Source organism: Molossus molossus, unplaced genomic scaffold (genome assembly GCF_014108415.1).
Source record: "Molossus molossus isolate mMolMol1 unplaced genomic scaffold, mMolMol1.p scaffold_m16_p_15, whole genome shotgun sequence".
Classification (NCBI taxonomy): domain Eukaryota; kingdom Metazoa; phylum Chordata; class Mammalia; order Chiroptera; family Molossidae; genus Molossus; species Molossus molossus.
Window position 1 is genome coordinate 15090714 of NW_023425350.1, and position 249034 is coordinate 15339747.

The 249034-nt window shown below is 39.9% G+C and overlaps 1 protein-coding gene across 4 annotated transcripts; it reads right to left on the reverse strand.

The window, feature by feature from the left end:
* Positions 1-4716: 4716 nt before the first annotated feature.
* On the reverse strand, positions 4717-241414 carry DTNB (dystrobrevin beta). Of its 4 annotated transcripts, XM_036262917.1 has the most exons (21): positions 241233-241414; positions 240951-241141; positions 201393-201460; positions 199541-199621; positions 193722-193935; positions 180403-180488; positions 166134-166288; positions 152030-152135; positions 147128-147294; positions 114031-114155; positions 74242-74319; positions 63112-63201; positions 59633-59720; positions 48836-48921; positions 47870-47983; positions 43164-43260; positions 35301-35321; positions 13088-13247; positions 11961-12050; positions 8283-8336; positions 4717-4736 (listed from the first exon to the last, which is right to left on the reverse strand). In XM_036262917.1, the coding sequence occupies exons 3-21, from the start codon at positions 201457-201459 to the stop codon at positions 4732-4734; spliced, it is 1884 nt and encodes a 627-aa protein (XP_036118810.1). In that variant the 5' UTR covers position 201460; positions 240951-241141; positions 241233-241414; the 3' UTR covers positions 4717-4731. The 4 variants fall into 4 exon arrangements, with proteins under 4 accessions (XP_036118810.1, XP_036118809.1, XP_036118811.1 ...); XM_036262916.1 differs by lacking the exons at positions 4717-4736; positions 240951-241141; positions 241233-241414 and adding an exon at positions 230171-230191 and having other exon boundaries at positions 8251-8336; XM_036262918.1 differs by lacking the exons at positions 4717-4736; positions 8283-8336; positions 240951-241141; positions 241233-241414 and adding exons at positions 11026-11825; positions 230162-230352.
* Between the last annotated feature and the right edge of the window lie 7620 nt (positions 241415-249034).

Below are 249034 nucleotides of genomic sequence, written 5' to 3' on the forward strand. Positions count from 1 at the left end.
GACCCACAGCAGTAACTCTACCCAGGAGATTGTTAGAACTGCAAATTTTTTGGCTTCACACAAGAGGTACTGAATGAGAAACTCTTGGGCTGGGACCCAGCTATCTACATATTAACAAGCACTCGGGATTTTAAGTTTGAGAACCACTGGTGTAGTATGTTACCTAAGAGCCCCAGGTAGGAAGCCTCACTTAGTGGTCTGATCCACACATGGAGAACCTGTCCAGTTGAATGTGATTTGCACTATGGAGTTTCTTCCCAGGGAAGATGGGCTACCCACATGCCACACTTCCAGGCATCTGACCTTGGCAGAGAGGCCAGGGAAGGCTAGATTTGGAATCCATTGAATGGCTCTTCACTAGCCCTTTTCTTCCAGAAGGTGGGTGCAGCAGGAATTCAGATGGCTCTAGGCATTGCCATAGCAACTGTACCTTTCTGAAGCTGTCACAGGCTACAGGAGCAGGGCGTAAGCAAGGCAGAAGAGGGGGAGTCTGCCAGGGATAAACCACATCCAGTAGATGAGGCTGTGAAAATAAACGGAACCTCAGCATGGCTGAAATTTACAGACCTGAGCCTGGGGGCGACTTCCTCAAGACCCAGGATACATTGGGATAAGGGTCTTCTTCATAGCTACAAAACACCAACCAACCCTAAGGGGCCCATGATGTTGACAGCTTATGGTATGCTAGTTATCTCAAAAGATTATCTACCTAGGTTCAATTAGGTTCCTAAAGGTCACAGAATTAGGAAGGAAGTGCCCACTATAGAATGGCCACTTATGTTTCCAGTCAGGGGTAAGGAAAGGGACCCAGCTTTAAGGTTCTGATATAAGTGAGATACAAAGAAGTCAGGAGGCACCTCGGGGGCCTTAGATAATGGTGGATATTCCAGCTCTCAAAGAAATCACTGTGAACAAGAATTTATATAAAAAAGAAACACCCCACGCATTGTCAGGCTGGTATCTGGGACCCTCCCTGTGGCTCTCTCCAGTCTTTTCTCCAGGTGCTCATAAATAGTGGGAGGCCGGGAGCTCTGGGCCTCTCCTTTGCAAAGGCAGGCAAAGAGACAGACCTGCTGGGTGGTGATCAGCCTTGTCGAGTAGGGCAGCCTCCCAGGAGCAGAGTGGCTCACACAGGGCCTAGGAGACCACATGCACATCAGCTGGCCTGAGCACGTGGCTGTTTTGGTGCTTGTTCATGCCAGAGGCTGGGAGGTGGGATTCTGACCTGTCCTCAGGGGCAGGGCACAAAGCATGATAAGTCAGGGTTGTGGGGGAAGCACAATCACCCAACAGTGTTACCTCCGAGATTGTGCAGTCCCCCCATACCTCACCTCACTATTGCTTGGCACTATCCCCCAGAACTTTCCATATGGTTACACTCACCCTTGCCCCTTAGGGTCCTCCAGGCAAGCCCGGATCCCCACTGTCAGAGTGTGTGGGAGCACATTTTCACCAATGTTTTTCTTTTACCAGAGCCCCTGCTGGCTCTCCAGGGCCTCAGCTCACTGCTGTAGGGAGACAAACCCTCCGCCAGGTGCAGGGGCTCCTCCTGAGGCTTGGAGGGGGAGAGGTCTTTACACCTGAAGGAAGACAGCTCCTGGCTCCCACCTTCCTTCTCGCAGTCATCTCTCTGGAGCAGTTTTGTTGCACCTGCCCCTCATCCCAGTACTTATGACACCGAGGAGCTGGTGGGCCTCATGTGCGCAGCACTCCTACACACAAACCTTGCCTTCCTTTGGGAATGAGAGTCATCGTGGGAGCAGAGACAATGGAGGGGGAAGGATAGGGAGTTAACCCTACCTGTCTTATCCTGGTTGCTCCCTCAGGAGGTCTCCATGGGACTCTGTGTATGGCTGGGTTGAGCCCACTGGCTCTGAATAGACCTCCTCAGGCAGTGGGCAGGGGTCTGCAGAGGCGTGTTGGGGGGAGGTGAGAGCCAGCTGTGGGGCCTCTCACTTCATTCCAGTCACTGCCCTTTATAAATATTTATAGAAGTTCTTCTACTAAAAATAACATCCTGGAGCCCAAGGAGGAGAAAAAAATAAACGCAAAGCACCTGGGACTTGGAATTGAAGACCATTTGTGCGGCATAGAATGGAGCCCTGAGCTGGGGACAGGCTGCGAGAACACAGCACCCAGGCAGGGCTCCCTCTGGTGGTCACAGGTCAGGGCTCCCTGGTGGCGGGCCACCAGCTTTGCAGCACAGAACCTTTTCGTTGCTGGAGGAGGAACCATCCAGGGCTGCAGCACAGAGCTCTCTGCTCCCCCTTTCCACCTAGGCTGCAGAGCAGCAGCATCAAACAGGGCGGCGGAAGCCTAACCAGTGTGAAGTAAAGGAAGGAGACTATTTTTAGCACTGTGGCCAGGGCGTGAATGTCTTTAGAACTGAGCAAGGCCTGAAGATGTGTTTGCACGACAGAAGGAAGAAAATCTGTTTGTTTTTAAAGGTCAAAGGTAGGATGGAAACTTGTGCCCCCACCCTGGGGAGCACCCCACATGCTGGCAAGATGCCAGCAAGAACTCCATAGGGTCACACACACAGGACACTTGTGCTGTATCTGTTGTCTTTTCGACCTCCCAATAGATTCCTGGGCAGAGATGAGACTCTGCCTGAGGGGAGATGCTGGTTCATGCAGGACTGTGCGAGGGGGCTGCCCACCAGCAAGACATCAGGTGGCCCCTCCCACTTCCCACTGACTCCCCTCTCCCTGGTGGGTGGTGACATCTGCAGCTTGCAAGCCTGATCCAGGTGTGCAGTGGAAAGATGGACAGGAATGCGCCTCTGGGGGAGGACCTCGCCTTCCTCAGGTTGATGCCAGCTTGCTCCACGTCCCCTGTGCCTGTGCAGGACAGATGCACTGTTACTCAAGGGCACTGCCGAGAATCTCCGAGCAAATGCTGCTAACATCTGCTGGGGGTAAGGTCTCTGCAGGGACGGGCTGTTGGGATGTTTCCTTAACCTCGGAGATGCAAAGGGCTGACAATACTCACATCCCCCCTTAGGGAAAGGCATGCTCTCTTTTCTGGAGGCACCTAGAACCTTTGGAGTCCTGCTTAGGTCACCGGGTCAGAAAATGTTTCCAGGGAAGAAAGAAAAAACTGAGTTAGCAGTTCAAGGTTTAGAATGTGGTAGTTTCTTGCGAAGAATTGTGACTGAAGAGAAGGGCAGAGAGGTCAGAGACATGCCTGTCAATACTGAGTGGGAGGGAAGAAGGTCTTCACCACATGAAAGAGAGCACACCTTAGGGTCTCTGAAATGGAGCCCACTGAATTTTTATGCTTTTCACCTGATTCTCTACCACTGGTGAGTTTCTCCTAATTTCTGATAGAGTCAGAGAAAAGCTAGGGGTAGAAGACCCAGTTTAGATTCTACTTCTGGCACCAAGTTCTGGGGTTATAGGCCTTCGTTACCTGTGTTCATCTGCATGAACAGGGGGTGAGCCAGATGGCTCTGACCTGCCTTTCCCTGTCCCCCAGGTCCTGGGACACTGGCAGGCTCTGGAAGGGCAGGTCAGCTCCTGACTCCCTTGCTAGCTGAGGCAGCCTCACTGCTGTAGGGAAGGGCCTTGTGTGAGTGTGCAGAGTTTAGGTAAAAGCCTGCCCAAGCCCTGGGGGCTCTGTGATTTCCAGGGCAGCAGTTTGGGCGCTGCCCATCCGTAGCTAGCAGGATCCCTGAGTCAGTGCAGGCTAACACAGACGGAGGTGTGGTGGAGTGGAACACAGCCCACATCTCAAGGACCTGGTGGAGACTGGAGGGGTGGGGGTGGTCAGGAAAAGGCCTGGAGGCTGCTCCAGGATGAGACTACTTGGAAGGGTCTGGGGAAGTTCCTTTTCTGAACCATGGGGCTGCAGCCCTGGTGTTTCTGCTTGAAAGATCTGTAACGAAGCAAGATGGCCTAACTATTAAACACAAGAAGTGGGGGAGGGGAGGGAAGAAAAGAATGAAAAACAAAGAGAACTCTCCTGGCTGCACCAAAGGCATCCTTGAAAGGACTCTTCTTGGGAACATATTGGTAGTTCAATTATTTTTGCCCTGTCCTTTTAACGAGCATGCCCAGAAGCTACAACATCTTGTAACTGGAACTAGGTAAGAATCAAGGTCCTAAAATGGAAAAATGTGAAAGACTAGTTCCTAAAGGCAATGGGCAGTGCCTGAGGGAAATCTGTACTTTTTTTTTTTTTTTTTTTTAAGGAAGTGAGAAGATACAGCTTGGCCAGGCACCATGGGAAATGGCTTGATTGGCTTATGGAGTCAGTGTGATTCCGCATGATGGAAACAGGTGTCTGCGGTGAAGAACTGCGGCAGGTGACAGTTCTGGGTGATGGATTTTCAAGGGCACTCGGGCTGTGGTTTGTGTCCCCAGGGAGAAATGATGGGGGCCATGGGAAAACAGGAGCACTGAGGCAGACGCAGCCCCAGGACGCAGTCCTGACACAGGTGGCATCAAGCCCTGCCTGAGTCCAGGCCCAGGCACAAGAAGGGGCAGGGCCTGGGACCCAGGCTGAATGGGTAGGCTGGTGGGGCTTGGCAAAGGGAAGAGGTGCAGTTGGGCTCTTTCAAGAAAACCCTGACTTGGTTCTCCACCTGTTAAGATGGGTCTGGCTTGGGAGGGGTGGCTGCAGAAAGGGAGGAGGGAAAGGCAGACGTAACTATGAAAGGAAAGGGGCCGTGGGGGGAACAGCATGCGCTGTACTCACCCGCACTTCCTCTCTGTCCCAGTGGCTCCTCTGTTAACCTGTGCAGCAGGGACACAAACAACACGCTGAGGTAATGACCAGGGTCTTCTCACCCCCTGGATCTTCTCCCGGGGCCTCCCTGACCCCCGTACTCATGGGCTTCTGGACTTGCCTTTCCCCTTGTTCCTTGTAGGCCGACTTTCCTGACCACATATGAAAACAGAGGAGCACCATACTGCCTACAACCAGCAACTGCAACCGACAAAACAGCCACGGAGACCAGCGCCTCTCAGGAGAAGGAACTACTAATACTAAAATGGAGAGGAAGCCACCTTAAATCTAGGGAGTAGTTACTTCAGGGGGCACAGCCCTCTGGTCCCAAAAGTGAACCAGGTGAGAGTGAGTTACACTGTAATAAGGCAGTATTTCCTTCCTGTTAAATCATGCTCTCACTCACCCTGGAATTACAAACACTGCCGGACCCTCAAACCCTGTCTGTCCTCACGGAGGGCCACTGCTACCAGGCTATCAGACACCCACGTGTTCTTTAAGTGTGCAAACTGGACTGACAGCTCTCAACACCATGAACAGCAGGTTCTGGGAGAGGGAATTCGGAAGAACACAGGAGTATAACACGAGGCTCTGGAGTAGCTGAGAAAATTTAGGGTTCTGAAGTAACATGGGGGAAGTTCAGCTCGTCTTTCACCTATATAGTCTTGGTTAAAAGTACTCACCACTCAAGGTGAGGGGTGAAGGGATGCAAAGTAGGAAGGATATCCCAATAGAGCAGAAGCATTCCCCAGGATGCAGCCAGACAGAGCCAAGTAGAGCAAGGAGAGGCTCGAGGGGGTGAATGTGGTGGGCTGTCATAGTTCTTCAAAAGTGTTCATTTGGCTCTCAAGGTGTTTGCATTGATCAGACTATGTTTGCCTGACAAGGTCTAAGTTGCGTTTATATTATGTCAGCTTGATCACAACCCCAAAGAAGCAAATCTCTCTCTTTATGGTAGACAGTTACTGCTCTCTAACGCCTGGGTGACAGTCCCTACTGCAATGTCAACATAGTAAAAACTCATGCACCCAGATCATGGCAGAGTATCAGAAGGTCTGTCCATCAAAACACTTCGTTTTAGAACTACACATACAAAACAGCTACATTTTAGCTACTGGGACATATTCTAGGACCTTTACAATGTTGAAAGTCAGACATTTTAAAACTCTATCCATCTCTCATCCCAACTCTTAACACTCTTCCCCTCTGGGATGACACCTAAAAGCCACAGAAATAGAAATTTAGGCATTCTCACAAAAGATTTCACATAGGTATACTCTAGTATATGCACTGAAAGAGAGAGGTGATACTAAAAGCAAGAGGGACAGAAAGAGGAGCGGTGATAGGGCAACACAGGTGTAAAGACAGGGGCCCCAAGGCCAGGAGACACCAGGTGACGGAAACCATACCCAGTCCATAGGTGAGACGCAGCCTACATCCAGATTTGAACCAGGACTGAGGGCTGAAGCCGAGGGTCAACGTAAAGCCCCAGTGGTCAGGGCAGAGTCCTCTGTGCTTTGGGGGAGCAAAGGGAGGCTGATGAGAGGCTGTGGGCAAAGCTACTGGGGAAGGGAAGGTATATGGGAAGAGAGACCAAAGCAGCAGCTGTTATATCTTCAGCCAAGAACAATCCACATGAATGCCAGGATCTGGTTGGACTGTGTGCGTGCGTGCATGCTTGTGTTTGGAGCATGTGTTTACATAGTGTAAATTTATCTCTGTGTATCTGCTTTTCACCTCTTGTACTACAACCCTCCTGCCTTCTTCCTTCTCCAATTGGCACAGGGACGTCAGTATGCTCTACATTTCTTTGTAGCATTTCTAGATGTTTCAAACACCATCACTCTCTACTTCTGACCTTTGACATCCATGCCAAACATGTCATTCTCATCCATTCATCCCAGTTTTTGTCCACTTTGTCCCAGGCCTTGCTCTGGTTCACTGAATGATTTCAGCACCTGAAGGATGTTTTCCTCTGCTCCCAGTTTCTTGCCTGGTGATTTCAGTGTCCTTGCCGACTTACTCCAAAGCCCTCTCTTATCCACACTCGTCCTCATGGCAAACAATGCAGCACACCCCCATCCCATGGAGCTTCTCCTTTCCCATCACAGCTTCCAGGCCTGTATTGACTTCTTTCTACCCTCCCTTTCTTCACTTCACTCAGTCTATTATCTGCTCAGACTAAAGCATGGGTGCTGGAGATGGAGAAACCTGGGCTGAATCCAAGCTCTGCCACTTACTACCTGTGCAAGTTCTTGAACTGCTCTGAGCCTTGTCCAGAATCTTCCCCTCATGGGGCTGTGGAATCAAACATGAGAGAGGGGTGTGTTCCGTGCGGAGCAGCCAACAGGGCCCTTCTATGCCTTCAGTGCCGCAGGACGGCACGCCACCGCTCTCCCTGACAAGGTGCTCTCTAGCATTTACCCTGTTTATTTCTGTAGAACTGTTAATCTACTGACATCCCACTACGTGCCAGGCACTGTTCTAGGCACTGGTTATACAACGTAAACAAAACAGACCAAAATCTCTGCCTTGTGGAGCTCACGTTTTAGAGGAACAGCCACGTTAATATGTAACAGAAATAACCACTAACTCTCAAACATCCAAAAAGAATTTTGTTGTCTGTTCAGCATAACACAGAAGATTGAAGCATGAAGATTAAGAGCATGAATTTAGGAGTCAGAAAGACCCAGCTCAAACCCAGTATCTGTCACTTAATAGCTACATGATTTAAATTTCTCTGAGCCTATTTCTTCATTGGTAAAATGGGAATGTTATTCTATATCTCACAGGGTTGTTAAGGATTAGATGAGATTATATGTGGAAATCATTTAGCACAGCTCTTTACACATAGGTATCAAGTAGGTTTTATATATAATATGGCTGGGAAGGTATTACAGGCACACCTTGTTTTATTGTGCTTCATAGATGTTGTGTTTTTTACAAATTGAAAGCAAGACCCTTCGCCAACCAAAAGGACTGGCTTTACTGTGATACTCGCTTTGCTGCGCGGGTCTGGATCCGACCCCGCACTGATTTCCGAGGCATACCCACACTGACTTCTGCTGACACCTCTTTACTGCTTTTCATTCTTCTGTGAAGCCACAAAACCATTCAGCTGGTCTGCCCACAATCATCTCTTCCTTTTCAGAAACCTTCCCTGTATTTACAATCATACACTCAAAGTTTAATGAACTTTTTCTGCCACTTCTTTTTGTCTTCTGTTTATTTTGCATCTCGCTTTCCTAACTAATTTGTAAACTCCTTGAAGCGAAGGGCCATGTTTTGTTTTCTTGTATCTATTTCCTGTATCCCAACCATCTGTCATCGTATCAGGAATCAGGAAGCTTTGCTGATCCACTGACACTTGCCATCTCTAGGGAAAGACTTGAGCCAGCTGGGAAAAGTAGATAGAAAGAACTATGGGGTCTGAAAGCTTTGGGGAAAGGTGGAAGCAGGAAGAAAAGCAGAAATGAAAGGAGGGGGAAGTTTGTTCAGGGGATACGTTGCTCTGGCTCCCATTCAAACTAGGGGTCCTGTTGAGCTGCCTTTACCTCTGTCTTTCCCATTCTGCATCTTCTCTTCTTCTTCCTCTGCACCTTCCTCTGCTGTGAAAACAAGTCCAAGAAGGCCCATGACCCTTGACACAGGATAAGCATAGAAGGAGGTGAAGGGAGTAACTTAGGAGGCTTGGGATAAAATCTAGCAAACGGCTCATGGCTGCAGCCTCCAAGGGTACTACCTCATGTAGTCTGTACCCTGGGTGGCCCAGTCCCTTGCACTGTGTATAAGGGAACCTACTCAGAAATCCTAAGCCCATAGAAGCAGGCAGAGTAGTCTGATATCACCTACACTGCTGCAGTCTTCCCTGGTGACTGAGGTGGGTGTGGCTGCCTCTTTATGCCCGTTTGGGTAAGGTGATGATATCTACTAGAAATATATTTAATATCTTGCATTCAGATTAAAGAAAGCAACCATAAAAGTGCATGTTGGGGAACACCTTGATTAACACTGGCTTCCATAAAAAAAAAAGACTGTTGTTAGGTTTTAGCTAACAACAATCTTTTTTTTTTTTATCCTCGCCTGAGGACATTTTTGCATTTATCTTTAGATAGAGCAAAAGGGAGAGAGGGGGGGAGAGAGAAAGACATCCATGTGAGAGAGACACATCGACTAGCTGCTACCCACACAACCCCAACCAGAGCCAGGGACAAACTGCAACCGAGGTACGTGCCCTTAGCGGGAACCAAACCCAGGCCTCTCTGGTTTGTGGGCTGATGCTCTAACCACTGAGCATAACTGGCCAGGGCGCTAACAACCATCTTAAAATGACTGAACAGTGCATTGTGGCTGTATGACAAAAAAAAAATGAATGCCATCTAAGGTTGCTTTTGCCGTAGTCGGCTCAGGGAGGTCACAGTTCACTGTGCTCTGCTGGGAGAAGACCCCCCTACAAGATGGAGACATACACTCAGCCCTGGGAACTCATTTTGAATTGGGGCCTTGAAACACTCAGCCACATCCCAGTGTGGGCAAGCAGGATGGCCATGTGAAAATCATGTCACATTAGGAATGGCTGAAGGAACCACAGATAGTTGCCTAAAGAGGAATAAAGCTTAGGGAGAGCCTTGTTATCTGCCACCAGATACTTGAAAGGCAACATAAAGAGGAGGAATTGAACTTACTCTTGGTAGCTTTACAGAGGGTCGAGCAAAGATAAATTGGTGACAGAAAGGCAGATTTTGGCTCCCTGATAAGGAAGAACTTCCCAGTGATGAGAATTGGCCATGAATGAGCTCACTAGAAATATTCAAACAGAGAACTTTTATATTGGGAGGCAAGCTGGAGCAAATGACTTCTAAGATCGTATCCAACTCAAAGATTCCATTATTTGTGAAAATATTTAAAAAAAAGATGAAGTAGGCGAACTAGGTATCTAAATAGCATGTCCACACTATATAGAATATATGTAAAGGTAATCTGAATATCTAATCTCATCCTAACAGAACCTTCATAGTGACAGTAAAAATGGGTTAGTGTTGGGTATGGCTCTTCCATTCACTGAGACACTGGCCGTCTCGCATGTAAAAAAGTTTATTTCTGCATTTTATGGAGATACTGTGCTGTGTGTGGACTTAGTTTACTTCTACTTATGGACTTCAGTGTTTGAGAGAGCAGAACATCAGTGACAGGGGCCCCCGTGGGACTACAGATTTGACATTTTGTCCTGTGTGGGATACGGGCAGTGGTAAGAGCACTGACTTGATGTTCTTTTTTTAATCCTCACTGGAGTATATTTTTCTATTTTATCTTCAGATAGAGTGGGAGGGAGGGAGAGGGAGAGAGAAACATTGACGTGAGAAGGACACATCGACTGGTTGCCTCTTGCATGACCCCAACCAGGGGATGAACTGCAACCGAGGTACATGCCCTTCAAACCTGTGACTCTTTGGTCTGGGAGGCAACGCTCTAACCACTGAACAAAACTGTCCAGGGCTGACTTAATGTTCTTAAGACGTAAGTTCAAGGACCAGCTTTGCCCCTTCAAGCTGCATAACTTTAGGCAGATTACTTTTCTGATAACCATTCACTGCATTTCTAAGGTAAGGGGACTAGCCAATGTGAGCTGTAAGATGCCTTCCAAACACACCGCATAACTTGGTTAACACCACTCTTTCCTACTGGAAGAGATTGCCAAGCACTCCCCTAAATGTGTAGTTTTGGGGAAGCTGTTTGGTCTGCATGTGCTTAATGATGTTGTTGCCTCTCATGCTAGTGTAATGCTCATGAGCCACTTATTTTGCATAGACCCTCATAAGTGGCCAAGAGGCACATGTGTGCCTAATTTCCATGGCCTGAAATCCCGTAAGAAATTCCCTTTAAAAGTGGGATTTCTGAAATCTGTGGGGAGCCATAATAGGGAAGGCACTTTCTAGTCACTTGTGAAGTCATCTCAAAGGCAGTCAGCTCCTCTGCTTATGTGTGTGGATGGAGGGGTCAGTGCTTTTGACAGGGACTGAAAAATAGTACCAGAATGGGGACAGTGTCCCCATATTGCTCCCTGCACAGGAAAACTGGCATCTTATCTTAACTGTACTGGAAAAGCTGACTTAGGCCACATATTTAGTTTCTTAAAGAAAATAGGAAGATTTGGGAGCGAAGCCATGGGCCAGACCCTGGTGTGGGCCCATGACAACACTGGAGGTGTGTGCTCTAGCCTAGGTCTGCAGAGCTACAAGGCTGGCTTTCCTGAAGGTTTCCATGTACGTGTTTGAATAAGTTTGTGTGTTTGAACAGTCCATGGAAAAACTGCTCTATATTTTAAGTTAATAACCTAAGCCACTTCAAGGTATTTAAAAGCATTGCATTAGGTCAGAAAACACAAAAGAGAGCCATCAGGATGAGTGACCTACAGCAATTAGGAAGGGAACCGCTTGTGTAATATATCACATGGGAATCTGACCACTGTGAAAAAATGAGCAAATATCTGGCAGCTACAAAACTGATGGAGTCACAGGATTCTTAAAGATATGATGATATGGGAATGGCCTTTTATTTTTTTCTCTCCTTCCTGGGTTTTATGTAAGGGGAAAAATGCCAGGAGGAAAGGCTCTCTGGAAAATCAATGACATAGTCAAGTGACAGAGAGACGGAGGGAGAAGTCATAGATGAGACTGAACATGAGGAGGGAAGGAAGCAGCAGACTCAGGTCATGAACTTCAAGTGAAATCAGAGCCTAGTCATGGACAAAAGGAGAGAATAGGGTTTCAAAACCAAATCAAAGAGAAGCAAGCAGAAAGGCAGCTGGGAGAGAGTCCAGAAGCTTTTGCAGCTGATTCGGTGCCAGTTATCCAGGGAGGCTGCAGAATGAGATGGTGGAACAGGGCCTAGGAAAGAGCAGCTGTGGATGGAGCACAGATAAAAGACACAGTCGGTGAGGAAGGAGCCTAACTGTACTTAGAGATCTAAATGTCTTTAAGTGCTGAACTGTGTTTGTTTCACAAAGTGTACTCTTAAGAGAAACCTCAATGTGTCATTATCTCTGTGTGATCACTCTGAGGAGAGAGACGCTCTGGGTGAAACTCTCCAGTGTGTTCCTAGAAGGCAAAAGGACCGATCAAGTGGCGAAATGAGGTGGTCTGTGCTCTGTGATGACATTTTACCATGTGGTGAGGAAGTGAGGAGGGTGTGCAGAAGGAGAGGTATGAGGCTGGGTGGGAACTCGGCTTCACCTGAGTGGAGCTCCTTCACCAGGGATGACATGGTGTTGGTGATGGAGTCAGCAGCCACCAGCAGGTCATTGCGGAGGTTTCTCCTCGTACCTGAGGAGAATCAGAGCAGATGGCGATGCCAGGTGGGTGGGTGTGGATAAGAGAGAACAGAGCAAATGACTAAGTCTGCTAGGCCTTTGGACACAGGGCAGAATACCTAACCAAGGGCGGGGAATGTCTGGCCCACAGGCCATATGAAGCCCATGAAATCGATACCAGCTAACATCACACACCTCACCAAATTAGCCTGACAAAATATAGCAGGCTAACTTTTAAGTTGATAATTTTGTATGGCCCGGGAAAACTGTTATACAAACCCAAATGGCCTTTGGCAGAAAAAAGATTCCCCACCCCTGCAGGGACATGGGGCTGCAGCAGCTCCACCTGCTCCCAGACACATCAGCAGCACGAGGCACCCAAGTCCACTGTTCTCCTCCCTCTCCTTCTCCACGTGAAGGGTAGGACCCAGTCAACTCCATGCTTCTCAGTAACAATCAAAAGAGTTGGGCTCCAGAATGAATACTGCTCCAAGGTGCTCCTCAGTCTTAGCAGGACTTCACTCTCCAGGACTGCCACCTCCGTTTCCTGCTGCCACCCAACGAGACTCCTTAGCCACCTCATCTTCTCCCAACCATGTAACCTGCTGGCTGCTAGCTCCTCAGATGACTGCGACAATCTGACACCAAATGTGCTTTCAGCAAGTTCCTATTTAGGGTTCCACGCTTCCTTCTCTTGCTTGTTCTAAAGACTTTCCAGGGCAAGCACACAACTTTGGGAATTATTCCATCCAATTCCTCTGGAGGAAGCAAAACCCAAAGGATAACACTCTTCTCACAACCCAGAAAAAAGAGCATAGAAACCCAGGAGGTCTGTTCTTCCCACACATACAAAGCCTGCAGACCTCCCATTGGAGACCAGCCCATCAAATAGAAGGGGACAGCACTTGACTTATTTATACTATATATAAAAATCTGATCATTTAAACCTAGGTGCACAGAAGAAATGAAACTGGAAAAACCTCAGTAAAGATCTTGTCTATGCTTCCAAACCCTTTCAGTTCTCCATTATACTCTGCTACTAAAACTGACCTTGTGCAAAGGCCTCCTGCATGTCTCCCCCAACTCCACTCAGCGGATCCTGTGGACAGTGTGTGGGCGTGGAGCCAGCAGATGTTGAGCGGACAGGCATGGGCATTGGACGGCTGCCTCCATGAGTGGGTGATGTATGTGGCGATCCTGTGGCCTGAGCCTGGGAGAATCAAAGAGATAAAATGTTATCTCAGGTATCTTACCTCTTCGAAGAAGGGAGAAGTCCTTTTCCTTAGTCAACCTGAGCCAGCCAAGAAGGCTTCAGTTCCGTGGAGCGATGCAGGCATTATTATTGAAAGGAAGGAGTTAGGTAGGCTGCCTCCAGGACTGGAGAGAGGAAGAAAAGGAAGAGAGAAAGGGAGAGGGAGGAAACAAAAGGGGAGGAGGGAAAAGAGGGAGAGAGAAGGTCAGAAGAATGGATGGAAAGGGGGAAGGAAAGCAGAGGCTAGCACAGAGAGGCGCAGGCCTTTCTGGTGGGCAGACTGAGCAGAGAAGCTGGGTGAGGGTCTGAGAGGGGCTGGGGTCACACAGTTGGGAAATAATACATACACTTCTTTCATTTGTGTTTGCAAACAAATTCATGGACATTATCTCATTTGGTCCTCACAACACCTTGTGAGTAGACAGGGCATATATTTTTGTATCCATTTTATAGAAGAAAAACAAGGATGCAAGAGGATGTGTCAGGCTATGAAGCTCATCAGTGGGAGATGCTGGGATACGTCTTTCCACGGCAAGGGCGACGCCATGTATTCTGCACCTCTGCAGCTCCCAGACCTCAGGCGACATGTGCCTGAGCTTGTGTGTCAGTTCAGCAGCGGGCTGCTTCCCAGGAGCAGGGTCATCTGGCCTGTCACACTGTACGTGTCAAACAAACATGGTGAGGTCTTTGGTGGCTATCCTGCAGGGACTAGGTGAGAATGCACACATTTAGTGGAAACTGAACTTTCCTTGTGAAGGCTCTGGTGTAATCCTGGAGAAAGCGTGGAGCAATGGAGTTACAGGGAGCTCACTGAGATTTACTCTGCTGCTCTTCAGAGCAAGGGAAACTGAGTGTGGCAGATAGACTGGGGTTTTCTATGGAAGCAAAACGGGAAATATAAGCTGAAGGGTGCAAATGAGTTCAAATGAAGATAATTATCTTTTTTGGTATCTAGCTCAAAACTCCCCTACCCCCCAAACAGAATCTGGCCAAACAGGCTTGATAGTGTGTGTGTGTGTGTGTGTGTGTGTGTGTATTTAGAGACATGTGAAAAACAGAGGAAGCTGCCCTGGCTGGTTTGGCTCAGCAGTTAGAGAGTCAGCCCATGGACCAAAGGGTCACAGGTTCGATTTCCAGTCAAAGGCATGTACCTGGGTTGCAGGTTCGATCCCCAGCCCTGGTTGAGGTCATGTGGGAGGCAACCAATTGATGTGTCTCTCTCACATCAATGTTTCTCTATCTCTCCCTCCTTTCCTTCCATTCTATGTGAAAACCAATGGAAAAATATCCTCAGCTGAGACTTAACAAAAAAAAAAAAAAAAAAGAGAAAGCTAAAAAATATAACAAAATATACTGCCAAAATGAATAATTGTTAATACTGTATCAAATTTATTTCAGCTTAAAAATACTGCAACTAAATCTGAAGATCCCTTTCATCACCAATTCTTTCCTGTCCCAGTCCCCTCATCTGATCCCTTCATTGGCAACCATTATCAAAGATTTTGGTATGAAACTTTTAACCTGTGTGTACATATGTAACTATGAACAATATCTGACAGTTCATGTTTCTAAATTTTGCATGAATGGTATCATACCACACATATCACATTGCAGTTTGCCTTTATCACTTAGCATGCTGAGATTTTTCCGTGGTACAAATAAATATGAACTTAGACCCTATCTCATATTTCATATAAAAACTCCAAAATGGATCAGACTAAACATAAGAACTAATACTATAAAACTCTTAGAAGAAAAGATTAGGAAATAACTTTTTAGATATGACAAGAAACATAGCTAAAAATGGAAGCATGGAACAGACTGATGAATCTCAGAGGGAAGAGGGGCAGGAAAAGATTAACCAAAGAACTTACATGCATATAAACATAACCCATGGACATAGATAATAGTGCAGTGAAGGCCTGGAGTGGAGCAGTTGGGGGGCTTGGGAGGGTGGAGCAGGGTGGAGGAGGACAATAAGGAATAAAAATTGGGGAACATCTGTAATAATTTCAATAATAAAGATAAATTTAAAAAATACATAAATTAAACTTCATCAGAATTAAAACGTTTCTTTTCCAAAGGACACCTTTAAGAAAGTAAAAGAGCAACTCACAGAATGGAAGAAAATTTCTGCAAATTATATATTTGATTAGTGACTTGTATCTAGAATATATAAAGAGCTCTTATACTCAACAATAAAAGGACAAGTAGCCTAATTGAAAAGTGGGAAAAGTATTTGAACATTTTCCAGATACATAGAAATGTCCAATAAGCACATGAAAAGATGCTCAACCATTAGGGAAATGCAAATCAAAACTACCAGAAGATACCACTTCACACCCCAGAAGATGGCTATAAAAAAAAAAGACAATAGCAAGTGCTGACAAAGATGTGAAATTGGAACTCTCATAAGCTGCTGGTAGGAATCTAAAATGGTATAGCTACTTTAGAAAACAGTCTGTCAGTTCCTCAAAAGGTTAAACATTAAGTACCATATGACCCATAAATTCCACTTCTATGTGTGTATCTCCAAGAGAAATGAAAACTTATATCTACACAAAAATTTGTACACAAGTGTTCATAGCAGCATTAAACACAATACCCCAAAAGTGGAAACAATCCAAATATTCATCAACTGATGAATGATTTAAATAAAATAATTTGCCAATAAAAGGAAATGAAGTACTGATACATGTTACAAAATGGACAAACCTTGAAAGTATGTGAAGTAAAAGAAGCTAGTTACAAAAGACCACATATTGTTTAATTCCATTTATATATTCCATATATAAATTCCATTTATATGTCCAGAATAGACAAATGCATAGAGATATAAATTAGATTGATGGTTGTCTGAGGCTGGGGGGCTTGGAAGGAATGAGAAGTGAGTGCTTAGGGGTATGGGATGCTTTTTGGAAGTGATAAAATGTTCTAAAATTGGTTGTAGTGATGGTTGCACAATTCTGTGAATATATTAAAAAACACTTTAAAAGGGTGAAGTGTATGTTATGTAAATTACAGCTCAATAAAACTATTAAAAAAAAAATAAACCACTAAGAAAAACAAAAAGATAAGCCATATACTGGGGAAAATATTTGCAAATTATATGTGATGGAGAACTTGTAGGTATTTGCAATGATTTTTTTGGATCTGACACCAAAAGCAAAGGCAAAAGAAAAAGAAAAACAAGTGGGACTACATCAAACAAAAAGCTCTGAGCAGCAAAGGAAACCAACAAAATGAAAAGGCAACTTGAATGAGAAAATAATTGCAAATCATAAAGATAATAAAGGGTTAATATTCAAAATATATAAAACAACTCATACAACTAAATAGCAAAAAAAAACAATCTAATTAAAAAACAGGCAGAGCAACTGAATAGACATTTTCCAAAGAAGAAATACAAATAAATGGCAAACAGGTATATGAAAAGGTGTGCAACATCACAAATCATCAGGGAAATAAAAACCAAAACCCAATGAGATATCACCTCACACCTGTTAGGGTGATTATCATAAAATAGACAAGCGATAACAAACAAGCGTGGCAAGGATGTGGAGAAAGGGAACTCTTGTACACTGTTGGTGGGAATATAATTTGGTGCGGCTACTCTGGACAACATTATGGAAGTTCCTCAAAAAATTAAAAATAGAACTACCACATGATCCAGCAACTCCACTTCTGGGTCGATATGCAAAGAAAACGAAAACAGGATCTTGAAGAGGTATCAGAACTCCCTTGTTCACTGCAGCATTATTCACAATAGCTAAGATATGGAAACAAACTAAATGAATGGATAGAAATGATGTGGTGTATACGTACAATGGAATATTATTCAGCCACGAGAAGAAGGAAATCCTACTGTTTGTGATAACATAGATGGACCCTGAGCACATCATGCTAAGTGAAATAAGCCAGACAGAACATGACAAACACTGCATGGTATCACTTATATGTGGAATCTAAGAAACTCACAGAGACAGAAGAAAAAAGTGGTTGCCAGGGATGAAGGGTGGGGGAAATAGGGAGAGGTTGGTAAAAGGGTATAAACTTTCAGTTATTAGGTAAGTAAGGTCTGAGGATCTAATGTATAACGTACTGACTATACTTGACAACAATGTATTGTATAATTAAAATTTGCTAAGAGAGTAGAATTTACGTGTTCTTACACACACACACACACACACACACAAAGATGTATATGTGAGGTGATGGATTTGTTCATTAACTAGATGAATGGAATTCTTTCATCATGTGTATCAAATCACCACAATGTACACTTTAAGTATCTTATAATTTTATGTTAATTATACATACATAAAGCTGAAATAAAAAATATAAACTAAAAAAACAAAAAAGCCTTGTGTCCAGAACATATAAAGAACTGTTACAACTGAATAAGAAGAAGACAACCCAATTATAAAACAAAGACTTGAACAGGCATTTCACCAATGATGATGTACATATGGGCAAATAATCCACATGAAAAATATTCAACATGAGTAGTTATTAGGAAATGAAAACAGAAATCACAGCTAGACACCCCTTTTCCACTGAAATAGCGATAATAAAAAAGACTAACAGGATGTGGGAAACTGAAGCCCTCGTACATTGCTGACGGGACTGTTAAACGGTATAACCACTTTGGAAAACAGTTTGGCAGTTTCTTAAAACGTTAAACATAAACTTACCATATGTGCCTGCAATTTCACTCCTGAGTATATACCCAAGAGAAATGAAACCATATGTCACCCAAAACTTCTACACAAATGTTCATTAGCCAACAATTTAATAGGCCAAGAGTGAAAATAATCCCAAAGGCCACTGACTGGTGACTGAACTAACAAAACGGAGCTTACCCAAATAATGGAATATTGTAACATCTCTTTGTTATTTTTAAAAAATATGTTTTTAATTACTTTTTTTAGAGAGAGAGCAAGGGAGAGAGAGCTAGAAACATGGATGTGAAAGCGAAACATCGATCTACCACTTTCTGCACGCCCCTTACTGGGGATCGAATCAGGATCTCTCAGTCCATGGGATGATGCTCAATCCACTGAGCCACCTCTACCTTTTACCTTATAAATACCATCACTCCAGTTTTTTGGCCATTTTTATGGGAGAGGGGGAAATAATAAAGCATAAAACTCATTCTCATTCTACTTTGGAAAGTGCTTATGAACAGCCAGATCTAGCAGTTTCAGCCCCAACCCAAATTAGATAAGGAAGCTGGGAGAGAGGTGAGTGAATTTGCAGAAAAAGCAATGAAGTCTGATGCTTTGCGGGTAGATCCTGTGAGCCAAACTTTGCTTTTGGGATGCAGGAGATCACAGAAGAGGTGGACACTGGCAAAGCCAGGGCTTTTCCTGGGCCTCGGAGGGTTGAGGAGAACAGAATAAACGTCGTTGCCTGGGCTGCTTGGGCAGCCTCAAGGAAGGATGCCATGCACCCAGTAGCTGATGGTTTTCCCACAGGCTGATACCGTGAGACAAAGAGCCTAAAGCTGTCTCACAATTAGTTATAACCTCAATGAGATCATGTGAGGATCTTGGGTGCTGGGTGAGCCTATGAATTTAGATGCCTCAGCCATGGAACAGGAATGCTGCCTGCGAAAATTAGGCTTGTCCATAGGCAAAGGACATGGTGGCCTCAGCACAGATCAAGCTGCAGCTGTGGACATTCCACTGATAGAGCAGCACCCAGTGTAAGTCCCCAAGGCACAGCACCAACCTCAGGCGCAAGAAGGAGGATAAGAATCTCTAAAGTGACTGGCTTCAGAGTTTGCCAGGAAATGCGCAGACTAAGTGCACAGCTCAGACAATGAGCACTCAAGAGGGAAATTAAGCCCAGTTAAGAAAGAGTGTGTGGCCTGTGAAACTCAAACACATTTACTGTATGACAGTTATCTGTTGTCCCAGAGGCCAACCCGGCATTAAGCATGTGGCAAGTATTCGATAAATCTCTCTCAGTGAGATTGGGGCCAGACACCCTGCCTGAGGAGGCAGAGCAGGCAGTGATCTCTAGGGAGTACTAACTATCAGTCATTGATACAGCTGTATGTGAAATACTTTAACTAGATAACTGAATGTGGCTGCTTCTAATGAATCAGAATGAGATGTCACTTCCTAGATTTGGTTATACAAGACTGTGACTTCGATTTTACCCCCCACCCTCCACGCTCTCGTTCTCTCCTGGTTTCTCACTCTGATAAGCCAGCTGCCATCTCATGAGCTGCCCTGTGGAAAGGCCCACATGGCAAGGAACCCAGGGTGACTTCCAGCCACCAGCCGCATTGAACAGAAGCCCTCAGTCTAACAATCCATGAGGAATCTTGCCAATAACCATGCAAAGTGTTGAGCCTGGAGGTGATGACAGTCTTGTGAGAGATCCTGCCCCTCTGCTTGTGAGGACCTGGCTAATAGCACCTGGATTCCTGGCCCACAGCAGCTTTGAGTTAATAAATATTTATTCTTCTAAGCCACTAGATTTTGGGGTAAGTTGTTATGCAGCAATAGGTAACTCATGCTATGGCTGATCTTTTTCTTTATGCAGTATTAGATCAGTCCCATCTGAAGGACCTCTGACTGAGAGAAAACTGAAGAAAGAATTTTGGGGTATAAGAAACCAGACCCAGGCTTTCACGAGAGGCCAAAGACCCTAGGAATGAAGACCATGGATGATAGGGGAGGCAAGGATATATAATCAAGAAAAAATGTTCTGACTGGAGTTTTGCCTAAGTTCCTGAGTACCTTAGTTTGTCCTGACACTGAAAGTCTCACCCTCTTTGTCAACAGTTACAGGATCCACAGACCATTCTCGTGCCAAATCAATGACTCAGAAGAGGGAAAGTCGCAGGCCTCGCTCTTCCCACCCTCGGGTGGATATTTAGAAAGCAGCGAGGTTCAGCAAGAGCAGCACAGCTTAGAAGTCAGGGATGCCGGGTTTTCCTTTCGACTGCAGCACGTGCGTTTCAATTTTTATGGGGCTCAGTCTTCTCATTTATAAACTAGGCGGCATCAACAAGATGGTCTCTGAAGTATTTTTCAGATATAAAATTCTATGATTCTATGACTTTTGCCAAGTTACCTCATCTCAGAAATGCCAAGCAATCACAGCTTTGCTTCGGTCCTAACTACACTACAGGTCAAGGATCCTCCTCTAAGGGTTCTCAGCAGCCATCTTAGGGTCACAAAATGCTCATCTAGGCCTCAGGCAAAGGAAGCCTGTAAGGAGGTACAGGGAGCAGGCTACTCTACAGAGGATGTGGCTATTTCAAGAAAGGTTGAGTTTGGCCCTGGCCAGTTTGCTCAGTGGTTAGAGCGTCAGCCTGTGGAGCAGAGAGTCCCGGGTTCGGTTTCTGCTAAGGGCACGTACCTTGGTTGCGGTTTGTCCCAGGCCCGGTTGGGGTTGTGTGGGTGGCAACCACTCGATGTTTCTCTCTCTCTCTCTTCCTCCCTCTCTCCCTCCCACTCTATCTGAAGATAAATGCAAAAGTGTCCTTGGTGAGGATTAAAAAAAAAAAGAAAGGCTAAGTTTGTAAACAGTTCCTTCCAGTGATCCAGGTCCCCTGACTTCTGCTCCACCCCTCTCCCACTGAACCACAGTGTCTCCATCCATGTGCAGATTGGAGCGTGTGGAGGTCATGCAGCTCAAGACAATGCTTGAGTGAAGAGCAAACCTCTCGGCAGGCTGATAACCACCTATGAACCAAGGTTTGTTCATTCTTTGCCCTCTTGGAGGTCTGGGCCAGAGGAACATCCTAAAATCAATCTGGAGCACTGTGCTGTGCAATTGCACCTCTTCTCAAAAGCACAGATGGGTTTTACATTCCGAGGTAGGCCCTCCCCTTGGGGACTGCCATGCACTGCAATCAATGCAAACCAATCTAGACTAAGTGGCACAGGAGGAGGCTGGGGAGCATCACAGTTGGGTCCTTGAGATATGGGGAATCTGAGAATCACACAGAAGTTGGTAAAGGTGGAGGAACTAGTCACATGGCTCTGGGAATGGGAATAAGCTAATCAGTGAGGGTATAAAAGCATTGTGTGCCTCTGGGTTTTAGCTGCCACAGAGGGGCAGTTAGCCTGGGAGGCAGGGAAGCTTTGCAACATGCTACTTGGTGTGTTAAGGTTTCCTGATGCAAGGACAGTGGAATCTTATTGAAATACAACCGATAACAAAGGCCTGAATACAGCACAGGCCCACCACGTGTCTACTCAATAACTAAACACAATAAATGCCCTGTGACTCAGGTTCTCTGAGCACAGAGGTCCCTTGTAGTTGGAAACAATTCTGCTGAAAGCACAGAACTAGAGAGATGTTATAATCTGAGAAGCTCTCTAGTCTGTTGGCTCTTCACTGCTTTTAAATCAGCAAAACCTCTGAGAACCTGAAAAATCTATGTATCACATTCTAAGAAAATGGCTCAGAAATTATGCTTATAATTTCAGAGGGTTCATGACCCCAGGTAAACAGTCTCTGGTTTAGTCCAACATTCATTTTTATATTTGAGGAGACTAAGGCCTACAGAGGTCATAAGGTTACAAATAAATTAGTAGAAAGGTAAGACTGGTACCTGGGCCTTCTAATCGCCTCTAACTGCTGGGAGAAACCAAGGCAGATTGGGATCATAGCACAACGTTTCTGAGCCAGAAGGAACGTGGGTCAGTCAAGACTTCTCACTGCTGAAACTCACCATGATTTTCAACAGGAGAGTCAATTTCCAATAATTTTGACAGAATGGTCAATTTCCAATAACAGTGAGAAATGTGAGAAACATAATTATGACTTGGTCTCTTGTCTAGAACACAAATCTAATATTGGAGCCAAACAGGTACAGAGAATGCCAAAGAAGGTAACCTGAGGACATGGTGATCCTTCCCCACAGCGGGCACCCGAGCAGAGATCAGGACTCACATGCTGTGGCAGAGAGAGCCGGCCACAGGGAGAAAGGCACTTTTTTTATCTTCACCCAAGGACACTTTTGCATTCATTTTCAGATAGAGCGAGAGGGAGAGAGGGAGGAAGAGAGAGAGAAACATCGATGTGACAGAGAGACATTGACTGGCTGCCACCCACACAACCCCAACCAGGGCCGGGGACAAACTGCAACCGAGGTACATGCCGTTAGTGGGAACCTGATCCAGGTCTCTCTGGACCGTGGGCTGACGCTCTAACCACTGAGCAAAACTGGCCAGGGCGAAAGGCACTGTCTTAGCAGAAAAAGAACATGCGCTGTTCTGGGCCATGTGTAGGCATCCCCAGCATGATGCCTGACACACCGCAGGGTCTCCGTAAATATTGTTGCTCTCCTTTCTTTTTCCTCATGGAACAGGTATAAATTAAAAAAAAAAAAAAAAATCTCTTTGATGCCCATTATAGTCAGGTAATGAAGCCCAGAGAGGTTTGTGACAAGAAGCCTGGTTTTGAGTTATGCCTCTGTGGAGCACTCGTAACCACACAACCCCCTCCACATACACCCAAACAAAAACTCGGAGCTAAGCGGTTATCATGGTGACAGAAGGAGACACTTTGGTCTCCATTTCTCTCTCTCTGACTCATGGATACCTGCCAGGTAGCAGATGGCCTATGTGGACAATTACCTTCATTTTGCTGCAGTGTATTTAAATTAAACAAACTGGCCTCTTTACCGCCAATTTTTAGAAGCCCTTTCAGAAAAACAAAAAACCCAAAAACCACCTTGGGAGAAAGGAGCTGTAAGTCTGAAATTTAGGTGAGGCAACCATGATGGTATAGAGAATGGGATTATAAGGAATGGACTTGGTACATTTTTTTTTTCTTCAAGAGAAGGTCAAAAAACAAACAAAACCCATATACTATTTTGAGCTGGTGCTGGTTTGCTCTGCTAGGAAAACGCTGTCTCATCAAACATGGAAATAAGAGGAACAAGGGTGTCTGCCATTGCACTGTCCATCCTGCTGCAGGACGCAAACATAACTGCCTCACAGGACCAGAGTGAGGACGGCTGGCAGACAGGGCCTGGGATGGAAGTGAGCCGACGATGGAGAACAAGGTGCAGGGGACGAGACAGTCACATGAAATAAGCAAAGAAGCAGGCCATGCTCCCCTCTGGGGTGAAGTAACACAGGGAAAGGAAATGCCTGCAGACCTTCCTCTCTTAGCAAAGGTGCCCACTTGCACTCTTAAGTGCAGTGTAACATTTAAAGATAAACCTGGCTTCGAAACACCAGAGAGAAGGCCTGAAGAGTCTTATGATGTCTCTCTTCTCTTGTCACCATTAATACACATTTATCTATTGTGTCTGTTGGAAAGTTAGGGCCACCAAAAAGCCCACCATGAGGTCCGTCCGCAGAGGGCTGACACATATTTGTTCCCACACCACTTCAGGAAACTTGGTGCTTACACATAACCTGTCACTCCCTGTGGTGACTTGTGGCAAAAGTGGTTGTAGACAGGAAATAGCTAGTGTAGGGCTGCTGGAAGTTTTGTGATTGCAGCTTTGGCCATGGGTGGAAAGGTATGGTTCTCAATCTTCACGATTCTGTCACTATTCAAGTACAAAGCTTACCCCCAGGCTTAAAGGGGTGGGGGCAAGGTGTCTGTTTATCTTTCTTAGTGGTAGAGGGAAGCATATTATGTTTCTGAGACAAGGAACAACCTATTAAAACTCACCATAAACCCAAAGATCAAAGGAAAGTTGAAATTTAAACTTTTAGATAGGGGAGCTCATAAATTCCAAGACTAGAATTACCCTTTTTCTGTTTGTTTCTCCTAGTCTGTCCAGCTCTACTGGAAAGTGGTATCCCATTAGTTCTCATTGCAGGGTTTCAAAGCCAGTTCTCAGCAAAACGATCAGGAACCTTATGGGAAAAGTCCCTATAAAACAAACACCAGACACCCTGATTGCATATTAGAAACAAGAAGAAAACAGGCTCCCAGGAGAGCGTGGTCCTTATTCAGACAGCTAAATCAAGGATCAGGAAGGCAGCCAGAACCTATCAATGATATTTTAAAATTCAATGAGACATATTTAAATGCTATTTATGGGCAGGTCGAACTTGTATGGTATGGTATGGCACTCTTGTCCGACACCACCACTCTTTGCTCAGTCCCTGGTTATACATAATACCGTGGTTAGAGTCCAGGCTCTGCAGTCTGATTATCTGATTTGGATTCCAGCTTTGCCATTTACTAGCTATGTGGTCTTGGGAAAATTACTTAATCTCTCTGGCACCTCAGATTCTTCATATGCAAAATGGAGATTTTAATCTTTTCCTAGGTTGGTGAGAATGAATGTTCAATGCTTCACACGCCAGCTCAATAGAGTACTACTTGTCATTATTCTACTTTGCAAGGTGCTGGGGGCTACGAGGGGTCAGTGTCTTACGGGGCTCTGGAGGCAGTTGGGTATGTGTGCAACGAGCGTACAAAGGAGGATGAAATCCGTGACTACATGGAAGTACAAAGAAAAAGAACCCCAGACACGAGGGTTTAACTGTGACCTCCTGGAACAGGGTGAGGTTTCACAGAGAGGTGGCATCTGAGAGTATCTGGAGGGGTATAATTTCAATAGGCAGAAACGGCTCGGGAAGGGCGATCCAGGTGAGGAAAGAGCATGAACAGAGGTACAGGGCTGAGAGAGGAGGCTGTGCTTGGGGTATTAGGAGTGGGTGAGGGGAGCATGGAAGCTGTTTGGTGGGGGAGAGAAGTGTGGGCCACAATCATGCAGAGCCGTAAAGAAATGGTCATCACATTTATTTACTAGGCCACAGACGGGCAAACTATAGCCTATGGCCAAATCCAGCTCACCATGTTGTTTTTGCAGGCTGAGAAAGAAGGGCTTTATACTTTGAAATGCTTATATTTTCAGTGGTTACATAAGTACTTATTAATACCTTTGGTTTGGCTTACAAAGCCTACAATATTTATGATCTAACCCTTTAAGTGAAAGCTTGCTGACCTCTAGGCAGCGGCAGAAGGAACCAGTGGTTTCCCAGGAAGGAATGATGTGGTTAGAGTGATCTGTCTTTAGGAACCTGGGCAATGTGAAGGAGGGACTGGGAAGCAAGAGACAGGAGACAAGAAGATTTATTAGGAGGCTTTTCCCGACCATGAAGAATGGTGATAGGAATTGAAAGGAGAGAGAGATAAGCACGCATTTGGAGAAAAACTTGACTGGACTTGACAACTGTGTAGGAAGAGCAGACTGGAAGACAGTGTGCACATAGGGAGCACGGGCACTGACATTAACAGAGCAGGAGATTCGGACAGAGGAAGGTGACTGGAAATCTTTTGTCATCTACCCCACCCTTAAACCTCAGAATAAAGGATTCTGAGAGTGCCTGGGGACTCAGAGTAGTGTCACAGAGAAAGGTTCTCTGGGCTCAGGGCAGTGCCTTAGGACCTGAAGGTGAGGATGGCTTAGGACTAGAATTTAGAAAGTAGAGGTCAAGGATGCTTCTAAATATTCTACAATGCATCGAACAGCCCCATTTCCCTCACACAAAGTTATCCAGCTCCATATGTCCATATTGCTGAGGGTAAGAAACCTGTCTGAAGGTGACTCAGAATCATGAGATCCTACAGAGGGTGGCCTGTTCAGGGTTACTTTTCCCAAGTGGTGAGCTGCTGTGGAAGGAAGGGCAGGCCACTAGTAGCCTGAGATCAGGTTAGAACTTTCAAGGGGCCCAAGAATAAACTGCTATCTTCTGCACATTTGGGAGATGGCCCAGAGGGCAGCTACAGGCCTAAGAATCTCCTAGATTCTCTCTTGGTTTCCTGAGTTCTGAGCTGGTTAAATATAGGAGTTGAAAACCGAAATGTGAAAGCAATGCATAAACAGTGAATATTATACATTTTGAAGTTCATAAGAATACATAATAATAAACACGCAAAAGGATTTATGGTTAACCAGTCTTGTAGAGCAGTGGTGAGTTGGTATGGATTCTTATTAAAGGTACCACTTCAGCTACAGTAAACTGTGTCTCTGGATTGCCTCTAATTTTAGCAAACAAGCCCCTCCCTCCCTCTCACTTTCTTTTTTAAGCATTGGGATATCTATACTACAGCTCCAAATGAGAGTAATTCTACTTGCCAAATTATGATTAGCAGCAAACGAAGATGAGTGTGAAAGAGTCTATCGTACTCTTTATAACATGCTTCTTTTAGCTGAAACTAAGCAGATGTTCATTTCAGTTAAGAACTCTAGGCCAGGAAGCTCTCTACCTTAGCCTTGCTAATATGGAACATCAGAACCAGCTTGAGGTCAGCTATAAAACCTTAGACATTGGTACAGCACCAGGATTCAAGGAAATGCCTACTGACACTCTCAAAGTGAAGGGTCACAGGTCCAATCTCATGCCAAGAGAGGAAGGCAAACTGAGGTCTAACAGAAAGAGCACCAGGAATTTCTGTCCTCCTGTGGGAGGCATGGCCAAGAATCCCAGAGATAAGCCACAGGAGTGGGCTTCATGGAAGTAGCTGACACCTTTTTCATAGGATGCATTTGTTTGTCTGGAAAAGTGGGAGGTAGGTGATTGGCATGAATAAACCCTGGAGAAGGAGATGGTTACTGGAGAAAAGTGCAGACCATTAATAAAGGGAGGAACAGAGGGTTTCAAAGTCACAAAAGGACATATCAGGCAAATGAACCCAGGTGAATTTCTATAGACATTTTCTGGTTTATAACTTTTCACCAATCTACCAACTGGTATCAGTGACAAAAGAATCAAAGAATGTGATGCTGGAAGTTTATAGATGAGGAAACTGAAGTTTGTAGTGTTAGTTACATGTTTATACAGAAAAGAAATGAAGTTTTGTCAACAAGGTCCGATGAGTCTGATAATGTAACAGGCAACTGAATATTCAATTCCTTCCTTCACTGAGGTGAGTTTATTCAGTGGGGTGGGGGTGAAGTGTTTGGATAAGACAAAGCCCATTTTTCAGAGCTGTCAGCAAGGACTTCCTTGCTTACTATTTATTACCTTTCTCCTTCTTGAAACTTACTGGGCTTTCATGAGAACCCACAATCCTACTCCTCCTACCCACTTCTCTTTCTTCTTTTTGTCTACTATGGGTTTTCCCTAAGGCTCATGTTTATGATTTCAACCCCAGTCTTATGTTGAAGACTTCCAAATCTACAATGTTAGCCTTGTTTTCCTACTGAGATTCCAGCTGCATATCCCAAGTATCTGGTAGACCAGACAAGAAGCTCAGCTTCCTTTCTATTCTTTGTAACTCAAGAGATTCAAAATCAGAAGTCCCCTTCCTAACCCAGATCATTTCCTCATTTTCACTTTTTCAGTCAATGGTAATCATCACTTTTCCAGATTCTCAGGCTCAAAACCTAGAAGTCATCTTTCACTTATTCTTTTCTGTTGATGCTCTGCTGAGACTCAGACTGGAGTATTCTGGGGGGAGATACTGTGGTCCTAGGAATTTATTATTCCTCCAGTAGAAGGCAAATTTCTCCTGGTGTGTAGATTTTTCCTGGACACCTTGGCAGATAGTTTTCAAATAAATGTATGCATTCTGGTCAGGAGAGGAAAGGCCAGAAATACAGTACAGGAGGGAAATAAAAAAGCAAACCTCTCAGCTTGTCATTGGTGAGATTGATGAAAAGTATTGATGATGCTACAAAGACCCAAAGCTATTTTCTCCTATATCCTCAGACTATAAACTCCTTATAGGTATTCAATAATTCTGGGGGGAGTAAAATACAAATACCTATTTTTAATACCATAATGACATTTCCTCTTATGGGGAAAAATAAAACAAAAACAAAAAACCAACAAGTTGCCAGGTCCCTACAGTGAGAACAGGAGCTACGACTGATGAGTACATTGCAGACTTTCACAAGGCCATCCTATGTGCAATGAAACTGGCAGAGAGTCTATGCACATGGACTAGGACTGGGACCCAGGCTGAAGGCTTGTGGCATAGCCATGTACTACAGCACACTGATCCTCATTTACTGAAAGACATCAGTGGAATTTGCAAACTTAGGAGGGCAGCAGTGGTGCCTGAGGCTCAGGATATCACTGACCTGGCTTGTGTTTCTCTATTTAGAGCATCATGCCAACCATGAAACAACTTTCAGCCTATTTGAGGGTGGGATTTGTGTAGGATTTCTTTTTATCCTCCAATGGTCAAGCTCATGCCTTGACATGGGTGGGTGGGTAAATAAATAAATAAATAAATAAATGGCATCCTTTGCCTTTCAGGAAGAAGTAGATGCAGGCTTCCATTTCAGAGTATTGGGATTTCAGAGGCATGTGAATCACTTCTCAATGAGACTGTGTCCAAAGGTTAAGGGAACCAAGAGGGGAAATGACCCATAAAGCATATCAGGAGGTTCACCAATAATCTCTTTAGTGGACAGAGGAGGAGGTTTTTATTTGTTGTTATGTAGGTTTTATAAAATTACTTTCTCTTAAATTTACAAAATTCACACTCAGGAGGTTTGTTGGAGTCCTCACGGGTCCACCTTGGCTAACTAAATACTGAATCCCTTCTTTAGGCGTATTTGGTGGAGTTGTGGTCAGACGGGCTTCCTCGGGCCAGCCCACACCATGCTTTCTTTGGTGTAGATGTAGTGGGTTATCTGTCTGATTCTGGGAATCAGAAAGGGCAAGATCCTACTTGATCTCCCAACTCATTGAAGTACAAGAGAGGTCCCAAGTGCAGCAGTATTCTCTGGCTGTGGTTACTGGGTTTGTACTGAGCAATGCCCAAAATATTTTCAAATGATACACATAACTATAGATATCCCACATTTTATAGATTACTTGTGTTAAAAAAGAATAATTTTATTCTACATAAACAGTATCAGTTCTTTAGATGGAAATAACAATAGAGTTAATAATAATATTAACATATTAACTTGCTGTTCCTATTCATTTGGCAACACCGAAATCCATTTTTCTGATTCATTTTTATAAAGGACATATCTGTAGCATCATTTAGTGTGTTTTATATAAACTTATTAGGGTGATATTGTTTAATAGGATTATACAGGTTTCAAGTGTAGATTTCTATGATAGATGATCTGCATATCACATTGTGTGCCCACCACCCAAAGTCAAATCATCTACTATCACCATATATTTGGCCCCCTTTATCCTTTACTACCTCCTTCCCTTTCCCTCTGGTAACCACCGTAATGTTGTCTGTGTCTATGAGTTTTAGTTTTATATCCCATATATGAGTGAAATCATATGGTTCTTAGTTTCTTCTGACTGACTTATTTTGCTTAGCATGATATTCTCAAGGTCTATCCATGTTGTCGTAAATGGCAGTATTTCATCTTTTCTTACGGCTGAGTAGTATTCCATTGTATATATGTACACATCTTCTTTATCCAATCATCGCATTTAGTCTTATAAATGAAATCTATCTTTTATATGATCAAGGTACTCACCTTGAACCAGGTATGTCCATTATAATTAATAAATTATGAATTAACACTGTTTTTAAGTTAAAATCTTATAGATCTGGTTAATACCAGTTTTCATTCAGCATCTATATATTGAGTACAATATGTGCTGTGTGGCAGGCACTGGGCTAGTGGCTGGGGATGAAGTAGTGAAAAAAGGCAAACAAAGTCCTTTATAGCCTGATGATGATCATGGGCCTGATTAACCCTGATGCAACTGATACAATCTAATTCCTGAGCCAGTTAAACTGTAGGGTATACTGTGGGTTGAACACTCAGTTATTGGAAATAACCAGGCAGTTCTGCCTTTAATCATAACCCTTGGACCTAAGAAAAGAGAAAGGACGGAGGGAGAGAGAAAAGATGTAAGAATTATCCACTCAAAGCAACAGAAAAGTGGCTGAGGCTAAAGGTAGAAGCACAGCACCAGAACTTTTAAAGTCACATTTCATACTTATGTCTCTCAAATTCCCCTAAAGCCAAAATAATCCCTAATGAAGAAAGAGACAAGAAGGCAGACCATATAAAAAGTTCTCTATAATAGATTTATGGAGCCAGTTTTGGGAAGCATGCCTGATAATTTCTTCATTCTAAAAGTCTTTTACAATTATTTAATTATCCACTTAGGGTGATACATTTTGATAGGGAGGAAAATAAACTATACTAACCAGAGTCTGGGAGGAACAAGGGATTATAACCTACCTCTGTAATAAATACCTTTTGGTGTCTCACTCAGGAATGGTACAAATTAAAGTAAAAGCGCTAGTTCTAAATCTTTCTAGTCTTCTCGGCTTTACATGTTTAAAATATTAAACTATGTAAAGTCATTCAGTTCAAATTTGAGCCTCACAGCTGTGACTTAGGTTAGTCTAGTTTAAACCTGTGAGGTGGACAGAGTATATTTCTACCTATATCCACAGAACAGAAGGTCTTACCTCATACCATAGTGGAGAATGATGAGGAAAAATCAAATTGTAGCAATTCATGCTATGAATGGTCCTATGAAACTGTGAGGACTAGAGCATAAACTCACGATCTCGGCCATGGAGAACTCCCAAGACATACACATAAGTGGTTTGTGAGTGGCAGGCTTCAGCAGTCTGGGTCTAGCTTCTCATTTTGCCAACTTCAAGGGGAGGATGGTGATCTTACACAAAATCAAAGGTCACTAAAATGAACATGTTATTTAAGCCCTTATCTGCCCAAGGTCAGTTTTAAAATGACCTGAGAAATAATACACCAGCAGTGGCAATTTATGATTCTTAAATTACACAGTAATCCATAAAATTAAAAAAAAAAAAAAAAAAGAGCAGAGAGAGAGAGAAACATTGATGTGAGAGATACACATTGACTGGTTGCCTTCTGCACGACCCCAACCAGGGCCAGGGATCTAATTGCAACCGAGGTATCTGCCCTTGACTGAAATTGATCCCAGGACTCTTTGGGTCCGTGGGCCAAGCAAAACCAGCCAGGGCCCAGGCAGTTCCTCTTAAAGGGCCCACACAAGAACTTACATGGACTTGCGCCCTCTGAGATCCAGCAGTGGGGGGGAGGGGGAACAGTTGAAAGGCATCAGAGACATATGGGGAAGAACTGAGTTGTTTGGCATCGGGGCAAAGGCTGGAGAGGCAGCTTTCTCTGGAACAGAAGTGCTAATGGAAGCTGTTGCTCCTTTTGTGAGCCCTTCACCCACGAGGCCAGCAGACGCGTGCCATATCTGAGATTCTAGCAACCTGGCTCACATTGTTTGCCCAACCCTGGTGATTCCCTGAGGCCCTGCCCCACCCCAGTTTTGGGCCCACCCAAGCTATTTCCAGTGGCTTTACCAAAGAATTGGCCTGTTTTGACTCCTGCTTCAGATTTTCCTAAAATCTCTCAAACAAGGAGCATCTGGCCACAGAGAGCCCTATCCTTTGGCTAAGTGGCCCCAGGCCTGGCACTAGAAGCAGCCAGCCATGGTTCACAACTTGGCTTTGCATAGGCACCTCCAAGCCCAGCACAAGAAGCAGCCATCAGCAAATAGCTTTGTAGCTTATGCCTGGTGGCCCCGGGTGGAACTCAGGCAGTGGTTGACCTTGCCCCAGAGCTAGCACACCCAGTGGACAGCCTCAAACCACATCGAAGCACCACCACCCAACCACCTCCACAATGAGACACTCAAGAAATGAACTCAGTGGGTACCAGAGCCCTGCTGAAGTAAGTCTTGCTCTGTGTGGTGGGCCTCTGCACAGCTGATCATCCAAGGGAGTCAAAGGTCAGTGGGCACGGCCAGTCCTTGCAGCAGCTGATCAGCCTGAGTAAATCCCTCCCTATTGATGTGACAACAGCAATCAAGACTCAATTACAATGAGGGGGGCACCTCGAGGGCCCAGCTGGGGTGATTAGGGAGGCTGTGCCATTGGACCCTACAGGACACCTACTGTAACAGGCCACCCAGGAAGCCTAGGAGACATAGCAACTCTATCTAATATATAGAAACAAATGCAGGGAGGCAGCCAAAATGAACAAAGAAACATGTCCCAAATGAAAGAACAGAACAAAACTCTAGGAAAAGAACTAAACAAAATGGAGATAAGCAATCTAACAGATGCAGAGTTCAAAACAGTGGTTATAAGAATGATTAATGAACTCAGTGAGAATTTCAAGGAACTTTGTGAGAACTTCAAGGAACTTAGTGAGGACCTCAAGAGCATAAAAAGGGACCAGTCAGAAATAAAGGATGCATTAACAGAAATAAAAAATAATTTACAGGGAATCAATAGTAGAATAGGTGAAGCCAAGAAGCAAACCATCGATTTGGAATATAAGGAAGCAAAAACCAGACAATCAGAACAGCAAAAAAAAAAAAAGAGGAGAAGAAAGAGAGCAAGAAATTGAAACCTATTTGAAACAATAATGACAGAAAACTTCCCTAACTTGGTGAAGAAAACAGACATACAAGTTCAGGAAGCACAGAGAGTCCCAAACAAGATGAACCCAAAGAGGTCCACACCAAGACACATCATCATCAAAATGCAAAAAGTTAAAGACAAAGAAATAAATTTTTTTTTTTATCCGCACCCGAGGACATTTTTTGATATTTTGTTCAGATAGAGTGGGAGAGAGAGAGAGAGAGAGAGAAACATCGACGTGAAAGGGACACATCGAATGGTTGCCACCCACACGACCCAACCAGGGCCGGGGACAAACTGCAACCAAGGTACAAGCCCTTAGCGGGAACCGAACCCAGTCTCTCCGGACCGCAGGCCGACGCTCTAACCGCTGAGCCAAACTGGCCAGGGCCAAAGAAATAATTTTAAAAGCAGCAAGAGAAAAGCAGTTAGTTACCTATAAGGGAGTGGCAAGAAATATTCAAAGTGATGAAAAGCAAGGGTCTACAACCAAGATTACATAATCCTACAAAGCTATCATTTAGAACTGATGGCCATATAAAGAGTTTCCCAGACAAGAAAAAGCTAAAGGAGTTCATCACCACCAAACCAGTATTATATGAAATGTCGACAAGTTTTCTTGAAGAAGAAAAACAAAAATATGAACAATAAAATGGCAATAAATACATATTTATCAACAATTGAATCTACAAACAAAATGAACAGAATAGAAACAGATTTAAAGATACAAAGAACTTTTTGTTGGTTGCCAGATGGGAGGGGGTTTGGGTGGATGGGTGAAAAGGTAAAAGGATTAAGAAATACAAATTGATTGTTATTCTGACAATCCTCAAAGGGAAGTGGGGAGGTGGGGTGGGAAGAGAGAAACCAAAGAACTTATATGCATATATGCATAATCAACAGACACAGATAATAGTGTGGGAAAGGCAGGAGGGGAGTGGAAGTGCAGAGGAGGGGGTCAAGAGGGGAATAAAGGAGGGACATCTGTAATACATTCAACAATAAAGAGAAGTTTAAAAAGAAATATCTATTGGAGGTTCTACTGCTACCATTAAAATAAATACTCATGATACCTGCCCCATTCTAAAAGACAGTTCTCAGGAAGGTGTACTATGTTTCCAAGTAGCTGCTCCACTCTGAGCTGGCACATTTAGAAAGGGATCAGGAGATGCTAGGCTGGTGGATTACTCAGATGCTCCCAGCCAGTTTTAACTGTAAAGTGAATCTTTGGGGTACAAAGGGATGAAGAGAAGGAAGGGAACACTGGTTGTCAGCAACTACAGGTGAGGTGATGCCCCATATCAGCAGGAAGGGTATAGTCAATAGCAAGGGAATGAGACTGTCAGGGAAGGGGTAGAGAAGGGAGCAGGAAAGACAGATCCTCCTACTTGTACACCTATGCATTGCCAACATAGGTGTATTGCTTCTGCTAAGCAAACTGGTGGTGAAATGTGGTCATGTGACTTGCTTTGGCCAATGAAATGGAGTGGAAGTCATTTCCTGGTAGATGCAATAAATTGCTGGGCTTGACTTTCCTTCCTGGTCTTCTTTTGCTTTGCCCATGTCAATGTATCTATTTATATGAACGTGCCCGTAGATGAGCAACAAACTATGTGTGAATGAAAAAAAAGAAACACTTGACATTAAAGCCCCTGAGATTTCTGGGTTGTTTGCCTTTCCTAACATCACACTCTCTCTTTCTGTCTTCTTTCTGACAGTCTGTCTTTCCGTAACTTCTTTCTTATCTCTTTCTTCCTTTCCTCTCCTTTTTACTCTGAATCCATTGCTCTAACTGGAAATAATAATAAACATGTTTTATATTCCCATTCTTAATCTGAAACATGGATAAATTTGTTTTTTGTAAAAGAAATAATTACATTTTTTTAATTAAACATTTCATATTTTTCTCTTAAATAAAAAAGCCCAGAGGTAAACTAAAAATCAGCTTTAGCTTATGTAACAGAGATATGCTTTGAAATCCTTACAATATTATATAAACATATGGTGCAGATAGGTCCTCAATTGACTTTCTTGTGTGGGTTAGTGGCTATCAGGATAAATAAAAATAGACATAAACCTTCCCTAAACACCATGCAATGCCAGGCAGCTCAGAGAGACCAGAGCTCCCTCTGGAGTAGGCTCTGAACAGGAAATCACTTACAGCATCATCAGTCACTTCGTTTTCATTGGTAACTTTGTTAAGAGGCGACTGGAGCTGCAACACCCAGAAGCCTATTCAAGACTAAAGGATATCTGAAGTTATCACAAGAACTATTCATTTTCATGCACAATCATTCTGGACACAGTATTTAGACCTGAGGTCACCCGCACCATTCTGAGAGTTGTTTCAAGCAATTAAAGTCACTCTGGATAGGAAGTAGCAGAGAAAGCAAGAGCAGGAAAATGCAGCTATACCCTGGATAATCATGCATACTCAAATAAACATGACAGATGTGTACTTTGAAAAACAATTCAACAAGCACTGGTTTCAAATAAGAACATGCTCTATTAGATAAACATGATGGAGAGTTTCAGGCCATTTTACACCATGGAGAGAACTGCTGAGATTTTACACACGATCAGTTCTGCAGATGACCCTGTGCAGGGAGGAGAGGAGCAAGTATATATGTACCAGTTATATGAGAAAAAGAAGAACATGCAAAAGAAGCAAGAACCAGATGGAGAATTCTGAAGTCCACTTACTGCCTGCTTTTGCTCTTCCTCCTGGAGGTGGTGAAAACAAAAACAAACACAAAAAGGCAGAGGGAAAAAGGAGATATTAATGCCCATCACCACAAACCTTTAGAAGAAATGACAGAACAGGGCAAATCAGACCAGGTCTACAGGTTCAGAGATCAAAGCCCTGACCACCATAGAGCATCATCAGCTGAACAGAGCAAATGGCTGGCCTCTGCCCCATCCAGTTTATTAAATGCTAACTTATAGAATTGCAAAGAAAGAACCTTAGAAACATGTAGTCTAACTTCATTTTATGCGTCAAAAAGGCTTAGAGTCTGACTTGCCCAACATATAACTATTTATGGTAAACTAAAAGCAGCAGCTTGACCATGACTCAAACGCCCAATAATCTACTTCACCATTCACAATATTCACAGGTGTTTTGGCACATTTATCCAGGTAGTGGTCCTCAAAGTGTGGAATACAGACCAGGAGCAGTACCTGGAAACCTGTCAGAGATGCAGATTTTGGACCCTACCCCAGACAAACTGGATCAAAATTCTTGGGGTGGGGCATGGCAATGTATTTAATGAGCCTTTCAGCTGATTCCGATGATTGTTAGTTTGAGAACCACTGCTCTAAGAGCTTCCCTTGTTAGCAGTCCACATGCTCAGATTCATCTCCAGTGTAGTCCCCTCCCCTCCACTCCACTTGATTTTGGGCTGCTTTGTTTTTGTCAAAGATGTACATGCCCCCCAACCCCCTTTCCCCAGGATACTGGAAACTGTTTCAGGGCCCTGGGAGACCTCACTTTTTCATTAATTCAACACAGGTTCATTTGGTACTTTTTATACATAAAGCTCTGGAAACGTGAGATGATCTCTGTCTTTTAGAGCAGGGACGGTGCACAGATCAGGCACCTAACGATCGGCTATCAGAATGCACCACCAGGCACCATGGAAAGAAGCACAGTCAAGGAGACAAACACTTCCAAGTCTCTCCTCAGTCCACTGTCCCTCAGCCACCCAGTCTTTTAATGGATGTCGTTGCTTCCTTTCTGTGCCTCATCATGGGTAACTGTGGTCGGGGAGTCTCTGCTCTCTGGCCCAAGTATGCACATGTACAAGCTGTTGCAATGGTTCTACGTAAATTGGGTCCCTCCATCCAGCAGTCTTGCTGAACATGTGTGGAGGAAGTCTTAAGACAGGATGAGGGTTTCTCAGTGTGAAGATCTGGGTGCAATGACAAGAATAATTTCAGTAAAGCCAAGGAATTACAAAAGGGAGAGCAGAAGTAAAAATTTGGAGAAACTAATTTATTCCTGCCCTGGCTGGTTTGGCTCGGTGGTTGGAGCATCGGTCCGTGGACCAAAGAGTCATAGGTTTGATTCCCATCAAGGGCAGGTACTTCAGTTGCAGCTCAGTCCCCGGCCCTGGTTGGGAATGTATGGGTGGCAGCCGGTCGATGTATCTTTCTCACATTGATGTCTCTTTCTCTCTCTCTCCTTCCCTCCCATTCTATCTGAAGATAAATGGAAAAATATCCTCAAGTGAGGATTAAAAAAAAAGAAGAACAAAATAATTTTATTCCTGCAAGGGAGAAACATAAACTCGAAATTAAATGGGCACCAAAAATTTTCCAACTCAGCTCAGGAAGATGTTCTAAAAATCAAAGCCAGCTGCCAGATGCCTGGCCAAACCTAGGCTCACCGGAGCTCAGGCAAAGTATGAGCTGAGTCGCCCGAAGTCAGGGTCTTTAAGCTTTTGCATCTGGCATTCATGGCTCTAGTTAAAAGGGTTTGAATTTTGCAGCTGGGAAGCCATCTCCCTTCCTAGCCAGGCTTCCCTGTGGGGCTGAACACTTTTCTTCCATTATTAGGTAAGGCAAACAGCCCTAGGAGAGTATGAAACAATTTTAAAATGTGGGGTTTTTTTGCTGGCACTAAGTGTTGGAATGAAAATTGAGATGGTGGGGGAGAGAAGGGGCAAGCCCTAAAGGCTGAAATTGCATCTGAGGTCAAAAGACCAGTATGTAATTTCTTAGTAGAACTGTTCCTAAGATACCTCCCTATTCTCACTGTTTTCCAGGTTTGGGATTAGAAAAAACATTGCTATGGTTCAACAGAACAGGGAAATTTTTAAAAGTAATGTTTCATGGTTGCACACTTGGTGACTGTTGTATATAGTTCGTCCAAAGACATGAAATCATTAAAATCTGCACTAGACTCATGTGTCAGGTTAGGATGAGGAGGTGGACAGGGCAGCATTTTCAGGACTTACAGGCCTCGCATGAGCACTGGGGTTGGGAGAGGGTAGGCTTTAGCAAAGTGTTACTTAGGACAGTGTTATATGATTTAAACTCACAAAGTAATTCAGACAAAGCCTTGAAGGCTCTGTCAACACAGAAAACAGGCCAGATATAAGGTCTTAGAACATTTTTGTTATCAATTGGTCAGTTAGGGTCAGTAAATATTGACTGATGACAAGGCATAGAAGCCAACTTGATTTAAAGGGGTAATAATACCTTAATTATAAAATGCAAAACGAGAACTGCTCGGTCACCTAAACATGTAAGACTCTTCTACATAGGAAGTGTCTGGCTAGGTGGCCAGAGTAAGGCCATAGCCACTGTAGTCATCTATAGAAAAATTTATATTTGAAACCTCGTTTGCAAATTCAAAAATGCAGAATTCATCTGGTAAATGTGTTTCAAAAGCAATAATGGAAAAATGAAAAATAAGGTAGAAAAATAGTGAAAACATGATTTAGAAACTGAAACACCAACACATAACCATTTCTAAATTAAATAAGTTTGAGGCAGAGGTTATCCACATACTCATTAATTCAGAGGGACAATGTAAGGAAAAGCTACATCCTGAAACATGGGTACCTGAGTGTCAGTCTACATTATGTCATTAAAAAACAAAAAAGAAGGTCCCTGATACTCCTTGGTGACAGGAATTGAGTCTTATTCACCATTATATGCCAAATACTGAAACACAATTAGGAATTAAATACTTTTTATTAAATAAATGTAGGATTAATTTTTACCCAACTTGTTCCAAAAAAGGATTTAAGGTCTTTGTTTGTTTGGTTTTTTATCCTCACCCGAGGACATTTTTGCATTTATCTTTAGATAGAGCAGGAGGGAGAGAGGGGGAAAGAGAGAGAGAAACATCGATGTGAGAGACACAAATGGGGATGCCACCCACACAACCCCAACTGGGGCTGGGGACAAACTGCAACTGAGGTACATGCCCTTAGTGGGAACCAAACCCGGGACTCTCTGGTTCGCGGGCCGACACTCTAACCTCTGAGCCAAACCGGCCAGGGTAGATTTTTGTTAATTCAAAAATGGTGACACGTCATTTGTATGCTTTTTTCCCTGTAATGTTTCACTTTTATTAGACATACATTTTTTTGTTTTGTTTTCTGTCTTATTTTTATTTTTTCCATGTTTTTACAACTGTATTAAAAAATCTTTATTGTGGAAAGTATTAGTATGCTTCTTTAAATTATCATTTTTCAGATAAACAGACATATTTCACTAAAGGAGTGAAATGAAAGAACTCCCTGTGAAATGGTAACTTGTTGTGTGGTGTATTTTAATTTATGAGTATCCTAGACCATGTGGCTTGACTCTCCATTTGACTAACTGCTTACAGCTATTTTATGAGAAAATTATGAACATCAGTGAAAGCAGGACAGTTCTTTGAAATTAAAATTGGAATTGTAAAGCGTACTTTTATAAGTGTTGGTAAACATATAATTTTTAATAGGACAACATCTTTGAAATTTTAATAGAGGTCAGTGATTCCTATGTATGACCTTTTAAGAGGGTATATAATGCACAAATTAAGATTGTAATCCTTTTAGGAAGCTGGACACTAAAGGCATGAGATTTCAACTGTGAATTCTAATCAGTGGATAAAAAGATAACATTCCTGGGGGTGTCTGTAAATTCTTCCTCACAGTCTGAATGGCCTCAGCCTGTCAGGTAGGTAAATGATAAGGTGTTTAAAGGATCTAACAAGGGATCCTACAACATGGGGCAGCAGGGTCCTGTTTATTTACTGAAATTATAACTGTAAGACAACTGCTAGAAATACAAGGAAACTCAGGGTTTGGGATTAGAGTTCCAGGCATCAGTACATTCTGCTTAGCCCATGAATACAAGAGTCAGAGTTGAACTGTAAGGTCATAGCAATGCACGTGGGGCTCTGTGCCAGGAACCCTTAAGGAACACTGAGGGGAACCAGCTGATGGGAAAGTGTACAGTGGTAGAGGAAATTCATTCTGACTTCCCTTTAGCTTGTACAAAGGTCAGCCTGGGGTACCTTCCCATCTATGTTTGAGTAATGTCTAAGAGTATCTTTCTGAAAGGGAGTATGACACAGGGCAGGAGTGGTAGATCCTGTTACCTCCTGACCTACTGGTAGACTAACCTCACAAATGGCAGGGCTTCCGCCCTGGCCAGTTTGGCTCAGCGGTTAGAGCGTCGGCCTGTGGTCAGGAGAGACCCGGGTTCGGTTCCCGCTAAGGGCATGTACCTCGGTTGCAGTTTGTCCCCGGTCCTGGTTGGTCGTGCAGGTGGCAGCCACTCGATGTGTCCCTTTCACGTGGATGTTTCTCTCTCTCCCTCCTACTCTATCTGTACAAAAAATGGAAAAATGTCCTCAGGTGAGGATTAAAAAACAAAAACAAAAACAAAAACAAAAACAAATGGCAGGGCTTCCAAAGCCCCACAAGGCTGCAGATGTTTCACGGCCAAATGAGTCTAAAGGACATTTCTGCTGTCTTGAGTGGCTGATGGGCTGCATAACTGGATACTTGACAATTATCGGAGGGATCTGGGTTTTATGGAAAAGGTTTTCTTTAAACAAGACCCATTTGTACATCAAATATTTCTCAGGAGAAATCTTGTTAGCAGAGTTAATGTAGAAACACGTCCAGGCAAAAGCAACCCTAATATCTAGGATCAAAGCTATAAATAAATTGAATTCAAGACTAAAAGAAGTGACTATCTTGAGCAAGTCTAAAGTCAGTTTAAAATGCATTTAGTCACCCTGGCCGGTTTGGCTCAGCAGTTAGAGCATCAGCCTGCGGTCCAGAGAAACCCGGGTTCGGTTCCCGCTAAGGGCGCATACCTTGGTTGCAGTTTGTCCCCAGCCCTGGTTGGGTCGTGTGGGTGGCGACCACTCGATGTGTCCCTTTCACATCGATGTTTCTCTCTCTCTCTCTTCCACTCTTCGATGTTTCTCTCTCTCTTCCACTCTATCTGAACAAAAAAAAATGGAAAAATGTCCTCGGGTGAGGATTAAAAAAAAAAATTAAAATGCATTTAGTCAAGTTGCTAATACCACTAGCTTCATCCTTTTTAAAAATTTTATTATTATTATTTTTATTACAAATGTCCCTCCTTTTCTCCCCATTGACACCCTCCTCCCCACTCCCCACCTTTACTGCACTATTGTCTGTGTCCATTGGTTATGCATATATGCATATAAGTTCTTTGGTTTATCTCTTCCCATCCCTTCTCAGCCCCCCACTCCTCTTCCCTCTGAGGTTTATCAGTCTATTCCCTACTTCCATGTCTCTGGATCGATTTTGTTCAATCAGCTTATTTTGTTCATTATATTCCACAAATAAGTGAGATCATGTGGTACTTGTCTTTCTCTGACTGGCTTACTTCGCTTAGCATAATACTCTCCAGGTTGCTCCATGTCATCACAAAGGGTGAGAGGTCTGTCTTTTTTTTTTAATCCTCACCCGAGGACATTTTTTCATCTACAGATAGAGTGGGAGAGAGAGAGGGAGGAAGAGAGAGAGAGAAACATCATTGTGAGACGCATGAGTGGTTGCCACCCACACGACCTCAACCAGGGTCGGCGACAAACTGCAACTGAGGTATGTGCCCTTTAGTGGGAACCGAACCCAGGCCTCTCTGGTCCGTGGGCCAATGCTCTAATCGCTGAGTCAACCTGGTCAGGGCAAAGTCTTTCTTTCTTATAGTTGCCTACTATTCCACTGTGTAAATGTACCACAGCTTTTTTATCCACTCATCTACTGATGGACACTTGGGTTGTTTCCAGATCTTAGCTACTGTAAATAATGTTGCTTTGAACATAGAGGTGCATATATTCTTTCTGATTGGTGTTTCAGGCTTCTTAGGATATATTCCTAGAAGTGGAATCACTGGGTCAAATGGCAGTTCCATTTTTAATTTTTTTGAGGAAACACCATTTGTTTTCCATACTGGCTGCACCAGTCTGCATTCCCACCAGCAGTGTCCTAGAGTCCCCTTTTCTCCACACCCTTGCCAGTACTTGTGTGATGATTTGCTGATGGCAGCCATTCTGGCAGGTGTGAGGTGATAGCTCATCGTTGTTTTAATTTGCATCTCTCTGATGATTAGTGGTGTTGAACATTTTTTCATATGTCTCTTGGTCATCTGTATGTCCTGTTTGGAGAAGTGTTTATTCAGGTCCTCTGTCCATTTTTAATTGGATTGTTCGTCTCCCTTCTGTTGAGTTGTATGTGTACTCTATATAATTTGGAAATTAACCCCTTACCTGATGTATCATTGGCAAATATGTTCTCCCATACAGTGGGTTCCCTCTTCATTTTGATGCTCGTTTCTTTTGCTGTGCAGAAGCTTTTTAGTTTGACGTAGTCCTGTTTATTAATTTTTTCCTTTGTATCTCCTGCTGTAGGTGATATATCAGTAAAAATTCTGCTGTCTGTGATGTCTGAGATTTTGCTGCCTATATTTTCCTCTAGGATATTTATGGTTTCACGAATTACATTTAAGTCTTTTATCCATTTTGAGTTTATTCTTGTGTATGGTATGGTGTAAGTTGGTGGTCTAGCTTCATTTTATTAGCTTCATCCTTAAGGGACCGGTTTAGAATGGAGAAGAGCTGGTATTTTCCAAGTTGAAATCTTCTTGGGCTACCACCCCTAGTCTGGTCCCTCATCACTTCATGCCTGGATGATCTCATTAGTCTCCTATTATCTTTTAGTTTCTCCTTTTTCTTAGCTGGTCTGCGTAGTTTCCTATTTTTTCAAAACCTTCAGAAACTCCTCTTTATCACAGGATTAAATGCAGCCTGCTTTTGAAGCACTCCACATTCTGCTATTTCCACTCTGGCTGCTAACTGTCTATCACAAAATACAGTGGTTTCAGAGCACAGACCTTAGGAATTAACAGCATGAACAATGTGCTCGGGTACTGCTGCTGCACAGCTGGGTAAATATTTCTGTTCAGTGCCAATAAAACTATCCAGGTGAGGACATTCAAATGCCAAGTGTGCCTTTCTCTGCTCAGGGGTGTAGGGGTTGTAACATAATTTTCAACAAAAATAGTGAGACCTGAATTATTTCAGATTTATTCAAGCCCCAATCTACCAAACCTAGAGCTAACATGCTATTTTATTCATCCTAATATATTAAAGTTATTGATTAGAAGTTGGTTTGATAAGATTAGTGTGCTTCTGTAATACTTACCAAAAAAGGACACTTAATATTTGTAGGTGGAATATCTGAATACTTGTCTTAAAGGAAACTTTAAGCAGTTGAGAAATATTCATTTATCACAGCTAATATGCTATTTATAAATATCCATAAAAGCAACTAATCAAGGACATTACTCTGGTTCCAGTTATTTTTTCTTTTTTAATCAGCTATACACTAATTTAGATGACTATCATACTGAATTTGACTACTGTTATGGAGGTTTACCTGAAATTGGGCCTAGGCAGCAATATGTAAGCCTTTTGCCTCCTCCTATTCCAACATCACAGGGTAGGCTGAGTTGCACTGGTGGTGGAAGGTGGACAAGGCAGCTGAGCGGTGGGAGGAGACCTAAGAGCAGGCCACTGGCTCTTACCTTCAGCAGCTTCATGAGTCCCTCCAGCTGAACCATCAGCTCCCGCCTGCTCTCCTGCAGTGCCGACATTCTCTGCTCCAGTTCATCTTTTCTTTGCCTGTCCAAGAGGAAAAGCCCATAAGAAATGAAACTTTGAAGATAAATGATCTAAGGCCAGGTAATATCAGTTTTGGACCCGATTCTGCTACTTACCAGTATATGAGATGCTGAGAAAGTCATTTACCCTCTGATATCTTATATATGAAAAAGTTATAGATCTATTTTGCCCACTTTACTATTGTGAGAATAGCATGTAGAAATGTGCTAGAAGGTATACATGGCCAAATAGAGAAAAGGTATAATATTATTATTACAGTAACTGAAAATATTCTTCGACAGAAGTTAAATACCTCATTTAGAAAAAAATCCATAGAATCAGTCCAAATTTAAATCAATATTGGAGAAAATGTCTGAAAATTGCTCAGAGAAAACAGGGTTCAGTAGTCAGTGCTTCCAACATCAGACACCAGGTTCTAGAAGTGTGACAGACATCAGGATGACTGTGTCTAAGAGAATTCTCTGTCCTGAGGACAGATTTCATGTCAATGCTAGCTGAATATGTCCAAAATCAAACTGAACACATTCTTCCTCCAATGGTTCTCTTTCCCAACTTCCGTATCTCTGTCACTTTTTCATTCCAGTTGTCATAGCTAAAAAACTTGGTCCTCTTTAATACTTTCCTGTTGATAGCCTATATTCAATTAAGTCACCCCACTCAGATAATTCTTTCCTGGAAATTTATGTATCTATCTTTCCATGCTCAATTCTCTCACTTTCTCCAACTGCTCCTTACGTCATTCACACAATGGCTTCTTAGCTTAATTAACCCTGATTTCATCTACTGTGGTGAGAAAAAAGCAGTGCAAGACTTGAGGCCCATCACTTACTAAATATGCAACCTTGGTCAAGTCACTTAACCTGTCTGAGCCTTAATTTTCTATTCCGTAAAATGGGACTAATAATAAATAACATCAGCAATATTGTGAGGAACACATAAGATAGTAACTATGAAAGTATTTTTTGAAGTCTGTAATGCTGCTCAAAGGAAAGTTGAATTGATTTCACCATCCTATGTAATAATCTCAATAGAATTTCCAGCATCATTGACTCTTTTTAAAAAATTTTTTTATCCTCACCTGAGGACTTTTTTTTTTTTTTTTGCATTTATCTTCAGATAGAGTGGGAGGGAGAAAGGGAGGAAGAGAGAGAGAAAGAGAAACATTGATGTGAGAGAGACACATCGACTGGTTGCCACCCATATGACCCCAACTGGGGCCAGGGACAAACTGAAACTGAGGTACATGCCCTTAGCAGGAACCAAACCCAGGTGTCTCTGGTCCGTGGGCCGACGTTTTAACCGCTGAGCCAAACCGGCCAGGGCAGCATCACTGACTCTTGCCCTGCACAGTCTAGACCTCTGCTGTCCAATGTGGTAGCTTGGAGCCACAAATGCCTACTCTGCACTCGAACACGGCCAGTCTAAACTGAGATGCACTGAAAGTGTAACATACACACTAGATTTAAAAAATTTAGTATAGACAAAAGAAAGTAAAATATTTCACTAATAGTTTTTTAATGTTGATTAAATATGGAAATGATAATATTTTAGATATATTAAGTCAAGTAAAAGATAGTATTACAATTAATGACACCTATTTCCTTTTAGTTTTTCACTGTGGTTGTTAGAAAAGTTTTAATTACACATGTGGCTCATATTGTATATCTATTGGACAGCACAGTTTCGGACTCCACCTACAATCCTACCCTTAGCACCTCACCTCCTATTCCCTCCCATGTCTGGACCTCCCGATAGTTCACTTTTCCCTAGACAGATCCCATCAATTTATGACTTATAGCTATCCTACTCTTCCAAATATGATTTATTCCTTCATGCCCATCCCAAACAATACTTTTTCCAGGAAGCTGCTCCTGATTACTTTGGCAGGTATCAGTTCCTGCTTAATGAATCACTATAGTAATTGGTGCTTCTCTGTGGCACTTTATTTTACCTTGCACTACTGTCATTCCTACCATTACCAGATCCCTGAGGTCAAGGGATGAGCCTTACTCATCTTTGTATGCATTAAATAATTAATAGAATATCATGCATCCAGTAGGTACTCAGTTAACATCTAGTTAACCTAATGAAATCATCATTTGAAACCCTTCAAGGATTTCCAATGACCTATTGCTTAAGCTCTCTAGAATCTGATCTCAATTATCTAACTAATTTTATCTCCTATCGCTGGCACTTTCAAGATTAACTCAATGAATGACTGAAAATAAATTCTTAGCTCTAAGAGTCTTTTCCCTCTCTGAAATATGTTATACTTTTTTGGGGGAATCATGCTGAACCCAAACACCTCTTCTAATCTGAAATGTTTTATCACACAGTCAATGCAAATCACACCTACTTCTCATCAACTTCCCCCACCTCCATGGGTCTAACTGCTTTTAGCCTATATAGATTTAGATTTCTATAACATACTCAGATTTCCCCATGCAGATTTCTTATAATATCCATACCACTTATTAACATGGTATAATATTATTTAACTGACTAGCAACTTATTTTTGTTTTGTTTCCAAAATTAGATTATAAATTTTTAGTATGGAATCACTGTCTTCTAATCATCACACTCCCTAAATTTCCAGCACAAGTATAATTGCAATCAGGAGGAGCTGACTCGTTCTTCCCTGAACTCCCAAGACTGTATGCAGTACTTTTCTCTGTGCTATGCACAGCCAATTATAACACATGGTGAAAATGAGTGAACCACGGCTATGTGCAACTACATGGAAGGATCCTAAAGAGTACTATGGAAGGGGGGAAATGTCCCAGAAAACTGCATGTAAGAATATTTCTACAAAGTCCAGAAAAAAAAAGCAAAACTAAATACTTCATTACATGGGAATAAACATATTAATACTGTTTAAAAAGCAAGGGGAGAATAAACCAAATTCTGGAGCGAGGTTAGCTCTGTGGGGGAAGGTGGAATTAAGGATGTGGGATAAGGGGGACACATATACAGATGACATGGTTTTGCAATATATGAGTTTTCAAGTAGCATGTGGGTTCATTTTATTATTATTTCATATTTTACACATATATTATGTAATAAATATTCCATTAAAAATAATAATAAAGGGGGGAGGAGACAACTCTGTTGGTTAAGAGTCATCACCATGAAGCCTAGTGATGAAATGCTTTATCTTGTTTTATTATACTAGCTGGGTACTGGCAGTTCCTATATATTGATCAATACCAGAAGGATATCAGATACCTACAAGTGAATCTTGACCTTTATGTGTCATAATAAACAAAAGTTCTTAATATGGAGGCACTTAACCAACTTCTTTCATGCTTAGTAATTCTCAGAAATTATTTTCTATTTTCTAATTCTAAAGAAATTCTCCTATATTTTCTTCTAGAATTTTTAAAATTTTATCTCCATGTTTAATCCATCTGTTAGTGGGTTTTTGTTTTTTGTTTTTGGTATACAGTGTGAGGTAGAGAGCCAACGTGTTTTGTCCACACACATAACCAACCGATCCAGCACACTTTCCAATGTGTGGCCGTGGACTACAGAGCAACTGAAATCTCAGCCCAACTAAATTTAGAAACTAAAATTAATTTTTAGGATAATGGAAATCTCTACACCTCTGATGATTTTCATTTACATACTTTACGTTATGACTTATTTACAAATGATATAAATCAAAACAGAAGAATAGTTATGGAAAAACAATAATCTCTCTTTTCTAGGAAAAGAAATCATGGTTGAGAAGCTTCGTGACCTAAGCCAAAAGAAGAACTCAAAAAGGATACCCAGCTATGCAGATTCCCAGATGACAGCACATTAAAAATCTTCTGTGGAATGTCAAATGTCACAGCCTAAACAGAAACACCCGCTCTTTGGAAATCTAGAAGTCTGGTGAGAACCAAGTCACTCAGTTTCCATACTGTCTTCACTTACAGAAGAGGACACACACATCTTTCTAAGACTGATAGCAAATAAGAGCCTAATAATTCTGATCAGATCACTCTCATTTTATCCTCTTCTGGAAGACTTCTTCATTCCCTCCAAAACAGCATCAGAATGGAAGCTGAAGTTGCTCTTTACCTTCCTCTACCTGTGTCCTTAGCCTCTGGATCCTTGACACAGTTTCCATTTGTGTTGAAGTGGGAAGTTTCCACAGCCATGGTGTGAGGCGTTCCCACTTGGTTTCAGGTCTCAGAAGATGTGCATGGGAAGCACATTTTCCTCCAACATAGTCCTGCTCTAACGATGAAGCGCCAGGAGAAAAGCCCCTTAGGTCAGGGAGAGCATTGCTCCTGTCAAGAGTCTATAAAGTCAGACTAATTCACAAGATAGGAATAGCACTGTAGTCTTCCTGAAGCAAATGCTAAAGTATAAACACACTGTTCTGCCTGTCATAGAGCTGGGGACTGGTGCTCACCTAGTTTTGTAATGAAGGCAGAAGTTCTGAGAGTGATCAATAAAGGACCCAAGCATCTGAAGCAGTCACAGAATAAGTGAATCACTTCAGTGTTTGGTCTAGTGTGACTAGTTATATTGATAAATGGACTCTATCCCACTAATTTGGTTTCCTGACATAGAAATTCCTACGGTAGTAAATGAATTTGATGCAACATCCCCACTTACCTCAGCAGCCGCAGCTCGGCCAGCAATGTGGGGTTCTGCTGGGCCTTCTCCGGGGTGGGCTGGGAGGCCTGCTCGTGCTCCAGACGGAGACGCTGAATCTCCTGCAGGATCTCTCTAGGGAGGACAGAAAGGAAGATGGCCACACAGGGCTTCACAGTTCTCTCTCTCTCTCCCTGTTAGAAGTTGTCACTCCAGTAGTGCGGCCTCTACTAGTCTTACTCTGATTGCTTCCAAATGACCAAGATGTGAAATGGACACCTTCTTAATACTGCAGCACTTGACCCTTATTCAATGAAACAATCCTTTGTGGTAGAAAAAGCCATAAAAATACTCTTCTCAAGAACTTGAAAAAATCTCCACAGAAGGAAAATGACAACCAGAATACTCTGCTCCTCTCTGGGGAAAGGACAAGTGGATGCCTTGCAAACTCCTAAGGCAGGTCCTGTGTGAACTTCCCCCAAATCTTCCCCTGACCCCCAGTGATGGACAGCTGCTTCCACCTATGCCTGTTATATCACATCCCACCTCTTGGGCCTGGTTTCTACCTTTCAGTACATAATGGTGTGTTGTCCAGTCTCCAGACCTTTAAATGGCTTTTTTACTAAGAGACCAGACAGTCACATGCAGCCTAAATAGCCAAGACGAGATGACTAGATAGAGCCAAAGGCTCCTGGGAGTGGAGAAAGAAATCATGAGAGAGGAACACATCTGTGGGTGACAGAAGGCACTGGGAACAGAATCTACCTGAGGGAAGGTGGGCAGGGTTTTGGACTAGCATAATGAATACCATGCAGATACACAATTTAGTTAGTGTCCAGGGGATTTACTGGACTTGGGCTAGCCTATAGTCACTGATGGGATCTTCCTGTGTGGTCAAAAGCCATCTAGTCTGCAAGGAAAATGAGAATCAGACTCTCATGTGATAATCTTGGACTTCAGAAACTGGCGCGACCTCTGCACTCTTACCTGTTTTTGTTTTCCAGTTCTGCAATAAGCTGTCTTTGTTGTCTGTTGGCATCGAAGTTAAAGCTCAAGTCAGTGGGAGGACGGGTCTACAGTGAGGAGAAAGAAAGGTTTAAGTCTTTTTCTGATTCAATTACATCCAGAGTCCTAGATAGGCTGATTTTTTAAAAAACAGATTTTTGAGGTATAAATTAGCTACCATCGAATCCATCCATTTTAAATGTACAGTTCAGCGAGTCTTAGTAAATTTAAACAGTTGTGAAACCAGTCACCATAGTCCAGTTTTAGAACATTTTCCATCACCACAAAAAAGAATTCCCTCATTCCAGCTTGTTGTCAACTGCCATTCACACCCACCCCTAGCTGCAGGCAACGACTGGTCTGCTGTTTAGCTTTGTCTTTTCTAGAAACTTCACATAAATGGAATCATACAACATGCAATCACTGGCTTCTAGCTCCCACTTAGCATGACGTTTTTGAGTTCCATTCATGTTGTTCCATGAATCAGGAGTTCCCTCTTTTTATTGCTGAGTAGCATTCCTTTGATTCAGCTTTGGGCTGTTAAATGAAGTGGCTATGTGTTGATGTATATTTTCATTTCTTTGGGTTAGCACCTACAAGTGGAATTCCTGAGTTATACAGTAACTCTATATTTAACATTTGGAGGAATTGTCAAATTGTTTTCCCAAGTGGCTATACCATTTTACAATCCTACAAACAATGAATCAGGGTTTGATTCTCCACATCTGTTAACACTTGTCATTGTCCTTTTTTTTTTTTTTTTTTTTTTTATCCTCACCCAAGGACACTTTTTCATTCTTTGTTCAGATAGAGCAGGAGGGAGAGAGAGAGAGAGAGAAACATCGACGTGAAAGGGACACATCGAGTGGCTGCCACCCGCACGACCAACCAGGGCCGGGGACAAACCGCAACCGAGGTACATGCCCTTAGCAGGAACCGAACCCGGGTCTCTCCGGACCGCAGGCCGATGCTTTAACCACTGAGCCAAACCGGCCAGGGCTGTCCTTTTGATTTTAATCATCCTAGTGGATGTGAAGTATCTAACAGTGGGTTTTTAAAAAATTGAGATACAATTTACATGCTATAAAACCCATCCTTTGAAAGTGTACATTTCAGTGGTTTCAAACATATTTATGAGGTTGTGAAACTATCATCACTATCTAATTCCAGGATGTTTTCATCACCCCAAAGAGAACCCCCATACTCATTAGCAGTCACTCCCCATTGTCTCCTCCTCTATTCTGACAACTACCTATCTAGTTTATGTCTCTGGATTTGCCTATTCTGACTATTTCATACAAATAGAATTATACAATATGTGATTTTTTATGTCTAGCTTACTTTATTTAACAAAATGGTTTCAAGGTTCATTCATGTTGTAGCTCGTATCGGTATTTCATTCTTTTTTTTACAGATGAATAATATTCCATTATATGAATAGACCACATTTTATTTATTCCACAGTTGATGGATATTTGGGTTATTCCCATTTTTTGGCTATTTTGAATGATGCTGCTATGAACATTTGTGGACAAGTTTTTGTGTAGAGAAACATTTTCATTTCTCTTGGGTATATATCTAGGGGTGGAATTGCTGGGTCATACAGTAACTGCCATTTGGGGAACTGTCACACTCGTTTTCTAAGTGGCTGCACTCTTTTACATTCCCACTATCAACATACAAGGGTTCCATTTTTTCCATGTCCTTGTCAACACTTGTTATTGTCCTTTATGATCATAGTCATCCTAGTGGGTATGAAATGCTATCTCATTGTGGATTCAATTTATAACTTCCTAATGACTAATATGTTGAGCATACTTTCATATGCTTATTGGCCACTTATATGTTATCTTTGGAGAAATCGTTGTGGTTTTGATTTGTAAGTCCACTGATGTTTCTAACCCCTGCTACCCGTTTAAGAATATGGAAGCCAATCAACACAAACTAAGAAAATAGATGAGTAAGTGATGCTTCCCCTTTAATGATTAACCAGAACGAACACTCCCAATGAAGGCATTTTAATGGTTTCACTTCACACTGCACATTCTTAGTTCTGCCCAAAACATGACCTACGACAAAGCAGAAACCTTGTTTCTTATCTACAGCTTGAAGATACAATAAATACAGTAATTATTTTATGTGGCATTTCCTAAATAAAAAGGGGCAAAGCAGCATAGCAAATCTGGGTGGGAGGCTTTTTACAAAATTATCGAATATTTTTCTTTCTTAAAGAAAAATAGGGTGATTTTTCTTCCTCCAGAAAAGAGTGAACCAACAGCCAATTCAGCAAATGTTCTATATTTTGTTAAGAGTCTTGAGAAGGCCTGAGTTGAAACTCAGAACCTCAGAAAAATGGCTTGCCTGAGAACCTGCTATGAATAATAGATTTACAATTTCTGAAAACTGAAGTTAAAACTAATGGCTCCTTATTAAAGTGAGACCAGGGAAAATTACAGACGAGGAAATGATCTCTGAAAGGAATTTGCTTCATATGACAGAAAACAAGCCAACAAAATCCCCATAATATTTCACTGGAAATTTCTAAAGGACCTTTTCAGTTTTGAGTATCTGATTGCACTGCTAAGGTACCTTTCAAAGAGGAGGTTAATATGGCAATCAAGAGTTATCATCAATAGCGACTCCTAACAGGCAGGAATCTTTGGCACCAAGTAGCAACGTTACTTGAATACAAAGACATAGGGGGTGGGGAGGGTGGAGGAAGATTCAATCCTGGGCAGCAGTCCCACTTGGGGCAATGTGCAGGGAGACATAATCGGGACAGCCTTGGTGGCAAGTGTCCACACTGATAACTTATTTCACCTGGTCAGAATTCAAACAATCAAGTGCATATTAAATAACAGAAAAACTTAGAATTTTATTTATTTACTGTCTTAAACACCATGGTGCTCCTTTAAAAAAAAAAAAAGAAAAGCCAGGTATCCTTTTTCCTAAAATGCCTCCAGGACACTGAAGAGAAAAAACAGAAAGGGAATTATTAGGTCATAAAGACATAGACTACTTTGGCAAGAAGAGACCTAAAGATGATTTCCTTCAAAAATTAAATACTTCATTCATTCTTTTAGTAAACAAATATTTCCTGAGCACTTATTATGTGCTAGATACTGTTAAACTAGGGATGCATGTAGCTGGGAGAGAAAGATAAAAAATAAACAAACCGAATATATATATGACCAGTTGTGATAAATGCGATGAAGAAATATAGGGTAATGAAACAAAGTGAGCTGAGCAGAGACTCTTTTTAAGTGAGGCTCTCAGAGACTCAATGAAGTGAGGAAGTGAACCAGAGGAAGGTCAGAGGGACAAGTGTGCTGGACAGAAAGAGGGGCAAAGCAAAGGGCCTGCAGCTGCTCCCGATGGATGTTCTCAGGTAGCTACTGATGGGGAGTGAGCTGTGGTGAGAGTGGCAGGTAATGAACCGGGAGACGAAGCTGGAGTCCGGATCATGTAGGGCCATGGAAAGGAGCTTTTATTTCATTCTGAATGTGGTGCAAAGCCATGAAAGGATTCCAAACAGGAAAATAAATAAATTCCAAACAATGCATAAACATACTCTACAACTCAAGGAAGTGGATGGAGCCTAACTCCTCATTCCTGTGTGGCCTGTCCACAGTGAGTTCCTTTCAAAGAGGACAAGTGGAAAAGGAGAAAAGAGTAACTTTATGTTGGAAAAACCTGACAAACACTTTTTCAGGCAGGTGATCAAGGTCAACATCAACAGTGATAAAATGCTGTTGAAACTATGTACCCTTGATATGATGTTAGAAAAATGGCACTTACCTCTTCTTGCTCAAAACCCACAGTCCCAGTCTAAACATGAGAAAAACATCAGACTAATCCCAATTAAGGGACATTCCACAATACTTGACTAGTACTCCTCAAAACTGTCACAGCCAAGAGGAACTTAAGGAGACATGGCAACTAAATATAATGTGGTATCCTAGGTGAGATTCTGGAATAGAAAAAGGGCAAAAAACTAACAAAATCTAAAAATAGTATGGACTTTAGTTAATAATAATGTATCAATACTGGCTCAGTAATTGCAGCAAACATTCCATATTAATGTAAGATGTTAATAATAGGGGAAACAGAGTATGGGTTATATGAAAATTCTTTGTACTAGCTTCACAGTTTTTCTGTAAATCTAAAACTGTTGTATAATAAAAGTTTATTACAAACAAGACTGCTTTGGCTACCAAGTGGAGAATTTACTGTAGTGGGGTAAAAATGGACTAGTTAGGCCCTGGCCGGTTTGGCTCAGTGGTAGAGTGTCGCCCTGCGGTCCAGAGAGACCCGGGTTCGGTTCCCGCTGAGGGCATGTACCTCGGTTGCAGTTTGTCCCCGGTCCTGGTTGGGTCGTGCGGGTGGCAACCACTCGATGTGGCCCTTTCATGTCGATGTTTCTCTCTCTTTCTCTCCCCACTCTATCTGAAGAAAAAGATGGAAAAATGTCCCTGGGTGAGGATAAAAAAAAAAAGAATGGACTAATTAGGAATCCTAGGCTTGACTACTTAGTCACCATCTAAACCTCAAGTTATTTTGTTTGACTATACTTTTCTTTTCTTTTCTGTAAAGTGGGAATATTTACAAAAAGACATATGAAAAGGATCACTTCCTCTTAGGTTTAGGTAATCTCACAGAGCTCCATCATCTTTAATGAGATGGAGATATATCTGAAAAATATGGGATAAGAAACAAGACCCGTCTGTGTAAAACTGGGCAAATGTTATATAACCAAGAAAAGCCGACATAGTCCGCAAACTGCAATCTGGTAGTATGCATTTCTGCAGCTCCTAAAAATAGACTGGAAGTTTCCCATCTATATAATCTTGGCAAAGATGAGTTCCAAAGAGATGTGTCTGATATCAACTAGACTTCCTGTGTATCCCAGGGGAAGTCCTGCCATTCATCCCAACCCTACTTAGACTAACTGGAGGTCTGTGGATTATTAATCTCTTATCTCTCAAAAACCCAATAATGTTTTTTAGGATAGTAGTTCCAAAGCTAGCTGTAAGTAAGAAGATTTAAAAAAATTTTTTTCTTTTTTACATAAATATTAAGAGATTCAAAAACCCCAGAGATTCTGATTTAGCAGGTATGTGGTAAAGGCAAGGATCTATATTCTTTTTAATGGCTTCACATGGCCCGGCCGGTGTGGTTCAGTGGCTGACCCACGCACAAGGAGGTCGCTGGTTTGATTCCTGATCGGAGTACATGCTCAGGTTGTGGGCTTGATCCCCAGTGGGGGGCATGCAGGAGGCAGCCAACAGATGTTCTCTCTCACTGATGTTTCTATCTCTCTCCCTTTCCCTTCCTCTCTCTCTAAAAATCAATACAGAAAAAAATGTATATTTATATTTTTAAATGCTTCACATGATTATAATGTATAGCCACATTTGACACTATTTTATGTGGGATTTTGAGTCACTAAATGTGTGCAAAACACCATATGGATACTGTTAATCTTTAGTTCTAAGAAGCCACGAGGAGATTTCTGGACTGGTGCATACTGACACATGATGAGGCTATGACGGCTAAGACTGGACTACCTAAAAAAAACTCAAAAATGTGTACAGGTTTGCTGGGATGAAAATACGATAGTTTCCCCTTTCTTCCAAGTTTTCAAATTTTTCACAAAGATAAAAGACTTTAAAAGTAAACCCAAGACATCTGATTACATCTAATGCTGGTGATGTTTGTGATAAAAATTTAAGAATTTGCTGTCCCTACCTCTTGCTAAGTGGCCCCAAGCCAGCCTTGGTTCACAGTTTGGCTTTGCCTGGGCACCTCCAAGCCCAGCACAAGAAGCAGCTATCGGCAGATTGCTTAGTAGCTTATATCTGGTGGCCCTGGGCAGAACACAGGCAGTGGCCAACCTTGTCTCAGAGTCAGCACACCCAGTGGACAGTCTCAGACCACATCGAAACACCACCACCCTACCACCTCCACAAGTGATACAATCAAAGATTGAACTCAGTGGTTACCAGAGCCCTGCTGAAGTAAGTCTTTCTCTGTGTGGTAGGCCCTTGCACAGCTGATCATCCAAGGGAGTCAGAGGTCAGTGGGCACAGCCAGTCCTTGCAGCTGGTCAGCCTGAATAAATCCCTCCCTATTGATGTGACAACAGCTATCAAGACTCAACTACAACAGAAAGGTGTACAGTCCACCTGAGGTGGGTACACATCAAGTTCCCAGCTGGGGTGATCAGGGAGGCTATGCCACTAGGCCCTACGGGACATCTACTATAATAGGCCACCCTACAAATCCCAGGAGACACAGCAACTCTACCTAATACATAGAAACAAACACAGGGAGGCAGCTAAAATGAGGAGACAAAGAAACGTGTCCCAAATGAAAGAACAGAAAAGAACTAAACAAAATGGAGATAAGCAATTAATTGGATGCAGAGTTCAAAACATTGGTTATAAGGATGCTCAAAGAAATTAGTGAGAACTTCAAGGAAGTTAATGAGAACTTTGAGGAACTTAGTGAGAACATTAACAATATAAGAAAGGATCAGTCAGAAATGAAGGATGTACTAACTAAAATAAAAAATAATTTACAGGTAATCAATAGTAGAGTATATGAAGCCAAGAAGTAAACCATCAATTTGGAATATAAGGAAGCAAAAAACACACAATCAGAACAGCAAAAAGAAAAAAGATTCCAAAAAATAAGGATAGTGTAAGGAGCCTCTGAGACAATTTCAAGGGTACCAACATTCACTTCATGGGGGTGCCAGGAGGAGAAAAGAGAGAGCAAGAAATTGAAAACCTATTTGAAAAATTAATGACAAAAAAATTACCTAACTTGGTGAAGGAAACAGACATATAAGTCCAAGAAGCACAGAAAGTCCCAAACAAGATGAACCCAAAGAGGTCCACACCAAGACACATCATACCAAAATGCAAAAGGTTAAAGACAAAGAAAGAATCCTAAAAGCAGCAAGAGAAAAACAGTTAGTTACCTACAAGGAAGCCCCTATAAGGTAGTCAGCTGATTTTTCAAAAGAAATTTTGCAGGTCAGAAGGGAAAAAATATTCAAAGTGATAAAAAGCAAGGACGTACAACCAAGATTACTCTATCCTGCAAAGCTTTCATTTAGTATCAATGGACATATAAAGAGTTTCCCAGACAAGAAAAAGCCAAAGGAGTTCATCACCACCAAACCAGTATTATATGAAATATTGAAGGATCTTCCTGAAGAAGATAAAAAATGTGAACAATAAAATGGCAATAAAACCTTGGCTGGTTTGGCTCAGCGGTTAGAGTGTCGGCCCACAGAGAGTCCCGGGTTCGGTTTCTGCTAAGAGCATGTACCTTGGTTGCAGTTTGTCCCTGGCCCTGGTTGGGGTCATGTGGGTGGCAAGCAGTCGATGTGTCTCTCACATAGATGTTTCTCTCCTTCTCTTCCTTCCTCTCCCTCCTGCTCTATCTGAAGATAAATGCAAAAATGTCCTCGGGGTGAGGATAAATAATAAAAAAAAAAATGGCAATAAATACATATCTATCAACAATTTAATCTACAAACCAAATGAACAAGCAGAACAGAAACAGACTCATAGATACAGAGAACTTTTAGTTGGTTGTCAGATGGGAGGGAGTTTGGGTGGATGGGTGAAAAAGGTAAAGGGATTAAGAAGTACAAATTGGTTGTTAAACTGACAAACCTCAAAGGGAAGGGGGGCAGGGGGTGGGAAGAGAGAAACTAAAGAACTTATATGCATATATGCATAACAAATAGACACAGACAGTAGTGTGAGGAAGGCAAGAGGGGTGGGAGTGGGGATGAGGGTTTCAATGGGGGCAAAAATGGGGACATCTGTAATAGTCAACAATAAAGATATGTTAAAAAAAATTTGCTGTTACTATTATGATTTACCACACACTGTAGTTCAGTTTTGCTTTTAAGGGATTTGGGCACTTCAGAAAAACAATTAGTTCTCCTGGCTCATCTAAGCAACCTAGAATTTCTTTATCCAAGGGTGAGCCTGAAGAGGTGTCAGTGGCCAGAAAAGGACTCTGATGTTAAAGCACTCTACGAGGTGTATGTTGACTGCTAAAATGGTTTAATGGTTATCTTTGTGGAACAAGGTTTTTGGAAAAAAAAAAAAAAGTCAATACAAAAACTATCTGGCAGTCTATAAATAAATTCTTCTGAGCACTACACCCACTTTATGCAAAGTACATGTATCAGTAAGAGATTAGTGGATTCGAAGTCTTCTGTTTAACAGAAATCTAGTCAAGAAGAATCCTTCCTGAGAAGTCCAATATTTATAAGACAACTACACTTTGAAAAATAAACTAAAGATAAAAGGAACCACATCAGTATTTAGTCTCAAATCCATTCTAACAATTATCATTTTCACACGAATAAGAGAATTGGTATCAGAAACTATCAGGTGTAAACAGATTTATCTTGTTTGCAGTGAAGGAGAACTGCAATCTCCTTTTCAGGGTCAAATGGTTTTGGAGCTTTAATTTACAGCATTTAAAAAACAATGAAAGTACTGTGTAAAGTCAATAAGACTATACGACGGCATTAAATATACTTAATTTAAAAAATTCAACTATAATGCTGTCCATCTCAACAAACTTATTTTACTTATAAATTTTAATTGCTAAAATAACTTGAACAGTTGTGACTGATTGAGGGTATGTGTGAGGTTTAACTAATGAAATGGAACTTTGCTTTTTCCCAGACGTTTTTTCCTCTATTCTGAGTTGTAATGTTAGAGTCTCATGCATGACTTAATATCAGATTTTCAAAGAAAATATTTTAAATTTTAAACAAACCCAAAAGAATAAATTACTTAGGGGTGTGGGGGAGCAAGACTCTCTGTTAGCAGCTTTCATAACTCTACCTTCCTATGAAAAAGTAAGTATAAATTGGTACACATTTCTAATTAATATACTGTGTTTATAGAATATGGTCCTGAGAGATCTGACCTGCCTGTTCAGCCTAATTTCACTCCAGTCTTGTTCTCTGTGAAGCCTACAACCTTAAGGCCTTTACATACGTTGAAACACCCAGTGGGCACATATTATATTTTCTTTACCTGGTCAATGCTTATATAGTCTGATGATCTGGCTTCAGATCATTCTGTCTTTCATCTCACTCTTTGCTTGTATCTGATGTTTTTAAATATTTTCCTAAATTTCATTGTCTAATTGTTCACTGCTAGTAGATAGAAATAATCAGTTTTATATATTGACTTTGTATCTTGCAACATTGCTACAAAGTCACAAATCTGTTGTAGTAGTGTTTTTGTAGATTCCTTAGAATTTTCTATACACAATCATGTAATTTGCAAATAATAAGTGTTACTTCTTCCTTTCCAATATTTATGCCCTTTTCTTCTTGTGGCTAGGATCTCTAGCACAATTTTGAATACAGGTTTGGTGAAAGGGCACATCTTTATCTTGTTCTCAGTATTAGGTAGGAAAGTATTCCAAAATTTAACTTTTTTTTTTATCCTCACCCGAGGACATTTTTCCATTTTTTGTTCAGATAGAGTAGGAGGAAGAGAGAGGAAGAAAGAGAGAGAGAGAGAGAGAGAGAAACATCAATGTGAAAGGGACACATCAAGTGGCTGCCACCTGCATGACCAACCAGGGCCAGGGACAAACTGCAACCGAGGTACGTGCCCTTAGCGGGAACCGAACCCGGGTCTCTCTGGGCCTCAGGCCGACGCTCTAACCGCTGAGCCAAACCGGCCAGGGCAGCCTTTCAAAATTTAACCTTTAAGTGTAATATTAGCTCTATGTTTTTTTTGTAGGTGTTCTTTATCAGGCTAAGAGTTTCTTCTACTCCTAGTATATTGAGAAGTTTTACTGTAAATGGGTATTATATTTTGTCACATGCTTTTTCTGCATCTATTAAAATGATCTTATAATTTTCTTCTTTAAACTGCTACTATGGGGAATTAAACTGGCTGATTTTTGTGTATTAAATAAACTTGCATTCCTAAAATAAATCTCACTTGATTATGGAGTACTATCCTGTTTGTATACTGCTAGATTCAATTTGCTAATATTTTGTTAAGGATTTTTCATCCATGTTCATAAGAGAATGTGGCCATCAATTTTCTTTTCTTATAACTGCCTTGTCTTATTTTGGTATCAGTTTATAGATGCCTGATGTAATGACTTGAAAATGTCCCTTCTTCCTCTATTTTCTGTTAGTTTGTCAGGTTGCTATAATTTCTTCTTTAAGAATATGATAATATTTAATAGTTAAGCCACCCGACTCTGAAATTTTCCTGTGGGAAGTTAATTATCTATACGATGTTTTTAACAGGTTTAAAACTATCTAGATTTTCTATTTATTTTTATGTCAGTTTTGTTAATTTGTCTTTCAAGAAATTTGTCTATTTCATCAAGGTTGTCAAATTCGTTGGCAAAAAGTTGCTCATAATATTTCATTATCATCTTTATAATGTCTGTAGGATCTGCAGCAATGTCCCTTTTTCATTTGTGATACCGGTAATTTATGTTTTCTTTCTTCATCAGGATTTCTAGGGATTTATTAATTTTCTTGATCTTTTTAAAGAACTAAATTGACTCTTTGATTTTCTGTTCTTGATTCACTTTTTTAAAGAAAGGGGATATTATAGATGTAATCCCTTCTCTAAATCCACTCCCCTTCTTCTGTCCCTGGGTACTTGTTCTCCTGAGTTTCATGTTTACTGTCCCCTTACCACTTGTATATTAAAGTAATGCTAATTTTTGCTACTCTGCTGGGATCCTCTATGTACTCACCATGTTTCCTGCCTCTGCAGCGAGCCGGGCAGCATAGCGAGCTATAAGTCGGTGTTCCTCATCCAGTCGGCTAGGACTGTCCAGGACACTGCCAAGGAGATAAAAATTCAACAGGTGTCTATTAAACATCCCCTAATTTTGCTTCTCTCTTAGAAAGAGACAGGAGAAAAGCTTGTAAAAAAGAATGGTAATAAAAGAAATGGAGGCCTGGTTAATAGATACCAACGGTCTTCTGACACAAAGGGCATTTAGAGAAATGAGGCAATGTGTGTTATTTCTCTTTAGCAGCATATCCCAATGCTCCTGTATCATCAGAAGGACATTTCTTTTTTAATACATGGACTGAGAAAAGACAGGACATTTACAAAGTCTGAGAGAGGAATTTCTAATCATAAATGTTCTAAAAAACTCATGACTTTTAGACATAGGTCTTGAATTCCAAAAGGCCAAGCATCATGAAAAACAGAGGGCTGAAAAAAAGTACAATTAATACTTGCTGAGGAATTCAGGCTTGGGCAGGCCTAGTATATGGTAAAGTTGGAGAAGATAACATGATATCAAACATTTTCATTCAATGCCTCTTTCTCTTCTTTTACCCTGCTTGCTCCACAAATATAACTCCATCTTCAAGTGAAGTAATTTCATCCATTCCTCTTTAACAAGAGTTCCAGCACTCTAAAACTTTAAAGACCCACTTAGATGGGATATCAGGTAATGCCTCACCTGAATGAAAAAAGGATTCTTGAGTAGTAGGCCAGCTCTATGTGATTCAATGAACTTTAGATGAAATACCCAATTCCATTAATTTTACATCAACTATCTTTTGTTCGTGACAGGGCACTCCCAGATTAATAGGGACTGTGGCTATATAATTCTCTTTAAGTCTGGCAGAAGCTTTAAGATAACATATGATGATGATTGACCAAAGATGGCTGTTGTGGCTTGCTTTAACTTTGGCCCTTGGGGTTTTAAAAACCTTGACTGGAATTTAGCAATATGACAAGTAATATGAAAAAAATTGAAGAACACGAGTTCAATACTTATCAAATCTTATAATTACTGAGGGGAATCTGGGAAGGGTGAAGTTAATTAATAGAGATACATCTGGCCTTTTCATGTACACAATCAACTGTATTTTTCCTAGATTTATTCACCTTTCTATATTTCTATCTCTGTGGCTAATTCTTTAAGTTTAGATTTTCCTCTAGGATGAATTTTTAAACTTGTGCTTTAAAATCTTCTGCCTAGAACACTTCTGAACACTTCATAATTTTAGGTGGACAAATGTCAGTCTCCAGCACATATAGTCATCCTCTCAAAAGATGATCTTATAATAAGAACATGCCATCATCAGTTTACTTTAATATCTTACAGTCAAGGCTCCAAGCTCTGGGCTAAAATATATTTGTGCCTTAAAGGTATTTGTCTGAAAAAAGAGAACTATCTTTACCTTTTAAATTAACAACAATAGAAATGAGCATTAACAATAAAGTAGATAATATTATGGAGGGACTGGCAGCCTAAGAAGTGAGACTTAAAATGGGTGACCTTTGTTTTCTGGCAAGGGACACAATAGGTTCCTCTGTGCAAAAGAGCTCCTTCTCCATCACATTCCATCTCCCAGGGAAGATTAAACCTGTTTGTCATTTATACCCATGTGTAGATAACATAGTTGCTTTAACTGGCTATGCTTTCCAGCCAGACACTAGAGCTTTATATTGATGAGAGTTTTTAAGGTCAATGAAAATTATGAGGAAAATTAGAAATGTTCCATATTCTTCACTTGAGCTGACTTTCATTTTCAGAATTAGCCAGGACATTTCTTATTTCTTTGAGGAAGTATGAAGGTCAGTTCCTCAGACTATAAATCAAGAAGGGATGTAGTACTTACCCAATCTTTATGTCCTCCCAGGATTCCCGGCCACCAATTCTTGAGCAGGGAGCCTTATCCCTAAGCCAAAGACTTGAGGACCTTGAATAAACCTACCATAAATCTTCTTGGGCTGAAATATCAGGTAGCAGTTGCTGCCCAACATTCTGTTGCTACTCTGATTATGGAAACTTTTAATCACCTGGATAACTTCCCTGACTGATCTTAAGTGAGCTGTCCTGCCAAGGGTGAGACAACTCTATTCCTACAGACCAAGGGGCTAGAACAGAGCGCGCAGAAATCATCTGTTGGATGAGAAGACACTCTGTGATACAATGCACAAATATCAGGCCCTTTCTTCTCTCCCAGTGGATAATCCTATCAAGCATACTTGGGGAAATAGGAGAACATTACAGACTTTTTAAGGCTTTAGAGATAGTTAAGTGCCTAAAAATATCAATGCTATTTAGTCACACTGGGAAAACTATGGAAAATGGTATAAAGTATAATATTAAAAAGAGTCCTTTTAAAAAATATGTATTTTCTCATTGATTATTATTTTTCTGTTATCATAGGGAATAAGAATGACCTTCCCATGAAACCATGGCATGCTATGGGCAAAAGATAAAAAGATAAAAATTTAAGGCTCCGGCCTCTCTTATGTGTTTGGTTTATAAATTATGGGTTTTATTTTCTCTAAGAAAATATCTGTCTTCTTGTCTGCCATGTAGAGTGGCCGGAATGGCTTTAGGTTACTTCAGCTATGCCTGCATTCCTCTTGCAGAGTGGTAGTGAGAGTGGCATGGAGTGGGCAGGTGGCTGTGGGCCTGCCTGACTGTCACAGCACTTTGTTTGGTATTCATTCTTTCAGAGGGTTAACTTGCTGCAGTTAGTGATTATTATGCATTTTTCCATCCTAATCCACTGAGGGATTAGTCATATTTCCATGTTAACAATGTGTCATTACCATAGTAGTTTTCAGAGAAAGGGGTATGTGGGCTACATAATACATATAATTATTGTAATATGAAGGGGTATATATCATTTGGAAAAAGTCCCTTAATAATTTAATACCACTGTTGAAAACCCCTGGTTCAAATAATCAACAATGACAGATTTTGGGGAAGAGATGAAGATGTAACATGTAAAGATGTTACAGGGTGATAGTATCAAAGATTAGACAAAGTGAGATATCTGTGAGTTGATCAATCCCAACCTTTGAATATCAGCAGAAAGATTTCATTATTTTCACAAGAATGAACAGTAAGAGGCTGCATCAAATACCTCTGTGAATGTACATCTTTGGGGCTGCATCTCCCTCTGAGGTTTATACACTTATACATTAAGAATAATCTGAACGAAGTGAGCTCTACCTTCAAGGAGAATTTCTGACTATATATTTAGGTAAGTGCCTGGGCTTGACAAGGCTCCTTCTCCTTTAAAAGTAACTGCTTTGGAAATTACCTAAACTCAGCCAAATATAGCTGGTAGCTTCTCAAGAAAAACCCCACATGCAGAGCTCTTTTCAGCTGACAACCCCAGGTAACAGCTCTCCCTCCCTTTGCTCGGCCCGTGGATACCCGCCTGCTCCTGCTGCCCTACCACTGACCGTGCACAGTGCTGAAGACGGGCCACATAGGAGGCTATCAGCGCATGCTCATCTGCCAAGGGACTGGGTACATCCTGGCTATATGGTAACCTAGGAACACAGGGGCAAAGACAGCAAGCATGACACAAACACAGACAAAGCGAGAAATGAACATGAATTAAAACAGGCAAATTTCAAAGAAAAATAATAAATTATAATAAAGAAAATTAAAAACATCAAAATGTATAATGGAATATGGTGTTAGAACACAGGGAATATATCTCACAAATCTTTTGAATAAAAGTAGTCCCTCAGGAGACAGCTTTGGCCAACTGACACTACAGCTCTTGAGAAAGGAAACCAAGGAGGGGTCACCAAGGAGCCTTGCCCAGCAGTCTTGTTCAGGTTCCGGGCTCCATGATGGATGCACCTTTAAGGGAATGCCTGCTGGCAGGAAAACAGGCAGAGTGGGTCTAGTTAACATCACTAATTGGCCCCCTAATGCTTTTACTAGCTTTTGTCTACATGTAAGAGTTTTCAGTGTTACCTCAGGATACCAGTTAAAACTTATTTGTATAAGGTTACTGTCTTTAGCATCATCCTATTTTCTCCCATCCAACTAGTACTTAAACCAAACTTGTTAGAATTGTATCTTGTAAGACAACACTGTATGCATTCTGAGTGAGGTGCTCTCTTAATAGATATATAGAAGGTCCTTGAGCACACTATCTTTTTTTTTTTTAATCCTCACCCAAGGATATTTTTCCATTTATCTTCAGATAGAGTGGGAGGGAAAGGAAGAGAGAGAGAAACATCAATGTGAGAGAGACACATAGATTAGTTGCCTCCCACATGACCCTGGTCCTAGTCGGGGATGAACTGAAACTGAGGTACTTGCCCTTGACCAGAATCGAACCTGCGACTCATTGGTCCATGGGCCGACACTCCAACTGCTGAGCCAAACTGGCCAGGGCAAGCAGACTATCTTTTTTAAAAAAACTTTTCATTACAAAAATGTTAAATTATGTGCAAAACAGAGTAATCTAATGACTACCTTTCATGTACCCATCACCAAACTCCAACAAAAATAAACATTTTCCTACTTGTTTAGTCTATTCTTTCTTCCCCTAACATTTTCTGCAGGAAGGGATGGTTATAGCAAATCCCAGACGATTTATTATTTTGCTCAGAAATAGTTAATTTACATAACCTCATGTGATTATCAAACCTAAAAAATTAACAAAAAATTTTTAATAACTCAGTCCGTCTGAAAATTTCCTGTCTTAAAAAAAAACACCTTTTACAGTTAAAATCAAGACCCAAACAAGCTCTGAAAGCCTTGCATTTGATTGATGTTTCTGTTTTGTTTTAAACCTCACCCAAGGATATTTTTCTATTTATCATCAGATACAGTGGGCAGAGAAAGGAGTGGGTAGAGGGAACAGGAGAGGGAGAGGGAGAGAGAAACATTGAGATGAGAAAGACACATTGACTAGTTGCCTCTCGCACGAACTGACCAGGGCTGGAAATGAACTGCAACCAAGGTATGTGCCCTTGACCAGAATCGAACCTGTGATTCATTGGTCCGTGGGCCATCACTAACCGCTGAGCCAAACCGTTTTTAATATATAACAGTTCTTCCTTTTCCCTTTCTGTCATGTCATTTTTTTGTGAAGAGACAGGTTATATTGTAGCATACCCTATATTTTGGATATAACTGATTGTTTCCTGTGGTGTTAGTTTGTTTCTCTATCCCCCTTGGTTAGATCTAATTGCTTAAAGTTTTTGCTTTTTTTTTTTTTTTTTTGAGAAGGGGCTAGAATCCATCATAGGTAATATGGTGTACTTATAAATCAAATAGGAGGCATATAATGGAATATAAATATTGATCAGTGGATTCAGATGTTATTGGTTACATCTTTCCATTATAAAGTCCCCCATGAACTTTTTACCTAATGGTTTTAGCATTTACTGATGTTCCTGACTACATTCATTACTTCATTTGGGTTTGCAAAATGTTGATTTTCTACATTTACAGTATAACTTCCCTCTATTTGTTTACCTTGAAATACTGCTCATCCAGGAAAGGTAAAACAAATGGTTGATATTTCTTATTATTTAACAAAATTCAGAACAATGAGTTAGTCAGTACCCTAGCAAACGCTGGTGGTTACCAAGGTTTTTTCTTTTTTAGTATATGAATTCATAGATTTGTATGTATCTTATTGTTTCAATCCACTGCAATCATTTTTTGTTGCTCAAACTGTCCTATCTTTGGCCAGTGGGAGCCCTGTAAGTAGGCTCCTGTGTTCTTCTGAAATATCCATTACATCTTAAGAGCTTCCTTGCTTGGGACAACAGAATGCCTAGTCTCATCTTGTATATATCCTGCCCTACACTTGAAATACACTATTCTTCCAAGGACTCCAGGTTCCCTTTGCAGGAAAAGAGTTTTTAGAGACCACAATCAGGGCTCTAGGGCACTCACTGTTCCTGGCTTGTCACTGCTTCTAGAACTTTTCAGTGGATAAAGCTAGTAAATTTATACGTCTTAAAAAGAACGAAAACAAATTTTCAGCACTTTCAGATACCACTCCATTTTCTTTAAGCTTACACTGTTTTTAATGAAAAGTCATGGAAAAATCTTATCTTTGTTCCTCTTTTTTCTCTGTTTTTAATATTTTCTCTTTATCACTAGTTTTCAGCAACTTGGGATGTACCTTGGTAGGTTTTCTCTGTTTATCCTGCTTACAGTTTGTTGAGCTTCTTGTACATGTGGGTTTATAATTTTCATATTTGTAAAATTTATTTGAAAAAAAATTTTTTTCTTAAATAATTTTCTCTCCCCTCATTAGGCTGCTTGACATGGTTCCACAAATCACTGACACTCTGTTAGTTTTTTGACTTTTTCTTCTCTGTGTTTCATTTTCGATAGTTTTTCTTTTAATTCAGTGGACTTTTCTTCTGCATTCTGGTCTGTTAAGACCATCCACTAAATTTTTCATATAAGGTATTATAGCTTTCAACTCTAGAAGTTGTTTTTTAATGAAAAATTTCAAAGTAGAAAGTTACAATTACACATATACTTAGTTCTTTTCTTATTTCTTCCATTTTTCTCTTCAATATGTTCATCTTTTCCTTTCTATATATTTTTTGGTATTTATCATGGCTGCTTTAAAGTCCATATCTGCTCATTGCATCATGTCTGTTATTTCTGGCTCTTTTTTTTTTTTTTTTTTGGTACGTGCCCCTAGTGGGAACCGAACCCAGGACTCTCTGGTCCGCAGGTCGACACTCCAACCGCTGAGACAAACTGGCCAGGGCTCTGGCTTTTTTTATATTGACTAATTTTCTCCTTATTATAGGCCATATTTTCCTATTTCATCTCATTTTCTAAAAAGAAAAATTACATTTATTGTTGAAAGTATTACTGATGTATCCCCCTTTTCCCTTTATCCTTCCTCCCAGCTTCCACACCCCCGCCTCCTGCCTTCCCACACTACTGTCTGTGTCCACTGGTTATGCATATATGCATATAAGTTTTTTGGTTTCTCTCTTCCCGCCCCATCTCCCCCTTTCCCTTTGAGGTTCGTCAGAATAACAACCAATGTGTACTTCTTAATCCCTTCACTTTTTCACCCATCCCCCCAACCTCCCACCCATCAGGCAACCATCAGAAAGTTCTCTGCATCTCTGAGTCTGTTTCTGTCCTGCTTGTTCATTAGGTTTGTAGATTCAATTGTTGATGGATATGTATTTATTGTTATTTTATTGTTCACATTTTTTATCTTCTTATTCAAGAGGATCCTTCAGCATTACGTATAATACTAGTTTGGTAGTGATCAACTAACTCCTTTAACTTTTTCTTGTCTCAGAAGCTCTTTATATGGCCATCAATTCTAAATGATAGCTTTGCAGGATAGAGTAATCTTGGTTGCAGGTCCTTGCTTTACATCACTTTAAATATTTGTTGCTACTCCTTTCTGGCCTGCAAAGTTTCTTTTGAGAAATCATCTGACAGTCTTATAGGAGCTCCCTTGTAGGTAACTGACTGCTTTTCTCTTGCTGCTTTTAAGATTCTCTCTTTGTCTTTAACCTTTGGCATTTTTATTATGGTATGTCTTGGTGTGGGCCTCTTTGGATTCATCTTGTTTGGGACTCTCTGTGCTTCCTGGACTTGTATGTCTGTTTCCTTCACCAAGTTAGGTAATTTTTCTGTCATTATTTTTTCAAATAGGTTTTCAACTTCTTGCTCTTTCTCTTCTCCTTCCCGCATCCCCATGATGCGAAGTTGGTACTCTTGAAGTTGTCCCAGAGACTGCTTACACTATCCTCACTTTTTTGGATTCTTTTTTCTTTTTGCTATTCTGATTGTGTTTTTTGCTTCCTTATATTCCAAATTGATGGTTTGAATCTTGGCTTCACCTACTCTACTGTTGATACCATGTGAGTTATTTTTTAATTTAGTTAGTGCATTCTTCATTTCTGACTGTTCCTTATTATGCTCTTGAGGTCCTCACTAAGTTCCTTGAGCATCCTTATAACCAGTGTTTTGAACTCTGCATCTGTTAGATTGCTTATCTCTATTTCTTTTCCCAGAGTTTTGTTCTGTTCTTTCATTTGGGACATGTTTCTTTGTCTTCTCATTTTGGCTACTTCCCTGTTTTTGTTTCTATGTATTAGGTAGAGTTGCTACGTCTCCTAGGCTTGGTAAGGTGGCATACTGTAGTAGGCGTCCTGTAGTATCTAGTGGAATAGCCTTCCTGATCACCCAGCTGGGCACTTGATGTGTACATCCCTCATGTGGACTGTATACCTTTGTGTTGTAATTGAGTCTTGATTGCTGTTGTCACATCAATAAGAGGGATTTACTCAGACTGATATGCTGCAAGGACTAGCTATGCCCACTGACCACTGACCTCTGACCACCTTAGAGGATTAGCTGTGCAGGGGCCCACCACACAGAGCAAGCCTTACTTGCAGGGCTCTAGTACCCACTGAGTCCACTCCTTGAGTGTGTTGCTTGTGGAGGTGGTAGGGTGGTGGTGCTTTGATGTGGTCTGAAGCTGATTAATGGGTGTGCTGGCTCTGAGGCCTCCTGGAAAGCACAGGCCAAGGACAACCATTGGCTGTGTTCTACCTGGGGCTACCAGGCATGAGCTACAAAGCATTATGCAGATCGCTGCTTCTTATGCTGGGCTTGGAGGTGCCCAGGCAAGGCCAAGCTGTGAACCAAGACCAACTGCTGCTAGTGCCGGGTCTGGGGCCACTCAGCAAGAGGAATGGGGTTCACTGAGGCCGGATGCTGCTTGTTAGAGAGATTTTAAGAAAATCTGAAGCATGAGCCAAGACAGGCTATTCCTATGGTAAAGCCACTGGAAACAGCTTGGGTGAGCCAAAAAGTTGGGTGGGATAGGGCCTCAGAGAATCATCAAGGCAGGGCAAACAGTATGAGTCAGGTTGCTGGAGTCTCATATAATGGCGCACATCTGCTTGCCCTGTGGGGGGAAGGGCTCACCAAAGGAATAACTGCTTCCACCAGCATGGCTGTCTGAGAGAAAGCTGCCCCTCCAGCTCTTGTCTTGGTGCCAAGCAACAGTTCTCCCCATATGTCTCTGGTGCCTTTCAAGCTGCCTCCCCAGTGCCAGAGCCCAGAGGGAGCAAGTCCTAGTAAGTCTGTGTGCGGGCCCCTTAAGAGGAGCTGCCTGGGACTCTAGAAGCCTCAGCCTCCCTAAGCCTCAATTCCTACTGGTTTTTACAGCCAGAAGTTATGAGAACTTCTTTTCCTGGTACTGGAACCCTGAGCTGGGGGCCTGGTGTGGGATCAGCCCTTCCGCACCCCTGCACCTCCCACCAGTCTCGATATGGCTTCTTCTTTAATTCTGTAGTTGTAGGACTTCCATTCAGCTTGATTGCAGGCGGTTCTGAATGATGGTTGTTCTATAGTTGTAATTTTGATGTGGTTGTGGGAGGAGGTAAGTACCGCATTTATCTACACCACCAACTTGACTGGAAGTCCAGTCATCTAATTTTTTATTGGATGATAGAAATGGTGAATATTATGTTGTTGAATGTCTGGATTTTGATGTCTTCCTTTAAAGAATCTAGTAGTCAGTCAATTTACTTGTTGACAGCTAGATCCTTCTCAGGTTTGGCTACAAGCTTCATTAATACTGATCCAGAGTAACCTTTATCTAGGGCTATTTTTGTCCTGATCTTAAGGCATGGACTTTCTGGGGTCTTTACTGAATGTTCCAAGCATTCAATGATGTCTCTCTACTCACGCTGGTTGAAACTCAAACAACTGCGTGAGGTGAGGTAGCTGTTCCACTTTCAAATTAACTTAGGGGCCAAAGACTCAAGGATCCTCTATGCAGATTTATGGAACTCTTTCTCTGCACACTTCATCCTCACTAATACTCTGATCTGTGAACTCCTGCCTTCTCAAACTCCAACTTCTGTCTCCTTATTCTTAGCAAGATTGCCTTGCTCTGCCTGTCTCCTGCACTGGAGCTGGGCAAACGCCTCTCAGCAGAAAGCCTAGACAATCATAGTGATCTCCTCATTTGCTTCTCATCCCCCAGAGATCAGCCCTGCCTTATTTAGTGTCTAAGTTCTGAAAAGAGTTGTTATATTCATATGGGTTTTCTAGTAGTTTATAGTGAAAGAGCTAATCTGATGCCAATTACTTCACCATAACCAGAGTGCAAGTTATCTTTGTAGCAATTCATTTTTAATCATACTTTTGTAAAGTTCTGGTCTACTACAAAGCAGAAATTAAAACAAAAACTGCTTCTTTATGGCAGATTGAGATGTACTGCTATATAACCTTGCAGGCCATTATAAGGGCTTTAGTTTTTACTCTAATATGAAAAGTTATTGGAGAGTTTTGAGCAGAAGTGAGGTATGATATAGCTTGTATGGTAATATGATCATTTGCTCTATGGAAGACAAAGTGCCAGAGAGCAGGGGAAGAAGCAGCTCATTAGATGAGAAACAAAAGAGGATAGAAAAATATTAGCAGCAGTAGAAGTGTTAAGAAATAGTAAGATCTTGGACATATTTTGATGGTGTTTTTGAATAAGGCTGATACAATAATCTGACAGTTTAGATGGGAGAAGAATCAAAGATTCTGACTGAGTAACTAGGAGAACTGCCATTAACTGAGATGGAGAAGGCATAGGAGAAGTAGGTTTGGTGAGAAAAGATACAGAACTCTTTTTGGAACATGCTAATTGTGAGATATGTATTAAATATTCAAGTGAAAACACTGATTAGGAGGAGGATATGAGGTTAAAGCTCAGGGAAAAGGTCTAGGCCAGAAAAATCAGTTTAGAAGTCAGCAGTGTGGAGGTAGTATTAAAAACCATGAGTCTAGATGGGATTACCTACAGTGAGTGGGTACAGATAAATGAGAGAAGTGGCCTCTCTGGTATACTAACACTTAACAGTGCAAAGAGGTATGGAAAAACTGGCAAAGGAGACCGAGAAGGAAAAAGAAGAAAACTAGGTGCAGAAAGTGTTTCAGGTAGAAGAAAGACATCATCTATGACAAATGCTGCTGATAGATCAAGTAAGATTAAGTCCTGAGAATTTATCACTGGATTAATACTGGGAAGGCACTGGTCTCCTGGACAGAATGATTTTGGCAGAGTAATGGGAAGTGGAAATCTGACCAGGGAATTGCAGAACAAAAATTGGAGACATGTACTATAGAAGCAGAAGTTCATTAAATTCTACTGTAGCTTTATATGAAGACTGCTGTTTAGAACTAGTGTTGTCTGCCAGATAATTAGGCATCTAAACCAAAAGGAAAAGAAATATCATAGCAGCCTATAGTGGATAAGGAACTGAAGGATCCATGTATTTTTCTGACGATTTTGTTTGGGTTGTGGGTGTTATATTGTTCTACTCACATTCAAAGTTGTGCTTATTTTCCAGATTCATTTTTTGAATTTAAACTCTTTTCTTTTCTGATAAAATAGTAAAAAAATATATATTTATTGTATATATAAAATATACATGTATATGTACAGTGTTTTTATTTATACTAACCTGAGTTAGAATTGCTGAAGGGTTTACCTTAAATGCTTGAATAGAAATGGAATATAATCTCAACCCAAGAGCAGTTAAAAGTTGGAGGTCTGCCCAGGCTATCAGATGGACTTTGGAAATCTGCCAGCACTGAGGACTCTGCAGTTACATATGATTATGTGTTAATTTTCAATTACTCTGCTTTTCTGTCTTTCAAAAAAAGATCAGAGGTAAACAAATAATTCCTGTGTTGCCTTGGAAAGAGTCTCATAAATTCACACAAGCTAGTTGTTTCATGACCACATTGAAACCCTCGTTACTGTGCTTTTCAAACTCTGTTTTTCTTATTTCACAGGAAGGAAGATAATCGGTGGCGTGACTCCACAAATGGATAGCTTCTGGTTTGACCAATTTTATTTTGCCTCCTTTCTGTTTCCCGATCTTTTCTGTTCTCAGTCTAACAAAACAGCAGATTGTGGCTTTTGTCACTTTACGGTATTACACATAGTAGATAAGAAGATAAACTCTTTACCTGGCACCCAGTCAGAAAGCCATTTTAATACTATTATAGAACAACTTATCTCTTAATTTGGTCATGTTTCTGCAGCTTAGAAATAATATTTTTACTGTGAGATCTTCTGGCCTTTAAAAAATGCTAACTGATAATATCCTGCCTTTTCTATTTAAACAAAATTTTTTTTTCTTTATTGCTTTTTAGGGACAGAGGAAGGGAGAGGGAGACAGAGATAGAAACATCAATGAAAGAGAACATCGACTGGCTACCTCCTGCATGCCCCCCACTGGGTATAGGGCCCACAACCTGGGCATGTGCCCTAATCGGGAATTGAACCAGCAATCTCCTGGTATTTGGGTCGACGCACAACAACTGAGCCATACAGGCCAGGTGTACCTTGCCTTTTCTTAAGATTCCTAGCAGTTGGTAACTATTCAGAGTTAGTGGCTCTAATATTTACCTGTGTCTATCCAAAGATGGTATTATGTCCCAACACAATACATCTTCATAAACTGAACAGAATAGAAAGCATAACTGAACCCTTGAGAGAAATGAAAATAAGGTGGTAGGGAGAAAAAGAGTCTCTTAAAACAAGCCTGTGCAAATGGAGGTATGATATACTCACACATACAGTTTTTTTCAGAAAAAATTCACAAAAGAAGCCTATTGCTATGTGCCTCAGTTCATCTACCTTCTCCAGGGACAGCAGAATCCTCCTTTCGGAATCAATGTTAAAAAAACAGGGCCTCCTCCACGCCCACCAAAATAAAAAATTTCTTGTGGCACACTGGCTGAAAATCACTGCTCTAGTACAATGCAGTATGCAGTTGATGTGTTATAGATTTGTACATGTGAAACATGTATGGTTTTATTAACCAATGTCATCCCAATAAATACTATAAAAAGAGAGAAAAGTAAATAAATAAATATGTTGGGAACATAAAAAAAAAAAGCCCAGCCAGTGTGACTCAGCAGTTGAGCGTTGACCCATGCACCAAGAGGTAGCTGGTTCGATTCCTGGTCAGGGCACATGCCCAGGTGTAAGCCAAATCCCCAATGGGGGACATGTAGGAGGCGGCCAATTGATTTTCTCTCTCACTGATGTTTCCATTTCTCTCTCTCTCTTAAATCAATAAAGAAAAACAAAAACATTTTTTTAAAAAGAAAAAAAAGGTCTATGCTCTAGTACCACTCAAAAAGAAGCCCAAAAGAAGCAGCTTGACTATTCCCCTGCTAGCAATATTTCAGTTAAGACTGTGGGCAAGTACTCTTACCTGGTTAGAGTCTTGAATCTCCATGTAAATAACACTGTATTATCAGGTCAATCTGATTTATTCTCCTATTCCTGGGTAGTCCTACAGTTTTCTACTTAGTTTCTTCCTAAGGCTATTTTCCAAGTTTGTCTTATGATAAGAATCACCTGGAATACTTGTTAAAAGTGTAGCTTCTCAAGATTCCAGAACTATTGGGTCTGATGTGGTTCCAGATAGTTCTATTTTTAATAAGTGACTCAGGTGATTCTTCACATCAGTCAACTTTGGGAAACACTGCTCTAGGAGTTTTAGCCAAAGGGAACAAATGTAGTTGATCTTAAGCATTATACAGTAAGTCCTCATTTAACGTTGTTGGTAGGTTCTTGGAACTGTCGTGATTGAAATCAGTTTTACCATAGGCTTAATGGTATAAACAAGAGAAGTTTCTATGGCATTTTATCAACATTATAACAAACTGATATTGAACAAAACAACGCTATTTGAGGACCTTTTGTATATAAGTCTAAATATTATTAACAAGATGACATTTCTGTAGCTGAATTACTCCAAAGCAATCAGTACATTTGGCCCAAAGAGGTTTTATTCGGGAAGGACTTGGGGAGTGGGTGGGAATGCCTTTGTTGTTGTTGTGGGTTTTTTTTGAGTGATGACTGTTAGAATCTTGTATGGCTGTGTCCGTGAGGGAGTTTCTGCATTGCTCTGGTCAAGGAATAGTTTACATGCAATGGAAAGTAAGCCATTAGTTCTTTTAAGTTCTAAGAGAATTATGGAGAAAAGTAAATTAAATTAAGAGGAGAAAGAAGACACACAGTTCTAGTTCCTTGATAAACCCTAAAGAAAACTACGTGTATAACTAACAGAGAGACTTGCAATTTTTAATTTAAATGTTTATGAATCAGATACAGCATGATTTAGGAGAATATATGCGATTAATTTAATTTACACAGTCTAATCAGGACACAGAATCCATCTTTGATACTCAAAGAACTCAAATGCAAGTGCTGAAATTCATGATTAGCAAAATGTTGTTTAATGGTAATAAAAAAAAAAAATCCTCAAAAATGCCTAATCTATTTTGACAGTATGTTCACTGCTTGTCACAAATGCAGTTTCCACCTTAAGGCACCACTCAAAACAGACTCCTTCAGTTGCTATATTTATGAGTTAGTAGGAAAATAAATAAGTAAAAAGTAGAAAATAATATTAAAAGACAGTGAAAGGAAGAGAGAGAAAGCCAGTCCTTTCTGCCCTGTGGAATGCTCTGCTTCCCTGGCCAGACGCCTGTCCCCAAATCTGAGTAGTGACTGAAGCACAAGCTGAGACACATACCTCTTGGTGGGAGTGGGCACCCCGGAGGACATGTGGCTCACCATGGTGTCATTCATGTTAGTCAGAGGGCGAGGAGGACTGAAAGAAAAGACATTTACATTACATTAATAATTACCAACGTGACTAGGGGAAACAAGTGAAAGAATGATAAAGGCAAAAGAACCAACTATCATTCCTGATAAGCACAATGGGACCCATGGGAGTGGAGGCAGAAATCAATCAATACTTCCAGCCTCAAGTAAATTCAACGAGAAGGTTCTCCCAGTGAAGAAAGAGGACTACAGAGATGCAATGTAGCAACATGATGCTTTCCTGTGACTTGGTTAGAGTCCACTGCCTTCCCTCAGATTTAACTCGCCTACTTTTTACCACAACAAATGGTTAAATACTAAATTCTATTATTAATCCTTTACTGGAATCTTAACAAAGAACCACATTTTATACCTATAGTCTAGTAAGAATGCTTTCTTTTCTAACCTAATCCAAATTTAAATATGAAGGTAAGCACTTTTGATAACTTGTCTTTAGCTGCTGGTTTTCTGGACTCAAGGTTTATTACTCCCTTTTGTGCCTTGAATGAATGAATGAACAAATGAACGAATGAATGAATGTATACAAATTTACCAAAAAGGAATCTATTATTTTACCTTTCAGCCACTCTTCAGCCCCTCTCCCCCCAACCAGGTTCAGCTACGAAGGGTTTGTGTTTTACATTTGGAGCCAAAATGACTTGCTAAGTATTCTTCCTGGAAAATCTTACTTCCTCTTTTAAATGAAAAGAACTACTTTTCAGAGAAATTTGTCTATCAAAATCAGAAAAGTAAACCAGAAAAATCCTTCTCTCATATTTAGGTGTTTTGGTAACTATCTCCTGGTTTCTCCCACCTTTAAGAGCTGAGTTAATTATGTAAAATGTTTTTGTAGAGGTTCTACTTAGCAAGTCTTGGTAAATATTAAGGGACCAGAACCTTTATTGTTTTATAGATTTCACAGTACTTTCTAGTAAAAGCTCCAGGGAAATTTTTCAGATAGAGCCAAGGAACCTAGAGGAAAGGTTAAGAGGAATAGATGGATTGATCTATAGATCTCTACATTCGTCTATCTATCCCCTTGTTTTTGAAAAAAAAAAAAAAAATTATTTCATTTCTGGGTAGGAAAATCTTTTAAATAATTTCCCATTTAATGAAGAGGAGCAAAGATAGAAAGTAATTTGCAGGGAACAGATTTTGGTCTCTTGATTGTTAAGTCACAGCACTATGCTTACTGTTACACATTCCTCTCTTTGTATGACAGGTCCATAAGTCAGACATTCAGAATTAAAATATGTCTTTATAGGCTAGATTTCAAATCCACATTATTTGTCGTACTACCTGTCTTCCAGATAGATGATCTAATTTTGTCCCCAAACTTTCAAGACTATTAACACTACTGGCTTTGCTGAGTTACAATCAATTAATCAATTGTTTTAGATTGATTAATTGTGAAAGTGAACACAGACACTGGGTTAATTTTAGTCCTAAATCTACATTTTTGCCACTGGTTCTTTTAAATCAATTGTCCAAATGGAAAAAGGAGACAATTCCTATCAAAGAAACAAATCTAGCATCATAACTTTTCATACTTGAGGGCACTAAGACACTCTAGTCCTGGAAATAGAATGGACTTCACTTCTCTAATATATTATTATCAGCAACTACTTCCAAAATAAGATAAGAACATGTTGCTTTCCAAACTAATACAGTTACCTAATATGTATCAGTATTGATAACTGTATTCAATTTCCTTTCTGACATTCTCAGAGGAAAAATGACAATACAAAAAAAAATTTTAATTCTTTATACATGGATCCATGTGATAAAACTTCATGATTTGTAGCATTTTGTTTGATCTGATGTCACAAAAGTCTTTTTTTTTTTATTTGTTTTTTATCCTCACCCGAGGACTTTTTTTTTTGCATTTATCTTCAGACAGAGTGGGAGGAAGAGAGAGAGAGACACATCAATATGATAGAGACACACTGATTGGTTGCCACCCACACGACCCCAACAGAGGCCGGGGATGAACTGCAACCAAGGTATTCCCCTTAGTGGGGACCAAACCCAGGACTCTCTGGTCCAGAGGCCAACGCTCTAACCACTGAGCAATACTGGCCAGGGCCCTATCCTATACTTTTTAAAGTATTTGCTGCCAGCCGGTGTGGCTCAGTGGATTGTGCATCATCCCCTGGACTGAGAGGTCTTGGTTCAATTCCCAGTCAGAGCACATGCCCGGGTTGCAGGCCTGATCCCCAGTAGGGGGCGTACAGGAGGCAGCCAATGGATATATATCTCTCTCACTAATGTTTCTCTCTCTTTCCCCCGCTTTCTCTCTTAAAGAAAAAAAATACCATATAAATATATGGTATTTGTTCACACCCAGCTGGTATAGCTCAGTGGTTGAGCATCAACCCATGCACCAAGAGGCTGTCAGTTCGATTCCTGATCAGGGCACATGTCCAAGTTGTGGACCAAATCCCCAGTGTGGGGCATGCAGGAGGCAGACAATCGATGTTCTCTCTCATTGATGTTTCTATCTCTTTCCTCCCTCTCCCTTTCTCTCTCTCTAAAATCAATAAAGGAAAAATAATTTTAAACAGTAATTGCTCACTATCTTGCTCTTTTTCCCAGAATATTTTTGATAGAAGTTAAGATTAAAGTTCTGAAATTCTCTTTTACCTTGACAGCTATCTACCAATCACGCACTTGGGGATTCTTTACCAGATGTTGTGGTCTGTTTATTACTGTTAGTATGAAAAGAAAAAATATTTTATTATGTCCTACGCTTTCATTTACTTGATTAGTTTTTTGTATTTCCCACAACAATGCTTTACATATGAGGCATTTGACCATTTTAGTTAAATACATTTAATCACTTAAAATTTTTGCAACCAACTATGGGGGAAAGGGATTAATCCTCAACCAAGGATATTTTTCAGTAATTTTCAGATAGAGTGGAAGGCAAGGAGGGAGAGAGAAAGAAACATCAATGCGAGAGAGACACATCAATTGGTTTCTTCTTGTACAACCCACACTGGGGCCGGGGATCAAACTTGCAACCAACAGTGAATCCATAAAAATTCTAGAAGAAAATGTAAGCAACAAAATCGCATACATCATACGCAGCAGAATTTTCACTGAAACAACACCTAAGGCAAGAGAAAAAAAGGAAAAAATGAACACATGGGACTACATCAAATTAAAAAGCTTCTGCACAGCAAAAGAAACAACCATCAAAACAGAAAGGGATCCCACTATATGAAAGACCATAATCGCCAATGATGCAACAGATAAGGGGTTAATTTCCAAAATATATAGTGCTCATACAACTAAACAAAAGAAAGACAAAGAACCCAATTAAAAAATGGGCAGAGGACCTAAACAGACACCTCTCCAAAAAGGACATACAAATGGCCAAGAGACATATGAAGAAATGCTCAACATCACTAATCATCAGAGAGATGAAAATTAAAACAACTATGAGGTATCACCTCACACCTGTCAGAATGACCGCCATCAGCAAATCATCAAATAACAAGTGCTGGCGAGGGTGTGGAGAAAGGGGACTCCAGTACACTGCTGGTGGGAATGCAGACTGGTGCAGTCACTATGGTGTTACCTCAAAAAGTTAAAAATTAAACTTCCCAGTGATCCCACTTCTAGGAATATACCCTAAGAAACCTGAAATACCAATCATAAAGAATATATGTACCCCTATGTTCATAGCAGCACTATTTACAATAGCTAAGATCTGGAGACAACCTAAGTGTCCATCAGTAGATGAGTGGATTAAAAAGCTGTGTTACGTGTACGCAACGGAATACTATGAAGCTATAAGAAAGATCTCTTATCCTTTGAGATGGCATGGAAGGACCTGGAGAGTATTATCCTAAGCGAAACAAGCCAAGCAGAGAAAGACAAGTATCACATGATTTCACTTATTTGTGGAATATAATGAACTAAAAAACTGCTGAACAAAATTAACCCAGAGACATAGAGGTGGGGTACAGACTGACAAGTCTCAGAGGAGGGGGGGTTGGGAGGGGGAGAGATAAACCACAGAACTTACATGCATGTATGCATGACCAATGAACATAGACAACAAAGCTGGGGATGGGGCGGAGGGGGAGGGGGCGGAGGGGGAGGGGAGGAGGGTGTCAATAGGGGAAAAATGAGAAACATCTGTAACAAAAACAAATTAAAAAATAAAAAATAATTAATTAAAAAAACAACAACTTGGAACCGAGGTATGTGCCCTTGACCAGAAATCAAACCCACGACCCTTCAGTCCACAAGCCTATGCTCTAGCCACTGAGCAAAACTGGCCAGGGTGAAGCCAACTATTTTGCCTTCAATCTTAGATACCTGTGTTGCTTCTGAAATTACCTTCCCTACTCACTTTGATCACACTTTTCTCATCGTTAAGGTTATGTTGCAGATTTCACCATACTTTAAGACAAATTCAAAACCCACACTGTAGACGTCAAAATTCTTTTATCTATCATACTATTTAGGTCTTCCACATCTTTCAAACAAGCTGTTCTGCTTTTTCTAAGTCCCTGCTTTCAAATCAACTAGCTACCTATCCTGGAATGTCCTTTTTCATAGATTTGCCAAAGTTACACTCTTTCTGGCCTCTTTTATCAAAGAAATGGCTCCTGAAATTTCAAGTATCTTCATTAAGCCCTTCTGATTTCTACAAACTCCCTTCAGATAAACAAGGGCCTGATCAGTACACAAACAAAAATCCATGGCTTATTCATGCCTAGCACTGTTAAGGGCATTGAGGAAAAAACAAAAACAAGCTGAAGACTGTCCCTCCCCACAAAAAGTGCATAATCCAATTAGTCTTCAGAGTAATCAGTTGTCTCAATAATAAGTATTTAAGCTTTGGCTTAATATATTACAGGTCAAATCTGATTTAACAATTATCATTTATAACCAAAAGTGTACAAATCGTTTATAACAAAAGCTACAACTCAATTATTTCAAATAATGAACCAAAGACCAGTAAAACAAGAGAATATGAAAAAAATCCTATGAAGTTAACAGGTACAGGCATACCTTGTTTTATTGTGTTTTGCATTATTGCACTTCACAAATGTTACATTTTTTACAAACTGAAGGCAAGACTCTCCACCAACAAAAAGATTACGACTCACTTTATTGTGATATTTGCTTTATTGCGGTGGCTGGAACCAAACCTGGAATACCTCCAAGGTCTGCCTGTACAAGATTTGGTTGGGAGGAAAGGGGGAATACACACTAACAGCTGTTGAGTATGAGCACTGCATTAGCATTGAGCTAGGTCCTCAGGTACTATCTGAATTCTTGCTACTACCCATGATGGCATTCCTATTTTACAAAGAAATAAAGGTCAAAGAGGACAATTAACATGCTCAAGGTCACAAAGCAAAGTAAAGGTCCACTTTTATTTGGTTCTAAAGCTACTGAATAGATAAAATCCACAGGCATCTCTGTATTATTGAAATGAATTTTTCAGATAAAAGTTCCCAGGGAAGAATAAATTCTCATTTGAGAAACACTGCCCCACTTTAGAACCATTGTCTTCAAATCTAATTTGAAGCAGCTTGGGGGCGAGGGGCTTACTCAATATCATAATTAAATTCACAACTAAGCTTCATGAAGGGTGAGGGTGCAGCTGGTTTCCAGGACCCTGGAATGTCATTAGGACACTGGCTGTTATTTTCACTGAGATCTCATTTTGAGCCAGAGTCTATACAGATCTCACAGATTTATATGTTTAACAAGAAAAAGCTTCTGCCTAACATACTGTAACTTCACCACTGGAGGAAAAACTCTTCCTCATTCCAATTTGAAATTCCCAGAAAATACTCAGGATAATCTGCCTTGAGTCATCTGCCCACTCTGATAGATAAGAGGGCCCGATACTTTGGCAATCCTTTTAGAAAAACGTGGTTAGGGCTGAGAGAGGATCAAGTCTCCAAAGAGCAGGGTACTGCTCCCAGGAGAAAGGCTGCAGATCAGTGTCCAGGATCCAGGCACTTCTGGATCTCTACTGGGTGATCAGCCCAAGAGAACACTGCTTTAGAACGAAGGTGTTTCTCTTTTCATCATTGTTTCTCGTTGTAATCACTACCCTTCAAAATTTTGTAGCCTATAAACCTATTCACAGATCCCCACATTGAAGTACTACATGATCTAATATGAAAGTCAGCTTATTTAATTATTCCATCATGATGAAGAAGATACATGGGATTTACACTGATCTACAATAATAAAACACTGTAGCTCTGGTGAAATATGAAGGAGAGCAGATTCAAAGTTCCCATTAATCTCTATGATTCTATTAGTTTCTCAAAAGGCACCCTGACTCTGGACAACAGTTATGACAACTGTGGATCATTTTCATCCTCCTTCAGTAGTGTGATGTTTTGCTCTTTATTTATTTCTGTGTACCAGACCAACCATCTCCTGTTACTCCATTAGGTTCATGGTTATGGACCAAAGCAAAAAAGTTAAACAAACACGCAAACAAAACTGCTTTTTGGAAAACCATTACGGTACTGTAAATGTAGTATAAATACCATGTTACTTATGGACAACGAGGTTTCTCTGACTTCCAAGGAAGCACATTTTACTTTATTGGCTATTTAAAATCAATCAACCAACAGAAAAGATATAAAATTTCCAAAAACAACCACTAATCTGAACATGTGGCAACTAACTCATTAATATAAAAAAGACCTATTAACAGACAAACATGCCTCAATTTCTTTTTTTTTAATCCTCACCCGAGGACATTTTTGCATTTATCTTCAGATAGAGTGGGAGGGAGGGAGAGAGGGAGGAAGAGAGAGAGAGAAACATCAAGTGATCACCGCTCACACAACCCCAACCAGGCCTGGGGACAAACTGCAGCCAAGGTACCTGCCCTTAGCAGGAACCAAACCTGGACTCTCTGGTCCGTGGACCGACGCTCTAACCGCTGAGCAAAACTGGCCAGGGCTCAATTTTGATTCCTTGCAGTTCAACAAAGCCATTTGTGGTATAAGAAATATATAAGAAATAAATATTTCTCCGGAAGGAAAGGTGTACAATTAAATTCTTACACAAAAGTTTCACCATGAAACAGCATACAGAGACACTCAGAGGAACCCAGGTATCTTGCTCTAGCTCTGATAAAGGACAGAATTGAAAAATGAGACAATAATTTGCAAATTATCTAGTAGCATCATTTAATTTAGTATTATTAAAAAAACAGGCAAAGGGCCTTACAAAACAGATAACAAAAATAAACTGAAATGTACTATTTTATTTTTAAAAACTTTCCATGATGAATAATCCCTCCTTTGTTCTCCTTGTTCATTAAACTTAGAAAGTAGTCAATACTTTATATTGACACTGACACCTATATTTCTACTGCTAACAAAGAGGTCAATGAAAAGTTTGATGCAATGTCATTTCCTGACCCGTCTATATGGTCATTATTGAAATTTGTTTTCAAAAAACAGAAAAAAATTATTATAAAGAACAAGCTGATGTTCATGTTTTTTACAGTTAGCCATACAGAAAAAGATGCACTGAAAGTCCTCTTTTTATAATAATTGCCTGAGAAATTCCAGAGGCTCTAGCATCCTGCCAAAAATAAACACAATCATTATTAGCCCAGCAGCTCAAGCAGCAAAAACATAAAGGCAAGAAAAGCTACCAAACCTTTACATTATGTAGCGAGTGCTTCTTTCTCTATGGATCTGGCATCTAATGCACTGCACTGCTATTGTCTCTAAGGAAACAGAACAATCACATGATGAAGAATCTTCTCTACAAGATGCTTTATCCTACAGAGCATTTTGGGAAAGAGCAGGTATAAGGGAACAATTCATTAGAAGGCAACAAACATGTCTGCATTCCATCAGCCAGTCCATTAAGCGGTCAAATGCAGCCAATGACAGGAAGGAAGATGCAGCACACAGAGCAGGTACCACTCCTTAGAAGGTTAAACATGAAACATACCCTCCTGCAATAGAATCCAGTGGCCCAATTAACCGAGACAGTAATTCCATTCTGGTGGGGACTTTAAAGAGCCACCCTCCATCTCTTCTCCCAGGGCCTCTCCTAATTGTCAACTGCTTGATAAGAAGGCACCCTGCAATACTGTCTGCTGAGCAATCTAGGTAGGTAGTGACTGGGAGGTGGCAGGAAAGCTAGTAAGGCTTGTTGTCGTTGAAAAGGAGTAAATAGAAATGCAAGCAGAGTGCAAAAAATAAACAGGACAGTAGTGTGTGCCTACCCCTTTGATACAAAGAGCTCCTTAATTCAGAAGGCAGCTGAAACAGACAGCTATACAGTATGAGCTGCTGAATGGGATTTCAAGAACACCTCCAGCAGTGCATCCACAGGATGAGAATGTCCTGGACAGTTGGAGTCATCCTGTGGCCTCTTGTCTATTTCATCTACTCAACAGCTCTTAAATCTATCTGCTCCTGGTCTCCATCTCCACTGCCATAAACACATTTCAGCCTGCCTTCAGCTAGTGTAACAAATGTTGTAACAGTTTTCTATTAGTCCACAGGTGTCCAGAGAACCTGGCGATTGTTACTAGTCTGATTTCTCAGAGCTAAAATTACTTTCCTATGCATGGCTCTCACATCATCATTCTGCCCCAAACCATCAATTCTCTACCTCCCAAATTAGGACTAACATCTTCCTCTCTATGGTAACTGCCTAGACACTACAACTTCAGTTTTCCAGTCTGTCTTAATTTTTACTACTTCCTTACACTTTTCTAAGTGTTCTGGGCAAATATGCTACTCTGTTCAAACACAAACCCTGGACTTTTCTGCCATAGTAAACAAAACAAAACAAAAATGGCAAAAGATACATAAATATTTACACTAAAAATAGGTGAAGTAAAAATAAAACCCAGACTACAGTAACCCAAGGATCTGCAAGAGAATTCTACCATTTGCTTAGATAAATGAGAGGCAAAAAAGAAAATCCAACCAATCAGATAGCTAAATAGTTAATATAAACATATTGACATCAATAATAAAAACCTAAAGAATAAAACAAATGCAGGTGTTAGAATGCTTGGCAGAAAATGAAAGAGTTGATTTATATGACGTATCAGAAATATAGTAAAAACAAAATAGGGCTACAAACTCTAAGGATATTGAAGAGGGAGTAGAGGACAGAATGTGAAGGGCAATAATGGGTGAAATTAATTTCATGGGGAAAAAACTACAGAATACTTGAGATTAAAATACCTTACTTTTATAATAAAAACACATCAAAGGGGAAGAAGAGGCAGTGGAGAGTGGAAAGAACACCAGTTTGGAAGAATTCGGTGCCCATTCCAATTCTGGTACTAAGCAGATTACGTGACCTGGACAATGAAGCCCTTTGTGCCTCAGCTAAATTGACCTGTGAAATGAAGGGGGCTGGTTCTAGAACAGTGGTTTTTACATGTTGTTCCCTGGGCATCAAAGGATTCCATGAGCTGCTTCAGTAACCACAGATGAGAGCAAGCAAATCAGGCCCCAACCTCATCTCAATGAGAGCAGCTCTACTTCTACTCCACACAAGACTTCAAAAAGCAAATTGTTCCATTGTTGCTTTAAAAAGTCTGAAAACACCTTTCTTTACTACAAAATTTAAATTAGAAATCTTTGCTATACTCATCGTATCTAGTTCTTTTATTTTATGGTTCTATCACAATTTGCAATTACATATAATTAGTGTTTACTTTTTGATTGGTCTCACTGAAGAGGCTGAGCTTCATGACAACAGAGCCCATAGGGTTTATTCCACCACTGTGTTTATACTGTGTACCTACACCATAACTAGCACACAGTGGGTGCTCAGCAATTACTTACTCAATAATTAAATTTTTTGTTATTGTTGTTAATCCTCACCTGAGGATATTTTTCCATTTATTTTTAGATAGAGTGGAAGAAGGGGGGGGGGCATTATTGTGAGAGAGACACTTGGCTAGTCGCCTCCCACAGGACCTGACCAGGGCCAGGGATCAAACCTGCAACCCAGGCACATGCCCTTGACCAGGTATTGAACCTGAGACCCTTTGCTCCGTGGGCCGATGCTCTAACTGCTGAGCCAAACAGGCCAGGGCTCGATAATTAAATTTTATGATTTTATTTTCCATTCCAATCTCCTTAAAAGCACAAACTGGTGAAGGGCTCACCTAAACTGAATTGTAAATGGAAAAAATGTCCTAACAAGGAATTCAAAGACAGATTGCTAACAGGCCATTTGAGATGGCAAAATTCTTGAGTAGGAGGGGTAATAATGATAGCTGAATAATATTCTCAGGAATACACCTAAGTATATGAATGCAGCAGTACTTCTCATATGTATCAAATGCATCAGGCCAACTATGCCTGTGAAATCAGTCTTGGTATTTAATTTCTGGGCCAAAAAAATCTAAAAGTAATTTGAAATACTCTAACACATTAGGGAGTTTGCCAAGGGAATAAAGAACCACACACCATTTCACTGAAGATATCCAAGTTTCTACTAAAAAGGCTCAGAGAGACCTTTGGAGACAGTGTATGCCAGTGAATTCTAAATTAGCTGAAGAAGTAAGTAGTCGAGGACTTTCTGTCAAGGTGGCAGATTGAGTACATGCTAAGAGCTCACCTTCCTGTACCAAAGAAAATTGATTTAAAGATATAAAAATAAATTGATGCATGTATAGTTGAATCAAAACAAAAAGGGGAACTCTAAGCCTAAAAAAATAAAGTATTCTCCCTACCCCGCCACCCAAGGAAGAAAATAACAAGAAGCCATTGTGGTGACAAGGGCCCTGCTGAGCTGCCTTGGATCAAACACAAGGGCTGTAGGCCACCTTTGGGGAGGATAGAACTTAAACATCTCCTCCACCCCAAACACCCCAGAGAAAACTGAGTATCTAAAAAGCTCTTTAAAATGAGTATACTTAATATCCTTGGACACCTAAGGGACAGACCATCACCCATAAAATGTTCTGAAAAATAACTAATTAGGAATTTTAAAAATGAAAATCATAATTATTGAGATTAAAAAAACAACAACACTCTACAGATAGGCCGAATATAGGGCTGAAAATAGCTAAAGACTGATGGTACATTTTTTTAAAGTTAAGACATGTGAGAGCTAAATTGTGTTTTAAAGTTTATATCTCAGGCCCTGGCCGGTTTGGCTCAGCAGTTCGGTCTGCGGTCCGGAGAGACCCGGGTTCGGTTCCCGCTAAGGGCATGTACCTCGGTTGCAGTTTGTCCCCGGCCCTGGTTGGTCGTGTGGGTGGCAGCCACTTTATATGTCCCTTTCACGTCGATGTTTCTCTCTCTCTCTCTCTTTCTCTCTCTCCCTCCCACTCTATTTGTATAAAAAATGGAAAAATGTCCTCGGGTGAGGATAAAAAAATTAAAAAAAAAAAAAGTTTATATCTCAGAATTCCAGAGAGATCAAAGGGAATGGAGAAAAAGCAATGGTATCTGAAACAGATAATGGCTGAGCATTTTGCAGAACTGATGACATAAGCCTATAGAGTGAAAGAATCCTCTGAATATTAAAACAAACTAAATAGAACTTTTTTTAAAAGCTCCTATCCAGACAGGTCATAGTAAAACTTCAGATTACCAACATTATAAAGAAAATCCTAAAAGTTATTTATAAAACATGAGAAATTCAACAGAAAGGAAGGAGAATCAAACTGTTATCAACACAATTGGGTACAAGATAATAGAGGAATTATATTTTCAAAGAATGAAGAGAAAACAACTTTTGCTAGACTCTAAATCCAGTCAAATTATAATTCAGTAGGGAGGGTATACAACAATTAGGCAAGAAAAAGAAATAAAAGATATCCAAATTATAAAGGGAGCAAAACTATATCTATTTGCAGGTGATGTGATCACTTATATAGAAAACCCTGGAGCTAATAAACAAGTTCAACAATCAACAAAGCTGCAGGACACAAGGTCAGTATAAATGAAACAGTTGTATTGAACAATCTAAAAATAAAACAATTTCATTTACAATAGCATCAAAAAGAATAAAATACTTTGAAATAAATATAATCAAGAAAGTGCAAGACTTATACACCGAAAATTACAAAACATCACTGAAAAAAAATGAAAGAAGGCCTATATAAGTGGAAACACATTCCATGTTCATGGACTGGAAGATTTATTATTGAGATAGTGGTAATTCCCCAAATTTATCTACAGATTCCATGCAAACCCTATAAAATCATAGCTGCCTTTTTTGTAGAACTTGACAAGTTGATCCTAAATTTAGATGGAAATGCAAGACACATGGAACAGCCAAAACAATCTTCCAAAATAACAAAGTTGGAGGATACATACTTACTGATTTCAAACTTACTACAGACCTTTCAAAGTAGTCTAGTTTGCTTTGCTAAAAGGTTGAGATATTCATAAATTATCCATTACTCTCTCTAGCTACACAGAAATCCCTAATTAATATCTGAAATTAGTGGCTCTGAAAAAGTTTCTAAGTCTACACACTGTGTAAGAATTGATCAACAGCCCTGGCCGGTTTGGCTCAGTGGTTGGAGCATCGGCCTGCGGACCAGAGTCCTGGGTTCGGTTCCCACTAGAGGCACGTACCAAAAAAAAAAAAATAAAGAATTGATCGACAGACCATGAAGGCTTTTACAGTAGCTATCTAACTGGTATTCTCACACTACCATTCCACACCCATGCCTCTGTTGTCACTGCATTGTTGGAATGCCCGGACTCGAAGGACAACGGACAGTGGTGCTCTCACAGCTTCTCTACTCAAGTCTTCACTGCTTCTCCTCTCTCCACATATAAAGGTTGGGCAAAATGACAAACAGACGTAGTCACAGAAAGCTAAGAATGCTACTGTAAACAGTAAGCTGAAAGCAACTCTGATGATATATTAGAAGGGGGTCTAGGTTATTTTTCATTTCAAAGATGTTAAATTCTTGGATCCACCAGTCCTTTTTCATTTGTAACTTACCCCAATGTACCTACATCAGCAAGACATCTGACTTGTTTCATGTACATTTACATGATCAAGTTAGTTTTTGGAAATCCTTTCTTGGGAAAATCACCTTATATTTGAGGTTGCTTCCCATATTTTTAAAAAGGAAAAAATATATAGAAAGATTGCTGCCATTTGTACTTATAATTATCCTATTTCTCTCCTTCCTTCCACTGCTACTTATAACATTTAAGATCATAATAAATTAAAAATATAACTTTATTTCACTTTCATGACTCAATTTCATCCAAACTCTTTAAATGCATCTTTGTTATTGGTGTCTTTACCATCAGGAAAGGTTCTCTGAGTCATCACACAGTTCTCCAGAGTATACTGTGGGCCTTTCTGTCCAGATTGCTTAGAAACAATTCCTCTGTATCTAATGCTCTCAATGGAAAAATTACAAGCTTCTCCCATAATAGTAAGGCAGCTGGCATCTTCTTATATAATCACTTAATACATTTCTATTCTTAAAATTGAATTTAATCTTTTTTATACGCATAATTAATAAGCTTGATCAAATGGGAATATAGGAAACACTGTACTCAATAATTTGAGAATATTTTTAAACATGCAGAGATGTTTAAAAAAATTGTTCAGGTACTTGGGCCTAAAAAGAAATCTCAACTCTATTAAAGATATACAGAATACCACCTCTGATCAAAATTCAGTAATATCAGAAAGCATCAAATACCCCCCAAAGTCTCACATGTTTGGAAAAAAAAATTACCTTAACTGTGAATATTAGGAAAAAAAATTTAAATTAATTAACTGAACAATCATCTAAAGAAGTAAGAAACAAAGCAACAGGGTTTCATCCTTACATGTTTTCTCTATCTAAACATCATCTCTAAGTTGCCAATATTTTCAAGTCACACATGTTCCATGAATGCCCTCCAGACTCATAATTGAGTTATCAAAAAAAAAAAAAAACTCAACAGGTCCAAAATGGAGCTCTCATTCTACCCAAACTTGTTCCATCTGTAGGTATTCCATCTCTGTTCTTCCAACTGTTCAGGCCAACTGACTTCTCTATCTCTAATATTCCACATCCAGTCTGCCAGCAAGATTTTTATCCCTCCATATTATACCAGTTTTATCTTTTTAAACTCTCAAAAGGGCTGAGCTCACACAGATGACATCAATGGCAGTTTAATTAATTTCTCAAAATGAAGACATTAAATATTCATTTTAACAAACTCTATGGAGAAGTTCTTTTTTACTCTTTATTGATTTTATAGAGAGAGGGAGAGAGAGATGGAAACATTGATGAGAGAGAACATCGACTGGCCGCCTTCTACATGCCCCCCACAGGGGATTTGGCCCACAACTTGGGCATGTGCCCTGACTGGGAATCAAACTGCGTGGGTCAATGCTCAACCACTGAGCCACACCGGCCAGGCGAGAAGGTCTTTTTTTTTTGAGTGGGACATAGAGTGTGTGTGTGTGTGTGGGAGAGAGAGAGAGAGAGAGAGAGAGAGAGAGAGAGAGAGAGAGAGAGAAACATCGACATGAAAGGGACACATCAAGTGGCTGCCACCTGCACGACCCAATCAGGACCGGGGACAAACTGCAACCAAGGTACGTGCCCTTAGCGGAAATCGAACCCAGGTCTCTCTGGACTGCAGCCCGACGTGCTAACCACTGAGCAAAACCAGCCAGGGCAGAGAAGTTCTTAAAAAGAATGTTTTTCCTGTGATAAACTGGACACTGGAAATGAGTGAAAATAACAGCTGGACTTACAGAGAATTAAACATGAGTTGGTGACAACTTGGAAGAAATGACTAAGGAGAATAAATAAGTCATTTAAATTCCCCAAAGAATTTTGCTAAAAAAGTGAAAAACTAAGAAGGAAAATTATTCAATACAATTTAGCAGTCTACTTCCTTCAATTCATGCTTGGAGGCAAGGTATTCAGTTTCATCCATAAGATGATCCCATTAACATTATCCAAAGGGAAAAAGTAAGTAAGACAAAAGAGAAAGGTCACTTTACCAAAGGAGAAGATGCCTGATTTTGACCTTATCTTGAGCTCTAGGATTATTTTAAGTAGTAAAATAAGAATTTTGCCCCAAAAGCTCATTAAAAAAATAGTTTTACAGGATGAGTAACCTCTCTTTGATTGCCTTCCAAAGCTTTAGGAAGACAGCAAAGTCATATCAAATAAACAACAAGGTACTATAATGTGACCTTGAAAAGAGGGACTACAAGAAAATTGCCAACTTTAATGTAATTCAACTAGAATTTACAATTCTGATCCATGATCTGGAAGCACCAGTCCGTAAACACCTAGAATATGCCAGGCACTAAGAACATACAGTCCCAAACCTTAAGAAGTTATATTTCAAAGGACACCTTCAAGATATCCAGGTCCCATACATACTCAATAAGTCCTTAAAAGAAGGAGACACAGCCTTTTACTGAGTGCCCAAATGACTGATAAACCAACAAGAGCTAAAGGAATTTAGGGAAGGAAAGAAGAGATCCATATGAGTTAACTGCTTCTATGTTTTAAAGGTTTTATGGACAGAGCAGAATTTAAGTTTGGCTTTTGGGTATACAAAGCATGGAGAGTCTGAAAGATGCAAGAAGGGCATTCAGGAAAGAGGGTTGTTGCGTTAGGATGTCATGAGCTAGCTCAGAGAGGCAGGAAGGGATATAAAGTTTTTTCTTTATTGATTTTAGAGAGAGAGGAAGTGAAAGAGAGAGAGAGAGAGAGAGAAACATCGATGAGAGAGAACATCGACTGGCCGTCTCCTACATGCTCCCCACTGGGGATCGGGTCCACAACCTGGGCATGTGCCCGGGATGGGAATCGAACTGGCGACCTCTTGGTGCCTGGGTTGATGCTCAACCACTGAGCCACATCAGCTGGATGGGATATAAAGTTTTAAAGGGGAGAAAGGAGGCAGGTCTAACCAGGCTTTGTACTACACAGATTTAGCAGCAGAAGATAAGATTCAAAAAGTAAGGTGGGTCCTAAATACATAGCGCCTTGAATTCCAGCAAGAGGAGTGCCTCCTTAATTTTATAGACGGTGAAGCAGTTTTGGAGATTTTTAAATAGAGAAGTAATATGACAAAAGCAGTGATTCTAGAAGATCAATTTGGTAGAAATATAGAGGCAGATTTGAGGTTTAAGAAGAATGAAAGGAAAATTCAGTAGGTGATAAACTCAGGTGAGCAATATAAAAACCTGTATAGGTACTGACAAATATTCAGATTTTTCTAAATTACAACCAGATCACAGTATACACATCCTATTAAGAAATTCCACACTGGCCAGCGGTTAGAGTGTCAGCCCATGGACCAATCAATGAGTCTCGAGTTTGATTGCTGTCAAGGGCACATACCTTGGTTGCAGTTCGTCCCTGATCCTGGTTGGGGTCCTGTGGGAGGCAACAAGTCGATGTGTCCCTCACACATCGATGTTTCTATTTCGCTCTCTCCCTCCCTCCTACTCTATCTGAAGGGGAAAAAAAAAAAGTAATTCCACTCACCCTGGCTGGTTTGGCTCAGCGGTTAGAGTGTCAGCCCGTAGACCAGAGTCACGGGTTTGATTCTGATCAAGGGCACGTACGTTGGTTGTGATTCAGTCCCTGGCCCCAACTGGGGTCGTGTGGAAGGCAACCAATCAATGTGTCTCTTTCACATTGATGTCTCTCTCTCTCTCTTTCTCTCTTTATCTATTTCTTCCTTCCTCTCTCTCTGAAAATAAATGAAAAAATATCCTCAGGTGAGGATTAAAAAAAAAAGAGGTAAAACTGGTACATAAATTACATAAGTTTCAAGTGTACAACATTATGATTCAACATCTGTATACACTATAAATTGATCATTACCAAAAGTCTAGTTTCCATCCTTCACCATACAACTGACTCCCTTAACCCATTTCACTCTACCTCCCAAACCCCTTTCCCTTTGGTAACTACCAATCTGTTCTCTGTATATATGAGTTTGTTTTTGTTTTGTTTGTTTATTTGTATGTTTTTAAGATCGCACATATAAATAAAATCATACATTAATTGTTTTTCTCCATCTGACTTATTTCACTTAGGATACTATTCAAAACCCCCCAAAAATATGGAGTAATTATAATACCAATATTGGTTCCTTTGTAAAATGTTAACAACAAGGGAAACAGTGCAGGGCATATAGAAACTCTCTGTCCTAGCTGCAACATTTTTGTAAACCTAATAAAACTATTGTAAAATAAAAATATTATTTAAGTATTTTTTAAATGGACAAAAGATCTAAATAGACAACTATACCAAAGAAGATGCATGAATGGAAGTACATGAAAAAAGTGCTAAACATCATTAGTCATTGGAAAAATGCAAATTGAAACCACGATAAGATAACACTACTCACTAACTAGGATGGCTATAATTCAAAAGAAAAACAATATACCAAGTGCTGGAAAGAAGTAAAGAAATTGGAATTCTCGTGTATTCATGGTGGGAATGTAATATGGAAGAGCCACTTTTGAAGACAGTGTGGCAATTTCTTAAAAACTTAAACATACACTTACCCTGTGTGATCCAACAATTCTACTCCTAGGTATCCACCCAAAAGAAATGAAAGCATATGTCCACACAAAGACACAAATGTTCATAGCAGTGTTTTTATAATAGTAAAATATTGAAAATGAGCCAAATGTCCATCACCTGGTGAGAAGATAAATAAAACATGGTCTATTCATACAACGAGATATTTTCAGTATTGAAAAGGAGTGAACTATTAATACTTGCTACAACATGGATAATCCTGAAAAATATTAAGCTAAATGAAAGATCCAGAAATAAAGACTACATATTATATTATTCTGTTTATATGAAATTTCCAGAAAAGACAAAACTATAGACAGAAAGTATATCTGTGGTTGCCTTAAGGCTACAGGTGGGGAGCTGGGATTGACTGCAAATAAATAAGAGGAAACTTCTTTGGATGATGGGAATATTCTAACCTGAATGGTGGTGATGATTGTAAAACTTCAGTAAATATAAATTTACTAAAAATCAATTTACTGTCACAGTTAAATATCTTATGATATGTAAATTATACATCAAGAAAACTATTTGAAGAAAAAAAAGACAAATCTAAATCTACAATGAGATACTGCATCACACCCTTAGGGTGACTCCTATAAAATAAAAACAAAACAAAAATGTAGGGTCTCAAAAATAGCAGATTATTCAGTTGAAAGTGACCCAAATGTCCACTGACAAAGGAATGGACAAGCAAATTGTGATACACACACACACACACACACACACACACACACACACATAAATATAACATTTCTCAGCCTTAAAAAGGAAGTAAATCCTGATACATGGTACAACATAGATGAACCTTGAGGACATTATGCTAAATGAAATAAGACAGTCACACACAAAAATTGTGTGTGTGTGTGTGTGTGTGTATTTCCACTTATATGAGGTATCTAAAGTAGTCAAATTCAAAAATACACAATAGAATGGTGGTTTACCAAGGGCTTGTGGTAAAAGGGGAGTTGATATTTAATGAATATGTTGTTTCAGATTTGCAAGTTGAAAAAGTTCTGGAGATCTATTTCACAACAATGTAAATATACATAACACTACTAAGCTGTACACCTGAAAATGGTCAAGATGATAAATTTTATGTTTTGTGTATTTTACCACAACAAAAAAAGAAAAGACAACCAAGGGATGGTGTTTGGGTCATGCTAGATTTGGAGTTTAAAAGCAGAGTGCTTTATGGTAGTATAGTGGTAAACAGAGAGAAAGAAACAGACCAAGAGGAGGATAAAACTCAGCAGACCAAAGTCACAGCCGCTTTTAAACAATTCCTCTCCTAGGATTAAACCTTGAATTTTGTTGTATTAAATAATGCTGTTTCTCCTTACTGCACCATCATCAATCACCACATTTGCTGGTCATCTGACCACCCCTCACTATCCCATACACCCAAAGGTACCACGCACAAATACTCCAGGTGTGGGTTCGTGAGGGTATGCAAGCTCTCCCCTCTCTAGTATGCACAAACTTTGAAGTTCAGGCAAAAATTATATCCTATTTCTAGAACTATCTTACATGGCCCTTAGTATAGGTTCTCTTTGTGTTCCATCTTTCTTTTTTGGAGAGAGATACTTCCAGGGCTAGAAAGTGACCCTACATCCAGGAGAGAATGCGTCTGGCACTACTAGCCTGAAATGAGCTAAACTAACAACACCCTAACTGGGACCATGTAAAGCTCAAGACTAAGAGCACCTTGTATTCCTCAGCTGCTTGGTTTTCAAAATCGTCCCAGCAAAACCCAAGACAGAATTAGTATCAGATGAGTTGTGACCAAAGAGCAGTGTAAGAGGCTTCACATTCCAGGCAATATGAATAGGAGAATGAAAAACAGCTTTTCTTTTCTCAAAAGATCAAATTATATAGACCTGAAATTTTGGTGTCTGATGACCCACTGGTGAGCAGATTATGTCACCATGTATAGATTTTTCAAAAGCAAAGATTTTTTAAAGCAAATAAATCTTTTTTCAAAGATTTATTAAAGCAAAATGCCAGATAGAATTAATATCTGACGAGCTATGATCTAAGAGTCCCAGTATAACACCTACCTGTTGGAAATAGCTCAAAATTATAACCTTCTAAATAGGTTCAGTCTCAATAGATCACAATACACAGAATGAATCTGATATGCTTTTCAAGTGACTAGAACATTAGACTCACCTAGTGATCTGGAGAGAAGTACCATCTTGTCAGTTTCCTCAACTAAGACTCTATGCTTAGCACCAGGCACAGAGCCCCAGTCACAACACCTTCAGTCAACACTAATGGAAGACAGTAATTTCAATTCAGACCAATTTACCAATATTCTAAATTCTGTAACATCCCACAATTTGGGAATATAGTAAAGTCAGTTAATAACTCTTTGAAAAAAATTGGTTTATTAAAAAAAATTGCAGCCCAGCCAGTGTGGTTCAGTGTACTGAGAGGTTCCAGTTTGATTTCTGGTCGGGGCACATGCCCAGTTTTCGGGCTCGATCCCCGGTGGGGGGTGTACAGGAGGCAGCCGATGGATGTTTCTCTCTCACATTGATGTTTCTATCTCTCTCTCCCTCACCCTCTTTCTAAAAAATCAATAAAAACAGATTAAAAATAAATAAATTTCAAGCAATGAGGCATTCAGTTTGGTACATGACAATCAGCCAGAACCACCTTTGTCACAAAAGCCATTTCCAACTCCCAAGTCATCCATCATTTCAAAAGAAGAATCACAAAAATGTGCTTTATTAATTAAACCGCTTAAACAAGAAGTTAGACCTGGTTTTTCATAGGGTTAAAAATGGTCTTACATTATTACTGGTCTGGTGAATTTCTATTGATCTACTTAAAGTTATTCTGAAGAAAAACAAAATAGGCAGAATTGTCATGTTATAGTACCCGAGTTCAAAATACTGCAAGCATCAGATATTTCAAGCACAGTTGTCTAATGTTAAAAAAAAAATCTATAAGGTTGGTATAGAAATAAAACAACAAAGACAACAGATATGTTTTGGTCAAATCAAAGTAATGCAGGAACTTCTGGTCAAGATGACGACATACGTAAACGCGGTATTGCCTCCTCCCACAACCACACCAAAATTACAACTAAACTACAGAACAAACATCCTTCAGAACCTGATATTGAGCTGAATGAAAGTCCTACAACTACGAAATTAAAGCAGCAGACACATGAAGACTGGTAGGAGAGGCGAGGCGCAGACAGGCTGGTCCCATACCCAAGTGTGACGGATAAAAATCAGGAGGGTACCTTGGCTGGGAAAGTCCTCCCTGAGGAGCCAGGAGTCCCCGTCCTACACCCGGTCCCCAGCTCAGTTTCCACTGCCAGGAAGAGAAGTCCCATAACTTCTGGTTGTAAAACCCAGTGGAAACTGAGGCTAAGAGAGGCTGAGGCTGCTGGAGCCCCAGGCAGTTCCTCTTAAAGGGTCCACACACAGACTTACTTGGACTCACTTCTGGGCTTCAGTATTGGAGAGACAGTATGAAAGACACCAGAGACATACGGGGAAGAACTGAGTTGTTTGGCATGAGGCAAGGCTGGAGAAGCAGCCTTCTCCCAAAAAGACCTACTGTCCAAGGCCATTGTTGTTTTGCTGAGCCCTTCCGCCACCGGACAAAGAGACATGGCACCATATCTGGACTCCAGCAACTTGACTCACACTGTTTTCCCCCCCGCCCTGGTGATTCCCTGAGGCCCTGCCCTACCCAACTTTTGGGCCCACCCAATCTGTTTCTAGTGGCTTTACCAAAGGACTGGCCTGTTTTGGTTCCTGCTTCAGATTTTCCTAACATCTCTCAAACAAGCAGCATCTGGCCACAGAGAGCCCCATACCTCTTGCTAAGTGGCTCCAGGTCTGGCACTAGAAGCAGCCATCAGCAGATCACTTTGTAGCTTATGCCTGGTGGCCCCAGGTAGAACACAGGCAGTGGCTGACCTTGCCCCAGGGCCAGCACACCCAGTGGACAGCTTCCGACCATGTTAAAGCACCACCACCCAACCACCTCCACAAGTGACACACTCAAGGAATGGACTCAGTGGTTACCAGAGCCCTGCTTAAGTAAGTCTTGTTCTGTGTGGTGGGCCCCTGCACAGCTGATCCTCCAAGGGAGTCAGAGGTCAGTGGTCAGTGGGCACAGCCAGTCCTTGAAACTGATCAGCCTGAGTAAATCCCTTCCATTGATGTGCCAACAGCAATCAAGACTCAATTACAACATAATGGTGTAAAGTCCACAAGAGGGGTGCACATAATCTCAGTCACAAAGACTCAGTTTGCCATGGAAACCTGAAAGCAGGCATAGACAAGATGTAAATGAAGTGTGGATGTATCCCAATAAAACTTTATTTATGGGCATTAAAATTTGAATTTCATATAATCTTCACAAAATATTATTCTTTGTTATTTCACATAATATCCTTTTTCTTTCTGTTCAACCATTTAAAAAATATAAATCATTTCTAGATCATGGGCCACACAAAAATAAGTGACAGGCTGGATTTAACCTGTGGGCTCTAGTTTGCCAACCTGTCTAAGGGAATTTGATCAATCATAGATTGTCCAATGGGACACTGGTCATGCTCTTCCTTGCCTGAATTCAGATGACTAAATACATTAAGCCTAAACACCACGACGTTTGGCTTTCTCTCAAAATTAATACCATAAACTGAAATGTAATGGGATGCAAAGATGGCAGTGGAGTAGGTGAAAGCTACACTCACCTTCTCCCAGGACCAAACAGGAAGCACAGCTAAATTAAAGAACAATGATCCTGAATAACCAACTGAAAACTAACTGAAAAGGAGTCTTATAACCAAGGATTTACAGAAGATGTCACATTGAGAGTGGTAGGAAGAGCAAAGATGTGAAAAGGGCTGGCTCTGCTCCCACAGACTCGCTAAGATCTCAGCTGCAGGGGGTTCCCCTGAGAAGCATGGGGCCTAAACCCCAAGCTGGGCTCCCCAGCCCAGAGCACCAGAGCTGGGAAGAGGTGCCCAATAACATCTGGCTGTGAAAAGCAGCAGAGTTTCTGTCCAGTTAAAGATGGAAGTCCCTACAGACACAGGCACCCTCTTAAAGGGCCAACACACAATTTCATTTGCAAGCAGAGGGAGGGTGGAGCAGACTAGATATGCCTGAGGGGAGCCTGGGGTTTGTGGTTCTGAAGAGAAGGCTGGGGGACATGCACCAGGTTTTCTGTAGTGAGTCATTCTTCCATACCACAGATGTCATCTTTCTTGTGTGGAGCAATCCACTCTGTGTAGCATCAGCCTGAGGGAAAGCAATGGCCCCACATTACTGGACTCCCTCTTTCCTTACCCTGCAGAGCTTAGGCCCTGATAGGGGTCAACTGCCGCCCTGGCCAGTTTGGCTCAGCAGTTAGAGTGTTGGCTCAAGAACCAAAGAGTTGTGGGTTCAATTCCGGTCAGGGGCATGTACTTCAGTAGCGGTTCAATCCTGGCCCTGGTCGGGGTTGTGCAGGAGGCAACCAATAGATGTGTCTCTCTGACATCAGTCTCTCTTTGTCTCTTTCCCCCTCCCTCCCCTTCTGTCTGAAAATCAATGGAAAAATATCCTTGGGTGAGGATTAAAAAAAATAGAAAAAAGGAGTCAACTGTCTTGGCCAGAGTGTAGAGGTCTGGGCAGACTCAGGGGCTGTCAGTGACTAAGTTGTGTGACTTTGGGACGGGGACCATTCCACCCACTTTCCCGGTGCTTCTGCCTCACGGGAGAGCCAAAAGAACCACCCTCCTGGCTTCCAGCAGACCCAACCTCCAGAGGCTGCCCAACTCCTAGTGGTTCCCTCTTAATAAGGTTGGGGCAAAATGCAGGACAGACTCAGTTGTGTGGCTCTGGAGCAGGGACTACAGCCCCCCACCTTCCCTGAGGCCTGACAGGCACCTCCCCCTCACAGGAGATTCACGAGCCCCATCTTCTGGATTCCACCAAAGGCTCTTTCAGTGAGTAAGCCCAACAAGCAGCTGGCAGGCGGAGGTAGGTGAAGGTGGATCTCAGGGTGACTTGGGACTTATGATGACCTGTCCCTGGGCCCAGTGCTGGAAAAAGCCAACCCTGCAGCACAGCTTGTTCCTTCTGCAAACACCCAAATCCACAGAAGCAGTCATAAACTGTGGAGCACTTGTAGCTCCAAACAGGTTGCCAAGGGCTAGGCACAGATAGTGTCTAACATTGGCCTGCACCAGAATGCCTCCCAAGAGGCACACAAACAACACACCCAGTGATCAGCTTCAGGCAACATCAGAGCAGGATCCAATTAGCTTTGCAAACAGAATATCCAAAGGGAAATGTCAGCAGGCACCAAACCCTGCTGAAGCAAATTCCACTTCGTGTGGTCAGCACCTGCATAGCAGCTCTCATTTGAGCCTCACAGTCAGCCAGCCTGCAGTCGATCCCATGCACAAATTGGCCAATAGCAATCAAGACTCAATTACAATAGGAGGGCCCACATAACCCATACAAGAGACATTCCTAGAGCACCCAGCTCAGGTGATCAAGGAGACTGCACCACTAGGTCCCCCATACTACATAAGGCCACCCAGGAAGACTGGGAGTCATAGCAGACCTATCTCATTATATATAGAAACAAACACAAGGAGGCAGCCAAAATAGGGAGATAAAGAAACATGCTCCAAATAAAATAAGAGAACTCTTCAGAAAAAGAGCTAAATGAAATGGAGGCAAACAATTTATCAGATACAGAGTTTAAAGTAATGGTTATAAGGATGTTCATGAAAAAGGACACAGAAAACATAAAAAAGGACTGAAATAAAGAATACAGTATCTATCATTAAGAATACACTGGTAGGCCCTGGCTGGTTTGGCTCAGCAATTAGAGCGTTGGCCCTCGGACCAATGAGTCATGGGTTCAATTCCAGTCAAGGGCATATACCTTGGCTGCAGTTTGTCCCCGGCGCTGGTCAAGGTTGGGTGGGAGGCAACCAGTCCATGTGTCTTTTTCACATCAATGTTTCTCTCTCTCCCTCCCTCCCACTCTATCTGAAGATAAATAGAAAAATATCCTCAGGTGAGGATAAAAAATAAAAAAAAGAATACATTGGTAGGAATAAACAGTAGGTTAGATGAAGCATGGGACTGAGTCAGTGATTTGGAAGACAAGGTAGAAAAGAATACCCAATCAGAGAAGCAAAAAGTAAAAAGAATTTTTAAAAATGAGGATACTTTAAGGGGCCTTTGGGATAACATGAAGCATAACTTCCATATCATAGAGGTATCAAAAGGAGAAGAAAGAGAGCAAGGGATCAAGAACCTATTGGGTCCTGGCCGGTTTGGCTCAGCAGTTAGAATGTTGGTCTGCGGACCAGAGAGTCCTGAGTTCGGTTCCTGCTAAGGGCACATACCTTGGTTGCAGTTTGTCCCTGGCCCCGGTTGGGGTCGTGTGGGTGGCGACCACTCGATGTGTCTCTCTCACATCAATGTTTCTCTCTCTTCCTCCCTCTCTCCCTCCCACTCTATCTGAAAATAAGTGCAAAAATGTCCTTGGGTGAGGATTAAAAAAAAAAAAGGAACCTATTGGAAGAAATAATATGACCAAAAACTTCCCTAACCTGGTAAAGGAAAAAGACACACAAGTCCAGGAAGCACAAAGAGTCCCAAACAAGATGAACCCAAAGAGGCCAACACCAAGACACATCATAATTAAAATGGCAAAGGTTGCCCTGGCTGGTTTGGCTCAGCGGTTAGAGCGTCGGCCTGCGATCCAGAGAGACCGGGTTCAGTTTCTGCTAAGGGCGTGTACCTCGGTTGCAGTTTGTCCCCGGCTCTGGTTGGTTGTGCAGGTGGCAGCCACGCAATGTGTCCCTTTCACGTCAATCTCTCCTGATCTCTCTCTCTCTCTCGATATCTCTCTCCCTCTCCCTCTCCCTCTCTCTCTCTTTTCCTCTCTCTCCCTCCCACTCTATCTGAACCAAAAATTGAAAAATGTCCTCGGGTAAGGATAAAAAAAAAAATGGCAAAGGTTTAAATACAGAGAGAATCTTAAAAGCCATAAGAGAAAGACAGTTAGTTACTTACACGGGAGCTCCCATAAGACTGTCAGTTGATTTCTAAACAGAAACATTTCAGGCCAGAAGGGAATGATATGAAATAATTAAAGTGATAAAGAGCAAGGACCTACAGACAAGACTACTTTATCCAGGAAAGCTATCATTTAAAACTGAAGGAGAAATAGTTTCCCAGACAAGAAAAAGCTAAAGGAGTTTGTTACCACCAAACCAGTATTATAAGAAATGTTAAAGGGCCTGCTTTAAGAAGAAGAGCCCTGGCTGGTTTGGCTCAGCGGTTAGAACATCAGCCTATAGACTGAAGAGTCACAGGTTCAATTTCAGTCAAGGACACAAACCTCACTTGTGGTTCGGTCCCTGGCCCTGGTTGGGGTCATGCTGGAGGCAGTCATATCTCACATCGATGTTTCTCCTCCTCCCCACTCTATCTGAAGATAAATTTAAAAATATCCTAGGGTGAGGATTTTAAAAAGAAGAAGTAGTAGTAGTAGTAGAAGAAGAACAAGGAGAAGAAAAAGGAGGAAAAGAAGAAAAAAAACTGGAGAAACATAGTTAAAAGAATAAAATGGCAATAAATAAGTACCTATCAATAATCATTTTAAATATAAATGGCTTAAATGTTCCAATCAAGAGACATAAGACAGCTGGATAAGTAAGAAAATAAGAGATACACACACACACACACACATGCTGTTTACAATAGTCCCACCTTAGAACAAAAGATACACACAGACTAAAAGTAAAGGGATGAAAAAAGATATTTCATGCAAATGAAAAAAAAAAAAGCTTGGAAAGACTACAGTAAGAGACAGAGAGAAACACTACATAATGATGAAAGGAGCAATATAACCATTGTAAACACTTATGCACCAAAGAGAATATAACCATTGTAAACATTTATGCACCCAACATAGGAGCACCTACATATATAAAGCAAATCTTGATGGACATAAAGGAAGAGAATGACAGTAACATAGTCATAGTGGGGGATTTTAACACCCCACAGACATCAATGGATAGATCTTCCAGACAGAAAACCAACAAGAAAATGGTGGCCATAAATGACATACTAGATCAGATGGGTTTAATTGGTATCTTTAGAGCACTTCACCCTTAAGTAGCAGGATATACATTCTTTTCAAGTGCACATGTAACATTTTCTAGGATAGACCACATGTTAGGACACAAAACAAGTCTCAACAAATTTAAGAAGAAATCAGTTGAATTTTTATATACAAATAATGAACTATCAGAAAGGGAAACTAAGAAAACAATTCCATTTATAATTGCTTAAAGAAAAATGCCTAGGAATAAATTTAACCAAAGATGCAAAAGACCTCTACATGGAAATTATAAGGCACTGAAGAAAGAAACTGAAGAAGATATAAATAAGTGGAAGCATATACTGTGTCATAGACAGAATTAACATCATTAAAATGTCCATATACCTAAAGTAATATATAGATTCAATGCAATTCCTACCAATATACCAACAGTGTATTTCACAGAACTAGAACAAATATTACAAAAACTTATATGGAACCAAAAAGACCCCTAATAGCCACAGCGATCTTAAGAAAAACAAAGTTGGAGGACTCATGCCACTTGATATCGAACTATACTACAAGGCCATAGTAATACAAACAGCATAGTATTGGCATAAAAACAGATATACAGATCGATGGAACAAAATAGAGAGCCCAGAAATAAACCCACTCCATTATGGTCAATTAATATTTGACAAAGAAGGCAAGAAAATACAGTGAGGTAAAGAAAGTCTATTCAGAAATTGGTGTTGAAAAAAACTGGACAAAGATGTGCCAAAAAAAAAGACACTACATCACCTTCTTACACTACACATAAAAATAAACTCGCCCTGGCCGGTTTGGTTCAGCAGTTGAGCATCAGCCCACAGTTCCTGCTAAGGGCATGTACCTTGGTTGCAGTTTGTCCCCAGCCCCAGTTGGGGTCGTGTGGGTGGCAGCCACTAAATGTGTCTCTCTCACATCAATATCAATGTTTCTCTCTCTCTCTCCCTCCTGCTCTATCTGAAGATGAATGCAAAAATGTCCTCTGTGAGGATTAAAATAAATAAATAAGCAAACAAACAAACTCAAAATGGATTAAATATTTAAATGTTAGACTTGAAACCATAAAAATCCTAGAAGAAAACATAGGCAGTAAAATCTCAGACATTTCTTGTAGCAATATTTTTTTCTGATATATCACCTCGGGCAAGGGGAACAAAAGAAAAAACAAACAAATGAGACTACATCAAACTAAAAAGGTTTTGCACAGGCAAAGAAAACCATCAACAAAATGAAAAGACAACCCACTGAATAGACCATATTTGCCAATGATACATCTGATAAGGGCTTAATATCTAAAATTTATAAGGAACTTATAAAATTCAACACACAAAAAACAATCTAATTAAGAAATGGGCAAAGGACTTGAATAGACACTCATCCAAGGACATACATATGAAAGGACGCTCAATGTCACTAATCATCAGAAAATGCAAATTAAAACCACAGTAAGAGCCCTGGCCAGTGTGGCTCAGTTAGTTGGAGCACCCTCCTGTGCACCTTGCACCGGAAGGTTGTGGATTCAATTCCCAGACAGGGTACATGCCTGGGTTGTGGATTTGATCCCGGATGGGGTATGTGGGGAGGGGCCAACCGATCAATGTTTCTCTCTCTCTCTCTCCCTTCCTCCCTCTCTAAAATGAATTAAAAAAAAAACAACAACGAGCTATCACCTCACACCTGTCAGAATGGCTATCATCAATAAATCAATAAACAAGTGCTGGCAAGAATGTGGGAAAAAGGAACCTTTGTGCACTGTTGGTGGGAATGTACACTGGTGCAGCCACTGTGGAAAGCAGTATGGAGTTACCTCAAAAAATTTAAAATGGAACTGCCTTATGACCTAGCAATTCTACTTCTGGGAATATATGCAAAGAAACCCAAATCACAAATTTAAAAGACTATATGCACCCCTATGTTCATTGCAATGTTATTTATAATAGCCAAGATTTGGAAGCAGCCCAAATGTCCATCAGTAGATGAGTAGATTTTTTATAAAGCTGTATTTACACAATGGAATACTACTCAGCTGTAAAAAAAAAAAAAAAAGAAGGAAACCTTACCTTTTGCAACAGCATGGATGAACCTGGAGAGTATTATGGTAAGTGAAATAATCCAGTCAGAGAAAAACAAGTACCATATGATTTCACTTATATGTGGAGTCTAATGAACAAAATAAACTAATAAAGTAGAGATAGACTCATGGATACAGAGAACAGACTGATAGAGGAAGGAATGGGGGTGGGTGGGTGAGAAGGATGAAGGTACTAAGCAAATTAAAAAGAAGACTCATGGACACAGACAACAGTAGGGTGATTGTCAGAGGAAAGGGGTGTGGGGAAAGGTAGAAGAGTAAATTGGGGATAAATGGTGATGGAAGGAGACTTGACTTGGGGTGGTAAACACACAATACAATACACAGATGGTGTATTGTAGAAGTGTATACCTGAAACCTATATAATTTTATTAACCAATGTCATCCCAAAATATTTAATAAAAAAAGAAATGCAATGGTGATTAACCACTAATCAAATTAGGTATAAGGACTATGTGGTTAGATAACTAGATCTTAAGCAATAGCAAAATGCTTGAAATTAGTATAGCAGAGGGTCTATAAGAGACATCAAGAGCTGGATGGTTTACGAAAATATTTTGACCAAAAGAAACAACTAATTTATTTCAGAGACTTAGAAGTAGGAAAAGTTGCTAGAGTGTTGATGATAGGTGAGTTGGTTTTGTTTGAGATTTATTTGACATTGTTTACTTAATATTCTCAACTCACGATGAAAATAATGCAATGAACCAATCAAGGAAATATGCCTGACATCTAGTGGAGAATTTAGGTACTGTAGCTATGTGACTGGTATTTTCTGAAGAAACATAGAAGGGTCGGTGGGTGGGCTATATGACTGTTTATATAAATCATATTTAGAGTCATTCATTGATTCTATGTATATTTTAAGTGCCTACCATGCACCATGCACTATTTTAGGAATTGGGAATTCAGTGAAGATCAAAACAGAATCCCAGCCTTTGTGAAGTTGACATTTTTGTGATATGATTTACTTTATTATGAGGAAAAGACTTTAAAAGTTTAAAATACAGTATTTATGGTATCCTAACCTCTTAAAGCACTTTCAGATACATTATTCTTAACAATATCCTGAGATAATTAAGATAAGTTTTATCATCATTGGTTTAACAGAAAAGCAAACTGATGTCTCTTGATTTTTTTTATCTCTGGATTTTTAATCCAGTTTTTCTTCTATCATTTCATACTGCCTCCCTTCTATTTTTCAACCACCCAAATTACAGTCATGCAATGTTCTCTCTTGAGTCTAAAACTAACCCTGGGACCCTGGCCGGTTTGGCTCAGTGGTTAGAGGGTCAGCCCGCAGACCAGAGAGTCCCAGGTTCAGTTCCCACTAAGGGCACATACCTCGGTTGCAGTTTGTACCTGGCCCTGGTTGAGGTCGTGTGGGTGGCAACCAGTCAATGTGTCTCTCTCACATCTTTGTTTCTCTCTCTCTCTCTTCCCCCCTCTCTCCCTCCTGCTCTATCTGAAGATAAATGCAAAAATGTCCTTGGGTGAGGATAAAAAATAATAACAATAATAAAAATATATAAAACTAACCATGGAGTTCAAACAATGGTTCCATTACTGCATGTTCCTGTAGCATTTTTTCCTGGGTCAGCATGTTAGGAAACTAAGGTGCAATGGAAAGAAAGTGGAGCATGGGTTAGGAGACCTAGGCTCCAGTCCCAACTTCGTTACACTGTAGCTGCTTGGGAAGGTCATTCAATTTGGTCAATGCTGTTTCCTAATCTGTTATGGGTTGATGATATTTATGCTGCCAAGCTTGCTGTGAAGGTTAAGGAAAAGGTGAGCAAATGGTCGGAATACTATGGGTGCTCCATAAATATCAAGAACTCTTGAATCTCAAATTCGTGAGGCTCTGAATAAATCTCTATGTCAAAAACTAAATGTAGCCCTGGCTGGTTTGGCTTAGCGGTTCAAGTGCCCACCTGTGGACCAAAGCGTCCCGGGTTTGATTCCCAGTCAAGGGCATGTACCAGGGTTGCAGGTTTGACTTCTGGCCCTGGGTGGGGTCATGTGAGAGGCAACCAGTCAATGTATCGCTCTCAAATTGATGTTTCTCTCTCTCTCTCCTCCTCTCCCTTTCTCTCTTTCTAAAAATCAATAAAAATGTATTTTAAAAAAATGAAATGTAAGCAATTAACACTACAATATACTTTATCTCTGAATTTCAATTCCTATGACAAATTTCCATTTAGGATTTAATTTTATTTCTGGATATGCAATAATGGTAAAACCCATGATTTTTTTATGTTACAACCTTTTCTCCATCTCCATTACTACCCTGATAGTTCAAACCACTATCAACTGCCATCTGGCTAATGGAAAAACAAAAAACAAAAAAACCTTAGCTGGCTCTTCCTTTTCACTCTTGTTCCACTGCCTGTTCTCATACAATAGGCAATAATTTTTCTTAAATGCAAAATTCAACATGTCGCTCCTCCTATCTAAAACACTTCAGTTTGGGATAATGTCCAAAACCTCAGCTGGCCTTTGCCAACCTCTGCAGCCTTCCTGCTGCCCTCTGCCCTAGCTCCCCCTCTGCTGGGAATGCTCCTCCCAATGCCCTCTACCTGCCTAATCCCTATTCATCGTTTAAGCTTCACCATAAATGTTATTCTTCACAAAAGCCTTTCTTTTTTTTTTCTTATCCTCATCAGAGGACACTTTTTTTTGAGTAAGAAAAATAAAGTTAAGAGACACTGACAAATTCAGAAAAATTTTGCGGACTGTTTGACAAAAGGCTTTTTAATTCCAATAATAATACTGAATATAAACTGTAATTGAAAAATAACATTTCAAAAAATAGAAAAAAAAATCTAGCTTACAATTTCAAAGAAAAACAATGGAAACACAAGGACACAGAAAAATTGAAAGCAAAAAAATGGGAAAATTATATCTGGCACATAACTAGCAAGAGATATTAAAAGACATTACTAGCAGATAAAATAGACCTGAGCATAAACAGAATTATTAGGAATAGAGTCACTACATAAAAATAAATTTTCAATTTCCTAGGGAAATGTATAATTTGGAAGAAGTAAATAAGGCTATAGAAGATTTGAGCAACATGATTAACAAACTTGATTTCATGGACATACAATCAGTCATTTACTATAAATTCTGCATCCAATATGCATAGGATAAATGGTATTTTCAAATTTACTTGAACATGATAAAAACTAGAGTATAGAACTTCCGGTCAAGATGGTGGCATAGGTAAACGCGGTATCGCGTCCTCCCACAACCACATCAAAGTTACAACTAAACTACAGAACAACCATCATCCAAAACCGCCTGAAATCAAGCTGAATGGAGGTCCTACAAATACGAAATTAAAGCAGCCACATCGAGACTGGTAGGAGGGGCGGAGGTGCGAGGGGCTGGTCCTACACCCAAGTGTGGTGGATAAAAATCAGGAGGACACCTTGGCTGGGAAGGTCCTTCCTGAGGACTGATGGGTCCCCGTCCCACAACAGGTGCCCCGCTCAGGGTTCCAGTGCCAGGAAGAGAAGTCCCCATAACTTCTGGCTGGAAAAACCAGCGGGAACTGAGGCTCAGGGAGGCTGAAGCGGCTGGAGCCCCAGGCAGCTCCTCTTAAAGGGCCTGCGCGCAAACTTATCGGACTCTCTCCCTCTAAGCTTGAAGGGGAGGCAGCTCGAGGGGCACCAGAGTCATACAGGGAAGAACTGAGCTGTTTGGCACTGGAGCAAGGGCTGGAGAGGGGGCTTTCTCTGGGACAAACGTGCTGTAAGAGGCCTTTGTTCCTTTGGTGAGCCCTTCCCGGGGGCGGCAGACAGTCGCCATATCTGGGACTCCAGCAACCTGGCTCACACTGGTAGCCCCGCCCTGGTGACTGCCTGAGGCCCCGCCCCGCCCCGTCCCACCCAACTTTCAAGCCCACCCAAGCTGTTGCCACTTGCTTAACCATAGGATTGGCCTGTCTTGGATCCTGCTTCAGGTTTTTCCTAAATTCTTTCAAACAAGCAGCATCGGGTCTCAGCGAGCCCCATACCTCTCATTAAGTAATACACTGAAACAAACACAGGAGGCAACCAAAATGAGGAGACAAAGAAACAGGTCCCAAATGAAAGAACAGAACAAAACCCCAAGAAAAGAACTAAGCGAAATGGAGATAAGCAACCTAACAGATACTGAGTTCAAAATACTGCTTATAAGGATGCTCAATGAACTTAGTGAGAACCTCAGTGAACTTAGGGAGGGCCTCAAGAGCATAAAAAAGACCAGTCAGAAATCATGGATACACAGTTAGAATTGAAGGAGGCATTAACTGAAATAAAGAATAATTTACACAGCTTCAATAATAGAGTATGTAAATCCAAGCAGCAAACCATCGATTTGGAATATAAGGAAGCAAAAAATGCCCAATCAGAACAGCAAAAAAAAAAAAAGAATCCAAAAAAATGAGGATAGTGTGAGGAGCCTCTGGGACAACTTCAAGCGTGCCAACATTCACATCTTGGGGGTGCCAGAAGGAGAAGAGCGAGAACAAGAAATCGAAAACCTGTTTGAAACAATAATGGCAGAAAACTTTCCTAACTTGGTGAAGGAAACAGACATACAAGTCCAGGAAGCACAGAGAGTCCCAAACAAGATGAACCCCAAGAGGCCCACACCAAGACACATCATCATCAAAATGCAAAAGGTTCAAGACAAAGAGAGAATCTTAAAAGCAGCAAGAGAAAAGCAGCTAGTTACCTACAAGGGAGTTCCCATTAGGCTGTCAGCTGATTTCTCAAAAGAAACTTTGTAGGCCAGAAGGGAGTGGCAAGAAATATTCAGAGTGATGAAAAGCAAGAACCTACAGCCAAGATTACTCTATCCTGCAAAATTGTCATTTAGAATTGATGGACATATTAAAACTTTCCCAGACAAGAAAAAGTTAAAGGAGTTCATCGCCACCAAACCGTTATTATATGAAATGATGAAGGCTCTTTTTGAAGAAAAAGATAAAATATATGAACAAACAAAATGGCAATGAATACATATCTATCAACAATGGAATCTATAAACAAAATGAACAGGTAGAACAGAAACATTCTCATAGATACAGAGAACATTTTGTTGGTTGCCATTTGGGAGGGGGGTTGGGGGAATGGGTGAAAAAGGTGAAGGGATTAAGAAGTACAAAGTCATTGCTAAACTGACAAACCTCAAAGGGAAAGGGGAAGAAATAACCCAAAGAACTTATATGCATATCCAATGGACACAGTCAATAGTGTGGGAAAAGGTGGGAGGGAGGCGGGAGTGGGGAGGAGGGGGTCAATGGGGGAAAAATGTGGAACATCTGTAATACATTTTACATCCAACAATAAAGATTTAAAAAACAAAACAAAAAAAAAAACACTAGAGTATATGTCAGCTAATGAGTATGTATAACAAATTTGAAAGAACTGAATAATCTAGACCAAGATGAAATTAAACTAAAAATTAATAACAAAAAAGGAACTAGAAAACCCCCATATATTTGGAAATTAAGAAAGTCTACTTGCCTTGGCCAGTTTGGCTCAGCGGTTAGAGAGTCAGCCCGCGGTCCCGAGAGTCCCATGTTCGGTTCCCGCTAAAGGCATGTACCTTGGTTGCAGTATGTCCCAGACCTAGTTGGGGTCATGTGGGTGGCAGCCAGTCCATGTGTCTCTCTCACATCAATGTTTCTCTCTCTTTTGTCCTCCCTTTGTCCCTCCCCCTCTACCTAAAGATAAATGGAAAAATGTCCTCAGATGAGGATCAAAAAAAAAGAAAGTCTACTTCTCAAAGAAGAAATCATAACAGAATTGAGAAAATATTTAGGACTAAATTTTAAAATTACTTGATAAACCTTGGGACATTACTCAGGCAGTGGTTAGAGAAATTAATAGCCTTAAATGCTTATATTAGGGAAAAAAACACCTGAAATGAGTGAACTATCATCTCTTTAAAGAAGTTAGAAAAAGAATAGCGAAAGAAACTCAAAGAAATTATAACAAAAGAAATAATAAAGATAAAGGTGAAAGTAAATAAAATAAAAAATATAATACATAGCCCTGGCCGGTTTTGCTCAGTGGTTAGAGTGTTGGCCTGCGGTCCAGAGAGACCCAGATTTGGTTCCTACTGAGGGCGTGCGTTCCTCGGTTGCAGTTTTTCCCCGGCCCTGGTTGGTCATGTGGGTGGCAGCCACTTGATGTGTCCCTTTCATGTCGATGTTTCTCTCTCTTCCACTCTATCTGAACAAAAAATGGAAAAATGTCGTCGGGTGAGGATAAAATACACACACACACACACACACACACACATACACACAAATACATACAATAAGAGAATCATCAAAACCAAAAGTTTGTCCTCTGGTAGTCCAATAGATTAGACAAACCTATGGCAAGATTTTTCAAAGACTAAAAAAGAGAGAGAAACACCATAAATACATGAAAGTAGAAATGAAAAAGGGACAATAAGTACCCATACTGTACATCAACGTTAGAAACTTTGTGCCAATAATTGAAAATTTAGAAGAAACTGACAAATTCCTACAAATATAAAAGGTTCTAAAATGACTCAAAAAGAAATAAAAATAGTCATATAAATATTTTCTAAAATTGGAATTAACTGGCTCTGGCCAGCTTGGCTCAGCGGTTAGAGTGTAGGCCCACGGACCAGAGAGTCCTGGGGTTTGGTTCTCGCTAAGGGCACGTACCTTGGTTTCAGTTTGTCCCCGACCCCGGTTGGGGTCATGTGGGTGGCGACCACTCGATGTGTCTCTCTCACATCAATGTTTCTCTCTCCCTCTTTCTCCCTCTCTCTCTCTTGCTCTATCTAAAGATAAATGCAAAAATGTCCTTGGGTGAGGATTAAAGGAAAAAAGGAAAATAACTGTTAAAAAATCTCCCCACAGCTGGCTGGTGTGGCTCAGTGATTAAGTGTCAACCCGTGCACCAAGAGGTCGCCAGTAAAGGGGGATCAGATAGTGGTGGTGGTAAGCTTTGTAGCTAAAGTGAATTTCCTCAGTGTCCACTTTCTCTGTTTTATTGCCTGTCCCCTGCATCCAAAGGTACTTCTTTTTATTTATTTGAAATGACTTGGCTGATGTGGCAGTGGTTGAGCGTCGACCCATGCACCAAGAGGTTGCCAGTTCGATTCCCAGTTAGAGCACATGCCCAGGTTGTGAGCCCGATCCCCAGTGTGGAGCACGCAGGAAACGGCCTATGGATGTTCTCTCTCATCAATGTTTCTATTTCTCTCCCTCTCCCCTCCTTTCTCTCTAAAATCAAAAAAGAAAATTATTTAAAAAATAAATCTTCCCACAAAGAAGGCTAAGAGGCAACAATTCCAATCTTAAACAAGCTCTTCTAAAAAATATAAAAAGAGAGAATGCGCCTCAACTTTTTCTTTCCTTTTTTAAATTAATTTATTTTTGTTACAGATGTTTCTCCTTTTCCCCCCTGCAGATACCCTCCTCCCTATCCCACCTTGCTCCTCAACTTTTTGAAGAAAGCAAACTAGGCAAACTTTGTTCTAAAGACAAAAAAAAAAAAAAAGAACAGGAAATTACAGAACAATTTAACTCATAAACATAGGAAAAAGCTAAGCAAAATAAAATCTAGCAGTGTATTAAAAGAACAGTAAATTTATATTTATTCCAGGATTGTTTAAGAAAAAAATAATATAGTTACTACATTAATAGAATTAAACAACTCATATGATCATCTCAATTAATACAGAAAAAGTCTTTAATAAAATTTGACATCTATTCATGACAATAAGAAAGCAGTCTTAGCAAACTAGTAATAAAAGGAAACCTCTTTTACCTGATAAACAGTTTATACAAAGACAACATCAAGTAACATACTAAATGAATGCGGAAAGCATTCTCTTTGGGACTAGTAATAATACAAGAATGCCTATTAAACCACTTCTATTCAATATTGTACTGGAAGTTCTAGCCAGCACTATAAGACCAAATGAAAAGAAAAGTATGATTAATGCTTAAAAGTATAAGGAGTGGGAGAGAGGAAACAAAGCTGTCACTACTTGCAGGTGATATAATTATTTAGAGAAAATCCAAAACAATCTGAGTACAAATTACTAGAATTAATGAGCAAGTTAAGCAAGATGACTACAAAGTGGATTAAAATGCAAAACCAATTTGCATTTCTATACACCAGCAACAAACAATTAAGGCACATAATTTCAAAAAAGGTACCATTTGTACAGCTGCATACCTTTGCCAAAACTCAGCAAATTGTACACTTAAATTGGGTGTATTTTATTGCATGTAAATTATATCTTTTAAAAAACTGTAGGAAAGAAAGTTACCATTTACAACAGCAATAACAAATGTAAAGTACACAAGAATTAATCTAATATAGATAAGACCTTTCTGGGGAAAATGATACAATTCTACCGGAAGGCATAAAAGGATATTTAAATAAATGGAAAGACATAACATTCATGGAATAAAAGATTTAATATTGTAATGATATCAATTACTCCAATTTGATCTTTAGATTCAATGACTAGCTGATCAAAATCCAACAAAATTTTATGAGGAATTCAATAAACTGATTCTAAACTTTATATGAAAGAACAAAGAATAGACAAGACTCTCTTAAAAAAAGATTACTTAATCCTAGGTCAATGGGGAAATGATGGATTACCCAATAAATGGCTCTGAGGCAAGTTATTATTCAAAAGCAAAGAGAGAAAGAAAATTACATATTCTATATCACACTACACACAAAAATCCACTTCAGATGAACTAAAGACATATGTGATAGGAACATCCTCAAAACTCAAAAAGGAAAAAGAGAGAGAGAAAACCACTATAATGTTGGGACAGACAAGGAGACAAGGATTTTTTTTTTTTAATAAAAAAAAAGTAACATAAAAAAACCTAACCAAAATGAGAAAAAATTAACAAATTTAACCCCCAAAATGGATTACCAACAATAGGTCAAATTCACTATGGAAAAAGCATTTTTTTTTCCCTAGCAAGAAGAAGAAAGTAATGAGAAACTCAAGAAAACACAAGTCAGAAACTCAATGCAATTATAAAGTCAACAGGCATGATTTTGAGCAATCAGTGTTTTGCAAGAAAGAAGTTCCCATTTGAACTCTGATGAGAGAACAAGTGCACAGGGATCATGAAATCGGAACTACACAAAAGAACATACAAAATCACAGCACACTGTTTGACTTTGTAGTAAGTGGTATTAACGGTACATGCTGTTATTAAATCTCAGAAGACTTACACAGAAGAGAACAGAAACATCATCAGTTTTGACAATATAAAAGTAAGAGCATAGATGACGGAAGTTAGAAGGCAAAAGGAGATGAGAGAAATAGAGGTACTAATTTTCTTTTTCTATAGAAGTCGAAAGATGTTACAAGAGATAAAGGTTTAAGAATATATTTTAAAATTATAAAGTTGACCAACTTAAAAAATGCTGATATAATTATAAAAAAACTAGGATGAGTTGATTTATACAGTTTTATATATACTGATATATACAGTTACAAAGAAGGTTGGGCCCTGGCCAGTTTGGCTCAGAGGTTAGAGCACTGGCCTGCGGTCCAGAGAGACTGGGTTTGGTTCCCGCTAAGGGCATGTACCTCGGTTGCGGTTTGTCCCTGGCTCTGATTGGTTGTGTGGGTGGCAGCCACTCGATGTGCCCCTTTCAGGTCGATGTTTCTCCCCCCACGCTCTATCTGAACAAAAAATGTCCTCGAGTGAGGATAAAAAAAAGAAGAAGGTTGGGTTCCTTATACCACAGAAGGGATTCAGTAATGTCCAAAACCGGTAAGTCAAGAAATAGTGCTCTAAATGTATTATTCAGAGATATGAAGGTAACCTGAAAACCAAACAAAACACAGTAAAGTGGGGGGGGGGGATGTGTTGTACTTCATTTTAAGCTCTTCTGTATTACTGAATTTTAAAACCACACGCATTATTCTACCATCAGGTAGGTAAAAAAAAAAAAGAATGGCCCTGGCCGGTTTGGCTCAGCGGTTAGAGCGTCCGCCTGCGGTCCGGAGAGACCCGGGTTCGGTTCCCGCTAAGGGCACGTACCTCGGTTGCAGTTTGTCCCCGGCCCTGGTTGGTCGTGTGGGTGGCAGCCACTCGATGTGTCCCTTTCACATCGATGTTTCCCTCTCTCTCTCTTCCTCTCTCTCCCTCCCACTATGTCTGTACAAAAAATGGAAAAATGTCCTCGAATGAGGATAAAAAAAAAAAAAAGAATGTCTATTCCAACAGAAAAACTTCTAACACCTGATAAATACTAATGATAAAAAAAAACCTACTAACTTTATCCAGCAGAGTAAACGTAATAGCATCACTTAGTTCAGGGTACAGAGATCAGAATAGAGGCTGAATCTTATCCTTTTTCTCCTCCTCCTTACTTTTCCTCTTTCTCTAACATTTTTAGTCCCTTTAGCTTTCTAGCATATAGTCAATAAAAATATATATCTTATTATATATATTTTATAAACTATAAACTATATATATATACACTATATATATAGTTTATAAAATATTGCCTTATGTTTCCTAATTTTCTCTCAATACATAAGTAAATCAGGTTGATTTTCATTTCTATGTTGTCTAAACTAAGTTTTAAAATCTATGGGCATTACTGCTGTAGAGAAGAAATGATCTTGACCACTGATTTAAGGAAAAGAGCATACCAACAACAAAAGGAAACTTTGCTAAACCCAGCACAATAATTACTCTTCAATGTATTAATGTTTCTGTTGGAGAATGCTATATGTTACTTAGACTTCAGGGCTCAGGGGTTAGGTTTCCACGTAGACATTTATGGTGATTTAAGCAGATGAAAGTTTGAAGTCTAAATTCCCCAAAACCAGAAGGTTAAATGTTCGTGTTAGGTGATACTTAGTTTTGATCCAAAAGAATTTAGCAAGGTCTCCAGTTCAGTCTAATCCACATCCATATCAAAGTATATACTTACACTATATTTGCAAGGTCAAGTGGTTTCTCGGGTTGCTCAGGAAAAACAGGATGCGGGGGTTCTCTGGCGGGTACACACCCCAAAGATTTACTAATTGCATGGCTCAGCTTCTTTGCAGGGGATTTCTGTGTCAAAGCAGAAAATAAGGAAAGAGGAAATTAAATATTCAAAAGAATTTCAAAAGAAATGGCAACAAGAGCTGTAGAAAAAGTTTTTCAAATACAAACTAAGTTTCATTATAATCAACATTAATGAATTCTGCAGGAAGGAACCGACAGTTGTTCCAAGGTCATTTGTGGTTGTTCATTTCCATGCTTCCTTTCTCATCTCTACATGCAGTCACACTACCAAGTTAATGTTAACTTTCCTTTTGAGCATCCCTCTGTAAGCTTTGCATAAATTCCCTCTTAATTCTTCCAGATCATTATTTTGTAAGATGTTATAGTTAATTCTCTAACTGGAGTCAGAAATTTTTGTTGGGCTAAAATGCTGAGAGCTCATGGCATTTGAATGTTAGCACATTAGCTGACTAAGCCACATGCCAAAACGTGCCTATAAGAGAATATTCCCAAAATAAATGTGAGGCATCAACGGGTCTGGCTATGAGTACAGATACAAATGAGTAGACTCAGACACAGGCAGTCAGCATCAGACCATGACTCTCAAATATGATACGCTGTGGTACAAAAATAAGTTGGCATACTAATACATTTCTCTGGAAGACAGAATAACACGTGCCAAATCCAAAGACTAGCAAGACTAAGATTTAATAGTAAACATGCACCAAGGTAAACAATATGCCACAATTACGTTAAGTAGAACATTCATGATTTAAAGGAGGCTCTTTATAGGACACTGATTCTGTTGTCCACCCAATTCCCTTTAAATAACACTGCTGTCTCAGATTTTCTTGGCAGGATAGTAACTGCAAAGAAGTTTAAATATTTCCTTCTACTGCTTCTGCAGTATATTACCATATATACACCTTAACTGGAAAACAGAAATTGCTTGCAGCTGTGTACCTTTTCAATACCATGTCTCCATTTAACTTTTATATGTAGCTTACATGTATTCTAACACAAAATAAGCAAAAATCTGTTTGCCTTTATGACTATGTAGGCAAAGTTAGTTAATATCTTGTTTAAAATAAAGATGATATAATATAAATTTCTTCAGAAACTTCATATATTGGCTCCAAATCACCTACCACTATGCCCTTTAACCCATTAAATTCTGGGAAAAGTCTAAATGTAATCTAATTTCCCCAAAATTATATGAAGTTAAGCAAAGTAGAAATTCTGAACTTCCCTCCCCCACCCACAGCTGTCCATTGTCCCTTTGCCCAATGACTAATTGTAATATGACTGATTTTTCCTCCTCTAATCCATCATCTACACTGCCCCCAGACATGTCAGTCTTCTGTTTGAAATCTTTCCAAGGCTGACAATCATTTATCGAATAAGATCTAAATAAATGCGATCATATTCCACAGCCTTCATACCTGGCTCCCTACTCTCTCCTCACTTTTCACCTCACACTAGCATAAATGACAAGCTGTTCAAGGGAACCCAACACACTGAGTTCTCCTAGCTCTCTGCATCTTGGCACCTGTCATTCTGAGGTCTGTCTTCCCTAGTCTGTTTCTCTGTAAATTTTCTGATTAGTTCTCAAGCCTGCTTACAGGTTTCTCTCCTCTGTGAAGACTTTCCTCACTACTCCGTGTGTCAGCGCCCACCTTTCCATGCTACCCATTCACCATACACGAATTTCCACTGGTGCACTTCCTATGTTATACTTCACTTTTTAATTTGCATGCCTATCTCTGTTAGACTGGTACTTCTGAAGGGTAGAATCAACATTTTATTAATTTGTGTATTTCCAGAACCTGTACTATAACAGCATATGTTATATGAATAAATTATTTGCTTACATGAATTTTCTAGATTGCTTTTATTCTGACCAAACCACATACACTTTATTTTTTGAATGTTATGATACAACTAGAAAACAATAAGAGAACATCAGAGAATATCTAAATTTGCCTTTATGACTGAACACAACATATGTAATACATGTATTAACTTCATGACTGTTTGCTCTATCTGGGAACCACCTGGGCCATTAGTTCATGCAATCTATGTGAGATAGATGATCATATAGACTACTTTAGCTGCATCCTGAGTAATAACAGCCACGAAATCACAGGTTCCATTAGTATATTTTACAACAAACATTAAAATAACTACATGACTATTAAAGTAAAAAATGTTTCCCTTTGTTCCACCTAATACTCTCCAGCAGTATGCCTGCTGTGCTTTTCAAAATACTGCCTTAGGTCAAAGTTTAAGCTTAGATACAATTCTGAGTCTCAAAAATACAAAGAGAGCCCTGGCCGGTTTGGCTCAGCGGTTAAAGTGTTGGCCCGTGGTCCAGAGAGACACAGGTTGGGTTCCTGCTAAGGGAACGTGCCTTGGTTGCAGTTTGTCCGTGAGCCCCGGTTGGGGTTGTGCAGGAGGCAGCTACTAGATGTGTTCCTTTCACGTTGATGTTTCTCTCTCTCTTCCTCTCTCTCCCTTCCACTCTATCTGAACAAAAGTGGGAAAAAGTCTTCGGGTAAGGATTAAAAAAAAAATACGGAGAGAGCCCTGCCACTGTGGCCCAGTAGTTGAGCATTGACCTATATACCAAGAGGTCACTGGTTCAATTCCTGGTCAGGGCACATACCTGGGCTGTAGGCTCAATCCCCAGTGGGGGGTATGAAGGAAGCAGCTGATCAATGTTGATGCTTCTCTACCTCTCATCAATGTTTCTATTTCTCTTTCCCTTCCAGTCTCTCTAAAAAATCAATAAAAACATTTAAAAAAATAAAATAAAATGGCATTTATCTTTGGCTTAAAAATATATAGAGAAATAATTTGGTAAAATGGTGGCAGAGTGAATAGAAGCTATTCTGGAATTACAACTAAAATAAAGACAAATCATCGGGAGAAAAACAACTGAAAAGCAGCTGGAAAGAACCCATACAACAAGGGACAGAAACAGGACCCCAAATTGAGTCTGGTAGGGATGATGGAGGCAAGTGAGGGCAGGATGGGAGCCCACAGATGGCAACTAAGGCTGTATTAGCAGAGCGTGCTTCACTCTGAGAAAACAGGGTTTAAAAAAGCACCAAATCAGCTACAGCCCACCTTGGGCACCGACAGAGAGAGGGTGGATTGGACTGGAAATGTGTGAAGAGAGTCTGGAGATCCTGGCTCAGGAGAGAGCTGGATGGGAGGACACTGGGAGTTTTGGGCTGAATTACTCCCTAACAGGACAGTAGCCATCTTACTCAAAGAGCTCCTTCCCAGAACCCTGGGGAGAAGCAAAGGCCCCTCCCATGGGAATTCAACACCACCAGGCCAGGCCAGCACAGGCCAGAGAAACATAAATTGACTATCATTAACATCCAATCTGATAGCAAGCAAGTGCCCCACCCACTAGAAATCCTCTTACACCTGAGGGATTTTTCATTCAGCTGAGGGCTACAAATCGAGGCTCATCAAGTAACTGAGACTAATAGCCTACAGACAAAAAGCTAGAGGATAACTGAACCTTTCCTTGGCTTGCAAATCTATCCAGAAAAGTAAGATTTGACATTGGTGTTTAATGTGGGTCCTCCCACACTCACCCAAACCAAGTAGAGGGAGCCACAACCAGCAGACTACCAACAACCACATGGAAAATTTGGCAGGCTCCAAAGCCCACTGAGATAGCCAAAATGGTGAAACAAAGAAACAAATCCCAAAATGAACGAATAACAGAATTCTACAGGACAAGAAATAAATGAAATGCAATTAAGCAAGATATCAGAGAGAGTTCAGAGTAATAATCATGAGGAAGCTGAATAGCATGAGTAAAGATATAGAAACACTGAAAACCAACCAATTGGAAATGAAGAATGACATAGCAGAAATAAAGAACACATTGGAAGGAATAACCAGCAGAGTATGGGAAGCCAAGGACTGGATCAGTAAATCATAAGACAGGGTACAAAAAAAATCACCCAATCAGAGACCCAAAAAGAAAAAAACAATGAAAAAACAGGAAGACTGCCTTAAGGGAACCCAAAAAGAAAAAAACAATGAAAAAACAGGAAGACTGCCTTAAAAGAACTGTGGGACAATATGAAATATAACAACATCCGCATCATAGGAGTGCCAGAAGAAAAAGAAAACAAACAAGGGTTAGAGAATATATTTGAAGAAATAGTGACAGAAAACTTCCCCATAAGGCTATCAGCTGACTTTTCAACAGAAACACTACTGGCCAGAAGGGAATGGCATGGAGTAATAAAGGTAATGAAAAACAAGGATCTGAATCCAAGACTCCTCTATCCAGCAAGGCTATCATTCAAAATAGAAGGTCAAATAAAGAGCTTCCCAGACATAAAAAGGCTAAGAGAACATATTAGCACCAAACCTGCACTCCAAGAAATGTTAAAAGGACTGCTGTAATAAGCACAATAAACAAGAAGAGAAACATAACCATAATGAGCAAAAATAGTAATAAATAAGTACATATCAGTAATAACCTTAAATGTACATGGATAAAACACTCTGATCAAAAGACACAGAGTAGCTGAATGGATAAGAAAGCATGCCTCATATATATGTTGTTTAAAAGAGACCCACATAGGTTGAAAGTGAAGGGATGGAAAATAATCTTCCAAGCAAACGAAAAGGGAAAAAAAGCTGGAGTAGCAATAAAATAGATTTCAAAATAAAGGCCATAACTAGAGACAAAGAAGGCCACTACATAATACTGAAAGGATCTATAAACAAGAGGATATAACCTTGGTAAACAAATAAGCACTCAACATAGGAGTACCAAAACACATTAAAAAACTTCTGGAAGCTCTGGCCGGTTTTGCTCAATGGTTAGAGCATCGGTCCACAGACCTGAGAGTCCTGGGTTCCCGCTAAGGGCACGTACCTCGGTTGTGGTTCATCCCCAACCCCAGTTTGAGTCGTGCGGGTGGCAACCAGTTGATGTGTCTCTCTCACATCGATGTTTCTTTCTCTCTCTTCCTCCTCTCTCCTTCCTGCTCTATCTGAAGATAAATGCAAAAAAAATGTCCTCAGGTGAGGATAAAAAGACAAAAACAAAACAAAAAAACTTCTGGAGGACTTCAAAGGCGAAATCAACAGCAATACAATCATAGGAGGGGACAGCAACACCCCACTGACATCACTGGATAGATCCTCTAGACAAAAAGTTAAGCCCTGTCCAGTTTGGCTTAGCAGTTAGAGCACTGGCCAGCAGACCAGAGAGTCCTGAGTTTGGTTCTTGCTAAGGTTGTGTACCTCAGTTGCAGTTTGCCCCCGCCCTGGTTGGAGTCATGTGGGTGGTAACCAGTCGATGTGTTTCTCTCACATTGATGTTTCTCTTTCTTCCTCCCTCCCGCTCTATCTGAAGATAAATGCAAAAATGTCCTCGGCTGAGAATAAAAAAAAAAAATTAACAAGGAAATAGAGATTATAAATGATGCATTAGATAAAATGAATTTAATAAATATCTACAGAAAATAACACCCCAAAACTAAAAAATTCACATTCTTCTCAAGTGCACATGGGACATTCTCAAATACAGACCACATGTTAGGACACAAACTAAATCTCTACAAGTAAAATAAAACTGAAATCATATCAAACATCTTCTTAGATCACAATGGCATGAAACTAGAAATCAATTACAGCAAAAACATTCAAACACATGGAGGCTAAATAGCATATTATTAAACAACAAATGGGTTACCAAGGAGATCAAGGAAGAAATTTAAAACTTCTTAGAAACCAATGAAAATGAACACACAACAACACAAAATCCATGGGATGCAGCGAAAGCAGTCCCGAGAGAGAAGTTCACAGCACTACAGGCCTACCTCAAGAAACAAGAAATTTTTCTAATTGACTTTCAAACCCTACAACTTAAAGAACTAGAAAGTAAAAGAAAGAAAAACCCAGAGCAAGTAGAAAGAAAGAAACAGTAAAGGTCAGGGCAGAAATAAACCACATAGAGACTTAAAAAAAAAAACAATTCAAAAGTTCAATGAAACAAACACATGGTTCTTTGAAAAGAAACACAAAATTGATGGACCCCTAGCCAGACTCTCCAAGAAACAAAAAGCGAGGACCCAAATAAACAAAATCAGAAACAAAAGACACAGAAATATAAAGGATCATTAAAAAATACTACAAGCAAATATGCAGCAACAAAACTGACAATCTAAGCGAAAGGGACAAATTTCTAGAAACACAGTCTCCCAAACCTGAACCGGGAAGAGATAGAAAACTTGAACAGACCAATAACAACTAAGGATATTGAAGATGTAATCAAGAAACTTCCAGCAAACAAAAGCCCAGGCCTAGACAGCTTCTCGAGAGAGTTTTACTGAATATTCAAAGAAGATTTAACACCCATTCACCTCAAACTATTCGAAAAATAATCCACACTCATTTTATCAGTCAAGCATAATTCTAATTCAAAAACCAGATAAAGACAATACAAAGAAAGAAAACTACAGGCCAATATCCTTGATAAACATAGATGACAAAATCCTTAACAAAATATTAGTAAATCGGATCCAGCAATACATCAAAAAAATTATTCATCATGACCAAGTGGGATTCATCCCAGGGATGCAAGGCTGGTACAATATTCACAAATAAATAAATGTGATACACCACATAAATAAAATGAAAGATAAAAAACACACGATCATATCAATAGATGCTGAAAAAGCATTCGACAAAATCCAGCATCCATTTCTGATAAAAACGCTCGGCAATGTGGGAATAGAGGGATCATATCTCGACATAATAAAGGCCATATATGAAAGCCTACAGCCAACATCATACTCAATGGACAGAAACTAAAAGCATTTCCATTAAGAACAAGAAAAAGACAGAGATGCCCACTTTTGCCACTCTTATTTAACATAGTACTGGAAGTCTTAGCCACAGCAATCAGACAGGAAGAAAAAATAAAAGGGATCCAAATTGAAAAGGAGAAAGTGAAACTGCCATTATTTGCAGATGACATAATATTATACATAGAAAACCCTAAAAACTCCATCAAAAATCTACTAGACTTAATAAATAATTTGGCAAAGTGGCAGGATACAAAATTAATGTCAAGAAATCAACAGCATTCTTATACACCAATGATGAAATCACAGAAAGAGAAACTGAAAAAACAATCCCATTTACTACCGTGGCAAAAAAAATTAAGATACCTAGGAATAAACTTAACCAAAGAAGTAAAGGACCTATTTGCAGAAAACTACAGGGCATTGAAAAAAGAAATAGAGGAAGATATAAAAAAGTGGAAGCACATACCCTGTTCATGGATTGGAAGAATTAACATCATTAAAATGTCCAAACTACCCAAAGCCATCTATAGATTCAATGCAATCCCCATCTACATACCAAAGACATATTTCACAGAACTAGAACAAATACTTCAAAAGTTCAATGCAACCAAAAAAGGCCCCGAACAGCCATAGCAATTTTGAAAAAGAAGGGAAAAATAGGTGGGATCATAATACCAGGTTATACTACAAAGCTATTGTAATCAAAACGGCCTGGTACTGGCACAAGAACAGGCATATATCCAGTGGAACAGAACAGAGAACCCAGAAATGGACTCAAGACATTATGCTCAATTAGTATTTGACAAAGGAGGCAAGAGCATACAATGAAAGACAGCCTCTTTAATAAATGGTGTTGGGAAAAATTGGACAGATACTTGCAAAAAAATAAAACTAGACCATCAACTTACACCATACACAAAAATAAACTCAAAGTGGATAAGACTTAAATGTGACCCGTGAATCCATAAAAATCCTAGAAGAAAATGTAGGCAACTAAATTTCGGACATCATACACAACTGAATTTTCACTGATACATCACCTAAGGCAACAGAAACAAAGGAAAAAATGATCACATGGGACTACATCAAACTAAAAAGCTTCTGCAGAGCAAAAGAAACAACCATCAAAATGGAAAGGCAACCCCACTGTATGGGAGAACATCATTGCCAATGATGTATCAGATAAGGGGTTAATTTCCAATATATAGAGAGTGCTCATACAACTCAACAAAAGGAAGACAAAGAACCCAATTAAAAAATGGGCAGAGGAGCTGAATAGACACCTCTCCAAACTGGACTTACAAATGGCCAAGAGACATATGAAGAAATGCTCAACATCACTAATCATCAGAGAGATGCAAATTAAAACAACAATGAGGAATCACCTCACACCTGTCAGAATGGCCGCCATCAACAAATCATCAAACAAGTGTTGGGAAGGGTGTGGAGAAAAAGGGACTCTAGTACACTGCTGGTGAGAATGCAAACTGGTGCAGCCACTACAGAAAACATTATGGTGTTACCTCAAAAAATTAAAAATTGAATTGTTATTTGACCCAGTGATCCCACTTCTAGGAATATACCCTAAGAAGCCTGAAACACCAATCAGGAAGAATATATGTACCCCCATGTTCATAGCACCACTATTTACAATAGCTAAGATCTGGAAACAGCCCAAGTGTCCATCAGTAGACGAATGGATAAAAAAGTTGTGGTACATATACACAATGGAGTACTATGCAGCTATAAGAAAGAAAGATCTCTTATCCTTTGAGACAACATAGGGACCTGGAAAGTATTATCCTAAGTGAAACAAGCCAAGCAGAAAAAGACAAATACCACATGCTCTCACTTATTTGTGAAATATAATAAACATAACAGTCTGAGGTATAGGGTAGACCCAGAGATGTGGAAGTAGGGTAAAGAGTGACAACCCTCAGAAGAGGGGGTGGGGGAGGGAAGAGATAAACCACAGAACTTATATGCATGTATGCATAACCAATGGACATGGACAACAAAGCCAGGGAGAAGGATGTCAATGGGGTTAAAAAAAAAAAAAAGAAACATCTGTAACAAAAATAAAATTTAAAAAATAAATAAATAAAATCAATTAAGGGAAAAATATGCGCAGAAGACCTAAATAGACACCTATCCAAACAGAACATACAAATAGCCAAGAGACATATGAAAAAAACGCTCAATGCCACTAATCATCAGAGAGATGCAAATTTAAATGACTATGAGGTCACCTTATATCTGCCTCAATGGCTGCCATCAACAAATCATCAAACAAGTGTTGTGGGGAAAAGGGGACTCTAGTACACTGCTGGTAGGAATGCAGACTGGTGCAGCCACTTTGGAAAACAATATGGTGTTTCCTCAAAAAATTAAAACTTGATCTGCCATTTGACCCAGTGATCCTAATTCTAGGAATGTATCCTAAGAAGCCTGGAACACCAATTAGAAACAATATATGTACCCCTATACTCATAGCAGCACTACTTACAATAGCTAAGATCTGAAAACAGCTCACATGCCCATCAATAGATGAGTGGATAGGAAAGCTGTGGTACATTTACACATGGAATACTGTGCAGCTTTAAGAAAGAGAGATCTCTTAACCTTTGAGACAACATGAAAGGACCCGGAGAGTACTATGCTGAGCGAAATAAGCCAGTCAGAGAAAGACAAGTGCCACATAATCTCACTTATTTGTGGAACATAAAGAACAAAATAAGCTGTCGACCAAGAGATCCAGAATCATAGAAATAGGGAACAGACTGACAAACCTCAGAGGGGTGGGAGGGGTGGGAAGAGATAAACCAAAGAATTTATACACATATATGCACAATCGACACAGACACTAGGCTGGGGAAGGCGGGGGGGGCGGGGGGTCAATGAGGAAAAAAAGGGGGATATCTGTAATACTTTCAACAATTAAAAAAAGAAAAATAAATAAATATATATGAATAAGAATATTAACTATGGGCTAGCACCAAACCAAAAAGAGTATTACACTGAAAACGTCAAAAATGAGCTTTCAATTAGGTTGTCTAAATATGTAAATAAATGATTTCCTTAAAAGGATCTCAAAGACTGCATTATGGTACAGGCCTGAAGGAATTTCACTGTGGAGTCAGTTTAGGAGGTGAAGAGTAACAAAGCCTGTAAGCAAGGTTTGAAAACTGCTGTGATCACCAAGACAGGGGCATTACCTCTCTGGCTCCTTGGCCTCTGGGGCAATGCCAGAGGCTTGGTAGCCAGTCACTAAATATTTTTGACAGTGAAGAAGGGAGTGAGGGAGGAGGAAAAGCAGTCAGATCTAGCTAGGGACTGGTGTCTCCCACACTCCATTTACGCTACTATGCCAGAGATGCTCCTTTAACTTAAGTCTCTGTACCTCCCCTTCACTCGAACACCAAAACTGATATACGGAGAGGCCTTAACCTAAAAAATTAAATCTCCTCCAAAGTCTTTTAGGTGATGATTTTAAATTTCTGTGCATTTCACCTAATTCCAAAACATTTTATACCACCTCTTAAAATTTTAACCATAAATATTTACAATTAAAAAGATACATCAACATGTATAAAACATGTATGTACAATTTAAAAAGTTATAAAACATATATCTATTTACCTACAATTCTTTCTGAGAAATAGAACATTATGGTCAGTCTGAAGTCTCACTGTGGGTCCTTACCTAATAAGGCCCACCATGCCTCCTCCTCTCCTGGTAATCAGTGTCCTGGACTTTGCATTAATCATTTCCTTCAGTTTATTATTTTAGCAATTATGCATAAATGATTCATTTAATATATGTTTAAAACCTATATAGACTTAGATATTTTTCTGCAACCTGCTTCTTTCACTCAGAATTGTTACAATTCATCCATACTGATGTATGTAACTGTAATTCATTCTTTTTCACTGTTTAATTGTACCTTATGACTTAATTACATCATAATTTATACATCCATCCCACTACTGACAAACATTTGGGTTGTTTCCATTTTTTCCCTCATTTATAATGCTGCTATAAACTTTCTGTCCATAACTCCTGGTGGCCATATGTAAGAACTTCTTAAAAGTGGAATTACTAGGTCACAGTTATGCACATTCAAATTTACTAGGCAGGCTCACTTGTTTTCACACAGTGGCTGCACTAATTTCCACTCCCCTCAGCTGTGTGGGAGACTTCCTGACTCTCCACATTCTGGCCAATCCTTGTTATTGTTAGACATTTCAACATTCGTCAATCTGGTGGGTGATAAATAGTATGCGGTTTTAATTTGTAATTCCCTGACTATTAAAAAGACTGAGCATCTTTTCCTATGTTTATGGGCCATTTGTGTTTCTTCATCTGTAAAATTCCTGTTCCTGTCACTGGCACAGTGTTTCACTGGGTTGCCTTTCTCTTAGTGGTCTACAAGAGTTCTTTATAGTTTTTGTATGTTAACCCTACAAAAGTTATGGCTTGCAAACAACTACTTTAAGGTTTGTTTTTCATTCTATTTTTTCTTTATGAAGTCATCTTTAAATAGAACATCAGTCCCAATTTAGTAATCGTTTCCTTTATATTTTGTACTTTTGTACCTTAAGAAATATTTCCCTCTATGAGGTCAGAAAGATAGTGATCTACATTGTCTTCTAAAGTTTTATAGTTTTTACATTTCATATTTAAGTTTCAATCTACTTAGAACTGCCTTATTTGGTAGGAATGAGCAAAGAATCCAATTTTATTCCATATGGATAATCAATTGCCTCAGGATCATTTAATAACTAGTCCATTATTTATCTACTACTCTATCCCTGTGCCAGTGTCATGTGACTTAGTTGCTGTAGCTTCCTCTTCTCTTTGCAGGTAGTATCAGAGCCCCAAACTTACATTCTTCTCTAGGAGTGTCTTCAATATGTTTGACCCCCATATACTTCCACTTAAATGCTAAAATAAGCTTTTATTATTATGATTTTTTTAAATTAATTAATTATTTTTTTGTTACAGATATTTCTCCTTTTTTACCCCATTGGCACCCCCCTTTTTTAATCCATTCGTCTACTGATGGACATTTGGGCTGTTTCCAGATCTTAGCTATTGTAAATAGTGCTGCTATGAACATGGGGGTACATATATTCTTCCTGATTGGTGTTTCAGGCTTCTTAGGGTATATTCCTAGAAGTGGGATCACTGGGTCAAATGGAAGTTCAATTTTTAATTTTTTGAGGTAACACCATATTGTTTTCCATAATGGCTGCACCAGTCTGCATTCCCACCAGCAGTGTATTAGAGTCCCCTTTTCTCCACACCCTTGCCAACATTTGTTGTTTGATGATTTGTTGATGGCGGCCATTCTGACAGGTGTGAGGTGATACCTCATTGTTGTTTTAATTTGCATCTCTCTGATGATTAGTGATGTTGAGCATTTCTTCATATGTCTCTTGGCCATTTGTAAGTCCAGTTTGGAGAGGTGTCTATTCAGCTCCTCTGCCCATTTTTTAATTGGGTTCTTTGTCTTCCTTTTGTTGAGTTGTATGAGCACTCTCTATATATTGGAAATTAACCCCTTATCTGATACATCATTGGCAATGATGTTCTCCCATACAGTGGGGTTGCCTTTCCATTTTGATGGTTGTTTCTTTTGCTCTGCAGAAGCTTTTTAGTTTGATGTAGTCCCATGTGATCATTTTTTCCTTTGTTTCTGTTGCCTTAGGTGATGTATCAGTGAAAATTCTGCTCCATATGATGTCCAAAATGTTGTTGCCTACAGTTTCTTCTAGAATTTTTATGGATTCACGGGTCACATTTAAGTCTTTTATCCACTTTGGGTTTATTTTTGTGTATGGTGTAAGTTGATGGTCTAGTTTCATTTTTTTGCATGTAGCTGTCCAATTTTTCCCAACACCATTTATTAAAGAGGCTGTCTGTACACCACTGTATGCTCTTGCCACCTTTGTCAAATATTAATTGAGCATATTGCCTTGGGTCCATTTCTGGGTTTTCAGTTCTGTTCCACTGAATATATGCCTGTTCGTGTGCCACTACCAGGCTGTATTTATTACAGTCGCTTGGTAGTATAACCTGATATCTGGTATTGTGATCCCACCTACTTTGTCCTTCTTTTTCAAGATTGCTGTGGCTATTCGGGGTCATTTTTGGTTCCATATGAACTTTTGAAGTATTTGTTCTAGTTCTGTGAAATATGTCGTTGGTATTTTGATGGGGATTGCATGAATCTATAGATTGTCTTTGGTAGTATGGACATTTTAATGATGTTAATTCTTCCAATCCATGAACAGGGTATGTGCTTCCACTTTTTAATATCTTCCTCTATTTCTTTTTTCAATGTCCTGTAGCTTTCTGCAAATAGGTCCTTTACTTCTTTGGTTAAGTTTATTCCTAAGTAACTTAATTTTTTTGGCGCGATGGTAAATGGGATTGTTTTTCCAGTTTCTCTTTCTGTGAGTTCATCATTGGTGTACAAGAATGCCACCGATTTCTTGACGTTAATTTTGTATCCTGCTACTTTGCCAAATTCATTTATTAAGTCCAGTAGATTTTTGATGGAGTCTTTAGGGTTTTCTATGTATAATATCATGTCATCCGCAAATAATGGCAGTTTCACTTCCTCCTTTCCAATTTGGATCCCTTTTATTTTTTCCTCCTCTCTGATTGCTGTGGCTAAGACTTCCAGTACTATGTTAAATAAGAGTGGCAAAAGTGGACATCCCTGTCTTGTTCCTGTTCTTAATGGAAATGCTTTTAGTTTCTGTCCATTCAGTATGATGTTGGCTGTAGGTCTTTCGTATATGGCCTTTATTATGTCGAGATATGATCCCTCTATTCCCACATTGCCGAGCGTTTTTATCAGAAATGGATGCTGGATTTTGTCGAATGCTTTTTCAGCATCTATTGATATGATCATGTGGTTTTTATTCTTCATTTTGTTTATGTGGTGTATCACATTTATTGATTTGCGAATATTGTACCAGCCTTGCATCCCTGGAATGAATCCCACTTGGTCATGGTGAATAATTTTTTTGATGTATTGCTGGATCCGATTTGCTAATATTTTGTTCAGGATTTTGGCATCTATGTTCATCAGGGATATTGGCCTGTAGTTTTCTTTCTTTGTATTGTCTTTTTCTGGTTTTGGAATTAGAATTATGCTGGCCTCATAGAACGTGTTTGGAAGTCTTCCTTCTTCTTGAATTTTTTGAAATAGTTTGAGGAGAATGGGTGTTAGTTCTTTTTTGAATGTTCGGTAAAACTCCCCCGTGAAGCCATCTGGGCCTGGGCTTTTGTTTGCTGGGAGAGTCTTGATTACCTCTTCAATTTCCTTAATTGTTATTGGTCTGTTCAAGTTTTCTATCTCTTCCCGGTCCAGTTTTGGGAGACTGTGTGTTTCTAGAAATTTCTCCATTTCGCTTAGATTGTTGAATTTGTTGCCATATGGTTGTTCATAGTAGCTGTTAATGATCTTTTGTATTTCTGTGGTGTTAGTTGTTACTTCTCCTCTTTCATTTCTGATTTTGTGTATTTGCGTTCTCTCTCTTTGTTTCTTGGTGAGTCTAGCTAAGGGTCCATCGATCTTGTTTATCTTTTCGAAAAACCAGCTCTTTGTTTCATTGATCCTTTGAATTGTTTTTTTTGGTCTTTATGTCATTTATTTCTGCTCTGATCTTTACTATTTCCTTCCTTCTACTTGCTCTGGGGTTTTCTTTTTGTTTGCTTTCTAATTCTTTAAGTTGTGAAGTTAGACAGTCAATTAGAAATTTTTCTTGTTTCTTGAGGTAGGCCTGTAGTGCTATGAACGTCCCTCTCAGAACTGCTTTCACTGCATCCCATAGATTTTGTGTTGTTGTGTGTTCATTTTCATTGGTTTCCAGGAAGTTTTAAATTTCTTCCTTGATCTCCTCAGTAACCCATTCATTCTTTAATAACATGTTATTTAGCCTTCATGTGTTGAAATGTCTTTGCATGTTCTTGTTGCAATTGATTTCTAGTTTCATGCCATTGTGATCTGAGAAGATGCTTGATATGATTTCAATCTTCTTAAACTTGTAGAGATTTAGTTTGTTTCCTATCATGTGGTCTATCTTTGAGAATGTCCCATGTGCACTTGAGAAGAATGTGTATTCTGTAGTTTTGGGGTGTAATTCTCTGTAGATATCAAGTCCATTTGGTCTAGTGCTTCATTTAGAGACTCTGTTTCCTTGCTAATTTTTTGTCTAGAGGATCTATCCAGTGCTGTCAACAGGTTGTTGAAGTCCCCTGCTATGATTGTATTGCTGTCAATTTCTCCTTGGAAGTCCTCCAGAAGATTTTTAATATATTTTGGTGCTCCTATATTGAGTGCATATATGTTTATAAAGGTTTTATCTTCCTGTTGGATAGATCCTTTCAATATTATGTAGTGGCCTTCTTTGTCTCTAGTTATGGCCTTCATTTTGAAATCTATTTAATCAGATATGAGTATTGCTACCCCAGGTTTTTTTTTGCTTTCCATTTGCTTGGAAAATTTTTTTCCATCCCTTCACTTTCAACCTATGTGAGTCTTTTGTTGTGAGGTGGGTCTCTTGTAAACAACATATAGATGAGTCATGCTTTCTTATCCAATCAGCTACTCTGTGTCTTTTTATGGGAGCATTCAATCCATTTACATTTAAGGTGATTATTGATATGTATTGATTTATTGCCATTTTTGTTTAGTGTGGTTCTATTTTTCTTCCCATTTCTACTGCTAATTACAGCAGTCCTTTTAACATTTCTTGCAGTGCTGGTTTGGTGCTAATGTATTCCCTTAGCCTTTTTTTTTGTCTGGGAAGCTCTTTATTTGACCTTCTATTTTGAATGATAGCCTTGCTGGGTAGAGTAGTCTTGGATTCAGATTCTTGTTTTTCATGACCTTGATTACTTCATGCCATTCCCTTCTGGCCTGTAGTGTTTCTTGTGAGAAGTCAGCTGAGAGCCTTATGGGGTTTCCTCTGTAGATAACCTGTTGCTTATCTCTTGCTGCTTTTAGGATTCTCTCTTTGTCTTTAATTTGTGGCATTTTAATTACTATGTGTCTTGGTGTGGGCCTGTTTGGGTTCTTCTTACTTGGGACTCTCTGTGCTTCTTGAACTTGAATGCCTTCTTCCTTCACCAAATTAGGGAAGTTTTCTGTCACTATTTTTTTAAATATATTCTCTATCCCTTGCTCATTTTCTTCTTCTTCAGAGACTCCTATGATGCAAATATTATTACGTTTCCAGTTGTCCCACAGTTCTCTTAAGCTGTCTTTCTGTTTTTCAATTGTTTTTTCCTTTTGTTTGTTTGATTGGTTGATTTTTTTCTACCCTGTCGTCTAATTTACTGATCTGGTCCTCAGCTTCTTCTACTCTGCTTTTTAAACCTTCCAATGTGTTTTTCATTTCTGATATGTCATTTTTTATCTCTTCTTGATGGTTTTTAATTTCCAGTTGGCTTATTTTCAGTGTCTCTATGTCCTTACTCATGCTGTTCAGCTTCCTCAAGATCATGGCTCTGAATTCTAGCTCTGTTAACATGCCTAATTGCTCCACATTGATCTCATCTTTGGTGGAGGACTCTTGCTCTTTCATTTGGCTTCTGTTTCTGTGTTTCACTATTTTGGCTATCACTGTGGGCTTTGGAGCCTGTCAAGTTTTCCCTGTGGGTGTTGGTGTTCTGCTGTTTGTGGCTCCCTCTCCTGGGTTTAGATGAGCGAGGGAGGACCCACGTTAAACACCACTGTCAAGTCTTACTTTCCTGGTTAAAGCTGCTAGCCCAGGAAAGGTACTGTTATCCTCTAGCTTTTTGCCTGGAGGCTAGCAGTCGAGGTTACTTGATGAGTTTTGGGTTGTCAGTTGATTGAAAAACTCCCTCAGGTGCTCAGCATAAGGGGATTTCACGAGGGTGGGGCTGATGCTGGTTGTTAATGAGCTTCAATTAGCACTTCAACGGCCCACAGGGTGGGATTGGATCTCCGAGGGAGGGGCTGCTGCCTCTCCCCAGAGCCCTGGGAAGGAGCAATATGGTCACCGTCCTGCGTGGCCGCCACTCAGCAAAAGCTCTGAGTGCCCTCCCAATCCCGAGCATCCAGACACACTTCCAGTCCAGTCTGTCCTCCCTATGCCGGAGCCCAAGGTGAGTGGCTGTGGCTTGTTTAGCCTCTGTCTCGGCTCTGTGCCGTGGAGCTGCTTGGGAGTGTAACCCGAGGGCGCTGCTCACAGCTGAGGCCGCTGCCGAACTGCTGACTGTGGCCTCCCAGCCCCTGTCTCGCGCCTTCGCAAGCCTACCAGGATCAAGTCAGTGTCCCTGGTTATATGGTCCTTGCAAGCTGCTTTTCTGTTGGTTTTTCCCGTTGATTTGTCTGTGTTATAGTTGTAATTCCAGTTTGGTTCTGGGAGACGGTCTGTCTAAAATCAGTTTTTAATTTACCACAACAAAACTTGGGATTTTGATACGAACTGATCAAATCAATAGGTAGTTTTGGAGAGAAATGATATCTTCATGAGTGTATTCATCTCCTCATGCATTTATGCCTTAATGTCTTTCAATAAAGTTATAAATACTTGTCTTGTCCATAAAGAATCTATGCATCTCTCTTATTTATGTCTAGTTATTTTAATTTACTGACTACAACTATATTTTTATTTATTTCTACAGCTTATATCATTATTTGTTTTATTTTATTTTTTCTTTTATTTTTGCCCTTATCTCCTTTTTAGGTTTTTTTTTTAATCCTCACCCGAGGATATTTTTCCATTCATTTTCAGATAGAGTGGTAGTTGGGGTGGAGGAGGGGAGAGAAACATCGATGAGAGAGAGACACATCAATTGGTTGCCTCCCACACAACCCTGACCAGGGCTGGAGACCAAACTGCAACCGAGGTACGTGCCCTTGATTAGAATCAAACCTGAGACTCTTTGATCCGTGGGCCGACGGTCTAATTGCTGAGCCAAACTGGCCAGGGCTTAGGTTTTGTTTTATTTTTCTCATTTTAATTTCCATTTTTTGGCAACTATAGTCTTTAAGTCGACTATTCCAGTAGTTTCATTTTTTTCCCCCCTGAAATGGAAGTAAGGTTTATTAAGAAATTAGTGCCAGGCACCTGATTGGTGCTTTGCACACATACATAGGCTCATTTAACCCTCCAACTGTCTTATGATTTCGATGTTAACAGACTCAGTTTTATAAGCGTGAAAACTAAAGCTCATTAATAGGCCTATCCTACTCTTTTCATGGTACAACACAGCCCCTCAATAGGTAAAATTACTCAGAGAGAGAACATACAAGGATTGGGAGAGACAGCCTGGGACCGTGGAACATTCTTGCAAGGAGTTAGAAATAGATTAAGGATGCCAACTACCACAACAGGGGTCATAAAAGGGAATCTCTGCTGAGTTGGGAGTGGGGACACAGAATTTCCAACTGAGGGGTAGACTCCAAAGTAGAGGGCGGGAGGTGACTTGTGCTGTAACTGCTGCACTGTGTGTTCCTGTGCCAGCGCTGAAACTTGTTTTCCTCACATTACTGTGTTCCAGGCAACAAGGCACTCTGAAAAAAAAAAGTTCTTTTGAGCTCAGATGACTATATTTTCATTCAGCCTCAAGCTAATTCCTTGCAAAGCACAGTCTTCAGTTCAGGGTAGTGCTGACTGGCCCTGACACTTGGGCACAACAGCCTAAAGAAAAAAGCTCAGGACTGGTGCCTCAGAGGCCATTCCTGTCACGTTCACTTCAAATGACTCCCTCTGAGTACATCATCCTGAGCATCAAGATACCATTTGAGGGGATCCAAGCAGAAACATAAACCTATTAAATCCTCAGACCAGTCAGGAACCTCCTCTATTTTAATATGAACAATGACCACAATCTTAATCAGCATCTGTACTCTCATCCTAACTTAAATCTTATAACTCTAATCATGCCTCAACTATATTCATGTCATAGCTGATTAGTACTTTAGCTGCACCTTATTTTAAGTCCACCAAAATCAGTTCATTATTATTTTATACATGATGCTTATTTAAATTTATTCACATTTACCAATTCCACTGTGTACCATTTCTTCCAGTATCCTATTTCTTCCTTATTGCTTCAATTAATTTCCCCCCAAAGAATATCCTTTATTAGTTCTTTCAGAAATGGTTTCTTGGTGGCAAACCCATTGAGACTTTTTCTGAAAATATATCTTGATTTCTACTTTGCACTTGAAAAGATTAGCTAGGTACAGAATTCTAGGTTTCTTTTTTATTTTATTCTTCAAATCCTTTAATCAACTTTCACATTTTCCATTTCCCTTTATCTGTGTTCAGTATTCTCTATTCTAGCTCATTTCTTCAGAGCTATTTTTTCCATTCCCTAATTTTTGCTGTAGCTGTCTCTAATGTGCTACTTAAACCCTCTATTGAGCTTAACCTTAATATTTTTATTTCTAGAAGTTCAATTTGGTCTTTTATTCATATTAGCTTGTTCCTTTTTTTAAATGTCACTCTTCTAAATTTACTTTTATTCATTATTGCACTGGAGGTTCTAGTCAGCATTAATAAGACCAAAAGGGGAGGGAAAGTATGATTAATGTTTAAAAGTATAAGGAGTAGGAAGGCAAAAACAAAGCTGTCACTACTTGCAGATGATATAATTATTATAGAAAACCCAAAGGAATCTGAGTACAAACTACCAGAATTAAGGAGTAAGTTAAGGAAGATGACAATATAGTGGATTAAAATACAAAATGATTTGCATTTCCATACACCAGTAACAAACTGTTAAGATACATTAATTCAAAAAAGATACCATTTGCATGACTATATACATTTGCCAAAATTCATCAAATTATATACTTAAAATTATATGCAATTTATTGCATGCAGATTATATCTCAAAGAAACTATAGGAGAAAAGGCACCATTTGCAACAGCAATGGCAATGTAAAGTACACAAGAATGATTCTAATCTATATAAGACATTTCTGGTGGAAAATTATAAAGCTTTACTGAAAGACTGGGATCAGGTAGAGGCAATAGCTGAATCTTAGAGTCCATATAGAAGTTGGCAAGGGAATGTTGGGAGGATGGGGAGGAGAGGGGGCAAAGGTAGATAGAACACAGATTCAAAATAAGAAATAGGGTGGAACAAGCAACCGCAAATAGTTCAATACTGTCATAGTGCTGCCAGTGACTGAAAGACACAAATGAAAGTCCCAGACCAAAGGCATAACTGTAAAAGCTTTTAAAACATTACTGCACAAGAGTAAATGTCAGTGTGTTATAAATCATCTCTGGTTTAGAAGCTGCTTCTAGCACATTTGAGTATATAATTCTCTGGCTCAAATGAAGTAACAGACTGCATATCAAGGATAGAATGAGGATGAAAAAGTGTGACCAATATTTCAGGTTTTGGAAAACAAAGGATCTAATCAGCTACAACAAAAAGGAGCAGGGCCCATGAGCACAATGGAAGTATATTCATAGGCAGCCAAAGACCCAGGACCCAGGAAAGGCTGCAGTATAGAGAGAGCATGACAGTTGGAAAATCAAGACCTGCCATGTGCTTCTTTGTACAGCAGTACTCTGCTGGGCCTGGAACATAACAGGCACTAGACATGTTTACTGAAGAAATACCAGGGCAGAAAGTTCTTTGCCTGGTTTAGATTGACCATTGCATGACTATCCCTGGCCACATAATAATAACTCCAAAGCCTGTTACAAATTCTGCCATAGGTCAACGCAGAAACAGAGCCAGCAATCAATCAATATCATACATGACACAGATACAACCAGTCAGAAAACAAAGACAACCACCACGATTATCTAGCACTGCTCCGAAACAGTGTTTCCCAAACTTGTCTGAACATAAAAAAAATTCCTGTGGTACTTGTTTAAAAAATAAAACAAAACAAAGCAGATTCCTTTGCTTCAAACCAGATCTACTAAATTATAATTCCCAGGAGAAGAGGCCTGGTACTTTATATATTTAAGAAGCCTAGATTATTCTTTTCAGACAATTTTTGGAAGCATTTCTCTAGAAGTTCTTGCCAACAAAAAGAGTTTTAAAAAAAGTTATAATGACTGAAAAATGACTAAGTTGTTTCCTATAGATGATATAGTTATCTACCTAGAAGTCCAAGAAAACTGACTGAAAAATTATTAGAACCATGTATTGCAGAAAAGTCAGTGAGATTTCCAGATGGAAATGTCCATAAGACCTCTGAATATAAGAGTCTTAACCTAGACAACAAGCTTAGGCTGGACTTAAAAATTGTAGAAATTTATCAGTGTCTGGGGTCATCTAAAACCTGGAGCTGTGCGAAAGCACTGAGAGAGGGCGCTACAGGACAGGAAAAGAGCCCAGGGGAGAATGCCAGGGAACATAACATCTGCTTTATCATAAGTAATCAAAAGGTTTAATGAGTAAACAACATAGGAACATTTCATAATTGGACTTTTGTAGTCACTAAATGGAGATAAAATGTAATAAGTATACAATACACATATATTAAATTTATTTAGAGAAATAGCTATACTCCAAACCTGTATCTACAGATCTCACAAAGTACTAGATAAACAGATAATCATCACTGATACATTTGAGTTAATGTAGAAACAGACAAGCAATTCACAGTGCTGGGTCACAGAAAACCCTAATCCTCCCACACGTGGAAGAGGTTATACATTCTCCAGTTCTGTTCTGGTGGCCACCCATAGGAATCAAAAAAGATCTAAAGCTAGAGAAAGGGCATGGCTGGAGAAAGATCTAAAGCTGGAGAAAGTAGGTGACAACTGCTCATTTGAAGAACTACTTGGTTTGGGTGAAGTCATATATTTCTCTGCAATGGAAATCCTCCCTGTCATCTCTCTGCTCTAAGAATAATTAGGCTACAGTTGAAAAAGATGTCTTACTGTTTCATAAGCTACACACCACTACAGTCTTTGGTAAGCATCCATCTTTTTAAACAGCTGTGTCCATTTCAAATGGTCTGCCTTCTAGCTCAGCACTTTTGCACCTGTAAATGGGTTTAAGAATCAATAGTACATCCAAACACCACAGTTGAATGGAGGCAATGTGCAGATGCTAAAAAGAGCAATATTTAAAACATCCCAATCAGTCTATTGAAAACGCTCATAAATGCTGTCAGGACATCTCTAGCATATTCCTTCTGTCCCTTGGATGATCTCTAGAAAGTCCATAGTTTCAGAAGGAGGGCCTTGGCTAGTGAAGCAGTCAGCTTAGCTGTGGGTCAGGAGAACTTTAGGGCACTTCTCTTCAGGCCTTCATACCACCATTAACAGAAGTAAGGACGGGAAGCCAGACCTCTGCACACTATTTGCAAAACTCTCTCCAAACCAACCATCACAGTGGCAGCACCATGATCTGCCTTGGAGACTATTTAGGGCCAATTCCAGCACAACATTTATCAGAGGTTATGCTTATTTCATAATTAATTCAGGACTCACACTGGATTCTCATGCTCATAAGGCTCTGCACATTCCCTGGCATGACGCCATCTCCCATTAATCCTCAATTCCCAAAACCCTACTGGGTGTTCATGGTCCACCATCAGCACAATCCCTTCTCTAGCTGAGAATGTCTTCTCTGAGTGTTGCTTTCACCTTCTTGCTCTGGGAGGAAACCTGGATTTCCCTGAAGACTGGGTTTCCTCTGAAGCCATTCAAGTGGCAGCTGCTTTCTCTCACACCCCTCAAACATTTAGATCTCCAGGTGGAGATGTCCTCCAAAAATCTCACTGCCATTCTCAGATCCTTTCCCCTTTTCCTTAAAAACCCAATTTTGAATATCATGTCATCAGACTCAAACTCTAAATATTCCTCCATAGTAGAATCCAACGTTACTACTGTCATAATTTTTATTGATTTCGACACCTACTTGGTTGGCCTTTCCAATACATAAGCTGCAGTGGGTTGAATGGTGGCCCCCAAAAAGCTATGTCCACATCCTAATTTCTGGAACCTGAGAGTATTACCCTGTGTGGCAAATGAGTGAATATTACCTTTTATGGCTAAATATGTGATTAAGTTATGGATCTTGAGAGCAAAAATTTTCCCACCAGCATTATCTTGGTGGACCCAAAACACAATCACATGTCCTTGTAAGAGAGATATACAGAGAACAGAGAGAAGAGAAAGAGGCAATATGACTAATGAAGCAGAGATTGGAGTGATGCAGCCACAAGTCAAAGAATGACAATGGCCACCAGAAGCTGGAAAAGGCCAAGAACAGTGTGACGGTTAATTTAATTGTAAATTTGCCTGGGGTATGGGGTTCCCAGATATTTCATCAAACATTATTTTGAGTATTCCTAGGAGAATGTTTTTGGATGAGATCAAGACATAAATCAGTAGAATGAATAAAGCAGATTTCCCTCCCTAATATAGGTGGGCCCCCTCCAATCAGTTGAAAGCCTAAATAGAACAAAAAGACTGACCCTCCCCTGAGTAAGAGAGAATTCCTTCTGCCTACCTTTGAACTGGGACACCGCCTTTTTCCTGCCTTCAGGCTTGAACTGATACACTGTCTCTTCCTGGGTCTCAAGCCTGCTATTGCTGGGACCAAAATGGTATTATCAGTTCTCCTGGTCAAAGGTCTTCAGAATCAGACTGGAACTACACAATCAGCTCTCCTGGGTCTCCAGCTTGTCAACTCAGCCTGCAGATCTTGAGACTTGTCAGCCTCCATAATCGTAAATAAATCTCTTTATATTTATATATCTCTTCTTGGTTCTCTCTTCAGAACATGGACTACTACGAACAGATGCTACCCTAGACATCCTGATTTCAAACTTGTGGTATCCAGCACCAAAAGAAAATAAATTTGTTTTAAGTCACCAAGTTTGTGGTAATTTCTTACGGCAGCCCTAGGAAACTTACACAGTGGCCTTCACTGGATGCCTCTCCTCAACAACCTTCCCCCCCTCTACACTGGCCACCAGTTTCACAGTGGCATTGCAAACGTTTTATTGTCAGTCAGTCCACATTATCTAAAACCACAATTTTGAGCACCCCACTCATATCAACTTCTAACTTTCTAGCTGACTCCTAAGTGTACCCTGCCCTCAACAGTACTTCAACCCCAGTGGGACCTACTCCATTGAGCCTACAAACTTCAATTAATCTCTTATCTCCCCCATGGCTTCATTTCTCTTTAAACAACCTACATTCCACGGTCCATTATTATATTTATTTATTTGTATTTTACATTCCCACCAGCAGTGTATTAGGGGTCTTATTTCCTCACATTCTCATCAGCACTTGTCACTGTCAGTCCTTTTGTTTTGTTTTGTTTTGTTTTTGTTTTGTTTTGTTTTTTTATCCTCACCAGAGGACATTTTTCCATTTTTTGTTCAGGTAGAGTGGGAGGGAGAGAGAGAGGAACAGAGAGAGAGGGAAACATCGATGTGAAAGGAACACATCGAGTGGCTGCCACCCGCACAACCGACCAGGGCCGGGGACAAACTGCAACTGAGGTACGCGCCCTTTTTAGGAACCGAACCCGGGTCTCTCAGGACCGCAGGCCGACGCTCTAACCGCTGAGCCAAACTGGCCAGGGCCCTTTTTTTTTTAAATCTTCACCTGAGGACATTTTCATTGATTTTGAGAGAAAGAGAAAAGGGGGGGAGGGAGCAAGAGAAACATTGATCAGAACCACTGATCAGCTGCCTTCTGCATGCTGCCCAATCAGGGCCAGAGATTGAATTGCAACCTAGGTATATGTCCTGACTAGAATTGAACCCATAACCTTTCAGTGTACAGCAGTGGTTCTCAACCTTCCTAATGCCGTGACCCTTTAATACAGTTACTCATGTTGTGGTGACCCCCTCAACCATAAAATTATTTTCGTTGCTACTTCATAACTGTAATTTTGCTACTGTTACGTCTTAGGCGACCCCTGTGAAAGGGTCGTTCGACCCCCAAAGGGGTCGCGACCCACAGGTTGAGCACTGCTCATGTACAGGATGACGCTCCAACCAAATGAGCCACACCAGCAGGGCATTGTCAGTCTTTTTAATTGTAGTCATCCTTGTGGATGTGAAGTGGCATCATATGGTGGTTTTGATTAGATATTTCCCTAGTGACTAATTATGTTGAGCATCTTTTCACGTGCTTATTGGCCATTTGTGTATCTTATTTGAAAAATATCTATTCAGATCCTTTGCCCATTTTCCCCCCAGTTATTTTTGTTGTGGTAAAAAATAGATGACATAAAATTTACCATCTTAACCATTTTATTTTAATCCTATTATATAATCCTATATACCTAATCCTATATATGTATATAACTTTTTAGAGAGAGAGGGGGAGAGGTAGAAAGAAAGAGAAAGACATCAGTGTGAGGAAAACATCGATTAGTTGCCTCCCGTAAGCACCTTGACCAAGGCTCGAACCCATCTTAACCATTTTTAAATTTAGTATAATTTAGTTGGGTTAGGTTTATTCACACTGTTGTGAAACAGATATGAACTTTTTCATTTTGTAAATGTGAAACTCTATACTGATTAAACAACAATTCCCCTTTTTTCCCCTTCACCACAACTCCTGGTAACCACCATTCTACTTTGCCTCTGCCCATGTTTAAACTGGGTTACTTGGTGTTTTTTGTCATTGCTGAGTTGCAAGAGTTCTTTACAATTCTGGATACAAGTCCCTTTCAGAGATATGATTTATAAGTAGTTTCTCCTTTTCAGTGCGTTATCTTTTTACTCTCTTAACAGTATCCTTTTAAGTACCAAAGTTTTTAATTTTTATGAAGTTTAATTTATCTGTTTTTTCTTCTGTTGCTTGTGCTTTTATTTTTTTTTTTATTAAAAAACTTTTTTTTTCTTTATTGATTTTTAGAAAGAAAGGCAGAGGGGGAGAGAGACAGAAAAATCAATGAGAAAGAACATCGATTGGCCACCTCCTGCACACCTCCCACTGGGTATTTGGCCCACAACCTGGGCATGTGCCCTGACCAGGAACTGAACTGGTGACCTCTTGGTGCATGGGTTGATGCTCAAGCACTGAACCAACTGGCCAGGCTGTTACTTGTGCTTTTAATGTCATATATAAGAAGGTGCCGTACACTCCAAGGTCACAAAGATGTTTTATTTTAAGAGTTTTCTGGCAAAAAGGTAAGTCAACAATCTTAACTGTTCCGGGTCTATAACAACATAATTTGTTCTAATTTCTTAAAGGAAATGGTTTCATATCACTAATGCCCAAACAGCTACAGTGGACATTTATTTTTTTAAAAGAAGAAGAAATAATATTAACAGAGATTGTTAAATAAATCCAAATACTTCCTCGTTTATAGTAGATTTTGAAGAAAAGAATAACTAACTTTCTTCAGAGGTGAAGTCTGCCATCTGCTGGGAAGAAAAGTGAAATTTTCACAGCATCAACTAAGTTATATAACTACCTCTACTGAGCCACTCTACTAACAAACTCTATTTTTATATTTCGTATAATACCTTTCCCTCCCTTCCCACTCTTCCCTCCTTCCTTCCCTCTCTCACTGCCTGCCATAGAGTGGCCAAAGGGGAATCAGCCAATGTTCTCTTGGTAAAGTGTAGACAAGGTAAGCAGAGATCCGAATTAAGACACTTAATAGGTTTATTTCCAGTCTCTTTGCATATCAAGAAAGGGTTAAGAGTTAATAATATTTTACCATTATTAATAGAAAAGGAGGAAGGAAGGAAGGGATGTGGGATTAATTGGGTCACCTTCTCTGCAGGACCCAACCAGGATGCTCTCTACCCTCACTCCTCTTCAAATCAGGCTGGTTGGGTTTAGAGAAGTAATAAACATGCCTGCCTAAGCCTCTTTCCATCCCTTGTTTCCTGGGATCTGCAAACTCCACAGAGCACACATTCCCCCAGCTCTGAACTACAATCATGGAGACTCTACTCCCTGCTGGAAAGGCCCACATATGGTGGGAGGATATTGAACTCGGGCTACTAGCAAGTCCAATTGTTTCCTCATAATCAAATCCACTTTCTCAAACAGCCATCTTCCTGGCTGCAATTATGGGTGGGAAAAACTAAAGTAGGAATGATTGGGTCTCCAAAAATCTGAATAAGATCTACTATTAGAAAAAAAGTGTTAGAAATAGATATTCATTGACAAAGTTGTCTATACTCACTGTTTTCTCTCTCTCTCCCTTTTCCCTTTTGAACCCACTATAATCAGGTTTTTTGTCCCCACCACAGAGACTGTTTTTGTCAAGATCACCCTCACATTGTTAGACAAAGGGTCAGGTTTTAGTCTTCTTACTTGAGTAACAGCAGCATTGGACACAGTTGATCACTTCCTCCTCATCAAAACACTTTCTTCACTTTTTTTCACACCACACTCTCCTGTTTGCCCTCCACCTGCTTGCTTGCTGGTTCTTCCTCTTCTCTAAGGTGTCTCAATGTTGGCAAACTCCAGGGGTCGGTTTTTTCCTTCTTCTCTTCTCTATCTTCACTCCCTCACTTAGTGGTATCATCAAGTCTTGTGGCTTTAAATATCAACCACATGCCAATGGCTCCCAAAATGGTATTTCTACCTCAACATCTCCTGAAGTCTAGATTCATATACAATAGTCTTCTCACCAACTCCATATGGACACCTAAATTCCACATCTCCAAAACTGAGCCCTGATCCTAAACATGCTCCATGCACAGCTTTCCCCATCTCAACTGATGACATTTCCAACCTTCTGGTTGTTTAGGACAAAATCTTAGTTTCCTTTTACTCCTTTCCTCTCACAAGCCACATTTAACACACTAGGCTGATTCATAAAATACATCCTAGCCCAATCCTCTTTACCACCTCTATTGCTGTCATCTGTTTAAATTATTGCAATCATTTCTCCTAAATAGAATCTTGGCTACTATCTTTTCCTTCCAGTTTATTCTTTCTTTTTTTTTAAAATCCTCACCCTAGGATATTTTTTCCTCCATTTATCTTCAGATAGAGTGGGGTGGGGGGAGACATCAACATGAGAGAGACACATCGATTGGTTGCCCCCCACACGACCCAGACCAGGGCCGGGGACCAAACTGCAACCGAGGTACGTGCTCCGGACCAGAATCAAACCCACAACTCTTTGGTCCTAGGGCTGACACTCTAACCACTGAGCCAAACTGGCCAGGGCCCCGTTTACTCCTTACATGGCATTCAGATAGATCATTTTAAAATATAAATCAAGCCTAGCCAGTATGGCTCAGTGGACTGAGCATCATCCCATGCACCAAGAGGTCCCAGGTCACATGCCCAGGTTGCAGGCTTGATCCCCAGCAGGGGACATGCAGGAGGCAGCCAATCGATGTTTCTATCTTCCTCTCCTTATACCTCCCACTCTCTAAAAATCAATAAAAACATATTAAAAACATAAAAATAAAATATAAATTAAGTCATGTGCGTTTTCTATTCAAAACCTTATGAAGATTCCTCATTTCATTCAGAGTAAAAGCCAAAGTACTTACAATGGCCAACAGGCCCTCACTACCTGTTTTACCTCCTCTCCTACCATGCTTCCCTTGCTCATTCCACCACTTTGGCTCCTTTGCTGTTCCCTGAATTCACTGGCACACTCTTACCCTAGGACCTTAACACCAAACCCTCCTGATCTTTTCTAGGCATCTGCTGGCAGACATTTAAGGCTTTGCTCAAATCTTACTTTCTCAACAAGGCCTAAATGACTCTCCCTACCCCTACTACTGATTCCTCCTTCTGATTTATTGCTCAGGTGAGAGTCCACTGTAAACCTTCACAACTCACCTCCTTCCAAATCAGGTTCTGGGTCTCTAAAAAGTGTTTTTAAGGTCAAATAGTCAATGGCTTTTCAGTCCAGGCTCATGGTTCTTACCAATATAATTCTCCTCCACCCCAAACTTAATAGGCCTCTGATATAGTTGTTTCCATGTGTCAGTAATGACCACACAAAGTTCTGTCTTAGATATAATTTTCAAGCCTGATTTATGTTTTTGCCTCCATGATTCTTGCTTTCAACTTACAGAAGCCACCTGGAGGCTATATGAAACAAAAGGTCAGTGGTTTTCAACTTTGGCTGCACAAAAGAATCACTTGTGGAAACTTTCTAAAAATGCCTGTGTCCAGGTTTTATGTACCCTGGACCCATTAAATCAGAAGCTATACAGGTAGGACCAAGGTGATTCTGATGAGCAGCCAAGAACAAGAACCTGTACCCTTAATTTGATCTTTGCCACGTGACTCAGCCACTTTTCTTGAACTGAGGAAGTCTGGTAGGCCTTTGTTGTTCAAGTCTTACGTCTTACTCTCTAGCCTTACCTCTTACTCTCTAGGATCTAAAAGAGTCTGTTTTTCTTTCACTGTCGCAAGTTCATAAGTTCATCTCTTTCTTATATCTTATCAATCACAGTTAACACATACACTCACACTCTGATCTTTTCCAACATTTGACCTAGAGCTCAGTCGGCATGTGGTACAACTTCCAAGTCATTACAGATAAAAATCTGCCAAATCGGTCATCACTGAAAACATGGGTTTCTGTCTTTCTCACCTCCAATATCAGTGTCCTCAAAAGTATGCAACCTGACTGCTGAGCCAATGATACACATTTTAAGGTTTTGTTCTAATAGAATTCCACTTCTGGTACCAACTACTGTGGCAAAAAATAAAACATCAGTATCTTAACACAGTGTTTCTCTCTTGCTCCCATTGAAGTCAAGTGGGTTGGTGAGACAGTCTTTTCAACACATTGTTAAAGAACCCAGTTTCCTTTCATTTTATGGTTTTACCCTCCTCTGTGTCCTAATGAAATTATCTCCACTAAGCTCACAAAGAGGATAGAAAAGGCACCCAGCTATTAACTGTCTTGTCCTGGGAAGGCACACATCACTCTGCTCACATACCATTGGTGAGAGCTACTCACATGATCCTTCCTAGATACAGGGGCACTGAGAAATGTAGTTTAGACATGTGCCCAGCAAGAACAGGAAAATAATGATGTTAGTGAGCCCTAGCAGTCTTTCATGCCCCTTAAAATTTAAGCTGCATAAAGGTTGAAATCTTTCTCTAGTTTATTGACAGATGTATCCCTCAATCCTGTTACGGTGTCTGGCACAAAACAAGTACTCAAAAAATATCTTCTGAATGAATAATGAACGGACAGAATGAATCATGGATATGATATCATATGGCATTTTTTTCTATAATAAAGATTAATGGGCTGATTACTAAAAGAATAATGAATTAGACTGCATAATTACTTAGATAAAACAATAAACAGAAACTTTTGGAAAAATAAAAATAAACTTCTAAGCACCAACACTACACAAAACAAATCTACAATGCAAATTCATATGCAAGCTGATTAAATGCACATCAAATTCATCCATTGTAAACACAGAGTAACATTTATTCAAAATAGTACAAACACAGTAAACAATCTTCAAAGAAATTACTATTAAGCTGATCACATACTTTTTTTTTTTAATCCTCACCCGAGGACATTTTTCCATTTTTTGTTCAGATAGAGTGGAAGGGACAGGGAGGAAAAGAGAGAGAGAGAGAAACATCTACGTGAAAGGGACACATCAAGTGGCTGCAACCCACATGACCAACTAGGGCCGGGGACAAACTGCAACAGAGGTATGCGCCCTTAACGGGAACCGAACTCAGGTCTCTTTGGACTGCAGGCCGACACTCTAACCATTGAGCAAAACCGGCCAGGGCTGGTCACATATCTTGTTTTTAGGTGAAAACTTGTTTTTTCACATCAGCCTCAAAATTCACCCTCATCTTTCTCAAATAGTGGGTACACTGCACAAAGTCTAATTTTGAAAACAAGTTACACACACACACACACACACACACACACACACACACACATTGCTAAAAGACCTTACCACTATGCATCTATCATGTAATACATATACTCATCAAAATTCAGAGCTGGCACCTTTATGATACCAGCTTCAAAATTATGCTTCATTTTTCTTGAAATTTTAAGTCATTATAGCAAAAATGAATTAATAAGATTGAAAAAATAACAAAGCTGAAATAAAAAACAACAAATGGGATTAAGACTCACTTCACAAGAGTGTTATGAGGCTCAAACAGAAACATGAAATTTACTTATAATTTCCATACTTTCCTTTAATGTATGTTATAGCTCAATGATAATTCAATAGAGTATATGAAAAACTGCTTTGTAAATCATAAAGCAATATTCAACATCTTTAAATAAATGTAAAATTCCCACTTCCAAAAGGGTTTAAATGAGCTAAATGAGCAATTTCAAACTAAGGTGAACAAGAAGATCTTCATTCTCCTAGCCTCAGCACCTAAAACATATTTCAGTACCAACATCCCAGGGAATCTAATCATTACAAAAGGTAATGGAGCAAAGTGCTATCTCAGTGTAGAGTTAGACTGTAAAGAAAAACCTGTGGAGCCCTGGCTGGTTTGGCTCAGCGGTTAGAGCGTTGGCCTGCGGTCCAGAGAGATCCGGGTTCGGTTCCCGCTAAGGGCACGTACCTTGGTTGCAGTTTGTCCCCGGCCCTGGTTGGGTCGTGTGGGTGGCGGCCACTCGATGTGTCGCTTTCACGTCGATGTTTCTCTCTCTCTCTCTCCCTCTCACTCTATCTGAACAAAATATCGAAAAATGTCCTCGGGTGAGGATAAAAAAATAAATAAATAAATAAATTGTAAAAAAAAACAACAAAAAACAAACCTGTGGAAAAAGCATTATCAAATCAAAGAACACAGTGGGATACTTGTGCTTTAGAAGGGAATACAGTTACAATTTAAAAAGCTATAAATTTTCTCTGTTCAATGAAAAAGAGAAGAAACATTCTGGCTTCATTTTTTTTCTTTGTCTAAAAAATTTTTAATAATTTCTCAAATAAAAAATACTAGAATTTATAACATAACAAGACCCAGAATAGAATGTTCAATTTAACAAAATTTTATAGTTAACTATAACCACAAACCTATCTAATTTTAAAAAAAGAAAAAATATATATCTCTAACACATTGTCAAAGATGTAGGAAGTAAAGTATACATTTGGGCTAAAGTTTGTTTTTTGTTTTTTTAACCTCACCTGAGGACATTTTACCATTTTTGGTTCAGATAGAATGGGAGGGAGAGAGAGGAAGAGAGAGAGAAACATCAATGTGAAAGGGACACATCGAGGGGCTGCCATCCGCACAACCCAACCAGGGCCGGGGACAAACTGCAACCGAGGTAAACGCCCTTAGCAGGAACCAAACCCGGGTCTCTCTGGACCGCGGGCCGACGCTCTAACCGCTGAACCAAACTGGCCAGGGCTAAAGTTTGTTGTTTTTTAAAAAAACAAAACAAAAACTAATCCCTTATATAAACTTACTTGTTTTATTCTTGGTTAACTTTTAAGATGGCTAACTAGAAGAAAAACAAACTTTTTTTGGTACTTAATACTTACAGTCCAGTAGAATGAACAGGCTTAATAACCTTGATACTGAATTATACTAATGACCTTATATATTTTTCTACCCTTTAGCAAACCAACTGACCAACAAAAGAAAACTAGAGAAAAAGGTAAAACCTCTGAAAATAAATTTAAAGAAGGGAAGAAAAATTATTGATACTAAGCTTGTTACATGATTTATAAACAACACAAAAACCAGACATCAACCTCCACCTAAATAGTGTTATTTAAAAGACAACTTTTGAAAGTAAGGACATCAGTGTGGCCATTGTAACAGAGAGTATTTTCGAACCTTAGAGAGGGAAAACTTGTAACTGCTTAACTCATGCAGCTTTCTTTGCAACATTTAAACCCTATAAACATTAAGATAATTTGCTTGGTAAAAAGAACTTTAAATCTTACTTAAAGCTCACAGAGTAAGCATTTAGAGGGATACCTTATACAATTCTAAAATAAGAAACTCACTTTTTACTTTGGAAAGGGAGAATTGTAACATTCCATTTTACTGATTAAAAGGACCATTTCAAGTGTAATACTATCTCCATCTCCTGGAACTTTATAAATTCTGCTTTTAAAATCAAGTGATGAAGCACAACATATTTGCAACTCTCGTCCTACATGTCAGTATTAAGATCTCATTACACCGCATCCTCATTTGTAGGCATCTACCTGGAAATAGACCCAAATGCGGTAACTGATGAAACACATGAACAGTTGGGGACACAGACTAAACACAAAGCAGTTACCCAAGAGGAATGCTCCTTCATCTGGTGTTGGTTGCTGTGAGGGCCACTGGCATGGCCACGCCAAAAGCAATTTTGGCAGAGCTGGTAGTTGTGGCACTGCTGGCATCGGTACCGGAAACCCATCATACTCTCACACCGACAATATGAGCACTCCACAGGATGGAAGACTTGTAGAAGGGACGGAAAACAGGGGACAGGGAAGGGCAGCAGAGAAGAGATAAGAGGGAGGAAAAAAAATCATTTTCATTTGGAGAATAAAGTCAATACAGTGAAACACCAAATTTAATATAAAAAAAAAGCAAAGGTGAAAATAAAATTAGAACTGAAGATTCCAAATTGTCTCCTAGTTAGTTATTTTAACCAGTCATTTATTAGAATAAAAGGGAAAGACAATAAACAAGAAAAAAAATGTTCAACCACCTTAGAAAATGGCCAATTTCTTTCTTTAAAATAAAACTGTTTCTCAAAATTTAGATAAAGTACAAGTAAGGAGAAAAGCAGAGCCTTCACTCCAAAATTTATTTTCAAAACCTATTGCTTTTTAAAGATACATATCACCACCATAGTTGTACTCATATTTGTTTCCTTCACTAACACACAATCTATGAGAGCCAGGACGTGTAGTGTACATAACTGTCATCTGCAAATGGTATTTTACACAGTATCCTGGACTGAAGAACTGCAAATATTTGCTGAATTAAATACTTCCATATACTGGGTGCAAAAGGTAACTGGTAAAAAGTAAGGCTACATATTAAAAATAGTTTGAGTGTCTTGGCCGGTTTGGCTCAGCAGTTAGAGCGTCGGTCTGCGGTCCAGAGACCCAGGTTCGGTTCCTACTAGGGGTATGTACCTCAGTTGCCATTTGTCCCCGGCCTTGGTTGGGTCGTGTGTGTGGGAGGTGGCCACTTGATGTGTCCCTTTCACGTAGATGTTTCTCTCTCTCTCTCTTCCCCTCCCACTCTATCTGAACAAAAAAAAATAAAAAAGGAAAATGTCCTTAGGTGAGGATAAAAAAAAAAAGTTTTAGCTAAGAGCTCTAAGTTGCATCATAAAAACAAAATACTCTAGACCAATGAAGGAACAGTGATTTGGAGGAAGGAAAACAGTGATCTGCAGCTCCTTTCTCTACCTCACTAGGCTTCTTATCATATGAAAAACTATCAGATGGCACTCAGAATTCATAGATTATTGGGATTCTCTTATAGCTTGAAAGTCTAGTTCATTGAGTGGGCATGCACAATGGTGCATTACAGTTTACTAATTACACTTGTATTTATTTTGTTATTAAAATTTTTGAGTGATACTGGTCAATAGGATCATATAGGTTTCAAACGTACATGTCTATGATACAAGATCTGTATATTGCACTGTGTACCCAACAACCAAAGTCAGAACATCTTCCATCACCATATATTAGTCCCCACTACCCCTGACTATTTATACTTTTAAATGTTGGTAGCATCATTGTTCCCTCTGGCAATTCAATTCTGAATAGAAATGAAAGTCAACAGGAAAAGAGGGATATAGTAGTATTCAAATCTTCATCTGAATGACTCTAGCATTTTATATACAACGCCAATCTTATCTAATTTTAAAGATTTTTAGTTCTGCTTCCAAAAATTTATATTAACTAGGGGATCAAGAGTCAAAAAAAAAAAAAAATTGAGCACTGGGTGAGGAAAACAATGTAACAAGATCACTAAAGACAAGAAAAGTAAAATATGAATGAGAAATCTGAAGGACATATACTTCCTCTAAAAAATTCAAGTTTTGATCATCAAAAAATTTCCAAGGAATGATGAAAATGTTGAGTCTGTGTCCCAAATTAAAACTATGCAACCTAGCAGAGTTCTGTCAGACAACATACTCCCAAATCAATCTATAGCCAACATCAATGAAGTCAACATAAGTGCAGCCAATGTTTATAATTCCATATAATTTGGGGTTAATATTAAATGACATATGTACATTAATATTAAATTATCAGATGAAGTCTGATCATTTTGAACATGTATATCTATGTGATTTTCCCTCTTTTATAAACCAGTCAAGAGCCAGCCAGTGCTTACATTAGTCAGTGGACTGGGTGACTAGGTAGAAAATGCAGAGAACCAGAATGAGAAAAGAACCAGAGTGTGCTGGGTCAATTATAAATAAAATCAGGTTTCGGTAAAGTATTTTTTGAAGGAATGCATCATGTGATAGCTATCTTCTGATATACTACTCTACACTTGAGTTAGTAAACTAGTATAAAAAGTATAACTTTTGCTTAGATAAGTAAATATTTGTCCCTATGAATAGTAACTTCAATACAATTCGAGTGATGAATTTCAAGTAAAGGGCTCAAACAACAACAACAGAAAACTAAGAATACCATAATTTAATGTTTCCCACCATAATTATTAAGATATGTAGATAAATGTCATTGTGATAGGTAACGTTTTATTTTTTAGGTATTCCAATAATTTCATAATATTTCTCTATCTCTAAGAAAAATATTAATAACTACATAAAGAATGTAATCAATAAATACAAAGTCACAATAAAATGTTCATATGAATAACAATACACCAGGACATGTAAAATTCTTTCTACTTGGTATAGCAGATATAAAATGATGTTATGAAAATGAATTGGCTATGAAACTATTAAACACTTAAGGCTTTAAAAGTATTGTCTCTGCCCTGGCCGTGTGGTTCTGTTGGTTGAGTACCATCCTGTGCACTGAAAGGTTGCCAATTCAATTTCGGGTCAGGGTACATGCCCGAGTTTCAGGCTCGATCCCCTGCAGGGGGCATGCAGGAGGCAACCAATCAATGTTTCCTTCTCACATTGATGTTTCTCTCTCTCCCTCTCCCTTCCTCTCTCTAAATACAAGTAAAAATATTTTTTAAAGTATTGCCTCCAAAAGAACCAATAATACAGTAATAACTGTATAAATCTCTATACAAATATCCTACTAAAATTTTTAGCTGTTTTACTCTAGTCAAGAGATTCTGGACCCTTAAGAAAATAATCCTGTGCCCTGGCCAGTTTGGCTCAGCGGTTGCAGTGTTGGCCTTGGACCAAAGAGTCACAAGTTAAATTCCAAGTCAAGGGCATGTACATGGGTTGCAGGTTCGATTCCCCACCCCAGTCAGGGTTCTGTGGGAGGCAACAGTCGATGTGCCTCTTTCACATCCATGTTTCTCTCTCTCCCTTCCTCCCTCCCACTCTATCTAAAAAACAAATCAATGATAAAATATCCTCGGGTAAGGATTAAAAAATAAATAAATAAAAAATAATTCTTGTCCTGGCTGGTTTGGCCCAGTGGTTAGAGTGTTGGCCCGTGGACCAAAGAGTCGTGGGTTTGATTCTGGTCAAGGGCATGTACCTTGGTTGCAGTTTGATCCCCAGCCCTGGTCGGGGTCATGCAGGAGGCAATCAGTTAATGTGTCTCTCTCACATCGATGTTTCTATCGCTATCTCTCCCTCCTACTCTATCTGAAATTAAAGAGAAAAATATCCTTGGGTGAAAATTAAAAATAATAATAAAATAATCCTGAATCTAACGTCACTTGTGAATCAAAGCCATGGTTTTTTTTTAAAAAGTATGGATAGGGGAGAAAATAAAAAAGTACAAACATGTGTTTCATTCTTTTTACAAAGGGAAAAAAGAGTACTCTGCTTGTTAGTGCCTTTCAGCTCTTATTGTTCTCTTGTGGGGAATGAGGAGAGACAGCAAGAACCTTCAGAGAAGGCAGGCTACACAGAAAAACCACATCCTTCCCTTTAATAAACTCGAACAACCTGAAAAGGAGATAAACTGATAGCAATAGAAAAAATTAACAAGTTACTAAGATAAGTGCCATTTCAATTCCAATGAAACAAAGACTTAAGCCAAATTACTGGAAAGGATACTGAGAGTAGTTCAAGGTAAAATAAACAGTAAAGGAAAAAACTGAAGATGTGTAAAACCTAGTAATAAATTCTATCTTAGCGATTTTCCTTCAAACGATTCAAACATAATTATAGTTTTAGTGGTTAATATTGACCAACTTTTTAGATCTACGATTTTTATAAATTAAAAAAAAAAAAAAGGAAGCCATGGCCAAATCACGTGGGCTCAAGCCAGAAACAACCACTGCACCCTGGCTGGTTTTGTTCAATGGTTAGAGCACCAGCCTGTGAACCAAAGTGTCAAGAGTTGGATTCTGGTCAAGGGCAGGCACCTGGGTTGCGGGTTCACTTCCCGACTCCAGTCAGGGCAACTAGTCAATGTGTCTCTCTCTCTCTTTCCCCTCCCTCCCTTCAACTCTCTCTTTTAAAAAAAACCATAAAAATAAATAAAAATCAATGGAAAAATATCCTCGGGTGAGGATTTAAAAAAAACAAACAAAGCCTGGCTAGTGTGGCTCAGTGATTGAGCATCAACCTATGCACCAAAAGGTCACTGGTTTGATTCCTGGTCTATGATATGCATGGGTTGTGGGCTCAATTCCCAGTAGGGGGTGTGCAGGAAACAGCCAATCGATGTTGATGATTCTCTCATCAATGTTTCTATCTCTCTCTTCCTCTCTCTAAAGAATCAATAAAAATATTTTTAAAAATTGAAAGAAAAAAAATTCAAAAAACGACCACATGGAATCTCAGGGGGAAAGCCTAGAATTTGAACCACAAAGTTTTATGATCTGACATTACTACTTCTTGGTATCCTATCTAAGTAATAAAATACACCACCCCCCAACTTCTTTTTTTTTTAAATAGTCTTCTTTTAAAAGCTAAAATCACAAGTTCAGATGACAAAGTGCCAGCAAACATCAATTACAATTTCAATCATAATAGCTAAGGACATCACAAACACTCTCAGCTCACATACTTCCTACAGCATAAGGAACGAATGGTACAAATTCTGCTTACCATTCTCCACATGGGCAAGCCTGTGCATGAGAGGTAGCCAGACAAGGCACTGGGGAGGAGGATCGGCCATCATTGTGTCTAAAAACATATTTAACATTATCTTTTTCTGTGAAGAGAAGAAAAATATATTTTTCAAATACCTCTGAATTCCAAGATTAAGTTAACTTAGGACTCTCCCAACCAAATTATAATGAATTGCATTTAGAATTTCATTGTAAACTATTTTACATTACTACAGACACTGCTACACACTATACTACATACTACTTCTATATTCAAATGCATTTCCACATTCATTATTTTATCTGAGTCTCAAAACAACTGTATAAGGTTAATAGATTAGGTATTACTATCTTCATTATACAGATGAGAAAGTAAAAGAACAAAGCATTTAAATAACTTGTAAAGGTCCTGCCCAAATCAGTCACAGAGCAGAAGTAGAACTCAGGTACCCTTCCAATTACTGTTCCTGGTACGCAGTGGGGGAGCACCCGTCAACACCTGACTATAAAACATCACTGAGAACAGAAACTATGGCTGTCTGTTTGTCTACACATTTCCAGCAATGGTAACAGTGCCAGGCACACGACAGGCATTTAATAAGTAATTGTTGAATGAATACCAACGTGAGAGGCAAACACTCTTAAACATCATTTAACAACCTTCTCATTTACCTAAGAGAAAACTGAAGCTCAGAGAAGTGAAGTTATTTGACCAAGTCACAGAGATATTATAAGACGGATGAGATTAGAACCTAGACATCCAAATGGCCATCACAGTATTCCTCCATTATACCATCTCCCTAGCTGAACTGTATTTTTCTGTCCTATCTTTATTTCTCTCTTTTAAATTTAAACAAATATATAATAAGGTTCCACTATATGGGAAACACTGATAAAACTATGTTCTGTGTGGACACAGAAAATTAGAAAACAGTCTAGAAAAAAAAAAAAGTCATTGATATAGACAGAACAAATTCTCAACAATATTTCAAATTAATGAATTTTCTTTTTATTTTCTCTAACCCACAAAACACCTTTCCAGTTCCAAAAAGAAAGGAAAAAGGAAGGAAAGGCAGTGCCATACAACTAGATGTGAAATTTCTGTAATTGTAACCTAGACACCTAGGCCCCTTCACACTTTATTCCAAAAGAAGAGCAAAGACAAAAGGGCAACACAAGAGAATAAGAGATGTAGAGCCCAGTAAACAGGCCTTTTGCAAGTCCTGGCCCCACCATTCAAAGGCTGAGGGGTGGAGGAGACCCTGAGTATTAGGGGTAGGGTGAAGCCAAAAGGCACCCAGAATTTTTCATCTCAGTCTCTCCCAAATAACTGCATTCTCAGTCCCAACACTTTAAGTGAAAAACAGGGTATAAAAATATGGTGCTTCCCCATAAAACTTGAAAATAGTTTATTTCAGAAAAAAAAAAAAGGTAGAAAAGATAAAATTGGTTAGAGCTGAAAATATTTTGCCAGTTGATGATAATAACTGACTTTTACAATTAATATATTCAACACAATTGGGAAGCAAGGAGTGCAGAAAGTGTGGTGTTCCGATAGGAGGACAGAGGCCTCTGGGATTTTCATCTGATCTACCATGACACCTTCCAACAATGGTCCCATCATGCAAACACGTGTGACCACACACAAAGTCTGTGTATCTTTTTGGCAACCATGAGAATCATGATTCCACTGTAAGTAAACTGGAAGTCATTATTATTGAAAATAATCCTTAAAAGAAGTGGTAAGGAAGAGAAAATAAAATAAAGTAGACACCTTGCCTGTGTGGTTCAGTGGACTGAGCATCACCCCATGCACCAAGACATCACTGGTTCGATTCCTGGTCAGGGCACATGCCCAGGTTGCAGTCTCAGTCCCCAGTAGGGGGCATGCAGGGGGCAGCCAATAGGTGTTTTTCTCTCGCGCACTGATGTTTCTCTCACCCCCCCCCCATGTCCCTTCCTCTCTAAAATGAATAAAAACATATTTTTAAGAAATATTACTGATAAAGAAGATACTAGATAGTTTTTTAGCTAGTAAGATGTGGTAAGTCCTGGCTGGTTTAGCTCAGTGGTTAGAGCGTTGGCTGCAGACTGGAGAGACCCGGGTTTGATTCCCGCTAAGGGCATGAACCTCAGTTACAGTTTGTCCCGGCCTCAGCTGGGGTCATGTGGGTGGCGACCACTCGATGTGTTTCTCTCATCTCTCTGTCTTCCTCTTCCTCCCTCTCTCCCTCCCACTCTATCTGAAGATAAATGCAAAAATATCCTCAGGTGAGGATGAAAAAAAAAGTTGTGGTGAACAAATTAAGCATTTATCAATTATAAATTTAATGTTTAAATTAATATTTCTGTACATTCTTATATTTGTTAAAAGTTACATTTTTACAAATCCATTGAAAATCCTAATGCAACTTTCTCTAAAAATGTTTTGGTTCACCTACCATGGAGTTTAATTTTTTTTTTTTAATCTTCAAGATGAAAAGAAACACTTAAATTTGCTACCTCAGAAAACCCTCATAAATACGCTCAGGGTCAGTTTCCCAAAGTTGTCCTGAGGCCATACGTAATTTCCGAGAGCAGGAAAGAAACCAGAACTGTGCCCCAGTGCTATGTCTTCCATGAACCATGTGATGTGGGGGAAATCACTTAACATTCTGTTTTCAGTTTTCTCATCTCTCAAGGGCAGTGGTTCTCAAAGTACAGTCAGAGGCTCTCCTGGAAGGTCCATAAAACATTTTTAGGAAGTCCATGAAGCCAAACTATTTTCACAATAATACTGAGACATTACTGCCTTTTTCAATCTTTTTCTCTGAGTGTTCTAGAGCCAGTGAGGCACATCCATAATTATCAGAAAAAGCTATTAAAATACTCCTCCCTTTTCCAACTACATTATCTGTTTGAGGCCAGATTTTCTTTCTATACTTTAACTAAAACATCTTCATAACAGACTGACTGGATAAGCAGATATGAGATACCGGCTGTCTTTACCTGAACAAATCTGAGATTTGCAAAAATATAAAATAATGGCATTCTCATTAAATATTTTGGTTTTAGGATATATTTCATTAAAATACATTTCATTTTTCACTAAAATATGTTAACATGTAATAGGTTTTTATCATTGTTATTTTTAACGACTTAAATATATATGTATGTGTGTGTGTGTGTGTGTGTGTGTATTTATTTATTTTTTTAAACCCTCACCTGAGGATTATTTCCCATCTATCTTCAGAAAAAGTGGGAGGGAGAAAAAGAAACATCGATATGAGAGAGACACATCAACCCCAACCAGAGCTGCAACCAAGGTACATGCCCTTGACCAGAATGGAACCCACGATTCTGTGGTCCGCGGGCCGACGCTCTAACCACTGCGACCACCCAGAGTTAAACATATTTTTTTATTTATCAATTTAAGTTTATAATATGAAAATGTTGATAAATATAACCCACGTAAATGACAGCTCTCTGGGGTCCTCCATACTTTTTAGTGTAATGAGGATAAAAAGTTTGAGAACTTTTGGGACAGAATTCCAGCTCAAAAATTCTGTGACTTACTAAATAACTGTGTGAAAGATAGGTTGGATCTTTTTCCTCCCTTTTTGTTTTATCTTTCTCTTGCGTTGAACACATTCTTAGCATTTCCCCTTATTTTTACAGCACAATATTTATAAAACTATAATAAAATTGCATATTATGTCAATTCTCTCCCACAATTCTCATATTTCTGTATTTCCCTCCAAATATGTACATTGTGTAGTAAAAATATATAGTGTTTTTTCACTTAACATTTTAGTAAATATTTTATTATTTTGCTACAAGGTCTTTATTTCTAATCATTTTAACAGCTGCCTGACCGACTGAGCAAAAACACCATGATTTGTTTATAGCTTCCTCAATAAAACCCTGAGGCTGCTTCCATCTTTGTATGCACTCTCAGTTTTTCTAGAAAGAAGTGTTTTGGTTTGTCACTTACATCCTGCCCTCTGTCATTCTAATCCTCAATACTGACCACTTCTTACCCTAGACGCCATTCTCACTACTCTCCCTACATGCTTGGCTACATCTTTTCTGTTTAAAAATGGGAGCGGAACCATCTCTTAAAAATGAGAAATCCAGTATTACATGAGAGAACAAGTAAAATCATTTAGCACCAGATCATTATAACTGCAATTTCCAATCTCATCATTTCCACTAAAAACTCTTATTTCCTTATGGGCAACAGGTAAATATTTCTTATCTACTGCCCTATCACTTACTTGGTAATCAGTTAAACAAAGTATGACATTTAGTTAACAAACTTGAAAACAACATTTAAAAAAATCTTTTAGATTAAAATGTTTTTACATAAACTTTTGTGTAGTCATAGAAATATTTTACCTGACAAAGACAATGATGCTGGTTATTTTTTTAAAAAACTAGTTATTGGACTAGTGCTTTGGGGCAGCCTTTCGATTACTATTAGACACTGGATTTTTCAATATCACATATTTATTTTGGACTTTGAAGAGTACTTTGTAATGGCACAACAATATAATGTTGCTGTGCTTTTTATCAGAGGTATTTTTATATTACAGCCAAAAGAAAAATTGGAAAAACTTCATTTTCCTCACTGCAAAGATTGTTTGATTTGAGAAAAATATTGAATACTATCAAGAAAAACAACAAAATTGCTAGTACATCCATGAGCCTTAAACTATTAGAAGTCAAGCCAAAGATCTTTTCTCATGCCTTTTTATTTAAAATCATTACTCAATTAATCCAACAAATAGCTAGTAAGCATTGACCATCTTCCGGACACTGTTGTCATGGGGATATACAGTTGAAGGAGACCAAGGTACATCTCTCTAGGGCACGAATGAGCTAGATGTAACATGCCATGGGGCTGCCGAGGAGGAACAGTTAATCCTCACTAAAAAATGCAGAGCATCTAAGAAGGCATATTTTAGCTGGGATTTGAAATATGAGGCCTTTGGTAGAGGAGAAGGGTCAGGGGTTATTGGCATTTCAATGACAGATAATAGCATAAACAAAGACAGTAACTGTTACTTTCGCGCACTCAAAGTGCATGTTACTCAACACAAGAGAAATGCAAATCAATACTATATTGAGATAGCATTTCTCATCTATCAGATTGGTAAGAACATAATGCTTACGGCAAGGCTGTGGAGAAAGAGATGCCCTTATACGATGCCTGTGGGACTGTGAAGTGGCACAGCTCCTGTGGGACTTCGGGAACATCTGAAAAGAACCCAGGGAGCGCTGACGGAGGTCTGAGGAGCAATGTGGATGGAAGTCGAAAAGCTAGGCTAGGGTTAGATTGATAAGTACCACAGTACTATGATAAAAACCTCATCCACTAGGAAATTGGGGTTAGTAACATCTTTTAAAGCAAAATCAAGACATCAACAGAGCTATATTTTTTATTTTTTATCCTCACCCGAGGATATTTTTCCATTTTTTGTTAAGATAGAGTAAGAGGAAGGGAGGGAGGGAGAGGGGAGGAGAGAGAGAGAGAGAGAAACATCTACGTGAAAGGGACACATCGAGTGGCTGCCACCCGCACAACCCAAACAGGGCCGAGGACAAACTGCAACCGAGGTACGTGCCCTTAGCAGGAACCGAACCCAGGTCTCTCTGGACCACAGGCCGACGCTCTAACCGCTGAGCCAAACCAGCCAGGGCAACAGAGCTGTATTTTAAAATCAGGACTCAAATTTGTTTATGAGTAAAAAGAATAATAAAAGAAAAGCAATATCTGAGGAGGGACCGTCGTTTTCTTTAGGCTGCCATTGGGCCACTAAGTAAAGTGACTAGGAGACAGGGGCTTCAGGTTTTCTGGCGAAGAACTTTTCCGCTTTACCTGGAGACTAGTGAACCATAAGGGTCTAGGGTACAAGGGGAATGGGAGTGCCACCAGTGAACACCAGAGAAAGACCTGGGCCAACAGCCCCCAACACTCCATGCCCCGCAGCTTCCAGCCCTACCCACGGGCCAGGGAACCATGACTGAACACATTAAGACCTGTTTTCAGCTCATGAGTAGTAACTGAGAGTGGTGGACCTTTCCCATAGCATGTACCAGTAAGTACTGCTATCCAACAAAAATCTTTTTAAAAAAAGAAAACTTTGGAGCCTCTTGTCATTTTTAGATAGGAAATTATTTAGCAAGATAATCACTTCCATAGTACCAATTAAAACAAAAACTCACTTCTAGGTCTCTATAATTTTGTTCCATCTAATTATTGCCAATGCTACAGGTCCCATTACTATAGACCTGATCAGAACAAAATCCATTACATGCTGTATTTCATCCAATCTAAGGTAACATCAGTAAGATGCTAAGGCAGCATCTTACTTGTAAGATGCACCATTATACTTTTTCCACTAAGGAAGAAAAACACTCAGCCAATTAAACTAACTCTATGACTTAATTAACTGTAATCCTTTGTGACACGTAAATCAGTCACACCAGGCCCTGATGAACTGAAATCTCTTTCATCTACTCAGAATTACTTGGCAATTTCACCAACCTTCATTTGCCCTGCTTGGTGTGACAAAAATTATTTTGGTCCCATTTCAGTAATAAAAAAAAATAATACAGCTCCATGTATTTGGAGATATCTTCCTTTAAAAAAAAAAGAGGAGTTTCTCTAAAGCACTTGGTTGTTGCTTTTTAAGAAAATAACCAATTCCGCCCAGGCCAGTTTGGCTCAGCAGTGAGAGCATCGGCCCAGGGACCGGAGAGGCTCGGATTAGGTTTCTGCTAAGGGCATGTACCTTGGTTGCAGTTTGTCCCTGGCCCCAGTTGGGTTCGTGTGGGTGGCAACCACTCGATGTGTCTCTGTCACATCGATGTTTCTCTCTCTCTCTTCCTCCTTCTCTCCCTCCCACTATATCTCAAGATAAAATGAAAAAAAAAAAAAGAAAAAAGAAAGAAAATAACCAATTCTTCCAATGATAAATATTTATGTTACTAATATAAAATTTATTCCCCTCTGTATGCCCACGGCTTTCTGTGCTTACAAGAACTTTTCCTTCAATGCCAAATCAGAATGTACTCTTTCCAAGGACATTTGAAATGACAACACACGCAGTACCAAAGTGGGTATGATGGAACCACTACCACCAAGTTCACACATGCACAGGAAATTACAATTCAGCACAAGCACAACCACTGCCTGGCCAACTGCCATTGGCTATATGAGGTATCTTGATATCAGCCTTTGTCAAGGTGTGAAAAGTGTCTTCAAATCAATGAATCATGGTAATGATTCCCATTAGATTATAATGGTAATGAGGGGTTGCTAATGGAGACTGTAAAATCTGCTGAATTAGAATTCCTATGAAATACAGATATACACATATTCATGTGCCAGGCAATTCTTGTCAAACTTTTTTCAATGTCCAGGAAAACAAGGTTAGAACATCCAGAAAATATCTCATTTCAAAGACACAGTGGAAAAGTAAAGTCATTTTGGCACAGAATGGAAGAGGATATGTTGGTCAAAGTATAATCAAAGGACATCTTCAGACATGAAATAGTCTTGTTATTCTGAAAATCCACCAGTAATACTGTAATCCCACTTGTACCCATTTCCCACCTCCCCTATGAATCAAGGAGAGTGTGGCACAGTGTTCAATCCAGTGCTATCAATAGTATCTCCTGCAACAGTCACTAAAAGAAAGACTTCATCGACTTTCCTATCTCACTATCTCCCTCACTCCCTACTCCACTGATTCAGGTTTTCCTTCCATAAAGACAGGATCAAATTTAAAATCCTCTGATGGGTGGACCGAACTCTTCAAACTACAGTCAACTTGAACCTAGGAAAGAATAAGACAAATAGCACCCATCTTTCTTTCTTTCTAAATATGTTTTTATGGATTATTTAGGCTGCCATTAGACCCCCCTTTGGGGGTCAAATAGCCCTTTCAAAGGGATCGCCTAAGACCATTGGAAAACACATATTTCCGATAGTGATTCATAACAGTAGCAAAATTACAGTTATGAAGTAGCAACAAAAATAATTTTATGGTTGGGGGTCACCACAACATGAGGAACTGTATTAAAGGGTCGCGGCATTAGGAAGGTTGAGAACCACTGATTTAGAGAGAGAGGAAGGGTGAGATAGGAACATCAATATGACCCTCAAACAACAAATGCTGGCAAGGATGTAGAGAAAAGGGTACTCTAGCACACTTCTGGTGGGAATACAGACTGGTGCAGCCACCTTGGAAAACAATATGATGTTTTCTCAAAAAATTAAAAATGGAACTGCTATTTGACCCAGTGATCCACTTGGAATATATACTAAGAAGCCTGAAACATCAATTAGAAAGAATATATGGACCCCTATGTTCATAGCAGCACTATTTACAATAGCTAAGATCTCGAAACAGCCCATGTGCCCATCAGTAGATGAGTGGATAAAAAAGCTGTGGTACATTTACACAATGGAATACTGTGCAGCTCTAAGGGAGATCTCTTATCTTTTGAGACGACATGGAAGGACCTGGAGAATATTATGCTAAGCAAAATGGGCCAGTCAGAGAAAGACAAGTACCACATGATCTCACTTACTTGTGGAACATAATGAACAAAATAAGCTGTCAACCAAGAGAGATTCAGAATCATGGAAGTAGGAAACAGACTGACACACCTCAGAGAGATGGGGGGTGGGAGGGGTGGAAGGAGATAAACCAAAGAACATATATGCATATATAGATAACAAATCTACATGGACACTAGGCTGGGGAAGGCAGGAGGGGGGTGGGAGCAGGAAGGAGGGGGTCAATGAGGAAAAAGAGGGACATCTGTATACTTTCAACAATAAAAAAAAAGAAACATCAATGTGAGAGAGAAACATCAATTGCCTGCCTCCTGCATGCCCCATACTGGGGATTGAGCCCACAACCCAGGAATTGAACCTGGACCTCTCAGATCATGGGATAGTGCTCAATCCATTGAGCTACACTGGCTGGACAGTAACTATCTTTCTAAGGAGAAATATAACACATCCGAAAACTCTGAAGTTTGAGAAAACTGAGAAGAAACTTAAATATATCCACTGCTTTCTTTTAATAACTTTTAAGTCTCTAAAGTTAGTCCATTAGTTTATAAACACGGAAGACTCTTAATATATCTGGCCTATCCACCAAAATACAAGGTGGGGCAAAAAAGTTTTTTATTGACTTTAGAGAGAGAAGAAGTGAGAGGGAGAGAGAGATAGAAACATCGATGAGAGAGAACATCGACTGGCCGCCTCCTGCATGCCCCCCACTGGGGACTGGGCCCATAAGCTGGGCATGTGTCCTGACTGGGAATCAAACCGGTGACCTCTTGGTGCATGGGTTGACATTCTACCACTGAGCAACACCAGCCAGACAAGTTCATTCAGTTTTTAAAAAATATTTCTTAGAGAGAGAGGGAGAGAGAAACATGGATTTGTTGTTCCACTTGTTTATGCATGAATTGGTTGACTCTTGCATGTGCCCTGACTGGGGATTGAACCACAACCTTGGCACACTGGGACAGAGTTCCAACCAACTGAGCTAGCCGGCCAGGGCAGTTCATTGTTGTATTATTAATTATTGTATTATTTTTCATATGGAAAACTGTAAAACACTTTGTCCCACCCTGTATTAGGCTACATAAATACTATGCTTTATTCAGACAATATTAATAATCACAAATTTACAATGAGAAATTTTCTATTATTAACTTTAAAAATTATGTACCAGCCCTGGCCGTTCGTTTGGCTCAGCAGTTAGAGTGTCGACCCACAGACCAGAGTCACGGGTTTGATTCTGGTCAAGGGCACGTAACTCTGTTATGGTTCAGTCCCCAGCCCTGGTCAGGGTCATGCAGGAGGCAACCAGTCAATGTGTCTCTCTCATATCTCTCTTTCTCTCTCTCTTTCTCTCTCTCTCTCTCTCTCTTTCTTCCCACTCTGTCTGAAAATAAATGAAAAAATATCTTAGGGTGAAGATTAAAAAAAAAAAATTATATATATATGCACACCATCCAGCTTCAACAATTCTCAACATAGCACTAATTTGTTTATCATTTATGTCTTCACACTTCCTTCAACCCGGATTATTTTGAAGCAAATTCCAGACACATTATCTCTTGAATTAACTCTACCCCAATATTTTATTATTATGGACACCTAGGATGCCTCTGAGGCTAAGAACATATTTGTAAGAGTCTTATTATGGACATGTTTTTATTTCATGTGGGGAAAAACTTAGGATTAGAATTACTAGGTCGAGGATAGGTGTCTTTTTAGGTTTAAATTAAGCCACTAGGGTTTCTTCCAAAATGGTGTGTATGAGAGTTATGGCTGCTCCAAATCTTTGCCAACATTTGGTTTCAGTCATTGAATTGTAGCTATTCCAGTAGATTTGTTCTGTTGAATTAACTTATAAATGTTGTTTATTTTTGTTGTGTTTTTTAAGACTAACAAACTACATAAATATACATCTCTTATTTTGGGTTAGTTTGTGAAAAGCTGGCAAAATTGCTTCTTAAAAAAGAAATAAAGCTCTACTTAAAATAAATATGTAATTCTCTTCATGATACTAGAAAAATAAAAGTATTTCTCCTGTAATGCAACATATACATTACTGTAAAACTATATATACTTCAAAACTATGGATTTAAAATAATAAGGCATATGAGAAAAACAGGCATGAAACAAACCTAAAAACCTGTACGACTTTGTAAACAGAAAGCTAACAAAACAAGAGCAATACTAATAAGAGTAAAAGCACAATGAAATCTCCATGGGCATGTCCATCAACAGTTACTGTCAGATGATACCTTTCAGACTTGAATCCTGAGACTTTTTTTCCTTCTTCATGATAAAGGCATACAACTTCCGAGATAGATGTTTTATCAAAACTAAACATCGGATCTAGGGGATAGCTAACTCCATCAATCAATTTTTTAGCACAGGTGGGGTTAGGGGAAGGAATGTCTTCACAGCTTTTTCATCCATACCCACAGCTTCAGCTATAACACTGTGGAAAGTGAAGCAAAGCAGTTCATGAATCCTCCAAACCAGCTACTTCTTTCACTAAAGAAAGGTACTTCTGTAGGATTTTCAGCTCCTTTCTTAAAGCACTCATTCTTTCTCTTTAACTGTGATCACGTCTTTGCTCAGCCCAGAACATTAATATGCTGGAGAAAATAGCATATGAATCAACAATGCAATTTCCACTTGACACTGATACCATTCTCGGTCTGATGGTGTATGAGCTAACTTGCATTAAAACAAACAAACAAAAAAAAAACACATGTAGGAAAACAAACCATATGGGAAAATCCCATGTTCGAAAAGAAACCCAAACCTCACTGAATTGAACTCTTGCTGCATGAAACTCTGTCCCAAGTCTCATGTTTTTTGGTTTTTTGGCCATTCTATCAGTAGTTTCTATTCCTTTGGAGGTATCTTTTTTCTTGTTACCTTTATAAACCAAGAAAAACTCAACTTTCCTGTACTTGGAGATAAGATCTTTGAATTTTCCAAATTTGACATATATAAAACCACAGACTGATTTTTTAATAAGAATCTGAAGCAAGAGAAAAGCAACAATTAGGTTGTGAGTTCAAAGGGCTGACAGTCATGGCATAAGGTAGAATTTGTAGAATCCTTGATCGCATTAATTCTTAGAATTAATAATTAGAATTGTTTTTAAAGTTCTTCAACATTTTAAACCATTACTCCAATATTAGATTCTCATTATAGTACTTACATTATAAGTAAATCAAAGATTACTTTACATAGAACCCCAATAACTGTCACCCATTGGTCACATGTTGTTCTTCAATGATACTTCTTTATATAAATTCTCTTCCCCATCCTGACACTACATTACTTAATAGGAACATTCCAGAACTTGTTGTTTTTAGCCTGACCTCCAGGAAGCATCTGTGTAGAGAGCTACATGTACATTAGATCCAAGATTAGCCCCCATCCCATATTGCTGTGGTGTCTTCATCATCCTCACCATCAGTTACAGCTTTTTAATACATGCAGGCCACTCAATACCAGGATATGTTCAGACAGCTTCATGTCATTTGAAAATGCACATTCAGAAAGAAAAATAAAAACTGTGCTTTATTAGAATAAACTGAAGCATAGAGATATATTTAACATGCTAAAAGCTGATACTGCTATTTATGCTGAGAAAAAAATGAATGTATAGAGGCTAATTTTCACAAAAACAATTACCCAATTTATTTGTACAAATTTGGGAAGAACATCCCCTCAGAAGTTACTAAATATAACTCTCCAGTATTATGGGTGCCACCTTCAGTGCTAAAGCTGAGAATCTCTAAACACATTATGAAATATTGTTTGAAAGTCTGAATTCTGAACTTTAAATGTAAAAAGGGGTATATGTGTGTTTGCTTTTGGTTCTTTTATGAATCAAAGTTATCACATGTCAGGAGGGTTTGTTCCTTTTACATTTTAATTTTTTAATGTTTAAATAATTTCAGACTTACAGAAAGATTATAAAAGATTATTTTAAAAATTCCATTTGCCATCAACCCAGACTCCTCAAATGTTACCACTGTGGTACAGATGCCCCTTTACCCTTAAATACCTATACTGTATTTCTTAATACAAATATCAAAATCAGGAAATTAACATTCATTGACAGAATATACTATTATCTAGTCTAAAACCTTTCTTCATATTTTTCCAATTGTCCCACTAACATCCTTTTTAACAAAAAAAATCCTGGCTCATGGGTTGCGTTCAGCTTTCATGTCTCTTTGGACCCTGTAATCTGGAACAGTTCCTTAGTCTATTTTGACCTTTCATGACATTCACATTTTTAAAGCATACAGGTCAATTACGTTTCAGAAATATCTGCCCTTGGGAAGATGAGACTCAGGTGTGCTTTCCTGGTAAAGAGTACCACAGTGACACTGGGAACTTCTCAGTGAATCCTATCCTGCTGAGGCAGCAATATCAGCCTGTTCCTCTGCTGGTGGTAGGGATTTCATCACTTGGTTAAAGTGGTATTGGACAGGTTTCTCCACTGTAGAGTTATTATGTTTCCTTTGTAATTAATAAATATTATATGGGGAGATACTTTCAGACTATGTCAATAGCCTTTTTCCATTTATCTTTTACCCATTAGTTTTAACATAGATTTTTTTTCTTAATTCCCTGCTTTCCAGAACTTTCTAAGTGTAGCATAAAGTTCCTTTTATCTCATCTCTACCTGAAAAAAATGGATGTTACAGCCAGCATTCATTCTGCTCAACGTCCTTTGAGGCAGTCCTGGCCAGTTTGGCTCAGTGGTTAGAGCGTCAGACTGTGGTCCAGGGAGACCTGGGTTTGGTTCCCGCTAAGGGCACGTACCTCGATTGCAGTTTGTCCCCAGCCCTGGTTGGGTCGTGCGGAATGTGTCCCTTTCACGTCAATGTTTCTCTCTCTCTCCCTCCCACTCTATCTGAACAAAATATGGAAAAATGTCCTCGGGTGAGGATTTAAAAAAAAAAGTCCTTTGAGGCATAGTTAATATCTTAGGAATATACTCATATCAACCTCTAGGGAAGGACTACAAAAGGACATCCACAAATAAAGAGGAAACCAAATCTTTCTTTCATTCATATGAAAATGGCACTGTGCCCTTGAGGGACTGAGAGCTGTACAGCTCTGCTTGTCTGCAGTATTTAGGAAACAACGATGCACCACTGAACAGACTTTTATATCAAAATTCCTGTATTTCATGGTTTAAAGAATTCATTAGAGAGTAATATATGTCCAGTTATAATATGAACACCTCATAAACACTTTTCTTTAAATTTTTAGTAATTTAAAATATTTCAAATGTTCTTTCTTCAGAAAAGACTCTCATCCTCCTCCTCCATTAAAAAAAAAAGAGAGAGAGAGAGTTCCCAGGTGAATTTTTTAGTCCCCCCTCTTTTCACCCTCCCCAAACTTTCCACCCCTGACTTAAGGTTCTGTTTCCTCCCCTACTCAGGACCTATACCCTAGACTAAAGCAATCTGGTGAAATGTGACAAAGAGTGGCGGGTGGATGAGAACTCTTCTAGTCCTACATACTGTAACACTGTCCTTACCTGCTGTGGGAAACAGGTGCGGACCGAGTGCTCTGTGTAACCAAACGATGGCCCTTCAAAGACAGCTGTTGGGAGCTTCAGGACTTCCTTCAGAAACTGGTCAAACTTGCTAAATATCATTAAGCCATTGGAATCTGACATCTGGGAGAAAACATCTATGAGAACAAAACCAAATAAAGCCAAATTATAAATAAATCAACATTTTATAAATCGCTCTAAGTCATTTGTATGCCAGTCAAAAAGTATCATAAAGTTAATATGATCTTTAGTCAACATGGATTCTCATTTTTTGTTATTGTTGTTAATCCTCACTAGAGGATATTTTTCCATTGATTTTTAGGTAAAGTGGAAGAGAGGAGGGAGGGAGAGGGAGGGAGGATGGGGGGGGGGGGGAGAGAGACATCACCAGGGATGGAACCTACAACCCAGGAATGTGCCCTTGACCAGGAATCAAACCCATGACCCTTTGGTCTGCAGGCCGATGTTCTAACCACTGAACCAAACCAGCCAGGACTAAAATTTTCATTCTCTTTTAACACTGCCTGTTTACTTTGTTGATGAGGCCCCTCTCTCCCACCTATTTAATATTCATCCTAAACATCAAATCCAGTATCTACTCATGCATGTCTACCTACTTAACTCTTTTTGAGTGTACAGAACTAAATGATTTATAATTGTTTATTTATTTACATCTCAGTTTGGTCCAAGAAGAATTTGAAGCAGTGTATCTTTATATCTTAACATTTATATATGTATTTATATAAGGCATATGCATGTTTGAGTGTATGAATATATTACCATATTGGTGATGGGACATGAAAGAAATTATATTATATCTGTATATCCGTGTACTAATGATGCAACGTATTCCCATGATGGAATAAATTGGAAGGAAGCATACAGCATGCTAAAAATGTTCCATCTAGTGAGTTCCAAAGTAGAGTAAAAAGAACTCATGTAAACTCATCAATCACAAGATACTTTGATATTACAAGATCCAATTTTTACATAAACTCTGACCCAAGCAGATGGGAAGGAGGTCTCCAATACTACTACTACTACTTTATCTTCATGAAGAAAGTTTCCTGTCTCCAGTTACTTATTTATTCCTCTCTTCTCAACCATAGTTGGAGAGAAAAAGAAAATTAACTAGGAGCTCAAAAATTACTTGACAAAGAAATGTGACCTAAGCTTCTTTTCAAACTATTGAGATTCCTTACAAACAAACTGGTAGATTAAATATACACCCCTAAAAAAAAATCATTTCCTGAGGCCTTTCCAAACACAGCGTTTTGAAAAGTTATATCCTATATATTCATAGTGAACAGGTAATGTAATATGTACACATACACATTACTCTTTAGGTTCAATTTGGGGGATTCATCCCAAAGCTCTAGGTGTAGAGGAAAAAAACATCCAAAATACATTAATCAACGAAAGATAAAATGTTAGATTATTGATTCCACAGGGTAATATTTAAGGGATTAAAAAAGAGTAAATTATCAAAAGATAAAAAACTTCAGTATATCTTCTCATATCAGCTGCTAGGTTGTAGTTAAAGGAAAAGTATTAAATATCCATACAGGTGGGAAACATGCAACAAAAGGCTAAAAGAAGTACAGTCTCAGTGGAAAGTAAAGTCAATTAATTAACAAATACTGTGCATCCCAGATTCTTATTATGTGGTCCAAGTGCCAAGCACTCTGCTAGGTATTTTGAAGCACAACAAACAAGTATGACATGTGGTCCTTATCCCCTAAGAAACTTCAATGTAGCTGAAAAAATAAGAGACATGCGAAGCAAAGAAGAATTAAGTGCTAAGCTGACTCTCAATACAACAGAAGAGAGGCATAAAGATGTTTGTTAAACCTTACCATTTGCCAGGTGCCAAATTAAGGTCGCTTCTGTCTAATCAAGAGAAGGCATGGTTAACAGAAAGCAGCCAGGATAAATATGCAGTGACAGGTGGTTAAAAGACTAGAGTAGAGGGGAATAAATTCTGAACAGGTAAAACTGTTTATTTATAACTTCAAAGGCTGCCCCCTCAACCGCACCCCCCATAGCATGTTTAATGAAACATCCAGGAAGCAAACAATTGAAATGTCAGAGCTGCCAATTCTGGGTAAATATAGAAAAGAACCTCAACTTAACCTTTTCTCTGGCTACTCAAAGTGCCATCTATCAAAAATGTGTGGAAACATAAGTAATATAAACTATTATTATAAAACCATGTTTATGCTACAACTCAAAGAAAATACCTGTTATCATTTTGTTATATTTCATTCTTTTTCTATGTGCATAATGAATTTTTGTTCAAAACTGAACTACATTTATGCATTTTGATCTGAAACATGTTTTAAAGGTATTACATTCAGTCATGTGGGTGTCCCAAAACTTAACTGAGCTCTCACTTTTGGACACTAAAGCTAATTTCAAGTTTTCATATATTATAAAAAGTGTTGCATTAAATACACATAAAACTTGGGATATACCTCTGATTAATTCCTTGGGATAAGCTCAAAAAGTAGACTTAATCAATGGGTATAAATATTCTTACAGCCTTCTTAACACATACTGATAGACTGGCCCTTCAAAATGGTAGCACCAGCCCTGGCTGGCTTGGCTCAGCAGTTAGAGCCTCAGTTCCAGGACCAAAGAGTTGCGGGTTTGATTCTGGTCAAGGGCACGTACCTCGGTTTCAGTTCGGTCTCTCTCCCCCTCCCTCCCTCCCTGCCACTCTATCTGAAGACAAATGGAAAAATATCCTCAGGTGAGGATTAAAAAAAAAATGATAGCAGCAATTTTTTAAAGAATTTCAAATTGCATAACTCACTTGCTCCTATATTTTAGCATAAAACACACGGGGCTTGAATAAGCGTAGGTTAAGTTTCTTAGAAAACAAAAGCAGAATTAGACAAAGTAAATAAATCACATACTTAAATTGACAATTAAGTACAACGTAATAAATAACGGGCTTTACGGTCTGTAAATTTTGTTGTTCTTTGGGTTACTTTTTGGGTTTCTGGTATTACAGAGTTTTGATTATGCTTATAATTAAAGTCTATGTACTGTATGTAGAATCCTAACATAAGTTACCTTTGAATCTACGATATAGTCCCCTACGGCCACAAGAGTGAGCCATTTCTGTAAATAAATGATACCTGCGACAGAAACCCTTAACAGAGATTTGAAAAATCTAATTAAAAAATGTTTCAAACTAAAGGCACAAATATTGGTTAAGTCATTGCAAAGGCTATCTTGACACTAAAACAAGAAAACAACAAAAAATATATCAAATAAAAAAGAGGACAGGACAAGATTATAGGAAAATATATATATGTAAAAGTAAAGGTAAAAAGCAGAAAGTTCAAAATAAAAGGAAGAAAAGTAGAAATGCTCAGGCACATTCCATAAATTAGAAAACCTAATTTAAAAGGTACATTAACAGAGGTAACAGCAGAGTGTACCATCAGTGGCAGTAAGGTGGAGAAACTAAGAACAACAGAAACAATGTTACCTAGTAAGCAGGTAAAAGAAAGTGAATAAACAACAATCAAATATTATTTGATGTTACAATGCAGTGTTATACTATTGTCTACACTATTATTTAGCCACTTCAACTAAGTAGGACATAAGTGAGAACTAGAAAATCAGGGGAAAAAAGGATTCTCCCAACAGCCAAAACAGTCAATCATACTACAAAAGCTCAAGTGCTTCTCTCGTGATATATGAACAAATCTGTTATGCCCTTATTTTAAACAGAATGCTAAGAAGTTTGGTTACGGTTTTTCGTCAGTAGTATATCAAAAGTAAATGAGAAGCGCCCTGGCCAGTTTGGCTCAGCGGTTAGAGCATCGGCCTGCGGTCCGGAGAGACCCGGGTTCGGTTCCCGCTAAGGGCACGTACTTCGGTTGCAGTTTGTCCCCGGCCCTGGTTGGTCGTGCGGGTGGCAGCCACTCGATGTGTCCCTTCACGTCGATGTTTCTCACTCTCTCTCCCTTCCTCTCTCTCCCTCCCACTCTATCTGTACAAAAAATGGAAAAATATCCTCGGGTGAGGATAAAAAAACAAAACAAAACAAAAGTAAATGAGAAGCAAAGAGAGATTTGTAGAGACTAGTGTACTGACAATATCATCTACCAGTGATAAAGGACACCTACACACACCATCACCACCTACAACCAAAACAATACCCAAGAACTAAAAAATCACAAGTCTGAAAACATGAGATGGGACAAACGACCCAGAGCCTCACAATTAGCCCTAAATGCATCAGAAAATTACATCCCTAAGTGATGAAAAACTGTTTAAATTATGATCAGTGAACTCTGTTTAATACAAGAGGGACAGACCATATTTAAAATGATTTCTACCCTAGATTATTAAAATTAAAAAGTGGAAACAAGTTTCAACACCTGAATATTTTATTTAGGCTAAATATCTTATTCTCTAGCTAAGATATTTATAGTACAATAAATAAATGAAACAGCGACAGATGACAAAGCAATTATAATTTTTAACATGAAGAGGATAACAAAAAGCTGTATTTTAAATCTGTCTGAATAACATAAACATGGTAATGAATAACCTAACATGGTTTGTAATTCATCAGTCCATATACAGTGTGTAATGGCCTGGCATTCTGAGGACACTTGACATGTCACATCTGCCTGGGCATGTGTACTTTCATGCCACCTGAATACCAGTCACTTGTGTGCCTCCAAGAAGTTCAAAAGCCACATCAAAAAAAAACCCACAAAAGCCCTGGCTGGTTTGGCTCAGCAGTAGAGCGTTGGCCCACAGACCAATGAGTCACGGGTTCAATTCCGGTCAAGGGCATATACCTTGGTTGTAGTTTATCTGGGGCCCTGGTCAGGGTTGTGCAGGAGGCAACCAGTTGATGTGTCCCTCTCACTCGATGTTTCTCTCTCTCTACCCCCCACTCTATCTGAAGATGAATAGAAAAATATCCTGGTGTGAGGACTAAAAACAAATAAATAAAACATAAAAAACTGCTATCACTTGGATCCCTTCCATATTTCACATAGTACTAAAATTTACACCTTTTCACTAAAAGTTACAACAGAGAAGTTCAATAATTTTAGTACTCAATCAGCAATTTATATTTGGTAGAAACTTAGCACTTACTATGTGCCATGTATTAGCCCTATGTAGATGTAGCAGATTTAAACACAGAAACTTAATAATTCCAGAGCCATCTAAAATGTGTATTTATATAATCAATTTTCTATTTTCAACCAATTTATTCAGTACTAATTAAGATGGTGATGTATATTCTTCTTTTAAACCATTTTATACCTTTTTATTTTTTCAATTAAAGTTGACATTCAATATTATATTAGCCTCAGGTGTATAGCATAGTGATTAGACATTTATATAATTTATAAAGTGCTCCCCCTCCATTAAGTCTAGTACCCACCTGGCACCAAACATAGGTACTACAATGTTACTGGCTATAATAATATTCCCTACACTCTATTTTACATCCCCGTGACTATTTGTAAGTACAATTATAATACTTTTTACTACCTTACCTTTTTCACCCAGACTGCCACCCTCATGTCAATCAGTGTATATTCTTTTCTCTTTTTTTGAGAGTTTTATTTTGAATATATTATTGTTGAATATATTACAGATATCCCTCCTTTTTCCCCACTTTGACCTGCTCTTCCCCACTCCCACCCCCTCCTGCCTCCCCCACACTGTTGTCTGTGTCTATTGGTTATGCATATAAGTTCTTTGGTTTCTATCTTCCCACCCCACCTCCCGCTTCCCTTTGCAGTTTGTCAGTCTAACAACCAATTTGTACTTCTTAATCCCTTCATCTTTTTCACCCAACCCCACTCCCATCTGGCAACAAAAAGTTCTCTATGAGTCTGTTTCTGTTCTGCTTGCTCATTTTGTTTGTAGATTTGATTGTTGATAGATATCCCTTTATTGTCATTTTATTGTTTATATTTTTTTTATTCCTCACCTGAGGATACTTTTTTATTTATCAGATAGAGTGGGAGGGAGGGAGAGAAAGAGAGACAGAGAGAAACATCAATGCCATAGAGCCACATCGACTAGTTGCCTCATGCATGACCCGGCCAGGGTTGGGGACAAACTGCAACTGAGGTACATGCCCTTGACTGGAATCAAACCCATGACTCATTGGTCCACAGGTTTACACTCTAACCACAGAGCAAAACCGGCTAGGGCTATTGTTCATATTTTTTTATCTTTTTCTTCTTTAAGAAGACCTGTCAACATTTCATATAATACTGGTTTGGTGGTAATGAACTTCTTTAGCTTTATCTTGTCTGGGAAACTCTTTATATGGCCATAGATTCTAAATGATAGCTTTGCAGGATATAGTAATCTTGGTTGTAGGTCCTTGCTTTTCATCACTTTAAATATTTCTTGCCACTCCCTTCTGGCCTGCAAAGTTTCTTTTGAGAAATCAGCTGACAGTCTTACAGGAGCTCCGTTGTAGGTAACTAACTGTTTTCTCTTGCTGCTTTTCAGATTCTCTCTTTGTCTTGAACCTTTTGCATTTTGATGATGATGTGTCTTGGTGTGGGCCTCTTGGAGTTCATCTTGTTTGGGAGTCTGTGCTTCCTGGACTTGAAGTCTGTTTCCTTCCCCAAGTTAGGGAAGTTTTCTGTCATTACTTTTTCAAATAGATTTTCAATTGCTTGCTCATTCTCCTCTCCTCCTGGCACTTCCATGATGTGAATGTTGGTACATTTGAAGTTGCCCACAGGCTCTTTCTACTATCCTCATTTTCTAAAATTTTTACTGTCTTGACTGAGTGTTTTTTGCTTCCTTATATTCCAAATTGATGGCTTGCCTCTTGGCTTCACCTACTATTGATTCTCAGTAAATTATTTGTTATTTCAGTTAGTGCTTTCTTCATTTCTGACTGGTCCTTTATTATGCTCTTGAGATCCTCACTAAGTTCCTTGAGCATCCTTAGAAACAGTGTTTTGAACTCTGCATCTGTTAGATTGCTTATCTCCATTTTGTTTGGTTCTTTCCCTGGACTTTTGTTCTGTTTTCTCATTCGGGACATGTTCGTCTCCTCATTTTGGCTGCCCCCTTGTATTTGTTTCTATGTTTTGGGTAGAGTAGCTATGTCTCCTAGGCTTCCTAGGGTGGCCTGTTGTGACAGGTGTCCTGTAGGGTCCAGTGACACAGCCTCCCTGATCACTCAGCTGGGCCCTTGAGGTGCACCCCTCATGTGGACTTTATACCCTTCTGTTGTAAGTGAGGTTTGATTGCTTTTGGCATGTCAATGGGAGGGTTTTACTCAGGCTGATCAACTGCAAGGACTGGCTGTGTCCACTAAGCATTGACATCTGACTAACTTGGATGATCAGCTGTGCAGTGGCCCACCACACAGAGCAAAACTCTGGTACCCAATGAGTCCATTCCTTGAGTGTGTCACTTGTGGAGATGGTTGGGTGGTGGTGCTTCGATGTGGTGTGAAGCTGTCCACTGGTTATACTGGCTCTGGGGCAAGGTCAGCCTATGCCTGTGTTCTACCTGGGGGTACCATGTATAAGCTGCAAACTGATTTGCCAATGGCTCCCTCCTGTGCTAGGCTTGGAGGTACCCAAGCAAAGCCCAGCTGTGAACCAAGGCTGGTTGCTTCTAGTGCCAGGCCTGAGGCTACTTAGTGACAAGTATAGGGATTGCTGTGGGCAGATGCTGCTTGTTTGAGATAATTTAGGAAAATCTGAAGCAGGAACCAAAACAAGCCAGTCCTTCAGTAAAGCCACTGGAAATAGTTGAGGTGGGCCCAAAAGTTGGGCGGGGCAGGGCCTCAGGGAATCACCAGGGCAGGGCAAAAACAGTGTGAGTCAGGTTGCTGGAGTCCCAGATATGGCGCCCATCTGCTGGCCTCATGGGGGAAGGGCTTACCAAAGGAACAAAGGCCTACACCAGCACCTCTGTTCAGGAGAAAGATGCCTCTCCAGCTCTCACCCCAATGCCAAACAATTCAGTTCTTCCCCCTATATCTCTGGTGCCTTTCAAGCTGCCTCCCCTTCATGCTGGAGCTCAAATGAAGCAAGTCCAAGTAAGTGCATGCATGGGCCCTTTAAGAGGAGCTACCTGGGACTCTAGAAGTCTCAGCCACCCTCAACTTTAGTTCCTGCTGGTTTTTACATCCAGAAGTTATGGGGACTCCTCTTCCTGGCACTGGAACACTGAGCTGGGAGGCTGGTGTGGGACAGAGACCCCTCATTCCTCAGGGAGGACCTTCACAGTGAAGGTAGCCCTCCTGATTTTTATCTGCCACACGTGGGTGTGGGACCAGCCTGTCCATGCCTCCGCTACTCCTACCAGTCTCAATGTGGCATCTTCTTATTATCATAGTTGTAGGACTTCCATTCAGCTTGATTTCAGGCGGTTCTAAAGGATGTTTGTTCTATACACATAGGGTACAGACTACAGGGATAGTGGCATGTAGTTTTCTTTCTTTGTAGTGTCTTTATCTGGTTTTGGAATTAGAATTATGCTGGACTCATAAAATGAGTGTGGAAGTCTTTTTCTTGAATTTTTTGGAATATTTTGAGGAGAATGGGTGTTAGATCTTCTTTGAATATTTGATAAAACTCCCCCGTGAAGCTGTTCAGGCCTGGGCTTTTGTTTGCTGGGAGTTTCTTGATTACATCTTCAATTTCCTTCGTTGATATTGGTATGTTCAAGTTTTCTAACTCTTCCGGTTCAATTTTGGGAGATTATGTTTCTAGAAATTTATCTATTTCACCTAGATTGTCCATTTTGTTGGCATATAATTGTTCATAGTATTTTTAATGATCCTTTGTATTTCTGTGGTGTCAGCTGTTACTTCTCCGCTTTCGTTTCTGATTTTGTTTATTTGGGTCCTCTCTTTTTGTCTTGTGGCGAGTATGGCTAAGGGTCCATCAATCTTGTGTATCTTTTCAAAGAACCAATTCTTTGTTTCACTGATCTTTGGTATTGTTTTTTAGTCTCTATGTGGTTTATTTCTGCTGTAACACTTACTATTTCTTTCCTTCCACTTGCTCTGGGTTTTTCTTTTTGTTTACTTTCTAGTTCTTTAAGTTGTAGGGTTAGAAAATTATAGAAATTTTTCTTGTTTCTTGAGGTAGGCCTGTAGTGCTGTGAACTTCCCTCTCAGGACTGCTTTCACTGTATCCCATAGATTTTGTGTTGTTGTGTGTTCATTTTCATTAGTTTCTAAGAAGTTTTTAATTTCTTCTTGATCTCCTTGGCAACGCATTCATTATTTAATAACATGCTATTTAGCCTCCATGTGTTTGAATGTTTTTGCTGTAATTGATTTCTAGTTTCATGCCACTGTGATCTGAGAAGATGCTTGATATGATTTCAATCTTATTTTACCTGTAGAGATTTAGTTTGTGTCCTAACATGTGGTCTATGTTTGAGAATGTCCCATGTGCACTTGAGAAGAATGTAAATTTTGCAGTTTTGGGGAGTTATTCTCTGTAGATATCTATTAAATCCATTTCATCTAGTGCATCATTTACAGTCTCTGTTTCCTTGGTAACATTTTATCTAGAGGATCTATCCAGTGATATTAGTGGGGTGCTGCAGTCCCCTGCTATGATAGTATTGCTATTAATTTTTCCTTTGAAGTCTTCCAGAAGTTTTTAAAAGTGTTTTGGTGCTCCTATGTTGGGTGCATATATGTTTACCAAGATTATATCCTCCTGTTGGATAGATCCTTTCAATATTGTGTAGTAGCCTTCTTTGTCTCTAGACTTCATTTTGAAGTCTATTTTATTGGATATGAGTATTACTACCCCAGCTTTTTTACCCTTTCTGTTTGCTTGGAAGATTATTTTACATCCCTTCACTTTCAACCTGAGTCTTTTGTTGTGAGGTGGGTCTCTTGTAAACAACATATATATGAGGCATGCTTTCTTATCCATTCAGCTACTCAGTGTCTTTTGATCAGAGCATTTTATCCATGTTCATTTAAGGTTATTATTGATATGTACTTATTTATTACTATTTTTGCTCATTATGATTATGTTTCTCTTCCTATTTCTTGTGCTTATTATAGCAGTCCTTTTAGCATTTCTTGGAGTGCTGGTTTGGTGCTAATATATTCCTTTAGTCTTTTTTGTCTGGGAAGCTCTTTATTTCACCTTCTATTTTGAATGATAGCCTTGCTGGATAGAGTAGTCTTGGATTCAGATCCTTGTTTTTCATGACCTTGATTACTTCATGCCATTCCCTTCTGGCCTGTAGTGTTTCTGTTGAGAAGTCAGCTGAGAGCCTTATGGGGGTTCCTTTGTAGGTAACCTGTTGCTTATCTCTTGCTGCCTTTAGGATTCTCTCTTTGTCTTTAATTTTTGGCATTTTAATTACTATGTGTCTTGGTGTGGGCCTGTTGGGTTCTTCTTACTTGGGGCTCTCTGTGCTTCTAGAACTTGTATGCCTTTTGCCTTCACCAAGCTAGGGGAGTTTTCTGTCACTATTTCTTCAAATATATTCTCTAACCCTTGTTTGTTTTCTTCTTCTTCTGGCACTACTTTGATGCGGATGTTGTTACATTCCATATTGTCCCACGGTTCCCTTAGGCGGTCTTCCTGTTTTTTCATTGTTTTTTCTTTTTGTTTCTCTGAGTGGGTGATTTTTATAACCCTGCCTTCTAATTTACTGATCCAGTCCTCGGCTTCCTATACTCTGCTGGTTATTCCTTCCAATGTGTTCTTTATTTCTGCTATGTTATTCCCTATTTCCAATTGGTTGGTTTTCAATGTTTCTATATCTTTACTCATGCTATTCAGCTTCCTTGTGATTATTACTCTGAACTCTTTCTCTGATATCTTGCTTAATTCCATTTCATTTATTTCTTGTCCTGTAGAATTCTCTTGTTCATTCATTTTAAATTTGTTTCTTTGTTTCACCATTTTGGCCATCTCAGCGGGTTTTTGAGCCTGCCAAATTTTCCCTGTGGGAGTTGGTGGTCCGCTGATTGTGGCTCCCACTACTGGGTTTGGGTGAATGTGGTAGGACCCACGTTAAACACTACTGTCAGGTCTTACTTCCCTGGGTAGATTTGCAGGCCAAGGAAAGATTCAGTTATCCTCTAGCCATTTGCCTGGAGGCTATTAGTCTAAGTTACTTGATGACCCTCAGCTGAATGAAAAATCCCTCAGTGTAAGATAATTTCCAGTGGATGAGGCTCTTGCCTGCTATCAGACTCTAGATGTTAATGAGCCTCAATTTGCATTTCTCTGGCCTGGCCTGGTGGTGTTGAATTTCTGAGGGAGAGGCCCTTGCTTCTTCCCAGGGCTCTGGGAAGGGGCTCTTTGCATAAGATGGCTACTGTCCCACAAGGGAATGATTCAGCACAAAACTACTGGTGTCCTCTCGTCCAGCACTCTCCCGAGCCTGGAGGCCCGAACTCTCTTCACACAGTTCCAGTGCAGTCCACCTTCCCTCTGCCAGAGCTCAAGGTGAGTGGCTATAGCTGATTTGGTGCTTTTCAAAACCTCTGCTTTCTCAGCAGAAAGCTCACAACTAATACAGCCCTCCACTGCTGTCTGTGGGCTCCCAGCCCGCCCTCATGGGCTCCGCTGTTCCTACCAGGTTCAGTTTGGCATCTTCTTTATATCCCTGGTTAATTAGGTTCTCTCCAGCTGCTTTTCAGTTGGTTTTTCCTGAAGATTTGTCTTTATTTTAGTTGTAATTCCAGTTTGGTCCTGGGAGATGGTCTATGTAGCTTCCATTCACTCTGCTGTCATTTTTCCTCCTTTGATGTATATTCTTTAAATAGTATCATTATCATTAAAAAACAGAATCTCTGCCCAGCCAGTGTGGCTCAGTGGATTGAATGTTATACCATGGACTGAGAGATCCCGGTTTGATTCTCAGTCAGGGAACATGCCCAGGTTTTAGACTCGACCCCTAGCAAGGGGCGTGCAGGAGGCAGTCAATCAATGTTTCTCTCTCACGTCAATGTTTCTATCGCTCTCTCCCTTCCTCTTTCTCCAAAATAAATCCATTTAAAAACATATTTTTAAAATCCCAACTATTTTCTTTCTATTTGAATGAAATATAATTTTGTCCTACAGAAAACCACCATGCTAGAATTTTTTTAAATTAACAAACTTCAGCCCAAAAGAGTATCACCACGTGAAAAAAAAAAACACACACACACAACTCAGAACAGCATTTAAATAAAACTATACTTTTCATTACCAAAAATCTGTTTTACATTGTAAATGATTTTGAAATGAACACAAACCAGATAAATAGTTTGACCAAACCTCTAAGATCTTTCTTTAGAATATTGAAATCTGTATCTAGTGCACTATCTAGCTTTCCAACTTTTAGTGCCATGGTAATGTAATAAAAAGCATATGTTGGGGGGTGGGTGGAGGGATTGTGGAAAAAAATAGAGAGAATGCATGGATATGGACAACAATGTGGTGATTGCTATAGGTAGAGGTGGATAAGGGTATAGAGGAGATAAATGGTGATGGGAAAAATGAAATGAAATAAAATAAAAGATTACCCCTTGCCAGGGAAGTATAGATTTCACTTTTGTGAAAGATAATCTAAGTAAGCACTGAGTTCCTTGAATAAGATTTATCCATTTGTTTTATTTTATTTTATTTTTAATATGTTTTTATTGATTTTTTAGAGAGAGAGGAAGGGAAAGATAGAAACATCGATGTGAAAGAGAAACATGGATTGGCTGCCTCCTGCACGCCCTCTACTGGGGATTGAGTCCACAACCCAGGCATGTGCCCTGACAGGGAATCAAATCAGAACCTCTCAGTCCATGGGACGATGCTCAATCCACTGAGCCACACCAGCCAGGCTATCCCTTTATTTTTAAATCTGTGTTGCTTAACACAATATATATTATATATTTCCTTGTCTGACAGTTTATAATTTATTATTAACCTTTCAGTGCATTTTTATAATGAAACTTCATACTTGCTACCCAGTATTTAAACATATATATCAAACCAAAAATATGCCAATTGTCCAACTTTCATTAAAGTGAAAATAAAATTGTTTATTACCAAAAAAAAAGCACAGATTCAATTTTTTAAAAAGAATTTAAACACACACACACACACCAAGAAAAAAAGAAAAAGCACAGAAAACAAATGCACCTATGAAGTAATCTGACCCAAAAGCTTGTACTTAAATCTGATCAAGCCTCTGTATTTTTCAGTTAAAACAAAAAATGTAGGGCACAGAGGAACATCATGGGGACCCAATCATCAAAACCCAGTCTATGTGAAATGCTACTGGACAGATGACCCAGTTTCTTCAACAAATCAATTCAAATCAAAACAGAGTATCTCAACAATTCATTAAAATCCACAGGTTCTGTCTTACCTCCCCGAAATCTGCCAGTTTCTTAATCTACGGGTACTTGTATTATGGCACTTTGATCACTGCACAGGAACAGCATAGTGGAGTATAACAAAGTAGCTTAGAGCGGGGCTCTGGAGCTAGACAGCCTGAGTTGAAATTCCAGCTTTGCCCCTCAATTAACTCTTCTATAAAATGGAGAAAATATCCCTTGCTGCTCAAAGAAATGTTAAGGATTCAATGAGAAAATATATGTAAAGCACCTAGCACAATGCTTAGGCAGTTAGTAACTATCTAAAGAGTGAATAAATAAAAACCATAAGCAGAATATTGAATAATTGTGAATTTCACCTCCTCTGCACAGTAAATGCCAAAATGGCCAATAGTAAGAAAAATTAGGAAAGATAACTGAAAAAAAAACATGCTATCAATTTCTAAATAATGCTTGACTCCAAGGTGCTAAGAAACAGTTTAATCACAGCAAATACCCCCTGATGAAGCTCAGAGTTATTAAGAAAAGGGCTAACCGTGACCAATTCTGGTAAAAGTAATCAAATTTATTTTCTAACTAAAAGCAATCAACATAATCATCTTCAAACACAAGACTTTTTAATAATATGGAAAACATTTTTAAAGGAAGTTTTTAAATGTCAACATCACTGTTCTGAATCTCCTCAATTCTCTTGCTTTACACAAAACAAACCAACAAAAACACTAAACAAATTAATTCAACTAACTTTTCTATCTGAACAGTAGGTGGCATAATTTACATACTCTGAATCACGTGGCTGATGTATAAGAAACCAAAAAAGTTCAATATAACATCATCCAAAATTCTGAAAACACTAACTTAAAATTGTTTAAAAGTCCTAATTTGAAAATAAAATCTTTCAAATAATATGGAAATACTTACATCTCAATTTGTCCAGCATTTTCCCACCACACATGGTTGCTAACATAGCTTTAACTGAAAATACTGTCATCTTGCCTCGGCCCTCACTACAAAAGAAACATTAGAAATAATTACTATCTGGAACCACAAAAACAATAAAATGTATTACTAAACATCGAGCAACCAGTAACTTAATCCTTACCCTTTTCTGCCACATTACTTTGGATTTTTAGAAACCTTCGACTTTTTTTTTCCTTTGTAGCATTAAGGCTTCATCTACACTAGGTGACAAGTGCTAAAACTAACCCAAATTACTGGGAAATTAGTTTTGTAAATATTCTTTTTTAAAAATCCACACCTGAGGATATTTTTCCATTTATCTTCACATAGAGAAGGAGGGAGGGAGTGAAAGAGAAACATCAATGTGAGAGAGACACATCGACTGACTGCCCCCTGCATGACCCCAACCAGGGCCGGGAAATGAATCGCAAGCGAGGAACATACCCCTGACTGAAATCAAACCCGAGACTCTGGTCTGCAGGCCGCCATTCTAACCGCCGAGTCAAACCAGCCTGGGCTAGTTTTGTAAACATTCTGTAAAGCAATTTTTACTGGCTGTGTGGCTGAGGCCAAATGGATGAACCAGAAGTAAATTTTCTATCAATTAGCCCATTAAATCCACAGCTGCAGTGTTTTTTTAAGTCTTTACAACTGAGGTACCACTTGTTTTGAATACTAATCCAGAAATATGTCCATCCATCAGGATATTATAACAATAGTTTATTGTTATGTAGTAAACCAACAGGGTGCACAGTGCTATAAAGACTTTATAGTACATTCATCTTTGTTTTTACTGTGACAACCTTTATTTTCCCATGTGTTTATTTTAAGAAGGTCAATCCTATTTGTCTCAGATCTTCCCATCATACCACAACTATGAGAAAAGTGAAGGGGAAGTATCACTAATAATTCTTTTTTAGGAATTGGAAAAATGAAATGTAGAACACAGATGACTTACCCAAAGTAACTGCTGTACAGCACCTGTAGAGCCAAGACAGTATTAGCAAGGCCCCTGACCCAACAAGTCCCTCACTCCACCCAATCAACTATGCCCTGGCTTCACAGAAGACGAAAACTCCATTAGCCGGTTTGTTGTTGTTGTTGTTGTTAAGATTTTTTTCTATTTATTTTTAGAGAGGAAGGAAAATGGGAGGGGGGGGGGATACACATCAATGCGAGAGAGAAACATAGATTGGCTGCCTCCCCTACCAGGAATTGAGCCCACAACCGGGGCATGTGCACAACTGGGAATCAAACTGGCAACCTCTCAGTGCATGGGATGATGCCCAATCAACTGAGCCACACTCACACCGGCCAGAGCTCCACCAGTCATGTTTGTTTGTTTGTTTGTTTATTATATTTTTTTAATCCTCACCTGAGGACATTTTTGCATTCATCTTCAGATAGAGCGGGAGGGAGAAAGAGAGGAAGAGAAAGAGAGAGAGACACATCGACTGGCTGCCACCTGCACAACCCCAACCGGGGCCAGGGACCAACCGCAACCAAGGTACATGCTCTTAGCAGGAACAAAACCCGGGACTCTCCGGTCCGCGGGCCAATGCTCTAACCACTGAGCAAAACCGGCCAGGGCCACCAGCCAGTTTTTAAAGTCATTACATGCTGGTTTTATATAGCTTGTGCTTACAAAGTTTCATAGTAACTTAGTAAAATACCTTTGCAAAAATGAAAACTACATTATCTTAGTTTTAAAAAGCAAGTGTCATCCTATTTATATTTACTAATGGTCCTATTATATTTACTAAGTGTCTCCCATTTTCCAAACCTTTGCATACAGTAAGATCACACCCGAAAGAAAGGCAAATGATCTATAAGCTAGAAGGTCCTCAGAGAAAACATCACCATGAAATACCAATGTTAGTCTGATTTTTAACTATCACATCTCATTAAGTTTATTTATAAAATAAAATAGAAATCTATACAACTAGTTAAAATTAGGGTGGGTTTTTTTAAAATATATGGTTCTTCAGAAATACAGATATTATCCTCCTCTCTTAGTACCTGGCAATATGGCACCTGGAAATGATAAGGAATATTCCTATGTCAAATATCCACTGCATTATATGAGCAACACCAGTGGCTATAGAGAGCATCAATTATGTTAAAATTAATGGGTTTCTAAAACTGATTGAGAACTTTTACAGTGGACATTTCCTTTTGGTCAACAGCCCTTCAAATGTTGAGTCTACATTTAAGCAGCCCCTACCTTATGTAACAAGTTCTCTTCCCACTAACAAAATATTAAAGCAGAAAAACAAACAAAAACTTAGGTATCTTTTTTCTCATCTTTCTTCAAAACTCAGACATGGGCACGTGACACAAGCTCCACCAGTAAGATGGACCACCCTACACTTCAAATAGAAAACTGTCATCTTTTAGAAGATGGAACTCCAAAGAGTCCACCTGGAGGAGTGGCAGCTACTGGAGCAGTTACATCCAGTGTCCTGAGGCAGAAGAGACAGAGATTCTGGTGGTAGCACCTGCAGCCCAGTATAAGTGGCATTTGGAGCACAAGCAGCAATATCTGTGCTCAAATTGGTGGCAGAGTGCTTTGTGAGACCATTTTGTGTGACTTTGAGCTTTGTTCTTGGCAGTGTGGTCTTCAAGTCTATACTGTCCCAACAGTCTCAGAGAGTCTTCAGTATGATCCACACCCTTTTAATAAATTAGCCAGAGATGGTTTCTACTGCTTACAAAAAGAACTCAGAGGGATGCAGCTTCTACCCTGAAGTAAAGTGGTCCAGAAAGATGAAGCAACAGAAGAAAACATTCCTGAAGTCCAGAGTGAGAGGAAACATGCCTGATGATCATCAGAATAGGAATGAAGTGCTCACAAACAGGAGTCAAGCCTTGCTACATAGTTAATGACATTTCTTAAGGTAAACATGCTCAAAACATTTTTTGCAGATACAGATCTCATGATGCAAGAATATCCAGGAAATTCCATAAGTAAAAATTAATCTTAGAAGAGATTTCCCTAAAAATCAGGTTACTGATTACATCTGGGAGAAGAGAAAAGGTCGTAACACAAAAAGGAGCTTCTGGGGTGCTGACAACATTCTATTTCTTGGCCTCTGTAGTACTTATATTTGCTTTACAACAATTCATTTTAAACTGTACTTAATTTTCTAGAGTTGTTTTCTATTTCTCAATAGCAACTGTTTCAAAAAAATGAATTCTGGCCCTGGCCGGTTTGCTCAGCGGTTAGAGCATCGACCTGCGGTCCGGAGAGACCCAGGTTCGGTTCCCGCTAAGGGCATGTACCTCGGTTGCAGTTTGTCCCCGGCCCTGGTTGGTCGTGCGGGTGGCAGCCACTCGATGTGTCCCTTTCACGTCGATGTTTCTCTCTCTCTCTCTCTCTTTCTTCCTCTCTCTCCCTCCCACTCTATCTGCGCAAAAAATGGGAAAAAGTGTTCTCGGGTGAGGATAAAAAAAAAAAAAAAAAAAAATGAATCCTGAGAAAATGAAGGTTACCATTACGGACAGAGCTAATGGTTTAAGGGAAAAATAATGAAGGGGAAACCAACAGGTTAAAAGACACTCAAGCTCTGGCCAGGTAGCTCAGATGGTTAGAGCTTCATCCCTATATATCAAGGTTGCAGATTTGATCCCAGGTCAGGGAACATAAAAGAACCAATCAATGAATCCATAAATAAGTGGAATAGCAAACTGATCTCTCCCCTGCCTCTTCTCTCTTTCTCTCTCCCCACCCCACTTTATCTGAAGATAAACAGAAAAATATCCTCAGGTGAGGATTAAAAAAAAAAAAGAATAAAAACATTAAAAATACCAAGGTCCAGCCCAGCCAGTGTGGCTCAGTGGTTGAGCATCGACCCATGCACCAAGAGGTCATCGGTTTGATTCCTGTTCAGGGCACATGCCCAGGTTGTGGGCCCAATCCCCAGTGGGGGGCATGCAGGAAGTGGCAAATCAATGTTCTCTCTCACTGATGTTTCTATCTCTCTTTCCCTCTCCCTTACTCTCACTCTAAAATCAATAAAGAAAAAAAAGTAAAATTACTAAGGTCCAGGCCCTATCCTTAGATGTCCGCTAATAGAAGACTGGCAAGTATCATAAAAAAAGAAAAGAAAAATAATATGTGAAAGATAAAGAATATATCTAAGATAGTTTACTATTTAAAAAAAAAAAAAAAGCAAGGCATGGAACAAAATAATTGTTAGAATGCAGTCTAGCAATTATTTTAATTATTTTAAAAAGGAGAAAACAAAAATATTCTCATGAACAGATAGTCCCCAACTTCTGATGGTTCAACTTATAAATTTTCAACTTTATGAGGGTGCAAAACAATACACATTCAGTAGAAATCATATGTCAAATTTTGAATTTTTCCTGGGCTAGTAACATGCAGCATGATATTCTCCCGTGATGCTAAACAGGGCTGTGAGCCACAAGCTGCTAGTCAGCCACGTGATCACAAGGGTACACACAACTGGTACTCTACTACCATGTAGTATTAAATGCATTTCAACTTAAAATATTTTCATTTTGTTTTTTTTTTTGTTGTTGTTGTTAATCCTCACCCAAGGATATTTTTTCCATTAATTTCCAGATACAGTGGGGGAGAGGGGAGATACAGAAAGAGAAACATCAACGTGAGAAAGACACATTGGTTGGTTGCCTCCTGCATGACCCCGACAGGGGCCAGGGATCCTACCAGCAACCCAGGTATATGCCCTTGGCTGGAAATCGAACCCATGACCTATTGGTTCACAGGCTGACATTCTAACTGCAGAGCCAAACCAGCCAGGGCTCAACTTAGGATATTTTCAATTTACAATGAGTTTATCAGAACGTAACCCCATCATAAGTCAAGGAGCATCTGTATTTGCATACATATAAACGTATTTGTTTGCATACATATAAACTATCTGTGAAAGGATACTGAAAAAGTAACACTGGTTGTCTCCAGCGTGGAATGCAGGAAGCCAAAGAAAAGCAATGAGAAAGTGGTCACTTTTCACTTTCCAAACAGTAAACATGCTTATGCCAGAAAAGAGCATGCTTATGCTCAAGTCATAATCTAAGCTTCCAACTTAAGACACTAGAAAAAGAACAGCAAATTAAATCCAAAACAAGCAAAGGGAAAAAATGAGTAAGAGCAGAAACCAATAAAATTGAAAACAGAAAACAGGAAAATTAATTAAACCAAAAGCTGGTTCTTTGAATAAATCAATAATGTTGATAAATCTCTCCCCAGATTGACTAAGAAAAAAGAGAAAAGTCACAAATTACCAATATCGAGAATGAAAAATGAGGTATCACCACAAGTTCTATATAGACATTACAGAAAAAATAAGGAAACAATGCAAAAACTGTATGTCCATAAATTCAACAACTTGGATAAACTGGACAGATAAAATACTCCCTGAGCCCCGACCGGTTTGGCTGAGCGGTTAGAGCATCGGCCCACAGACCAAAGGGTCAACGGTTCAATTCCCAGTCAAGGGCATGTATCTGGGTTGCAGGTTCGATCCCCAGCCCTGGTTGAGGTCATTAAGAAGGCAACCAACCAATGTGTCACACATCAATGTTTCTCTCTCTCTCCTTCCCTCCCTTCCACTCTATTTAAAAAAAAAAGAAAGAAAAGTATCCTTGGGTGAGGATTAACAACAAAACATTACTCCCTGAAAAAAAACACAAACTACTGAAGTTCACTCAAGAAGAAACATATAACAGAATAGGCCCATATCCATTATAAAAACTGAATCTGTATATTTAAGCCTTCCAAAAAAAGAATGTTCCTCATTCAGAAGGCTGTACTGGCAAATTCTACACCGTTAAAGAAGAAATAATTCCATTTCTACACTAATTCTTCCAGGGAGTAAAAAAGGAGAAAACAATTCACAATTCTTTTATAAGGCCAGCATTATTTTGATACCAAAAACACATAAAAACATTACAACAAAAGATAACAAGTTGGTATCCCTCATTAATTTAGACATGGAACTCTTCAACAAAATGTAAGCAAATCAAATATTACAATATATAGAAAAGAAAAAGAATCACAAGCCAGGGGGCCTTATTCCAGAAATGTTAACATTGGTTTGACATTTGAAAGTCAATTAATATAATTCACCATATTAACATACTAAAAGAGAAAAGCCATATGATTACCTGAATAGATGCAGATAAAAAAATTCAATATCCATTCCTGATAAATACTCTCAGAAAACTAGGAAGATAGGGGAACTTCCTCAATCTGATAATGAGCATCTTAAAAAAATAATAAATGCTAACATCATGCTTAATGATGAAAGACTAAGTGCTTTTCCCCAAAGATCAAGAACAAATCAAGGATAACTGTTCTCAGCATTAGTAGTCAACATCACACTGGAGAATCTAGCTGGTACAATAAGGCAAGAAAGAGAAATAAAAGGCATACAGATTGAAAAGTTAAAAATAAAACTGTAACAAGTTAAAAAATAAAACTATGTCTGCTACAGACAATATGATATTCTATGTAGAAAATCCCAAGAACTTACCAAAAAAAATCTATAGATCCTACAAAGAACACTAGAATAAGGGATTTTAGCAATGCTGCAGAATATAACGTCAACATACAAAATTCAACTTTATTTCTACAAACTAGCAAAAGGTAACAGAAAATACAATAGCACCAAAAATATAAAAAAACATAAATATAAAGTTTTTTTTAAAAAAAACACGTTCAAGGTAGGGTACAGACTGACAAACCGCAAAAGAGGAGGTGTTGGGGGGAAAGAGACTAACCACAAAACTTATATGCATGTATGCATAACCAATGGACATAGACAACAAAGCTGGGGAAGGGGCCAGAAGAAAGGGGGAAGAGGGTGTCAGTGGGGGAAAAAGGAGAAACATCTGTAACAAAAACAAAAAAAACCAAAGACAAACAAAAAAAAAAAACATGTTCAAGATCAATAAAACGAAAACTACAAAATACTGATAAAAAGAAATCAAAGCAGCACTGGCCGGTTTGGCTCTGCGGTTAGAGCACTGGCCTGCGGTCCAGAGAGACCCGGGTTCAGTTCCCGCTAACGGCGCGTACCTCAGTTGCAGTTTGTCCCTGACCCTGGTTGGTCGTGTGGGTGGCAACCACTTGATGTGTTCCTTTCATGTCGATGTTTCTCTCTCTCTCTCCCTACAACTCTATCTGAACAAAAAATGGAAAAATGTCCTCGGGTGAGGATAAAAAAAAAAGAAATCAAAGCAGCTCAGCCAGTGTGGCTCAGTGGTTGAGCATCGACCCATGCACAAAGAGGTCGCCAGTTCAATACCCGTTCAGGGCACATGCCCAAGTTGTAGGCCAAATCCCCAGTGAGGGCATGCAGGAGGCAGCCAATCGATGTTCTCTTTCATTGATATTTCTATCTCTCTCTCCTTCTCCCTTCCTCTCTCTCTAAAAATCAATAAAGAAAAAAAAAATTTTTTTTTTAAAGAAATAATCATCCTGCCCTGGCCAGTTTGGCTCAGCAGTCGGAACGTCAGCCTGCAGACCAATGAGTCACAGGTTCAATTCCAGTCAAGGGCACATACCTTGGTTGCAGTTTGTCCGCGGCCCTGGTTGGGGTCATGTGGGGGGCAGCCAGTCAATGTGTCTCTCTCACACTGATGTTTCTCTCTCACTCTCTCTCCCTCCCTCCCTCCCTCCCCCTTTATCTGAAGAAAAACAGAAAAATATCCTTGGGTGAGGATTAAAAAAATAAGAAATAATTATCCGAATAAAATTATTGAAGAAATATTCTCACAATTCTTACTTCTTCAAATCATTTTATTTGTATTTTTCACTCCAAAAAGAAAACACTTAGCTACCTCCTTTCAACTACTTGTTCTCAGCATTTACTCTTTTGCTATAATCCCTTAAGTCACTTTTCTTCCTAAAACTGCCCCCAGACAAAGCAAAGGTAAGTGTCGCTTTTACTCTGTTTCATTAGAGCGGCATAGAAAAAGTATAGTCACTTAGCAGCCTAAGACCCCAGGATTATGCCCTTTACCTAAATAATTCTTTTTTCTTGAAAGAACTAATTTTTAATCCTTCCCACAAGATATCTGAAGTTGATTCATATACACTGGCCAAGTTACATTTAAAACTGAAGCATTAGCTGCCCCTGGCCATGGCATATATAACCTCAACCAAGTCCACGTTTTCAGTAATTCCAAAGTAAAGCCCAGGTTCATACCAGAATTAATTCTCTTTGAGCAAGATTTGAGAAAGATTTGGTCTCATCACAAAAACATGACTCACTTAAAATCTGGCCTGTGATAGCTGCAGAGTTGATTAGAAGGTCAATATTTAAAATATAACACAGTGAAGAGTGAAGAATAACCCCCACATAAAGATACTAAAATGAAAGGATAAACAGGTAATATTTGTTGAAGATGACAGGAGAAAGGAAACTTGTTATTTTTATCCTACCCAAACAGAATTGCTCTGAGGAGCACTCTCCCTCAATAAAGAGAATGATTTTCTTTCTCAGACATCTCTGCATGATTCATTTCCATAGACCTATCATTTTACAGTCTGACAATAAACCATGCACATGACTTCTAAAAAGAGTTCTTATTATCCAAAACTGAGAAAACATGATGATTACCTCTAGGCCAGGCTAAGCAGACAGTGAGTCACCCTGAATAAACACCTGTGTTTGAACATGCATGTAGGGACCTTCAGAAGCCTCTGCAATCCTCACCTGTGCCCTTTGTATAGGAATTGCTCATTTCAGTTGAGTCAAGTCTCAAATTCTGCCTATACCATTTATATCTAAACTCACCTAATCTGGGTGATATTTATAGCTTTGCACTATCTAATAAGAGCTTGCTACTTCAAATTAATATTTTTGAAAACAAGATGATGGGGAGTATTTCTTACTTAAGAAAACAAGCTGTTTCTACATCTTTAGTAAACAACTGGCTGCTGCCAACTATAAATTAGTACTCCTCTCATGAAAATAGACTTCTACTTTAGAAACACTATTACCAGTCCAATTATCACATGTAGCTAAAAGTAATAAGCATCTCTTTTTGCTTTTCAAAAATTCATATTTTTCAAATTAATCTTAATTTACAAAACTTCACAGTGAATGGATTATGTGATAATCAACTACAAATCAAGAAACCATTTGGCAAATCTCAAATAGCTTAATGAAGTAAAATCAATGAAACATCATATTCAATTTTATCATAATCAAAAATTAGCATCTGCCTGCTAATTTTTTCTTTTTTCTTTTTTGCCTGCTAATTTTCATTTCAACTTTACAAATATCTATTAAAAATCCAGCAATGCATTTATTGAGAAATCAAAGATATATAAAGTAGAATCTCTGCTCTCAAGAACCTTCAGTCTTATTTGTACACTTATGAAGCAGTTTAGAGCATTACATAATTGAAATTCAAAATAATGATACAAACAAGAACTATAAGTTATCAAAGGGATGAAAATAGGGTTGGTGATAATAATAAGGAAGTCTGCAAAAGAGGTAAGAACTTGAGTGCAGGGGGTGGAGGAGTGGAGAGGACAGACAGGAGATCAACCAAAATATATGGAGGGAAAAATGAACATCATATTGGAAAGATTAAAAAGTGCCTCAAGTAGCTTAATTAGAGCTTGGTGTGAGCAGAGAACTATGAATTGATACCATTAGCTCAAACTGAGGAGTACGAATTTCATTCAGAAACCATACAGACTCTGAGGTTTACAAGGTGAGAAGTTACATGATGAAAATAGTGTCTTAATCAGATGGACGTGGGAATGAGTACTGAATGGACTGAAGAGTTCTGTTACTACCTGTAACCTCACTTTCAGAGAAAAACAAAGACAAGCAAAAAGCAACACACTTGGAAGAAGTATTCCCCATGTCCTTTCTTTAAAAAAAAAAATTATAAAAGGGAAACAATAAGGCCAAAATAATAAGCAAAAAAATTTTATTTTCTGAACTACTAGCTAATGGTAAAAAACAAAACAAAACAAAACAAAAAAAGAAAACCTTTGCAGGTCTATATACCCTGACATGAAGATTTCTCTTGGAAAATTAGCACAAATGCATGACTTCTCTTGGGAGAAGAGAAAAGAAAAGACCGAAAATAAAGAGTAAGTGATGGGAAGAATAATAGGTGAACTTCAAATTCACTCATTTCTGCTCCCTGAATAATTCTGCCACCAAGCACTTAGAGTGGGGCTCAGTGAACAGGTCTTGGTGGTGTCACATCACACATCACATCATGACATTTACAGGACAACAGCATACAGCAGGGAGGTGTGCTCCACTCCTCTCTTCCACCAGAGCAGCTGTTTTTCCCCTTAGTATTTCACCTTTTTAAAACATTCCAAACTCCTGGCTGGGTAGCTTGGTTGGTTAGAGTCCCAATGCGCTAAGGTTGTGGGTTCAATCCCCGGTCAAGGCACATACAAGAATCAATCAATGAATGCATAAATAAGTGGAGCAATAGATGATGTTTTTCTCTCTCCTTTCCTCTCTCTTTCTAAAGTCAATTTTTTTAAAAAAACTGGAACAAATTGATGATTCTTTCTCTTTCTCTCTCTCTTTCCCCCCCTCTCTCCCTCCCCCTTCCTCTCTCTTTCTAAAAATCAATAAATACAAATTTTTTAAAAACAAACAAAAAAACTCCTGGCTCATTTTTGCCTGAAAATTTCCTAAAAGAGGATCCCTATAAGAGTAAAATTCTTATAAAAATGTGCTACTATTAAGGGCAATAAAAACTTCCTATTCAGCACTAGCACTCCCCTATTTTTATTTGGCTGACTTTTTCTCTTCATCTTGAATTAACCTAAGAACAATTAGGGATATTAGTAAATATTGTACTAACACATGAAATGTTTGCTTCCCAGAAAATTCTAGTTTTGTTTTAAAAATCACTAATAAGCCCTGGTGGGGTGGCTCAATTGGCTGGAGCATCACCCTGTACACCAAAAGGATGCAGGTTCCATTTCCAGTCAGAGTACATACGTAGGTTTCAGGTTTGGGGCATGTATGGGAGCCAACTGATTGATGTTTCCACATCAATGCTTCTCCCGCTCTCTCTAAAATCAATAAAGACATAACCTTGGGTGAGGATTAAAAAAAACACAAAACACTAATGAGGAAGATAGTAACCTACTATTTTTTCAGCAATGTCCATTCTATAATATGCTAGCTGAGCATAATCAGAATTTAAAATGAACTGGTTTTTACTTTTTTTAAAAAATATTGTTTTGTTTTTAGCATTAAGCATAAAGAGGGAACAATGGAAATTTTTAAATACATCCAAATTAAACTGCTAAAATAAATTTAAAAATAGTTCCTAGTCATTTTTCCAAATTACACAGGAACTTTTTCATATAAATTCATCATAAATTAGATGCATAAAACTCTTTACCCTAAAGGAATCTTCTGCTTTCTCTGAATATGTCCAAGATACCTCTGTACCTTCTGCTCCTAAGTTTGATTTTCCCATTCTCCTTTTGCTAGCTCTTCATTCTTCCTCCCTTCCACAGCCACAGTATTTAACTGATTTGATATAATCATGAATTAAAAGTTTATAATCTCTGCTTTACCATTTCAGTAAGATGACTTTTATTTCTGACTTTAAAAATACTGTTTCTTGCCCTGGCCAATTTGGCTCAGCGGTTAGAGTGTCGACCTGCGGTCCAGAGAGACCTGGGTTCGGTTCCCGCTAAGGGCACGTACCTCGGTTGCAGTTTGTCCCTGGCCCTGGTTGGTCGTGTGGGTGGCAGCCACTCGATGTGTCCCTTTCACATCAATGTTTCTCTCTCTCTTCTTCTCTCTCCCTCCCACTCTATCTGAACAAAAAATGAAAAAATGTCCTCGGGTGAGGATAAAAAAAAAAGAAAAAGAAAATACTGTTTCTTGAATTAATGTGTGTTGTGCAACCCACTGACTTACTCAATAAGTCAATGTCACGATAAGGTGCTGCTTACACAACACAGAATAATGGTTTTTACTAAGGTTTTTGGCTCAAAAGGGTCATTCCTTGGACAGTATTAAAATTACAGATTCGCTAATCTAAATTGCTAAAAAAAATGGCATTAGAATTTTGGGACTTATGTCTCATATCACTCTTTGTTTTAAGAATTCAAAGTTCTTTAGCACTGGCCAGTTTGGCTCAGTGGTTGAGCGTCAGCCTGTGGACCAGAGAGTCCCGGGTTGAGTTCCCGCTAAGGGCATATACCACAAAAAAGAAAAATTTTCAAAGTTTTTAAATAATTTTCTTTTAAATAAATAGAATATCTAACTTGATAATACCTTACAAAAATGTGAAATTAGTGAGTGCCTATGTTACAAATTGGCATTGACATTTGTATCGTTTTATCATTAATTCACAGAATCGTCAATATTATAAAGTTTACCGAACAGCATTCTACAAATATATGAACAAAAAAGTAGGTCTACAAAGAGAAAAATGAAGTAGAGAGAATGAAATTTTCCAAATCAGAAATCTGAACTCTTGGTTCCTGGACTACAACCATTAACCTCTCAGCTTCCATCATTTATGATTTCTTTTTTGTAAGAAAATGTTCTGCATTGAAAAAATATTAAAATAAGACCCTGAACATAAATACAAAGAAAATAAGATACTACAGTTCAAGGGCATTTGCTGTTACATAATAAAGACAAGTTAATTTTAAAGTCAAATAGAGCCCTGGCAGGTTTGGCTCAATAGTTGAAGTGTCAACCTGTGGACCAAAGAGTTGCAGGTTCGATTCCAGTAAAGGGCATGTACCTCGGCTGCGGTTCAGTCCCCAGTCCTGGTCGAGGTTGTGTGGGAAGCAACCTGTCAATGTGTCTCTCTCACACTGATGTTTCTTTCTTTCTCTCTCTCTCTGTCTCTTTCTCTCTCTCTCTCTCTCTCTCTCTCTGTCTTCCTCCCTCCCACTCTATATGAACATAAATAAAAAAATATTCTCTGGTGAGGATTTAAAAAAATAAAATAAAAGTCAAATAGAAACCCTCATAATCAAATTCACAACTTGGCTCTGTTTCACTAGACAGAGAACATCTACTTTAAGGCAACTATACTTTAACCAAATACTATGTCTCGAATGTGTGATTCTCCGTAACATTACAGAGCTCAACATGGGGCATGCCCCAGGACAATACATCACTCTGGCATTGACCCAGTCTTTAGAAGGGACTTACACTGAATAATTTCCCCTCTTACTGTGATTCTAAGTTGACAACTCTTAGCAAGAAGAATGATTAAGGGACAAACATTCTTAAAATTAAGTAAGCATGTAAGGTACTAGCCTGTCGTACGCAGCAATCATAAAGTTAAGGAGGAGGCTGATGGACTGTTCCACACTGATTTGGTGAGTAGAAGGAAGGCGCTTGTTCAGCTGGTAGTAAATGGATGAGATGACAGTTTCGAGGCGGGACACACTGATCTCAGTGCTATGGTCCAGTGTATTAAGGCCATTATCTCGGAAGGCTTCAATCATGTTCCAGATATCAACAAGATGGACTAAAACACACAAAAAAATAAACTGTCAACAATTTAAAGTTTTAATTAATCAGAAAAACATACAAACTTTACATTTATTTACATTTTAATAGATCAGCCCTGGCCAGTTTGGCTCAGCAATTAGAGCGTCGGCCTGTGGTCCAGAGAGACCCAGGCATGCGGTCCAGAGAAACCCGCTAAGGGCATGTACCTTGGTTGCAGTTTGTCCCCGGACCTGGTTGGTCGTGCGGGTGGCAGCCACTCAATGAGTCCCTTTCACATCAATGTTTCTCTCTTTCTCTCTCCTTCCCATTCTATCTGAACAAAAAATGGAGGAAAAAAAAAATGTCCTCAGGTGAGGATAAAAAAAAACAAAAACAAAAATCCATTTAATAGATCAGTGAAGGGTGGAAGAATATGTCACCCCAATATGCCACTTTGGCATAAGGATTCTTTTAAGCTAAAGACACTTGAAAAATGGCAAGGGTGTCTTGACCAGTTTGGCTCAGCGGTTAAGAGCATCAGCCCAAGGACCAAAGGGTCTCGCGTTCAATTCCTTGTCAAGGGTATGTACCTGGGTTACAGGTTCAATCCCTGGCCCCGGGTTGGGGTGGTGCAGGAGGCAACCAATGGATGTATCTCTCTCACATCAATGTTTCTCTCTCTCTCTCTCTCTCTCCTCCACTCCCTTCCTTCCACTCTATATAAAAATCATTGGGAAAATATCCTCGGGTGAGGATTAAAAAAAAAAAGAAGAACAGCAGGGGCCAAAAAGGGCAATCTACCCCACCTTTTCTTCCTGACAGCAGAAAATAAGATTCCCATATGAAAGATGCCTTTCCTATTCCAGAGGGAAAGAAACATTCTAATCACCAGAGACAGTAGATTGAGGCCAAGATTTATCTGTACACACTTGCTAAAATAACTCTTATCTTCATTTAGTCTCCCCATATATAGTTCTAGTTCCTTTTCCACAATTGCTACTTTTTGTTCAACCTAGTATATAAGCACTCAGACCTAGTCACTTTTTTCCTATGGGGACTTCCATGTACATGTAAAACTCTGTATGATTTTCTCCTGCTAATCTGTCTTATGTCAATTTAATTCTCAGGCCCAACCAGAAACCCTAAGAGAGTAGAGGTAAAGTACTGCCTCCCCTACAATAGCCTCAAAAATATATAATACAAAATTTAACTGAATGTCAAAGATACAAATTCTCAAGCTTTGGGGGAGATAGTAACACACCTCTTTTAGTAAATAAGAGCACAAAAAATAAGTACGGACAGAAAATTAAACTTTACAGCTAACAAAGTAGGCATAATGAACATTACATGAAGTACTGTCCCCAGTGATTAGAAATATACTTTATTTTCAAGAACACAAAACATGTATAAAAATTGACCATGCCCTGGTCAGTTTGGTTCAGCCATTAGAGCAATGGCCCGCATACCAGAGAGTCCTGGGTTCGGTTCCCGCTAAGGGCATGTACATTGGTTATGGTTCGTCCCCGGCCCCAATTGGGGTTGTCTAAGTGGCAACCAGTAGATGTGTCTCTCTCACATCGATGTTTCTCTCTCTCTCTTCCCCACTCTCTCCCTCCTGCTCTATCTGAAGATAAATACAAAAATGTCCTCAGGTGAGGATAAAAAATAAATAAAAATAAAAAGAAACTGACCTTATCCTGAGTCATAAAGCTAAATTTAATCTCAAAGGATTAAAATAATATAAATCATGCTCTCTGACCAAATTAAATTTAGAATCATTATCAAAAAGACAACTTTTTAAATGAAAGTTATCTTTAGAAATGAAGAAACACATTAGGGAAATTCCTTAATCTGATTAAGGGTATCTACAAAAAACTGCATCAAACAAATTACTTGATAGTAAAAGGCTAAAAGCCTTTACTCTGATATTGACAATGAGATAAAAATGCTCACTATCGCCCTGGCCAGTGTGGTTCAGTTGGTTTGTGCGTCATCCCATACACCAGAAGGTGGCATGTTTGATGCCTGGTCAGTGCACATACCCAGGTTTCGGGTTCGATCCCCCCTTGGGACACATGTGGGAGGCAACTGATCAATGTTTCTCTCTTTTTCTCTCTTCCTTCCTCTCTCTAAATATCAATAAAAAAAAGTTTTTTAATTTAAAAAAAAGAAAAAGAGTGCTGGCTGGTTTGGCTCAGCGGTTAGAGCACTGGCCTGTGGTCCAGAGAGAACTGAGTTCGGTTCCCACTAAGGGCACATACCTCGATTGCAGTTTGTCTCCAGCCCTGGTTGGGTCATGCGGGTGGCAGCCACTCGATATGTCCCTTTCACATCAATGTTTCTCTCTCTCTCTCTCTCTCACTTTTCCTCTCTCTCCCTCCCACTCTATCTGAACAAAAAATGGAAAAAAATGTCCTCAGGTGAGGATTAAAAAAAAAAAGAAATGCCAACTATTATCATTTCTATTATTCTTTGGGTCCTAACAATATAAATAGGCAGTAATTATTGGTATAAGTATTGGAAATAAAGAAATATAACTGTGATTATTCAGAAATGGTTAAATTAGACACAGAAAAGATTCTATGGATAAATTACTAAATTTAATATTTGAGTCCAGAACGACTGCTAGACATAGATTAAGATATAAAAGTCACTGTATTTCTATGTATCAGTAACAGACAAATAAGTTTTAAAAGTATCATAAGTCATCAAAGATTTAGAAATAAATCCAATGAAGAATGTGCAACATCTCGCCCGGCAACAGAAGAATGTGCAACATCTCAGTGGTTGAGCATCGACCCACGTACCAAGAGGTCACTGGTTCGATTCCGAGTCAGGGCACATGCCCAGGTTGTGGGCCAGATCCCCAGTGGGGGGCATGCAGGAGGCGGTTGATCGATGTTCTCTCTCATCAATGTTTCCATCTTTCTCTACCTCTCCCTTCCTCTCTCTATAAAATCAATAAAGAAAAAAAATTTAAAAAGAAAAAAGAAAGAATGTGCAACATCTCTACAAATAAATCTATAAATATAATTGGCAAAAATAAAGACCCAAATAGAGGAATATACTATGTTTGCAAGAGGAACTCTCAAGATTGGAAATATGGGATATATGTCAACTCTCTCAATTTGATCTATAGATTCAATGCAGTCCCAACAAAACCACACAGGGCTGTACATTAAAGGCAAGAATTTTAGCCCTGGCCGGTTTGGCTCAGCGGTTAGAGCGTTGGCCTGTTATCCAGAGAGACCCAGGTTAGTTCCCGCTAAGGGCATGTACCTTGATTGCAGTTTGTCCCTGGACCTGGTTGGGTCGTGTGGGTGGCCACCACTCCATGTGTCCCTTTCACATCGATGTTTTTTTTTCTCTCTCTCTCCCTCCCACTCTATCTGAACAAAATAGCAAAAAAAAAAAAAAAAGGTCCTCAGGTGAGGATTAAAAAAGAAAAAGCACGAATTTTATGTTAATTATACTTAAGAAAAAAATCCCAGCAATGTTCTTTGTTTTATTTTGTTTATTCTTAGTAGAAATCAACAAGCAGAGTCTAAAATATATATAAAAATAAATGTAAAAAGGCCAAAAATGCCCCAATCTTAAAAAGAAAAACAACATGGTATGAAGACCTGTTCTACCTGATACCACGACTTATTATAAATTTATAGTAGTGGTTATTGATACAAGGACAGTCAAACAGACCAATGGAACACGGGAGTCCAAAAACAGATCTCACATATAGACACTGCTATAAACATTCTTGTACATTTCTCCAAAGAATATGAGGAAAAGACAGGTTAGCAGTGTAGAAAGGGATGATCTTTTCAATAAACAGTATAGGGACAATAGAACACACACATGGAAAAAACTGAAATTTGACCCTTAGTTATACTGTATACCCACCAAAGTTTTTTTCATGTGGATTAAAGAATCTTATGTGACAAAATAAAACTTCTAGAACAATGCACCTTTCACTTTACATTACCAATTCTACTAGCCTGGTTCAGGCTCTCAACACTCCACATATAGACTACCATTTCCCAAGAGTAATTACAGGAAGAATTATAAAAATAGTAGGTTCTTTAGAACAGTGGTTTTCAAAGTTTTTACCACAACCCACAAAATTATGTGTGTGTGTGTGTGTGTGTGTGTGTGTATTTTTTGTTTTCCTCACCCGAGGACATCCCTGCATTCACCTTCAGACAGAGCAAGAGGGAGAGAGAGAGAGAGAGACATGCATGTGAGAGAGACACATCGACCAGCCGCCACCCACACAACCCCAACAGGGGCTGGGGACAAACTGCAACTGAGGTACGTGCCCCTAGCAGAAACCAAACCCGGGTCTCTCTGGACCGCAGGCCGACGTTCTAACCGCTGAGCCAAACTGGCCAGGGCCAAAATTATATTTAAATCAGCACACACACACGCACACACCCTAGATATATAAATATATAAAAAACAAATGTTTCATAAAATACTTTTTAGATTTACCATATAAGCTGTGTTCTGATTTTTCTCTTTCATTTTTTTCTCTATTACATGCTTTAAATTCTGTCTAGGGCCATCAAAATGATCTTATAAACTATTAATGGGTCACAACCCATAATATGAAAAACAATGCTTAGGGACATCAGAAAACAAACATAATTTCAGTCTAGGATGAAACAGTAAAGTCTTCAGAGAGAATTTTAAGCTAGGATATTTCAGTTAGACTTAAAGTAGAGTAGAAGTATTTAGCTGTAAAAGTAGCTTGCCCAAGGCACATGTTTATAATAAATGGCAAAACCAGGACTAAAACTGAGGTTTTTTCCCCATTCTAAAGCTAATGACCTTTCCATTATAAAAAGTTTTTTATTAATACACACATACACACACATACATGAAAAAAGAACAATAATTCTGTTAAAGTTAATTTATCATGGAAATTAAGAGAAAACTTTTATGCATGTTATATGTATATGTATATATTTATTATATTTACTTATTTTATAAGTAGCAATTGCTTATAGAAAAGGCTGATTAATGTTATATTAAGTTTAATCAAGAAAGTTAATTCTTATTACACTTTTATCAAAATATTAATGTTTTTCTTTTCCTCCAGAAGCTGATAAATTGTATTAATTCTGCATAAAACTGTTCATTAAAAAGTGACAAGGAGAAATCCATTTTCCTGTCTAAAAAACATAAGTAATATGCCAGCCTCAAAACTAGTTACATTCTGACTTTATTAAATATTTTGAGGGACACACAGAGTAAACTGCCAAGTTCTTTCCATTACAAAGCTTATATTATGATACATACTTAAGACAAAATAATTCCATTAAAATTACAATATGACTAAAAGATATTAAAATCTTTTTTTTTTTTTTTATCCTCACCCGAGGATATTTTTCCATCTATCCTTTAGACAGAGTAAGAAGGAGGGAGAGAGGGCGAGAGAAAGACAGAGAGAAACATTAATGCGAGAGAGACATCGCCGGTTGCCTCCCGCACGACCAACCAAGGCACGTGCCCTTGGCCGGAATCAAACCTGGGTTTCATTGGTCCACGGGCCAATGCTCTAACTGCTGAGCCAAACCAGCCAGGGCTTAAAATCTATTTTATATTACTATTGAGAGCTCTATATGGCTATCACAGAAAAGACTTACGGTTGCATCGTTTTTGTACAAATCGTAATTTGCAAGCTGTTCTGTAAGTTGATAGTCGTATAACATCAAAATTCTGAGCACCTGAAAAAAGGGCATATAAAACATGTTCACATGGATTTACTGTTTAATTTCTAAATACTGGCACAGTCTGCATATAACTTGTCAACTAGGCCTTCTTTTGCTAAAACACAAAGGCTGGAAGAAGGGTTAGGGTACATTTTCGGCATGCCCACTCCACACCAGGCACTATGCCAGCAGTTTTGCCTACATTATCCTGTCTGCTAGCCTAAGAAAGTTCTGAGGGAAGGAACACTCATGATTTTCATGAATTAACTATATATATTAGGAAGGGGGGATAAGATGGTATAGTAGGAAAGACCCTAGCCTTGAATTTACTTCAAGAGAAGTAAATTCTAGCCCCAGCATGACCACCAACCACAGAACATGACCATGGCTACGTTATATACCTCCTCTTAGCCTCAGTGTCCTCCTCTGTAAAATGAGGGAACTGGGCCAGCTGATCCCCTTCCAGTTCTGTAGCAGCCTGTATTTTTTTTTAAATGTCCATAACAGAATATCCAGACCAGTATTTTATGTGCTTCCAGTACACTGTCTCTCTCTATCAAGAACTAAAGATTATTTCTTTCTACTTGCATCTGATCAAGGTACTGTGACTGCCTTAATGAATACATGTGGCAGACATGACACTGCATGGCTTCTGAAGACAGGTGTTAAAAGGTGGTCAGCATGCCCCTGCTCTCACTCTCTCAAAATGCTCACCCTTAGAACCCAAACTGGCTTTCACTCTGAAAGGACATCAGGGGCCATCCCAGCATCCCAGGTTAGGCTCCTGCCTCCCCTCTCTAGCTTTAGATGAGCAGTACAAATTTTATAATAGTCAAATGCTTTTAAAAGTTTTCACAATCACTAACCCAGACCAGTAACCCTATTTTAGGCAGAGGAATTTGAAGTCCAGCAAGTATGAGTACATTATTCAAGGTCACCTAGAGAAGTAGTCACAAAGCAAAACAATCCTTCAAACACTGGGGGCCAACTCACTCCTATTAATCATCTTTTTTTCTTTGTTCGGTCTTGTATAATAAGGTAATTTTTACCAGAAGATTTTAAAATTGTATAGTAAAGTAACATACGAAGTACACATTCATGCTATTAATTTTTCCTCTTGCTCTAAGTGTTGTCCTGAGACTTAATCTTCACTACCTCAGAATTCATATGTAGTGAAAGATAATTTATACGATTAATAATTATTTATCACCACCTGCAAGCTTATGGTAACAATGGAGTTACAGCAAGAGGTCTAAATTGACTGGCATGTCTTGATCTTACAGATATGCTAGGTAACATTTCTAACTTATTATTTATGACCTTGCTTAAGAAAGCAATTCAAGCCCTGGCCGGTTTGGCTCAGCGGTTAGAGCGTCGGCCTGCGGTCCAGAGAGACCGGGGTTTGGTTCCCGCTAAGGGCATGTACCTTGGTTGCAGTTTGTCCCCGGCCCTGGTTGGGTCGTGTGGGTGGCGGCCACTCGATGTGTCCCTTTCACGTCGATGTTTCTCTATCTCTCTCTCCCTCTCACTCTATCTGAACAAAATATCGAAAAATGTCCTCGGGTGAGGATAAAAAAATTTAAAAAAAAGAAAGCAATTCAAGTCAGTTCAATTAAAATAATATGCTCTGGCTTGGGGTCCCTCCAACTCCATGATTTTTTAGCTTTCATTCTTCCCTCTCTAAAGTTTATAACTTAAAACTTCTGATTAAAGTTGTGACTTGATCAGAAAAAAAAAAGCATTCCCACACATACAAACAAGGACTCCAGAAGCACTCGGGACTCACGCATTTCTATGAACAGCTGCCTCTTCTCTGCCATGGTCTTCCGCTTATTCCCACTTTCCTCAATCATCCTAGAGACAAAGAAAGGTACAATAAAGTACTGCATAATTTGACAGTTCAACCAAGAGCTTATCATTATATTGTGAAGAAAGAGGCACAGGAAACCAAGTTGTATATGCACATACTAAGAGAGTATCAGTAAAAATAAAGGGGGAACCTAATACCAAAAAAGATAAACCCTTGTTCCTTTATTTGATAACTTCTAAAATATTAAGTCAATACATAAATGAGCCCATACACACCTCCTGTACTGAAAATATGGTTATGTCTTATTTCTAACTTTGATAATTTTCTCTGCAGGGTCCTAGATTAGTTGATACACAGTGTTCCATATCCCTACTGTTTTACATAGATAAACATTTTAATAAACATAATTTAGAAATTACTTATAATGAAGGGCTACAATAGAGAACATAAGAATAGTGAGCTTATACATAAAATATATAAATAAAATCAATTTTTATCTTAAACAAAAAAGGCATTCATCCCCACATTCAAAGGACTCCTAAATGTAACTTTATATCACATGGTAATCGTAGTTTACATTGATAGACTTAGGCTATACCAGTGACTTTGTTAAAATTCTCCATGCATTATCTCATTTAATCCTCCTATTAACCCTGGGTGCTGGTATTATTATTATTTTTGTTGTTATTGTTGTTAATCCTCACCGGAAGATATTTTCCCATCAATTTTTAGAAAAGGTAAAAAGGAGGGAGGGAAGGGGGAGACAGAGAGAGAAACATCGATGTGAGAGAAACATCGATTGGTTGCTCCTGCACAACCCTGATCAGGGTCAGGACTCAAACCTGCAACCCAGTTACATGCCCTTGACTAGAAAGCAAACCCGAAACCCTTTGGTCCCCAGGCTGACGTTCTAACAGCTAAGTCAAAAAGGCCAGAGCAGATATTATTATTATTACATTATCCTTATCCCTATTTTCTAGTTTCGGAAACAGAAACCTAGGAAAGAATACTAACTTGCTCAAGGGCATGTAACTCATAAGTAGTAGAACAGAATCTCAACCCTTTCAGTAAAATTCTTACATAATTGTGACTTTTAGATGCATATTTTCAAATATTTAGGCCTAAAAAACTAAAACAGATATACCCCATTGCATGGACTCTATTGATAAAAAATTTGTGACAATTGTAGCTGAACTTTGTCTTAGTCTTTTTCTTTTTTCTGTATTGATTTTAGAGAGAGGGGAAGAGAGAGGAAGAGAAAGATAAAAACATCAACAAGAGAGAACATCAATTGGCCGCTTCCTGCATGCCCCTCACTGGGGATCGGGCCCATAACCTGTGCCCTGACCGGGAATCAAACTGACAACCTCTTGGTACATGGGTCGATGCTTAACCACTGAGCCACACAGGCAGGGATGAACTTTGTCTTATTCTATGAAGAAAAATATCTACACAAATAGCATAAGCCAAATAATCTCCCTAATTAGATTATACAGTCATAAATTACTCTCAAGTATGTTAAAATCACAAATTAAATGATCACGCAAATTATATATCTACTAAAGCAAAGTATCTGATGGAAGTTTAGTTATAAATATACCCTAAAGAAAATTTAAAATGTAAATATATTCCTTAATATTCCACAATTAATATTTTGATAATTAAGAGTGGCCCTTCCCTAGATCATTGAAATGTTACAAAATAGGCTACAACACACATGATTATTACTTAACAATTTGCCCCTAAAAGGAAAGAATTTTAAACAACAAAAAAAAATAAGCCAAAGAAAAAAGCAAACAGAAACAGCAAATAACTAATGAAATCTAGGTCCTAGAGAAAAAAAAACAGGAATTGATCCAGTAGCCTATAATTACAAAGGAAAAAATATATATATTATTTATATATATTATATTATATATATATTATATATATATTTTTTTTTTCAAAAGCCTGCTCCCTCCTCCCCAAACTTGGTCTCTCACTAAATAGCACAATTTTTAAATGCTACACACAGAATATCATAAAGTCCCAAAACAAAGAATATCATAATGTCCTTTATAATATATAATGTCCCAAAACACATAATATCATAATGTCCTTTATAATATATCTCATTTATTACATCCTTTTTCTACTTTTGCTATATCTTTACATCCCTTTTTCTCAAAGTAGGGTCTAAGGAGTCCTGGAGATCCCTAAATTCTTCATGATAATTTTAAAAATTTTGTCTTTATTTCTAGATTAATTTTGAAAAACTAATACAAACATATTCTGGATCATCTAGATGACTACCAAACTACAGGTACTATGCCATTTCAGGGCACAAACATCTGCACGTGTGATTACTACAGCACTGGGAGCAAGAGACCACTGAAAGCAGGGTAGATAAACCAGAGAAACTACACTACCCTGGGCCAGACCTGACCAGCTGCCACCTGTTTTTGCAAATAAAGTTTGACTGGAACACAGGCATACCTATTCATTTATGTATCATCTATGGATGACTTCATGCTACAGTGGCTGAGTTGAGTAGCTGCAACAGAGAGCATCTGGCATGCAAAGTCTAAAATAGTTGCTATCTGGTTCTTTAAGAAAAAGTATGCCAACCAAATCTAAAGCAATAGTAATTAATATTGTATTACTACACATGTCTGGCTGCAATTAGGTTAGCATGTCCCCACTGTCAAAATAGCAATGATCATCCCACATGGGCTTGAGTTCTGGAAGTCTGTCCTAAGATTTATTCTTCATTTCTGAAATGGCATAAAAATTATATATGCTTCACTAACCAGTCATTTGACAAATATTTATCAAGTAGCTCTTATATGGCAGGCACAGCTAGATGTACTAGAAAAACCACAGTGAATTAAAAGAGACAAAGTTCCCACCTTCGTGTAGCTTTTTGTGATAGGATTAAACACAGTAGTTCATTTAGACAGACCTGGCCTAAGGTAAGCACAGGACAAATGGTAACTGCTATTCCTGTGATTACTATTATTATTATTTTTTTTTTTTTTTTATCCTCACCCGAGGACATTTTTCCATTTTTTGTTCAGATAGAGCAGGAGGGAGAGAGAGGAAGAGAGAGAGAGAAACATCGATGTGAAGGGACACATTGAATGGCTGCCACCCGCACGACCAACCAGGGCCAGGGACAAACTGCAACCGAGGTACGTGCCCTTAGCGGGAACCGAACCCAGTCTCTCCGGACTGCAGGTCGACGCTCCAACCGCTGAGCCAAACCGGCCAGGGCCCTGTGATTACTATTATTATAATTATTGTTACTACTACCATGACACAGGTAGTTTATAAATCTAGTGGAGATGTTCTCATTTGTAATTAATGATACCATGACAGACATCATTTAATTTAATGTTTTCTTTTAAGAAAGTCCTTGAGCTTTGAAATTAATAAAGCACAAAGTAAACATTTTAGAAATTTAATGATCTAAACTGACAGAATGGTGGTATCTTCACGTCATGCAGTTATTACAAACCTGAATCAAACAATACCTGAAAACATACATCAGAACAATCCGAGATAACAAAATGGCTCATCACACTGATGAGCCAATAAGAAATCTGTTTTATAAACTGAGTTTTAATTTTGTTATTGTAATTTAAACTACCTAATTTTTTTTTTTTTTTTTTTTTTATCCTCACCCGAGGACATTTTTCCATTTCTTGTACAGACAGAGTGGGAGGGGGAGAGAGAGAGGAAAACATCGACGTGAAAGGGACACATCGAGTGGCCGCCACCCGCACGACCAACCAGGGCCAGGGACAAACTGCAACCGAGGTACATGTCCTTAGCGGAAACCGAACCCGGGTCTCTCTGGACTGCAGGCCGACGCTCTAACCGCTGAGCCAAACAGGCCAGGGCTCGTGTAACTATTTTCTTAAAAGTTTGGAAAGTTGTTCATACTATAGAAAAATCCTCAAAATTTAGAGTTACAGCATAAGGCTAACCATAACTGGTTCTTTTAAAAATAATTATGAGCCCTGGCTCAGCAGTTAGAGTATCAGCCCTTGGACCAAAGGGTCAAAAGTTCGATTCCTGGTCAAGGACATATACCTGGGTTGGGGTCATGTGGGAAGCAACCAACTGATGTGTCTCTCTCACACTGATGTTTCTCTCTCTCTCTCCTTCCCTCTCTTCCTCTCTATCTAAAAATCAACGGAAAAATATGCTCGGGTGAGAATGAACAACAAAAAAATTACGAAATATAAGCAACATGTCAATCTGCATATGATGCCAACAAAATTAAAATACTCTATTCATACTGCAGTAACAATTATGTAACCATATGTATATGAATAAAGATTCGAAATAAATTTTAAAAATTAAAATACATTGGTATGATTTTTCCCCCTCTAATTTTATTTTGTCACTATGTTGCCTGGCAGTTTTTAGAAAGCTGAATATCTTTGTTGTTGGTATTTAAAAGTTTTAAAATGTCTAAATATGTTTCCTTGGTGATTATGGAGAAACAGACACTCTATAGACTATTAGTGAATATACATATACTGACACAAGTATTTTGAGTGGCAATTTGACAATATGTACCAAAATTTAAAATGTATACTACCTTTGGCCTAGTAAAGGTATTTTTGGTTTAAAAAGGAAGTGAAAAGAGAGGGGAGGAAAGGAAAAGGTGAAGAGGAAAAAGCAGAGAGGATGAAGAAGGAAAGAAGGGGAGAAAACCAGTGTAAAACTGCTTAAATAACTTATGGTACAGCCATACAATGAGACAGTATAGTTCACAGGTATTAAAAAGAACAAGGCAGGTATGTGCAACTTATGAAAAGGTGCTCAAGACATGTAAGTCAAAAGGCAAGTATGGAAAAAGGAAACAGTATTGCAACGTAGTAGATGCTGTTTGGGACCTGCCCAGATGCCCTTACCTGGCTGCTAACTTCTCCAAGCTGCACTCTTCGCTGCAGAATGACCTTCAGTTGATTGAACACTCCCTCCGCAATGCCTAGGAAGTAATTCACCCCCTACAGGAGCAACTGGTGACTGACATACAAGGTATGAAGCCTAGGCCCTTAAGTTTTAGATCCTGGTAAAATGGGGTGAGCACACACCACACATTCTCTCCCACTAAATACAACTATAAACCTGCACAGAATGTAAGCTGGAGCTATTTGAGCTCTGTGGAAAGTAAATATCAGCAGGTAGATTAGGGAAGAATACAGAATTCAAAGTACCACTGAACAGATGGTGAGTTTACCATTTTTCCCTCTTATATCACCTGGCTTAACCTCAACCCAGTGCAAACCCCAAACCTAACACTGCGGTATATACACAGAGAAGTCCTCAGAACCCTCTAATTCTAGCTCAAAGAAAAGAAGAACTAAAGTCCAGAGAGAATGAGAGACATTGCCCAGGTCTTTTTCTCTCTTCCCTTTTTCTTCATTTCTTCCCACACCAGCCAGCAGCAGGCAATCATGCAGTGGAGGTGGCAGCAGGAGCAGCAAAAGCCACTGCAGGAATAAAAAATGTGTTCTGTTCAGTAAGCTGCAGCTCCAAGAGGGGCCCCACTGACATATTTATCTCTCTGTCTCTCTCTCCTCTGCTACTGTAGTGCAATAGCAGAAGTGGGCAGTTTCTGGCAAAAAGACAGAAAAGGGGAGTCCAGAACAGTCAGAAAGTAGAGGGTTTTTAACTGAGCAGAAGCTCAAGAAAGCAACCCATACAGCTATTTATGAAATACTGGGATCTCTCCAACCCACACATCCAGGGATCTGATCTTAACTAAAATACCAACAACTGAAAATTAAGCTTACAGAAAGACCTCCACCTATGTCCCAAACTGACCAGTGGGTGGCACATACATGGCCCAGATCTGAATAGCACAGAAAAAAATTGAAAACAGAACTTACTTTAGAACCACAGTCAACACAAGGTGTATAGAAACTTGTGGACTAAACCTAACCAGGTCAAGTGTCCACAAAAACAAAAATATCAACATTCTCCACAGATTTAAAGAAGGTGCAAAGTCTTATGATATAATGTTGGAAAACAATATAAAATTATTTGACAAAGAACCATGAAAATCTTAACTCATAAGGGAAAAAACAACAGATGTGATGACAAGATGACACAAATGTTGGAGTAATCTGACAGGCTTTAAAGCAGCTATCATAAAAATGCTCACAAACACTCTTGAAACAAAAGTTAAAATATTAAGTGTCAGCAGAGAAACAAAAGATATAAAGAAGAACCAAATAAAAACATCAGAACTGAAATGAATAGTAACTGAAGGGGAAAATTCACTGGATGGATACAGCAGCAGAATGAAGATGACAGGGGGAAAAGTCAGTCTACTTTAAGAAAGATCAAATAGAAATTATCCAATCTGAACAATAGAAAAAAAAAATTTTAAAGGAAAAGGTATAAAGCCTGAGACTTGGAAGACCAAAGCAAAAAGTCTAACAACATTCATCATGCTATCAGAATCCCAGAAGGAGAAAACAAAGAATGTGAAAATAGGCTCCAAAAATAATGCATGAAGACATAATGGCTGAAAACTTACCAAGTTTGGTAAAAGACATATATCTACAAATTCAAGAAAGTGAGTAAACCCCAAACAAGTTAAAGCTGAGAAAAAAATCCATCTAGCCCCTGGCAGGTTTGGCTCAGCAGTTGGAGCGTTGGCCCACAGACCAAAGGGTCGCAGGTTCAATTTCAGTCAAGGGCATATATCTGAATCGCAGGTTCAATCCTTGGCCCCAGTGGGGATTGTTGGAAGGACAACCAATCGATGTGTCTCTCATACATCGATGTATTCCCCGCCACCCCACCCCCCTCCCTTCCACTCTATCTAAAAATCAATGGAAAATTATCCTCAAATGAGGATTAACAACAACAAATCCATCTAAATGAACACATCAAAATCAAATAGCTGAAAAGTAAAGACAAAGAAAAACTATTAAAACAAACTAGAATAAAAGAACACATTACCCACAGGGAACAAATCAACACATTTTTTTAAAGGAACAAACAGTAAACATGATAGGTTTTCAGGACCTACAGTCTCTATAGCAACTACTCAATTCTGCCACTATAGCATAAAAGCAACCACAGATAATATGTAGACTAATGGTTGTAGCATTGTTAAAATTTAATTAGAAAATAAACAAGCAGTTAGCCCATACAACGTAGTTTGTAGTTCCTGTGAGAATGAATGACACAAATTACTGTGGATTTCTCATCAGACACTATGGAGGCCGAAGACAGTGAAACAGCGTTTAAAATTTTTTTTTCTTTATTGATTTTTAGAGAAAAAGGAAGGGAGAGGAAGAGAGAGATAGAAACATTGATGAGAGTGAACATTGACTGGCCACCTCCTGCATGCCCCCCACTGGGGATTTGGACCACAACCTGGGCATGTGCCCTGACTGGGAATCGAATTGGCAATCTCTTGGTACATGGGTCGATGCCCAACCACTGAGCCACAGCAGCCAGATGAAAGAGCATTTCTATTTATTATTTATTTATTTATTTATTTATTTATTTTTATTCTCACCCGAGGACATTTTTCCATTTTTTGTTCAGACAGAGTTGGGAGGGAGAGAGAGAGAGAGAGAAACATCGACGTGAAGGGACACATCGAGTGGCTGCCACCCGCACGACCAACCAGGGCCGGGGACAAACTGCAACCGAAGTACGTGCCCTTAGCGGGAACCGAACCCGGGTCTCTCCGGACCGCAGGCCGACGCTCTAACCGCTGAGCCAAACTGGCCAGGGCTGAATGAGCGTTTTTAAAGTGCTGAAAGAAAAGACAGTCAACCCAGAATTCTATATTGAGAAAAGATATCCTTTAGAAATTAAAGTAAACTAAGAGAATTTGTAGCCAGCACACATGCTCTTAAAGGATTGCTAAAGGAAGTTCTTCAGAAAGAAGGAAAATGATTCTGGAAGGACACCTGAAACATTACAAATGAAGGAACAGTGACAGAAAAAATGTTAGAATAATATCAAGTCCACACAATCTGTATCAAAAAATACAAAAGAATATCTTTCAATTCATTTTAAAAGTCCAGTAATACACCCTGGCTGGTTTGCTCAGTGGTTAGAGCGTCAGCACGTGGACCAAATAGTTGCAGGTTCGATTCTGGTCAAGGGCACATACTTTGGTTGCGGTTAGGTCCCCAGCCCTGGTTAGAGTCATGTGGGAGGCAACCAATCAATGTGTCTCTCTCACGTCTATGTTTTTCTCTCTCTGTCTCCCTCCCTTACAATCTGTCCAAAGATAAATGGAAAAATATCCTCAGGTGAGGATTTAAAAATAAAAGGCCAGTAATATCCTTATACTAAAACTGGACAAATAAAGTACAAAAAACAAACAATATCTCTCATGGACACAGGCACAAAATCTTCAATAACAAACAAAATCCTCAAGAAAAGATTATAAATGAAATCCAGTGATATTATAAAAATCAAAAGCAGAAAAGACTGGGGTTTATCCCAGGAATGCAAGGCAATTCAACACTTGAAAATTAATCAGTGTAATCCAACATACTAACAATCTAAAGGAAAAAACATATGATCATATCAGATGCAGAAAGGGCATCTGACAAGAATACAATGTCCATTCATAATGATAAACTCCCTGCAAACTAGAAATAAAAACTTTCTCCACCTAATAATGGGCATCTACAAAAATACCTACAGCTAATGTCACACTTAATGGTAAAAGACTAAATGCTTTCCCCCTAAGACTGGGAACAAAGCAAGGATGTCCATTCTTACCACTTCTAATCAACATTATATGTGATGTCTTAGCCAGTGAAATAAGACAAGAAATAAAAGGCAAATACTGGAAAGGAAGAAATAACACTATCCCTATTTGCAGATAACGTGATTATCTTTGTTTAAAAATCCAAAGTAATATGCAAAACGCTGCTAGAATTAAAAAATAGATTTAACAATGTTGCAGGACACAAGATCAAAATGCAAAATCTAACCACAAGTCTATACACTACCATTGTACAACTGGAAACCGAATGTTTTAAAAATAGCATTTACAATACCTCTAACAAAAATAAGATACTTAGATATACATTAACAAAATATGTATAGGATCTGTACACTGAAACCACAAAACAATGATTAAATAAAAATTTTAAAGACTTAAACAAAGGCATACCATGTAATCAGACAGTCTAATCAAAATCCCAGCTGAATTTTTTTGTAAATAAAGACAATTCTAAATTTGATATGGATAAGCAAAAGGAAAAGAATGAAATGGGAGGATCATACTACTTAATTTTAAGAATTACTATAAAGCTACAGTATCAAATCAGCATGGTATTATTGGCAAAGGGACAGGCACACAGATCAATGAAACAGAACAGTCTAGAAATAGAGCCACACAAATTTTGCCATTTGATTTTTTTTTTAAGGTGCAAAGGGAATTCAATAAAATTAAAAAAAAGATAGTAGTGGTGTAGAAAAAACTGGTTATGCATGTGTCAAAAAGATGAACTGTTGTTGAATCATTATATTGTACACCTAAAACTAATGTTGTATCTCAATTATACCTTAATTTTAAAAAACGAACCTTAACCTATACCTCACACCACATACAAAAATTAATTCAAAATGCAAGATAGATGTAAATGTTAAAGTATAAAAGTTTTAAAAGAAAACATAGAAAATCTTCATGGTCTGGCACATCACATAAAAGAACAAGCCATAAAAGAAAAATATTGATAAACTGGCCATCACTAAAATAAAGCACCGTTGTTCTATGAAAGAAACCAGTAAGAAATGAAAAGACAGGCCCAGCCCTTGTGGCTCAGTTGGTTGAGTGTCATCCTGTGCACTGAAGGGTCACTGGTTTGATTCCCAGTCAGGATACATGCCCAGGTTTCGGGCTTCATCCCAGTCTGGGTATGTGCAGGAGACAACTGATTGATGTTTCTCTCTCACATCAACGTTTCTATCTCCCTCCCTCCCTCTCTGAAATCAATAAAAAAAATTATTTTTAAAGAAATGAAAAGACAAGCTACACACTGGGGAAAAAAAATATCTGCAAATCACATATCTGACACAGAACTTGTATCTTAATATTTTAAAAAAATATTTTTTTAAAAAACCCTCAAAATGAAACCCACACAAAAGAAAAGCTTGTTACTCATCAGTAGCCACAACATGAACATTATTGGTTGACTTAGCAGGTATAGCAGGATCTTTTGACACCCTGCCTCCTTCTGTTAAACATACTACTTTGATGCATAACTGAACAGCTTCCATCTGCCAGCATCGGCAAGTCTTGCCTGAGGGCTTTCGCTGGCCACTGGACTACTTTGGCCCTGCAGGGCAGTTCCCAAGTACCAGGGAATTAACATCTGTTGGAGCAGCACCCCCACTGATAGAAGTAATTATATAATATTCCACCTCCTTTATCCATCAGAGGGATAACTATGAAGCAATGTTGTCCATTGGCTCCCTGAGTTCCCCATTTAAATTGATTTTGCTTACCCAGAGTGCTTAATAAGAAACCCTTTCCTAAGCGAAACAAGCCAAGCAGAGAAAAACAAATATCACATGATCTCACTTATTTGTGGAATATAATGGACATAACAGTCTGAGGAATAGGGTAGGCCCAGAGACGTGGAAGTAGGGTACAGACTGACAACCCTCAGAAGAGGGGATGGTGAGGGGAGGGAAGAGAGAAACCCCAGAACTTACATGCATGTATGCATAACCGATGGACATGGACATCAGAGCTGGATACGGGGTAGGGGGATGGGGAGGAGGATGTCAATGGGGAAATAAAGGAGAAACATCTATAATAAAATTAATTAATAAAAATAAATAAATAGAAAAAAAAAAGAAACCCTTTATTAACTACTTTCTCTATTCCACTACTGGTATTTCCTAGGATCATTAAAAAAAAAACAACTTTCACTTGAATCTTAACATCAGGGTTTGCTTCCAGAGTAATTCAAAATAAGACAGATCTGATCCTGTAAAACAGATCTTCACGATAAAATCTGTAAGTGGATCATTTGCCAACCAGATGACAAAGATCCCAGTGCTGGTAGTAAGTGGTTTGGTGAGAACCCCTGCTGTGCTGCTGCATAGATATTACCAAGACTCTTGACGTAGTGAAGCTGGGAAGGGAGACAGGTAGAAGAAAATGACTGGCTTATACAATAGCTTTAGCACTTGAGAAAATTTTAGAGACAAACTGGTTGAATTTTTGTTAAGTGGCATTGATGCACAGAATAAAGAAAATGTCAAGGCTTAAATCAGCCAAGTATCAATTCAGAGCATGGTATGACAGCCAGAAGACCTCCATGGCAGCATTTTAAAGAACCCTCCGCATCTATAACTTGAGGGCAGCTATACTAAAAATCAGGCCCAAATCTGATTATGAAAGTAGGCAAATTACAAAGATTGAATTCACTGTCCAGCCAAGATTCTCCTGAACCCTCTGAGCCATAAGAAGTGGCTCCCTTGCTCTTGATACAAGAGGGCAGTCTACTGTGCCTAAAGACCTCATCTGAGATGCATACCTCCAAAGATGCTGACCCTGTCCTGGCTGGGTGGCTCCACTGGTTGAAGCATCATCCCAAACACCAAAAGGTTGCGAGTTTGATTCCCAGTCAGGGCACATACCTAGATTGTGGATTCAATCCCAGGTGGGGGCACATACAGGAAGCAATTGATTAATGTTTCTCTCTTACATCAATGTTTCTCTCTTACATCAATGTTTCTCTCTCTTTCTCCCCCTCCCTCCCTCCTTCCTTCCCTTTCTCTCTAAATAAATAAATAAAATATATCCTCAAGTAAGGATTTAAACAAAAGATCCTGACCCTTATCAGGACCTGTCCCTACCTCCCTCGCTGCTTCTAGGCTAGGGGTAGTCTTGGTATCATCAGAATAGGGAGGTACTGTCCCTGCTTTGGATAGAAAGGAGTGATTTACCAAAACAGCTGCTGGACCTGATGATATGCACTGGCAGGATACTGGGAGAACGTACCTGGGAATGGATCTTGAAAGTGAACTTAGGGGTCCAGTATAAGGTTAGTAAGAAAAAATTGGTTGATATGGGGGCACTCCCCCATGACCCAGAATTTAACATTCCAAAAAGGGCACTTGGAGCCAGTTCTAATGTACTGCTAGACTGGTTCATTTAACTCTAGACAGGAGGGTGAGAATTTATGGCCTACAGAAAATGAATTGGAGATGCTGGAACTCTATGGCAGAGTTTTTTTTTTGTTTTTTTTTTAATCCTCACCCGAGGATATTTTTCCATTTTTTTTTTTTTTTTGTACAGATAGAGTGAGAGGGAGAGAGAGGAAGGAGAGAGAGAGAGAAACATCGACATGAAGGGACACATCGAGTGGCTGCCACCCGCACGACCAACCAGGGCCGGGGACAAACTGCAACCGAGGTACGTGCCCTTAGCGGGAACCGAACCCGGGTCTCTCCAGACCGCAGGCCGACGCTCTAACCGCTGAGCCAAACTGGCCAGGGCTATGGCAGAGTATTAAGGAAAGAGTTCGTATCTCTTAACCTTTACCAATTCTGTCTATTCTGGACTGACAGCATCTGCTATTGTTGTTGTTGTTTAAACCTAGGGTTTTCTCTGACCCCTGAAGTCCATTTTGTTCCCTGCATAGCATGCCTGAAATACTAAAATACTATAGATTTACCACTCCCTGCAAGAGTTTTAACCAGTGGTTGATGGAGTTGGTATATAAATACTCCACCTACCTCACCCTTCAAGGGGTATAACTCTAAGGACAAGTTTTACACTGGCTCCTTGCTCTCCCAGTGGGAATAAGTTCCAGTTATCCACAGTGGCAACGTGCTTGATAACAAACCTTTACTTGCTAACTTCCCTTCCCTATCTCACTTCTCGGTCATTTCCTGGGATAACCTCCAAAACAAAATACTTGCACTTAAATCCTTATCCAAGAGTCAACTCCTAGGAGAACCAAAATTACACAGTAAGTCTTTTCATTTCAACCAAGCTTATACTTCAGATGACATAAAATGTATAGGGTACACATAAACTAAGATGACTATAAATGATTTCCCGCCCTGGCCGGTTTGGCTCAGCAGTTAGAGTGTCGACCTGTGGTCCAGAGAGACCTGGGTTCAGTTGCCACTAAGGGCACGTACTTCGGTTGCAGTTTGTCCCCGGCCCTGGTTGGGTCGTGTGGGTGGCAGCCACTCGATGTGTCCCTTTCACATTGATGTTTCTCTCTCTCTCTCCCTCCCACTCTATCTGGACAAAACATGGAAAAATGTCCTTGGGTGAGGATTAAAAAAAAAAAATGATTTCCCTAGGCCTGAGTGAGAGGTGCTCTGTGGATACTAAGAACTGCATCTTTGTCACTGTGATTTTAACAGTTCCACTCAACAAAGATCTAATCCTACTGCCACACTTGATTATATGTCCTTGTCTTCCTGATATAACCTTGAAGATCAACAGACATGGATGTAAGTACTATCTCTACTTCCTTCCACCTGGACTCCTGGCACTTTGCCTTTTCTTGGCCTCGTATCTAGAGATAACCAAACCTCCTATCATTCCCTTCACATACTAACTCTGATTTCAAACCCTGCCATTTCCTTCCTCAGAATCACTCTCATATCCACCCTTTTTCCCATTTCAACTGCCAAAATCTTTGTCCATGTGAATGTACAAATAAAATTCTATGACGCTGTGATCTCAGGACTTTGTGCCCCTTTCTTCCTGTCACTCATCCTGTGGACACACAGAGAAATCCACTAGGTGCATTTATTCAAACATGTTCAATATTCAGTGAATCCTAATCACCCTACTCAGGAGCTTCATTCAAACCAAATAAAAAATTTAAAAAAAATCAGAGCACAATGTGAAATACTCCCAAAAGAAAAAGACAAATGTTAAATTATCCCACTCATATGTGGAATCTAATAATATGTGGAATCTAAAAAAAAAAGTCAAACTCACTATAGAAGCAGAGTAGAATGGTGGTTGCCAGGGGCTAAATGGTGGGGGAAGAGATGTTAGTTAAAGCATACAAACTTTTAACTGTAAGATGGTAACTGAGTGTACAACACAGTGATTATAGCTGATAATACCATCCTGTATACCTGAAATTTGCAGAGAACAGATCTTAAACATTCTCACCACACACACACACAAAAGGTTAACTACTGAGGTGATGGATGTGTGAAAAAACAAAACTATAGAAATGGTAAAATGATCTGCAGTTGACAGAGATTTGGGGGGAAGGGAGGAGGAGTGAATAGGTGAAGCGCAGACTTTTACAGTGGTGAAACTTCCATATGATATTGCAATAGTGGATACGTGATGCTATGCATTTGTCAAAACCGATAGAAACTTACAACACAGAGTAAACCTTAATGTGTGTAAATTTTTATTAAATCCTTTAGGACATCAGAAGATCCAAGGATGAAATGCAGAATGTGACAAAACAATCTAACTATATTACAAATGTCTGAAACAACCTCACAGAAGAGAGTGGGAGGAAAGGAAGTGACCTAAGGAATTCTGGAAATGAATGGTGTCTGTAAGACTAAAAGCAAAACAAAATAAACCTAAGTACTGTACTCTAGTTTCCCACCAGTTATATAAGTCACCAGTTGTAATACCGCTATGCATGTGTACTGGAATTGAACAATTACATAAAGGAATGGCATTTCATGGACTGTGAGGTTACAGATAAGCAAGGTGAGAAGCTAGAATGGTCCCTGTGGCAATGGATTACAATTGCAGACATCAGTATAAGATCATTTCACTTAATACAGATACATATAGTTACATACATAAATAATGATAGATATATGTATATGCATGTGTTAGTATACATACATCCTTGCTGCCAACTGAGAGGGTGTAGAAACAACATTCCAACAGAAATGAGCACATGTACTGCCCAAATTTTGGTTTATAATACCATTCTCCAATAAAAGGAACCAGGAGAAATAATTGAGGCAGGAAATATACAAGATGAGCCTGGAGCATCTTATAGTGTAGAAAGTAAAGTTCTGGGAGAAAAGAAACATGATAAGGGTATATCAAAGGGACACAGAAGCCAACTAAAAGAGCTCCCATTGGCAAAGTTGGAACGATTTCAGCAATAAAATAAATAAAGTAGTATTGTATATCCATCAGTCAATACTGATCCAAATGAGTGAATAAATTAATAAATGAAGGAGACTAGACAAATACCCTATGAAGAATTCCAAGTAATTTATGTTAATACTCAGCCCTGAAGAAAGTGAAGCATAACTCCCACTCCTTAAGTGTGGGCTGCACACAGTGACTTCCTTACAAAGACACAGTGTGGAAGAGGGGGAGAAGGAAATAACTTGACAGTGGAGAAACCCGATAAGCACTACCTCAGCCAATGTAAGTTTAACACCAATAGTGGTAAGTCATGTTGACAGTATATATCCTTGACACGATGTGGTGAAAATGGCATTTTACCTTTGTGGTCTTCCTCCCCAAAAGTCATAAATGCAGTTTAATCATGAGAAAAAACATCAGGCAAATCTCAATTGAGGGATAATCTATAAACACCTGACCAGTACTCCTCAAATTCATCAAATACTTGATCAGCAAAGTCTGAGAAACAGACAAAGTCAAAAGACATCTAAGGAAACATGACTACATGTAATGTGGTATCCTGGGTGGGATTGTGGGACAGAAAAAGAACATTGGGTAAATACTAAGGAAATATGAATAAAGTGTGGATTTTAGTTAGTAATAACGTATCATCATTGGTTAATTATAAAGTGTACTAATGTACGAGGTTAATAACAGAACAGGGTATGGGATGTTATTATTTTCAATTTTTTCATAAATCTAAAACTGTTCTAAAAAATAAAGTTTAATTTTTTTAACAGAAAACAGTACAGACACATATTCATTTCTCTTTATTCTCTTAACTGGTTTAAAAAACAACTGCAGCCCTGCCCAGACGACTCCGCTGGTTGGAGCATCATCCCATTCACCAAAGGCTGTGGGTTCCATTCCTGCTCAGGGCACATACCTAGGTTGCAGATTCAATCCTAGTTGGGGCGTATGCAGGAGACAGTCAATGAAGGTTTCCCTCTCTCTCTCCCTTCCTTTCTCTCTAAAAATCAATAAAAACATATATTCAGGTGAGAACTTAAAAAATAAAAAATGTAAAAAGCAATTGCATATAATTATACTTACAAAATTATATTGTTGGGCCTGTAACATTCAGAATTCCCTAAGATATAACAATCCTAAATGTCTACATCCCTAACCATAGTACCTCAAAATACACTCAGCAAAAATTGATAGAACTGAAAGGAGAACATACAAATCCACACTTACACTTGGAGACTTCAACACTCCTCCATCACCAACACAAGTAGAAAGTCAAGAAGGATGTGGAAGGACTGAACAACACCCTCGGCCAACTAGATCTAATTGATATTTATGTCACCCAATAATGACAAAATACAAATTCGTTTCAAGTGCACATGAAACATGCATCACCAAATTGAGAAAAGTGATACTTCTGGAGATGGAATCAGAATAAAATGACTGCAGAGGGATACCAACTCTATTAGTTACGTTTTACTTCTTAGGCTGGGTTCTGGTACACTGTATTATTTTTTATGCTATTATATGTCCTATTTCATAATAAAATTATAAGTCCTTTATTTTAAATATATTCTCTGGTAAACCTTTTCTTTAGTAATTGGAGGTGGGGCAGGTCTTTATATATTTTGTTAATAAAATGGAGTATACCAAATATCATAAGCTCTGAACTTTCACCCAAATGAAAGAAACTCACAAACTCCATAATTTGGCATAATATTTATTACTTCAAATATTCAGCAATGTCTTCTATGAGTATTCAAACAATATTTGCTAACAAGGGAGGCATTTCACCCAACTATTAATTTGTCTATGTATTATTTCAGCCACTAGTACCAAAACAGGAAGAACAAAGGGTTGTAGCTTTCTGTTTTTTACTTCTGAAGTAAGAAATCTCCAAAAACTTCTAAAAATGTGTAATTAAGTTATAATTTTAAGGTACTAGTCCTGGCCAGTTTGGCTCAGCGGTTAAAGCGTTGGCCCACAGACCAGAGTCACGGGTTCGATTCCGGTCAAGGGCACATACCTCGGCTATGGTTCATCCCTGGCTCTGGTCGGGGTCGCACAGGAGGCAACCAGTCGGTGTGTCCCTCTCATGTCCATGTTTCTCTCTCTCTACCTCCCTCCCACTCTATCTGAAGATAAACAGAAAAATATCCTCGTGTGAAGATTAAAAAAAAAAAATTTTAAGGTACTAGATTAATTAGCACATGACTGTAACCATCACTGAAGAAGCTCAATAACTTTGCCTTCATATTCTGAATGCTTAGTTTTAAAATATCTCAAAAGATAACATTTGCCTCATATTATTAGTAAATATTCTAGGCACAATATAGTCAATGGTATATATAAATAAACCCATACATCAAATAGCATTTTAAACAATTTTAAGTTTCTTTTTTTTACTGATTCCCCTTTAATCTGCTCTGATCATTATTGTTTGTGTACTTTGCAATTGACTGACAAGCCCATAATATAAACAGAAGTGTCAGCTCTGCTTTTCTCTTACAGTTCATGTGTCCTGTCATTATTACTTCAACCTTCAGCTGAATCTGAAATTTCAATCTGAAGTTTCTTTGCAGGAATCTTTGTAAACCCTTTGTCTATTGAGCTAGGTTCATTTCATTCCAATCATATAACAGAATTTGAAAGACCACTAAACCAAGTAGCAGTGGCCCTGGCCAGTTTGGCTCAGCGGTTAGAGTGTCGGCCTGCAGTCCTGAGAGACCCGGGTTCGGTTCCCGCTAAGGGCATGTGCCTTGGTTGCAGTTTGTTCCCGGCCCTGGTTGGGTTGTGTGGGTGGCAACCACTCGATGTGTCCCTTTCGCGTCGATGTTTCTCTCTCTCTCTCCCCCTCCCACTCTATCTGAACAAAATATCAAAAAATAAATAAAAAAATAAGAAATAAACCAAGTAGCAGTGAACTGCAATATATCTGAACAGAAGGTAAGCAAATAAATATGGAGGCTCACATATCAGCCCTTCCAAGCTGAGGTGTCCCCACTCCCTTCCTCTCAGCTTACCTCACTTACCAGACCTGATGTGTATTATCAGACATACAGATGGGAATAGAGTATCAACCTATAATTAAATATTAATATAAGTTAACTGCCCATATATTCTTTTTATACCCTACCTAGAGGATCATTTTTGCATGCCTCCACTTTGGATACTATTGATCTTAAAAATCAAGAATGAGAAGAGGGCAGGACTGTGTCTGGCTTGAAGAGCAAATGAGGAATATGGATGGTAGAATTAGATGGGTAAATTTAGAGCCTAAGTGGTTAGTTAACTTGGCCTAAAATTACAAAGCTAGTAATTTGTGGATTTAGGCAACCCATTGTCCAAAGTCCTCTCTTTCTGCTGTTCCATATCGCCCCCTTCAGGACAAACACCAGGATTCCAGGAGAGAGGAAAGACTACAGGTCTCCAAACTATGGAGCTGGATCAGAACTTAATTCGTAAATGGAGCCTGGAGGCTAGAGCAACAAGGCATCTGAACCCTTGTTAGTCCTATCTAGGAAGCAATGTGTTCCAGAGTTAGACTAAGTCTACAGGCAGAAGGTGAGTAACTCCCATAGTAAAAACTAAGGAAAAGAGAGCAGGCTCTAGAAAGTTTTCCAGAATGTCCTTGAACTGTACCTAAGTGTTAAATATCCTTTACTTCCCTTTAATCTTTTTGTTAATGTCTTAACCCTTTCAGCTCTCAGATACTTCAAAGCATCCAGGTATCTTGCGCAAGTTCATTGTCTTCCAGCAAAACTCCTGCGTTTTTCTCTGGATGCCCATGTAATTCAGAAATTAGAAATGACTAAGATTGTCATTACTAATAGGTCAAACTTCCCTGAAAAAGAACTAACTTCTTTGTTTATTTCAGGAAAATTCTTCACTGTCCTTCCTCTAATACTTCTTTACTCTTCTCTTTCAGATTAAAAAAAAAAAGAGCTAGGGAATGTAAATGCTTGTAAAACCCTAAAGATTTTCTATTTTACAAATCTGAAAAAGTCTTCTAGGTTCCAATAAAAAAGCATTCAAATACTGCACTCCACTAGTGCACAGAGCTCTGAATAGCAAAGGAACCTCACAGGGCTGTGGTAACAATTAAACAAATTATGTAAAGATCTTAGCACAATGCCTGGCACAAAATAAGAGCCTAATAAATGTTAGCTACTATTATTATTGGTGTTACTATGTAACTTCTCTCTTGGATGATGCCTAGACTAGAATTCTATAATTAAGGCTCATCTATCTTAATTTACACCTCTTCTGGTTCATTTAAAAGTATAAAAAATATAGACTTAGGCCCTGGTCAGTTTGGCTCAGCAGTAAAGCGTTGGCCCACGGACCAATGAGTCTCGAGTTCGACTCCAGTCAAGGGCAGGTACCTCGGTTGCAGTTCATCCCCAGCCTTGGTCGGGGTCGTGCAGGAGGCAGCCAGTCGGTGTCTCTCTCACATCGATGTTTCTCTCTCTCCCCCTCTCCCTCCCTCCCTTCCACTTTGAAGATAAATAGAAAAATATCCTCGGGTGAGGATTTTTTAAAAATAGAGAGAGATTTAGAAGAAGAGTAAATACTTTGTTATCAATCATTTGCAGCATCTGAAATCTGAAATAGAGAAAAGGTTTTTAACAAAAGTGAAAGGAGGTAAAGTGGTAGACACACAATGTGGCTAAGGAATCATTAACAGAATATAAGAAAATAGGAGACAGTTAAGTCACAAAAATGACTTCTGCTTGGCTGGTATGGCTCTAGTCCCTAAAGACAAACCTCATCATTTTTCCTAAAACCTACCATGGACTGCTCAGTTCATGAGAGGAAATTTTAGTTCTAAGCAAAGAAACTAAACTACTTACCTAATAAGAAAATATTAAGAGCATATAAACAGACCTGACCAGTGTGGCTCAATGGCTAGAGCATTGGCCTGCACAACAAAAGGCTGTGGGTTTGATTCCCAGGTCAATGTTCCTGGGTTGCAGGTTTGATCCCTGGCCCCGGGTGTGTGAAGAAGACAATCGATCAATGGGTCTCTCTCACATCAATGTTTCTCTTTCACTCTCCCCCTCTCTTCCACTCTCACTAAAAATCAATGGGGAAAAATATCCACCAGTGAAGATTAACAGCAGCAAATGTACAGGAATGAAAAGCATCAAATTCGAAACAGTGGTTGCCTCAGAAGGAGAGGAGAATATAATTGGAAGAGTTACACAGTTCAACTTTAAAAGGAGCCTAGTTTCGCCCTGGCCGGTTTGGCTCAGCGGTTAGAGCGTCAGCCTGCGGTCCTGAGAGACCCGGGTTCGGTTCCCGCTAAGGGCATGTACCTCAGTTGCAGTTTGTCCCCGGCCCTGGTTGGTTGTGCGGGTGGCAGCCACTCGATGTGTCCCTTTCACATCGATGTTTCTCTCTCTCTTCCTCTCTCCCCCTCCCACTCTACCTGAACAAAAAATAGAAAAATGTCCTCAGGTGAGGATAAAAAAAAAAAAAAAAAAAAGGAGCCTAGTTTCTTAAGTGTTGTATACACAGGTAAACTACTTATATTTTCTATATCTCTTTGAGGACTAATACTGAATCATATTCAAAGAGTTAAAAATAAATAAACCCAAGGTCCAAACAAAATAATTTTACTCCAGAGCCCACATTCTTAACCATGACACATTTACTCTATTTCTGTTTGTGCAGTAAAGTTTAGTAATTCAGACTGGTTAAAAGCAATGAAGTAGCTAACTAAAGAAAAAGTCTCTCAAAAAAATCATATTAGAGACACAAAGTGGTAATATCACCCGCCATGCTCAGGAATCATGTGGGCAAGTCAAAAGAAAAAGCCAAGGAATAAATCGCAACTGAAAAAAGAAAAAGCTGAAGTTGAACTCAGAATATAATACAGTCTGGTTGAGAGACAGCATGTGGAAAGAATATGGACTTTGAAGTCCAAGCTGGGTTCAAATACTACCCCGTCACTGATTAGCTGTGTGTCCCCAAACAAGTTTTAACTTCTCTGAGCTCAATTTCTTCACCCATACACTACAGGTACCATATCTAGCTGTCAAAGTTGTAAAGAGTAAAAAGTAGCCATTATCCAGGAAAATTCCTTGACAAACAGTAACATCATAATAAAGAATAGTTATTATTACCTGCAGAAGAAAGTCTCTCTTTGACAAGAGCAGACAGAGTAGGGAAAGAAGTTAAAAGAGGGAAGTCAAGAGTCTAGAAAAAGCCAGAAAAAAAGCTAAAATGGTGGGGGTGGGGGAGGATGGGTGTTGGCGGGGTGGAGGGATTGAGCAAAAAAGAAAGAGAACTCAAGGACGTGGACAACAGTGTGGTGATGGGGGTAGGCAGGGTATGTGTGGAAGAGGGCAGAGAGAGGATAAATGGTGTTGGAAAAAATAATAATAAAAGAATAAAAATGGTAGTGGTTCAAAAATTCCTTGGAGAGTCCCAGAAGTTACCAAAAAAAATTTTTTTAATGAGTACTATTTCATTATAGTGAGGCTTAGTTATAAGAATATTTAGTCCACTAGCCCTCACCAGGTAGCTCAGTTGTTAGAGCGTTGTCCCAATATGCTAAGGTGTTGGGTTCAATGCCAAGTCAGGGCACATACAAGAATCAAACAATGAATGTATCAATAAATGGAACAACAAATGGATGCCCCCCCCCACCTGTCCTCTCTCTCATAAATTAATAAATATTTTTAAAAGAATATTTAGTCCAGCCCTGGCCGGTTTGGCTCAGCGGTTGGAGCGTCGGCCTGCGGTCCAGAGAGACCCGGGTTCGGTTCCCGCTAAGGGCACGTACCTTGGTTGCAGTTTGTCCCCGGCCCTGGTCGGTCGTGCGGGTGGCAGCCACTCGATGTGTTCCTTTCACGTCGATGTTTCTCTCTCTCTCTCTGTTCCTCTCTCTCCCTCCCACTCTACCTGATCAAAAAATGGAAAAATGTCCTCGGGTGAGGATAAAAAAAAAAAAGAATATTTAGTCCAAACCTGATTATTACTGCATTTCAGTCCTGTTTTAGCTTGTATATAAGGTTGTTAATATGCAAAAATTCAAGATAAAAATGTTTTCTCTTTAAAGGTTCATTTTTTGTTAAAAATGCATTAACAAGTAAATCATACAATGTATGTTTCTCTTGGCTATCAGTAACTCAGAAAGGTCTCTCCTACTCTTAACATACTGAAGAAAAAACAGTGATAATTGCAACAAATGATTCCCCATAGCCCTTGATAAATTCAACACCCAATAAAAATACAAACCAAGAACAGAAAAAAACTTCCTTAAGTTGACAAAGACATCTACCAGAAACCTTCAGTAACTATGATATCTAACAGTGAAACACCGGAAGCATTCCCATTCAGGAAAAAGATAAAAGTGCCCATTATCATCACTGCTATTCAACTTTTGAACTGAAGAGTGTGTTTATTTCTGCAATAAACTGAAAACAAAAAAAGTGGTATAAAGTTTAGAAGAAGTCTTTTTTTTCTTTATTGATTTTAGAGAGAGAGAGAGATAGAAACATCTATGAGAGAGAACAGCAATTGGCTGTCTCCTGCGTGCCCCTCACTGGGAATTGGGCCCACAACCTAGGCATGTGCCCTGAATAGGAATCGAACCAGCGACCTCTTAGTGCATGGGTCGACCCTCAACCACTGAGCCATACCAGCCAAGCAGAAGTTAAGTCTTCTAATCAAAGCAGTTCAGTAAGTAGATGCTTGGATGCATCCCTTCTGCTTCAAATACACAGTAACATATAAAACATTTTAAAATATATTTTTATATATATATATCTTTTTTTTTTTTTAATCCTCACCCAAGGACATTTTTCCATTTTTGTTCAGATAGAATGAGAGGGACAGGGAGAGAGAGAGAGAAACATTGACATGAAAGGGACACATCAAGTGGCTGCCTCCCGCACGACCCCAACCAGGGCCGGGGACAAACTGCAACCAAGTTACATACACTTAGCGGAAACCGAACCCAGGTCTCTCTGGACTGCAGGCCAACACTCTAACCGCTCAGGCAAACCAGCCAGGGCTTAAAATATATTTCTACTGATTTTTTAGAGAGAGAATAAGGGAGAAATAGAAACATCAATGTTAGAGAGATACATCGATCAGCTGCCTCCTGCACACTCCCTACTGGGGATTGAGCCCATAACCCAGGGACGTGCCCTGACCAGATATAGAACTGAGACCTCTCAGTTGACACAATGACACTCAATCCACTGAGCCACACTGGCTGGGCTTAAATATGTTTTTTAAATGACTTAGGAAGGTTCAACAAAAAAACTCTTCATTTGGATCAGAAACAGAACAGACACACAAAACTATGAACAGTACTGAAGCTACAGGCTTGCTGGACACTGAGTTCTGAAGCAGGTGTATACTTCTTGCAGGGTGACAGTGACACACAGAGTGAAGGACCTGGAGAAACAGGAGACATCTGAGCCAGACTCACAGTTTAAAGGCAAAGATAAGGCTGGAGCTGAAAGAAAGCTTAAAAATATTGCTGCCAGTCTCTGCCTAGAACTACAGTTTATGCAATGCTCTGGGCTTAAAAAGTGGGAAGATAAAAACACAGACTTGTGACCAGGAACTGAACCAAACATTTACATACTATGTGAATGGATCTAAAAAAACCCCAATTAGCCTGGCTGGTGTGGCTCACTGGTTGAGCGTCGACCCATGCACCAAGAGGTTGCCAGTTCCATTCCTGGTCAGGGCACATGCCCAGGGTGTGGACTCAATCCCCAGTGGGGGGCATGCAGAGGGCAGCCAATCAATGTTATCTCTCATCGATGTTTCTCTCTCTCCCCCCCCTCTCCCTTCCTCTCTCTCTAAAATCAATAAAGAAAAAAAGAAAAAGAAATAAATTAAATTAAAGAGCCCCGCCCTGGCCAGTATGGCTCAGTGGTAAGAGCATTGCCCTCTGACCAAAGAGTCCCAGGTTCGATTCTGGCCAAGGGCATGTACCTCAGCTACAGTTCGTCCCCAGCCCCAGTTGGTGTTATGCGGGTGGCAACCAGTCGATGTGTCTCTCTCACATCGTTGTTTCTCTCTCTCTCTCTCTTCCTCCCTCTCTACCTGAAGATTAATGTAAAAATGTCCTCAGGTGAGGGTTAAAAAAAAAAAAAAAGAGCCCCAATTACCTCAAAGAGCAGGACCCTTAATCCACCATTATCATATCTAATATTTTATTAGGTTCCAGTAGGTCAATGAAATTACCTAAAATATCACCACATAAGAAGGATGAGCTCAGATATAAGAAAAACAAAATTAAAAGCAGTAACACTCAAATGAATCTGTAAATCACTTCAAAACACACAAAGAAATATAATGCTAAGAAAGCCAACAAAAGCAACAATTAGAATATGAACTCATTCCAGATGAAGTTTAATTTTACAGAACAGTTTGACAAAGTCTTATTTTTAAGTATACTTAGCGTGCTAAAATATAAATTTTTTAAATTATTGGAAATGCAAAATTGTACAGCCACTTTGGAAGACAGGCAGTTTCTTACAAAGCTAAACATACTCTGACCATAGGATCCAGCAATCATGCTCTTAGGTTTTTACTGAAAAAAGCTGAAACTTATGTCCACACAAAAACTGCACGTTAATGTTAATAGAAACTTTATTCATAATTATCAAAAACTGGAAGTAACCAAAATGTCCTTCAATTGGTGAATAGATAAACAAATGTGGTACTTTCATACAATGGAATATTATACAACAATAAAAATAAATGAGCTACTGCCCAGCTGGTGTGGCTCAGTGGAATGAGCGTCATCCCAAACACTGAGAGGTCCCGGTTCAATTCTCCGTCAGGGCACGTGCCCCGGTTTTGGGCTTGATTCCCAGTGGGGGGCACGCAGGAGGCAGCCAATCAGTGTATTTCTCTCAGATTGATGTTTCTATCTCTCACTCTAAAAAATCAATAAAAACATATTTTTAAAAATGAATAAAAGCAAAACTTTTTTTTAATCCTCACCTGAGGATATGTTTTTTGTTTGTTTGTTTGTTTGTTTGTTTGTTTTTAGAGAGAGAGGAAGGGGCAGGGAGAAAGAAACACCGATGTGATAGAGGAACATCAATCGGTTGCCTCCTGTATGTGCTCTGACTGGGGATCTAACCCGAAACCCAGGTATGTGCCCCAACCTGGAATCAAACCCAAAACCTTTTGGTGTATGGCTTTTGGTGTATGGGACGATGCTCTGACCAACTGAGCCACCCAGCCAGGGTGAAAATTATTTTTTTAATTTTAGAAGGAAATACAGAAATATATAATTCATATCCTGGGGTAGAGAAAATTTACTTAACCAGACACACACACACAGTTTTAATTTAAGGGGACTTTTTTCATAAATATAACACAAAAATTTAAAACTTATATATAAAGACACTGTAAACACAGGAAAAGGCAAGCCTCAGACTGGCAGGATGCATTCACAACACATATATCCATCAAAAAAATTAGTATCCAAAGTAACCTAACCGTCCCTCAGTGAGTAAAGGACACATAAGCGGTCATTTCTGTCTACAACTGAACACTACTCAGCAGTTAAAAATAAATGAACCAAATCCACAAGTAGCAACATGGTTAAATCTCCATCAATTAAAATTTTAAATGTATAGCCCTTTGACCCAGCAAGTCCACTTGTCATTCACTGCAGCAACGTCTGAAACTACAGTACAATACATACTTCGTAAAAGAGAATATAGTGGTCAAGAAGGGTCAGGTATATCCCTATGTTTCAGCATAGAAAGATCTCTAATATTCTGTCAGAAAACAAGCTGCAAAACAATGTGTATAGTATGTCATGAATGTGGGAGGTATGGGAAAATCCTGCTTTTTTCTGCATTACCTATATATAGATGAAAATGCATTGAGAAAGGTCAGGAAGGATCACAACAAACTGATTACAGTTTTGGTGAAGATGGGAGTGGGCCATGGAGGCTTTTATTCTGTCTGTACTGTTTGAGTATTTTATAGGAGTGCGCACTCATGAGCCATTTGCAGAGCTGCAGTACCCAGCCACACTGACTGCACCATACAACCTCGGGAGCTGCCATTCACAGGGACTCTGCTATGAATGGCATCTCCTAAACCTGGGCAATATACAATATGCACTACTAGACACCACAGCCCTGATGCCTGTGTAATTAGAAATAAATTAAATAAGATGCGGGGGTCAGCATTAGCCAGGTGGCTCAGCTGGTTGGAGCATTGTACCGTATACCTAAAAGGTTTCAGGTTCAATTCCCAGTCAGGGCACCTATCTAGGTTGTGGGTTCGATCCCTAGGGCACATAAGGGAGGTGGCCAATAGATGTTTCTCTCTCTCTCTAAAATCAATAAGTGTGTCCTCAGGTGAGGATTAAAAATATAAAATAAGGAGGGTCTGCAAGCCAGCAAGTGGGAACTTTCTGGGGTAATGTAAGTTTCTATATCTTGATTGGGATAGTGGTTACAAAGTATACACATTTTCAAAACTCATCCACTATACATGGATATCTATGCATTTTATTATATGTAAACTACACATCAATAAAGTTGATTTTAAAATAAATATAAATACATAAATAAAACACAGTATCATTGGGAGAACCTGGAACAAAGCACCCAAAATTACAGGATCCAAAACAAACACTGGTAGACACCTGCAGGATGCACTCTTGAAGTACACAGTAGTAAAACTAAAGAGAAATTAACTTCATTCTTCAAGGCTGACCACACAATACCAAATTTGGATTAATATAGCCCTTATTTATTTATTTTTTCTTTATTAATTTTTAGAGAGAGAGGAAGGGAGAGGGAGAAACAGAAACATCAATGAGAGAGAACATCGATTGGATGCCTCCTGAATGGCCCCCCTCTGGAGATTAAGCCCACAACCCAGGTATGTGCCCTGACCGGGAATCGAACTGGCGACCTCTTGGTGCATGGGCTGATGCTCAACCACTGAGGCACACTGGCGGAGCTAACCCTTATTTTTTATATGAGGAAACAAAGGCCCTGGGAGGGTTTTAGTGAGGATATAAAATAAAGGGTAATTGGTCATCCTACTGGTTCTAATTTTCTAAGTAGAAAGTGTGTCTCTCACGCCCAGTGGACACTCAAACAACTTGTCAGTGCTGCTTTGACTACATAACCCCCATCGAAGGTAACTCCACTTACATATGATAAAAATCCTCATAGAACTCATAAAAGGTCAAGTTTTAATTTGGCAAACAAAGTAACCTAACAGGCACTGCAAGCCAGGGAACTGAAACAGCAGACTGGAGCTGGAGAGTCTAGAAATCCAACCAAAGTAGAGAACAGGCAGAATTCCAGCCGGTACAGAGCAGCAGAGATACAACTCTATCACCTTAGCCATTGTTTTGAATGCCTAGATCTATGAACCTGGGTTACCTTACATGGCCAAAAAAAAGGAGGGGGGTGGGTAAGATGACTTTAAGAGCAGGAGAAGTCCATCAGCCATCCCTAACACCAGAGTCATTCATACTGCTCTGTGTAATATACAGCAAATTGCTTGGTTCACTCATTCAGGCAATAAACATTTCTTGTTGACTGCTGTTGGGCCAGGCACTGTTCTTGTCACTGAGGATTTAGCAATAAAAGGTCATAGAGTTTAACAATAGTTAGGAAGGAAGGAAACTTATTTTCTCTTTTTCAAATTTCTTTTTCTTTCCCTTTAAATGTTACCCAGAAGAGCCTTCAAAACTCTCATAAGTTTCTCCCACACGCTTCCTTGACCCTCCTGCTTTATCCCCAAACCAAGCAATTTCCCAATGGGGGGGGGGGGAGGAGGCACGAGAGAGACCTAAAGTGAATAAGGTGTGAGACAAAATTCAATGCTGCTTTGTATTTTATACGCATACCTTTACAAATTGTTAGCTCCTAAATAGCAAATTACGGTTGTATTTGACACTATTTTGTGGCTCCAGTGCTGACCATGGTTCTCTACCCACGGTAGCTAGCTAATCACTAAACGTTTGCTAAGAATGCTAGAAGGTCTTCCTAATCCCAAGGCCTGGCACTGGAATGGAACAGCAAGCATTCGTTAGCTACATCCTCTCTCCTCCCAGCACACTTTCCTTCCAAGGGTGACACGGTGCACAGGTTCGCTGTTAGGAGCCTCGGGGAAATAGTGTTGTGGGGTGATCTGAAATATATCCCCTTCCCTCTGCCAGGGCCTGGCCTGCCTGCCTCACCTGCCCTCTGCCAGGACCTGCCTCTTTTGCCCCCTTCAGCACCTATCGCAGAGCCTCCTCCCAGGGAGCCGGGGTCCAGCAGCATCAGCCCAGCGCCGGCACCCTGGCTCCGCACCGACGGCCACAGCGCGCGCAGGACCCCGGAGACCCCCTCCCCAGACCGGGGTTCAGAGCCCGGCGGCACCGGCCCGGGGCTCTGCTCCATCCCCTCGGCTCGCCGCTCCAGGGCCGTGAGCGCGGCGCCGTCTCCCCTCGCAGCGCGCGCGGTGCAGCGGCCCCGGCTCCCCGCGCGCCGCCTCCGCTGCTCGCGGCCCTGCACTCCCGCCGGCTCCGGAGGTCCGGGCGCGACGCGGGCTCCTACCGTTCTTCGCGGGCGCGAGGTACCAGCACCGCGCACTTCTCCCGCAACCCGCCGCCGCCGCGGACCCCTACATTACTCACTTCCCGGCCGGCGCAGGGGGCGTTGAGGTCTCCCGCGGCCGCAGCCTCCCCCGCCACCTCCGGCCCGGCGTCAGCAGCTGAGGCGGCAGCGGCGCCCGCTCAGGCCCTGGAGCCGCCCCCGCAACAAACGTTCTCAGAGCCCGGCTCGCGCCGCTTCCCCGCCCGGCACGCGCAGCGAGCCCGCCCCCAGCGCGAGGGCGCGAGGGCGCGAGGGCGCGAGAACTCAGGGTTCCGAACAGGAGGCGGGCACGCGCCACCGGCGCGAGCGCGCGCTTGGGGGCGGGGCTTCCGCCGCGCCGAGGAGGGGGCGGGCAAGCGGCCGAGCCCCGCCCTCTGCAGCCAGGCGGGGCCCGCCCCCCTAGCTCTCCGCCGGGTTCCCCGAGTGCAGGCGTAACTTGCCCCCGGAGGGCCTCTCCTAACTCCGGGAGGCTGAGGTGCGTTTCAATCCTGCAGGTATTTGCCAGGCCAGCTGGATACTCCGCCCTACGTGACTACAAGGTACAGAATTCAAAGAACCACCCCATGAATCATTCATCCGCGCCTCAGCGCGAGATCCTCCCCTGAACGATTTTGCCAAATTAATTCAACTCAGCCAGCGTTTACTGAGCACTGACTCGGTACCTAGCGCCGTACCAGGTGCTGCGTGGGTACACCGTCACGGTCACGGTCCCTGGTCTCGAGGAGCGCATAACTTAGGGGGAAAGCAGCCGTGTAAACAACCCCGTCTGCTGACCCGTGCAAAGCCAAGTCACAGTGAGATGCTGTGGAGGCACTGGAGGAAGAGATTACTTCCGCTTGGACCATGGGGACAGGTTCCTGGAAGAAGTGGCATTTGTGTTCAGCCTTGAAAGAAGAAAAAGAAAGAAACTTAGAAGAAAAGCGGGAGGGCATCAAAGGCTAGAAAAACAGCTTGAGCAAAAGAACAGTGGGTAGCCAAGGTTTACCATCTCAGCATCAGCTTTTCTCTTTTTAATATTATCCATTTTTGATAGAATCCTTTCCAAACCATGTGAAACATAGGCAATGACTCCAAATTAGGAACAGCTAAATTTTGTTGTTTTTTTTCAATCCTCACCCGAGGACATTTTTCTATTTATCCTCAGATAGAGGCGGGGCAGGCAGGGAGAGAGAGAAACCTCGACCTGAGAGACACATCGACTGTTTGCCTCCCCACTACCCGGACCAGGCCCAGGGAGGGACCAAAACCGAGGTATGTGCCCTTGACCAGAATCAAACCTGGGACTCTGCGGTCCATGACCGATGCTCTAACCTCTGACAAACACCGGCCAGGGTGGAACAGCTAAGATTTTTAATGACTCAAAGAATCATTTTCCTCAACGTTATTTAAGGCTGACAAGAGCAGTGTCCTTTAAGGACTGTTTGTATGTGAGTGAAGCATATTAAAACCCTAAGTGAAGAGACCCAAGGCCAGTGTGCCTTGAATCTGGTCTTTCACTGCTTTATATCACCTTATGATAAGGCAGATAGATCGTGCTGCCTGCCTGCCTGCCTGCCTGTCTTTAGAACATCCTCTTCCTCCTCATCTCTTCTTCCTATTTTAAAACTCCTATGGTAAAGGAAATGCTGGTAACCAACTTTATTAAGTAAGAGTAAACAGATTCCTCAGAAAAAGACATCACTTTTCACACAGGAACGTCATGACTATTTTGCATGCTGAGAAGACTTTTTCATTTGTATGCAGGGCCTTGACTGTTTCTGAATATGTTAAGAAAGTCAGAATATAGGGTAAGAGACATCTTTATTCACTTACCACTTTTGAGCACCAGTTGGAGGAGGCAATGAAAGGTAAAATATTGATCCTGTGCTTTGGAGAAAAGATATGTAAATGGTGTAAAATATTTAAAGAAATGTTTATTTGAATATTTAGATATTTACCCTATTGATTGAAACCAAGGTAATTTCAATATATGGGCCAGGCTCTTATAAACCATTCTGGGAATTGACTACTTTAAGTACACTTACATTAGTATTTCTCCATCTTAGTTCTGCATTTCATCACCTCTCCTGTCCTCAGAAAACTTCTTTCAAACATATTTCAATCATTCTCATCCCTTTCATTCTCAAAATCATCAACTCCTCTTACCTACTTGTCCTATTCCTTCACCATCTATTCATGTTCAAGCTTTTCCTGTCCTAAAGAAAAAGGAAGAGGCCCTGACCAGTATGGCCCAGTGGTTAGAGCATCAGCCTGCGGTCCACAGAGAACTGGGTTCGGTTCCCGCTAAGGGCATGTACCTCAGTTGCAGTTTGTCCCCAGCCCTGGTTGGGTCGTGTGGGTGGCGGCCACTCAATGTGTCCTTTTCAGGTCGATATTTCTCTCTCTTCCTCTCTCTCCCACCTGCTCTATCTGAATTTAAAAAAATGGAAAAGTGTCCTCAGGTGAGAATAAAAAAAAGAAAGAAAGAAAAAGGAAGAAACCCCTCTGTCACTACAGATTTTGCTGTAGTTACTGCTCCCTCTCTAAATTCTTTCACAAACACCTTGAAAGTAGTTTATCTCTGCCAACTCAGCCATTTTTCACTCCTCACCTCAGGGCTCCATAGCTTTTGTCCTCACTGCATCACTGCACTTCTCTAGGTCATTAATGGTTGTTTAATCCTAAATGCCATTTTTGAGTCCTCCTATTACTAGAGTTCTCCATGGTATTTGACGACACAGAACACTCCACTCTTTTTGAAACCCCCTTGCCTTCACAACATGACTCATCTGCTAACCCCTCTGACTACTCCTGCCTCCAGGATTCTGTCCTCAGCTTTCATCTCACCCCACACATTATCCCTGGGTCATTTCATTCACTCCCTGTCTTCATCTGCCACATATCTCGCAACTCCCAAATGCATTATCTAGCTCAGGACACTCATTGGAGTTCTATACACACAAAAGCCTACAAGACTTATCCACCTGAACTTCCTGGAGCTACCTTGGGCTCTACATGTCTAAAACTGTATGGTATTACTGTCCACTTCAGAAACCTGGGAGTCATCCGTGATTCCTTCTTCCCTCTCCCCACCACACTCAACAATTTTGTTGACTCTCCCCATAAATAACTCTAGAATCTGTCCCACTTAGCCCCTCTCACCGAGACTAATGCAATAGCCTTTCATCTTTTTTTTTTTTTAATTCTCACCTGAGGATATGTTTCCATGGATTTTTAGAGATAGAGGAAGGGAGAGGGAGAGAGAGAGAAATAGCAATGTGAGAACAAAACATCAGCTGGTCGCCTCCTGCACACGTCCATACCAGGGATCTGGCCCACAACCTGTGTATATGCCCTGGCTGGGAATCGAACCAGCAACCCTTTGGTGCACAGGACAACACTCTAACCAACTGAGCCACACCTGCCAGTAGCCTTTTATCTTGTCTCCCTCCTGAAGTCTAGTTCCTTCCAATTCATGTTTTATATTGCTTGCCAGAAAAAACTTGCAAAACGTGCTGCCTATGGTGTCACTACTCAGCATGGCATACAAGACCTTCCATTTATCTAGCCCTTGTCTGGCTTGTCACTTCCTACACACATCCCATGCCAACTCCCAGAATGTTCCTACTTTTCGCTTGCCTCCCTCCATACCTTTGTACTCGTTTCTCTGAATGTCATTTGAACACAAGCAAAGAATGTCCAAAATATGTGTAGCTGAAGTTCCTGGTATAATGAAAACTATTATCCAAGAAACTTTCTGAAAATAAGAAAATGTGTATCTACATAATGAAAAGACCCACATGTGTTTGAGGAAATGACCACAGTATGATCAATTCTGAGAGCTAGCATCTTAAAACTATTTGCCTAGCAAATATTAAAGCGTACTACAGTGCCTGTTGAATAAAACATGATGGTTCTGGCACAGGAATAGGCAGACCAATGGAACAAAATAGAAGGTACAGATATCAATCCAACTACATATGCAAATCCACTATCTGATAAGCAGTCAAATGGGTGAGGCAAAGAAGGACTTTTTAATAAGCAGTGTTGCCTCACTGTATTGGCGAGGTTATAGTGAGATAACTGTTACTAAAGGGAATGAAAAATAGCACAACCCCTGTGGAGGAGCATTTGACAATATCTAGTGAAACAATTTGTACATTTACCTCTCAACCTAGCACTCCAACTTCTAGGAATTTCCCCGAAAGATACCTCCAAAAATAATACGTACTCTTACATATATATGTAAGCTTCTTCACTGTACCATTATTTGTATTTGAAGAATATTGGAAACTACCTAAATACCCAAATATAGAAGACTGGTTGAATAAACTGTGGTCCTTATACATAATCAACTACTAGGAAGCAATAAAAAGGAATAAAGATTGTCTTTATGGGTTGAGAAGTACAGATTGGTAGTTACAAAATAGTCACAGGGATGTAAAGTACAGCATAAGAAATATAGTCCATAACATTGTAATAAGCTACAAATGGTGCCAGGTGGGTACTAAAAATATCAGAGGGAACACTGTAAAGTATACGGATGTCTAACCACTATGCTGTATACCTGAAACTAATAGAAAATAATATTGACTGGCATTGAAAATATACTTTAAAAAAAAGAAATTATATCTTTATAAACTGATATGTAGTAGTTTCCATGGTATATTATTAAGTTATAAAAGCAAAGTATAAAAGCAAATATATAGTATGTTACCTTTTGCTTATTTTAGTAAGATGAAGCACAAGAATAATAAAGCAGAAAACAATAAAATTGATTGCCTGTAAGGAATTGAGTGAGGGAAAGACAATTCTGAAAATATCATATCTTTTGGTGTAATTTTGGCTTTTGAAAGCATGTTAATGTTATATACATTCAAAAAAAATAAAATTAAATTAACAAGCATAAGGAAAAATTAAAAACCTATAACTAAATGCAAACAGAAACGAACCCAGTTGTATGTCAAATGAATGATAACCACAATGAAGAAGAAGAAAGAAGTAAACTAAGTAATTTTGAATATAGTACTTAGATATACCTTCAGTGTAATGCAACCATAGACTGGGGGTGAAAGAATCAACCAGTGTTCCCTCTGACATTTTCAGTACCCACCTGGCACCATATGTAGCTTATTACAATATTATTGACTATGTTTCTTAAGCTGTACTTTATATCCCTGTTAAAGAGTTATTTTTAAGAAATGTAAATAATACAAACTTTCGCCCTGGCCAGTTTGGCTCAGCGGTTACTTTCGCCCTGGCCGGTTTGGCTCAGCGGTTAGAGCATCGGCCTCTGGTCCAGAGAGACCCGGGTTCAATTCCTGCTAAGGGCACGTACCTCGGTTGCAGTTTGTCCCCGGCCCTGGTTGGTAATGCGGGTGGCAGCCACTCGATGTGTCCCTTTCACGTCGATGTTTCTCTCTCTCTCTCTCTCCCCCTCCCTCCCTCCCTCCCTCCCACTCTACCTGAACAAAAAATGGAAAAATGTCCTTGGGTGAGGATAAACAAATAAATAAATAAATAATACAAACTTTCTGGAAGTCAATTTGGAAATACATATCAAATTCTTTAAAAATGTTGATATTATTTGACCAGAAATCTAAATTCTTGCATTTTATTTTGTGAAGACATTAAGTGATGTGTAATTAAATTTATGCATTAGGGTTAGCTTACCAGAGTTACTTCTAAAAGCTAAAATTAAAATAAAAAAAAAAAGGTACAGGGCTGCCCAGCTGCTGTGGCTCAGTGAATTGAGTATCTGCCCATCGAGAGAGAGAGAGAGAGAGAGAGAGAGAGACATCGATGTAAAAGGGACACACAGAGTGCTTGCCACCTGCATGACCAACCAGGGCTGGGGACAAACTGCAACCGAGGTATGTGCCCTTAGCAGGAACCGAACCCGGGTCTCTCTGGACCGCAGGCCAACACTCTAACCACTAAGCCAAACCGGCCAGGTCTCTATCTGAAGATAAATGCAAAAATGTCCTCAGGTGAGGATTAAAAAAACAAAATCACAGAGTAAAATAACATTTCATGTCATGGAAAAGTGTAAGATAGTATATGTAGTATGATTCAAATTTTGCTTAAAAATATGTGTGTGAGACAAGTCTAACAGAAAAGGGAACAAAAGCATAAATGGACATTTTAAAGAAGAGCAAACACATATGGCAAGTAAATGTATGAAAATATTCTCAATTTGATTAGTACCTACCTGTGTTCAGGAAAATACAAATTAATACTACAATATCATACACCTACTAGAAGGGCTTAAAAGTATGATAATTTCAAATGTTGGACAGGAGGTTGATCATTTGGGTCTCTTCTGCACTGATGCTGGGAATGTAATTGGTGCAATCATTTTGGCACTGGCTCATTAAGTGGAAATTTCATATACTTTATATCCAACAATTTCACCCCAAAGGCACTCCCAACACATGAACCAAGAGGCATGGACAAGCACTGATTATAATGGCAAAAACTAAGAACAGTTCAAAGGCCCAGCAAGAAAAGAATGAGTAACTAAATGGTATCTCTCTCTACAATGGAAATATTAAACAGCAGTGAAAGTAAAAGAATTACCTCTGCGTAACACAACATGGATGAAGTGAATCAATGTATTTTTTGAGTGAAAAAAGCAAGAGACATATGATTATAAAATGATACTATTTTTATAAAGCTTAAAATCAAGTAAATCCAACTTGTAAAATTACTTTTATAAAGCAAGGGAATAATAAACCCAAATGTCTAGAAAATAGTTACCCCATTCAAGGAAGTGGTAGGCTGGAAGAGAACTTAGGTAAGTGGCAAGTATTACCAGTTATTTGTAATATTTTATTTCTTGGTTTGTGTGTGTGTACTGTTATATATATTCTTTTGTATCAAATATTATATATATATATTTCTTTAGTCTCCAATTATAGTCAACATTCAATGTTATATTAGTTTCAGGTGTATAGCAGAGTCATTAGATAGCAAATATAATATAAAATAATATTATTTTGTCTGTGTGTGTGTGTGTGTGTGTGTGTGTGTGTGTGAATGTTTGTTGCTCTCTGAATAAAAGATTGGAAGAGCCCTGGCCGGTTTGGCTCAGCGGTTAGAGCGTTGGCCTGCAGTCCCAAGAGACCCAGGTTCGGTTCCTGCTAAGGGCACGCACCTCAGTTGCAGTTTGTCCCCGGCCCTGGTTGGTTGTGTGGGTGGCAGCCACTCGATGTGTCCCTTTCACATTGATCTTTCTTTCTTTCTTTCTCTGATCTTCTCTTTCCCTCCCACTCTACCTGAATAAAGAATGGAAAAATGTGCTTGGGTGAGGATAAAAAAAGATTGGAAGAATATAACCTAAGGATTTATATTCTGGGATTATCTCTAGATGATAGAATTAAGAGTAATTTTAATTTTCTTTGTATTTGTTTATATTTTTTAAATGTCTTAAATGAACATGCACATTTTTAAAAACACGAAAAAAATATTTTTTAAAATCTATACTGGAACCTGTCCCATTTTCATTCTGCAGTCTGAACATCCAAGTCTTAATTTTCATGGTTAAAAATGATCTGGGGCCCTGGCCGGTTTGGCTCAGCGGTTAGAGTGTCGGCCTGCGGTACAGAGAGACCCGGGTTCGGTTCCTGCTAAGGGCATGTACCTCGGTTGCAGTTTGTCCCCAGTCCTGGTTGGTCGTGCAGGTGGCAGCCACTCGATGTGTCCCTTCACAACGATGTTTCTTTCTCTCTCTCTTCCTCTCTCTCCCTCCTGCTCTCTCTGAACAAAAAATGGAAAAATGTCCTCAGGTGAGGATAAAAAAAAAAAAAAAATGATCTGGGGATGAGCAAAACAGTGAGTCTCCAAGTCGTTTGTAACACCAAGTTTGTCCAGGTAGTGAGCTGACAGTGTTGGGAACAAAGGTAGAGAAAGATGTACAGAGTTGCACAGCAGGGCCGACACCTGCCAGCTGAGTGTCAGTGTGAGAAGCAGGAAAGTAATAAGAGCTCAAAGAAAATGATTTAACGAAGCTAAAAAACCATTCCTTGAAGTCACTGCGCTCCCTCCCATTCCCCACCAAAAAACCCTAATAACCCTGGTAAGAATACTGGAAACTAAATATCACAATTCCATCCTTGTGTCAGATTATGGTAAATTGACACCATAATGTGTCAGATTATGGTAAATTGACACCATAATGTCATTCTCTGGTACTTACAGATGACATGATAGGACTGGAAAGGGTCCAGATAGAGAGTAATTAAAATGACAAGCAGAAAGAGTGTTCTTCACAAGCTGACAAGCAAAAAACAAGCTCTGGCCTTCAGAGAAAGATGAGAGCTTAGACGTGATATGCCAAAGGTGTGCATGGTCGAGTACAGATGCAGTCACCACATCTTGTAATACCAGTAGTAAGCGGTAGCTGTTGGTGGCTGAAACAGGCAGTTTTGGAAGAAATCAATCGGAACTGCTATTTTGCACAGTGGGCAGCAATGTGAAAATCCTTTTCCCCCAGAGGCTGAATCATTGCTTCCCAGTCTGGTCCAAACATGGAATGAAGGTGGTACAGGAACCAAACGAGGAGACTCTAGATGGAGAAGGGATGGCCAGAAAGAGAGGCAGTGCTGGGGCAGGGGTATTCTTATTCTCTGTAATAGCTTGTGGATTCAGAGAGTTTGTGACAAACTGCATGGAAAACCTTTGTGAATGAAACTTTCTAAGAGTTACATCATGGACAGAGCCGTGTCCTTCAACAAAACTGTCCTTGAGTGTCATGCTGGAGATTTCACCAAACTTTTGATAAATATACAGACCCACTGCAGTCATTTCTGTGTAATCACAGGAGTAGCTACCATATTTCCATACTGTGGGAAGCTCAGGAGACCAGAGACTAAATAGCACCCCAAAAGATCCTCCAGAATTACCCCAATAGGCAACCCAGAAGCCGCAGTATCCAGGGAAGGATATCTCCTAGGCGTTGCTAGTTTACCAAAGGCTGATCACTTACGTGGTATTTCCAGCACCTCAAAAGATCAACACATTCTCTGTTGACTAAACTTTATAAACTGGCTCAAGATTAGTAATTCCAACAGTTCTCAATCAGGGTACATTGAAAAAATAGCTACCTCTGGGACCCAACTGAGATGAATTGAATTTCTTTAAGTGCCCCCAAGTGATATAATGCACGGCCAAAGTGGAGAACCACTGAGCTTCTCCATTTGTTAAAGTTAATTATTCAGAGAGCTTCTGGTTGTAGGAAAGGTGCAAAGGGCATGGGTGAACCAGCTAGCATGGAAGAAAGAAGACAATTCTGCCAGCTCACTATTACCCATATTGCTCAGACACTGTCCAGCCTGTTCCTGCACAGGTTTTTGTTTTTATTTTTGGGGAATGGGAATGGGGAGCTGCTTTGCATTTCAGAATGTTACCAGACAGATTTCGACATTGGAAATGTAAGTCTCTTGGGTCCCTATTGTCACATGAGGAGGGAAAGAGAAGTCCCCTTTCCCTTCTGGGCCCGTCTCCAGAACTGGAGAGAAGGATGTGTGAGGCCAGCATTCTGCAGGAACGGAAAGTACTTTCTTGTCACTAATGCTGAGCTGTTCCATCTTTTTTTGCTTCTCAACTTGCTGATTTCATTGTCCTGGGGCTCGCCTCTCCTGCTCAGTGTCTCAGCACACTGGTGTTCCTCATCTCAGCATTCAGAGCTCAGCCTGCAGCAGTCTGGCCCCTTTTCTTGTTCCCTATCACTAACTCTTTGGGGCCCGGGTCACCACCATGGAGTTCTCCTCTCGGCCTACGCAGGGGCCTCTGTGGCTTCACTTCATGTCCCAATAAATGTATTTCCAGTATGGCTTAGATCCACTGTGTGCCTAGAAAAGTTCCTCCTTTTCCTCACATTGAGATGTGTCCTCCTCTTGCAAAGAAAGAGGAGCCAAGAGCTCAAAAAAACGCAAAAAGGAAAAAAGTCACCCAGTTGGAACTAGAGGGGCCACCACAGCTATTGCAAACCACGTGGAGCCCTGGCCGGTTTGGCTCGGTGGTTAGAGTGTCCCCCCGAAGACCAAAGAGTCCCAGTTCGCTTCCCACTAAGGGCACTTACCTCGGTTGCAGTTTGTCCCCAGCCCTGGTTGGGGTCGTGTGGGTGGCAACCAGTAGATGTGTATCTCTCATATGGATGTTTCTCCCTCTTTCTCTTCCTCCCCCTCTCCCTCTTCCTCTATCTGAAGATAAATGCCAAAATGTCCTTGGGTGAGGATTAAAAAGAAACATCATGTGGAACACAGGGGAACCCAAGCCCTACACGTCCTGCTGGGAACTTCCCAACTGCTGCACAGAGCTCATGGCTCCCCCATGGGGCAGCCAGTCCACCGCCTTTATTTCTCCCTTGCATATCAACCCCAGCTCTTCCATTGCTTCCAGTGCAAAACCACTTCACTGCAGGGTGAAGACTCCCCAAACAAACTTTATCCACAGAGGTGATCTCAGGTACTCAGATGATCCAGATGACTGGGGACTGTTTGATTTGATTTGCTGAGGTTTTTGTTTTTTGTTTTTTAATCCTCACCAGAGGATATTTTTCCATTTATCTCAGATAGAGTGGGAGGGAGGGAAGGAGAGAGAGAAAGAGAGAAACATGGATGTGACAGCGACACATCGACTGGTTGCCTCCTGCACAACCCGACCAGGGCTAGGGACAAACAGCAACCGAGGTATGTGCCCTTGACCAGAATCGAACCCACAGCTCTTTGGTCTGAGGGCCAGTACTCTAACCACTGAGCAAACTGGCCAGGGCGATTTGCTGAGGTTTTTAAATGCAGATCTATTCCCTCACTGATTTCCCCAACCTTTTTAGTTTCCTACCTCCACGATCTACTCCTGTGACCACAGGTAAGGATGCCCGTCTAGCCTGATGGAGACGAGGCCTTATGAAGGAGAACGAAGGCACCTCGCTGAGCGAGGCCGGCTTGGACATTCCAGTGCGGCTGAACTTAGAGTTTAAGTACAGCCATGATGGGCCCGGGTGGTACCAGCAGAGGAGCCTCCCAGCTGACCTGCAGAATTGAGAGAAATAATATTATTTTAAGACTCAAAATTTGAGGGTAATTTGTTATGCAACAATAGATAGTATACAGAAATTGGTACCTAGAAGGAGTTAGTACCATAACAAAATACAAAGCATGTGTTTGGATTGTGTGGCGAGTGGAGGCCGGAGGGTGGCACGGAGACCCAGTGCAGCCTGCAGGTTTCCGGGGGAGATGCGCTGGAAGGACAGCCATCTGCCTGTGTCTTACAGCAGTGCCACGACGACAGAACTGAAGGGAGTACTGCCAATCTGTCACCTGCAGTAACTTGAAAGACAGAAAACATAACGAATGAACTTGTGAATCTGGCTTAGGTAATTTCCAGGCAGAATGGTAAGTGTCACTTGTGTTTTTTCACAGTTTTAACCATATGGTATGGGCAGGAGGAACTGTTCAGTGTGCGGGCGATGTGCTGGGTCCCAAAATAAAATGTTTTATATTCCCAGTCTCTCTGATTCGCAAAAGAGTCTCAAAGTAAGACATGGCTTCAGGGTAAAGATCAAATTTAATTTAAGGCCGTGACTCTGTTATGACTGTAAAAGATGTAACATGGTGCCCAGTAGACCCCTCTCAATTAGGAAAAGAGTGGCTAAGAATCTTAAGGTCATTGCCCCCACGGCTCTCCAACATGCTGCCCAAAGTGGAGGGAGGAACTTCCCTAAAATTATTGTGGGTATAGCCCTGGCCAGTGTGGCTCAGTGGGTTGGGCATCATCCAGTGCACTGAAGGGTTGCTGGTTTGATAACCAGTCAGGGCACATGCCCAGGTTGTGGGCTTGATCCCCAGTGGGGGGCATGCAGGAGGCAGCCAATTGATATTTCTATCTCTCCTTCTCCTTCTCTCTCTCTAGAATCAATACATGAAATAAAATAAAATCAACAAAAACATATTTTTAAAAATGTTTCCCTCTCACATCAATCTTTCTCTCTTTCTCTCCCTCTCCCTTCCTCTCTCTCTAACAAAATCAATAAAAAGTTATTAACAAATAATATTAATGCCTGTCTGGTGTGGCTCAGTTGGCTGAGTGTCATCCCATGTACTAGAAGGTCGCTGGTTCAATTCCTGAACAGGGCACATGCCCAGGTTGCGGGCTCCATTCCCCACTGGATCATGCCTCCCAGAATAAGAACTGTGTGTCTCCCTCTCCCGTGGACTCTGAGCTTGGCTTTGGGATTTGCTTTGGCCAATGGGACAATAACACACATGGCACACCAGAGGCTTGACAAGCACTTGCACGTTGGAACGTTGCCCCGAGACTGCCAAGCAGGATCCGGTCTGGTCCACTGGAGGAGGAGATGCCACATTAAGGAGAACTGAGGTGTTGCTGGTACTGGCCAACAACTGCCAGACATCCTGGACCACCAGCCCTGCAGACCCTACATGGAATGAATGTTTTCAGTATAAACCAGCAGCAAAAGGAGCCACTCAGCAAATCCACAGAATCTACAATGGGAAACTACAAATCATTATTAGTCTAAGTAAAACTTTTTGGGATGGGTATATAAGGCAGTAGCAGATAAATGATTCACAAGAAGTTAGAAAAAGCCTTTATGGAGGAGCTAGTACTTGAAGATCAAAGAGGGTGAGCACATGGAGAGTCAGGGAAAGGGTACTTGTGGAATTGCAAGAAAACGTAGAAGTGTAAGCAAAGGCCTGGGGGGAGGGGGGAGGACAGGGCTTCATAGGCCACTTCATGCTGAATATGCCACAGTCTGCAGGAACTACTCCAAGAAGGAGGACAGGAGCCCCTTTTAGAAAGCAGCACCAGTAAATCTTTCATTATTCAGCAGAAGTCTCGGCTTAGCCACGGGGGCTTACAGGGCGAGAGCTTTCCCACCTCTACTGCCCAAAGATATACCATGGAAGAGACTCTCTGGATGGCAGTGGCCAGAGGACAAATGTTCAGTGTTAGTTCTCAGCTGTGCCTTAACAGGAAATAAACAAATGCCCAAACGGCACCAGCTGGGCATGGCAGAAAGTACAGAGGACTCGGGGTCCAGAGATTCAGGTTTACTATATACATGCTTTTGTTTTCAAACTTGCAGCATGAATACTGTACATAATTTCTCTGGGTCTCGTGTCTTCATTTATAAAATGAGATGTTCTCCAACTCTGAAAGTCTGAAGTTCTAGGAAGAGATCTGAATGCATAAATAAATATGCAATTACCTCCCACGTAATAGACAGTCACATATGTGTTGAATCTGAGTAGGCATAGCAGTAAGATAGACGATGGTAGCACTGAAATACTATTACCTATGAATTGGTACAACTCTTTTGGAAAGCAATATGGGAATAAGAATCAGGAGTCATAAAAATGTCTGTCCCTTGCCCTGGTCGGTTTGGCTCAGCAGTTGGAGGATTGACCCACAGACAGAAGGGTCCTGGGTTTAATTCTGGTCAAGAGCACGTGCCTGGGTTGCAGGTTTCCCCGGCCCTGACCAGGGCTGTGCTGGAGCAACCAATCGATGTGTCTTTCTCAACATCGATGTTTCTCTCTCTACCTCTCTCCCTTCCACTCTCAGAGAAAAATAATTAATTAATTTAATTTAAAAAAATGTTTGTCCCTTGATTTGTAATCCCATTCTTGGGGATTTATCCCATGGAAATAATTAAACATATGATAAAAGCTATATTACTTCTAATGTAAAAAAATCAGAAACAATCTAAAAGTCTAATAAAAAGGACAAATAAATTATTGCCTGGACAATGTTATATAGACATTGCAAGGATTACTATGACTAATGTTACTATAACTATTTAACATAAACTATGGCCCTGGCCGATTTGGCTCAGCAGTTAGATCGTCAGCCCGTGGACCAAAGGGTTGCAGGTTCGATATCAGTCAAGGGCACGTACCTCAGTTTCAGTTCAATCCCTGGCCTTGGTTGGGGTCATTCGGGAGGCTATGGGTTGGAGTGTCTCTCTCACATCGATGTTTCTCTCTCTCTCTCTCCTTCCTATGGGTGTCATCCTATTTTTCACTCCGTCTGAAAAATCAATGGAAAAGTGTTTTTGGGTGAGGATTTTAAAAAATGAAATAAATTACACATATGGACAAAGGCTAAAAAGAAACATGCAAATATGAAAGCAACTATATAAAAGAGCTGAGAGTACAGTGAAGGTTTTTTCTATCCCTTACAGGTTGCCCTTATAATAAAGTTGTTTTTAAACCCTATTCCCTCTCTCTGCTCTTCACTCTCATGACTAATCGAATGTTCCCTTGGGAGCAGAACAGAAAAGCCCACCACTCATGGTCTGAGTGGAGCCCCGCAGCCACCGCAGCCACCCTGACACAGGCATGGCACCTCCTGGTGCACCCAGCAAGCCCACCAGGGACCCAGAGGGCTGACCAGGAGCCCCTACACTGGGAAAAGGTCATTTGGGCTATCTATAATTCCACCAAGAGGGTGACTCAAGAAGAGAGTAACAATTCTGAGAGACCCTGGGGTACCCGGCCTTTTGCCCAAGATGGTTCTAACAGAACACCTAAAAAATCAGGGGATCTGTGCTGCCTGAGAGGTGACCTGAACAAGATGTTTTTATTGCTGGAAACCACAGAGACACTGAGAAGAGACATCACCAATCTCCCGTCTGAAGTAATCGTCTCCATTCAAACCAACCAGCATTTTTGAGCAGCTACTTTGCATAAGACAATGAAGAGGCTATAAAGATGACTAATAAAGGGATGTTGCTGCAAGGAGCTTGCTTCCCAACATGGGGTAGGGTTGGGGGTGGGGAGAAAAGAGACAGAGAGGCAGAGGATTGTGCTACAAGGCAGAACATTTCAAAGGTAAGTGCTACCAAAGCCAGGAAGAGGGAGAGATCATGCCCAGCTGGAAGGATGGCTTTGTCTGGGTCTGGAAGGATGAGCTTTGTCCTTGAGGACAGCATTCAGGCTGAGTAGCCAGCGGAAGTGAGAATGCAAATGTGGGGAAGTGCTTGGCGCACTAGGGAAGCGGTGAGTGGTCCCGTTGAGCTGGGTCAGAGAACACAGTGAGGACAGTACAAGATTTGGTGGGAAGGGAGACTGGAGCCAGGACGGGTCACACCTGGAGTGGTCTGCAGGCTGTGCTTTAGAAACACGCACAGTGACAGTGAGACAGCAGAGTAAGGGAAATTCCTTGACAAGTGGACTAAGAGAAACGGAGACAAAATAATTAAACAAGGCCAAACAATTTGAGCAATTTACAGCCAGTTAATGAATCACAAGGTTTTATCTTCCCTAACCAAGGACATTTAGAAGCAAATGGTTTACACATTCCAGACCATCCCAGGGCAGACCGGCCTGGGTTTGGTCCTTCTCCGGTAACATTCTTTAAAAATAAAACTAACCCGCCCGGCTGGTGTGGCTCAGTGTATTGGGTGTCATCCTATGCACTAAGAAGTCACAGTTTTGATTCCCAGTCAGGGTACATGCCCAGGTTGTAGGCTCGATCCCCAGTAGGGGATCTGCATGAGGCAGCCAATCAATGTTTCTATCTCTCCCTTCCCCTCTCTCTCTAAAATCAATAAAAATAAAATGAAAACATATATATATCTTTGTTTAATGAAACTAACTCTAACCTTTCTATATGCACATTTTGATGAATCAACATGTTGAAGAACACACCTGGAAAACTAATCAATATTCTGTTAATACTCTCCCTTGAGAACTCCCCTAGGATTTTTGCTGGCTGAAAAAAAGATAAAAAGCCTCAAGACAAAGGACCCTATCTCCCTTAAGCATGTATCTCTGCTCTCTTTCTCCTAAACTCTAAGGGACCCCATGAGACTTGCAACCAGGGAAGCAGTAGGCAGCAGCAGCTTGTCTGGGCTTACTCCCTGACACCAAGGCCCCCTTTTCTCTGACTTTCCAGTGAGCTAAAAGCAGCCTGGACTTGGCTCACTTCTGTCATTGTGACTTTTACTTCTCTGTGAGTTCATGCAGCCCAGTGTGGCTCATTTTTTTCCCTATAACATTTCTAGAGAGTCAAAGCAGCCTAGGCTCTCCCCTGTTGCTTCTTCTATGCTAGGCCCTTTCTTTGTTTCACTGTCCCCAGCTGTAATAAACACACTCTCAAAATCACCTGGACTCATGTTGTGATATCCTTCCTCCTCCACACACTACAGGCTGGCCCAGTCCTGTAACAACAGGAGTGTGGAGAAGTAATCAGAGCAGTGAAGACAGGAAGCAAGCAGCTAGGCAAGGGAGGAGCAATTAGAACTTGACTGGGCTAGGTTTTCAGCAGCTGAACAAAAAGGAAAAGACAAGTGTGAGGGACACTGCAAGGCAGGACTGATAGGATTTGGTGACTGACGTGTGCCCTGTGGGAGGAAGCAGAGGGAGTGGGAGATAACTCCAGGGCTCCCTAGAAACAGATTCCTTGGGGGTGCTGACAAGGGAGCAAGGGGACAGGCTGAGCAGGGAGTGAAAGGGAAGGGTCTCGCTGAGGATGCAGTGAATTAAATGCCAATGGCCATGTCCAGCAAGCAATTGAATGTTAGGAGTGAGCGCCACAGGCTGTCAGGGTTAGAGTTTAGAGCTAGACACTAAAAGCCTGCAGCCAGAGAGGCAGAAGTGTCTGAGAAGAGGGCTGAAGGCAGAAACTTAGAGAATGGTGTGTAGGTGTCAGAGGAAAAGCAAATGACAGAGAGAATGGCACACCAGAGGGGCAGAGGAGATGTGGGGTCCTGAGGCTTGGATGAAGCGTGTGGACTGCGAGCGTACCGGGAGGGCCACAGAGTAAGGCACTGGGGTTTTCGAAGCCTCAAACTAAGAGTTTAGGATGCGGCAGAACCAGACTATAAGGAGCTGAGAGCACAGTCACGAAGTGGGGACAAACTCTGATAACTTTTCCACTGAGTGTGGTGGTAAGGGAAGAGAGTTGGGGTGGCCACCTGCATGGGTGAGCAGGGTCAGGGGAAGCGCTGTAGGGTGTGCACCTTGGAGCATGTCTGGCCTGAGAGGATGGAGGATGAGAGGGCACCTGAGCCCGCTGCCCTGGAGAAGAGGGGCCTGGGGCATCGGTGCCGTCAGCTCTGTCGGAAGAGAGAGACTTGATCCTTCAAGACAATTCTGTTAAACATTTTTTAAATCGTATGATCTAATTTAATTATTTTTAAATTTTTATTTATTTTTGTTAATCCTCACCTGAGGATATTTTTTCCATTGATTTTTAGATAGAGTAGAAGGGAGGGAGGGAGGGAGGGAGAGAGAGAGAGAGAGAGAGAGAGAGAGAGAGAGAGAGAGAGAGAAACATCGATGTGAAAGAGACAAATCAACTGGTTGCCTCCCGCATGACTCTGTCCAGGTCTGGGGACTGAACTGCAACCAAGGTACATGCCCTTGACCGGAATTGAACCTGAGACCATCCAGGCCAATGCTCTAACTGCTGAGCCAAACTGGCCAGGGCATTTTATTTAATTTTTTTAATATAATTTTTTATTTTTTAATTTAAAAACACTTTTAACAGAAACTTTCCTCCAGTCTAATCTTATTCAGAATCCCAATATGTGAACTCATTGATGCTGAGCTGAAATAGGGAACAGAGGGTCACTGAAAGCCCTCACGTCCCTGGGACTTCAGCTCCAAGCAAAAAAAAGAAAGAAAGAAAGAAAGGACGCATGAAGTCAAGATGGATAAAATGTAATGAAGTTGAAAGGAACATATTTTGCTGTAGCATGATGGACATGTTGAAAAACTTAAAGCTGAAAGACAGAAGAAAGAACTTGGAAGAGTCACTCTGAAAAATGAGCTACTGATTCAACCTGAGCTGGAAAACCTAGGATTTCCAAGCAGCACAGAGGTCCCTGCTGAGTGGAGGGTGAGCAGCCAGCTGGCACGGTGCCCTGGCAGCCTGGAGCAGCGGCAGCACGGGGCGGTGATTATCCAGGTGGGGCCGACACAAGTCTGATGGAGGGTTGGGACAGGAGGGAACTTCAGGAGATTTCAAGGACATGCCAGAGAGAGCCAGCTTTTTCTGGGTGCCCTATTTCCCAAGCCAGACAGCAGGGCTTTCTGTTGCGCCCACGGATGCATTCCTTCATCTACTCTTGCTTTAAAGGACAGGACCCTGACAACTTTGGACTATTTTCAGTAAAAAAAAATATATTTTTTAATTGTGGTAAATTTTACATAACATAAAATTTGCCATTTTAACCACTTTTAAGTGTATAGTTCTTTAGCATTAAGTACATTCACATTGTTGTACAAGCATCAGCACCATCCATCTCCAGAATCCCTCCATCTTCCCCAATGAAACTCTGCCCCCATGAAACACTAGTTCTCCATTTCTCTCTCCACCCCACCCTACCCCTGGTTACTGTTCTACTTTCTATCTCTATGAATTTTATTACTCCAGGTATCTCATATAAGTGAAACCATACAATATTTGTCTTTTTGTGACTGGTTTATTTCACTTAGCACTATGTCTTCAAAGTTCGTCCATGTTGTCGCATGTGTCAGAATTTCCTTCCTTTTTAAGGCTATATAATATTCCATTGCATGTATACACATTTTGTTGATCTGTTATCACTGAATGAATACTTGGGTGCTTCCACCTTTTGGCTCTTGTGAGTAATGCTACCATGAACATTGGTGTATAAATACCTATGCAATCCCTGTTTTCAATTCTTTGGTGCATTTACCAAGAAGTAGAATTGCCCAAGATATGTTTTTTAAAAACAATATACATAACTGAATAAAAATAGATCAATATAATTTTGACCAAAATGTGTGGTCCTGGACATTCGAAAGCTGGATACAAGGAGACCTGGGTACCAGCACCCCTGCCTGTGTAGGGCTGATGGCATCACAGCTGCTCACACCCATTTCCAGAGCCCTAGATCAATCTTTTAGGATTCAAGGCCTGACCCTAGACAG

What these genes read in the sequence shown, in the direction of transcription:
- DTNB (XM_036262916.1), bottom strand. Translation starts at nt 201,459, where the DNA reads ATGATTGAGGAAAGTGGGAATAAGCGGAAGACCATGGCAGAGAAGAGG. An exon ending in CTGCAGAGGCAGGAAACATG is followed by an intron (nt 48,922 to 59,632) that starts GTGAGTACATAG and finishes TCCTCACTGTAG; the next exon opens with ACCCGTCCTCCCACTGACTT. An exon ending in GGTGAAGGAGCTCCACTCAG is followed by an intron (nt 8,337 to 11,960) that starts GTGAAGCCGAGT and finishes TTGTTTTCACAG; the next exon opens with CAGAGGAAGGTGCAGAGGAA.